Source organism: Opisthocomus hoazin, chromosome 19 (genome assembly GCF_030867145.1).
Source record: "Opisthocomus hoazin isolate bOpiHoa1 chromosome 19, bOpiHoa1.hap1, whole genome shotgun sequence".
NCBI classification, from domain to species: Eukaryota; Metazoa; Chordata; class Aves; order Opisthocomiformes; family Opisthocomidae; genus Opisthocomus; species Opisthocomus hoazin.
Genome location: NC_134432.1, coordinates 14,157,731 through 14,441,978, shown reverse-complemented (window position 1 = coordinate 14,441,978; position 284,248 = coordinate 14,157,731). Strand labels below are relative to the sequence as shown.

Here is a 284,248-nt window from a genome sequence, read left to right as displayed (position 1 = left end):
TTTTTTCCAGTTATGCTGGCAACTGTTTGCCTCTTCAGGGGCAGAAATCAGGTCCATCCCCTTAGGGGCACAGCGAGGTTCCTTCAGACCGTCTGATTCTCGGGCACTGCCATTTCCCTTACTGCAGAAACAGAGACAACTTATAATTAAAGGAGATAGCTCCCTGGTTAAGAGCCAAAAGTGATTTTATAGGTGGTTTCTGGACGTGCCGAGCCGTTTGGGTCAACCGAGAGCACCGGGAGCAGGGGAGGTGAGCGGCAGCCTGGGCAGGAGCAGCAGCAGCATCTGGGTGTGCAGGAGCAGATGTTCTGCAGAGGAACGTGTCGGGGCGATCCCAAGAGGGACATGCCTTTCTTTTACACGGCTGGGATGATTCTGATTCATCTGGACAGCATCTCCTTCACTCCGGAGAAAGCTTCACTGCATCCACGAACTCCGGTACAAATTCAGAGCTACCTCAGAGACCACGATCTGGATGAAGAAATACATTTCTGCGAAGATGCTTTCAAGGAGTACGTTGGTTCCTGGGGCTTAATTCTCCAAGGACAGCAATTAGTCTGGAGAATGCTGTTCACCCTGGAGTACTCCAAGGTGTGGACTCCAGGGAGATTTGGTCTCCCAATACCACTGCATTTATTTCTTTTTCTGTTTGCTACGCTGCATCTCCAACTCCCTGATTGCCAGATATCTCTCGTTACAGGCCCCAATCAGTGTTATGGGTACCACAACATCAGCTGTATCTCTTGCTGAAGCACACGGCACAGTCAGAGGACCCTGTTGCAGTAGGAAGGCAAGGCATGGTTAGATGACCCAGGCACGGCTGGCCACAAAAGCCATGTTGAGGTCCCACAGCTCCCTTGACACAGAGCCTTTTCCTCCCTCAACCAGCCCATGCACTTCTCAAAGCATCCAGACAGCATTCCTCTGCCTCGTGAATGAATGAACTAGGCTTTTCCAGAGGCGGTCTGCAGCCCAGATGTATTCAAGGGACAACTGGGCTTCGCTTTCCAGGAGATCCTTTGATCTCTCCCTGAAAACGGACATAGCATTATTACTTATTTTTTTCAGTATGCATTGCCATCTATGGGAGATGCAAAAGATGTAGGACATTTGGTTATCATAACATAATGGTTTCAATTAGCCGAATCCCCCTGCCCTCTTTTAAATCAACTGGCCTGCCTATCAAAGGTGCCGTGATGGCATCTGGGGCACATGTTGTGACTCTGAAGCCGAAGAGGTTCTTGTGAGCCTCATCTTCCCTTTCTGTGCTGAGGTCATTCGTGGAAAACATGCTGGTTTAATATATCCCAAATTAAAATGTCGTTCAATCAAAGACCTGATCGCTACGAATGCCAGGATTTTTTGTAAGCAGAAGCCAGAGCAGGGTCACAAGAATGTTGTTTTGTTTTGCGGGGTTTTTTTTTCACCTGTTTTCTTTCTTTTTCCCTCACTACTTGTTCCACTTCATAAAGAAGCTGGAAGATGGTGCAGGATGGCTCCAAAACTGGACAAACCGTGAGCGACTGTAGCCGGCCACACAAACCAGCCGTGCCTATGTTCCCAAGCACAGCACTGGACCATGCATGGGCCCGAGGGCTGCACTGGGATGTCGGGATGCTGGGACACTGGGACATGCTCCACACCAGGACCTCGGACCACCAGCCGGGTGCCCATCCCCGGCACCCTGCCAGCAGTTCATGCCTCGCTCCAGAGGATGGTTTTTCTTGCAGAACCCACATTGTTTCTCCAGTATTTGATTTGGCATGCAGGAATTCTCCTTCCCTGCCCAGGCCCACAGCTCTCCCCTGAGCAAACACTCGTATCAGCTATCCACAAGGCAATTTCCTCTCCGAACGCTGCTCGTTGGAAGTGAAGGCCAAGCCACCATGCACCAACCTCCAGATGCATTTCTCCTCTCCCTTCCCTTCTCTTTTATTCTCCTCCGCTGCAGCAATAGAGCTCAGAAGCTGAAACAAACCTCTTCATTCCCAGCTCCAGTTATTCTTTTGCTGCTAAGCAAAGCAACAGTGGAAGCAGAATGGAGAGCGGCGTTGCTTGTTCCTGGAGATGCACTTTCCATGTCCTGTAGCCCCTTGGGGAGGAAATGTGTGGCAATGTGCCGCGGGAAAGAGCAGCGATGGGGAAAGGAGGTCTGCTTTGCAGCACCTACATGACGCAACCACAAACATTCCACAAGCACATTTTTAGACTGTGAGTAAAGTTTCATGGAGGTTTTGCAATCATTCCAGAAGCATGTTTGATTTATCGTTACTTTCCACCAGAACACATGGAAGGACACTCCAGCTCTGTTAATAATATCTGGAAACAGAGGCATTATGCCATGAGGGATTCTCGCAACATAAATTAAACTGGGAGTCCAGTTCTCATGCCTAGTGCTTTCTGGAAATTGGACAAAATGGTGCACACTGTTTTTCCCTTGTTACTTCAATCAAAGAGCTCTTGGACTCCAATTAGCAATTAGAATAAAATTGGAGATAGCTTAATCCAGCCCCCAGATTTAGCTCCAGACTGCTCCGAATGCAAACTGCATTTATTGGTATGTGTCTCTGAATGCAGACACGTGACTTTTCCTCTAATTACATGTTTAGTCTGTATTCCTTGGAATAAGATGAAAATATATTAAAAACAAAGTTTCATGCTTGCAACAGGAGAGTAAAGCACAGCAGAACCTGCTTATCTCTGCTTGGATGTGAAGACGTTGATGAAATTATAGAATAAAACAGAAACATGAGCCTAACTTCTTGCCCATTCCTTCTGACTCTAATTAAACAGATCCTAATGGGCAATAAGCAGGACTTGTGTAGTTCTTTGCTTGTTGGACTACCTAGGAAATTACCGCTCTTCTCTTTGGTGCCTAGTCATGGCCATTTGTGGGGAGAAACAGCCACCATGCTCTCCTGAGATACCTGGAGACGGAGCAGGGCAGGGAAATATGAGCCATGCCTTCTCCCCCATCCTTTCAGCACAGCTCCTCTGGCCACAGGCAAAGGTCCAGGCAGAGTCAGGGCATGATCTATACTTTGGGAATGAATTGGTGCACTTTGTCTTCCAAGAAGCCAAGATCCCTTCTGTTCATGCCCTCATTTATCTTCTCCTTTAGGATAGCATCACTAAATCCTAAGCTGCAGGGATGCTTCATGTGTTACTGGTGCAGCCGACCCAGCTGAATACTGCAGAAAAATTAATTCTAGAGATTTCGTGTTAATTATAAATTCTTAATTAGGGTCAATAAAGTCACCCTCTCCCTTCATGCTCACTTTGCACTAGCTCGTGGGAGAGTCTCTGTGATTGCTGGTTGTCAGGACTGCAGACATGATCAAAGCCCATTGCATGAGCAGGAAGGCAAAGGTGCAGCATCAGCATGAGCTGCTCACCCTGGGTAATTTACCCAAGAGTTCGGAGAGCAATTGCCATTTGTGTGAGCACGGAGGGCACTGTGCATTGTAGCTTCCAATTAACTCTTCTATTTAGCTTTGCTTTGAAAGTATTTGTCCTGGAGACCGAGAACCTCAAGACACACAAAAATAGAAAAAGTGGAGACTTGCTGAGTAAAGGCTCTTTCCAGCTATGATGGGCTGGATCAGAGCCAGAAACCAGTAGGAAAATAGCGTCCAAATCATTAAGGACAAGCTCTGAAAACTTGACCAAAAATACAAGTGAAAGTCTGAGAGAAAGATCTCTTCGCCATGAAGAGAAGTGCTGATCTGGGCTGGTAGGACAGCAAGAAATCCAGTGATGGCAAGGTCACAGCCGTGACATTTGCTCTCTCTCCGCCTCGCAGGGAGAAGGGGACTCATCATCGCTTTTCTAGGAGGGAGAACAAGAGTGAATGGGTGACTCAGCTCAGATCGTCCTTAGCTCCAGGGCCTTTGCTCTACCCAATTTGTCTCTTTTTGGACCAAGCTGAGTACATCCAAGAGGAGAAGATGAGGTGGACGGACCCAGTGAGACCTCCCCAAGGGTGGCTAGACCTGAGTTAGGCACATGCTGGGGCTCTCACCCATGCTTCCAGTATGTGCTCTGAGGTGGTTCCCATTTCCACTGGCTATCCTACCCTCCACCCAGGAACCATCCCCCAGCAGAATTTTTCTTTTCTTGTAAAGATTTCTCTTTTATAGATGCAAACTATTTTGTAAAAATAATACTTTTCATTCGGTTTTGCTGCTGAATGCAGCACAGTCTTCAGGATGCTCTGGATATCCTCAAGCTGCTGGGGACAGAGGCTGATTCCTGCCCATCACAGTCAAGGAAAATTTTTTTGTACCAGCTCCCGCTGTAAAATTTAAACTTGGAGTTTTCTTTTTGTGGGAAATAAGCAACTGTGGTAGTCCCAGGCTCAATTAAGGGTGGATTTGAATATCAAACTGGAACAACCAATGCTGATTGGGCTTTTTGGCAATTTAGAAATTGTGGGGAAACAATCAAACATTGTTTTGAATACCTCCTCCTCCCCAACTGGAGTACATCTGCCTGGGTTTGACAAAAGTGTCCAGGTTTGAGTCCAAGCTTTAAAATGTTTGTTCTTTTTAAGCAAAAATCCAAACCTAATTGATTCGATATTTTCAACATATCATATATTTCTGCCTGCTGGTTCTATAGAAATACAGATCTATAGCTTGTTCCTAAAAACTTTCTATTTCAAAATAGCTATGAATGTTTATCTTTTCCTCAGTGATGAAACAGGTAGGTTCAATACACGTTTTCAAAGCACTCCAGTATCTTCGAACTTGCATTTTCCAGTTGAAAAAGCTTTGTGAGAAAATGTCATCTATCTCTAGTAACAATTCAAACAAATAAAAAACTTGAAAAAACAATCTAATGGGGGGGGCTGGGGTGTGGTGTGTGCTGCTTGTAATCATCTCCACATACAGGATGTACTGGGAATGTTTTCATAGCTGGAGAAATAGAAGGCTTCTTCTAGGAAACCATCTCCTCAAGGCACAGACTATATGAAACACCACAGACCGCAAGGTTTTCTGATGTGGACTACTCTGACTTGAAAGCTGAGTAAGAATGAAAGATTGTGCTTTAACGGACCAGCAAGATTTTAAGCGACATCCAAAGTTTCCGCAGTCAGAGAGGGCAACACCACATCCTTCAGCTCACAGCAAAAGAGGCAGAAGGGTGGCGAGAGACGATGTGTTTATAGAAACATCCCCAAGCCTGGATCCTTTCCAACACATTACTCGGTGCGAAGGAATGTATTAAATAGCTTTTTGAAAATGTATGTTGAAACACACAGCTCCATATGTCCTGTGTCATCGCCTTTGTGATATACCGCATGGCCGGGATCCCAGGTCCGAAAGGCAGAGCCGGACTGGGAACGCACCCTTTGCTGGATCCTGCTCGGAGTTGAGCACCCACAGCCTCCTGCCTGTCCCTCCTGACACATATTTCCTAACAGGTCTGTCTCTAGCAAAGTTCAAATGCAAACCCAACTGCAATGCTTGCTAAGGCCCCGGTCTGCAGTGTTGCACGGACGGGAATTGCTTGCTGCCTGAGCTCATACACAGGAAAACCTGCAGCTAATCAACTTTGTCCTAATCCTGCTGCAATAGGGAATAATTAAGGCTGTTTCTACAAAATAGCAGAAGAAATGCAAGCTGGAAAAGTGACGTTAAGAAGCAGTAAACCCTGAAGGGTGACGTTAAGAAGCAGTAAACCCTGAAGGCACCTGAGCGTGCAGCACAGGCAGCCAGAGGTTCAGCTCCCGCGGTCACAGCCCCGTGATCCCTGGGCACCGGCACCCCAGTCGCTGCCCAGCCCTGGCACACAGGGTGATGGTGCAAACTGCCTTTCCCCTCCCGAAAGCACACCACCACGGGCCTGCCGATGGGTGCGATGCTCAGGCACTGAAACACGTCACATAACAACCCCTCTGCCTTCGTGGCCTCTTTGCTTCATTGGTTCCAGGTACCGGCCGGGTCAGCTCAGGCCAGGCAAGTGGTGCTGGTTAACAGCTGGCATCGTCTGAGCAGACAGAGCAAGTGAGGGTCAAACCCAGGTCTTGGTGGGGATTTGTCTGTCTGAGTCGGGGATGGGACCCGCTCACTCTGCCGTGGTCCAGAAATCCTCAGCACGGAGCTATTCTGCTTTCCTCCATCAAGACTTTGCTTTACACTTTCTGCCATGGTCCCCTGAAGAGGTGGGGATGTCTGGACCCAGCAGACCAAGAGGTTTCGTGAGCGTCTCCCAAATTCGTCTGTGGCACAAAAGCCCATGGGATGGATCTGCTCTGGGGAGAGGGGTCCCCCACCAGCCAGCCAGGCTTTCATCCCAAATCCTGGGGCAGACTAAGACCTGGGGCGACCGCTCTCGCTTCCTGTTATTTAAACAACAGCCGCATGTTGAGATTCCACCGATGAAGTCAAGGCGATGCTTTTCCAGGCAGCGAGATAAAAATCCCTTCTGAACTTGCAACTTCTGAAGTCATCTGTGTCTGCTTCTGAGCTAGAAACTACTTCAAATAGAAGGAATTACAGTGTGCCTTTACAAGTTATTTTGCTATTTCTTCACTGCAGAAATAAATCCCTTTGTTCTGTCAGATAAAAATGTGCAAGAAAAGCCAGTCCTTAATACAAACTCTACAACTGATTATTTCTTAAACAAATAAAAAAATAAGTTAAGAAAATAAACTGAGTTTTCTAAGGATACATATGAACATCATGCATTACAGGGGTCCTGTCACGTTAGGGCATGGTCTTTGGGTAGGGGTTGTTGCTGAGGGAGTGGATTTGGATTGCTGCCTCCCCAGACCCGGATTTGGGGTCTGGTTTCCCACCCTGAGCTTTGCTTCTGCAAGAGTGGATTAATCCAGACTGTAGTGCCCAGACTGCAGTGCTGGGAATACACCGGGGTGTCTGCAGAAGCTTTTTGGCTGAAATGGCCAAAGGTCAGAGGTTGTGACACTAAAGTTGCTAGGAATTCTCCATCAGGAGCTTCTTTTAGTTCTTTTTTTACTTCTCACCCCAAACAGAAAATCCTGGCAGAAAATTTTGTCCTGCATCTTTGCTCTCCTTTGTCACATTTTTTTTGCCTCATCACTGGAACAAAGAGTGCCTTCCATCAGGAAAAAAAGAGATGGAAAAATTGTGGCCACAGAAAAATGAAGGAAACTGGTTTTCTCCCCATTGACATGTTGGATCTGTAGCAGTGAGTAAAGAGAAGTGGCAATTTCCAAGGAGCCTATGGCATTACATGTCTAACTTTACAAGGAATTTGGGTGCCGAATTCCCTCCAGATTCCTGAGAAAAGCACAGCCCAGATGCCCGTGTAGAGAACAAGTAGCCCTGAGCCTTAACAGCTCTCCTCCCTTTCATGTCAGCAGCAGCTCTGCTCAAGGGTTAACGGCGTCTTTAACTGCTGTCAGCCGGATCGCAACTCAATTTTACATTTCATCTCTACTCACAGAACTCCTATTGATGTCAATATCCTGTTAGGGTTTTATTTTCCTTTTGATGTTTGATTTTCTCCTGCTGGCTGCGTGCATGTACACTGAGGCTGATCAGAGTATATGACATTTATTTTAACAGTGGAGGAGAGGGAATGGGATGTTTTGTCTCGTTCAACATCCCCTGCTTTGTGAGAGAGGTAGCTGTCACAACATCTTCTCCCGTATTTCGCGTGTGGAATATACAGTTACTTGGCTGACAATAACGTAGCTGTTAATTGCAAATAATGAAGCCTCCCGGGGCTGTTGAGGGAGTCGAAGCCCTGAGATCCTTCACAGGCCGAGGAGGGGGCCAGTGAACTGGTGCTGGGATGCAGGACACGTTCCCATCCAGTGGCAATCACTGGTGACCGAACACACTGCTACCAGCTGCCGCTGTGGCAGACCTTCACGGCAGGGAGATTACCGCTGCAGACTGCCACGTTTCTTGGCAGTCTCCCTTCAGCAGGACTTTGGCAGCTGAAATCTTCCTTCCCGAGCAGCGGGATGGTCCCTCCAGGTTCAGGCTGAGACTCACAGCTGCTTCCAGTCCAAACTTTGTTTTGATGGATGGCCCTTGGATGAGGATGAGAAGTCAGATTTGCTACGTGCTCTTTCTACAGACCATTCCTGATAAAGTAATGCCTTTTTCCTGTGGCATAGGCCCAGCAAAAAGCCATAAAAATATTTCACAAAATTATTGATGTTGGCATACCTGAATGGCACGAGCTGTATCCAGACAGAAAAAATTGGCCATGAAAATCTTCCCTAACTTTGTCATATTTCTTGATATAAATATTGCCAACTTCAAAGTTTTGAATTCAAAATTTGTATCCAGATTTCCTTTGGCAGTGGCTTCTTCAACTTAGGATGGGCTGACACAACTGGGTAATGAAGACATTGAAGTCTGAGACAATTTGGACCTTGCTCAGAACCCGTAAGTTCAACCCACCTCTTTGCAAATAATTTCCTCTGATGAGGCACGCCTGTTCAGACTTCTTTCCTCTGGCTTAGGGAGGAAGGATCGGTGTCTGGGAGGGCAGATGTGAGACCGTGCACGTTCTGCGAGTGCCATGCATTCATGCTAACACACGACTAGTCAAGCGTTTTTTTGTTTTAGTCCTATTGGAGGAGGCTAAGACAACCTTCCCAGTGGTAGCTAGGCTACTAATAATTTAACAATGTGCAACTGCTCTGTTTATGGTAGAAATGCTGACCACATAGCATACGATGGTTTTCCGTGCACTGTACCTCACTAGGAAAAAATGCAAAACCCATGAAGAACAACTGAAGTCTGCAGTTTTCCCAGTCCCCAAATCGTTTTCCCCGGTAGCTGGAATGTTTCTGATGTGGCGTTTCCTACCGTCTCTCTCACGGTCCTACAGCTGCAGGAACACGGCTCAGGAGCAGGAATGGTGGCACTGAGTAGACCCCATCTCTGAGGGCTTTCCCCATCCACTGCTTAATAGAGGCAGATGGGAAGGTGTCCTTGAGACTGAAGTGCGGGGATTTAACTACAGCCCTTCCAGCAGCAGACTGGAGGACACATCTGCAGTCTTCTGCAGTCTGTCATAGCTTGCTTTCACAAACTGCTAGTGTCATCATTCCATTTAAAATCTCTTCCTTGCTGAAATCACACGCTACAATCAATAAGTCAGCAAGTCTACAAGGCTTTGGGATTCCCCAGTGCGAGACAGGACATAAAAATACTAATCGGATCATTGTGAGACAGGGTACTTTTCTCTGTTGATCAGTAAAGACTACGTTACCTTTCTACACATAGCTGACATAAAGGAAAATATAATAATAATAATAATAATAATAATAATAATAATTGCAATGGATGATATTATAAATTACTATGCTAATCTGCCAGCCATCAGGAAAGCATTTTACCGGTCTCTTTCCATACGATGAATTTTAATTAATATGCTATATGGATAAACATGCATTTTATTTCCAGAATGGGAGTTGTAATTTCCTGAGGCTTGGAAACCCAGATGGTTTTGAGTTTAGAATATACCAGGATTTGCTTTTAGAGAGTATTTCAGTAAAGGTTGGAGGGGGGGGAGGGATCTTTTTATACAGTTCAAAGTTTAATTTGTGTGCTTTCAGATGAAGTTCAGAGCTTCTGATCAGATGCTTGCTGAGAGCAGGGATAGGGAAGGGCTGAAATATGCAGACAGCCACAGGACAATAGCTGTGGGAAGCCTTGTCTGCCTTTGAAATGAGCTCTCATCCAGGGAACCAGAATGGTCCCAGGCTGGAAGAAGACCAGAATACTGACAGGCGATGGGAGCAGGGATCATGCCCCTTGAAAGCGAGACCCAAATACAAAAATAAACCTTGTCTTGTGGCACAGGCTGCCCAGCCACCATCGTTGTGTGGCACTGGGAGGGTTCCTGTACTGGTTTTGAACGATACCCTTGAGATGACAGTTAGAGAGTTCCTGGGCTTAGTCATCCACAGGCATAGTAAGGACCCACTTCATCTTTTCCCCTGGGTTTCTCTGCCTTGTAAGGGCTGCAATAGTGACTCACATCTTAAGTACATTAAACCAATCTTAACGGGCCCATGGATGGAGAAATCATTAAGGAGTTGACAACATCCCTAGCTCAAAAATCAGCACACACTGAGTCATTAAATGTTCCCGCGATCTGGATGCAAACCACTTTTCTGTATCTCCAACCGTTTTTCCCACCCACTTTTTGCAAGCTTGTGTTTCTCATTAACTTTTTCAAGTCCCACCACCTCGACAGAGCTATCATGAACCGTTATTCCAGACATGCAATGCCATCCTCTTCTTGATGTTGGTTAAACATTCATAGGACGAAGCATTTCTTGAAAAGAAAGAGCCATTAAACCCAACAGAACAGAGGATTTTAAAAGGACAGAAGTTCTCATTTTTCTTATCTTGTCATATTTTAATGCTACTGGTCATGGGAACAATGGCAAATTGGCTCTTCTGCCAAGACCAAAACTATCCTCTAATTGTCTGCTTCTATCCCTTTTAGGAATTAATTTAGACTTAGTTACGCCTCACCTAGTGTCTCCCTTCCTTTTCCTTTGTTGGGTTCACCAGATCAGAGAGTGGTCATCTGCAAATCTGCTTTCTGCAGTGCTGAGCAAGCTGTCCTGTTCCCACTAGCTCCTTGCCTCGCAGAATCAGGTTCTTCTGCAGGACAAATAGATTTTGGCAGAAGTAATTTTGTACCCAAACACTCCAAAGCCTGTTTTCTCTAGATCTCTGCAAAATACACCCAAATGTCACTTTTTGTTCCTAGTAGAGTCCAAAGAGTTTAGGCTTCTCTATCCCAGCAAAATTAACTCTGTCTGTTGACGGTGTCTGCATTCGAGAGGCCAATAATTGTGTTCTTCAGTCAAGTTGCGCCTCACAGGGAGTTTCTGCTGCCTCGAGCTGTTGTAACCAAACACGCGGCTGAGTGGTGCAAATGCTAAAAACACTCAAGCTGATGATTGTCAGTGGACGGAAACTGCAGACTTGAATTTTGGTCGCTCAACAAGTTTAAATAATAGGGCTATCAGGTAACTTGATTTCCAAATCAAGCTGAGTGCCAGGGATAATTGTAGTGGTGTATACATGAACCCGATGCCTCCACTGATCAGGGTGGGTTTTGTGCTGTCACAGCTACCTGGAGCAAGACTGATTGGGATCCTGATGCTTTTCTACAGGCAGAGTAAATTACTCTTAGGTTGCGTCTGTCTGCATCATTAGAAAACATGTCCTGCCACAGCAACTCCCAGCCCAGAAGAAAACTTGCTGTAACCTTAGGATGCTGCCAACATGGCTTGAATTGGAACAAGCTGGTCTTCGAATGGAAAGACTCAGTTGCCACATCGAATCCCCTGGGACAGTCATTCATGCATGACAGCATTTCCCTTCAGAGGGTTTGGTGGATGCTGGGTAAAGAACCTCTGCAGGCTGTTGGCAGTCCTGGACTCAGGACTGGCAATTTTAAGCTACACAAGTGGTCTGAAAGCTAGAAGGGTCTCCTGCATAGGCATAGCAACCCCAAGCCTTCAGAAGTCATGAGATGGCTCAAAATATCCCATTTAACAACAATCTTGTTCCACTTCACTCCTCACCCCAAACTTCAACCATTACGGCTCTCATTTGCTCTGGGATTATTAAGGATGAGAATTTCCTTTTTTTGCAGAAAAGGAAGCAGCTATCCTTCTCTATGAACTGGGGCCACCAGGAAAACACCAAATGTCTCAAGACTGCTGACCATGAGAACTGTCCTACCACCAACAGAAACAACAGATCAGATTTTGGCAATGAAATCCTTCCATACCTAGGTCCTCTAAATTAGGACCTAAAAATACAGAAGGTTGTCTAGACGCATTTTAATCAAGAGCTCATTCTTCTTCCGCCCGCTATTTAGCATGTAAGCACCATGGATGAAATCATCTTCCAAACACAGAGATTTCACAAAATTGCAGGGAGGAGGCACCACCATATCATTATCCTCCTCAGAAGAGCCTGGTTAAAAATACACCACATATCCATGCAGGCTTCGTTGCCGAAAAGGGCAGCAGCTTTCAGATGCAGTCACCAGCTCAAAGGGATCTTAATTAGGGATAAGCAGTCAGCTGTTTCTCAGTCTCTATTTTGTATTCACTGAACGAATTGTGCATCAGTGTGAGATTCCTAGTTGAGATTTGGGCGCCCATCTTCTGGTCGTGAAAATCTATGTAGCCCCAGGGAAATCAGCTCGTTAACATCCACTGGATGCAGTGGGAAATCCGAACTGAAGCAGGTGATGTCCTCACCCACAGCATTTTGGAGTGGATATCAACAGCAGCCACAGAGCATCTGTCACACGGGAAACAGTAGAGCTTACGGGTGTGCTTTTGGTGGCTGTTGCGTGAGTGCCCATGCCCTGAAACGGTTTCCTGCTTCCTCAAAGTGTCAAAGTGAAGCGGGATGGTAAACAGCTCTATTTCTGCTTCCATTTCAAGCCAATGTCAGCTTGCTTCTGCTTATGTTCAGTTCTGGAGCCTCAGACCATGAGCTAATTTGGCTTCTCAGCACAAAGGCAGAAGCCAAATAGAAAGGGCAAAAAAAAGAAAAAAAGAAAAAAAAAATAGAGCAAACAAGCTCCCTGTTTTCCAAGGCCAAGGGTTGTGATGGCACCAGCCCGCTCTTTCCATCCAGTCCCTTAGCAACGTAATCCTACATTTTCATGATCACTCTCCGCTCTGAACTTTGCATGCGGCTGACGAGGGAATGGAGCGATTGCTCGTGGCTCACCACAGTCAGGACCATTTTCATGTGGTCTCGGTCCCCTCTGAAGGATACAATGCTCAGGAATGAGAATATTACAGCCTTCATGAGCCGTAGCCTCTCCTTCCTCCAGACGAACATTGCATTTCGGTGAGGTAGGAGTGCCTGGTAAAATGCTCCCTGGGAATCTCTTCCAGGATATGCTTCAAGTAGTTGTAGAAGTCGTTCTCCAGCCCCTCTTGCAGCAACTTTTCTACAAACCATCATCCAGCTTATCTCCATGAGCTTCTACCAAGGGCTCTGGTCCCCGGAGAAGCACGCAAGAAGGGAGAAGCTCCTGGAAAAATGACTGCTGAAATAGTAGAGCTCATTAAGAAAGGGGGTGAGTTGTCCATGTGTATTGCGTGATTTTTATTTGACAAATGTTGAATGAACCTAAAACATCTCAGTGGACATAGTCAAGAATACTTTCACCTTTTAGCATCGTTCCCAGCTCCAGTTTTTCATTCCAAATGGGGACGGGGATGGGGTATTCTCCCAGGAGAGGAAAACTGACTCTTTCCGTTCCTTTTCCCAAAACCTGTTCAGCACCTTAACATTAAGCCAACTTTCCCATAGAAAAATTAAACCCGTGAAAGCCATCCTGAAGGATGACTGAAAGACATATATATTTATATTTTGATTAATTGATAAGGGAATTATCTGGCCTCAGTGCGGGCCATTAGAACATGATAACTCTCCAGATTTTGAGCACACTTGATGTTTCATTCTCTTCAAGTTGTGCCCTGGGACCACTGTGATCAGTGATGATGCAAGTACCAGCCATGCCAAGAGATGATCCCAGTGAATCTCTGGACCTGCGCTTCAGTTCTCTCTCTGCTCTGGCAGATGGGCAAAATGTAAAATCAGTCATGGATAGGGGAAGAAAAAAAAGGAGACACTCCAAAACATCATCCCGTTCTGAAAGTAAAGCCCATCAGAACTACTCTTTTATACACCGTTCACCTGGGGGGCAAGCAGCAGAAATGTAACCTATTTCTATCACCAAAACAGCTGATTGAGAGCACCTTTTCCCCTGCTTGCAACAAGCAGCTCAGATCCTCCCATCTCCCCACGTGAATTCAGACTCAGCCTCTTGCCCAGAAGGGTTTCATTAACAAACAGCCAAGATCTTTGCAAATTCTTGTTAGTTCTGCAAATTCAAGGACTGTCAGTTCCCAGCGGTGGGAAAACATCAGGCTCTTGCGGGTTTAGCATGGCTCTTTGTTGTACGATCATTGGAGAGCTAATGGCCATTCATGAACTCCGAGTGTTGCAATATGATCCCTTTTTTTCCAGGATGATTTAAGAAAAAGAGAAGAAAAAAAGAAAGAAGAAAGACTTTTAGCAAAGACATTTCAACAATTCCTTTAATGGGTATATAAACAGGAACAAAATCAAACAGCAATTAGCCGTAATTATACTGTAGCCTGAAAAATCCCACACATGTGAAATGATTACCATAGCAATTACCAGGGACTTCTGTGCACATTTGGCTGGCATAATTATACCAAGTGTGCCCTTCAGGAGAGAGCAAATTCCTTCCCTCCGTGGTTGCTTGGTTTTCCTCCTCCCTGCAGACCTGCCATCTTCAGTGATGGCTTTTGCAGTGTCTGGAGCTAACAGTGGTGACAGTGACAAGACCAAAATACTGCTGCTGAAGTGAGAAGCCCAGGAGAAAAAATTATTAAAAAAGTAATTTGCAGACCTTGTGTGCGCTCGTGGGAGAGGTGATAACCGAGGGCATCACCTGCGGGTGCTGAGGCATGAGTTGGGACCCTTGTGACACCTTTGTGCTTGCACACTGGGCTGCGGTGGCCTAGGGCTGGGGGATCCAAAGGGCATCGCGTTTTTCCTGGGAATGCCACACCAGGCTGCAGCACGAGGACAACACGAGGCCTCCAAGATGCTGCACCAAAATTCAGGGGTTTTCTATCAGGGAGGTGGGGCCAGGGCTAACCAGTCCTTCTTGCAATGGCAATAGCACCATTGAAAGTGGTGACGGCATGAAAGACAAGTCCACTTGTCCCCGTGGAAGTGTATTTTTGAGTCAGGTCAGAGCCTGTGCTAGGGCTTATTCTTCCAAAGGCAGCAGATCAGGTGGCCAGCTGATTTCTATTCCAACCAGCATCACTGTTTAATCTTGACTTATGGAGGAAACATATGGAATGTATTGAAAAAATATTGCTGCATTACTCTCTGCACCTCCTCTCTCCCTCTCCTTGGAGCAGGGACCAGAAGTATTAAACATCTGCAATTCTTTAGCACAGGCTGACTTGCTGGGTGAGCTCTCACCCCGTGGAACACTGCTTAAGTCCACCCTGCAGGTACCATGTAGGACGTGGCATGCATTTCGCTGAGATGAGCCCACTCCCCGGGAACTGTGATCTTCTTTTGCAGATGGAGGCAGAACTGCAGTCATGTCCAAACCTCCCCAAGGCTTTCAGCCGTCAGATCTGGCCAAGCAAAGGCCACAGGTCCTGCCAGCCCAGGCAATCCATCACAGGTACATTAGCGTCATGGTCTCCTGTGACATCCAGTTTTTGAAAGCCTGTATTTAAAAGTGTAGTTTTCTTAAAAAAAAAACCCAAACCACCAGCTCATTCCCAGCCAGCACATTTTTCGTGACCAGCTGCTGCTGTGCAGTGACAACAACCACCCGTGTTCCAGGAGACAAGCCCACCGCCTGATGACATTAAACTGGATTTCAGTACTGCGGAAGGTTTTGCTCTGCTCAGCACAGGGCCGAGTGTTACCTGGGGCTATTGGCATTTCGAGTCTGCTCTCAGAGGTGCAGGGAATCGGTTGGGTACCTCGCGCAGCGCCAAGCCCCCAGGCAATTCACACCTCCCACAGCTGCAGGCATCTGCAAGCCTGGAGGAAACGTGCTCCGACTTGCTCCTGAGCTCCACAGGGCTGCTTGGAGAAGATCAGGAGCCATGACCTAGATCCACCCTTTCATCCATTCTTGCATTTCAGAGGAAAAGGAGAGCAGAGTCAGGGTCATACGAGGGCATGGTGGTTTCCAAACACGGAGAGAGATGTAGCAGCTTTGCTGCCCTGCGACAGCTCCACCAGAACAGCCGCTGGGTATCTTTGCTGCCTTGTCCCCCAACAGCATTTGGGGCTGTCCTAGCAGGAACACATACTGTTGACCCAGAGACCCTGGGCTTTACCATGCTCCAAGACATTCGAGTATCAGGGCTTAGCAGCAAAGACTTAGGCCCCCACGAAGCACTCTGCTTCACACAGCCAGTGGACAGGATCCTCTGCCAGAGGCTTCAGTGAGCTGCAGTGGTTGCAGAAGGGAGCAATGGAGACCAAGTCCACACTCCTCAGCAGCTGTCATGGGAAAGAAGTCTGCCCTTCCACACCAACAGCTCTGCAGCCTCCGGGGCAGCAAACCTCCGGCATTGATCTCTCCCAACGAGGCACCAAGGTGCAGAGCTCAGCAGTATCCCCTTTTTAACCCAGAAGATTTATGACTTTAGCATAAAGACTCCCATTTCTTGAACTCACCCAACAGATCTTGTGTCAACTTAACATTCTTTCTAAAGTGCCTGCAGTGTTGATTCAGTCCAGTCACTGGTTTATTCTGGTTAAATATCTGTTTCAATTTGAGGCAAGTTCATTGAAGGTTCCTGTTTCCCCACTGTGGAGCTTTAGGATAAAAAACCCACTTGACAGCAGAGTAAATGACACCGATAAAGAGCTCTAGTTGGCCTGTGAAACAGCTGAGACACATGGAGCAGAAAACTCGGAGCTAAAGATGTTCGTGTGTTGTATATTTGTTGGTACTGCTCCAGCGCGGACTCAGTGCCTTTGCTTTCCTATGGCTTGAACCAAGTGCCAGTCTGGGTGTGCTGAAAAAAAACCCCATTTCTTAATTGTATCTGGGATTGCTGCTGGGAAAAGTGGCTCGTTTACTTCTGAGGGCTCAACATGAGCTGCAAGACCCCTGGGATATTTCAAATGGAAAACATATCTGTGCTGCCTCCCAAAAGGAGGAAGAATAAACTGCCAAGGCTGAAAACACGGGCTCTTTCATGGGACCCAGAAGGTTCCTTTGTATGTGATTGATTCTCCTGCACAGACATTTCTAGATACTTTTCTGGCTTTTAAGTTAAGGAAGAAAAAAGACACCAAACTCAGTGTTCTGGAAGGATTTTGAATTAGCACAGCCCTTCAGCAGTGTGCTTTGTGGTCCTGCCTGAGATTCCTCCTGAGAGGTAAAACCCTGTGGTCCCTGTGCAGTAAAAGGATGGCAAAATAACCACAGACCCTCCTAAGGACTTTGGGAAAGGTCTGGTTTCCCTCTTGTGAGCTTCTATGAGGCCATTTATAACAGAGCTTTGTGGGTGTGGATGTGTGTTCACTTGGGGTCTGAGCCAATTGAACTCAGTGGGAGTCCTTTGAAAGTCCTCTCCTATGCCCTGAGCAAGCCCTGGACTCGGCTTGTGCTGAGAATATTCATGGGGAAGGATTTACTTGAAGGAATGTTTTGCGGAAGGAGCAGACTTACAGAGTGTGTTGATAGAAAGTGATTACCGACCTCATAAATAAGAGCATTTGCAGTGGTAGGGGTGAATTAAGTGAAGAGTGCATTAGAAGCACGGGTCATTCAAAGCCAAAAACCGAGGAGGAGAGACTTTTAACTCTGAGAAATTGCTCACAAGCTATCAATCCTCCCAGATACTCTAGCCTGCAATCGCATCGCCTGGGCGAGCTGCTTGCACCATAAAGTATTGTGGTAGGAGGGAACAGAGGCTGTGCAAGAAGGAACGAGGCTGGGGGGTGCCAGGATTTTTTTACACGTAGAGGTATATATTAAAGCTGTGCAGGTGCTGGAAGAATGGGAGCAGTAAGGGAAGTCCCCACTTCAGCGTGCCACTGCCCGGGAGGTGGGAACAGACCGTGACAGCCAGAGCACCCCACGGATGGGGCCCTTCTCCTGCGCGGGGCTGTTTCAGCTGCTCACGCTGTTTGATTGCTCTCCTGGCCTTCCCTACGCATCAGCTGTGCCAAACATTGAGTGGAACCATCTGATAAAAGCTGGAAGTGTATCAAAGATGTGATTTGAACACAGTAATTTAGTCTTCATCTGCAGTCCAGAATCACCATCTGCTCAACATGTCGTGCCCTGGTTCTTCACCGCTCGAGGACCATGTACAGCATCCCCCAGCTCCAGTTATAAAATAAACCCAGAAACCTGATTCTCCTCTCCCTCTGGTGTAAGTTTCTGGACTTTTATTGGTGATAGGAGAAGTGAACCCACAAGTTGTTGCACTGGTCATGGAAATATCAGAAAATGATCAGGGCCCTGAAGGGACTGGTTTATGGGGAAGAATTAGAGCCTGGATGTATAGCTTGGCTCAGAGAGGTGAGTTAGAGAAGTGGACATGATAGCAGCCTGGAAGGATTTCAAAGGCATGAGCACAGAGGACTGAGATTAAATATGTGGGATGGTACAAGGAGGTATGGCTAGGAGCGAAGGAATGATATGGAAGAGGGAAGGACTCTGCATTACGAGGTGAGTGAGATCAGTCCATGGCCCAGTTTCACGTTGTTGCCATGAAAAATTGGACAATATGGATTTTTAATTTAACTAGTGGCTTCATTTATTTTCTTGAAGTGCCATTAAACACAACCATTTTTTGCCAGCTGGATTTGGGACTTTCAGAACAATCATAGACAGCACTTCGGTGTCAGGACCAGTTTTTATGTGTTCCCCTTCTGTACAGCATCATGCTTTGTGCAGTTTGGGGAGCTGAAGGGTCCTCTCTCAGTAAAAGTAAATACAGATATTAAATCAGGGGATATGCAAAAGTTACTGGTTTTTCCACAATAAATTGGTAAGAAGACAGCATTCGTATTGTAAAAGATTTTAGTCTTCAACATGTGTCACTGTGGGATCTCATCTATTTTTCATCTTTGACTACACAAATCTCTATTGGCGTATAAAATGAACTATATGAGAATGGCTATATTTTATTTTAGCTGAGTTATTCATTAAAAAAACCCTCTGCATATTCTTACGTCATGCACTGGGAAGCTATTACTAATTAAGGACAGATGAATCAATTCAGATAAAATTAAATCCTGTTTCAACTTTTGCCCTAGTTTCCAAGTGACTCCTTTCCCTCAGTTAGCAGAAGCCTGCCTGGAGAGCTTGCCTTGTTCTTCTCAGGGCTTGGGTGTGTTTTGGTGGCTCTGGTTTGCAGGCCCAGGCCTCGGCTTCCTCGGAAATACAGGCACTGGGCTGCTTTCTCTCCTGCTTAAATGGAAGCAAAAAGAGGAGCTGTGCACACTTCTTAGCAAGGAAACCTCAGACTGAATAAGCCTCAAGGGGACATGAATATAAACCAAAGCTTTACTTTGCTGCAAAAAATGGAATTTACATTAATCAAAAACCTCTTAAGAGATTTCCAACCCAGTTTTTACAGACTCGAGGAGCTTTGCAGACAGAGAATTCCCACCGGCTGGGTCTCCACTGGGTCACAGTCTCTGCTGGCATTTCTCTTCTGCCTCAGCAGAGCAGTCAGAGCATCTAAGGGCAAACGGCAGCGCTGCGCTAATCGAACAGGATCTCCCGCTGACACCCGCCAAAGCAGCTCGCTCAGTGGTTTCTTCATCAAATCTAATCACCTGTGGTCAAAGGAGCATGAGCCTATAGAATGACATCCAAGGGAAAACTTGGCATGTCAACATGAGCATATTTACTGCTGATTTATAATCAGGTATGTAAGCAGAAAATCAGGTTTGCACTGTTCGGATAGACACCAGCATTTTTTGCCTTAGCAAAGCTGAACCCCCAGGCTTTCTGAAATTCATTTATCACCATGCTCCGAATCTCCTTGGGAACAGCTCTGCAGCAAGCAGAGGATATCTCTGTATTCCACAAACTTTGCTCATTCGCAGCTGAATCCAAGAAAAGCTTCTCTGGTCACTCTCCTGATCAGGATTTGCTCTTCCACAAATCCATCGATAAAATATCATCAGCATTCTTTCCTTTCGGACAGAGGGCCAGGGAGCCCTCATGAACAATGAGTGCAGGTGACAGTCCCGTGACAAATCAGTGTTTGAGTTAGGCTTCGACTTTTGCAAGCTGGTTTCCAACATGTTCGTTTTCTAACAGGGAAAACTTGATATTTTTCCCAGAAAAACATATGCAAATCTCATTTCTCTGTTTCTTGCTAAAACATTTATTTTTGCTGTGTCATCCTCCTCAGAGTGTTAGCAGCTTGGATGTTTTCTGGGACAGAACGGTAAAGAGAAAAATTCAGAAGAAGAACATATATAAGTATATGTCCTGATGAACATGTTAGCCAACTCTTGACTAGGGTGTTGCTCACAACCAGGATGACTCACAAACTCATATGGCCAACATATTTCCCGTGCAGGCGTCATCCCTGCTGCTAGTTAGGGCAACAGCCCCTCAGGATGGGGCCTTTGTGTTTTGGGGGGGCTTTCTATTGTTTTTGCCACCGGCTGAGATTTCCACCCGAGGAAGATATTAAATCCTCAGTTTCCACCACTGTCCCCTCCAGGCTGAGCAGAAAGGCCCTTCCCACCCTCAGAAAGTAGCTCCCTCGCTCTGCACCATGGTGTCCTGCCTCTTGGCAGGGTTTTGCTCCCCAAAGCATGGCCACGAACATGACCCCCATCCCAAAGCATAGCCCCAGACGCATTTTGGCTCCAGGCATCAAAGAGATTGGGGGGGTTGGGGGTTGCCCAGCTGATCCAGACCACAGCAACCCTTAGGGTATCTCTCTCACCAGCTTTCATGAGCCCCTCAACCTATTTCAATTATAAATCCCAAGGAGCCCACCCCACGACCCACCATTTTCCATCACGGGTGCATCATAGCAGGCAAGAAGCCAGGCAGGGCGATGGAGGAGCGCTGCTACAGCAGTCATCTGGTGCAGATGAACCCCCAGGCTTTCCAGCAGACTGACACATCACAGCCCATGGCTGTTTGAGACAAGATTGACAGCCTTCAAACTTATTTTGGAAGCCGCCTCGCAAACATGTAAAGAACAAACTGCAGGAGGTTGCTGGATTCATCCTTGCAGCATTTGCAGCTCAGCCACCACAAGCTGACAGTGGGTCTGCTGTAGATGTGCAGGGAAGGGGCCAGAGATGTTTTAGGCAGCGTTCTACTTCCCATCTCGTTTGCAACGTATGCTATTTAGGACTGACTTTAGCGCTGGAGCTCTCCTTCCCCTCCAAATGGGCTCTGTTTTTCGTAGGAAAAGCAAGAAGGCTTCCAGCTATGATGAGCTCATGCCAAGTCTCCAAACAAATCTGTTTGAAGGTTCCTAATCTGGTAGTGATTAGTCCAGGATGAGAGTAGGGGGGAATCAGGGGGAGAGAGAGGGAGAAAAATCAAGATAAGAAAACCTTTCTTTCTGGAATATTGTATTGCAATTATTTAGGGTTTGATTTTATGAACTCACAGGACTCTTGCAGAGTGTTCATCTCCAATTTGTCTGCAGTAAACAACATGCCTTTCAACAAGGCAAGAAGAAATTGAAGCTTATTTCAGGCTGTCACCAAAGTTTTCAGTCTTATGCATGGCCTCGAAGACCAGCAGCGAACACCCATTCCCCAGGCACGCTGCCACAGCCAAGAGGGAATGGGCTGGGGGACACCATCCCCATCAACCCAGGGCAACCAGGGATTAAACACGTTCCTGGGGCAGTGTCCAGCAAGTGGGCTGAAAGGGCTCTGGCTATGAGTTAAATCAATCAGTGTGTTTTCAAAACAGCCTCTACAAAACATCTTGGCTTCCTTATTGGTGAGTCAAGTGGAAGAACACAAGGAGCACTTGGGAATGTGGCCACTACAACGGTATTTAATTCATTCTGCTGATGCTTTTTTGCATGAAGAGCCTCCCATGAAAAGGAGTGCAGTGAGCTGGGATTCGCAGGCTTGATTCCTGCCACGGCAGTTAACAGCTTTTTATGCAGCTGTAGGGAAGAAATCCAGCCTCTGGGTTTCTGGTTCGGTCGTCTCCAGGAGAGGCATGGCCATAGCTCGTTACCTGCGCCTTCCCCTCTCACCAGCACCAGAGATATGGGAATCAACTCCCAGCCGCTGTTAAAGCCATCAGAGGAGATGGTTCAGTGCCGGGGCAGCGTGCTGCGGCCCCAGGGCTGTTGCAGCCTCCTGTCTCAGATGCTACCAATTGAAAGCTCAAAATTTCCATCCACCTCTCCAAGCTCTGCTCCTCCTTCAGGGGTCTGACACTCCATCTCTGCTTCGAGATTGGCTTCGAAACATCAATTTAAAGAGTGGTTGAGAAGCTCCAGCTAGTCTTTCTGGCCAGTCTTGCTGGTTTGGAAGGATGTTGCTGCCACGTACCGCACCCCCAAATCACGACATCCTGTGGTGATGCTGAGGACAGGCAGCAAACTGTTTCCCTGCCATGCAAAGACGACACAGGGCTGACCCTTCTGCACTCACACTCAGGCTGGCACATCTGAGCTCAGGGATAGAGCCTGGAAGGTGAATTTTGTCAGGCTCCTTGCAGAGAAAGCCAGTGTCCTTCTGAGACAGGCACGGGGGCCATCCCCACCGCCTGCGGGCCCTCCAGGCAGAATTGGCATGGAAAAGGAGCATTTCTTTTCCTCACTGCTTACAGTGGTGGGGAGCCCACAGAGTGGTCTAGAGGGGTGGGGACTACACAGGGTTAAAGGCAGCCCTGGCTCCAGAGAAAGTGCTTGTGAAACCCCCTTTGTTGGCTCCGTAAAGCAATTTTCCCACCACCATCACCGGTTCTTTCTTCCCAGAAAGGTGCAGGACATGACGGGAAGTTACAGTCAGAGCTGGGCAAATAGAACGGAGGTTTTGTTATGAATACGCACCGGTATTTCTGCAGCAAATTCAGTCCTCCTGTGGCCGTGCCTTGCAGCTTTGTTTTTGTGAATACTCCAGGGAGTTAATTTAAAACGCAGGTGTGTTCAACAAAAAAATGATGTTCTGGCTCTGTTGCTGGTCCCATTAGCTGGGAAGCGGAAGGTAGGAGCAGGAAACCTTTGAGAAAGGCATGGACTGATGAAGTTAGGGCAAAGCTATCATTCGTTGCAGCAGAGCCAGGATTTTGCCTCTGGACTTGCTTCTAGCTCTCCCCCAATGCACTCTAGAGAAGTCAGTTGTCCTAGTTTTGGTTGAGGCTGCAGGCTCCCCTGCCAACTCGGGCTCTTTATTTTAGGCACAGCACACTGGAAATTGTCTTGCAGGTGCAAAGAAAAATGTTAATAAAAGTATTGTGTCACTCCAGCAGAGAAACGGAAACAAAGCCTAAACCAGCTGCAGTTTGGGAGGGTGCTTGCAAAAAATTTTGCAGACCAGAGGTGTTTGCAGAAGCATTATGAGTAATGTCAATGATTAAGAAATTATAGTTGTCTTTCCCGAGGCAACTCAGAAATTAATGCATAAACTAGCAGGAGTTTGGAGAGAAGTTTCTAATCATTTTTATAATCGTCTGTGCACTGACTACAGCTTCTGCTGTGCGGTGTCTTTGCTGTTCTTTATACCAGAGTCACTGGGAAAAAAATGGGTTAGTGGTGATGTTAAGATGCCGCTGAAGGCGAATGAGGGTATAAGAGGAAGGCTCTGGGCAGCAAACGCATTTATTCAGGATGAATAAGCCCCTTGTGGTAAACAGAGCTCCCTAATCTCCCTCTCTCGTGGTGTAACTATTCCGATGCTATCAGATCTTTGCTATAACCAGCAATTTTTCCTACCAATTACCCGCCGGTTACAGTCCATCTCCCTCTGAAATAACAGACAGGTCATTAATGTCAAATTCCAATGGGATGATAAGGGAATTTATTTCTGAGATGATCACTGAAGCCGGGGTGATGAATGGGCTCAGTAGGATTTTAGGGTATTATTTCCAGCGTTCGCCAGCCAGTTACCTCCTTCTCAGCACTTTGTGTCTGTAGCTTGTAGACTCTATGGGTTTTCAGTTTGCTTTTAGGGGGTTATTTCTGTATGAGGATGTGCATGTTTCTCCAGGCTCTATTTTTGTTACAGCTCTTTTTGTTCAGGAAACAAGACAATGACAGTTAGATCCATGATAGGGATGATGCTTTTGATTGGGTTTGTTGTACTTGGCACCCTGTCAGCAGATGGGTCTATGATGAAGAAGGTGCACGTTTAAGGTACTTTAATCATTGCTGAAGTGCCGTGTAGTGAGTTAAAATGAGCTGCTTGGCTTTTGAAGCTGGTGAGGAGACACAGTTTGAATATCGGCTCCCCACTGCTGTTCAGCTCCAAGATTTAGGTTATTCGGCTTCCTTTCCTAGAAATGAGATTTGCAGCTTTATCTGAAGCTGTTTAATAGCAGAGATGAATCAAAGAGAAAGATTCCTAGCTGCAGCCCAATAAATTTGGGGCACTGGTGGTAAAGCAGGTTATCATCTGAAGGACTGGCCCAGTCCATGGTGCAATTCAGCCTTTTTAATGATCCCAGCCATCAGGAGCAGAAAAAAGTAGAGCCACTTTCTTTCACCCAGCCCAATTTAGTCAAGTGACCAGAAGCAAGAAGCAAAGCAGAACCAGGGAAATCCCTAAATTGCTATTTCTGGTGAAGAGGAGGAAGAATCTGGTCTCGTTTAGCAGCCCTAGTAAGCCTGAAAACCTACCAGAAAGCCCCAGCAGATCTTCAGACACAGTTTTTCTCTCCAAGCCAGATTCTTCAGTGTCCTTTTCTCATTAGCTATCTTCTGCTGGATCATTCGGCAGGAGCAATGTGATGTACAAAGCAGTCACTACCGTCTCACAGCAGCCCTAGCACAGACAGCCCCTAACAGTGGTGTGTGCATGCCATGGAGCAATGGAAGAAAAATAGATCTGAGGACACAGGTTTACGGTTTGTTTTTGCAAAAACATGATCTTTTTAAAATTTGGAACTGTATCCTGATGGTGTCCTACCAAGGAAGGGCAGGGGGCACTTCCCAGGGATTATAACCAGCTGGAAGATTAACCCTGGCTGTTTTTCTCATTCCTGGAAATACAATCAGGGTAATCGTGTCTTTTTGTTATTATAACCTGTGTAGATTTTTCTTTTTTGGGCACAGAAATATAATTTCCCAATTGAAAGTGCTGCCCCTTTCTCCAGCTCTGACTTTGGTCAAGCATGGTGCAGTTCTTGACCGGCGCTCTGCACGCCAGCGCAGCCCCAGTCCTTGCAGCTCTGCCAAAGCGCTAGCTGGGGCTTGTTGAATTGCTCAAAAGTTGTTCGATCTTAGGGTGGGAAGGAATAGGAATTAGATGTGGCTTTCATTTTTAGCTATATTTTTGATGCTTTTTGCTTTTGCCTCTGCAGGTGAGTAGGTAAAGAGACAGGGCAAGCCAAGTTCAATGAAAACCCCCAAAATCTGTCTAAAGTTGAAAGAATTCAGAAAAAAAAATCGGTATGGAAGATCTTCATTTCTACATGAGTAAAAACCCTCGTGTTCCAAAGAGTAAGACAAATGGAAATCTTTATGACTGAGGAAGAAATTGCACCTCTGGAAATCTCCCTGTGCATTCCAAGGAGCAAAGGTAAAGCAGTAAAATGGCATCTCAGCATCGTTTCTATCAGAAACCCACCCCAGGCCCTGCAAGACCTGGAAGAGCAACCACCATCCAGCTCCAGCGGTTTCTACCTTCCACCTGGCTGCTGGGTGATTTTGGATGAGTCAGTTCATCTCTTTGTGCTCATCTTTTTCCCCTATAAAGTAGAGATCTTGATCTCCTATAGCTCTGGTCTACATAAAAGACAGTGGGAGGAGTACTGCCAGCCTCAGCTGGCCTCTGCTGAAACGCAAGATACTGATGTTTAGAGATCATTAGTCTGATCCAGGCGGGCCTCATCTATGATATCTCACACCGAGAAAAGTCCACGGTGTTTAGAAGCAAGAGCCCTTACTAAGTCTATATAGAGATGCAGTTTATACTGTATTTAAAATTGACCAGAGGGCAAATGTTTGTTCTGTGTTCAGCCTTTCCCCACTTTATCCTGAAGATAGTCACATTTAGGGATGGGAAGTCTGGATCTAATATTTAGCACAGTATTAATAGATGTTGGAAAGGGCTGCTACAAGCTATTACTGAGGCAAAGTAAAAGAAATCAGATGTTTATATACAATTATGTTATTTTGCAGATCAGTGGCTGAGAAAGAGCAGAGACAGTAAAAAGGAAAAGTGACTTTTTACATTTGGTGATGGCGTCGAGATGGACAGAGAAGGAGAGGAAGGCACGAGGGCTCAGGTTTCCCTGACATCCCTCTTGCAGAGCAGTGCAGTGGGGCAACAAGGCCCAGACCTGCCGACTCCTGCTCTGTGAGGACAGGGTGGTTTGCCCTGCTTGTGGTGCCTCTGCTGAGCACCCAGCCATGGGTGGATGTGCAGCATCAGAGCACGAAGCCAAGCCTTTACCTCGCCCTAAGCAGCATCAGTGCCCCACCAACAGCATGGGCGACAGACCCTGCTCGGCTCAGGCCAGCACCCAGAGGGGCTGCTCAGCTCTGCGTCGGCTGCCGCAGAAATAAAACATTTTTCAGAGGGTTTGCTGTACTTCTCCTTTAATTATCTGGCTCTATAACCCACCCTTCAGACATCAGGATTTCCAGCAAATCAAAGAAGGCTGTTCATCTCCACCTTGACCCCGGGGCTGGCAATACCTCTCTGGCCGGATTGCGCTCTGAAGCACGCACACGTGTACAGCAGCATCGTGCTTTTGTTTGCTCCATCCAAACCCTCGAGCAGAGGGTTCCCCAGGCGTCTGCGGTGCCGAGCCAGCCTGCAGCAGCGGTGCTGGCCCCTGCCCTGAGCTGGGGCAGAGCCTCGTGGTACCCGATCCAGGCGAAAGAGCCGCCCCGTGCCCCTCGGGACGGCGGGACTGCCATGCCACCCGGCAGACACTGCCCCTCGCTCCTCGCTGCAGGCGTGGGCTGCAAAAATCCCTCAGCCAGCATCCCTGGGAAAGTTCCCATCGCCAGCACCCCGGCCGTCCACACAGCCCGTGGGAGGATAAAGGCAGAAAGAGGGAGAGGGGGGAGAGAGATAAACAATTTCCTACACAGTCGTGGCTCCAGCCCATCTTACAAGAAACACATGGTCCCTGACACAATATTTAGCTCTACTGTAACATGGTCCATTTGGAGGCTGGTGGCTGTGTGGAGAGCTGTAGTAAAACATTCTTTGCTGGTAACACACACATAGACAGAAAAACCCACCCTTAATAATAATAATTGTGGTTAACTCCATAAAGGCTGCAGAACAGGAGGGTGGAGAGCTGCTTCTGGAGCTGGGATCTGCTCCGGCATCTCGGCAGGCAGAGCAAACCCCCAGCCCCGCTGGTTTGAAACGCTCGTCCCGACGGGTGCTCACCCCTTGGCTTAGCCCCATTAGATTCGGAGGAGAGGAGCCAGGGTCTTTGGGGCTGGATATTTTCCTTCAATGTGCTGTTTCTCTGCTCAGAAAACAGTCCCGGGGAGGATCGCTACGTTAAGCCAGAGAAAAAGCCTATTTTTTTTGTTGTATTCAACTTTTCTGCTCATTAGCTCAGGAACTTACAGTTGGAGCTGTCACTAGGCTCCTCCTGCCAACATACTGCAGAGCTTCGCAGGAGTTACATCATTTGGCCTCCGAGGACCAGCTAAGTGGAAACACATTTGTGTTCGCTCATGTTGCTCGGACTCCTTTTCTCTCTCTCGCTCCTCGGTTTGACGGGCGCAGAGCATGAGGTCAGGCGGCTCTCGGCGCCCGTGCAGCACAGGGCCCGGTGCTGGGGGCATGCACCCCCTGAGACCTCACAGCCCGTGGGCACCGGGCTCCCACAAACCATCCGAAATCCTCTTGCAGAGTGTCCACATCATCTCTGCCCAGGTGCTAGGTGAAAGCCCAAAAGTGTTTAGCTCATCCTGGCATCCAGGCTAACTGCAGCAGGGATTAACCCCTTCTGCCTCCTTACGTTCTCCCTCGGATTTCTGCTGGACCCGTGTCCTTCTCCTCCCAGCTCGCTCCAAGACAGTGTGACCCCATGGTCAGCACTCTCTGCTCTCTGCCCTTTCCACTCATTTACTTTCTCCTGTGGAGTGCAGGGTCTGGTTTGCCCAGACAAGATTGCTCTTTTTTCTACCATTTTCTCATTTCTCTAGCATCAGCAAGGAAATGGCTGTATCTAGCGTGGTCCATCACTCTGGTCCTCATTATGAAGAGCAGGAGGAGAAAAAAAGGGGCTAGACGGTGATAAAGAAATGTTTGTTTCTTTAAATATCCAGCATTAAAGTGTTTTGTAGAATTACTGAAAGAGAGGGAAGTTCAAGCAGATTTTTTGCATCTCCCCCTCCCCTTTCATGCCTGGAAAGTTTTCATAGAGAGGGGGTTTTCATTTACAATTAACACTGGCACATCATTCAGCTCTCGGCCTGGGGGCACAAAGCGATGTTTGGTGGCACTCAGGGTACCTGCTGTTGGGAGTAGGTGAGTTGACACCACCTCATTCACTGGGATAGGATTTTTCTAGGTCTTTCTAGGATAGGTGGCTAAAATTGGCGGTGGCCCGGTCCTACATGGTAGGACACGCATGTGCCTTGTCTGTGCTCATGATGCATGGAATCTGGGGAGGAAAGCTTGTGGTGGTGAAAGCCCGTCTGCTGAAGTCAAAGAAAATCTTGAGTTTTTACAGCAGAGAGCGCCACATTTCTGAACTTGCAAGTTCTGTTCAAGTCCTTGAACAGCCCCATTTCCAAACCCATAAATGATGGCCATCTGGACCTGTTTGTTGCCCAGATGTGCTTCCTCTGCCCGGTCAGAGGATGACCGTCTCCATCTCGGAGGAAGCTTCTTTGCCACACGCGGTGGCTCTGTTTCAGTGGCTGTGTCCACAGCTCAGGAAAAACGGGCACCAGCGGCCCCGGCTGCAGCGGCAGCCTTCCAGCACTGCCGGCCACCTTTCCCCGAACCAGACGTCCTGATTTCCACCATTTCCCTCCCAAACACCACACAGGACCAGGAGAAGGGAGATGCTTTTTGCAAGAAGTGTTGCAGCTACTGAGAACTTTGGTCTCAAGGCTGCAATTTCACACTCCAAACAGCTTTGGCAACCTGCTGCAGGTAAGTGGCACATCAGTGGCTTTCCAGGGGCACAGGACAATTCCTCCCCCCCTCAGCGTGTGACTCTTTCCACCCCTGTCCTGGCATCGGCTGCCCAACACTGCCTTAGAAACGGGGAAAGATGGCAAAGGTGATCCCAGCTGGCGTGAGCGACGGTGAACTGGAGGAAGCTTTCTCCGGCGCAACGTGGTTGTTTGCATCTGCAGGATTTACAGCATAGGGGAGCTCCTCTGCTAAAACCATTTCTCGACCCAGCACAGTATTTGCATTTCTGGCCTGTTGTGCGGATTTTCCGCTGTCTTAGTGCCAGGACACCCCAGGGGCCCAGCGCTCGTGCAGGGGAGGTTTCCATGGGAGCCCCAGGGCCAGCACTAAAATGGGTGTCTTAACACCTTTCCCTGGAGTGCCGTAACTCGGATGCCTGAGACAAGTCCACACCCAGACTATGTGCTTGCTCCTTTACATTAAATCAGGTCATTAAAAGCTATAATTAAAAGGTCTCTAAATGCCTATTCTACTAAAAGAAAAATCAAACTTTACTGAAGAAATGAAAACATTACCAACACCAGCTCAGTGCTGATCTAACCAAGGGCAAATAAGATCCTGCAGAATCAAATTTATGAACAATACCACCTGAAACATTTCTGACCATGATGGGACTGTGCAGCATTAATATTACCTACGATGGCTTCATTTGGTCCTCTATGAGCCTATTAACAAAATTACAAGGGTGGCTGGCACACAGCCATGCCTACTATAACTCTCTGTCTTGCATGTTGCTGGCACTTTTCTAACTGCCCTCAAACCCAAGAAGAAGGGGGATGATAAAGCAAAAGACAAGGGTCCACGCTGACCGGCTGGAGCAGATTTTGCTGGCAATCCCACCACAGGGCTGGCAGCAGCTCCTTCTCTGCGCCTGCCCCAGCCTGCCCAGGGAAGGGGGCTTGCAGAAGGCAAGAGCTGATTTGAAGCTTCCCCACCGGTTTGCGTGTCAGTGCAATCCCAGCTGCTCCTTTCCTGGATGCCACGAGGAGCTGCTAATAAATACGTCATTATTTATAATAATAAAGCCAAGAAGCTGTGCTTTCGGAGGCCACCCCAGCCAAGCTCCCTGCCACCCAGGTCAGCAGCCTGATGCAGGGAGCTCTTTGAGCGGAGATGTGTTTGAGCAGCCCTCACCAGCACAGGAACCCCTCTCCCTGCATCTCATTCATGCCACGACGTCACCACCAGACTTTCCTCTGGGATAGGGAGTCGCTGATGCTTTTTAAGTAAATTTGTGGTCATGGTTCGTATTTTCTGTACATTGATGTTTAGTCATGAGAAAGCAATTTCATCAGAGAATGCCCAAAGATTCTCTTGCTCCTGTGTGGGTTTGTCTTGGAGGATGTGGGGCAGGGATGGCTGCAGTGATTCACAGCTATGTGAGCCCCACGGGAGGCAGAGGAGCCCAGGGAGAGGAGCCTGGTGCAGTGGGGACGGCACATGGCAGCAGGTCTGACATAGTCCTCGTCACGGAGAAAGCAGCCGCCCACCCCTCATCCTCCTCCCTGCGTCCTCCCTGCCTTTGAACACAGTGTGAGGAGAAGAGCTTTTTATTAAAAACGTCAGGGGCTTATTTGCTTAGCCTGATATGATCAGATCCTAAAATCAGGATACTAATTACTCCCATAGGTCTGATCAAACAGCTAAAGCTGCTCACCTAGCCAGAGGTAATCTCCTGCAGCAAAGCAGTGTCTGCTGCCAAAGGTGGACGATGGCCCTCTTTCCCTGCACAGTAAATGCTGTCAAAGTGTTTCTCCATGCTGCATGAGACCTGTTGGTGTCCACTCAAGGGGGGTGAGGTCGATGTGATGGCTGGCATTTGAGCCTGGATTTGCCTTGGTCTCTCTGTGTGGTTGTATTCACATTTCTGTGTTCCTGGCTCCAGTTATCTTCCAAGAGCAAGAACAACTGGGGTGGTGGCACTGGCGTTTGCACTGCGAATGGTGTGAAGATCAGCCAAAGCCATGACCTGGAAAGCTGGGGTTTCTCACAAAAAGGGCAGAGCTCTGGGTGAGCTCTTACACGAACCCATGGATTGACCTCAAGTAAGTCACTTCTATGGATGAGTTGACAACGCTCTGGAGGGTTTGCTCGCAGGAGGAAAAAGCTGAGAGTTCAGAAAAATGAAGCCTTGCTTTGATTCTGTCACAGGTGCTCTGCCATCCCAGGGCTGGGGCTGACCACCCCATCTGGGAGTGACCACAGCCTCGGCTGATGCTGTGGGACAGCACTGCTGACGATGTCCTCCCTGCCTGCTGGGAATTCATGCCATTACCATGAGCCTCTTGGCACCCTCCGGCTGAGTCAGCCCCATTTTCCAAGCACAGATTTCCGCCAAGGGACAAGGGGCAGCTCTGCCCCCTGAGCTCAGCCCTGTGGGATGCGAGGAGCTCCTGGTGAGCAGAAACATCACGTTCCCAGACACATTTGTTTAGTGTCTGGCTGTGGGGGCTTATCAGCGTTGAGTCAGCTGCGTGGGTGAGCCCTTCTCCCTCCTCCTTGTGCCCCAGCACCTCCCCAGAGCCACTCGCCCAGCGAGGAGGGGTAAGATCAGCCACCTGTAACCCAGGCTGTGCCTTGTCACCCAGACTTTTGGAGAGGAGCTCCCAAAAACCAGTGATCCTTCCACAAGGGAGAAAGTCCCCATCCCACAGCTCACATTTGAATGCCTGACTCCACTGGTGATGGGAGGATAGGACCTGCAAAAAGGCTGTGCTCCAGCGGCAGGGGCTCTGGGGAGGCACATGCATCTGAGTTCCCAGCTCATCACCAGCACAGGCAGCACCGACTGGGAGCGACAACCAGTTGCCCCTACCCAACCTGCAGCTTTGCTCCCTTGGCCTCGACCAACCCGTGTCTGGTTAGGCTTTGAGTCAGCGCAAAGTGACGCAAAGAGGGGAGGGGGATCCCTGTGCCCCATCGCAGGCTCAGCGCAGGATCCCACCAACACCCCAGGGACCCATCCTGCAACGCGGAGCCCGGGCCCTTCCCCTCGACAGCCTGGAAACAAACAGAGAGAAACGAAGCATCTTCTTCATCACCGCTATTATAAACGGCAAGACGGCTGTCTGCCCCGAGGCCCCGGGGAGCGGTGCCCGAGGACCACCGGGAGCCCCCGCCCCGAGCATCCCTGGGTACCCGCGGCCCGGGCGCTGCTCCGCTGCTGCGGGAGCTGGGGAAAACGCAAGCGTTAGCACCATCTAGTGATGCCGGCTGCGAGCCTCGGCGGAGGGCTGCCCGGCCAGGACCCCCGCCAGTCGGCCCTCAAAACCCCCACGGCAGGCGGGCTGGGCGCTGGGGTGCTGGGTTGGGTGCCCTGGGTGGCATTCCTACCCCAGGGAGGGAGGGAGGGGCAGGGAAATCAGGTAATCCCACCTCAGGGATAGATCCTGTGTGGTGCAAACCCTCTGGACCCTGCTGGCTAAGCGCGCTGCGACACTTCGGCCATCCATCGCAGACGATGTCTGCTCTTCCACCCCATCCTCCGGCACAGCCCTGCGTGGGAGCGGGTCGCGGGGATCCCACCGCCCTTCGTGCAGCGCAGGGAGGGTTGGCTCTGCGGGGTGCTGCTCCGACATCAGGGCCTGTGAGTCCCTGCCCCACAAGTGCAGAAGATGCAGGTGTCAGCAGGATCCCACCTGGGCTCACGGGACATGATGGCACTTGCTAGGAAGGGTCTTGGGGCAGCAGGTACTTTTCTTAAAGATTTTCCCAGAATCACCTGAGTTTATAAAGGTGTCAGCTTTCATGTAAGAGTACTTACTTGAAAAGCTAGGAAAATGTGAGCTAAGAGAGCGGCAAGGCTTCAGAAACTTGAAAAGCCAAGTGAAAGATGTATCACAGATACTGAATTTGAGAGATGGGTGGTAAAAGGACAACTCCACTTCGTGAAAATTTTCAAGGTATCGAGGGAAAACCTGACCTGTTCCATACTGAAAGCAAAGTGTTTAAACTCAGCCCTGCCCAGGACAGGCACCTCTGAGACTGGGGCACCTCCAGGCCAGGTTTGTGGCATCGCATTCTGAGTGATGAAGTGCCACCAGAAGCCTGCTCTGCTCTCACAAGGGGTGGGTTGTTGGTTTGTTCTCTTTTAAAGTCACAGCTTTCAAGACGAACCTCCCAGTTTCTGATACCAGACTGGAATCAGAAATTATGCATTTTGCTAACAAAGCCTAGCTCGACAGGCTCTGAACTCCTAGCACAAAATATTAATCATATTCTATCTCTTTGCTGGATTCCAGCTGAAAACATCCCAAGCGCCTTGTCCCAGAACAGCTGATACCTCAATCACAACAGGGGACGGACAGGCAATTTGTAGAGCCTGGCAATAACACGGATCACTGCAGTTATAATAACAGCAAGCACTTGGGAAGGGATTTTCAATCTCAATCTTCAGGGTTTAGGTTGATCTGTTATTAAAGACCGGGGTGTGACTTAATATGGGCAGGCGGAGTCACTGCTGTGAATCCCCACCTGCCTCCAGAGCAGAGGTATCTGGCTGCTGCAGGAGATGCAGGCGGGCTTCAGGTCTCATTTAACCTGGGATTTCCTATGTTGTGCTTGAGCAAGGTTTGGCCGTGTCCCTCAGACCTGCCTGCTGAACAGCAGCCCGCTTTTAGGTCGCATCCCATGCATTCTGCATCTCGCTTTTGCTGGTGCCTCTGCAAGAGGTGAAGGCTTTCTCCCTGTGAACAAGAGGGCAGCTGCCCAGGCCCAGCGATTTCCCCTCCCCGGGGTGGTTTGGGGGGGTTTGGGGTCCCCAGCAGCGCCGTGCCTGGTGGGGAATAGCTCTGTTCACAGCCCAGCCCACGAAGGCGGCAGGCGATGGGGCGAGGAGGGCTCTCCCCGAGCACAGGGCTGCTGCCCACACCTCCGCAGCCTGGGCTGCGCTTCCTGCCAGTTCAGCTCCGTCTCTCCCTGTTTTTAAGGAATACACAGCACGTTCCCAGGCTGGGCTGAGAACCAGTTTCCCCTGTGTCCAGGGCCCCGCTGGCCCTTTCCTAGGTGAGCTAAGCAAGCACAAATGTCCTCCCTAAACAACAACAGAGAGGAGACAGCTGGATTTGAATGCACGGCTCTTGTGCAGGCTCCCTTTCAAATGAGTCATAAAAGTTCCTTGGCAGCTGCCTCTGTGTATCTAATTGGGATCAGGTTAGGGGCAATGTGGATAGCTGAGGATGGAAAATATGTCTCGAATTTACTCCTCTGTCCCACTGCTGATCCGAAGGCTGGGGAACGCTCCCGCTGGAGCCCTCTGCTACACACCGGCTCCTTTCGCTCTGGTCTGAGCTGTTCAGGGACTTGTTCACCTTTCCATTCCCTGCGGAGTCTGTCCTTCTGTCCTCTCCCATACATCCCTCTGTCTTCCTCCCCTTGAACCCGAGGCAGAAGCACTGCCTTGCCACGTTGGCAGCCACCGTGCTGGGGGAAGGGGGGACAGCAGGCAGCAGCCTCGGGCGCCCGGGGCACTCAGCGTGACTCACATTGTCCAGGCCACAGAAGAAGCGTGAGGATGGAGGCTTTTCCATCTATTTTTTGTCTGAGAGCAGCAGCAACTCACAGACAGTCCTGGCCCTCTCGGCAGGCAGGCGGGGAGCTGCAGCACCCTCCTGCCCCGCTCACTGCTTAGCAGAGAGACCGAGCAGCGCTCTCACTTGTGCAAAGCCAACCTTCTCTCCAGGTCAAACCCATCAGAGAGGCCGTGAGTTAGATCAGGCTGAGGTGAAGTGATGCATCCTGCCTCTCGCTGCTCATTAATATTATTGCAATAGAAATTAGATGGGCGCATCTCCAGTGCAGCCCAACTTGAGTCAGTGGAAAGCAAACCCAGTGAAAAACACTCTGAGTCTTCTCTCGGCATTGCTTTAGCTTGAAAAAAGTGGCAGAGGCTGGAGGGAGCACAGTGTTTCATAGAGCATGAGGCACAGCTTGGACATGGTGCCCAGCACCTCTCTCTGTGCACCGGTGGAGCTGGATGAGAGCACCTCGCTGTCCTCGGTCTGGGGGTCTGGGTGCTCGCCTCACACACCTCCTCTCCACAGACCCACAGCGAAGGGATGAAGGACCAGCATGAAGCGCTTGGAAAGAGATTCCCAGGAAATGGAGACACTAAATAGCCCCTGAAATCCTGATGGAAATGGAGCTCTTGGCAAAGCCCAGAGCCACGCTTTTTAGTAGATCCGTATTTGGTTGAGAGAAAGAAAAGCCCCTCTAAGGAGCCTCTGCTTTCAAGGCAGAAAACAGCACCCTGATTTGAACAGAGCCTGGAAGTAAGGAGGGAAATCCTACCAGAAACATCCTAAGAGGCTGAAAACTCCCTTCTGCACTCCCTACCCTTCCCCTTGTCACGGCATCTCAGCCCTCAGCCCCACCACCAGCCATCAAACACGGCTGCCCATCTGCTCGCCTCCCACTCCCACAGCCCTGCTTTCAGACATGATGAAAGGAACCCCGGAAAGCCCCTCTGCTGCTGGGCACATCCCTCCCGCATCACCATCAGTCAGCCAGATACTCTCCGGCCCTGTCGCCGAAAAAGCCAATTGCTCTTCTTTTCTCAGCCATTGCTCTACCTTCAGTGGATATTTAAAAACAAAAAAGTGAGAAGTGAGTGGCGAGTGCTGGGTGTCACAGGGCCAGATGTGTGATGCCTCCCTGCCAAACTCCCCGCTCACTTCTTCCCCCGGCGTCCCCTTCTTGGTGGATGCTTCCAGGGGCTCCTCGAGGTGCGAGCCTGTCACACTCTCTACTTTTTCCCTACGAGGGTGTTGGATACCCTAGAAAAAGCACGGGTTGTGCTTAAACAGTCCCACTTTGGTAAGCCTGAGCTGTCACACGGCATCTTAAAAGATCTCACCTGGTCAAGCCAAGGAGGAACAGCACTGGGGCTGCTCTTCATCGAACGGGGACTCACTTGGCAATTTCCCTGCTGCTTTCTGGGGCGGTTTCTCCCTGATTTGGGAGCTGGTACTCAGCTCACAGTAGCAATATCACAGCCCAGCCTCGTCACAGCTGCTCATGCCCATACAGGACCTATTTCCACGCTGGCCAGCAGGCAGCCAAGGCCCCAGAAGGATGCCCAGGATGGAAGGGTTCTCTTGGGCAGAGGGTGAGAGGCAGGCAAGGCTCATCCCAGCAGGGACGACCCATGCAGATGCTCTCTCCAGGGGATGTTTGCAGAGCAAAGAGCTGGACGCTGGATGCTCCCTGGCTCCCAGCCCAGCAGCGTGCCCTTGCCCGTTGTGGGGACAACCCGGTACAAAGTCTGCAGCTTGCCTGAGATGTCGGAGTTCTTCCACTGTTATTTTTGTAAGCGTCGTCCTGATGGCGTGTGGCATGATCACCAAAGCAACTTTGCCCTCTCTCAGCTCATGCTTTTCCTAAGAAAATAAGTTTGTGTCTTTGTCAAAAAGCCGAAAGTGATAAAACTTATCTTTTAAAGTTAAAATCTTCGCTATTTTGAGGGCTCAGAAGCTTTACAGAGGAATACTCCACAGTGAAAATACCTCTTCAGAAATTCTATAGTATTTTGACAGAAAATCTGGTGTTGCTGAAATTTCTCATGGAGGTAAAAAAATAACTAAAGAACCATCTCAGCAGCAATGCTGCTCCTGGAGCCTGTGGCACTCTCAGCCACCAGATACTCACAGGGCTTGATCAGATGCTCAGCATTTATTTGCAGAGAGAGACTGTCCACTTACAAGAAGGACTGAAACAAATGCAAGGAGGAGCTATGGTCCTCCTGCTTTAGGACATTAGCGTCTAACGGATGGGAACTTCTCACAGGCAACGGGAGGTCACTGCTGGAGTAGGGTATTGGGTAATGTGGACCATTGGTTTGATCTCTGATCTGCTCAGGATTTGCACTAGTCCTAAATTCCTAAAATTTCATGGCTGAAATATTTTTAGTTTAACAGTCAAATGTTGGCTCCATATTCTGGCAATCTGTGGGATAAGGAGAGTGGAGTATCGTCTCATCCCACCGGGCTAGTGGAGCTGACACCGTGCTCTCTGCTGCTCTTTGGGAGTTATTTAGAAATCATGGAAGTCAATAAATCTTGGAAGTTATTTTGGGCTGGAACCCAATAGTGTTTAATCAGAAGCAGATGCTGATGGAGGTCTTTCCTGGAAGGCTGGCGTGGGGGCAGGCATATGGGCTCTAAAGTACGGAGAATTCTTATCACTGTTATTACACGTTAATGTCCATGCCTTAAAAAATATTTCAGACGTACTTGGATGCGTCGTTGGGTGCCTTGCACCAATGGCAGGCAATGGCTATAGGTTTCAGAGCAGTTCAAAAACCAAAGGAGAACAAAGCCCATTTGATGAAAACCCCCAAATCATTTGATTTATTTAGGCTGCATGTTCCTGCAAAGTCTGCTGGATTGGACGGACTTCATAGCAGGACGGCTGGGTGACCGGCAGTGGGCTCCTCCGTCCCTGGTGCCCTCAGGCTCTTTTGCCTTGGGATAAAAACACCGTGCTTTTTGGACTGCTTCCAGATCTGCAAAACTGACTTTAATATTTCTAAAACTTTTGCTTTCTGGTGGGGAACAGCTTGCCAAGGCCAGGAGCTGGGATGCTCCGTTGCAGACGAGGTCCGCCGCCTGCATCCCAGCCCCTCCAGCAAGGAGTCCCCTGCCGCAGCCCTGCCCAAGGCTCAGGAGATGCCCTGGGCTTCCCTCCCAGCCGAGAGCCGAACGCCGCCTTGCACCCATAGCCCTTCAAATCACCTTGAAATGAAGAGGGGGGGACACAGAGCCCGATTAGATTTCCCACCCCGTAACAACCACAAGGTGAGGCAGCTCTGCAGCCCAACGCTGCTGTGAGGAGCCACAAGAGGGCATTCGCTTTGTATTTTTCCCTACCCAGAGAAATCCACGACAATTTCTGGATTACTTTCCATTTTCCTATGTCCTAGTAGAACTGTGGGAATATCAGTTTGCGAATCCTAAAGCCAGAAGAAGACGGGCTGGTTAATAATGGTGAGCCTGACTTTCTTCTCATTCTTGCAATTTGGCTTTTAGTCACCTCGGTGGAATAAGAGGAAGGCGGAGAGTGTTCCCTCCAGGTGGGAAAAAAAGAACATTTTGAAAATTAAAAAAAAAATCCAAACAATAAATAAACCCAAGTCATTGCCAGTGCCTGAAGAAACTGAATAAGAATTAAATGCAAAATTTTTTAAAATGTTGCAAAACCCCGTGCTGATTACATCTCTTGTGTCAACAGTTTTTTAGGTAACAGAAGCGGGTTCAGCGTGCCTGCTGGCATCCAGCGCTTCCTTCTGAGTTTGATTTTGAAGGAGATATTTCCTGGCCCGACAGCATCTGTGCTCATGCGTGTCTGGTGTCACTCCAAGGCGTCCCACTGTCCTTAGCGGAGTTCACAGCCTCCAGTATAATTATGCTTGCTGGCTTAGGGCTGTACGCTGTGAGCACCCTGCAAGCACACAGAGGTATTTTTCAGCCGTAAAGTGCCATTTAGCCTAGCGCCCTTGATGAAAAGATCATGCAAACCAGATGACTGTCATCAGGCTGAAGCAGAAATCAAATCGGCAGCAGAGTGCTCCTCTGTTTTTCAGCAATATCAGTGTCGAAACACAAATAGGTAAAGAAATCAATATAGACCAAAGCGTATAAAAATGAGCCTTCTAGACTTATGTTTAGAAGAGGAAGGTGCTATTAAAAATGTTACAGCTGCTATGTCCATCCAGAAATGAAAGATAACATTTGGTCTGCAAGGACTGGCGTGGCAGAACCTAAAAAAAAAAAAGTAAAACCTTGAAGCAGTTTTATGAAGACTTATTTCCTTTTTGCTTTGTGCTCTCCTGGGCTGCCTGATGCATTTGGAAGAGAGTCCAGAGAGATGCAGGGGCCAGAGCGCAGCTTTCCCAGACACAGGGCCAGGTAAATGCAGACGGAGTCAGCCCAGACTTTGCTTTCCCAGCACGGGGCAGCTGGCAGCGGCTCGGGCAGCACCGTCCCCTTGGTGAGAGGCAGCATCAGGGAAGGAGCACAAGCACAGTGCAAAATCCTCAGTGGAGATGACAGCGATGCTACGGCACAGCAAGGTCCTGGCACTGACTCCCTGCCCTCTGCGTCCGCCCGGGGCTGTGCAGCCGTGCAGATCCCTGCCAGGTTGCAGCAGGGATGTGTCCCTTACCCAAAAAGAGACCTGTCCCTGTGACATGGCTGTGTGGCAGCAGGCTGGCACTTCACATCTCAGGGCCTGCTGCAAAAAGCGTATCCCAGGGAAGTGCAGTACCCTGAGAAGGGTGAACGCAGGTCTAGATTTATATCTGGCTTGTGCTGGTCTCCTTGTGCTTGGTAGACATAGCCCTGATCCTGGGGTCCCCATGTGAGCTGCCTCCTTGCAGAGCGAGGAAGCTCCGGAGCTGAGCCTTGTGGCCTGCCATCATTTCTGGTCCCCCCATGTCAGAGGTAACGCAATGGAGTCGCTCAGAAAGCATTCCCTGAACAGTTTTCTTGAGTTCCAACACTGCACTGTTAGCTGAAAACATGGCTTGGGGGAAAATGCATCCACTCTGTGTAGGAGGCACCATCCTCGGGGTAAGAACAGGCAGGAAACATATGGGAACAAACGAAGGAACACAACGGTGGACAAGCAATGCAAGAAAAAGTATAAAGGGGGGAGAGGCACATTCTCAGCCAGTTCCCACGTGGATGGGGCTGCTCGCACTGGTCTCGTTCTCAAAAAGGGTTTGCTCCAGATATCTGCCTCCCATTCGGATCCAGAATGGACTTTCTAATTCCCTGTGCTCTCTCCTTTCCCTCTGCCTGCCTTTCCAGGGCACTCCTGGACTCCTATGTTTCCCTGACTTCCTTTTTTTTCCCCTCACCTTGTGCCAAATTTGATTAAAATGTTGCTGCTCTGTGCCAGCTCATGAGACAGAAGGAGAAGACAGGAGAGGAAGGAAAACAAAAAACAACCAGCCCTTTCTCTCCTGCCATTCCAGACTTTGCACAGTCTGCGTGAGGTCTTGTCTAGGATGCTGCCGTGCGTGTTTCTGGGGCGGTCAGGGCCGCTGCCAGGGAGCAGCAGATTCCCTTCCCTCCTGACGGCAGCACTTGGCTTGAGGATGATGATCCTGAGCTGGGCGGTGGGTTCCTTCCCTTTGCTTCTTCTCTCCAGCCTCAGCAGCAAACATGCAGCATCCCGAGATGGTGCAGGGGTCACCAGGTGCCTCTCAGTGACACCGAGCAAAAAACGGAGGAGATGGCACAGCCCGTCCACCTCCATGGGCTGCTACGGCCCTGCAAAGCCAGAGAGCTCTGCCAGCATCACGCAGCAGAGATCCCCACCTCCTGATTGAGGGGAAAAATAGACACAACCAGAGGGCTCTCATTGTCTCCCACTGACTCCATTTAATGAGGGGATGAAAATATCGGCAAATCTGTCCTTAAACTAATTAAGGATTGACAAATGAGGCAGCATAGACACAGGCCCATGATAGCCGTGAGTGATTTTCCCCACATTTCCTCTCTGCAATTAAATATTCATGAAAAAAAACAAAAAAAAAAGCCCATATCACCTCTCATTTGAAGGCTAACTAGGGAACAAAAACAGCAGAAGAGGTTTGGAGGACAGAGCCAGCCACAGCCATGCCAGGTACTTCTGGAGGTGCAATGAGCCCCAGTTCAGCCCATGTGGCTGTGTCCATGCAGCCGTGCATCCACATGAGACCCTGGGACCAACGTCTGTGCCATCAGCTGGACTTTGAGACCTCTCTACAGGGACTTCTCTAGAGGGGCGTACAGGGAAAAGGGATCTCTGGTCAGGGCTTTCCCCTGCTGTCACAAATGGCAAAGCTGAACTATGGGGAGCTGAGGATCAGCAGAGCCATGCTACAACTGCTCCAACTTCATCAAAACTGAGCAAAGCTCTTCATCCTCAGACCCGGAGAGGCAGAAAGGCGGAACGTGCAGCCCTTCGGCCACGAGGAATTCAGCTGCCAGCGCCGCACCTATGTGCACACGCCTGAGTGTGTCTGCAGGTGTCCGGGAGATGAACCGCTCTGAATCCTCTCCATGGAGAGCCCTGGAGTCCTGGGGGAGGGCTGGAAACTCTGTCTCTCTTCCTTGGGGGATTTGATGTACTTCCAAACCGTCTGGAGGCTGCCAGGTTCTCCAGCTCAAGGGGAAACAACAGCAACGCGCATTAATCAAACGGGTTTCAAGATCCTGCTGCCAGCACGTGGCTGCGGCACATTCACTTCCCAAGCTGGCATCTGCCATCATGCAAAGGCGTGTGGCTGCCAGCCCTCGTGTAGCAGCACAAATACCCACCACAACTTAACCCACCACAGGCGAAGCCGGGATGGAGCCGACCGCGCGTACCGAGGATGAGCAACAGACCTCGTCTCTGAGGGATGCGAATCCCAGCAGTGAGGGCACATCTCTGGTCTACCCAGCCACCTCTCCTGGTCCAGAGTTTTTCCCACCACCACCCTTCATCCCTCGGTGACCCAGGCAACACTGGGCTAAAAGAAATTAAACATCCCAACAGCTCTGCAGCTGTATTGTTTGGGGCAGTGGCATCCCCGGTGTCTTCTGTATTCTTCAGAGCTGCCTTCTCCTCTTTAATATGATATATTTTGAAGGGCAGATAATAAGGCCATTAATTCTTTGGCTCATGCTGTGAACTATTTAATGGAACATGACAAGAAAACAGTGTTTCTTTCCTGGGAGTAATTATTGTTTGACTTTAAGTCTTTACCTATGGCAATAGCTGTAAGGAGAATAGTCCCATTAAAGGCAGGTGGGGACTCTAAATCCTTAGAAATGAGGACCGTTTTTTAACCTGAAAGACATCATAAATGACCATACCCGGGCCAGTTAATTTATACCTAATTTCAGAACACTTAATGGTGCTTCTTTTCATCACTGAACCAGGCACTTGGAGACACGAATAGCTGGTGTTTTCCCACATTGCACCTCTTCCCGCGCCTGGAGCCAGACCAGCCGCGGGGCTGAACAAGCAGGAGGCAGCAAATTATTCCTCCTCACAGGGGTGTTTGGGAGAGCTGCCCTGTTTCTCTTTCCAAGAATCAGTCTTTTCCAACAGCAAAGATAGCACATTTCAAGATGAAATATTTTCTGCGGGTCAGAGTAACTGCCCCTTTCCTTGGCCATGGCGAAGGGATGCATCCCATGCTGAAGGCAGTGATCAAGCATATGCTTATATTTCAAGGAGGGGCTTAATTAAAGCGAACCACATGTGAAAGCGCCATCCAGACAAGATGCACCGAGCAGTCAAGGCCTGATTCAGAGCCTGCTGCAGTCCCTAGAGAGGCTCACGCTGCTGCTTGGCAGCATGTGGACCTGGCTCCCGACGCGGTCCAGCCATGGCCAGCAGCTCTGACTGATCTCAGCTGGGCTCCGGGGACATCGCACGGCTGAGGGGATCTGGGGGGGTCCACGTGGCAGTCTGCGGCCGCTGCCAGCAGTGCAAGGCCAGCAAGCAACACCCTGTGGAAGGGATTCGGAAAAATCTTTAATAGACAGAGACGGATGGGGGGAGAACGGAAAAGGAAAAAAGGATGGAGGAGGTGTGAGAGCAGCAGGCAGACACAGAGCCCTGACCTCGCGGCTGCATCAGACAAAAGCTTCACCTCTACTTTCCCTCCTCGCAGTCGCAGACCCTGCCGCTGCCTGCTGGAAAATCCTCGTCAAACATAGTTGGCTTGTATGGGTTTGCTGTATAGGGTTATGAGAGCTTCTCCCTCCGGTTTATTATTGTAGGGTTGCTCCTGATTGCTAGGCTACGCAGTGTTGCTGTTGGAGCCGAGGGAAGTTGGCTGCGTCGGAGCCCACATGTGCGGTGCTGGGTGACTCATGAGATCTGGACTGAGCGTTTCAGGCCGCCTTTAAAATTTCTTGAGAAGAACATTCCCTTCTGCTGAGGCACGGCCCCAGCCACCGCGGATCCCTGACAGCCTGCACCAGCACCCTGGGTAGGAGCAAGTGCCGAGAAGTCCCGCTCAGGACCCGAGCACCCGCACAACCCCATGTCTGTGGGTGAAGAGCCCCGGAGGGACAGCCCTGCTCCCATGCACCCACACCCGGGGATGCTGGAGGACACGGGTTGGGGGTGGGACCCTGGGGCAGCCCTGCTCCTCATCCAACCCCCCTTCATCTGCAAGCTCTCATCACAGCCCCCTTTCCTAGGAATGCTCAAAAAACAGTTGCAGCGCTGGCTGATTTCCCTTTCTAGCACAAGGCCCCAGGGGATCTCGCACTAATTAACACTGCTCTCTGGACAGACCATGCTCCTCCACGAATGAGCTGCTCTTTGCGTGCACAACCCAAATGCATGCTTTTGTCATTTTTGTTCATTATTTGGATGTCACTTCCTCCAGCTCTTGGCACCTGAAGTGGCGCTGTCCAAGCGCCTGCTTTGAACTAGCAGGTGCCAACACTGATGGACGCTCCATGGGTGAAGAAGCCCCCCTGGGGACCTACATCCCCCAACGTCCCAGGGGCCCTGGGATGGCTTTCCCTGGAGCCAGGGCCAGTTACTGGGGCTGGGCTGCAGCTCTGGGAAGCGTGTAGGAGTTAAGGAGTTCAGCCACGGCTGATGTGAAACATCTCCAATCTGCAAAACTGGCCTGGGGAAAGCCATGTCCCAGCCATTGGCTTCTCTTTAAAGTCAAAATCCCAAGAGCGGATAACAAACTCGGAGCTGACCAGCCCGGCTCTGGACGGGCTTTACGCTGAACTCAGCTAGCAGCCGAGAACCAGCATCTCACAGCTCCCAACTCCTTCATTTTAACAATGTTTTACTTGGGAAATCAAAGAGCTACAGAGCACCACAGCACACCAGCAGTTCTGCGTATTTACTGGCAAACGCACCCCTAAAGCCCAGACTTCTTCATCCTGCTTCCCTGCCCTGCTCCCCAGTTTTCTGCAGCTCCCCAGCCTGCAGCTCCCCAGCCTGCAGCTCCCGGCAGTCCTTGGAGACACCGAGCGGCTACAAACTACATTACAGGCACACAGCAGCCTGGGAGCTGTGAGGGTCGGTGCTAGAGGATGGCCTTACCTCTTGTCCTTGTCCTTAAAAAGTCCTGGCATGTCTCTAATCCGCCCCTCATGTGCCTCCTGGATCCCTGGAGAGTAATAATCTGGGATTCCATCTTGCACAGATTTAACAAAAGGAGAAAGGAAAAACTGCTCCTCAAAAGCCGCCCTTTAATAGCAGCTCTTTCTGGGACAGAAACCCCGTTTTGTCCCGGTGCCGTGCTCTGCACCCGGGCGCTGCAGAGCGAACACGGCTCATGAGCACGGCTGGATGGCATCTGGCAGGAGCTGTCTTTTGGGATGCATTGCCCAAATCTGCTCTGGGGATGCAGGGTCCTGCTCCCATCCCACACGTGTGGGTCTTTCCAGGTTATGTGGAGCAGTTCAGAACTGATTGGAGTTGCAGTGGTGAGCAGAGGCAACACCTGCATGAAGGGGCACAGGGATTATAAAGCAAGACTGAAATAATCTCTTTTTCTAATTTTCAGCCTAGCTTTCTGCAGATGCAGTCTTCAGGCCATTGCCCTGCCTGCATAGCTGTTAACCCTCCTCTCAGACCTCCTTGCCAACTTCTGCCAAATTTGGCGGCAGCCCAGAGGCCTGAGGGGAAGAGTTTTGAAGAAGTTTCATGAAAACATGCAGCTGGATAAAGCCAGAAGAATCCTGCGCCCGCCTCGTCTCGGAGAGCCAACCAGCAGGGCCAGAACAACCCTACGAGCCATCAGCGATGCCCCACCGCCCTGTTCTGGGGCTGGGCTGGCAGCCAGGTGCTCAGGCATGGCCTCAGCATGCCATCCAGTGTTTTCATCCTGGCTCTGGCTGCCAGAGCCTGCAACAGACAGGGAAGCAGAGCCCACGGCTCTGTTTGGCTGAAGGAGCTGCCCCAACACATCCCATGGGACCCCTGCGAGCAGCGGGGCAGGAGGGTGCTGCCAGGCTCCCACCACCAAAGGCAGATGCAACACCCTGGGTGAGACCCTACAAAACCACCAGTGTTAGTGCCCAGGGGCAGTGGTCCCCTCCCAGTTGCTACCAGGGGTGCCCGGTGCCTTTCCCAGGTGGGCAGGCTGCTGCTGGGGATGCTTTCTGCCTCCACCTCTTCCCAGTCGCTCTCTAGCCAGGACTGGGTGCTCGCTACGTGCCTCGCACTGTTGCAGCTGCTGGAACTCATCCCGGGAACATCTCGCACCCGTGTCTGGAAGGAGCAGACACCCTGCCAGCTCCAGCAGCACCCTGTTTTGCTCAGCATCCTATGGCACTTTAGGACCAGGTTTGCAAACTGAGCTGGCGGCAAGCCTGGATGTGAGCCTGGCTTTGCCCTGGTGTTTGCAACAGGCGGGCAAGGCACTGTCCCGCCGGCCAGCCCCACTCTGGGCAGCCCCCGGCCAACCTCAGCCCAGCATCTGGAGTTGCTTCTCCAACAGCAGGACACACATCGACGCGTTCCTCCTTGCTGGACTGTTGCTCATGTTCGCCAGCAGCAGAGCAAGCAGACAGTGGGGTCAGCAAGGACATTAAGGGCGTTTCAAGGCTGCAAGGAGTTTTTGCTGTTCTTTTTTTCCTCCCTCTTTCCAAAACTACTTTTTTCCCACAGCATGGCTCATCTTTATCAGCACCAAGAGCTTGACCCTCACTGCTGGTTACCCCCCAACAGCTCACAGATCTCCATTGCTGTCTGCTGCCTGTGTCCCCAAAACCGAGCAGTGAGATGAGAACCCCAATGCAATGCATACGTGATGGGGACATCTCAGAGAGACACCCCCCGCCACAGACAAGGCTGTCACCCATCGCAGGTGGCTCTGGTTCCACCATGCATGTATGGAGGTATCACACTAATGCAAAGTGCTGATGGGGTGAGCCAAGAAATGGCAAAAATGGGAGCTGACCCATGAAGCGTGGTGGGTCTGGGCATCAGAGTTTAGAAAACCAGAGTTTGCTGCTGCTCTCGCTTAAGGGTTGACCTGGTGTTTCTACCACACACACAGGAGGAAAACTCCCAGGAAGGCCCCCCCGCTGCTGCCAGGGGAAAAATCCCAGTTCCTAAGTGACTCTGATGGCTTATGACCTTGTCACTGTGTGTATCAGATACTTGCCCTTTTCCTCATCCTTTGTTCCCAGGAATCTCAGACATGAGTCGCCTATGGTTACAGAATTGTCCAGATAGGATTTCCACATAGCGCTGCTGGGCAAGTGCCATACTTCAAAGGAACAGAGCATCCAGCTCAGCCTCTGGCTTAAAACTGTTTATAAAAGTCAGCGATTTTGAAAATGGAAAGATTAAATTAGTCCAAACAAAAAGGCCCGCTCTAATCACCGCAGACTGAGCTGGAATGATGTCATGTAAACAGGGAAGGGGTGGCCACAGTTATTGTCAGGGGTCAGAGGAAGATGCCAAAGAAAATGATGAAGCGATCTCGCCTTTTGAGTGTCTCAGGGTTCCACCCTGAAGCAGATGCAGGTGGACATCCTGGGACGTATCCGCTGTGTCCTCACACCCGGGTTCCTGCCGGCATTGCCTCTGAGGCCAGCAGAAAGGCGACCCGGAGGCACCAGTGCCGCGGCATCCCCAGCCCATGGGACGGGTGGGCAGTGCTGGCTCAGCAGCACCCCCCAGCCCTTCTGCAGACATGCTGCCTGGTCTCAGGGACAAGCTGTGGCCACCTTCACCCCCGTCCCCAGAGACAGAGCAATGTGCTGGGCTGAAACAGCTTGGGTTAGGGGAGTTAAAGAACAAAGCGGCTTTGGGAAAACAGCCTTTCTCCCTCTCTGTCTCAGCTCCAATTTGTTAACTTCCCTTTCAAAACGTAGAGGAGTTTGACATCAGGTGGCAAATTATCCCTGGACTCTTTAGAATAACAGATTACTCGTGCTTATAAGCCACAGTGGTTTGTTTGTTTTGTAAACCAGGGCCTCTCCTGCTGCTCCAGCACACGCTCCCTCCCCGAGCTGAAATCCCAGCCCTTTGCACCGAACAGAAGCGCTATTCACTCCTCTGCCCCGTCAGCTCAGCCCCCTGCGAGAATGCCCCTCCGGTCCCCACGCAGCCTCGGAGGCTGGTGTTGGGCAGCCCCAGGGCACGCGGAGAGGACACTTTTGGAGGCTCACGGGTGAGGTTGCCATGGGTCTTTCTGGATGTGATGCTTTGCCCCTGCCCTCCATCCTAGAATGAAGTTTTGTCCACAAGATGCCCGCTGCCGCCCGGGACCGGAGCCATGCAACCCTCCACGGGCTCAGGTGCTGCACCCTGTGCTGGGTGCCAGCGGCATGGGGACGGAAGTGACATGGCAGCTGCTTGTATGTCTCCAACTGCTGTACAAAATGCACAGACACCAGGACATCTCTCTCTGGCCGATAGCCATGATAAAGAGAGGAGACCTCAGCTGAAAGAGGCATGGGCACGGGCTTGGGCAAAGACATGGACTGTTGGTGTGTCCCATGGCCAAAGGGCTTTGGGACAGCAAGGACAAGATCTTGGGGGGACCAGCAGGCTGAACATCCACAGCACGCAGGAAGAGGGAATGCAGCCCAGCCAGCCATACTCATGCTCCGGTGCTTTTAAGATGGAGAAGGGATGTTTCATGTCAAGTCCACAAAGCCAGGGGTTTTGAATGTCCTGTTTAGGCACGACAGCTTGCACTGCCTTGCTCCTCCACGGAAAAGGCAGCTGGACAAAGCGCCCTTGCCACCACGCTCTCCCTTGAGAAACAGATGGCAGGTTGCAAAGGAGGAATAGCAGCTTGGTAGGAGACAGAAACCAAAACCAAATGGAAAGCAGCCTCTTGAGAAGTGTTCCCCTCCAGAAATGCTGATAGGAAAATGCACAGGCAGGCTCCGAGGCAGGCTGTGGGACATGACACAGATTGAGGCATGAGGACAACCCTGTCCTAGAGACGATGCCCAGGGCAGCAGCCCAGCAAGCTCAGTTCAGTGAGTGCTGCCGTTGTATCTCTTCTCCACCTTCGTCTGTGCTCAGAACCTGGCATAGCCAGCCTGAAGAGCATTGATATTATATAAAATCATGATCTTATTTGCCTATTATCTCCAGTTCACATTTCAACTTTCCATTGCCCCCATAAAAACTTCCTCCAGGGGCCAGCAGGTTTGACGTAATACTTTGTCTGGCTCTTCCCACCCATTGCATCAACACCTCCGGGCTGCACAGCATCACGATGTGGCGCAGCCTTTCTGTGCGATTAACTGAGAGCCTGGCTGGGCTCAAGACGCAAGGCTGAGCCGCACGCTGTCCCAAATGTGTTCCAGATGATAGCGGAGCGGCACGCAGCAGTCTCCAGCTCTGCAAGGCTGCTAGAGCAACACCTCGTAATAACTCTTCATTGACAACAAAAGTCTGAATTAGAGGAACATTTGTATTTGTGGATCAAATGCTTTCTCATCACAGGGCCTGCCGGAGACCTCTCTACCTATCTGGTGGTTAATCCTGTTCATTGCGAAGGGGCAATGGCACTTCCCAAAGGGTTAGACAGTCTTGATTGCACCACACAGATTATAGGAATGGCAAGAAGCCCTGATCATGGAAAGGGCTGCAAATTCAGGAGGTATCAGGCTGAACAGAAAATACCAGCAAAGGCAGTGCCTGCGCCTGTGGGGTTCTCCAGGGTTTCCTGACGCTCTGCCAGCCCAGGGCAGGGATTTCTTTCCCCACCTGCCAGCCGGTGGAAATTAACCCAGAGCTGACAGCGTGCCAGGGCCAGGGCTGCAGCTCGGGAGAATTCAGCTTGGCAACATCAGCCGAGACAGCAGCTGAACCAGCTCTGAGAGTCCAAATTAGCATGATCTGGGACACCCCCAGAGACCCAGCCCCCAAAACCCAAAGGAGACCTTCTCCCTTGGACTCCTCTGCCCTGGTAAGGCTGCACAAGGCACCCATTCACCCGTAACCTCCTTATTTTTGTGTTGAACTTTTCCCCACTTCTTTGCATGCACATATTTGAGGGCCATAACAGTGTTTTATGCCGTGCCCAGTCACACTAAAGCAGTCCTGCTCGCAAGAATGGATCACCAGGTACCTGCTTTCTCCCCAGGGTTACCGGGGAGCGGGTGTAAGAGGGTGCGCAGCCCCTGGCAGAGCTGCTGTCCTGCCTTCTCCTCCCCACCGTGAGCTGAAGGCTGTGCTGGCCCCGCACAGCACCTCTGCATCCCTCTCGGCTGCTCAGCTGGAAGGAGGAATCCATCCTTCAGCAGGGAAAGCGGGTTTCAAAGCCACAAGGCAGGCATCCTAGCACCAACGTGTCTGGCAATAAATGAGCTGATCTCGGAACAGCAATGAATGAAGAAACAGGTGAAAGAGCATTAACTGTAATGCCACGTAAAAGTCAGCCCTAGTGACTCTGATTTGTCAAGGATATACTGAAAAACTTCTGCTACCTGGTCAGATAATCGTTTTATTAATAAAAATAATAGATCAATGTCCACCTTCCTCCTCGCTTCCTAGCACACCCAGTGCTGCAGCCCTTGGAGGTTTACTCTCCCAGAACTCTTCCCCTAAATGCCATCTGTCCCTTCCCACTCAGCCTGCCACAGCAGGGCTTTATAGCTTCCCATAACGGAGTGCGATGCGTCCGCACGGCTTCCAGGGAAGGGGGTCACCGGGAAGTGGCCAGAGATGAGGCGCGACCTGTGCAGAGCCTCTTCTCCCGGAGCAGGGGGACACTTGGCCTTGATGTTCCCCAACATTTCAGTCTCTTGACAAGGAAGGTCAGCAGGAGTGGGGTGCAGAAGATGGGGCTTTATCTTTGCCCCATTGCAGATTTCCTGAACACTCTAACAAGTCCCCTGACTTTCCTGTGCCTGTGGTCCCCTGCAGCAAATGATGCTCTTTCGGGAGCTTACGAACCACTGTTCCTGTGGAGCAGAGCTCTGCTCGCCCACCATTTGTAAAGGCCAGGTCCCATTTCTGGACTGTTTGACTGGCCCTAACTATGCCCACCAATTAGCTCTGCCTTGGCTGTGTGATCCGCTTCCAGCAAGTGCTCCTTTAGCCCTAGCAATGCATGGCTAAACCCCGAACGGCACCCGCAAGGTTGAGGCAAGGGCTGCCGCAGAGACCACCTTCCCCAAGGCACCCTCTTCCCGGCGGACCCAAACCATCCCAGGAACAGCTTTTCCTCCTGGTTCTGCAGCTCCGCTTACAGCTCGGGATCCGCAGTCGTGATGCACCATCGCGGTCTCCAGGGCCACCAGCCACAGCTGAATTTGCAATCTGATCAGGAGGGAGCGGGGAAGAAAGGAGGAGTTTGTTCCCTGTGCAGCTGAGTGAAACCTGCACCGTTTAGGAAAACCGCACGAAAATGCAATCCTTGCGCGGAGCTCAAAGCCATGCGCAAAGCTCGTTCCATTTCTACAGCTCATCAGCCAAGCAGCTGAGACGGTTCTAACGCTAGTGTCTGCTCAGAGGTTTTAGCCTATGCAGCATTATCATGCAGTAAAAACCAAAATTGTCAGATAGGATCTTCGCAAAAATAGAGAAGGAACTGGCTTAAATCAAACTGCCCACCTCACTCTCAAACTCAGCTGCAAGAAACCATGTCGGCTCAGAAGGAAATCTGCTGTCCTGACTAAGCAAATACAAATAACCCACCGAGCAGATGGGAGCAGCTGTCTAGGAAAATTTGTACTGATTGTTGTTTTGCTGGAGAATTCACAGCCTTGGCTGTGCAGTCTGAACAGCCACTGAAGCACGGGCGCCGCGCAAGCTTCAAGAAACACGGTGATCAGCTCTGGTTTGCTTTTTGGAAAGGAAGAGAGGCAGAAAGACTGAAGGTATAGCTGGGTAAAGATCTGGACCCTAAAACCAGCAATATCAAAGCAGAAGGAGGCAGAATGAGACTTTAGACACCCAGGCACAGAGCTCAGCGCGCACACCAGGCTGGTAGTACCATCACCACCATTCCCCGATGCTACTGGTTGGTAAGATTTGACCTGATGCATTCTAAGGAGACTTGAAACCACGTATTTGCTGGCAGATACTGGACAGCTTCCAACATTTCCTCTCCTGCATCACTCCAGACAGATAACGGAGACAGACTCTTCATTTAGCTTAGTTCAGTGCAGGGCTTGGCAATTCGGATCATCTTTAAACAGGATTAAAGGGTAATTACAAAGTTTGCGTCTGCTTCGGAGAGAAGATCGACTGCATCGGGCTGTAAGTGCCGCAGCAGGGGTGTGACTGAGCTCGGGCTGCTCCTGACGACTTCCAAAACCAGTCTTCAGTTTTCAACACCCAGAAATCTCTGCCCATTAGCTGTATTATCCTCCATCACTTTTATTGTTGCTGTGGAGGCAGGAGCTTCAGCACAGCCGTGGGGGGAAACCCATGCGAAAGAGGCAATGAAGTTGCCCAGGCTTCTTTCATCCTCCAGGCTGAGCCAAGGGCTGAAAGCCAGCAAGCCTGGCGAGCTTCAACCTCTCTGCCAGCATTTTCTTGCTGAAGTGGAGTCACTGACTCTGCTGGGGTTCGCTGGAGCTCAGGAGAGGGAGATATTATGGCCTAATGCAAACGGCACAAAGAAGACTGAACATAATTAAGGCCCTAACGACGAATGTTGGACTTGGGTTTAATCTGCCAAAAAATCTCCTTCATAGCATCCCCACGGAGGTATAAAATGCTGAGCAAACCTGGAAAAAAGAAGATAGCGCTTTTCATTTCCTAGACTGATTTATGCTCTACAAACAGTATCAGATGCTGTCGCTGACCATTTCATGCTGAGTTACTTATGCCGCCTTCCCGACATAACGATACCTACAGACGGGAAGGAGGTTTGCTATGCCTCAAAAAGAAGCAAGGGAATATTTCTATTTGACAGCTTGTTTTCTTTGGTCAATGCATGGAAGGAGTTTAGTTCATTATTTCATGTCTAGGCTCAGTTCCCAGCCACCAAAGGGACAGCCGAAGTCGTGGGGTTAGCTTGAAACTGAAATACTTTTCCTGATTTTGCCTGAACAAGTGAGCAAGATATGCCTGGGGACATGGAAATTAATTAATTGCTGTAACCTGATTCCTGAAGTCCTTGAATGAACATTTTAATTGGGCTAAAAACAGGAGAATTGAGTGCTTTAAAGCACGTCTCGAGCCAAATGCCCTAAGCCGTAAGGTACCCGCCAGTGCTCTGCTGGGGCTGCAGCCCCGAGGGACCATCTGGGAAGGAGACGCTGGTGGGAGTGGATGGACGAGGAGGAGGAAGAGGCAGTTGTGGCACAGAGGTAGCAGCAGGCATGTGGCTGATGGGGACCAGTGGCTCTGGTTCGCAGCCCTGCCAGGGCTCCTCCATGGACTCGAGGAGTTTAGCCAGGCGTGATGTGCAGTGCCCTCGTCTTCACCCTACCTGCCTAATATCCATTCATGATTTAGGATTAGTCTTGGCTTCAGACTGTGAGGCTGGAGTTGTAACAGGAGCTGAAATAGCACAGGGTAATAGCCTGTGTAAAGAATAGCAGTAAAGGAATAATATTTTCTTCATATGGCAATTAGGAAAGCAAAGGTGGGTGTGAGGAGGGGGTTTCGGAGGGTCGGATGTCTCCCATTCAATACCTGACTGGTGGAAAATGGTGTGAGTCAGGTCCCTAAATATCTCTTCAGGGCTATGTGTATGTGTCTGTATGACACAAAGGACGTTTGAACGGGAGAATCCCTTGCAAAGAGGGGCTGGAGGAGGCTGACTGCAAGGCCCCATGAGCTGCAAACACTTGAATTTTCAGTTGCACTCCTGCCTCCCCCTAAGGGTTTGCAGAAAGCCAGCAAGCCCTTTCAGGATGCTGAGAGCGTCGTGTGCAGGGCGTTCGCGGTGTCTTATCAAAAGGCCCAACCTGCATCTCTGCAAACATGTCAGGAGATGCTATTTACTGCCACCGCCGAAAAATCTTGTGCAGGGTTCGAGGCGTCATCCCATGGACAGTGTTAACAGCTTGGAAAGGTCAGGCTTGTAAAAACCTATATACACAGGACAGCTGAGGTATAAATCGACTGCACGGACTGCATGTATAAATGAGGCATTCACCGAGCACGGCCACGTTGAAAGCTCAAAGCAAGGACAAGAGCAACGTTGTGCTGCAAGCAGAGGTCCTGGGACCTGCAGACCAGATCTCCTCTCCTCCTGCTGAGGGCTCTGCAGAATGAGTCTTGGCAAGTTTAAGCTTGACCAGTCCCAGGTGCTGCACTCATCCTGCCCCTATGTAGATGTTCTTGTTCCTGGAGCAGGAGAGACCCAGAGCCTGCACAGGGCTTGGTTCACCATCCCAAGGACACCCCTCGGATCCCTCCCTCCGAAAGACTTTTTCGTGCGCCTTTGCTTAGATCCAACTAGAACTGCTCATGTGTCCAGGTTTGCAGTCCTTGTGTATTTGCTTTCCAGGAAATTTCGTGGTTTCCAGTGTGCGTGGAAATTAGCTTTTGGCTTTGATCATGCATAAAAGCAGGAAAAATCCCGTTCCCTCAGAACAAGCCTCACCAAAGCTGCTGGAGTGAGAGGAAGATTTGCATTGGCTTGAGTGAGTTTTTAATGCAGGCTCGGCTGTCGGCTGCCATCACGGCACACTTCATGGCTTGGGGAAAGCAGCTCCAGCCAGGCTGCCTGGACTTGGGCTGCCTTGTTTTGCTGTGAGCTGCCTGTGCCATGACACGGAGCGGCCAGCGGCAGGGAAGTGCTGGGATCTGTAGAAGTTCATGCTCCATTTCAAGTGATTGCACTGGAGAAGGATGCAGGCGTGCTGCGATGAGCTTGCAGAACTCACTAGGTAAATTATTAAATGGGCAACAAATTGTTCAGCCCCAGAGTCAGGACAGAGAAAAAGGAAAATCAGGGCTTTGGCATCCCTGGAAAAGTCACTTCTTCCTCTGCCTTCCTCTTTACTGGTTGCCTTTCTTGAGAAAAAGGCAAGAACTTTGAGGTCAAAGACTGGAAAAGTCAGTGTCCATCCCAAAGGCACTTCAACCTTATCTTCGTGTAATAGCAGAAAGCTAAGCAGATAGTATTCATAGCTGCAATCACCATTCCAATTCAGATCTGGCTAGGTGTGAGACATAGATGCAGCTTGGAAGCTTCCGCAGGAACCTGTCTGAGGCTTGACTCCAGTGGGTTCCCCTCGGCCTTTTGAGCTGCACCTCAGTGGTAGGAGAACTCAGAGCAAGGATTCAGCCCGTGCCTGGACCAACGTCCGCACGCCCACAGGACCATGCTTAGAGCAGAAGGATTGCCCGGGTCCGGGGCAGGGACCGTTCAGCCTCTCCGGGCTTTGCTCAGGTTCAGGTGAAGGAAACACTGCATGTTTTAAATGCCTGCAGTTTAAAGGCTGCTGTTTTGTTGCCCACAGGCTCCTTCCCAGCTGGTCACCAGCGTGCACACACAGGTACTGGGGTTTCTCTGGGGCTGCTGTGGGTACACTGTCTCCCTCCCTTTATGCAGGGGTTGAGGACAGGATGAGCTTTCCTCCTCCCTCCACCTCCGGGCAGCGGTTCTCCACTTTGCGACTGTGAAATAAAATCCCATTGCTGCAAAAAGCCGGGAAGGTTTCACCCAGAGGGAGGTCCCCACCTCCACCCCTCTCACCATCTTGTACACCCGTGCAGTTCATTCAGGTAGATCTGGGGAAGCTTTAATCTGCAAATACTTCTTCCTCTGGTAAACAGGGAGCTGTACAAAGTCTCCCGCTCGTGCAGGACAAATCCCTGAGGACGATGCGTAGGGAAGCTTGGAAAGCAGTGTCTTTAAGCTCTGGGGAAATCAGGCTAAAGCTGATCCTTGCACAGAGCAGCGCAGTTGGGTTCATTTTGCTTTGATCTCCCCTATCTTTGGGTACTCCAGGTTTTACTAGGAAATGAGTCTCAGAGGCAAACCCGAGAGCTTGATGTGCATCGGCTTGGGAAGCTGTTAATCAAGCCGGGAGCTTTCCCAGGCACGGAGCCACCCCCACGAGCTGGAGGAAGCTCTCGGCGTGGGTGCAGGCATCTGAGGCTGGAAGCTGAGTCACGGTGACACCAAATCCCCCGCAAGCACAGACGGCAGAAACCAGAGGTCAAGTCCCACCTTGGGGTGCTGCCCATCATCACCTCCTTTCACTGCACCCAGAGGCACCTCACACCCCGTGCAGCCCCGGCACGCAGCGAGACACGGCTGCGAGAGCTGCAGGAGCTGGGCAGAGCCGGGCAGGAGCAAGGGCTCTGGTGTCGAGGGAGGCTGCAGGAAGCAGGGACCAGGGGGTCCAGGTTGCTTTACCTGCTGCAGTCAAATAGGACCAGAGGACAGGCTGAAACGCTCCTGCACAGCCCCTGGCACAAGTCACGCTCCCCGAGATGGCACCGGGGCCCAGGCTGTGTGGAGGCTGCACCGGGGCTGGGGAGAGCTCCGTTCTCCGGGGCCAAGTCACACTGTGCCACTTGTCCACATGGCCAGAGAGCAAATCTCAGCCCAGTTTACAGCGTGGCCATTGCCACGGGGCGAGAGGAGCCCAGCCCCGAGCCCCCGCTACTCCCAGTGCCAGGGATGTGCCCTGCAGCCTGGGGCACGTCTTGAGCACCAAGAAGCTCAGAAGATCTGTCCCCTGTCCCAGGATGGCTGACAATTTCCCTGACTGACCTTGGGCAAGTCATTTAATTCTTCCACTTTCATTCTCTGTTCAAAAACCCTAAGATACTGACACTTCCTTCCTCCTGTCCACTTACACCGTAAGCTCTTTATGGGAGCGCCCTGGCAGCGCACGATCGAGATGCGTGTGGCTGTGGCTGTGCTGGCAAGGGCAGGGTGATGTCTGCCATCAGCCCTCCTGGCCTCAAGGAAAACCCACTCACAGCCCAGCGCCGTCCCTAGGGATGCCCAGGGCCCGCAGGAAGGAGCAGACCCCGCAGCGCGCGGTCCCTCGGGGGGCTGCCATCCCCCCCTGTGCTCAGGGCAGCAGCAAGGCATGAAAGAACTGGCCTCTGGGTTGGATGGCCAGGAATTTTGAGGACGGAGCTGGGGAGATGGGCTACCTCTCCACGGCTGGGCTGTGGCCCCCAGGACTCCCTTCGATCCCTGGGTTTTATGAAGTCCTTGGATTTACCCTGAATTCCCTCCGTACAGCTGAAGCTCTGCCAAGATCTCTGCGCTGGTTTCAACTGCAAAGCAAAAGAAGGTTACAAGCTGGTGGAGAGATGCCAGGAAAACCCCAGGAGGGATAATCCCCGGCAAAACCTTCCTGTACAGGAGCTGATGGGCTGCTGCTGACTCCAGCCATGGGCAGGCACTGAGGGGGGAGTGCCGGGCAGGCGAGGACCCCCTCAGGCACCGCAGGGTGGGGGTCCCCGGGCAGGACAGGCAGGCATCAGGCAAATTTCAGACAAGGCAGATCTGTGGGAAGTTTTTACTCGAGTGGGATGAATTTTTCCATCCTTTCAGTGATGGGAAGGAGAAGGGAAGGCAGTGCAGGCAGGGGTGTTTCACCACCGTGCACCATGCAGCGCTCTGGCATGGGAGATCTGTGGTAAAGAGAGGCTGTGGGGCATCCCCCATCACCCCTGCCCTGCTTGGGGCTCCCCCAAAAACCCCAGCCATGCAGCTTCAGCAGCCTGGGTTAGGTCTGAGTGGGACATGGGGATGCCAGGGACCATTTTTGGGGCCACCACAGCCACCCACTGCCCTGTTCTGTGCCCACAAGGCCACACTCTGTCCTGCTCGTGTGACCAGGAGTTTGCTCACATTGGTGTTTCCATCCAGGCAGGGCAGGGCTTTCCCTGCATTTGATTTTAGGGGTTTTTTACTTCTGCTAACAAACTGGTGAAGCCCGAGATTTTTCACTGGATGTTTTCCTTCAAACAGTCCTGGGTTTGTACTGGAATAATCAGGGTCTGTGTATTCAGCGACGGTGAGCTGAGAAATTCCAGCTGACCACCAACATTTTCTGAGTTTCAGCAGCCAAAAGATTAGGAAATAAACCTTTTTTTCAGCCAAAACTGCTGGAGAATCTCCTTTGCCATCGTGTTTAATGAGCAAACACACACACAACCCCCCCTCCTTTAAAAAGAGACTTTTACATCGAAGCTCCAGCAGTGCTTGTGTCCTCCTCGGTGTTAAAGGCAGAGGGGTCCACCTGAGTCGCGCCCCTTCCCCAGCACCATCCCCTGCCCCGCAGGGCGAAGGGACCCCAGCACCGTCCCGGAGGCTGACGGGCACCTTGCACCAGGGTGAGTGCCCCAGTCCTGCCCTGCGAGCGATGCCCGGCGCTGGCTCTCCCCAAAGCCACCGCTCCAGAAGACCCAGAGTCACACAAGTTTTGTTAACGGAAGCGAGTCCCTGACACGTCCTCACGTCAGCTGCTTAATCAGACACGCTGTGGTCTGGAGCTGTTCATTAAAAAAAAAAAAAGGAAAACAAGTGAAAGCCAAATTGCTTCTTTATTCACAGCGACTTGCATATTTTTCTGATACCTCTGCTCAGTCGCTGGCTCCTCCCCAGCATCAGCAGGGATGGCTCTGGGCAGCTTCTTTTGGCACAGAATTTCCCCTCCCCATTTGCACACCCGATTTCTTCCCTTGGGAATGGGGGGGGGGGGGGAATGTGGGTATGTGGAAATGTTTCCATTATTCCCGAGCCTATTTTATGACAGTTTAACCCCTGTCAGCGGAAAGCCCAGCTCTCCTGCAGCCTCCTGCTTTCTCCAATGGAAAGTCCATTAAATCTGACAGCAACATCTTTATCCTTTCAAGTCGCTCTGTCCCGGTGCTGGGCTCCAGGCTCTGCACAGAGACACCACATCCAAACCTCCCCAAACTGGCCCAGGAGCCAGTGTCGAATAGGCAAGGGTAGCTGGAAGTTGCCTGAAAACAGGAGTCACAGAATCACAGAATCACAGAATCACAGAATAGTAGGGGTTGGAAGGGACCTCTGTGGGTCATCTAGTCCAACCCCCCTGCCGAAGCAGGGTCAGCTACAGTAGGCTGCACAGGATCTTGTCCAGGCAGGTCTTGAATATCTCCAGAGAAGGACACTCCACAACCTCCCTGGGCAGCCTGTTCCAGTGCTCCGTCACCCTCAGAGGGAAGAAGTTCCTCCTCATGTTCAGACGGAACTTCCTGTGCCTCAGTTTGTGCCCATTGCCCCTTGTCCTGTCACTGGGCACCACTGAAAAGAGCTTGGCCCCATCCTCCTGACACCCACCCTTCAGATATTTGTAGGCATTTATTAGGTCCCCTCTCAGCCTTCTCTTCTCCAGGCTGAACAAGCCCAGTTCCCTCAACCTCTCCTCGTAGGGGAGATGCTCCAGTCCCCTCACCATCCTTGTAGCCCTCCGCTGGACTCTCTCCAGTAGCTCTTCATCCTTCTTGAACTGGGGAGCCCAGAACTGGACACAGTACTCCAGATGAGGCCTCACCAGGGCAGTGTAGAGGGGAAGAAGAACCTCCCTCGTCCTGCTGGCCACACTCTTCTTGATGCACCCCAGGATCCCATTGGCTTTCTTGGCAGCCAGGGCACACTGCTGGCTCATGGTTAACCTGTCATCCACCAGGACACCCAGGTCCCTCTCCGCAGAGCTGCTCTCCAGCAGGTCCACCCCAAGCCTGTACTGGTGCATGAGGTTGTTCCTCCCCAGGTGCAGGACCCTGCACTTGCCCTTGTTGAACCTCATCAGGTTCCTCTCTGCCCAGCTTTCCAGCCTATCCAGGTCACGCTGAATGGCAGCACAGCCTTCTGGTGTATCTACCACACCTCCCAGTTTGGAGTCCTCATGGTTGTTTACCTGGGACCTGCTTACCCCGTTCACCAGCTGGGCTTCCAGAAAGCAAAGAGTCCCTTTTCAGCGCACGCAAGCAGAGCCCAGCCCAGAACGTGTCCGGGCTGTGAGCAATCCAGCCCAGCTCTGCCCGGAGGGATGTCGGGGCTGGTGGCAGCAGCAGACTTGCAGACCAGAAGAGGTTCGTTTGGACAGATACAGGAGGCAGTTCTCCCTCTCCCAAGGGATCAGTGAGACACAACCAAGACTAGGAAAGCAATAAAGAAAAAAGCCCATCTGGACGGCGCCCTTGTTCTGATTCATAATGTTAAATAAAATGCCAGAAACTGATCTCTTTTTATTTTTTTAAGCAGCCAGTAGGCCCTTCATATTTTCCCACTTACATCATCCAACATGGTTTGAATCTACAGTGACTGGTAAAGCCTCAAAGGCATAATTGCAGTTGTCTTAGGAAAGTGAAATCATATGGTGTTCCCAAGATCCCCTCCCCCTCACTTTTTTTCCTTTTCTTTTCTTCCCCCCCCCCCCCCCCCCTTTTAATGTTTCTCACTCAGCTTCCAGATGTTTCCTGAGGAAAAAAAGAAAAAAAGCAAGAAGCAAAGCAAGGCGGAGAGGAGAGTGCTGTAGTGGAAAAGGCCACGTGGCAGCAAGAGCTCCCTGGCCAAAGGAGGGGAGCGGTGAAAGCCGCAGCCTTCGTACAGAGCATCCTGACAGCTCCTCGGCTGCTGGGACACGGTGATCTTGCTGTCTGTGGGCCTGACACTGGGCAATGCTCTCCCATCCCATCCCATCCCATCCCATCCCATCCCAACCCATCCCATCCCATCCCAATCCTGCTGTGAGCTGCCCCATCCTCTCCATCACCCCACAGTCAAGGCTGGGAACTCCATGAAGGTCCTGAGCTGAGCAAAGGGTGGTGAGCATCAACATATGCCCTGGACACAGTCAGCCTCCCCATTCTCCACACTCCTACCTGCTGTAGGTGACCCTGCTTTGGCTGGGGGGTTGGACTAGATGACCCACAGAGGTCCCTTCCAACCCCTACCATTCTGTGATTCAGGGAAATCCCAGAGCCAGGTAGGAATTCTCGCAGACCAACAACTCAGACCAGGCTCCTCACCTGCCTGTCACCCTGGATTGAAGTGGTGACTCCCAACAGAGCCTTCACCAGCCCCTTCCTGAGCTCGGAGCACTTTCAGGACTCTGATAAATCACCCTTTCTATGGGTTGCCAATGGCTTTGTGGAGGTAATTCCACCCACCCATAGACCTTGGGCTTGGGAGGTGAATTTGCATCTAGACAGCCTCACACCAGGTATTTGCATCAATTTTTAAAGGCCTCCAAGTGCTGCAGGCATCCAAGCACCACTGACCCTCACGTGTGATTGAGGGTAAAACTTAGTGACTGTGCTGGAGTGCCAAACGGCCTGTCAGACACAGAGCCCTGCACGCTGACACTGGAGGAGCTCCTCTGTCCCTGCAAACAGACTCACTACGAGCAGAAATGCTCGCTCCACAGTTCAGGCAAGCACAGCCTAGGCATGGTTTCCATTACAGCTGTAATTTACTGAGCTGGCTTGGAGGAGGGAAACACAAACTCCAGAGGAGGTGCCTGCAGCCCTGCCCTCTCTCTACCGAGCTCCCTGTCCTTGGGGAAAGGGAAGAAGGAGTCACACCCTGCTGAAAATCCTGTTTCTCCCTGCACAAGCCCTGCTGTGCTGGGACCAGAAAAGCTGTGGTGCCAGGGGGTCAGGGACAAACCCCGTCAGAGGGGAAGGCTGTGCTAACCCCACCTGGTGCCTCTGCCTGCCCTGCCATGGGAGGAGAAGCCACAGGGCCCACAGGAGGAGGTGGCGAGGAGCGAGCTCTAAGCTGAGGAGGGGAGGGCAGGGAGCACCGGCTGTGGTAGCCAGACCTGTCTTCCCTCTCCCCCCACCCAGCACAGAAATCACAACTGCAGTGCCTTCCTGCAGTTTTGTAGCAGCTATAAGAAAGCGAGTGTGGTCCTGTGCTGCAGGAAAAACCTTCCCTTTGAGCTGACAGAGCAAAGGAAGCAGCAGCGGTCTCAGCGTCATTCCCCTGCAGCACGCAGGATGCTGCAGCCCCAGGAGATGGCCACAATGATGCTGCTTGACCAGTGGGCCTGGCAGAGTTGTTAGGGAGCCAGGCAGGTACAGCTTACCAGAAATGAATCCAGGACTTCCTACGGACTAGAGAGTCCTGAGAACTAGTAGCATGAGGGGGTGGGAAGGGATGCAGCCAGCCAAGAATTGTTGAGAGTCTGGGTCAAACTCATCTCTGAATCAACTTAAAGACCTCAAAATTAAGTCATGTCCAGTGTCTTCAGAGCATCAAACTCCTAATAGTGAGTGGGTGGTTTCCAGCCCTCTGTTGGGAGTGCAAATACAGCTCATCCAAACCCATTCCAGATGTTCTGCCCTTGCTGGAGAGGAGAGAGGCACTGTAGCTGCAGCCCTCCGGGTCTGTTGCTGAGCTGATTTAGAAAGATTTATGAAACAATGCATCCCATCTCCCTGCTCAGACCAGGTAGCAGGCTGAAGGCTTGTTAAATTGTGTCAGATTGTTATTTTGTGCCTCCTCTGTGCAGGCACAAAAAGGGTTAAATGTAATCTGCATGGAACACATCTCATTTGTACAGAGCCAAGGCCTGGCAGGGCTTGTGCTTCATCCCACAGCCAGTGCTTGAAGGGCCTGCCCTACCCTCAGCACACAGTTTACCATTCCCAGTGGAACAGCAATCCAGCTCCACCCAGGGCAAGAATGAGACCTGGCTGGAGGAGCTGGCCTAAGAAAAGGAAATTTGGCCTCTGAAAGATCGTCTTGAGTTTCTAGATAGTCTGCACTTGTGCTTCTTAGCCTAGACCAACCAGATGTTACTGTCTCAGGCCACTGCCCAGCTCCACACCATGGCCTGCCTGTCTGCATCACTGTCCAGATTCAAAAGCCCCTGTGTTCTTCCCCGGAGAATCCAGCGTGACTGACCCTCGAGATGAGCATCTCAGGCCACACACCGAGCAACACCCACCAGCACAGCAGCCTGGGAGCTAAACTACTGAAAAAACAAAGAATAAGGGGCAGAGAGAGAAGGGAAGAAAGAGAGGACTTGTCTGGTGTTCAGGTCTGGGAGACTCAGAGCGTTAGCAAAGCGTTCGGCCTGGCACGACGCTCCCCGTGTTCCCGCCCGACCCGGCTGTGGCAGCGGTTTCTCCGCGGTTCCCTCCCGCTGTGCCCCTGCTCAGGGCCCTCTTTTGCGCAGACACGCGTGGGTGCCCCCCTCGCCGCGCCGATCCCCCGGGGCAGCGGGCAGAGAAGGGGAAAGGCAGAGGGTTTGTGGGAGACCCGAGAGATGGGGAGGGGTGCAGGGATGGGAGGGGAGGCAGGGATGGGAGGGGGGGCAGGACCAGTTGCCAGCGCGTTGCCAAGGCAACGCGGCGGCGCAGCCAATGGGAGGGCGCGGCGGCCGTGGATGCGCGGTGCTATGGCGCCACCTGGTGGGCGCGACGGGGTGCGGCAACGGCACCGCCGGTTCCTGCCCGCGGGAGGGACCTGGGAGCCGCCGCCCCCGGCCCTGGCCCCGGCAGCAGAGGCGAAACCCCGGGGGCTCACCCACGGGCGCAGGCTGAGACCCCACACCCCCCCCCCGCAATCCCCAGCGCTTTGCAAGCTACAGCTTCATCGCAGCTGGTCTGTGCCGTGCGATGCCGGAGCAGAACGCAGGAGTTAACGGAGTCCTTTTGTCTTCGCAGATCTCGATAAACCCGTTGGGAACCAAACGTCCCAGGGTGAAAAGCTTTGCTTTCTCGCATAAATTTACTGTCTTGTTAGCAAGCCACAGGCTTCCTCCAGTCCTCCCCAGAACCGCTTTCCAACGGGTGCAAGCTCTGACTTGTTCACTCTAGGAAGCAAAGCTGGTCAATCACGGCTTCCCGAGACTTCCTGAGAAACCTGTCCATAGCACCGGCTTCTTATTCTGGTTCCTAACACTGGTTTTCATACTCTTATCCTCTTCGGATCATGCAAATCTTGTAAGCCCAACAGGCCCAGGGAGGTTCCCTTCCCTTGTGACACCAAGCTGATACGCTGGATTTTCCTTTCAGGTTGAATTTTTCCCACGGGAAAAGGAAAAATGTTTATTCACCAGTGTCAGTGCTGAGTGGAAATAGCTCCCCCCCCCCCCCCCCCACACACACACGCACACACACAGACACAGACAGACACAGACACACAGACACAGACAGACAGACACACACAGACACACACACACAGACACACACACACACACACACACAGACACACACACACACACACACACAGACACACACACACTCCTGGCATTAGAGGTGCTAGAACCACAGCTCAGTGGGAGAGTGGCTGAACTCTGCAGCACCAAGCACCAAAATATTTGGCCTCTCAGCAGTGTAGCGAGCATTAGTGTAGTTCAGAGCTGTTGTCGGCAGAAAAGCACAGTTTAAATGGTGAAATCTTACAGGTGGGAGGTAACTGGATGTGTATCTACGGGAGGTGAGTGGTAAAACCAAACTTCTGAGCTCTCAACAAGAAGCCTGCTACACACTGTCTGCGACCAGTGCAGGCTGGCTGTCAGTTATGATAAAAGAAAGTGGAATACCTGAATTCTCCAACTAATAAAGAGACAAGAGACAGAACCACTGAGCCAGAGGCTGATCACACCTCGTGCTCCTACACAAAGACTGTTTAGATCAAGAAAAATGAGGACTTCCACTTCTGGAAAGAAGATGAGGCTGGAAAGAAGGGTTCCCGAACTGAGGAAGTGTTTCTGCAGAGAAGTTGGGGGCCTGGAAAGAAAGGAATTTCCTCATGGTCAGAGGAAACATCCTGGGATTGGGGTAAGGTCCTGGGGATGGGGGAGATGCGTGGAGGCGGGCGCCGGGGATGCTCAGGAGCACTGGGGGGAGCAAGTGAGTCAGCGTGAGGGAACCGAGCCGGGAAGAGCCCGGGTCTCGCTGCTGGATAAATCCCAGCACCCAGATCTTCTCCGGACTGTCGGGTGCTGTCTTGCCCGTGACAAGGACACATGGCTTTGCCATACTCCTGGTTTTCTCCTCTGTGGTTAGGATCAGAGCAGCTCAGTGCTCCAAAGACCTGGCGCTGTTTTCTACTTGAACGAGGACGCGAAGGGCCCCTCGCTTTACTCCATTTTCTCCCTTTGTCCTGGCTCTCTGCAGAACTCTTCCGCCAGGTCCCCAACCTTCAGGTCACTGCCCAAGAGCCCTGTCTGTCCCCAGGGTCTCTCTGCCCCGTGGGCTGAGCACCGTGCTGGAGAGCTGCTCCGGCAGTGGGTACCCCCACCAAAGTCCCTTGAGCAGGGTCTGCCCCTGAACCCCACCGACCTCCCTGGGCTGTGACAGAGGACACGTATTTACGGGCCAGCTCTCTGAGCCAGGGCTTACCATGGCGAAGCTCAGGCAGGGGCTGCAGAACGAGCCTTCAGCCTTTTGTTTAGCTCCTTAGGACCCGGATTTTGACTTTTAAAACACTTTTATAAAACTCTATAAATAAATCCCATTCTGTGCGCTTGAGTCAACATTAGCCTAAAAACCACCCTCCTTATAGCTCATGTCAGGCAAATAAGACAGGCTTGATAACTGGAGAGAGTGATTTATAAAGGCACCATATGGGAGCTTGTCTAAAAATTATAATTGATTAGAGAGCGGCAGAAATATTGCCGTGGTACGGAGCGTGAATAGCTCCAAGGTTTAGCTGCTTCAAGGGGCCTGGCACTGCAGTGGCTCCGGCGCTTGTTCCATCCCAAACCCTGTAAAGCCACCCTCCATCCGCGCCCCAGTGGCAGCCAGTTCCCCGAGGGGCTTCGCACCCCCCTCACCCCGGAGCAGCGGTGCTCAGTCTGGAAGCGTGCTGAGACCTGAGGGACACGATTCAGCCGAGCAGAGCAGAGGTAGGTGTGCAAGTGCAGCCTTCCATCTGCCAAGCTTTTTGATTTTTTCAGTGCTCCAGGAAGAACTCCTGGCCCGGGATCTGTCTAGACACTGCGGGCAGGTATCAGGCAGCGGTTATTCTCGTGGCAACAGCTCCGGGTGCCAACAGACAGTCCCGAGCAAGCAGGGAAGGGAGGAAAGAACCATGGTTTCCCTCTTAATCAGGGATGTGGGGCTTGGGGGAAAGCAAACGAGACCCCACGGCACACTGAGCTCTTAGGACATGTCGGACTCACTCCCCACCGTGGTGCAGCTCACGCAGCTTGCCCAGGGCTCTCCAGAGTCTCAGCGTGAAGATGGGGCTCTCTCGGCACTGTCTGCACAGAAAAAGCGCTGCTTAAGGACCTGTGGCCTGAACCATCCTGGTAGGCAAGAAGAGAGAAATAAAAGAGTCTACTTGGAGCGTGTGACAAAAATTCATATTTCTAGCAGTAGGTAGCATCCAGTGCACATTAGACAAGAGCGGTTGAGTTAATTAGAAATGTATATTTGATACTCGGTCTGAACAGGGCCCCTGCACACTGCTCAGGTTTAATAATTGATTTGTAATTTATTTGCCCATTAATTCTTCCTCTTTCAGAGCGAAGCCAAGAGCTCGTGCACACTCGTCCATCATCCTGGCCAGCAGCGCCGCAGCCCCTTCTCCCGCCGAGCTGTCAGGGGTGACAGACTGGAGCCTCGTGCAGGCTGTAATTAGTTACTTACTTCAGAAGCTTTTTATAGGAGACTGCGTGCCTCTCGAGAAAGATTAACAAAGGGTTTATTTCCTGCGGGCTCGGGCCGTGTGTCAGCAAAACCCAGGCTCCAGAAATTATTGATTTGCTTTCCATAAGGTTTGCATTTTCAAGGTAAGTGATTTGGCTGTTACAGGCATCACGTCCCAGCGTTCCATTCATCACGGCACAAGAGTCGGGGCTGACCGACCCACTGGGAGCGGGTTCGGGCTTCAACAGAGGCTGCAACGCTTTCTCTCGCTGTCACCACGTATTACAATGGGAAAAAGGGTTTCCAGGGCGCCCATTCCCAGATAATCAGAGAGAAAACATAATTGCAATCCCCAGGTGACTGCAAGACCCCCACTCTCTTCTGCTGTCACAGGATCACGGGGTTTACAGGCTCGTTCCCGCACGCTCGTGCCTTTAATTTGCCGTATGCTTTCTGACCCTTCAGGATTGTATTTTAGTTGGAGCTTTCAAGCCTCCTACTGCAAAACAGATCAGCAGCCCCCATTGCCTTCCAGAGGAAAACAGTTTCCCGGATGACTGGGAGATCCCAGGGTCCTGGAAACCAGTGGCAGACGCCACAGACCAGTGGACACAGGGACATCCAGGAGCAGCAGAAAAAAACAAGCAAACTACCAGCAAGATGGAAAAGGGCCCAAATGGCAACAGCTGGCAAGCAGGAAAGTGTTTTGAATAGTGAAGATAGACATTTCACAGGGCAGAAAATCACATTCTTAATAAAGTAACACGCAGCTCCAACTCTTGCTAGGAGGGAGAGCCCACAATTTCTGCCCAGTGCTGCAGGGCAGAAGTGAAGGTCTCCCCTCCCATCTCGTTGTCCTCTTTCCGCTGACCTGAAAAACTCTGGCTGTGACAAAGGACTTCAAAGATGGAGAAAAAGAGGAGAGAAAAAGAGGTGAAAGTGGGTATTGTGGGTAGGAACGGGGTACGGACGGCACGTCCCCACGTGGCCATGGCAGAGGCATGGCAAAGCCCCCCGGGAAGGTCAGGAGGTCCAGAGACAATCTTGGCAGGAGCGAGGCCGTAGAACAAGCCAATCTTTGTGTGTGAAATCTCACATAGATCTGCTGCTGTAAATTGGCATGATGGATTGATTGCCATAAATCATAACCCCGCTGACACCGCAGAGCTCTCGCAAACAGCAGGGATGCTCGTGTGGCTGGTTGTTCTCCCTTGGCAGAGGCAGGAGAGAGATTAGTCATTCGTTGCGTTTCCTGAAACCACCTCCTCCCTCTCCCACAAGATGATGGCTTGAAGAGAAGGAAGGACTTGATGGTCCCTGTGAAAAAGGCTACAGCAGGTCTTACCCATCGTGTTCCCCAGATTCACAGGATCAAGCCCTCATACTCCCAGGGAAATTGTTGCCATCAGCAAGGTCACTGCTTATTTTGAGCAGGAGAAAATGAGAATCCAAATCATCTTCCTTTGACGTTAAAAACCTCATTTCTACTGTGTTTACTGGTATGACACAGAGACAGTATGGTAGCCCTGTCCTCTGGTTCCGAGGGCTCTGCTCCCACCAGAGCTGGCTTTGCCCTCAGCCACAGGCTCACCTGGTCCAGCAAACGCTCCGGAACTGCGGCCGGCGAGAGCCACGGAGCGGGATTAGCTGCGTGCTCTGCTCACACGCGGTGGTGGCATCTGCCTGGAGGATCTGCCTGTCCTCAGCAGCACAGCAAGCCCACCCAGGGCTCTCCGCAGAGGCACGGCGTGGTTTAGTGGTTGCAACCCGGGGCTGCACAAAAGCACCTGGTTCCTTTGTTTGATCTGTCTGCAACTTCCCTGACGTCAACAGTGTTGTTCCTGATTTACATCCCCATGAAGATAAGACAGTCTCACCCTGGATGAGGTCCCTCAGCAAACACCAGCGGTCGAAATCCAACAGCCCCAGTCACACCGTAGCCAGCAGCAGCCCAGGGACTGCTCCCCCCATCATGAGCCCTTGAAAACCTTCTCTACAAACCTACTTTTCTTAAAGTACAATATGTTCTGGGCATAAATCCTCCTCCTCCTCCCTTCCGTGCTGCTGGAAGTTTGCTACCAGCTGTATATTTTTAGATTTTAAAAATGTCACCCTCAACTGCTCTGAGCGCACGTAAGTACTGTAAGAAACAAACCGTATAGACTTCCTGTCAATAACAGCAGCCTCAGATGGACTCCCTGCAGCCCTGGCAGAGTAAATTATAGCCTTTCCCCCCCAAATGATGGCTGGCTGCTTATTATTGGCTTTCATCTTTATTGCCTCTTAAGGTAAAATGGTTGGAGTGACAACAGCAAATAGCTGGCCACAAATTGTCTCTCCTGCTGGCCTTCCTCCTGCTTGTCAGCAGGCTGAGCTGCTCCGAGAGCCTGCAGCACCCAGCGAGGAGGCTGCGTGAACCCCACCAAGCCATCCGGGGCGGGGGGGGGGGGGGTGTCTTCCTAAATCCCACCCAGCCCTTCTGCTGCCACAGTGTCCGCAGGGACCAAGTGACATGGGAGGGACACACACCAGGGGAAGCACTGGACGGCTGGCCCTATTTCACCCTCTCACTTACACCACTACAAATTTTTCTTGTGTGAGAGCATCCCATATTAGACACTGGTGAATCCACAGCTAGCTGGATGGTGCAAATGGCTCTCCACGTGGGGGATGTTTCATGTGGCTCACCCCTTGCTCCCCACCACAACTCAGCACTAGTCCCTCCACTGTCACCAGAAGAGCCTGGTTTGTGCCTGGGGACACAGTGCTGTGTAAGGTCAGAGCTGAGCTGCACTGGCTACGTAACGCAGAGCCTGAAACGTGTGGGGAGCCCTTCTGATGTGCTTGAAGGAACCTTCTGTCAACGAGCCTCTTCCAAGGGGCAAGGCAGAGAGCTTGGGGCAGAAGAAGTGGGAATTTCCAGCACAGAAAGATGGCAGAGACAGTGGTCCCCTAAAAAGAAACGAGGAGATTTATCTGCACATGAAGACCGGATCTTTCCAGGCAGGGGTTAATCTATGGGGTCTTTGGGGACCCATCTCCACCCTCCAGATAGCAGGAAATGGTGCACAGCATGTTCTTTGCCATAAGGAGGGAAACATTTTTGGAGCAGGAACAGACAGGCCAGAGCAAGTTTTTCTCATCCAGCCGGAGTCTGACGGGAGGATCCGGTTTCAGAGGATTAGGTAATGTCTTCGGATCGCTCAGGAGCCCACGTCCTGATGTGTCTGCTCAGGCAGCGAGCTGGGAGGGGAGGCAGATGTTGATGGCCTTGGACACACAGGAGCAGCCCTCCCAACCTGGCTCCGCTCAGCCTCCTCGCTCACCGGCAGTGTGTGGGCAGGGATGGGGCAGGGGCTGGGCAGGGATGGAGCGGGAATGGGGCAGGCATGGAGCGGAGATGGGGCAGAGATGGGCAGGGATGGAGAGGGAATGGGGCAGGCATGGAGCAGAGATGGGGCAGAGATTGGGCAGGCATGGAGCAGAAATGGGGCAGGTACTTGGCAGGGATGGAGCAGGGACCAGGCATAGATGGGGCAGGGATGGGGCAGGGGTGGAGCAGGGACAGGGCAGGTACTGGGCAGGGATGTGGCAAGCATGGAACAGAGATGGGGCAGAAATTGGTCAGGGATGGGGCAGGGATGGAGCAGGGATAGAGCAGAGATGGGGCAGGGACTGGGCAGGGATGTGGCAAGCATGGAACAGAGATGGGGCAGAGATGGGGAAGGGATGGGGCAGGGATGATGAGCCCTGGCTAGTGGCTGATCGGGGGGTCGAGAGACCCAGGGTGTGGGGGCAGTGCCATCCCCCTCCGCTCGTCCCGTGGCACGTCTCGGTCAGAGTCCCTCTGATTGCCAGCGCGGGGATGAGGAGAGGCTCTTCCCTCCCGCTGGGCTGGTGGGATGCTGCAGAGGCAAAGGTTTCCTCTGTCTGCGTCCTCCAGCGTAACCCCCCCTCCCAGGCTCCATAGGACGTTGGAGACCACCCTCCCCACCATGAGACGAAGCCCTCCGGCTCTGCCAGCCCCTCCTGATGGCACGGTGCCCTTAGGGCCTTGCTACCCCCCAGTGCCATGCCCCTGCTCCTTTCCCACCCCAACCAGGACGCGTGGAAAGCAGCCCTCGGAGCAGGCAGATAGGGGCCGGGAGCCCCAGCAACGAGCTCCAGCCTCCAGCAGGCGGGTGGTGGGAGGCTGCGGTGGGTGGGCTGGGCTGGGCTGGGTGGGAGCACCCTCCTCGCTCCGCTCCTCACCGCCGGCCGACCTCGAGCCAGGAGATTCCCCTTCCCTCCTCTCACCTCCGTGCCCCGCTCGCTCCAGCTCTGCGGTGAACTCACACGAGGTAGCCCCTACCCCGGCCAAGTGGCTGCTCTTACGACAAGGTAGGGCGCTTTTATCTTCTAAATTAAAACGCCCAGACGAAATGAACACCAAGAGCTGTGTCCTCAGGAATCACAATGACTCAAACACAAGCTTTTTATCAGAAAATGAATTAAGTGGCTTGGCTGTTTTACTCATCAGGCCGGTCTACCTTTAACAGTATCCTGGCGAACACTTGCGTCTTCATTTAATTTTCTCCAGCCGAATACCCAGCATAAAAGAAACACAGCAGAAAGCCTGTCTGATAACTTTAGCGAGTTTCCATCTGACCCTCCCCCTGGGTTTTGGGCTGAGTGTTGAGTGAATGAGCATTAAAAGCATCTTTTCATTTAGTCTTCCACAGCAGAAAATCACCCAGCCAAGAATCATACCTCACTTTGTCAGTAGAAAAACAAGATGTGGGCTTAGCGAAATGGAGCTGCGCTGGAGCACGGTGTGGAAAATCTTGTCTATGAAGCCAAACAAGGTTTCACTGCCAGTGTTGTACGGGAGAGAGATGCAAAAATTTTTTGTGGCTAGTGTTTCTCGCCTGTGCCTTGGGATCTCAGGCTCGTTGGAAAGGAAAGGTGCTCGGTTTCGGCAATGCTTTACTTGAAGCATTTTGCTGACCCTTGGTCATACTGCAAGGAAGGGGGAGAGGGAGCCCCGGGGGGGAAAGAGGGACCCGGGCAGGGGGAGCGGGATCCCTGGGCAGAAGCAGCGACCCGGGCAGGGGGATCCCCGGGGGCAGGGGGAGCGGGAGCTTCGGGTGGGGGGAATCCCCGGGCAGGGGGATCCCCGGGCAGGGGGATCCCCGGGCGGGGGCAGCGGGATCCCCGGGCAGAAGAAGCGGACCGGGGCAGGAGGATCCCCGGGCAGGGGGACCCGGGTGTGGGCAGGGGGACCCGGGCCGGGCTGGCTCCGTCGGGAGGTGGCAGCAGCACTTTGCTCTTCGCTCGGCCGGGGCACGCCGGACCCCGAGGGCTGCCCCAGGCACTGTCCCCCTCCCCGGGGGGGGCCCAGCCCCGCTCCTGGGAGCTGCTGACCCGCAGCCTTCGCTCTCTCTCAGCCTCCCGCCCTGCCCCTAGAGCCCCCCAGGCTCCCTCCCAGCAGACGAACCACCCCGGGGTCCCCAGCTGCCAGCAAGGAAACGCCTGGATCTCAGCTCCCCGCCCCCAGCCCTGGGGAGCCGGGGATGGAGAGGGGAGCACAGGGCCAAGGAAGGGTCCCCAGCTGCGTCCTCAGGTGCTCGGAGCTCCGCATTTGGTTGGTGCCAGGGACCGATCCTGTACCACTGCCTCCGAGCTGCTCTCCCGGTGCTCCCATCTGGTCCCATCTTCACCCACGCAAGGGTGAGGTGGCCGAGGCACCCTGGGGCGCACCCGGGGTGGGGGTCCGTACGGTTTGGTAATGGCGTGGGGAGAACTGTGGAGATGTCACTTGGGAAACGCGATGCTGAAGGCCAAGGTGCCCTTTACAGCCCCGCGGGGGCACGGCAGGACCCCGACCCTGGCCCAGGGGCCAGCTGGGGTGAAAAGGCTGCTTGAGAGAGGTCAAGAGGAGAAAACCAACCTGCTTTTCTTTGGCAATTATGAAGTGACAAATTACCAGCGAAAGAGCTCAGCTGTCTGTATTTATTTGTAGAGCCCCTCCTCACTGCAAAACGAAGGCATGGAGAGGACTGGGATCACAGCTCTTAAGGATTTCAAAACACTCTGCTGACACCTCACTCCATCTCTGTCAGCACTGGGGACGTGCAGAAATTAAGTGGCCAGCCTGGTGCCACCAAGCAAGATGCATTTTCAAGAGTGAGCACCCCAGGCGTTCTCTGCACCCCCTAACACGGCGTCTTCCACTCCGCATCCCCCCATGCACCCAGAGGACCAGGCTGGTGTGTCGCAGGGGAAGCCAAAGTCCCCCCCGATCCCACACCTCCAAGAGCTCAGGGTTTAATGAAATCTGGTATTAGGAGGCTCCTGATAAACGAGAGCTCTGGACCCCTGTGTGTGTGCCGCCCCTGAGCTCCGTGTCCCCGTGCTGCTCACAGGGCAAGGGCAAATCCTGCGCACGCCCAGCCCCAAGACACAACAAAAGCCCCAAGACGCTGCGCGTGAGGAGCGTTTAATCGCATTACCACCGTCTTCTCTTATCAAGGAATCAGGAGGGGAGTCAAAACAGGCGCTTTGGTCCTGGCAGAAGCTGGAGAAACAGCAACGAGCTGGCCAAGGTGCAGACCTGCTCCTCCTCCCTCGCCAGCAGCAGAGGAGGGGGAGAAGAGCCCTTCCCCAGAGTCGGGTTTGGGGGCCCGGGAAAGCCCCCCGTCTTCCCAAGGGAGCAGCAGCAAACACAGCAGCAACCACCCGCAAGAAAAAAAATAATAATGGAAATCAGTGGCCAGTTTAGCTTTGCTTTTCCTTCTGTTATTAGCATCTTTAAATATAGAACCAAAGCTGATTTTCAAAGCAAAGCGTGGTTCTTGGAGCCAGCGGGCAGCAGTACCCCGGCCAGCCCGTGGTGCAAGGCAGAGCATCCCGGCGAGCGCTGCCCCACGAGACTGGGGTAAAAACCCTCAGGAAGGGAGGTAAATATTTATTCTCTAAACACAGGCTGCTGCCTGGAGCTTAACAAGACGCACAGCCACCCTCTGCAACAGGAGCCATCGGATGGGTGAGTGCTCCGCAGGGGCTCCCGAAGCGGGGCCGGCGGTGGGAGCGGGCAGGGGTCCGGTGCTAGGGAGCAGCAGGCTGCTGCCGTGGCAGATCACCCCCCGTGCCCCTTCCCCTGCCCTCCGTGAGCCACCTCCTGGGGCTTCCCAAATGAAAAAATATTGTGGCCCTGTTCGAAGCACACAGATCGTCACTAACCAGATTGCAACTCCCATTTTCCTCCTCTGTTTGACCGGCTCTGCAGCCGCCGGCGGAGGATTTATCTCCGCTGTAAACCCAAGAGCAAGTTCAATCTTGTTTGTACCTGGCAACAAATCCAGGTTAAGCGAAGGCCAGTGCTAACGGCTCCCGTTCACGCCGTCGCTGCTCCGGGGCAATGCTCCCGCTCCGCAGGCATCAAGGTGACCCCAAGGAGGGACATCGGCTGGCCAACAGCCCTCACACATCTGCCGGAGCTCATCGGAATGTCCCCATCACTGGGCTGCGGGTGCTGCCCAGCCGTGGCAGCCCCGTGCCCGCAGGATGTGGCCCTGGGTCCGGTGCTCCCCTACGAAGCCCAGAGCCCTGGGCAGGGCTGGGAGGGCTTTGCCTGGGTCGGCGATGGCGCGGGGACGTCCCTGCCTGCAGCCCTGCGATGCGCCCCAGGGTGGCCGCGGTCACCCCACTGCCACCCACGCAGGGAAAGGCCACGGTGATGGGCAGGGACATCGCTCCGGGGGTCCGGCCACGTTGGGCATCCCCACGGTACAAGAGCCACTGGTCCCGTGTTTGGCCCGCAGCGAGGAGGAGGGGGACGCGCCGGGGGTGGTGGTGTCCCTGGCAGGGTGCAGCTGGAGACGTCAAAGGGATCTGAAATTCATTCAAGGGAAATTCCTGAGGGGAAGGAAATCAATCTCCTGAGCCTTGGGGTTCCCCCGCGGTGCTGCCGCTGCTCCTCACCTACAGCCACAGCGGGATTTACTCCGACACGGCCCCGCGGGGACCCTCCGGGGAGACGGGGACCCCGCAGTGGGGACAGCCCCCCATGGGGGGACGTGAAGGAATAACTCAAGACACACCGGTGAGGAACAAAAGACGACTTGGACTGGGTTATATTTTAAAATGCTCATATATTTTCTTCTTTTTTTTCTCCTTTTTTCTTTTTCTTTTTTTCTTTTTCTTTTTTTTTCACAATTCTAATACAATTGTTCATCAAAATACTGGCGTTTCCAGCAGCAATTCTCTTTTTTTTTCTTTTTTTTTTAAGTGAATAATAATATACGGTAGTGATTTCACAGTAAAACAGACCTGCGGGAACGCCGGATATACGTGACGAAAGACACCCCCAGACCAGCCCACCCCTCCCTCCCCCCCCGAAAAAGATTTTGGAACTGGGGGAAAAAATAAAAAGTTCATTCAAAAAAATTATTTCAAAAGAGATTTCATATAAAGCCTTTAAAACACGGTCAAAAGTTTCTCCCTCTTCTCCAGATCCCTGTCCCTGTGGCTGAATACTTACAGAGAGAAAGAGAGAGAGAGAAAGAGAGAAAAAATAGAGAGAGTTTATAACAATCTCTGTAGAAGAAACAAAACAATCCAGAAAGAAAATATCCAAGAATATGTAAGGGATAAAATTACATTTGTACAAAAATAGATTTTAACTTTATTGATGCTTTAGATATTTTTCCTTATCTTTTCTCTTTTTGTCATTCTAAATTTTAATGTATTTTATTTTCTAGCTATGCATCCCATAGCCAAGGCATCCATCACTAAGTATTGGGAATTGCTAAAGCTATTTTTACTCAAAACCACCTGCTGCTCAAAACAAACAAAAACACAAAACAAAAAGGCATCTTAAAATAGATGCAGTTCCTTTGTCTCGAGGAATAAAGATCCAGATTTGGCATCTGCCAATTCGGAAAGGGCTTCAGATACAATGTACTCGCTTACATGAAGCAAAAAACAAAAAAAAAAAGCAAGAAAAAAAAAATTGGAAAAGAGAATCGACCTAAAACAAAAAAAACCACAAAAAGGTCTGTAATTGCTACGGTTATAATATATGTATATGTGAGTGAGGGTATTTATACAGTGTATATATCTACAGTACATACATGTATACACACGCACATATGTATCAACTGAAACCAGATCATGCACGCTCGTCACTGATGGGGACAGCATCAGCTCTGGAGCCACGGTCCCGCCATCTTCAGCCCTTTCTGCGAGCAGGAGCTGAGCCCAGCGGTGACGCCGGGTGATGCTGGGCCATACTGGGCAATGCTGGGCTCTCCTCCCCACGGAGCTGCGGGGCAGTGAGGCCGGGGGGACGCCGGGTCCAAAGCGCGGAGAAGCTGCCGGCAAGCTCGGGGGGGTCGGCGTGGGCTTCCTGCACCCATGGGTGCTGGGGAGATGAAGGTCCTTGGCCCAGAACTCCACTCCTGGGGTCCCACCCGGCGGCGGTGCTCGGCCCCTCCGATGCTGACGGATGCTCGGGAAGGGTCAGCGTCCTCACGGGGCGGCCCGCGGGCGCGCTGGATTCGGCTCGGGCTGGGTAAGGGCTTGGGTGAAACGTCCACACGCAAGAAGGAACATCCCGGGTGGCAGGCGGGTGGCTGAAAAGCTGATGTTTGTGCTATCTTTAGAAAATTAAAGATTGTCCCACCAACAAAAAGGAATTTAAGAAAAAAAATTAAAAATATATCACCCTAATCAAACCAGATTTTTGCAAGAGTATTAAGATCTGGTTAAATGAAAGTCCTACCTCTCTAGTGAATAATGTGCCTTTTTTTTTCTTTTACCCATGTATCACCTCTTCAAACAAGCATGTAGTATATTTATAATTATTATGAGGACAAAAAAAAAAAAAAGAAGCCAAAAGTGAAAAAGAATACAAATGAAAGACTCAAACTCATGCAAAAGCACGTTGCTTTAAGGCTGCTGTGGCAGATGTTACTGGATGCACAAAAGCTTTTCCTTCTGATGGGGAGGGCTGGGCTGGTGACGCTGGAGAGGAAGGCGTGGGGTGGGCTGAGGTCCGGGCTCTGGGGGTTCCTCACACCCCAAAATGCCCAGTGTGGCTGAAATCACAAGAGCCCTGCTGAAAGCAATGGAGTCACGCTGAGCTGCAGCACCGCGGGGGCTCTGCTGAAAACAGAGAGCCCAGGACGACGCTCAGCCTTTCCCCAAAACCCTCCTCAGCCGGGGGCAGGAACTGAGGCTGCGCCCTGCTCCAGCAGGGAAACTGAGGCACGGAGACACACACCCTGCCCGAGAGCCCCCGGCCCGCAGAGCGTTCCCCTCTGCACAACGCTAATAGCTGAGGACACCTCCTTGCTCCTGGCATTATCCTGGGACGGGATGGGATGGGATGGGATGGGATGGGACGGGACGGGACAGGATGGGACGGGATGGGACGGGACGAGACGGGACGGGATGGGATGGGATGGGATGGGATGGGACGGAATGGGAGCTCCTGCCCCACAGCCTGGCCATGCCCAGGGCTGCAGCGGGCCAGACCGCAGCCTTGCAAGCCACCGCAGCCCAGCACCCAGCACCAAACAGCCCCTTCCAAACCAGCAACCAGGAAAACATCGTTTCCACCTGATGGAGAAGGACAGGACAGGGGGTTTATTCTAGTGCAATGTCACCAACTCTTTCACAAAGCACCCTCATCCTCTCCATCAGGCGAGCTCCAGGATCCACCCCGAGCCGGACCGGGGGCTGCTTTGGCTCCAGGCTGAGCCAATCCCTCCCTGCAAGCCCTCGCGGGGCCGCACCAGGCTCACGCCAGCAAGGAACAGCCTGCTCGTGTTTACTGGCACCCTTCACATATTTCATTTCTCTTGCCTAGTTTTCTTGGCAAATTCTTGCAGGGTGAAGCTGTTTAATAATATTTTCGGCGGCGTGCAGGCTGCTGGAGAAACCCAGCCAAAACACTTTCCCTGCCTCTGTGGATTTGCCACTTCAGGCCAGCCTTAGGGAAAGTTATGACCTGAAATGCTGAGTATTTATTTAGCAACGAGATGGCCTGGTTAACTGCAGGGGATGGAGCCGGGGACTCAGGCTGCCAGGCAGGAGGACAACAGGCGGCTGACCCCTCAGAAACAGAGGCGGGAGCTGGTGGGCACTGCTCCATGCTCCTCCAGGCGCAGAGGAGATGTTTGAAGAGCCAGCTACAACCCACCGGGAGAAAGAAGAGAAAGAAACACCTTGGGGACCTAATGCTTTGTCATTTTACAGCACAGAAGCCATGAAAGTGGTGGGGAAGCCTTTGGCCCCAGGCCAACCGCAAGCACCTCTTTCTTGGCTCCAAGCACCGGCCCCACTCTTTTTTTTTCTTCTTCCCTAACTCCTTTTTTCAGTGGGGCTCTGGAGACACCTGATGAGGGTGAAATGGGGAGGCGAAGGGGAAACACTCCTTGGCTGACCTCCTCTCCCCACATGCTCCCTGGGGAACCCCATCCCGTGGGGTGTGGGCACGTTCCTGGGACCGTGTCCCTAATCCCCAAAACCTGTCAATCTCCCTGCTGCCACACCAAGACTCAAGGAAAGGACGGTGCAGAAGCCAAGCTGCTTTTGGTGCTCTGGGCTCTGCTGCTGCCGCGTCCCACACCCAGCCAGGAACCCTCACCCCCGCACCCCTGCCCGACGAGGGAGATTCAGGGGAGGGGGACCCCGTTCTTGCTTCACCACTCATTAACAGCCACAATTCCCAGCCTGGCCAAGCACTCCCACTAATTGCTGCCTTGCAGTGTTTTGCAGGGCAGCTGCTGAATCAACAGGAGCAGCCTCCTGCGCAAGCCGAAAGCCCCGCGCGAGGCCAGGGCTTGTGCGAGGCGAGGGCTCCAGGGCTGCTGCATACCCGCAGTGTGGGCACCGAGGGAGTGTTCTGCTGAGCCCACCCCATCTGCTGGAAACGTCCCTCTGACCTCACCAAACCAGGTGTCAGGACCAAAGAAACCACGGTGGAGCCACTGCCGACGTGCCAGCGCCTGCTGCTCCAACGCAAGAGCCGCGACATCAAGCGTGGATCCGGCAGGACAGGCTGGAGCGAGCCTCGGGAGCAGGGCTGTGCTGGGATGCTGGGCACCGTGCTGAGGGCAGGGGTCCTGGCAAGACCCCGTGAGCTGGGGAAGGGCGATGCTGAGTCCTCGGCAGCCTTAAAGCAAGTGCTCCAGCCGGCTCGCGTCCGCATGGGCAGCTCCAGAGGCGTCTTTGGGAAGAGCAGCGATGCCCGGCTGCCCTCCGGGACGGCAAAAAGGGATGTTTCAGGTGCTGCCGCCCGCGGGACCGTCTGCACAGCGGGTGAGAGGGTGCCCTGGCTCCCTGTGCCACCAGTCACCTCGATATTTGGGGAGGGATTCAGCTCAATCCCAAATCCTCTGCTTTTAATTGAAAGGAGCAGGCTCTGTGCAGCCACGGGTGACTCATTTGTGGGGCACGGGCTGGGCCGCCTCTCCAGCCGCCTCTCCCTCCGTGAAGTAACTACCGAGACTACTAATAATAGTTAGAAACCAAAAATAGAATTCTTTTTTTTTTTTTCTTTCTTCTCTTTTTCAAAAACTCCATCCTCTGAAAATAGCCAGCTGCAATCCGGCGAGTTCAACCACTCCCCTCGGCTTGTCCAAACCCCACTGCCCCAAGGGCTGGGACCGTCCCCGTCCCCACTCCTGCCCCGGGGGAAGCACCGCCAGCTACACGGGGCGATGCCCAGCCCGGCCGGTGGCTCACCCCAAAATTCCTGGCACGGCAGGGGCCGGGGCCGGGGTGCGAGCCGGGGCGGCGGGCGGCAAGCTCTCTCCGCTCTCACTTCTCTACATCTAGCGCGGGGAACCAGCGAGCAGGTCTTGAGATGCAGCAGTGACAGCAAACGGACAAGGGTGAAGGCGACGAGGAGGCGAGGACGGCAGCGGGTCGCCCCGGATCAGACGGTGCCTCCGGCGCTGGGGAGAGGAGGGAGGGACGGGCTGGGGCGGCGGCGGAGGAAAGCAGAGGAAGGGGCCCCGCGGGACCCCCGGCCGGGCGAGGGACTGACCCAGCAGCAGTTCTCTAAGTCATTTGATGGGGCGCTTCCAGCATTTCCATCAAGAAGGTGTCGATCGGCGTGTCGCCTATTAGCTTGAAGAAGAAGAGGTGCTCCAGGCATTTCAGGCCGATGGACCGGAGGGCTGGGAGACGGAGCAAGAGCTTTGCGAACCTGGGGACAGGAGACACGACATGGTCAGGTATCCCACCAGCAGCCCCGCTTCTGCCCCGACCCCCCAAAGCTTCTGTGGCCGCTCCTGCTCAGAAGGGCTGGGAGTCACAACCTCCTTTGCTATCAGAGTCATGGGGTACATCCAGAACTGTGCAGAGAAATCAGTAATTACATCCCCGGCCTTGAAGCAGCCACGGTGCCTATTCACAACAAGTATCTGCTGATAGCTGAGCTGGAAGAGTAAAACGAGAAATGAACGGCCATCCATTGCGAAGCACTGGAACAGGCTGCCCAGGGAAGCGGTGGAGTCACCGTCCCTGGAGGTGTTCACAAAACGTGTAGACGTGGCACTTCAGGACATGGTTTAGCAGGCGTGGTGGTGGTGGGTTGGCAGTTGGACTTGATGATCTTAGAGGTCTTTTCCAACCTTAGTGATTTGATGATTCTATGATCCCTGGTCTGGGGTGGACCACTGGCTTCATGCATGTGTCATGCAGGTGTGCTACCATACAGCCAGCACCCCGAGATGCTCGTGGGGTCCCTCCACCGCAGCCACGGGGAGGAGGCACCACGGGGCCAGCCTCGTCTCGGGCAGCGGTGCAAGCAGCTGCAGCAGCTCCATCTCTGGTCAGGGAAAAGCGCAAGCAGCCAGGGAGCGGACGGAGGAGATGCTGCGTGACGTTCGCTGGTGCTTGGCTCAGCGATGCCCCTTTCCTGCAGCACCGGGCACCTCGACCAGCCGAGCCCCGGGGGCTGCTGGCGCGGCAGAAACCCGGCTGGCAGCCGGGCTGGATGCACCTCAGGGGTGAAGCCAACGAAAGGAGACAAGGGCTTTGATGCAAAAGCTGGAAGCAGCGCTGCAAATCAGCCGGGACACGGGGTGCTCCCCTTCTCCCTGCCCAGCGTGGGGCTCTGACGAGCCCCAGCCGAACAAAAGCCCTTTCTCCCCAGCCCGCCCTGCCTGGCGGAGACGCTTGTCAGGTCGCACCCGCGACGCCGGGCAAGAGCCGACAGGCAGGAGGGGTGTGCAGCCGGGCAGGGGAGAGCCAGGGGGGCTGGGGAGAGCCGACAGCGCTGCGGGAGCCGGCTGGGACGAAGCAGGCGAGCCCGAGGGCCGGCCAGCCGTGCTGGGGAAAGCTGCTGTGCGTTGGGCTCCGAGGGCAGCGGGAGACTGTGGAGCTGGGAGAAAGCTCCTGCAAAGGGTGCTCGGGAGCACCCCAGGGAGCTCCCACTCTGCCTGCCCATTGCCTCCCCGCTCTCAGTACTGGGAAAAGGCCCTTTAACGGCCAGGAGCGCGTTTATTTGTTTTTATGGCTGTACAATCAAGGTTTGAACGTAACCACAGGCCAGAACCAGCCCAGGGAGAAGGGGACTCTCCAGAAAACACACACATCGAGAGAGACATGCACAAACACACAGATATTCTACATGCATGCACACTTCTCTCTCCCTATTTTTTTTTTTTTTTTTTTTTTTTGCTGAGCTGGCGAGAACTGTGGGAGCAGAGCCAGGAAAAACAAATCAGTCCTACCATCCCATTCAGGAAGTTTCACTTTAAACCAAACCAGATGATGGCTCCAGCCCTCGGATATGTTTAACCGTGAGATAACCAGCCCGCAGCACAGCAGTGCCAGGGCTGCGGCCGGGAGGGGAGAAAACAGCCCCGATTCCCCGCGGCTGCTCGGCGTCACGTACGCACCGTGCCCTCCCCGCGGAGGAGCAGGGGCTGGTGCGGGAGGAGCGTGGCTGGGTTTTTCCTAGGAATGCCTGCCACCGTCTCACTGCTCAGAGAAGTTCCCTTTTGGTGTTGACATGGTGCTCGCGAGCCCTCGATGGCCGGGGTCCGGGCTGGAGTCGTGCACCAAAGGGCATCTGCAGGGGTGGGGAAGCCAAGCGCTCGCCGCAGGCTGTCAGCCGGGTTTCTGCCGCTCGACCAGGCGTTTGCTCAACCACAGGAAGAACTTGTTTCCAGCCCCAGATGGCAATCACATTGTGCCATGAGACCAGGAGGATGGAGAGAGCTCCGGAGAGCTTTGTTTAGCTATTGTGCAACTCTGGACTCCCAGCCCACGAGTTAACCCTCCCAAGCCACCTGGGCTTATTCCACCATTGCCCTGCACCGTACAAGAGATGCAGTAAGGTCAGCAACGCCCAGTCGTGTCTCTCAGGACAGCCCTTAGCACGCAAGAACCTTTGTGGTCACCACAGAAGGGTGTGAGGATCACACAAGTAGGTCCCTAGCCCAAGGTCATTCAAAGCCAGTGACAGATTGAACTCCAGAGCCCCTGGTGCAGCTACAAGACCTAAAATGCCCCCTTACACATCGCTGCTCATTGAGGTAGAGCCCTGGGGACCCGATTTTGACCGGTGGCTCAGCGACTTGGCTCAGTCACGTACAGCAGCTTCGTGGCGGTTCGGTTGATGAAGAACGGGGCTGTCCTCACGCCCAGCCCCACCCCAGCCTGCAGCAGCGAGCAGCGGCGTGCGAGGGCAGCACGACTCTGCAGCGAACACTGGATGCCTGTGCATAGCAAAGAGTTCATCCCACCGGGGGAAGAATCCAGGAGAGCTGCTGGCCCTGATTCTCAAGGCAGCTCTGCTTCTGCCAGGTACGGCTGGCTGCTCGTCGTGAGCCCCATGCGCAGCAGAGCTCTTCTGAAGCACCAGAACAGCCCAAGTCCAGGGTCTGGATTTGCTTAGGAACTGCAATTTAATAATGCTTTTTGGAAGAGGAGCGTGCTTGAGAGTTGGCCTAAGGTCCAGACAAACCACCTGGGAGAGAAGGGGTAACACCACTCCGCACCACGCTCACCGCTGACCGCAAAGCCAAACCCGCCCAACGGTACCTTCATCCGAACTCTCCCCGCCACAAGCCAACCGTGAACATCCAAGCAGCCCCTTGACAACACATCTTTTTCCATCTGCCAGCACACTGGTACCCAAAGTTGGGGAAAATAAGTCCAGGATTACTTCTGAGGGCGTGACCTGCCCACTGCCTTCATTGCTGTATGAGCATCCTTTATTTTTTTAACTATCCAGACACGCAAGACTGGGAATCCAGGTGAGATGCAAATCCCAGTTGCTTGGCCTGTTTTTTCCCAATATTCACGCCCCAGCAGCGACACGCACCAGCAGCAGTTTCCAGTGCTTTGCTTGGTTTCTCAAATGACTGTCAGTAACTTAACTGGCAGTTGCCAGCTTCAGGCTGTAACTGGGAAAATGCGCCCACTCAGCTCCGGAGCGGTCCAGGAAAGCATTCCTAATTCCCCCTCCCATTCCCAGCTGGATTGGGGGAGGCAGGGAGGGAAGAAAAGAGCATCAATTGAGGCTTTCACTTCCCAGCAATGATGCTCATCTGCCACTGAAAATTAACTCCGTGTGAGTCGCATTTTTGCTGTGGTTTGCTCTCCGTGGTTGCCAAAAGGGAAACGATACCCCTTCCCCCATGTGCTCATCCCGCTGCTGCGGCCGCGGGAGCCGGGGCTCCTCAGGTCTCGGCGCTGCCGCTGCTGTCCAACCTTGTCCTGGCTGTGTTGGATTTACCAGCACGGGAATAAAGACCTCTCTGCACTTCACAGGGGCATTTTCTAAGGACGTTCACAGCTGAAGCAGGTAGAAAAGAGTGGTTTACTCTGCAGAGAACTGTTCACTCCCAGAAAACGTGGGAACAGAAAGCCCTAAATGGAAGGGACCCAGCGCGCAGGTGCAGTGACCCCAAGGACAGCACTCGGACCCTGGCCCAGGCTGCAGCACCGTTTGCACGGGGCTCTGCAGGGTGCAAGGCTGCAGCAGGACAGGGCTTAGCCAACAACTCACCTCCCGGGCTGGTCGGGGTATTTGTGTTTGCAGTATGCCTCTAGCGACGCGTACACCTTCTCCCGTAACGCCTCCACTTCAGCCGGGTTGGAGAGACCTTTCGAGTCTGAAAGGCAACGGAAAGGACCATCAGCCAAAAACCTCCAGGTTTTCCAGGCAGGCAAGGACCCCCCAAGCCCCCTTGACCCCTCCCAGCACTCCCAGACCAGAGCACAGCGTGGACTTGGGGTCTGAACCCCAGGAATTTGAGGCAGTACCTAACACCTCCCGGGGAGCGTTCAAGCCCTGAAAGGTTTGCCCTGTGACTACAGGTCTGTTTCACTCCACCTCACGCCCCAAGCCCAACCGTTTTGGCTCATTCCAGTGGTCACAGACCCCCATTTAAAGGGTTTAGGTCCCCCTCAAGTCCTGGGCTGGGGGGATTTCTCCCTCCAGCACGAAGCACTGAGACAGGGCTAAACGCAAAGCCCCTGCCCTGGCAGGTCCCCCCCACTGCAGAGGATCTGTTTTTAGTAGGGTGAAAGGGACAGTCGAGCAATCGATATCCCCAAGCACACGCGCCACGGGAACCTCTCCAGATTCCCCTTCTTTTACCATATACGGCTAATCCCAAATTACAGACAATAAATTACTGGTGATTACAGAGGGGGGGGAATAAGTCAAACAGAAAAACAAACCCAAGGAACACCAATAAACCCTGCTGAAATGCCCTGACCTGTGTTCGGTGGGAAAGGCCAGAGAAAGCACTTGGGCACAAAGCACGATCCTGAGAGGGCAGGGAGGGGAAGGGGTGGCTGCAGATGTGGGGGTCTGTCCTCTGCTGCCGTCTACTTCTGCTCTGGACTGACCTGCTCTAAAATATAGGAAACCCCCCAGGAGAGCTGTAGGGGTATCTGCAGGCCGGCAGTCCATCTCCTGCGGCAGCAGGGCTTTGCTCTCTGAAACGCCGGAGACAACCCCAGCACTGAACCTTCTTCTTCCCTTGGGCAGCTGGGGCCAAGGGGCAAAAGCGAGCAGCTTGAAAACCTCCTGGAGTCTGTAAAACTAAGCAAGCTGTGGACAAATAAAGTTCTTGTGCATTTTGTGAGCATGTTTCATGCCTTTCACTCTCCGTAGGCTTTGCAGAGGGCTTTTCCAGAGACAGAGTTAATAAAAGCCCTTGGATGTTGAGATCAGGAAACAGAGGACAACAATGTCCATGTTCTAACTTTGGTCTAACCCATACTTCTGTCTTAAAGGGTATCTAGATTCATTTTTGCTCCTATTCAAGGACAACTCCCTCCAGCACTAGAACTTTCTTTTTACAGAGTCACTGTAAAACTGAAAACAGGAAGACCATGTAACATTGATCAAGCCACAGCCCCTCAAACTCAGCAGAGAACTCAGCCCAGCAGTAGGAGTCAGCTCCAAAAACAGCATTCGCCATCGCCTCGGATGATCGCAGCTGAGTTCTGGCCAAAGCAGGGCCCTGCACGGAGAATATTTCGGACCACGAAAGCTTGCTGCCCTCTGCAAAGGGGAAAACACCCCTTGGCAAGGGAAGCCTGGAGAGCAACACTGGGCATGGATCCAGATCCATCCCTGACCTGCAAAGGGCACGCTTGTAAGGCAGCAGACACACGTGCAGCACTTAATTTGATTTTCCTCCTTGCCTCTCTTCCTTCTTGCCCTATTCTCGGGAGTTGCGTGCCCTCGGCTATTTGCGATGGAGCTTTATAGGTAAGAACAGGAGCCAAATGGACAGAGATTCAGCCAAGAGAGGACTGGAGAGAAGGTAACGGCATGTACCGGGGTTGAAGAGGACAATGGCTCGCAGGCAGCCTAGCTCTGTCTTGTCCATCTGCATGTCTCGCATTTTTGACACGAGTTCTGTCAGTACTCTGCAAAGGACACAGAAATTACAGGTGTCAGTGTTCAAAAGAAATGAAAAAACACCCCTGTGTCAGACCCAGAGTGAGCTCCTCCGGTGCATGGTTAATGCAGTCATGGGATAGCGCTCGCTTATAGCAGCTGAGGATATGCCCTCATTTTCCTTCTGTATCAAAAATAGCTCATTAGGAACATCAATAGTTCCTGTCAGATACAACAGGGACCATAAAAACTGGCTTCATACATTCACTGAGAGGCTTTGGCACCTGAGAAAGCTGCCTAAAAATAAAAAATAATAATACAGAAAAAATCCCAACAGGTATCTAACGGCAATTTCCTCTGCCGGTAATTTTTATTGCTCCCTTTGCTCTTACTGCAGGTGCCGGTCTTGAAATATTTTCCACTGATTGCCCAGTTTTTCCTGTTAGATCTTGCAGTGAAGTCATGATCTTGCACTTATGACCTCACAGGAAACAAATGATGTCACCCAGGTCCGAAGAACAATTTCCTTGCAAAGCAAAGAAGCAAAGGTGATTTGGTTTCACCTAAGTCGTCTCAAGATGAGTCTCGGGCAGAGAAATCAGCCACAATTTAAGCGGCATCTGGAGCCACACTGTGGGTCAAACACTCTGGAAGTCTCTATTTAAAACACTTTCCCAAAGCATGAGATTAAAAAGCCCTCGGGATACGCATGTGGAACCTGCTGGGTATTTTTGGTGCTTTTTCATTGTGAAAATAAAATCATGTCTTGGTCCAATTAAAGATGAAAAGAAACAAAGAACTGGCCTCCTCGTAACATTAGAAGGCATCTGGACCCCATGAAAGAGGCTTTGATTTGCACTGGGCAGCCTTCTCCCTGACTGTTTCAGGCTGTTGGTTTCTGCAGGTTTAAGAGGAGGGATTTAACATCATCGCCTGCAGCAAGGACCACGACATTTCCACGCACGCCATGGGATGGACGCGCCCCAGCCCGGGCTCCGTCGAGGACAAACCAGCGCATCTCCCCCCGACCCCTCAAGCAGGCTGCGACGCGGGGAACGGAGGCAGACGGGTGGGAAGCAGAGAGGGGGATGGCCGGGCAAGGCGGCCCGGGACGCGCTGCCCACTGTCCGTCCCTCCCTCTGCCCACCTGTCGAAGATGGCCCCGACGCCAGCACTGTGCGCGCTGTTCCGGTGCACGTGGAGCCCGGTGGCTAGGAGGATCCCGTCTTTCACAGCTATGGAGCGGTGGGAGAAGGAGGCGATTAGGAGCTCATTCCACCCTGGGGAGGAGAAAACAACCAAGGCCGCAGGTTAGAGCCACGGGGTCCTCAGTGGGTTCGGGAATCAGCAACGTCACCTCCCCGGTGCTAAAAAAAGAGGAGGAAATCGCTCAAGAACCGCCTTTGCTAGAGTAACGTGGCTGGACATGGGAAGGGAGCGGGGAGCCAACCTGTTCTTGGATGTCAGGGAAGGAAAAATCCATTAAGGAACAAATGCACTAAAAATATAACGCTAATAAGGGAAGCAGTTTCCTCTATAAACCTTGCAGGCACCGGAGCAAACAGCTCTGCTCCTCTTGCTGTGAACCTACGAGTGGGTGTGCAGCACTGAGCTCCCTGTCTGACCTTATACTCCATGCCTCTGAGCAGTTAAAGACCTATTAACGCTTTCTATCAGCTAATTGGGCTCATTTTCAGGCCATAATGGGGCACAAAAGTTCATTCACCGTTATACAGCCGTGTAAATCAGGACCATGAAAACTCGCACTTGCAGGTTTGTTGCTTCTGCCACCTAAATACTGGAAGGGATGGCCTCTGCTCTCGCCTGCCGCTGTACAGGGATGCCCCATGTCCACAACAGCTCCAGGAACAGCTTTCTATAGCTGCCTGGAAATCAGCTTTTGGCTTCTTAGTTACTGGATATGTGACTTCAGGGGATAGGAAAACACAGCCTCTGAGCCCGGACACCACGGGAGAGTCTGGGCTAGTTACAATGGGAAAGGGAAGGGAGATGAGACCTCCCTCCCCACCTTCCAGCTCCCCTTCCTAATTTAACACATCTCCAAATTCTTAAATCCATTACCAGCTGAGTTCAAGAATGACCAAAACAAATCCATATCAAGAAAAAAAATGCTGTAAAGTTTGAAGGCTGGAAATTTTGTTGACTTTGACCCAGGAGAGGCATCTTCAATAAGACAAGATGGGTCTTCTGCAACCCTGGGGAGGCTCACGCTCACCACGTGGCTGATTTACCCGGCCTGAAAATTTTCTGGTGTCCAGAACACAGGGCTGCTCGGCAGGGTCCAGAAATGCTAGGATATTCGATTTTTTATTTTCCCCCCAGACTGGAAAAGCAATGCAACAACCTCCTTCACCTCCTCTCCTGCCACAGAAACACGGCTTTTCTCACAGACTGGAATAAATACAAGGTCTACATGTGCTGTATTTACCTCCTGTTGCAGAGATGCATTGTGCCATTAGAAATGTTGACAAGGAATAAAGTTCACTCTTTCCTAAGTGGCCACAGGATGTTTCCACCCCAGTCATGGGAACAGTTCTTTGGCTGTTTACTGGGTGAGGCCTGGCACTTGCAGAGGGATTGCAACACCGTAAAAGCCAAGGAGGACAGAGGAGAAGACATGGGACTGCACCAGGAGCCTGCAGGAACCATGCTCCATGGCTGAAGAGGACCTCCTGGAGCCAGACCCCCAGAAAGGGGCCATGGGTGCCTCCCACCAGCCATCACACGCAGCCCCACAGCACCTCCACACACAGCCCCTCCATGCAGCCTCAACCAACAGAAGCCAGCGCTGGTTCGCAGCGTCCCTCCGGGGCACCAGCCTTCACCACTCTGCCCTGACCCTTGGCCATCACCCAACGCCCCTCGGCCACTGGAATACGTGAAAGCGGTGAGGCTGCGGGGTGCCGCTGACTTCTGTGCTGGGCTTATTCCAGCTAAGGAGCACTGGATTTATCAGCATCCTTCAGCTGAGTTACTCCCATTCAGAGCTGGGATGTTTCAGCTGAAGCGGGGAACTGATTTCTACCCAGTGCTTTCACCAGAGCATCCCCAAAGAGCTGACAAGATCAAGAGGTAGGCAGGGAAGAATTAAGTACGACCACAGGCAGCAAATCTGAGTTAGAGATCAAACAAACATGCCCAGAGAGTCCTGCATTCCAGCCCAAGCTCTGGAGAAGCAGAGCAGTTTTCTTCAACTCCTGTGACTCCCTTCTCACCAAACGAGGTGGCTGCAGCCTCCGGGATGCTTTGGCTGCTCCGGGGTAGGGAAGGCTCCTGGCAGCACAGTGACCATCGTGCTAATCCATCTCACCACCAAGTTTCCCCACCAGCCCTATGCAATGAACTGCAGCTGCAGAGATGCAGCCCTCAGCATCCTTTGCCAGGCTGGCCTTGATGCAGAGCAAACATCAGGTTATTCCTGAGCCACAGCATGCCTGGAAACAAGAAAACTCAGGGAAAACAGGCTTAAAAAGTTGGGTTTCCTTCTCCTCCAAAAAGCTCAGAGAGGTAAGATTTTTAAACGATTCAGGATTAGAGGAAAGCTACTGCCGGCCCATCCAGCACCGCTCCTCCAAGATGCGTGCTCCACTTTATTTTGCCTCTGAAGATGCATGACTAAACCTGACTGACGCTCTCAGCTAAATTTTAATACTTAAATATTTCATGGGCAGCTGCTCTCAGCAGGTCGCTCTCCCCACTCAGTAACAGATGGAGCCACTGGTTAAAAGACTTGGGGGAGGCTATCAGCACCCCCAGCTGAGATGCTTGGAGCAGGGAGCCCATTGGAGCCGCTCCAGGTGCTCAGCCCACCTCATGGCCATGGGGTCACAGCCACCACGAAATCCGGTATGGGATGGGGTCTGCAACCCCCTCTTCTCCCGCCCCGTGGAGCGGCCCCTCCAGGATGCCAGTTTGGAGTTGGTCACAACAAGCACCAGCACAAAGGAGAGAACATCAGGTCAGAATTAGCCTTCTTCTAAAGAGAAATGAAAACCTTGAACTGTTGCTGTGGGTTTTGTTTCCATTTCACAAAAGGAAACGGCAGCTTTTGTCTGAATCCAGTTCTTTCCTGCAATATTTGCAGTAAGCCCTGTAAGACTTCTACAGAGCTCTTCCCCTGCTCATCCACTCTCACAAGAGGCTCTAGAGACCCTCTTCAAAATGACACATTTTGTATTTTCCAGAGAGGACTGTGAGCCAGCTCTGGCAATACTCACACCCACGGAAAAGTCAGAGGAGCACCTTCACCAATGGGCTAGCAGGAGGGCATGGGTCTTGGCCAAGTCTGCAGCAAGAATAAAACCCCCAAATTCTCCATTCCCAGAACACTGCTGTAAGCATTAGATGAAATGTTGACTATAAAAATCTCCTTTCAGTAACACAAGAAGAGTGGAAAACCTACACCAGTAAACGGTGCGACTTAATCGCCCAGAAACCATCGAGGTCAAGGATTTCAGAGAGGTTGCAAGAGGGACTTGGGTATTTGCATGCTGGGCCAAGGTACGCAGTGACTCTGGTTGATAGTCAATAAAAAATGGCTGCAAGCCTGAAGATTCATGCCTTTGGGCTATAGTCAGCCTTATTAAACAGAACGACAGCTAGTGCTCGTGTGTGGGAAAAGGGGAAACACTGATCCCATGATCTTCCTACCCTGGAGCCCTTACACCTTCTCTTGAGGCAACCTGGACAGACCTTGGACCAGAGGAGTTCCCACATTTTGTGTTGAAGTGAGTACTTGGAATTTGGTTCTTCAAGCACCACTCGGCCCAATTACACAGGCATTTCTTTTGGGGCACACTTTTTGCACGCTAAGCAGCCATGAACGCTGCCATCAAGGTGGATCAGCAGTGTCTTGTCTACAGAGGCCATTAACCCGAGGCCAGAAGAGTGCAGAGAAAAGCACACACCCTGCCGAGTTTTCCCCTCGAGAATTCCTTACAAAAGGGCGTTCTGGCGAAACAAGAGGAACTTCTAAAACTACCAGGGACTTCAGAGTCCTTGGCTTGCTCCGGTTTGGCTGTCAGACTGGTTCGCTCCAGGCAGCTCACCAGCTTGCTTTGCTCTGAGGCTGCACCTCAGCTCCGCACCAGACTCCTCCACCATCCTTCCCTTTTGAATTCCCTTGACTACTTCGAGTAGCTGAGGGTGGTTTCTCTCGTTGCCAAGCGGAGAGCTGGGTGCCACAGCCAGACGTCAAGCTCTCCTCATTCCCCCTCCCAGTCTCTCCCTGGATTTGTCATTTGCTGGAAGCCACTTCATCTGTCCCACTGACAACTTGAATTCTGCTTTGTTTAAGGGAGCAAAACTCTCCGCTGCATCAAGTCAAAGCCTTTTTAATCACTTGTCTGATGACTGGAGCTATGCAAAGCGCTTCATGCCTAAAATGCACCGTCGTCGAGATCTGCTCTGGATTTCTTGACCTCCCTGATCTTTGTGCATAACCTGCCAGCAGTAGGGGCTTGAATTTACTCGATGGGAGAAGACCCTTCTCACAGCTAACTGCTTTTCACCTCCCAAAGCCTCCTTTCCCGTGGACCCCCTGCTGCACAAGGAAATTTAAAATAAGCCTGGAGAATTTTATTTTCATCTTGGTGGGTGGGAGAGGGAGGGCGATATATTTTTCTGCCCTTTCTGGTTTTAATTATGATCAAACATTTTAGTTTGATGAAATTTCATGGAGTCCCAAGCCCACTTGGTCTTTCAAGCCTCAGCTCGGGAGCAAGGCAGCGCGTAGCTCCCTTGGTTTAAATCACCCGGCGCCCATCTCCGGGCACCTCGCTCATCAGAGATGAAGCCGGGCCATTTTTCAGCTGATTGGCAGCTGGTGCAACATTTTGGATCACATTCAGCAACACATCCCTTGGGGCTTTTAAAATCCTATTTAGCAATTGAATTATCAGAGGCTATTAATCAGAATCAGTTAATGTCTTTCAAGTTGCTGGGGCCTAAATCTAGGTGTAATACCTGTCACCGGCGAGATGCAGCAGTCCTTCAGCCCCGTGCCGGAGCCTGCGCGGGGACGGTTCCCACTCACCTGCTCTGAGCAAGATGACCTGGTCGTCCAGGGGCAGCTCGGAGAAGTGGGGGATCCTCTTGGCCCACTCCACCAGGGTGAAGAGCTGTTTGTCTGCTGCCTGGCATATGTTCGTCACCGGGTCATTGGGCTGCCAAGAAAAGGAGATTGAAAGGCTGGGAGAAGGCAGAGGAAGGAGAAGAGGAGAGGCTGGAGGAGCAGCTGAAGGGGCCTGCTCCCTCCCTGCTGCAGGGAAGGACCCCAAAGTCAGGAGCACCCCAGAAGTGGAGGTTGTCAGTCACAGGGAAAGGAGTTGACTTGGCTTCTCCACCATGAGTTTTTAAGTAGTTTTTAGCAGGCTCCAAAACAGGAACCAGGGCTGCTGAGACCCAACATCCATCACACTGACTGATGAACCAAACCAGCTCCAGCCCGGGGAAGGGCCGGCTCCCGCACCCGTGCAGCGCGCGCGCTCCCTGTGCCAGCATCTCCCAGCTCGATAAACCAGCACCAGAGGGGGCATTGCAGAAAAAAGAGAAAAACCCTTTCCTTTGAAATATTATCCAGTAACAAAAACCATCTGCTCTCAAGGAGGACAGTCAGCCTAAACACACCAAATCCCTGTTTAAAGGATCTGCTAACAGCTCAAGTGGGCTTGTGATTAGGAACTGGAAGAGACTGCCTAACCCCAGCGAAGACAGACCTCGCTAGTACAAGTGTGTATACAGGGTTTACCTCTCCGGACAGGGATGTATGAGCCCCTCCACATATCCCACTGTAATCCCTGCTGATACCTAGCAGTTTTGATTGTACTATTATTTTTCTTCCATGTCCTTAAAAGAGCAGTTTCCAAATCAGAGGAGGAGTGTTTACTTCAGCCCTGGATCACTGGGGTAAGGGGTGCAAGTTCAGCGCGGATGAGGCAGAGCAGACACGAACGCCAGCACAACCTCTCCCTCCAGTTAAGTCTTGGTTTCAGCAGGACAAGGCCATTCCTCACCGCAGCCTGGCTGCGTTACCGCAGAGCCCTCTCCCAGGCTGGGAAGATGAGGACCACGCTGTGGAGTCTCACTCCTGCCCCCCGGAGCCGCGCCCCGGACCCCTGCCCGGTCCCCTCCGCTGTCCCCTGGCAGCAAACACAAACTCTGTGCCTCAGTGGCCAATGTCTCCCATTCTCCAGGCTTAAAATAACCAGCATCTGGCAAGCTCAGGGGCACCCGTCTTCAAAGTATTTTCACCTGTTGCATGCAGAGATGGATGGGAATGGGCTCGCGTTCAGCAGCGCAGCCGAGGAGCGGGGAGCATCGTTCCGGGGATTTTCCCCTCCTTGCTCTGCCCATCTCCAGCAGCTCCCCGAGAGGTGCAAGTGCAGGGGAGTCTCGCTCCGAGGGAGCTGGGAGTCTTCCCTGGGGAAGGAGGCATGAGCAGGGACAGGCTCTTCCCTTGAAGAAGGACAAAAGACAGGATTTCCTCCGGACAACAGGAAAACCCTAAACTGGGTGTGAGGAGGAATTCTGTAGGGTTGTTTTACTGGAAACACGGGGAACATCAGCATCCAGAAGCATTTGCAAAAAAGAGTGAGAAGGGACGCCCTTGGCCTAGGCTTACAGGTACATCACCAATTTCAAGCCAGCCGAGTCTGGCCAGCAAGCTGGAGCAGCCAGGTGGAGAACCCAGGCATCCCAGCTCCCGTGGGGAGAGACGGGGATGGAGCCCTGCATCCCCCGGAGCGGGACACGACTTAGGGAGACTCCATGCTCCAGCACAACCTGACCCAGGAGGCAACAGCCCCGTGAAAGGGGTATTTTAGGGAAGTTAGATGTTTTTCCCAAAGCTTTTATCCGGGGTTGCTTCTGGGCAGGTTGTCACCGTCTCTAGGACTCGCCCTGACGCAGCAAGCCGGGCTCCGTGTCGCCCAGCGCAGGCTGTATCACCGCTGCTCTGCAGGCAGCACAAGCTGTACCCAGCCTTCGGTGCTTCGTACGAAGCCTCAGCGCGGGGCCCAGCCTTTAATTACACTTCAGATGGCGGTTCCTGGAACCACCACGGGCTTCCTGACAGAACTTAATCACTGCAGCTTGCGAGGCAGCTAAAAGTATCATCCCTGCAGGCCGAAAGGGCCCTGCCTGTCTCCAGGAGGGGATCTGCGAAGCGCTGCGAGAAACCCTCCCCGTGCACGGTAAGCAAATCCTCTCCTGCAGTAAATAGCAAGGGCACGGTGCCGGAGTGTGACAGAACGAAAGGACACGCAGGCACCTGATCCTTCTGGAAAACCAGAGCTTGGAGACATCTTCCAGAAAATGGTGACTTGAAACCAGCAGCTCAAAGGCCAATTAAGAGCTAATGGGGATAACAGCTCTCAGTTACAGGCTTTGCCTTTCAGTGGCCAGGAGCCCACCGGAGGTGGTGCTTACACTGCAGGAGCCCAGCTCTGGGGCTGCCCGGGACACGGGGCAGAGCCAAACCCATCCCCGTGCCCCATCATACTGCTGGGGGACAGGCAGCACCAGGGCGTACGGCCAGTGCCCAGATCCCGAGGGGCAGGGATCACACGGGGTCTCGGGGCTTGCTGAGACACACAGCATGGAGGAATCCCGCAGCCATGCTCATCTGCAGTGTGGGAACCTCCCAAAGGGTTTATCCCCTTTGCTACGGTCAGAAGCCAGACAACTGTCACAATTAGCAGCTACGTGCAGCCGCTGAAGAGCTGTTATCAGGGGCTCACCGGTGCAATTACTTCAAGTGAGCATTTTAATGATGGTCATCAAAACGCGGAGTGTCTTGGCACTCTCCCACCACCCAGGACAGGAGATTTGCAGGGCCTGATTCCCCTGTCTTAGCTGTCTTCTGCCTGGCTCAGCATCCCTCCTGTCCTGTCTGTGCTATCCACAAGGATCACACCCGACTGTACTCCCCTTTCCCCACCATGGGCTTCAGACATGAAGGTATCCCATCCTCTCTGGTGTCAACCAGGGTGTCAGGACAGAGCCATGGGTCCCCTCCCTGGTCATGTACGCGGAGCAGCACACTTCACCAGCAACAACATGTTTAGATACTGGGGCTGCTGGAACAGCTCAAGGGCTGCAGCCCCCTTGCCCTCCCCTTTCATGAGCCTTGAGGACTGCGCTGAAGCCCCGCAGCTGGGTCCCACACTGTCCTCGGTGGAAGAAATCAGTGCCAGCGCCAGCCTGGCAAAGCAGAGGGACCTCCCTCAGCCAGAGCTGGGATCTCTGCTCTCGGAGCAGCCAGGGCACGACAGCACAAGGTGACAGTCACAGATGTGAGAGTATCTGGGAGAGGAGGGTGGTAACTCCTGCAGCACCGTGCCATCTCCGTCCCAGCCCAGCACGGCCTTGCAGGCGTCCTTGCAAGCACTGGAGCTCCCCAGCTCACCGGCAGCGTTCAGTGCAGATGGCCTAAGGTGCAGGGGTGCAAATAAAAGGACCCAACATACCAGGCTAATAGGAAACAGCTTGTGTCTTACCCCATGTCTATTAGGGATGGAATTTGTCTGCCTTTCCATCACAGGGGCTCTCTGGGGAGGGCTGGGGCAGGGCAGCTCCACCGTCTTCCCTCACCTCATCCTGTGGCCTCATCACTGCGAGCTGCTGATCTCATACATCTGCTAAACCTGCTACAAATGTCACCTCAGCGACAGAAGCCGCTTGACAATAATCGGGCATTTCAACAAGCCTCCTGCTTCTATTTAGATGCAACACACATCCTTGTTCACAGTAATGCGTGTTGAATTATGCAGGAACCAGCTTTCAATTTGCTACAAGAGGCTGAGGAGACGCAGTGCCAGACGAAGCCATTTATTTCAGCTCGCTCTCTCGGGTTTGTTTTCAAGTCAGCGCAACGCTGGCTACAACTCCCCCGAAGTATTTTTAATCCTGATAGCCGTCAGAGCCCCTCCAAGCCCCACGCTAACCACGGCTGAGCTGCCTCCTCCAAACGAGCCCCTTGCAGCTTCGGGGTGACGGGAGCCTGCGGCTGGAGGGCAGCGCGGGGTGCAGCAAATGTGGGGGAGCACCATGGCCCTGTGGCTGCTGCTGGAGAGTTTCCCCTGGGAATGGGCTCTGTCCTTAGCAGGAAGCCTTACGCACTGAAAAGCCTCACCTAGCAAGCCAGCCATAAAGTGTCCTCATACGTGAAGGCCAAAAAGAGCATCCCACAGACGCAGTCAGGACTTCGGAGCAGCCTGACTCGGGAGATCTCCTGTCAAGCCCTGCCAGATAAGGTGCTCCTTACTCAACCCTCCAAGCCTCACATAAAGAAAGAGACAAAGAATTATTGTAGCAGAAAATAAATACTGCAGAGTCCTTCCACTTCCCCGAAATGGCTGCACTTCATCATCTCCGCCTCACAGACACCTCGCACAGCGCAACAGGAAACGCAGAGGGACATGGCAGCGTATGCTCCTGCTCTCCTGGTTCAGCCAGCCTGCACGCCTGCAGAGCCCAGCCGTACCCCTGTGCCCCCCAAAGCACCGCTGGGCAGCCGGGAGATGCCCCCCGCTCCAGCCTCTCCCCACCAGCAAGGCTGGCAATGGCTAGGGGTAACTCACACCCTCCCAGCCCCGGTGACACCGTGCCGCGGCGGTGTCCCCTCCTGCTAACAGAGCGTGCCATGGGATGGTGCGTGCCTGCCCGAAGGCATCGCCAGGAGGCAAATGGGAAATTAAAAACGTGCAGCTGACCCCGGCCCCAACAGCACACACACAACAGCGCACGGCAATTTATTTTTTGCCTCTCCCTCTCCATCTCTTTGCGCTGAGCCTTCCCAGTCCCTCAGTATCCCAGGGCTCCCACGGTCTACCCGGGGGCGGGGGTAATTAGCCCCCCTCCTGACCCTACTGCTGTATCAGTTCCTCAGTCCTACCTTTGAGAGGCATTACTCTATTCCCGTTCCTTTCACGGGGACAGGGGCTGTTATGGAATGGGGACTGCACCCTAAATGCTGCCTAGACTGGGCAGCAAGTACCTTCTCTGCAACGGGTCTCTTCATGAGGGCTTTGCACAGGGTCTGCTCTAGAAACAGAACTGCAGAGGACAGGTGGGCTCTCACATTTGGAGGTAGCTGCCTTGCAGAGAGGCTTTCTCTAAGCACAGCTATAATCTACTGATAAGGGAATCTCTTAGGAAAGGGACCAAGACAGTTTCCCTCACCACAGTTTCTCACTCTTTTCCTACCTCCCTGGCAGCTATCTCTTGTTTACACAAGGTCCTGTTAGAGCCTGCTTGCTTCAAACAGGTCTAGTTATAATGCAAGCATGAGAAAGGAACCTGAGAGCAACCTTCTGCAGGTTTTCTCTTCTTAGAACCAAGCAGCCGTATAACTCCGCATCTGAAAAGTCACATCCCAATTTTACAACTCTTATCTCTTTGCACTTCAGTGGCAGCGGTCTGTTTATCGGCTTGATTGGACTCTGAGCTCTTCAGAGCATCTAGTATCCTCCTGCAGTTAGCACTACGGGCTGTTAACTAAATCAAAATCTTCTCTGTGAGCTCTTCTAATTACGCCTTACGGTATTTGTTCCTTCGCTCTGGCTGTGAGACAGACGAGGACCAGTGCTGGTGGCTGCACAAGGGCAGAGGTGTTTGCTTTCCTCATGCTTTCATCTAAGCTCACACACGGCGTCTACAGCAGAGCCAAGAAGTTGCATTTCTGAGCTCTACTTATTTCTCTTCGCATAAGACAACCCCTCTCTGACCCACGCTAGCTGCTGTATTTGTGATAGGTCAACCCGGAGGCCCCACACACCAGCCCTTCCATGCCACGTGCCCAGGATGAGGATGGGGCCAAGGGGAGAGCTGCCTTACCGAGCTCGGTGTCAAGCCCATATTTGCTTCAATGTACGTCTCCGTCTTTGGCTCCACTGCGAGTTCAGCTTCCAAGATCTTTTCCACGGGCATGTCCTCGTTGGCGCTACTTGTTGACTCCACCTCGTTCTCGTTGCGGTCCTTCCCCCGCTGCCTTTCTTCCTGAACGGCTGGAAATGGACAGAGAAGGGACAGTGTCAGCCCAGGGCTCCCGGCCACGGTGTCACGGGCTGAGCTGGGACCCCGAAGCTCCATGGAGCTACAGGTGTTACTTAGCCACGAAAACCCAAAGCACCCTCAGTCCTTGTGAGCTGCAGGAGCACACACATATCTGATGACCAGTGCGGTCAGTAGGTCTCAGTCCATGGGAGAGCTGCTCCGTGGGCGCTCCCGTGGGAGCACGGGCTCCCTCTCAGACCTGGCTGCTACTGGGAAGCTCCCCTTTCTGGAGAGGGAGAAGTCCTGGAAGCAAAGAGGTTAAAGACATGATGAAAAGCAAAGGAAGCAACATGGCAAGTCACCGCGGGAGAGGGAAATGGATGGGTGAAGTGATAGCATAAAGGAATCCTAAAGAAAAGAGAAGTCCATCAGTTTAAAGCATAAGTCCAGAGCCCAACCATCTTCTGAGCCTGCTAGAGCAGAGTTTCCATGGAGGTCATGTCACGCACCCAGTTCCCTGGTCTGGCAGTGATGCTAACGGCTGCTGCGAGGCTCCGCGGCAGGACGGTGCTACCGTGGGACAGGAGCTGGGAGCAGGGACCTGCCGTCAGGTGCTCTATGCCAACCACCACCCTGACTTTGTCTCTGATAATTTCTAAACAGACAGGAGAGACCTGTCCCAAATCCTGTGTGGTAGGAGTGATCTAGCCAGAAGCACGTCACATGCTGATGAGTTAATGTCTGAGCAGTACGGAGAAGAAAAGCACCCATTAAATGCTAATAACGTTATTATTAATGAGTGTTGCGTTATAAGGGATGGAGGAATTTGGCAGAAAGTAAACCCCCGTGCTTTCTAACTCTCCTCATCGGAGTGGGAGGCTAGGTGCAGCTAGGTTTAAATTCTGGGTGACACCCAATTTGCCACTACCAGTCCAGTCGCGTTTAATGTGTATATTAAACTACCACGATTCTGGATACACTCATAGCGGTCTGCACCTTCAGTCCAGTCGTGCTCATGAACCGGCACGGCCGCGTTTGGTCGCGTTCAGTGAGAAACTGGGACAACTGGCTGCTTAAACAGTGCAGCTTTATTTGTGCAGCAGGTATATAGGTTTTTTGAATTGCTGGTGATAGTGACTGTCTGCAAGAAAGCACGTGCAAATATGATGTTATTAAGTACAAAACATGTGAAAAGGTTATAAATAATACAGCCCGGCTATAAACGTTAGGGAGTAACTCTCTGGAGAGATTTCTAAGATTCCCAGGGAAAGTGCTTAGTCCAGGTCTCACCCAAGGCGTCCCAAGGGGACAGAAGCAAGGCTCAGCCCGTTGGCCGATCCCCGTGGTCAGAAGCAGTCTGAGATGGAGTTTCCCTTGACTTGCTCGTGGTGATATCTTCTCCGAAAATCCCCTATTTCCCTGGCTATTTTTATATCCTTTCTACATTCAAGGTGGAGTTTGAGTGACTGTAGTCACGCATACTTTTTATCATGACTGGTGTAAAATTTTCTTGCTTCACGTTTAAAGGTATCGTTTACAAACAATTGAGGGTGCAGACTCAAAGAAGAGTGGTCGCACCTCGGAGGCCGGTGTTTTGGTATTAAAATGACATTAAAACAAGCAAAGTTCATGAAAGGCTAGCACTTGGCAAGGTCTCGAAAACCTGTTGGCTCAGGGGGCCAGATGAGCTGCTTCTCAGTTCTAGAGGACCATCTCTTCCCACTTTATCATCAGGGAGCATGGCCACGGAGTCTCCACCCCGCTCCATCCTCTATGATATGTTGCAGGGAGTCGCTGTGTTAGTGGATTCCTCGCATGCCTGCTGCAGCTGGGTCCCATCCTCAGAGCTCCTTTTGATTTTATGCTTTTCCTCAATGGAGAACAATGCTGCATTTTTCATATAAAGCTTAATTTTCCGATGTAAACCTTAATTTTACTAACAATTCCACAACGAGCTCCCTTTGAAACCAGCACACACGCCTTCCCTAAACGTCAGAAGCAGCTTTATGCAGACAGTTACACGGGTAACTATCTCCTTCCCAACCATCATGTTACACACCCTACATCACACGCTTCTGTTCTAGCCCAGTCTAGCCGAGAACAGCCCGAGCAACCGGAGTTTCCATCACCAGCCATGAGAGACAAGGCCCTGAACTCTTTGTTGAGGGCTGAATGAGGCATTCAGTAACGTAAAAAGCCTGCTGTTTATTGCCAATTATCCTAACGCTATACCTCTCCGCTGAATCTGAAGCTGGTTATGTGATGCTAAGAGAAAGCAGCAGGGTCACAGGTGTTGTTCCAGGGAAATCAGAGCTGTCTCTAGCACAATAAGGCTTTTTAGGCAATCAGTGGGACCAGCTCTATGCCAAGTGCAAAAATAAAACCTCGAATATAAAACTTATTTCTTAAAAAACAGGAAATTAAAACACATGCTAAAAGAGTCCTATATGGACGCTGATCCCATTAACCCAGCTCCACCGCAGCACGCGAAGGCCTGGGGCTGATTTCCACCGCTCGCCCTCCCCTCCCGCAGCAGCCGCCGGCGCAGCGCTGCAGACTCCTTCCATGTGAAAGCTGTTCTGCAAAAAGCAAGGGGTTATTTTTTCGCAGACCGCTCTTAAGTTCCCGGGCTGCGGAGGCTCCCGAGGCCCACGCGACGTTTTCTGCTTGGTCTGCCAGAGCCAGGTAGGCTGCTGCTCTCAGAGCTCAGACTCGAGTTGTGGCTTTTGTCCATCTGGCTCTTGCCTGGCACGGATTCTTCTCTTCACTTTTTCAGGCCAACATAAAATCCTGCCTAAATTTCTCCCCCACCCCGACTCCTGTTTTGTCAATCATCAAAAGGCTAGAAAATTTTGCTTAATGCCAATCCTTCCTCAGCAGCACAGATGCACCAAAACTCCTCTGGGCACATTAGAAGAGATAAAACACCTACTAAATAACAGAAAAGCCTAAGAGAAAGGCTAACCCGCAACAAATGGGATTTTCTAAAATGACTTGAATGCCAAAGAACTGATGCTCGGTCGCAGCAGGTCTCAAGGATACAGGTACAAAGTGTGGTTCCTTGCCCTGAGAACAACCACACAAGAACAGCCTTCATCGCCAGGGCCGCTCCACTGGGAAGGGGTGTTCATCCCCAAAACACACCTTCTTGCTCAGTCACCAGTGACTTTGCTGGACATTGGGATTCGTGGGGAAGCATTGCAGAGGTCTGGGGAGACGCTGGCTACTTAAAATCATAGAATTATAGAATGGTTTGGGTTGGAAGGGACCTTAAAGATCATCTAGTTCCAACCCCCCTGCCATGGGCAGGGACGTCTTCCGCTAGACTTAAAGCCTTAAATCTGCAAATCTCAACCTCATCAAAACCAACAGTCACGTTCTTGGGGGTGAATAATCAGATACCCTTGAAGAGTTAAGGGAGAGTGAATGCTACAGGTCATCACGACAGCGTTTGCTAGTGATTAGGCTGAATCTAGCTGATATAAACGATAGATGGAAGAGATAAATGGAAAGAGATTATACGGGTAAGTAATTATTTCTATCGATCTGTGCTTCGAGCTGCTACACCGGTAAGCTGGTGCTGCTGCTGGCTGCGGAGCTGCTTAGCCCCGCACAAACGCCTCGGCTGCTGGCAGCAATGACACGCCGGGCAGAGCAGATGCCGAATTCGCACCGAGTATGGCAGGTCCAAAGATAAGCCAAGCCCTTGCCAAGGAGAGCGTTACCTGCTTTGCTACCCCCATGTTTCCAAGACCAGACGGCCCCCTCCAAAGCCAGCACAAGCCTGGCATCACTTTGAGATCCCCCCCCCAGCAGTTTGGATGACCTCCATCCACCCGCTATCCCTGGAAAGCAGGGCCTGTTTCCCAACGCTGAGCTCAGAGACGCCGTTATCCTCCCCTCCCACCAAGAAGCAGCTTCACGCCCAGGCCTTCACCAAGCTGCGCGTCTGCAGGACGAGGTGACATTACTCTGTGAAGTCCAGCTGCTGCTTGCTCGCAGGACCTGTGCTACCGGGTGTTTATGAACCCAACCTGTTCCTCGCTTAGAAACGTTGCAGGACACCCGCCCAGCGCTGGCTGTTGGATGTAGCTTTCGGGGATGCCTCCAAGGCAGCAACTCCTCTAGCAGCTGACTCAGCTGTAGATGCTACTGTCTCTCCCTACGGGCAGCTTGAAGAGTGAAGTGGGAACAGCTTCATTCTTCGTGTGAGCAACAGGTTGGCTCCTGCAGCAGCTCTGTGCTTGGCTTTGGGGTACAGTTGTCAGTGCACACGTGAACTCCCATCCGACGGTCATCCTACTGTCACCGCATTCTTCCACATGTGGCACACCCAAAGTCCCTCTTCAGGATCCAGAGGTTGAACTCATTTAGATCTAGCATCTCTGCTTCCCTAGTTTCAGATTCAACCTCAAGCATCACACAGCTCCAGGGGTGGCAAGCCCAACACGTTGTCCTGAAAGGCGCAGGATTTGCAGACGGCATTCAAGACTCTCGTAATCTGTTGGTTCCAAGACATGGACATCCCTGCGGATGCTGCCATCCTTGCAGTCTGTGCTTCAGAAGCTCAGCGGAACAGAGAGGACATCCAAGGTGCAAGGAGCAGGCAGAAGTGTCTAACAGCTGCCAGTCATACAGCTTCTGAGCAGAGTCCTCCATCTCTCTGACCTCCACTGGTATAAAGCCATTGGTAGATGTCTGCAATTTACTGCAATCAGTCTTCCCACAGACTTGCAGAGGACGTGACAAGTCAGTGCTCCTTCAGTAGAGATGCTGAGGAACAGACCCTCATTTCAGAAAAGAATGGGGACTGTTTCTTGAAATGTAGGAAAAAATAGCAGGTGGGGTAGTGGGAAGAAAAGAAGGAGCAAGTATTCAAGCAAATTATCTTTTTTTTTGTTTTTAAATCATGGAATATGGGATGCTTGTGTGAAGGAGGATCTTCAGTAGTGAGGAGACCCCTCACCATAGAGACCTAGGGCCTTATCTCTGGAGTCCACTCCCCACTCCCACTGGGGATTAGTCAAACCACTGTGGAGACGACAAAAATACATTTTTCAAATGGATTTGGTTTAGAGGCTGGGCTTCTTAGTGGCTTTCTTTTTTATTTATCTTATAAAAAAGAGAAATACAAATGTGGTAGCTGCACAGCAGCTTGTCTGGTAATATTGAAATGGGAATACCTTGTTCTTCTCGGCTTCCCAGAAGTCTTGTGGGCCGGGATGGATGGTGCTCCATCCCTGTAACACAGTAAAATTTAGGAACAAAGATCATTATATCATTTGGTTCTTGTTGCTTCTGCTGGATTTTTCTCTTCCTTTCATGGAAGTTATAAACTCACAGGCTAAAGACAAAAAGCAGAGGGGATCTGCAGCTGGCTCCTCCAACTCAAATTCTCCCTTGCGGCACCATCAATGTATATTTAGGAAGAAGCAAATATTCGCAACTCTGGAGAGGCCACAAGATGCCTCTCCCCCCTGCCTCACATGTGGTGCTTTGCATGATTAGCATGGCAGTTCAGGGGTGCTGGTTCTGCTGCTGGCTGCCTTCTCTTGCTCATCATCCGTGCCCCCCTCCACACTGTGCCCTTCTGCTTAGCTGGGTGGGCAAGGAGACATCCAGCTTCTGTTCAAGGGGACCTTGGGAACAGGTTTCAGCTACAGAGTGCCCGTGATAACAAGGCACTAGACAGCGTGACCCACAAGGACCTTTCCAAACCTCAGTTGGGCTGTCTCACTCTTCCTGCAATACGGTGGTGATAATGAGGTGAAGGGCTGGAGAACACATCCCCGCTGCTGCGGGCAGACCTGCTGCTCACCAGGAGGAGGGAAGGGCTGGCAAACGATCTGCAAGACCAGCATGACCCTCTCATCTCCCATCGCACTCAATTAATGCCTCAGCAGACAGGCTCGTCTGGAGAAACTACGGGTCTTGTCTGGGATGGATGCAGGGAAGCCATCACGAGGAGCCTGTGTCTTGTCCTTCCACCTCACCGCTTGGGCTGCAGGCGCCAGACGAGATCTGCTCTTAGGACCGTGCTGTTCCCAACGATACTGATTACTCTCGTCATGAGGGTGGCACAGCATTTGATCAGCGATGTGGCCTGTCTCCAACGCAGGAGGCGAGCCAGGCATACCGCTGCAACCCAGAAAACCCTCTCCTGCGAGGCCAAGCCATCCCAAGCTGTTGTTACACCAGCCCTGTCTGCCGCACCGTGTTTGCAGAGATGAGCCTCCGCACGCCCTCCTCTGTGTCGATGGCTGTGCCAATGCTTTTATTTCTCTTCAAGGAGACTCGCATGGCTGAGAGGTATTCTAGTCTGATTTTCTTACCATTTAAAACTTGCAGTCCACTTGAGGAGAAAAAAGGATGTTGCAGTCAAAGAGCTCTGAGAGGCAGCCCCACCTCCTCCAGCTATGCCTCAGCCGAGCCAAGGACCGAAGCCTGTGTTTTCCATGGCACCTGGTGAAGAGGCTCTCATGTTGTTCTGCTTGATTTGGTCTGTACTCCCCTAAGGCCGGTTGCTGTCATTTTTCATCTCAAGCTTCTCCAGCCCATCTGCACATCCCCAGGCCACGGTACAGCAAGATATGGAGCCCCATGTGTCAAGTCCACTTCTCGATGACCTCTCTCTCTTTAAGAACCACAGTGCCCCGTCCCGTGGATTGCAGATGAGCCTCGGCTGCCTGGGTCCAAGGGCTGATGTGCAAAAATGCCAGATCCATCCTTTGCTGGTGTGCACATCAACACTGGATGCGTTGCCTTTGCTCGTGGTACAGCATCTGATGGCTACACAAGCAGGTTTGAGTCCGCTGCAAAATGAGCAACCAACCTAGCTCAGGTGCCAGACCAACCAGCGTGGGTGGCTGCAGTTGAGTAATGAGATTTCCAGGTGCTGGAGAGGAAGAAGCTGCTCGCTGAGGCTCTGGGGAAGACGAGGAGGACACTGCTGAGAAACCACTGCAGCATCCCCAAACTCCTGCCACTTCTTTGCAAGCCTCGTGGTGAACCTCGCTAAGTCCCTGCTCTTTGAGGTGTGTGAACACCCCAGAATCCCAATCCTCCAACCAAAGTTCTTTCCTTTTTAAGCCTTGGGCTTGTGGAGAGAAACCTGACGCTGTTATCTCTAGACTAATCAAAGACACCAAGTACATGCTCTGTTTTTAAAGCCTGGTCATAGCTGCTATATGGTCGCTCATAGCTGGATCCCCCATGCCGTGGCACGGCCGCCCACCATGGGCACTGCCACGCTCGGCGGGCACCACGCTTTTGTGCTGGAGGAATGTTAATGAGGGGAGGAAGAGGCACAGAGGGGACAGGATTTTCTACTAAGGCAGAGGCGTTTCTGAGAGCCCCCACGGGCAGGAGCATCCCAGGCTCGTTTGTCTGCTGAGAGAGATGTGCAGGCTTCGGCGGCTCCTAATTACCACTTCCCCTGAGTTAATACAGACAAGCACTTGTTTCTGAGACAAAAATCCATCCCTCCCAGAACAAAAGCGTGGATGACTGGCTGGGGTTTGCTTCTTTTCACAGGGGAGGAGGGGAAGGATAATTCACTCCCATCAAAAATGGATTGAATGGGGTTATCGCTGAGGGGCAGAGAAAACAGCGTCTGGAGTCCCTGGGCACAGGGAGCCCAGCACCGCAGTGGGCAGGCACCGATGCTCAGCCCCTTTCTCAGGCAGCGCGCAGGCCATGAGCGAACAGAAGATGCACTTTTTGGCCTTGGCTGTCTCATTCTTCTTAGCATGCTCTGATCCTCTCCCACCTTCGTCCCCTTTGCTCCTCGCTGTTCCCCGGCAGACGCAGAGATCCACAGAGCAAACAGGGCTGATGATGCTTTCCGCACCACTCCAACCTGGATGCGTTTTGGGGACATGCTCCTGCATCGCTGGGTCACACCACCCTCCTCCCAGAGAGCCCCAAACCTGCTTGGTCTCCTCCAAGCCTACAAGTGGGTGGCTGCTTTCTTTATGAAGTGCTGGGCGGAGAGTTATTGGAGATTTCCGTTTCACTAGTGGTGGAATTTATTAGGCTCTGTTGCCTTTTTACGAAGCTACATCTTAGCTGTGTACCATCGGCATCTTGAGGCGCTTATGCCTGAGGTACCTGTTTATATCGAAAATGCCACAATAGCAGAGGAAACTAATTCAGCCAGTCGTTCCTCTGCTTTGCTTTTGCGTGCCTCCTTTTTTTTCAAAGACACAGGTTTCTATGACTGCAATCAACCTCAAAAGCCGCGATACGAGAAATAAACACGGCGTTTTCGCCAACATTTTCAAGCAAATACCGCATTTTTTTAAGATAGGCAAAATACCACCGTGACGATAAAAAAATGTAACTTCAGTGAAATGGAGTGTTACAAAGTGGACTGAAACCTTTGCATGCAGTCAGTCCACATGGGGAATGGCTCTGGAAACCAACAGCAAAACTCGCTAGCTCGCTTCACTCTCCAGTGCCGGACACTGCGAAGCACAAACAAACAGCAACACCGCTAACGCGACGAGAGAAAATCAGAAACCAAACAAACCCTTTTTCTCAACCTAAGAGTATCCTCAAAAACAAAAAACAAACCCAGCGTCATTTAACCAGCTGGTTTAAAGAGAAGCACTTTAAAAGGATGTAAGAAACAAGCTCATTAAGCTGAAAGACATTTTCCATTCCAAAATTATTACTAAAAATATCCATGCTCTTGAACTCTGCTCCTCCACTGGGGTATGGCCACTTGCCTGCTTTTACATCCACTCGGACAGCGGGTTGGAGACCTGAATTCCTGCTCTTTCTTCCCATACTCCTCTTGCTCCTGTTGGTCCCGAGGGATGCTCCGGGAGCCGGGATGGCTCTGAGGGGTGCAGGGGGGCTGCACAGCCATGGCAAGGGGATCAGGCACAGCTCAATGACTGCTGTGTCAGCGCGGGAGCTGAGCTCCAAGTCACTCTGGGTTAAAACAGGGGGAAACTTTGGTCCCTCTGGAGCAAGTGATTTATCTGAGCAGCTCCCTGGAGCCGTGCGGAGCTCTCTGAGCTGCAGATCAGCATTGCTCCCCGCAACACTGCAAGTCAAACCCCTCCCAGGTTAATTCCCTCAGCAGTGCAAGCGAGAGGGGAAAAACCAACGCACAACCACGGGGGAAGAGGAAGAATTATCTCAGGATGTGAAGTTTAATGAAGTCTTGGAGTCAGAGATCAGGCCTGCAACCAGACAGAGATGTCCTGGACCCTCAGAGCACGACTCTGGAGCACGTCACCGCAGCTGAGGGAGGCAAGCTGCAGGCATGCCGTGCCCAGGTCATTGCCATTAGAAGATCTGCACCTGGATTTAGGAGCGATCCTGGGGGTCAGTTCTGCAGCCCGAGCCGCAGTCGCTGGGGGAGGACAGCCTTCTGGTCTCCAGATGGACCACGAGCTGCCCTGCAGAGATGCATCAACATCCATTTCACCCGGTCGGCATCAAACGCTGCTGTCAGTGCTCCACAGCGCACTTGGGCTGCAGGCACCAGCTCGGCAAGCGGTAGCCCCGTTAACAAACTGGGCAGCCCAGCAGGTCCAGCGTAGACGGTCTGGCTCATGCAAGGAGCTGCTGATGTCCGGAGGCAGCGCTGGGGGAAGGAGAGGCAGGAGACGGAGCGGGGCCGGGCTGCGCCGGTTCCCAACGCCTGCTCCCTGTGAGCCGTCCAAGGGCGGCCGGCGGGAGCATGGGAAAGGGCTCCTCGCTGGTATTTCCTGCTCGCTGTGCGATCTGGCGGCGTTGCCAGCAGTGGTGGGGCCTGGACCTCGTTACACGAGATAGCGGCGTCACACGAGACAGCAGCATCCCACGAGACAGCGGCATCACACAAGATAGTGGCGTCACACGAGTCAGTGGCGTCACACGAGACAGCAGCGTCACACGAGATGGCAGCGCACCCCAACGCGAGGCCATGGAGTTCGTAGTCTCCGACAACCCTCCTCACCTCTGAAGTTAACCCCAGCTAATGGCATCGCACGCAAGATGCCTCTATCCCAAGACCCTCAGTTTTTACTCCCACCTCTTCACAAGACCTCTGCCTCTCTAACTCAAAGGCAGTTTCCACTTTCTGCCTTTCAAATCTAAGGCTGCTGATACACAGACACCTTAGACCCTAATGAGTAACAGATCAGGCAGAGAGACTTCTGTTTCTGGATGCAAACAGCCACCCCCACAATAATAATCCCAGCATTAGTCAAGATCCCTGATGGCAATCTTAATTTTGTTCACTATCCGGTATTTAGAGGGAGACAGAGTACAAAAACCAAAGCCTCACACAGCTGGCAGTAATTCACAGGGGAAAAATGCTCCCAGTTGCTTATTTATTATAGCTGCAATATCTCAGAGTCCATGAGGCTCATTCAGCACGAACACGGCATCAGGATCTACCTTACATATTTTTAATGGGGAGCAGCAAGCAGAGATGCAAGAAGGAATCTTCGGCTCCTGCAGGCTTGCACCCCTTTAAGCCAAGATCCCCAAGACCTGACTGCAAAAGCAAAGCCTCATCGCCCTGCAGCAATGCCCCGCGATGCCGGCAGTACCCACGGGCACCGGCTGCTTCCCTCCTCCGTGGGCACGCTGCCTCGCCTGCCCTGGCCAGGCTCCTTCCCAGAGCAGCGGGTCAATGTCCATCCCTCCGGTCCTGCCCGGGTCTTCTCCTGGCATGTTCACCTGGGGTCCCTCCACGTGTCGGGATCAAACCCTTCCAGAGCTCCATCAGCTGCCCAAGAGGTCCTGGTGCCTTTGCTTCCTGAAGCCAACTTCTTAGCTACGTAAGCGAGCCTTTTCCTTTCACCTCCTGGCACAGGTTTTGGGGTACAAACCCCTCTTCTTGCCAGCACCGCTCTGCAGGACACAGAGCTGCTCACCACCACGCAGGATGCCTCTGACAGTTCTTCTCTCCCCAGAGCTGCAGTACTCAGTTTAGAGGGTTTTACTGTACTTCCATGACACACAAACACCTTTGGGCTACAGAAGAGACTTCCCCAGCAGGAACCTGCCGTGCCTTTATGTAGCTATAAATTCGGTCTCCAGAGCAAGATATTTTTTAGGGAAACGAGGCCCATTACCCCGGCTCTGCTACTTAAAAGATATAACAGTTTAGAGCACAAAGAGCCAGCTACCTTGTAATGGAATATTTAGGCAAAAGAAATAAGCAATATAGGATTTAGCCCAAAATTGTTCCCCAAAACAGAGGTGGTGTGGAGGCAGCGGGACTGGTGAGAGGCCAAGGACAAGGCTGCTGGCTGGCAGAGCAGATGGGCAGCGGCAGCGAGCTGGGGCGGACGCAACGGGAAGGAGACGTTTTGTTGACAAATCAAGTGGATATCGCACGTGAAACTCTAGAGCTGCTCAAAACCAAAGCTTGGTGAGATCCAGCTTCTCACTTTCAGGCCTAGGACAACACTAGGAGATCTCCAAACCTGCCAGGAGACACTGTGAATTCTCAGGTTTACAACAAGAGAGAGCTTTATCTGGGGACCAGGGGAGTTATTCCAGCTTTCCCTCCACGGGGATTATACCCCAAACATCTACTGACAGCCAGTGCACCGAACTTCTGCCCATCTCCAAAGCCCTCCTCATGCAACGCCAGCGTCAGAAGATCAGTCAGCACCGCCTCAGCGCATTTCTAGAGTTACACAGATCCCATCTGCCACACTTTTAAATAATTGGCTGATCGTTATGAATTCATTTGGTATTCACTGTGATAATGTTAATCAAGATGAATTAATAGAGTCCTCACACTGTACGCGCTCCCCGGGGAATTCCACCACCATTTAGAAATTAATTAATGGACCTATAATTTTAGTGGCGCTGCCCGTGCAATCACCGTTAAGGGCAGGCATGAAGCAGGTACCCGATCGGAGGATGTCAGTGCAGGCTACAGAGCCACGGCATTACCGACGATGTCCCCTGCCCTGCAGATGCTGGCTGAGATGTTCTAGGGGTCCGAAAGGAAAGCAGGTCTCCAGCTGCAGGCGCAAGGCTCCGGAGGTGACGCCAGGGTTAACGGGATGCTCCACATCCACCTACACCTTCTTTTCTCCCCTGAGAAGCAAGTGCTGCTGCTGAACACATAGGAGACTTTCTGGCTTCTTTTCAGTTACCTGAGTCTCCCAGGGCTGGAGATGAGACTTTCCTCCCTCCATTTGGAGGCTGGACAGTTGGACTCGATGATCTTAGAGGTCTTGTCCAATCTTAATGATTCTATGATTTCCCCCTCCTGCCAGACATCTCCCGCGGGATCCAGCACGCTCCGTGGCTCTGCCCACCCGCAGAGCAGCCAGGGCACCGGCAGCCCCCGCACACCAAGCACCCTGCCTGCACTGGACCACTCCTCCTTAGAGGCTTTTTCTGAATGTCTCCATCTCTCCCTTTCAGACTAGAGATTTCCTCTTTCCCACCAAGCTGGAAATGATGCAAACAGGACAAGAAAGACAGGAGTGAGGAAGGGGCAGAGGATGAGGAGCTGGGAGACCCTGCAACTGCTCCGTAGTGACAGCTCCGAGGAGCAGCTTTTCTTTGTCAGAGAGGAACCCTCTAGCAAACACCCATTGCTTTGGGTGAGTGTGGGGAAGGCGTCACGAGCACCCCAAGCTCTGCCTGGCGGTGTTCCTAGGAGGCTCCAGCTCTGCATTCTTTCTACCAAGAGCAACACGTTACCATCTCTCCCTGTCCCTCCAGCCAAGTGCTCTCTCCAGCCAGATTTCTGCCTACAGCCACATCTGGCAGAGCCGCTGCCCCATGTGCAACCCATCCTCGGCTGGGCCAGAATGCTTCATTTCCGAGCACCGAAGGGTTAAGCTCTGCGGGCCCCGGGTTGCCTTCGCCTCCCAGCCCGCTGCAATCCCCCCACACCTCAAGCAGAGACGGCTTTGACATTTGAAAGCTCTGCGCGTCGTGGGTCCTTGGGTAACCCCGTCAATCGAGCATGGCAGGGTCTGCTCAACGCTCGGCGCAGCTCCGGCGCTGCCCTGTTCAATCAACGCCCCAGACAAGCCTAAGTGCTTTTCAAAGAGAGCCGGGCTGGAGCAGAGCAGAGCGACTCGGCAGAGGGATGGGTTTACCGGCCGGTCAGGGAGGCAAGCGTGGCTCTGGAGGTGGAAGGGGAGAAGGCAGCAGAGAACCGAGCAGCACCACGGCGTCATTTTCACATCGTGTCTAGCAAGAGCCTGTTCTGCCAACAGTTTAGAACAGATGCAGTCAGCATGTAAAAAGAGCATTTAAAAGAGGCACTGACAGGGAGTTTCAGATCCTAAATCTAAATTCCAGTATTTTTTTACAAGACTGAATTTCTTTTTTTCTCCCAATAAAAAAAAAATCCAGTATTGCTACTGCTAAGGAATGCTACCGAGGTGGAGCAGCTGGCGCTCGGCGCCGATGCCCAGGCAGCGGACTCTGATGCGAAGGACGATAACTCACCAGACTTCCCCGCCGTCCTGAGCGAGGTCTGCCCTACAGACAGCGCGCGGCTGGGGCACGCATGGGAGCCTCTCCCCTCCCCGGCAGCACGCTGAGGAGTAACCAGTGGATTAAACGTGATCTTCATCTTGCCAGTGTCCCCTAATCAGCTCCGGTTCTCCAGGATGGGACATGTTGCACAGGGAAAGCAGAGCGGGCACTGTCTGCTGTCACTGCCCCCCTGCTCCCCGGTGCCATGCACGGTGCCTCTGGGCGCTGGCTCTTTACTAACATGCAGCCATCACAGAATCACAGGATGTTGGGGGTTGGCAGGGCCCTCTGTGGGTCACCCAGTCCAACCCCCTGCCCAAGCAGGGTCACCCACAGCAGGCTGCACAGCACCGCGTCCAGGCGGGGCTGGAATATCTCCAGAGAAGGAGACTCCACAACCTCCCTGGGCAGCCTGGGCCAGGGCTCTGTCACCCTCAGAGGGAAGAAGTTCTTCCCCAGGTTCAGCTGGAGCTTCCTCTGCTTCAGTTTGTGCCCGTTGCCCCTTGTCCTGTCACTGGGCACCACTGAAAAGAGTTTGGCCCCGTCCTCCTGACACCCACCCTGCAGATATTTAGAGGCATTTCTAAGGTCCCCTCTCAGCCTTCTCTTCTCCAGGCTGAACAAGCCCAGCTCCCTCAGCCTCTCCTCATAGGAGAGATGCTCCAGTCCCCTCATCATCCTCATAGCCCTCCGCTGGACTCTCTCCAGTAGCTCCTCATCTTTCTTGAACTGAGGAGCCCAGCACTGGACACAGCACTGCAGATGGGGCCTCACTAGGGCAGAGCAGAGGGGAAGGAGAACCTCCCTCGACCTGCTGGCCACACTCCTCCTAATGCACCCCAGGACCCCATTGGCCTTCTTGGCAGCCAGGGCACGCTGCTGGCTCATGGTCAACCTGCTGTCCACCAGGATGACAGCCATCCCTTACCCGGGTACCGTTCTGGGACTTAGCGCTGTTTTGGAGCCTGGAAGAGGCCCTGGCTGTGGCGTAAAATCAAACCATCAAGGAAACACGCGCATTCCTGGCACCCTGGAGCAGGCAGCCCTCGGCGAGGCTCACGCTGGCTTTGGTGCACAGGGTGCTGCCACGCTGCCAAGAGGCAGGAGCCTGCGGCAGCCTCCTGAGGAAGGAAAGGGACCTGCAGCACCCACGGGTGCTCGGGCCAGGCTCTCTCTGCCTTACCTTCTCGCTTCATCCCCATCGCAAGACACTTCTGATAGCGGCAGTACTGGCAGCGGTTGCGCTGGCGCTTGTCGATCAAGCAGTCCTTGTTGTCTCGGCAGGTGTAGGTGAGGTCCTTCCGCACCGTGCGCTTGAAGAAGCCTTTGCACCCCTCGCAGCTGTAAACCCCGTAATGTTTCCCTGCGGGGGGGATGCGACTCGGGTTAAAAGGACCCACGGGTGTCCTGGGTGTCCCCAGCTCCCCGCTTTACTCTCGTTCCCCACAAAGACCATCAGCTCTTCCCAAGGCCTCGCCCAGCCGTGTCTGGGGGAGCAGAGGTTTCTCAGAGCTGGGAGCAGGAGCAGAAGAGCAGTGGCTTCGCCTTGACCTGACTTCCAGGATGCTCTCCAGGGGCTACAACCTGCCTCCTACCCAGGAAAAGCCCTCGCCATTTCTTAGCCATACATCGGGGGTGAGGCAGCGCAGCAGTGAAACAGGGGTGCCCTCCCACACCCCCACGACCCACCTGGACTGCCCACGCCAGACAGGCGACCCAGCTTGCTCTGCACCACCCACCCACCCTCCTCCTCCAGCCCCGGAGCCTGGCGTGTCCCTCAGGACCTCACAAACTATGCAACCAGAGCACTTCTGGAGCAGAAAGCTCTTCAAACAGCAGGAGAATAAAAGGGAATTAGCAGGAATTAATGTCCCACGAGTGGCGAGACTCCGTGTGAAGCAAATCTTTTTATCTGGCGCTATGTGACAAGACGACTGGGGATCAAAGGATGGGTAGAGAGCGGGACACTCGCTAATGCCTTGCCTTCAGACGGGCTGCGCTGCTCAGGGCTGCAGACATCACACCGCTGCGAAGTAGAAATCTGGGGGCTCCCAGCTCAGGTCCCCAGACCAGCTGGGCTGGGGGAGGCTGGTCAATAAGGGACTTTTTGTCCTCTCCTCTGAGGGCACGGGCAACTTCTCTGTGGACAGAGAGTGCCCGCCTGTGCTCGCTCTGCTGCAGGGAGCGGGGCACCATGCGAACCCTCACCACGCTCTCCCAGGGCACCCCCACGCCGCCACGAGTCCCTCCCAGGGCAGGCACCAGCCTTACCTGAAGATCTGTCCCCACAGATGGCACATATGTGCTTGGTGAAGGAGGCCATCGTTCCTGAGGGATGTGCTGGCACTTTGAGGACTCCATTGAGCCCCAGTGGTGGCTTGATGTCTTCTGAGCTGCTGACGGGGTTCATGGGCGAGTTGAGCTGTCGAGAGAGGAGCACAGCACTCAGCGGGGAGCCGGGGTGCGCGGGGCTGAGCCAGCTCTGCAGCAGGGCTTGCCTCTGCCCTCAGACACGGGGCAGGAGGGCCAGGCAGGGTGGCATTTCAAGAAGGGGACAAGCTTCTGATGGGGACACGCAGCACTTCAAACACCAACAAAGGCAGAAATGCCCATCTGCTGCCCTGGCATAAAAGTTGAGGCAACTCTGAGCTGGCAGCAGGATGGCACCGGGTCTCGCTGCCAGTGCCAGGGTGGAAGGAGCAGGGACATGGCTGGTCCCCCGTCCGCTGCCAGGAGCCACACAGGGCTGACACCCGCCCCAGGAAGGATGCTCCTGCATGATTTAAGGGGAAGGTGAGTTCCTCCTGCACTGCCAGACCCCCACCCACGGCACAGCCCCGGCACAGCCCCGGCACAGCCCCACAGCCAGGCACTCGCCAGCCGCCCCGGCTTCACGTCGCCTCGGGATGCGGAGCAGGGCAGATGATTTGCAGCGATGGTTTGTGGGAGAGCTGCTGGCTGAGAGCGAGCGCTTGCACAGATGATGAAGGACAGGACACTCACACTTTAGCTCTGCAATTTATATATATCCTTTTAGCATTATCTCTCCAAAGGAAAGCTTCACATCAAATAAATAGATCCCAGATGCAATGGGGCCTGGCTTTCCAGAGCTGGTTTGAATGGGACACTTCTCTGCGACTTCCAGCCTGGTGGCAACTTCTCCACACAGCTCTGCTTCCCTCCCCAGTGAGCTCGGTCCTCAGCGGTCACCGAAGAAAGCAGAGAACTGGCTGGACGCTGGGTGGATGCCCTGTGGCACTGGTATTGTGTGAAGGATTCCTGGGCTGACTCCCACATTGCCCTCTGCAGCAGGGCAGGGCCGTTATCCCTCCATGTACAAAGAGAAACTGAGGCACGGAGATGTAGGATGGACCCATCTTGGTGAGGGAGACCAGCTCACAGCCCCCCTGCCCAGCCCAGGGCAGGTTCATGGAGGTCTGGGGGTGGATGGGGGAGCCCGACTGGGTCCGCTCGGGATGCAGTGTGGCCAGGAATGCTCCCGCTGTGCTGCTGGGGACCAGCCTGCCAGGGACTGCCGCAGAGCCTCCGTCCCTGCCAACTTCTAAATCCAGGTTGGATACGCAGGATTTGTGCTTCGGTTTGTTGTGTTTCTCTTCCCTAACAGAGACACTCAGCAATTGCATTTGTCACAGATTAATTCAGGGAAGTCCCAGGGCTTGTGATCTGTCAATTAGAGGAGCGCAGCCGTTCCTCTGGCTTTAAAGTCTGCCGGCTGGTGAGGAATATTTGGCAGGCAGATGACTAATAACCACAGAACAGAGCAAAGTAAACCCACCCTGGAGAAACGTGATGGATCTGCCTCCCTCTCCTGCCCTGCCTGTGCCAGCTGATGAATCAGAGGCAGCCGAGACCCGGTGCCGCCGAGGAAAACCCTCCTGGCCTTCAGCTGCTGCTGGGTTATGCTGCGACAGGGCAGAGAGCGGAGGGACGAGCGGGTTCCCAGGCAGGAGCATCTCTCCTTAGGACCTGTGGGTCCCCAGGCACAGACCCTCTCTCCTCGCCACCCTGCGAGCAGGGGCTGCCAGCACTGCAGCAGCACGTCCCTCCACGGCTTCGGGGTCACCGGCTCCAGCACCTCCTCCCAGGGCAGTTTTTGGGAAACGGAGCCATTTCCCAGGTGCAACTGGGAGCTACGGCTTGTGCTGTGCTGGGGGTGGGAGTGAGGGGAGCCCATCAGCTGCCTGCTCAAGAGAAGCCTTTCGCCACCACCACCTCCAGCCCCAGCAGCCCAGTGTCCACCCCCTCGAGAGCATCCTGGGGAGGACGACGGGCAGAGCAAGACGGGGTGAGAACCGTGCCCTGACCCTGCTCCAGCCCGGGAGGGTGGGGAGGGTCCCACCGCCCTCTGCAGCCCCGTGCATCAGCAGGACGGAGCTGACTCGGCCCCGGGCAGGGCTGGGGGAAGTCATCGGTTCCTCTCGCAGCACCGGCTCGAAACCTCAGCGGAGGCATCACGTGTGGCCCGGGGTTCCCACACCGCCCCGGCGCCTGGCCCACGCCTTCCCCCCTCGTCAGCGGGTGCCGAGCGGAACTGGCAGCACGTGCGGGCAGCGAGCAGGCAGAAGGGGAGGCAGCAGCAGCCCCCCCGCCTCGGCACAGCCCGGGCAGGACAACCCCGGCTCAGCAAGCGAGCGGGGATGAGGGAGGAACTGATGCTCTGCTTCCTCAGCGATGTGGGGACCCCTCGGCTCCTCTCCCTTCCCCGTTCAGTTCACCGCACCGGGGATCAAATCCTGTCCTTTACGGCACGTAGAGCTTTATTCCTCCTCCCAACCAAAAAAAAACCCCACCCCTTCTCTGGTCCCCCAGGCTCCCTTACAAAGAGTATGGAGCAAAGGCAGAGAGTGGCTCTGGAAAAGCCTAATCCCGCGTCTGATCTCTCCCGCTCCCCCCTGGGCACCCCGAGCTGCTGCCAGCAATGCCTGGGGTGGTGTGAACCATGCGGAATGTCCCTCCCTTTCAGCTCTTACTGACAATCCTGCTTTTTTCTCCCGTTTTCCCAAAATCTTTAGGTAAGAGGGTTTAAATATGTGTTAAATCCCAGTAATGAGCAGAGCTACTGGGTCCAGCCTCCTGGTCTGGCTGGGACCTCACTCACCACCGCAAACCACCTCTGCTTTCAGCCGGCTCCAGCCCCACACACCTCACCCCCAGCCCAGCTCACAGAATCACAGAATGGTAGGGGTTGCAAGGGACCTCTGTGGTCATCTAGTCCAACCCTCCTGCCGAAGCAGGGTCACCACCTCGGTACCAGTATCCCTTCCCCGAGGGGGCCCAGGGGCTCCCTGGGTGCTGGGACCCCACGGCAGGACTCCCTGCCTCGTACCCTGATTTTGGGGCTGCGTTTGACAGCCAGGTGAGGTCCCAGAAAGCGCATGGTGCTGGAAGGAGGGTGCTGGGAATGCTCCGAGCACCCCTCAGCCCGGGCACCGAGGGCTGCTGGCTCCTCTCCTGCGCTGGATGAAATGGGAGAGGGAAAGCACCCCGGCATCTGGGAGCCTGCTGGCTGCTCCCCACCCCGCTGCTGGCAGAAGCTGGGGTGGGGGGGACCCACGGGGGGGGACCCGCTGCACCTCACGAGCCCGGTGCCCTTCTGCTCTGCTGGCTCTCCAGAAGCGACGAGGCATGGCCTGATGGCAAGTGGCATCTGCCATCTGATTCAAACCACCTTCCATCAGCGCCATCCCCGCCCGGCGACGGGGGCCGCATGCCTCATTACCCCCGGCGCTTCGTCGACCGGTGCAGCGGCGCGGGGGGCTGCGCTCCCCTCCAAGCATCCTCCCCATCGCCCGCCCGCACCCTCCTCCTCCTCTGCGGGTCCAGGTAGGCGCCTCTGCCCGCTGCAGGGACGGGGACAGGGACCTAATGCTCCCAGACAGGGAACAGATGGCAGGAGCCATTAGGCTGAAGACCTCCTCGCTGTCACCTCCAGGAGAACCACTTAAGACAAGTCCCCGAGCACAGGACGGGCACTTGCGTGGTGCCGGGAGGGCTGGAGCCGCCGCGCTAGCTGGCTCCCCAGCACCATCTGACCACGCTCTCAATTCCCCTTTCTGCCCCGTGGCTGCGGTTTATTTCGGTTCCCCTGGCTCGCCGGTCCCTACAGCAAACCCTGCCTTAGAATTGAATCTGGGGGTGCACTGCCCCTTCCCCATTTCCTCCCCGGCTTGTGGCTCACCCCTGTGTTGCTTCGCCCCCCCCCTCTTCCCACTCCTTCCCCACCATTTCGGCGCTCTCGCTGCTAATTTTGCTCCAGCCGCCCGTTCCCAGGCGCCGTTTCGGTTCCCCTTTCCTCAGCCACGGGACGGGAGGTGGCACATCCACCCCGCTCCGTCTCCGGGAGCGGGACCCGGCCAGACCCAGCCACACCAGCCTGCGGGGTGCAGGTCCCTGAACATCTGCGGGGGTCACGGGCTGGATCTGGCACGGGAGAAACCCATGGCAAGGCAAATAAAGATGCTGCCTCTGCACGCAGTCACTGGGGCCTGGGGAAGCTGCCTGGGGTCCCTAGGGATGGTAAGGATAGTGCACAGCACAGCCCTCCCCAGCCCCAGGCAGAAAGACCTGTTATCTCTGGAAATAAATCAGGCCAATATTTAAAAATAAAGGTGCCGGCAGGTGCTTGACTCCCAGAGAGGGCCTGGGATAAATAAACCCGCAGCGAGTGGCAGGTGGTGGCCAATTCCTTAATCTGCCCTTTTACTAAACATCTACCGTGCCAGCAGCCAGCAACAGGTGGCAGGGGCTGGCCAGCGCGCCCCGATCCTGCTATTTTTAAAAAGAGCTTATCTCTCCGCCGCTGGAGGTTTTTTTACATAATCTTCAGCCAGGGAACGCCAGTCCTTCCCGCTGCGAGGAGAAAGCAGCCCCGTCGGGGAGGGCCAGCGGGCAGGGGACCCCTCGGCACGTGCGATGGGGACCGCGGGCTGGCCTCGGAGGGGACATGCTGGTTCCCAGGGAGGGGACGGGACTGCTCAGGTGGAAGCATGGGTTGCAGAGAGTCCCAGGGTGGCTCTGGCCCCTGCCCCTGCCCCCAGGGTAGTCACTGCTCCCCCTCCACCCCCAGCCTGGGGACGGAGAGGGCAGGACCGGAGGGGACAAGCAACAGGAGATGACAGCTGGCTGTACTCAGGCTGCGCTGGTCCTCCATAGCCCACCCCAGGCAGCCCCTAAGGCGGGTGCAGTCACCCAGCTCTGGGCAGAGGAGCAGCATGCCTCCAGCTTAGTTTCCCTCTCGGGCTTCTGCATTTTGCCACCCTCCGGTGCCTGCCCGCGCTGCCTGCGATGGGGTTTATCTCCCCGCGCGTGCCTGGCCAGCGCAGCCTCCTGCAAGCCGGAGCTTGTAGCGGGGAGACCAGAGCCAGGTCTGGGCTGGGAACCCATGGAGGTGGATTCTTCCCGGTTAAACAGGCAGCAGGGACGTCCCCGTCACCTTCCCCTTACCTGCGGGCTGCTGGTGCCGAATCCCAGGCTGGGGGTGGAGGGGACGGACATCGAGTGTGGGCCCATGGGGGAGCTGATGACGGAGAACGGAGGTCCCATGCCGTTGATGGGCGAGCTCAGGGTGCTGATGGGCGAGTGGAGCTGGCCCGGGGACCCCAGCGAGGAGCCGATCCCCGGCCCGATGGACGGGTGGAGGGATGGGGTGGCCATGGGCCCCCGGCTCGTGGGAGAGTTCAGGGACGTGGAATTGACTTGGTTGGAGAAATCTGCAGGAGAGGAAAGAGAGAAGCGGGGCTGAGTCTCCCATCTAGGACAGGCTCTGACACATCGCTGCAGCAAGCCCTGAGCAGCAGCCCCCGCTCCCCGCCCTGCCAAGGGGCTGCTTTTCAACCCGCCCCCGACATTCCCGACGCATCCTCCATCTTCCAAAACCACCTTCTGCCGGAGTACCCACACAGGCGTGAAGACAGACGCTGAGAGCATCTCCACCTCGAGAGCCAGTCGCCACGGCCCTCCTCCATCTCCCTCACCCACCGTACCCCCGCTCTGAACTCTGGTGCAGGGGCAGCATCCCCACCATGGGAGCGGACAGACGCCCTCCACGCGACAGGAGAATTCAGATTTATCCCAGATTCGCAGGGGCGGGCCACGCGCGGGGAGCAGGGTTTGTGTCTGTGCGTCGCACGTGCGGTCTGTGCGTCCGTCCGGGGCACGAGCGTGCGACGGGGCGGTCTGCGTGTGCCGGCGGCAGCGTCTCCGCCGTCCCGGGGGAGCGGGAGGAGAGAGGGCGGGAAAGGGGGGGTTAAAAATAGACTCCGGTTCTCCCAAGAGGAGACATGGAGCCATTCCTGGCACACTTCCTCCTCATCCTGTCACGCTGCTTGCAAAACAACCCCGCGCGAGGAAGGGGCTGGCTCGCGGCCCCCGGGCGGGCTGCGAGGAGGAGTCCATGGAGGCGGACAGGCAACGCGGGCAGGGGCTCCATGGCATCGGCACCGCTCGCCCCGACACCCACTGGGACCTCCCCCAGTTCACACCAGCAAACACGGGCCCAGAGAGAGGGAGGCACCAGCACAGCTGCTTGGCCAGGGGCTGTTCATGGCAGGGTGTGGGAGCCACCGCTTTTGGCTACAGGCCCCAAAGTTAACTAAATTCTGGGAAATGTTGTCTTCAGTCACCTGCATGGGGTCAGCTGTCTCCCCGGGAGTTTGGACCAAGCAGCGTACGAGTGTTACAGAATCACAGAATCACAGCATGGTAGGGGTTGGAAGGGACCTCTGTGGGTCATCTAGTCCAACCCCCTGCCGAAGCAGGGTCACCTACAGCAGGCTGCAGAGGACCACGTCCAGCTGGGTCTTCAATATCTCCAGAGAAGGAGAATATCTCCAGAGAAGGAGGGGCAACACATTTGCTGCACGCACAGCATCCCACCACTGCACCCAGCATCCCACCGCTGCACCCAGAGTCCCATTGTTGCACCCAGAGTCCCACCGCTGCACCCAGCATCCCATCACCGCACCCAGCATCCCACTGCTGCCCCCAGCATCCCACTATTGCACCCAGATTCCCATCATCGCACCCAGCATCCCACCACTGCTCCCAGCATCCCACCACTGCTCCCAGATCCCGGTCGCTGCCCCCAGCATCCCATCACCGCACCCAGCATCCCACTGCTGCCCCCAGCATCCCACTATTGCACCCAGAGTCCCATCACTGCTCCCAGCATCCCACTGCTGCACCCAGAACCCTGTCGCTGCCCCCAGCATCCCATCACTGCTCCCAGCATCCCACTGCTGTCCCCAGCATCCCACTGCTGTCCCCAGCATCCCACTATTGCACCCAGCGTCCCATCACTGCTCCCAGCATCCCACCGCTGCCCCCAGCATCCCGCCACTGCTCCCCACCTGGTCACATCCCCTGCCCTGGCACCTTCCTTCCAGCCTTGATGCATTCTGCCCACCCCTGCCTTGCGAGGGTGCTGGTGGGGGCGCAGAGACCCCCTGGGGGTCCCCCCGCACACAGCCATTGCCCCCTGTGCCGCCCAGCCGTCCCCAGCACGCCTCCGCCGTGCCTTCCGCGCCGTAGGCACAACCGGATTACAGACGCCACGGGAGATGCTCGCTCCCTGCATGGATAATTCCTTAAACTCCCAGACAAGAGCCAGAAGCGGGATCCCTGCGGGGGGGAGGCGGAGGAGGGGAGGGGGCTCGGATGCAAAAATGGGGATTAGGCTCCAGGGCTGGGATATTGCCAGCTCCCTCCACATGAGTGTCCTGTCCCGCCTAGGACAAGTAGAGGGGACACGTGCCCAGACCCCATGCTCCAGCCAGGTGCCACCGTCAACGCCGAAACGAGCACCGCTGGCCCCGGCAGGCGTCTCCGCGGCCGTGGCGGAGGCGAGCATCCCCGTCCCCGGGGAGCCGGCCTCGCGTCGGCGCTCGCAGGATGTTGATATAAAACAACCGCCGGCCACCACGTCACCCGCGGCGGAGTGACGCGCGGGCAGCACAACAGGATCCCCGGGAAATTCCTCGAGGCTGCAGCGTCTGCTCCTGGGGTTTGGCACAGCGGGATCCTGCTTCCCGGCGCTCTGCTGTTCGGTGACTTTGGCTGGGAGGAGGAGGAGGGCTGGGTGCTGCGGGGAGCGGGGACGCGGGCTGTGCCCCTGCCGCCATCCCGGGTCCGGGACAGGCAGGAGCTCATCCTGCAGCAGCCGTGGGTCTGGGTACGAGGTCCCAGCCAGCCCTTCTCTGCAGGTCCCCCAGAAACACCCGCTAGCCAAGGCGATGGACGGAGACCTTCAAGGATGCGCTGGATCCCCTGGCCAGGGGAAACAGACACTTGACCCGCTGGTGAAGGGAAGGCAACACCGCACAGTCCTTCCTTTGAAAAAGCAGGAGAGGTCACAAGCAGGTTACTGGCGACCGGCCCGTGCCTACTCCAGCACGTCAGAAAGCACAGCACGTGCAGGGCTGGACCCTCTCCCATCCCCGGGAGCCCCCCATCCCCGAGCACCCCGCACCCCCGAGCCAGCTTCCCGCACCCATCCTGTTTACACCCATCGCCTTCCCAGCAGACACGATCCCCGGCACCCAGCAAGGAACCGGGCGTGTGTGGTAGGGCTGGTCTGGAGAAAATAATTCAGTCAACAACAGCGAAAAGGAACTGAGGCGAGAGGAGGGGTGACCTCGCATTGAACAGGCCCGGTGGGGAGCAGTGTGCGCAGGCACGGACACATCTGGCTGTGTTTTCACCCCAAACCCTTGGCCAAACGCTCTGAAATCTGCACCAGACCTGAACTCCTTCAGAGCATCATGACTCCGAGCCCAGTTGGAAGCAACCCCTTGGACACCGGGAAGTTTCTACTCCTCATCCGAGCGCTTCGCCCTCCGCTTAAGAGCGGCAGCAATGGGAAGCGCTCACCTCCAACTGACCAGCAAATACAGAAAAGGGTTTGCTTCTTTTTTTCCTTCACAAAATCAACCTGAGGCAGCTGCCAGCCCTCGGCACGAGGGGGAACGCTCCCAGCGGGAGGATGTGCTTGGGGGCAATAATGACTCGAGGCAGAGAGATGGGGATCCAGAGCCGGCCCCGAGAAATCCACCCTCCTCGCTCACCATGGGCTTCCTGAGGACCCTGAATGCTAAAGGGGCTCTAGCAAAAATGACTTTAAAAAGGAAAAAAGCCTAGACAGAGGAAATACCCTTAACAGAAACAAATGTAAGCAAATGAACCCCCAAACTGATGGATACCGCTGGGACCGCAGCAAAGAGGGGAGTTCTTTTCCCGAACGCATTTTCAGTTCCAGCAGCGTGAGACTGTTCATTTTTCTCGCGTAGTTTTGCCATTTAAAGCCGTTGTGTGTGACTATCTCTTGACCAAAATAAACTCTGGGCCTGTTTCTAAACAACAACAAAAAAGTAGCTCTCAAAGCATTTCCCCTCTTGCCGCACCCATAAATTGCAGCTATTTTCTCTGTGTGTCCTTTGTTTAAACACAACGACCTCTATATATCTTATAAGATGCCCCATGGCAGTCGGGAGATCGGAAACGAGAGCTCGTCAGCAGCCAAAGAATCTGCAGTGAAGCTCTTTTTCTTTCTCTAAACCACGAACCCGCGAGCCACAAAATTTGGATGGGAATTTTTCCCAAAGAATAGGACATTTAGGGCAGGGCCACATGATCCAGCTCAAGCGACCGAGCCGTGCGTCTGTGCGGAGCCACGTGCGTGCCTTCAGCTCAGCTCCGCGGCGGAGGAACACGCTTCGGCTGAAACCATCACCCGGAGACGAGAGCCAGCAGGTTCTGATCTGGCCTCAAGATAAGGAGCCTGAGTCTTGTTTTTCTGGCACGGAGCTCATCGCTGCCCTTTCCCTGAGCCGATACCTGCCTTCGCACGATCTCCGTCGGATGCCACCACCCCTGCTCCACGGGCGGGGAAACCGAGGTACGGGGAGAGCAATGCGCCCGACGAGGCAGAGCCGCGCGAGCAGGCACAGACGGTACAAGCAGGGCGCAGGCTTATGTGACCTTCACCAAGGTCACGCAGGAAATAGGAGCCAAAGCTGGGAATAGATTCTGGCTATTGCAAGACCTGGGCTAGCATCTTGACTGCTGAATCAATCTTTTTTTTTCCCCTGCTGGCTCCATGACAGACAGCACTCTTTTACTATTACTAATTTTCAATAGGGAAGAAAACACCTTCATAAAATGTTTGTCCCCATCCTCATCTGGCTGCATGAGGCACTCCGAGCAGTGCAGTCAAGTACCAAATCACAGAGTCATAGAATCACTAAGGTTGGAAAAGACCTCTAAGATCATCCAGTCCAGCCATCACCCCAGCACCCCCATGCCTGCTAAACCATGTCCCAAAGTGCCACATCTACACGTTCTTTGAACCCCTCCAGAGATGGTGACTCCACCACTGCCCTGGGCAGCCTGTGCCAATGCCTGACCAGGGCAATGGCCCTGGGCAGCTTCACTGTCATTTTCCATCCCCTTGGCATTCTTGGGGCCAACAGCAGAAACCTCCAGTTTGGACCAGCGAACATCCACAGCTGGATGCGGCCCGGACGGGCGGGTTGGACCCTCTGGGAGCTGCGGTTGCTGAAAGCATCCGACCACGTCACCAGCCCTCGCAATGCTTTCCTGTCGCATTTTACCATCCAGCGCACGAGACTCTTCACGGGTTGCTGCTCGGCCGGGGTGCGTCTGCCGCAGCCCGACAGCTACGAACAGCTTTTGCTGACGCTGCAATATCAAGAAGGGCTGTGATTTTAACATTTCTAGACCACAAAATGTCCCAGAGCAGAAACAATTACAACAGCGCAGAGGTGCTTTTTTCCCAGGACAGCTCATTTGTACCAGAATAAACCGTACCAGCATAAGCTTTCGCCAGTATAATCTTCATTTATGCTTAAGAGGCTTTGCCAGTAAAACTACAGTGACCTAGCTCTGCTGGAAAACCTTTTCTCGCATGTCCAGGGAGTTTACTCAGCAGCTTGGAGGCTCGGCAGTCTGCTTCTGAGCGAGGGGAAGTGAAAAAAAAAAACATAACTCAAGGCACAAACAGACGCCCAGAGCTGTGCTTTTCTGTGGCCAAGGAGGGTTGCAGACCCAGGACACAACCCCGCAGCCCATCCGGGTGGGATCAGAGGGGTCTGCAGGCGACCCACGGCTGCAGGGAGCCGTCACGGTGCCAGCACCCCCTGCACCCAGCCCTGACGCCAGCTGAGATTTGGAAAGCCGCCCACACCCCTCCGCTTCCGCTTTTTTTCTTTTTTTTTTTTTTTTTCTCAGCACCTCTTCCTCCTTAATCAGAAAGCAGATCAATTCTGGGTATTAAGCAGCAGGAAATTCTAAATTTGGGTTGCCACTCCCTTCCTTAAGTCAGCCCTGCGCACCGGGGCTTTGCAGCGCTGTGGGGCCACGTTTGGAGGGGAGCGGGACCGGCAGCTAAGATGGGGCTTTCGGAAATGTCCTCCTCCTCTGCTCTCGGGTGTCACTTTGGTGTAGACCAGGTTCAAACCTGGTGAACGTGAACCTGCAAGTCAATGCAGCGCATCGAGCACGGAGAGCGCTGCTCTTCCTTTCGGTGCCTCTGCGGGTGGTGTTTCCCTAAATAAACACGGTAGCGAGAAGCACTGTCCATTCGCTCTCATTCCTGAAAAGTCGTACAGAAACCTCCTCACGTGCTTTCCACCCCAGGAACCTCAAACGACGGAGGTTTCCCCCTCCTCTCGCCTGCCGCAGCGCGGCCGGCACAGCCTTCCAAGGTACCGGTGGCAAACAGCCCGCCAACAAAGCGGGATGCTGCGGGCAACGGGCAGGCAGCAAATCCGGGCAGGACTCGAGGGTTTGACCGTAGTTTTCATGTGAAAATTACCATGGGAATATAATGACCACAAGAGGTCAGGTCCTCACTTTTGTCCCTGATCAAAAAATCGAGCGAACAGAGAGTATATTTACAGTGGATAAATTTAAATAGCCCCTGGCCTACAATCTTGAGTATGTTTGCTCTCAGTTTACACCAGCACAGCTGAGAACTGAAGTGAGGATGGAGCAAGAACCGCCTCTTCCCTCTCCAATGCTGGTTGCTGCCATGGACCTGACAGTGCCCGACTTCGGCAAACTCCGGGAGAAAACCGCGGCTGTTAGCCCGGAAAGCCACCCACGGGTCCAAGAAACAGGCATCACCTTGTGGCTCAGGCACACAAACTGCATTTATAGCCCTTTGCCCAGCGAGGAGAGGCAACCGATCCCCTTAAACTCTGGCACCCCTGGGAGCGGACACCCCGAGACGTCGGCAGGCGCAGCCGTACGTTATCCATACGTCCCTTTGGAGCGTTGCTGCCACGTGCACCCCACAGCGACGAGCAAACGGCTGCAGGAGCACTGGACCGCAGTGCAGTCAAGCGTGTTGGTCCTGAGAAGCTGTGATTTCACCAAAAAGTAACTTGAAATGTTTTTCCTTTTTACATTTCTAGACTTCAGCACAAAGATAAACCCCAGAACACGCCTCTCACACCCCCCCAAAGCCTGCACAGGGGACAGCACACAGAAACGTGTCATTTCGCGGCCATTTAAAAACCACCACATGCGGTTTCTCTTCGGGAACCTGCTCCGAGGTTCGCGAGGGTTTCGTCAGCCGTGCCCAGCACTTTCCCCTGAGAAGTGCCGGGTGACGCTGCGGTGGTTCGAGCCGCTCGGGGACGGTGAGAAGCTCGGTTTCGGCTGCTCTCTGCTCCGGGTGGGTTCCTCCTCCCACCAGGTTTCACTTTGACCAAACTAAAACCTCAAAGCCACACAGCTTCTCACTCCCAGCTCCCTGCTCGCGTCCGAGCCAGCCGAACCCCAACAGCAAGGCTGCTCGGCACGGCCACCAGCAAACCCGGCAAGGAGCAGAGCCACGTCTCGAGGCTTCGAGCCCGGCATTGGAGTCCCCTTCCAGGGGGCTTCCCCGGCAGGAGGACATTGCCAGGATTTCACCTTACGGGGCTGATGTGCTGTGGCATGAGATTACAGTGCCCGCAAGCAGCTTTTCCACGGTGCTCTGCACGCCAGCCTCTCCTTCCCCGGCTTGAGTCCCCACCGCAGCAGCTCAGGGAAACCTCTGCTCTCCTCCCAGAAGACGAAGGGGAAGAAGAAGTGCAAAAGCATCCCACCGCCAGGCCACGGGACGGGGCAGACGTGGGCTCTCCGGCACGGTACCCACCCCAAACCTCGTGGCAGCACGGGCAGCACCCCTACCCCGTGAGGCAGAGCTGGGCCACAGCCGTCCCTGCAGCTCCAACGCCCGCTCTCCCTCTCTGTCCTGTTTTATTTTCTCCTCCAGACACAACTTTGCAGATAACATTAGCAAAGCCCCAAGGGGAAGGACGACCGTGTGGTTGCAACCACGGGCTGGGGCTGGCAAGTGCTGGGTGGCATTTGGGTGTCTCTCCGCAGGCAATCTGCGTGGGACCACGGGCTCACCAGTGTTCCCATTTTCCATCAGCCTGGCTTAAGGCACCACGGGGTCTCCTTTAGGAGATGCTCACCCCTAACCCACCCCATCACCTGGGTGCCCAGAGGTCTGCTGATCCCCCACCGCAGGACCCACACCAAAACGTGGGATGCTGCTGCCTGCTGCTTCAGAGCTGGCAGGGAGCGGGGGAACAGCCGCACTGCGGACGTGTGTGTGCTGGCGAGCACAGACAAAGCACGCTCTGCTCCGGCATGGGGGTTCATTTTGTCTTTTTTTGTCTTAAAAACCCCATCCCACCCTCTCAGGACCCCAGTAAAAGCCCAGCCCGCTCCCAGAGCCACGGGTAGAGCCGGAAGCCTGCAGGGGCTATTCCCGTCTCGGAGGGGAAGGACTCAGCAGAGGAATTTTCCAGAAGCTGCTCTCCCCGCGAGCCGCCGTGTCACCGGAGGAAACGCTTGCAAACGCCTCTTCCTCCAGCACGCCCGGCTTCCTGCCCCGCGCGGACCCCCGCCACCCACCCTCTCCCCACCCGCGTTCCGAGCACGCGGGGCAGACCCCGAGCCCCCCTGGGCAGGAGCCGGGGTGGCGGGTGGGGAAGGCGAAAGGAGGAAGCGTGAGCAAGCGGGAGAGCGTGACAGACGGGAAGCGTGAGGAGCCCCTGGGAGCGAGGGGCAGAGGCAGCCGCGACGGCGAGCCCAGGGGGAGGGGAGCGGGCAGCGCAGCTCGGCCCCCCCAGCCTGGCAGAGACGGGTGGAGGGGGAGGGTGCACCCAGGCAAACAAGGATTCTGCTGATAAAGCAAATGTGACTCAATCACACGCTTGTGCAAAGATGTCACAACAGTCCTGAGAAATTACAGGCTCCGATTTCATCCCTCAAGGGCCAGCGCTGTCCCCGCTCTCACAATGCGCTCTGTTCCGCTGTCAGCGGCTCAGCCAGCGTCCCTAATTTACTGGCTGGGAACCCGCTGCAGGGACAGGCGATGAAGGGCGCAGTGTCGTGCCGCTGCCCGGGCTGCCGGGCTGGCAGCGGGGCCGGGAGACGCCTGCTCCAGGACCCAGCGTGGCGGCTCTTCCGAGCTCGTGCCACTGCAGCCAGGAGCAGCCCGCAGCGGGGGCTCGCCGTCCCCTCCGAGCCCCGGGCGTTGGGGTGCAGCTCTCTGCTCTGAACATGGCGGGGTGAGGAGCCCCCGGGCAAACCCTGCTTGGGGTTGCATCTCTCCATCTTCTGGGCTGGCCCCATGCACCCCCGAATGGGAGATTTGGGGGACCCAAAGCACGAGGGCTGAGCACCCACCACCGCGACCGTCCCCTGCCGCTAACCTTCCCCAAACACAGCCAGGAGCAAACTGGGCCATGCCGAGAGGGGACTCGTGCCTGCTGCCACCCTTCCAGCCCCCGTGAGCGTCGCTGAAGGCACCACAGCAGCAGAAGACGCCGACAGAGGGGAAGATGCTCCCTCTGCTCTGCCAAGACAGAGCGAGGGCTGCACCCAGGGGTCCCTTCAGCCTTCTCCAACGGGCATTGCCAGCGTGGGCATGGGGCGGTGGTGGCACCTGGGTGCTTCCCCACGTCCGCCTGTCCCATCCCAGGAACCGGGGAGCTCTGCTGGGAGCTCCTCATCCTCCCTGCAGACACTGACCCTGGCAGCCTCCCTGACTCCATCCCGTTCTCCGAAAGGAGCACGGTGAGAGCAAAAGCGCAGTGGTCCCGCAGGTTGCTGAAGCTCATTATGGCCTTTTAATTAGATTCAATTGCAGTTTTATGGGCTTACGGGCAAATTGGAAGCGATCTAATTGCCCTTGAGGGGGTGCTACACTCTGAGCTACGGAAAACCAAGCACGATCCAGCGAGACGCAAGCGGAGCTCAAAAGCATTAGGCTCGCTCTAGCAGAAAGAGGAGAAGTTTCGTCTCACGTCGAAGCTCCCCCAGGAGCTCGGCAATGAGCCACCCATGTAGCACGTGCCGGGCTCACCGGTGAGCCCGGATCACACGCCGCCCACCGCCCCGGCAGCGTGACCCCCCAGCCGTGCAGCAGCCCTGCCCTGCCCGGGGCTGGGGACGGGACCCAGCAGCTCTCCATCTTCTCCCTCCAGGAGACCTGGAAGAAGCCAAATGCTCAAGGCCAGGAGCGGGAGCAGCCCGACGGCTCTCCTTCCCACTGGCTTTGAGATCTCTGGGCTAAACCCATGTTCCCCCTCACCGATGGGTCCTGGAGGTGCAGAGAGCCCCAGGACACCGGGGGAAGTGCTCCATCTACCCTGGTTTTGCTAATTACGGGGATTGACCGGAGGCGGTGGCAGGAGCGACACCACCTCCACACTTCCCAGTTGCTCTTCTGTTCCCACCTGCGGTCAGCGTTGAGAGCAACCGCCAGCCCATGTCGCTTTGAAAGGTCCCACACTACGCGTGCAGGATCCGTCCGGCAGGACCAGCTCCATCCTCGGGGTCTGAGACAGCAGCAGGAGGTGAGAGGGGGAGGATATGGCCGTGGTTTGCGGATCCCCTTCTGCGTCTGGCTTCCAGCAACGACGGCCTACAAACCACCGGCCAGACGGATTATATTACAGTGCTGTGCACGTGCATTAATCCAGATTTGAGATAATTACAGTCATTCACTTGGCATAATGGGCTTTAATTGATCTAAAGTGGCTGGTGCTCACCGTCAGCGTGCAGCTGGCATCCCAACACCCTGAAGCTGTGCTGCCACCAGCTGCACCATGACCAGCAAAAGGCAACACCGCTAACTGGTTTTCCAGAAAACCAGTTATGGTAGTTTTGCTTAGGGGATGCTGGACGACAGCAGGGGACTGCAAAGCCACATGGGTCTTCCCATCTCTCAGTTGAGACCCAGCAAGCCTTGAGGTGTCCTCTGGTCAGAAGTCATCTCATGAGCATCCAAGTGGGATGAGCCATCCCTCCAGAAGGCTTCGCTGCTGGGAGCTGTGCAAGGGCAGCCCATGGGAACACCATTTTCCAAGTCTCCTTGGAGAAACGCCCACCTCACAGCCCGTGCTTGGTGGTAGGTCGGTCAACAGAGCCCCAGCGGTCCCTTCCCACCAGCACTTTTGTACTTTAATGCTCACAGAGCATACGGAGCTGGAAACCCAGACAGGCAAAAGATCCCGGGGTCCCAAAACAGCCATTCCTTCCCATCTCAGCAGCTTCTTCACATCTCCACCGACGACTAGAGCATGCTCCGGAGCGAGCCAGTTGCCTCAGGGACAAACCACCCACTTTGTGCACCGCAGCTGGAGGTCCAGGAGAAACAACCTGAGAACTAGGTGCCTACCCAGGAAGGTTCCTGACAAGACTAAGGCGGCTCCCAGAGCCAGGTCACCTTCAAGAAAAGGAAGTTCCCTCTGGAAACCAGATGGCACGCATCATTTTTTGAAAGAAGCTGCCTCCAGCCCTCCGTGACCCCCCTGTGTCCAGTATGGCGCTGGGCAGGAGGGAAGGTTTAAGCCCCCTCGACACAGCTGCGTGGCCGGAGGGATGGGCAGGCAGGGTTGGTGGGTTGCTCCCCCATCCCGGGGCACAGAAGCAGCTTGGGAAAGCATTTCTCCCTCCCAGGGCAGGCTGCAGCAAAGGATGGTCTGGATGCAAGCTGCCTTTGGGTTTGAGTTTCTGGTTCAAGTCCAAAGCTAATTAGGCTGCGCCAAGTCCAATCAGATAGCCTCAGCTAATTGGGCTCGGTGCAGCTGGGTCAATGTCCAATGGGTCTCCGCGTTCCAGGCATTTTGTCAGCCTGCAGATAACTGCCAGGGCCTGGGAAGGGGAAAGACCCCTAAAAAAATGTTCTCTTTGTGCACAGCCAGAGCCTTTCCCTGCCAGAGCTCCTTAGGGCCCCGGGTTAACCCCTCGGACACCAGCATCATCCTCGTGCCGGAGGAACCCCAACGGATGAAGATGGCAATGCTGGGGCAGAGCCCAAAGTGAGCAAGTGGAGGAGGAAAGAGGCAGACAGTCCGCCGTGCTCTGGTGTGCATCTCCCACGGCATCACCCCAAGCGCCGGCGCTCGGCGAGCCACGCCGCGTGCCCCGCATCATGCGGGCAGCAGACCCACCGCACCGCACAGAGAGAGCGAAGCAGCCGGATGCCCAGCCACGCGGCTGCTGGAAACCGGCGATGCCGACGCGGTGCGCTGCGCGCTCCGTGCTCTCCACACAGCCACCAACACCTCCGGGGCTGCGCCCGGCTGTGGAGAAGCAGCGTTTGTCCCAGCTAACACCACGGCTCCGTGAGCCAACGTGGCCACCAGCACGGGGTCAGCAGCCGTTCCCAGACGTGCCCGGGCATCACGACCTGGCTGCAGTCGGGTGAGGAGCACGGAGGGGACAGCAGGGCAGCCAAGCACTGGTCTCAGGGAGAGCAGCGAGGAAGACGCAGAGGGAGAAACGAGCTGGACGGGAGTGCTTTGCCCCCACGAGCGGGTCGGAGCCGTGGAAAAGCCCCGCACAGACCCACGGCCAGGCGCACCGTTGAACCCAGCAGCTGAGGCTGCTCCCGAGGCCGCAAGCACATTTACTGCCAGCTGCCGAGTGTCCACCGTGCCTTCCCAGAGGGACTGCACCCACGGGCAGAGCGCTGGGCAGCAGAGTGGAGAAGAGGAGTGGGGATTTGAGGAAGGCTTCAACGAGCCCTTCCCTGGGCAGTTTCAGCCCCGCTGCAGAGCTCTGCCAGCTCCTGACTTCTACAGCAGATTACAGCGAGGAAAATGACACCGTGCAGCTTCTTAAAAACCATGTACTTCCTTCTTTCCTCCAACCCGGCCTCAGCTTTTGGGCCCGAGAATCATCTGCGGGGGCGAGAAGGCGGCAGCCTCCATCTCTGCGACAGAGCGGGGACGCCGAGCGCAATCCCCCCGTCCGCCCCCTCCACCTTGGCTGCTGGGGAAAGGCTGCTCCTCTTCAGCTGACAACTGGATGAGACGTTTCATTAATAAACCTCAGCTTCTCCTAACACTTCTGATTACGATCTCTCTGTTTGGATCCGTGCTCATATTACACGTTCGTCTCCATTATATATTCCCTTCTCTTTAAATCCCCACTTATCTCCTTTACCACGTAAATCACAGAGTGGGCTGTGTTGGGGTTTTTTCCTGCCTGCCTGCCTGCTTAAGTTTCCCTGCTCCAACAGTTAGAAAATAAACAGCGATTTAAACTGCAGCGTGTCGGCGTAGCCTCCAAGCTCTTCTCCCGGCATAACGACCCCATCCGAGGGGGCTGACATCGGTCCCACCGAGCTCCCCGCCAGCGCTCGCCTCCAGCCCCGCCGTGTTTTCGAAACACTTTTAATTACTTCTTGCTCAGCCTGGGCCACATCCTCACTTGGGCTTCAATGAGGCCATCTCCCCCACCCCAAGGCCCTGGGTCCAGCGCAGCATCGCTGTGCCGGGCTCGGAAACGCCGGCTGGAGCGGCAGCGCAGGGAAAGCCCGAGCTGGCTCCCTCCCCACTGCCCCACATCCCTCCGGCGATTAAGGCAATTGCTTGCATGGAAACCTAATTATATTAGGGAAGTATTTAGTAATTTTTAACTGTTCTGCTGGTGGCTCGCCTCCCTCCCCCTCCTGCATACCAGCAGCGCTGGGCAAGAAGTCGCAGTGCTGGATTCCTCTCCTCTTCTGCTGCTGCTTGTGAAAGCGAGAGCGAGGAAGAGGAGCAAGCTGGTGCAACTGGGAGGCAGCGGGCTGGGAGCCGGCTGGTGGCCCACCGGGCCCTGGGTGACCCAGGGAGCCTCCCACTGCCCCCCAGCCCTGCAGCAGTTTGCCTGCGAGGCTTGCACGGGATGGCTGTGCCTCGCCAGCGTGGACACCCAGCCCTGGCACATGTTGGCATCTCGATGCCACCGTGAGAAAGACACCCCACAGTCCCCTGCTGCGCCCGGCGGGTGGCCAGCCCCCGGCATAACATTCACCTGGGCTGCAAATTCAAAACCCTAGCTACCATAAGGTTTTGGCTTGGCTTGCCCCAGATCCACGCCATGTGTCTCTGTCCTCCCATGGTCACCGCCCGTGCATAAGAGCCCCGCGCAGCAGAGGCACCACTACCCAGAGACCAGGAGCTTCCTGCAGGCACCCACCCTGCGCCCAAGGCACCTCAGAAAAAATAATATCCCCAGGAGCATCTCGGTCCTGTTTGCACAGGGACCACAGGCAGCAGAGCAGCAGCCAACCATGGAGAGTGTCACACCACGGAGAGCTTTGCACCACGGAGTGCTTTCCACCATGGAAAACTTTGCACCAGAGAGCTTTGCAGGAATGAAAGCTTTTCACCACAGCGAGCTTTGAACCATGGAGAGCTTTGCACCATGGGCTGTGCTGCACCATGGACAGTGTTCCACCATGGAGAGCTTTGCACCACGGACTGTGCTGCACCATGGACAGTGTTCCACGATGGAGAGCTTTGCACCACGGAGTGTGATGCACCATGGACAGTGTTCCACCATGGAGAGCTTTGCACCACGGACTATGATGCACCATGGACAGTGTTCCACCATGGAGAGCTTTGCACCATGGATTGTGTTGCACCATAGAGAGCTTCGAACCACGGAGAGCTTTGCACCATGGATTGTGTTGCACCACAGAGAGCTTCGAACCATGGAGAGCTTAGCACCATTGATTATGTTGGACCACGGAGAGCTTTGCACCATGCAGAGCTTGTCCCCTCCGCAGGCACCCCCCCTAGGCTTGCCCAGGGACCGGCAGGCACACCAGGCTCCCCGAGCCCTGACCCCCCGATTCCCACGCCTGGGGCTGGCCCGGCCGCTGGCTGCGCCTTTAAGAGGCGAGGAGGGGAGCGTGATGGCCGGTGTTTTCCGAAGGACCATTAATTTGCCAGCGTCACATGCTTCGCAGCTGCAGCCCGGCAGTGATTTATACGCCTCTGAAGTTCATCAGAGGGAAAAGTACTTTCCAGGCGCAGCGTACCCCCCTTCCCCTCTCTCTTCCCCACCGGTGTCCAGAGCCCGGCCGAAAACCCGAGGCCCCATCCATCACCCCCGCGTGTCACCCCCTGCCCTTGCCACCCAGCCCAGGCACTCCCCTTCTCCCCGGCATCTGCGAGCAAAAGAAAACTTCCTCTGGCTTCCTCGCCTCTGTGACCCACCGAGGAGAGAGCCATTAATTAACAAGGGGCAGCGCTGATGCGGCTCCTCCGCAGGCTGGGGGGCTGGTGAGCCCCCTCCTCCCCATCCCCAGGCCCTATAGCCAAAATACACGGCAGGCAGAAGGCGGGCGTCCCCTCCTCCCGCCGCCACCCCCCTGCACACCGTCCTCCGGGGAGGTTCAAAAGTTCAAGATTTTCACATTTCCCTAACGTTATTTCAGGAAATTGCTGGAGAAAGGAAAGCCGGCGCTGCCGAAAAAGCAATCCGCGTGTGGATATAATAATACACATAATCCCGAGGCAGGACTCGGTGCGCGCCAGGCGTGGTTCGGAAGGAGCCCCATCCCCACCCTGCACGGCACCCGACGTTTGTTTTTTGGCTCGGGAACTTTCTCGCACACCGCTGACTCTCGCAGCGTTGTTCCTACAGCAACGCCGAGAGCAGAGCCCGGGCTCACCCACCGCCGCCCCGAAGCAGAGCGGCCCCAGTGCCGGCAGACACCGGGAGATCACAGAATCACAGCATGGTGGGGGTTGGCAGGGACCTCTGTGGGTCACCCAGCCCAACCCCCTGCCCAAGCAGGGTCACCCACAGCAGGCTGCACAGCACCGTGTCCAGGCGGGGCTGGAATATCTCCAGAGAAGGAGACTCCACAGCCTCCCTGGGCAGCCTGGGCCAGGGCTCCGTCACCCTCAGAGGGAAGAAGTTCTTCCTCATGTTCAGCTGGAACTTCCTCTGCTTCAGTTTGTGCCTGTTGCCCCTTGTCCTGGCGCTGGGCACCACTGAAAAGAGTCTGGCCCCGTCCTCCTGACACCCACCCTGCAGATATTTATAAGCATTTATTAGGTCCCCTCTCAGCCTTCTCCAGGCTGAACAAGCCCAGCTCCCTCAGCCTCTCCTCGTAGGAGAGATGTTCCAGTCCCCTCATCATCCTCGTAGCCCTCCGCTGGACTCTCTCCAGCAGCTCCTCATCTTTCTTGAACTGGGGAGCCCAGAACTGGACACAGCACTGCAGATGGGGCCTCACCAGGACAGAGTAGAGGGGGAGGAGAACCTCCCTCGCCCTGCTGGCCACCCTCCTCTTGATGCACCCCAGGATCCCATTGGCTTTCTTGGCAGCCAGGGCACACTGCTGGCTCATGGTCAACTTGTCATCCACCATGACACCCAGGTCCCTCTCTGCAGAGCTGCTCTCCAGCAGGTCCGCCCCTGTGAGGACCACGGGTCGGCCCCGGGAACCTCAAGGCTCAGCGCAGCAGCGTTTACCAAATCGTAGTGGTCAGTTTGGTGGCGACGCTGCCAGGCGGGTTCCAGTCATCACCGAGAGCATCACCCGGTGCAGAGCCCGGCAACACGGGTGCCTGGGTCCCGGGGCGTGGGTCCCCAGGGAGCTACAGCTTGGCCCCAGATGTGCGCAGGGCTCCCTGCAAGCACTGTCACCAGTTCTGACATGTTTCTGCGTCCCTTTCTTCCTTCCTCTCGAAAACCCTCAAATTTTGGGTCTGCACAAACCTCAAACTTTGTTCAAAAGCGACTGAGTCGCACCCGGGTTTTCATCAAAACCAGGTTAAGCTACAGCCTTTGCTGAAGGTTCACGGGAAAGGTTCATAAAACTACTGAAACTCTTGGCAAACCTGAATTTGGGGTTATAATGAAACACGAAACTCGACTGCTTTCATGTGGTTTGGGGTTTTTTGTTGCAAAACACTTGGTGTAGCAGCTTTGGGCAAGAGCACGACAATCTAGTACACGGCCGCGTGTCTGTAGGAGCAAGGAATTCAGATACACCCTGGCAGCACTCAGCTGGCAAATGATTAACTCTTATTTGAAGCCACCTCACCAGCGCAGGGGCTGGATCGGTGCCACCGCTTGCTTGGGGACACGGGGCAGAGCTCTGGGCGCTGGCAAGGACCCAAGGCAGGAGGATCGCCTTGCACCGTCGCACCGGTGCGGCTCCGGCAGTGATGGAGCCACGATCACGGCGAAAGCCCGGCTCTGCCGGCATCTGCAGCACGGACGTGCCGCAGCACGCCGAGACGCGCCCCAGGGACACCGCAGCCAGCTCCAGTGGGAGCAGGGGGATGGCACCCATCGCACCCCCGAGGTCCATCTCACTCAAACAGGGCACCGCACGCCTTTTCTCTGTGAAGGGCAACCTCGGCTGACGGCAAAAAGGGGCTGGGAAACCCTCAGCGCCCAAGCGTTGCTTCGTTCCTTCCAAGGACGCAGCGTGGAGGGTTGGGGTTGGTTCGCTGCGGGGTTTTTTTAAGTTTGGTGAGTTCTTGGTGTGTTTGGAGTTGGAGTTTCTCCTTTGGGTCCAGTTTGGATTGTGCTCCGGATTCACAGTCCTGCAGCGTTGTAAGGAGCTGGCCTGAAGCTCTGCAACTCCTCACCTGCACCGTAAGCTCAATGGAGGGAGAGGAGGAAGGACGAGCTTGCCCGCGCCAGCCCTACTATTCCCAGTTGGAAAGTGGTGATGAAGATCACCCCTTGAAAATGAGCAGCATAAGCACCCCAGGCTATCGATTTCCTCGAAGGAATGCGATTCTCCCTGACGAGCTTTTCCCAGGTATCCATCACCCTCAGCCTCCATTAACCCCTCACACTCGCTCTCCAGAAGCTCGCTCTCCTCGGGGTCTGGAGGATTAATCGCCATCACAGAAAGTGGCTGATGCATCTAAGGAGGTTTCTGAAGACAAGAGCAGCACCTGAAGTCTGCATACATGCAAAGGTGGCAAATTGGCCAAGCAAACACCAACGGTGGTGACAAAACTGCCTGCATCCCTGGTCCCGCCGAGACGCCGCGTGAACGGCTCCTCCTGCGCTCCCACGACCGGCTGGCATCCCCCGGACCACGGCAGGCACCACAGAACCGCGACGGAGCGATATCTGCCTTTTCACACCCACCCTTCAGACCCTGCACAGCGTCGGTGGCCGGGAGGGAGCCGGGACGGTGCAGGGACAGGGCCAGGCTGCTGCTGGAGCTCCGGGCACCGGGCATTGCCTCCGAGAGAAACCGCATCCCAACGGAGAGAGCGGGATGCCCAGCCCAGGCTCCCAGAGCTCCACTGGAATCCAGGACTTTTGGAAGGCCAATTAAGGAAGTTTATATTAATTGTAGAAGTGTGCTAATAGGCTGGGAAAGCCATCAGCCCTGAAATGCTGTGGGCCTCACAGCTCCCCCAGCTCCCCCAGCACGGCTCAGCCCCGCTCCACCGCAGCCCCGGCTGTTCCACCCCTGCCAGCTCTCAGCCCCAGCACTCCCACCTCCGCCTACGTACAGCCCCGAGACAGTTTTTCCCCTTCCCTTACACATTTTGAAGTTGCTCATTTTAAAGCACTGCTGAAAATCCCCGAGCTGCCCCAGGTAGGTTCACGGCTGCACAGAAACCAGGAGACACTGGGGCCAAGAAGCAGCCCCGGGATGTTGGGTCACTTTCTCAACACGGCCCAGGCTAGGAAGGGATTAAACTCATTCATATCTAAACAATAAATAATAATAATAACGTCCCTTTTGCAGTGCAGTTCTTTCAATACGCGCTGATTAATATATTTGTAACGAGCAATGGTAAAGATTTTCAAGCCATCTAATTAGAAGGCCGTTTCCTTTCCAGACATGCCCAAGTCCCTTTCGAAAAGGAAACGTGGCCTCCAAAGCTACCTCGGTGCTGTGGAAACACTACCCTGCGTCCTGACGATCAACCAGACACTCGACATCCCCGCGGCACCATTCGCAATCCCCGTTCTCCGATCTCCTGGAGCCGTCGCCTGGGTGCCGCGCGCTGAATCAGCACCCAGCGGCAGCCGGCACCGTCCAGCTCTGCTCCGAAAGGTACCAAAAAGCCGGCGTGCAGAGCCATCCCGGCTTCCCACGGCAGCGATGGTGCCAGGGGAGAGCGAAAGGCGGTGGGGGGAGCAAGGGACGGTGCCACCTCGCGCCCGGCCGCGCGAGGGATGCGTGCGTGGGGCAGCTCGCCCTACACACCACGGCGCCCACCACCCGTGTCGATGTACTTTTCCGTTCGGCTCTGGCATTCCCAGAAAACACTAACCTCATTATTGATTTGCGCTCATTTGTCATTTTTATAACCTGGCCAGCACTTCCACTGAAGGCCGTGACTAATTCCGCTTCCCCGGGCTGGAAGGGGCGAGAGCCGTTAACCCTTTCAGGACGGGCTCTGCCGCCTCACTCCCCGCCCGCAGACAGCAACCCCCGGGCGGTCGGCAGGACCGAGCTGAGGAGCAGGCAGCAGCTCAGGGCGGGCTGACTGGGGCTGTGCTGGGTTTTGCAGCACCCTCCCGTTCCTTTCTCAACCCGAAGCCGCCGGGGCAGAGAGGAGGACGGTCCGGTAGCTGAGCCGGGGCCGTGTGACACTCGCTGCTGGCGGCAGAGAGCTCAGGAATGAAATGGACTTTCACAGAATCACAGAATGGCAGGAGTTGTAAGGGACCTCTGTGGGTCACCCAGCCCAACCCCCCTGCCCAAGCAGGGTCACCCAGAGCAGGCTGCACAGCACCGTGTCCAGGCGGGGCTTGAATATCTCCAGAGAAGGAGACTCCACAGCCTCCCTGGGCAGCCTGGGCCAGGGCTCCATCACCCTCAGAGGGAAGAAGTTCTTCCTCGTGTTCAGCTGGAACTTCCTCTGCCTCAGTTTGTGCCCGTTGTCCCTTGTCCTGTCGCTGGGCTCCACTGGAAAGAGTCTGGCCCCATCCTCCTGACCCCCACCCTGCAGATATTTATAGGCATTTATAAGGTCCCCTCTCAGCCTTCTCTTCCACCCATTACTCTTACGCCAAAGCAAACCACCTCCCACTCCGTTTTGGAGGTGAGCTGCACCCCACGCAGCCTGCCCAGCGAGCAGGTCTGAGAGGAGGACAGGTCTCCCTGCCAGCGCCGGTGAGCATCCAGGCTCCGACACACACCCACAGGGTCAGCAAACCAAGCCAGCCATGTGTCCATCCACCACCCCGGGGTTCACAGGGACCTCCCCGGCTGAACAGTCCCTCCTGGCCAGCAGATCCCCTGCCAGAACACTCTGTCCTTCTTCAGGGCCAGCAAAGCCCTGGAGAAACCAATGTCAAGGAGAGGGAACACACGATGGCTGCTTTTCCAAGCAAGCCCTGGGTCCCTGATCCCCAGCAGGCAGCGAAGGGCACCCAAGCCACACCAGCAATCGCTGCCTGCGCAGCCCCAGCCACGCTTGATGGAGAAGTTATCCTCAACAGGGCACGAGGAGCACCTCCTGCTCACATACCATGGGGCCCCTCCAAGCCTGGAGCTGCTCAGGCATCCTCCAGCGCCTGCTCATCAAAAGAAAAACCAGTAGCAGGACTTAGTCCTGGCCTTGGCACACTCTGGTCCTTGGGGTCCAGCAAAGAGGGAGCAACGATAACTCCTGGGTGACTCTCACAAATACCTACACAGAAATTAAACTCCAGATATTTTAGGGAGGTCGGAATAAAGCCTGTCCACGGCAATGGGGAGAACGTGCCACAATGTGGGGGGACACTCGCCCTCCCCAGCTGAGCAACCAGCAACCACCACACACCAGGGAAAAACCCCCAAGTGCTGGGGAGGTTGATGGGACCAGGTCTCCTTCCCTCCTCCCAGGCACTTCCCAGGAAAGAGTCAGGATCGAATTCCCGGAGGAGAAGGTCCACTGAGTCAAACGCAGCAAATGCTGTTTCCAAGGGGTGGGATACAGGGAGTACCAAACACGACATCTGCAATTATGGAAAGCCAGATAAAGAAAATCAAATCTCATGCTTCAGGGCATAGGCTGATGAGTACAAGGGTCAGGGAGGAATCTCCCTCCCCTCACACAGCAGTGCACAATTGGGTCAGTGCGTTGCCGGGTGGCACAAGTCCCTGATTGTTTGTCCCTTCCCTTTTGGAAGCCCTGCGATCTCGCCGTCGTCAGAGGAGCTGTATCTGAGGGAGCGACAGCTTAACCTGGTGTGGCAGAGCCGATGCTTCTCCTGCCACCTTGCCAAAGACCAGCATCCCTAGCCCCAGCTCGAAGATCGCAGGAGGACCTCAAAGCTGGTCCTTTCGCCTTGCTGCTCTGACACCAGTCTGCAGTGCTGCCCGCCCCCTCTCACCCTCAATTACTTCTTCTACAACCACCTAAATTATAATAAAAATGCCTCTGAGTAAGGACCTTTTCCTCCTCTGTTTTGAAAGCGCTCTGTACACCTCTGGCACTATTTAAACAATAAGCAGTAGTAATAAAACCTGCACTGTTGGCTTAGAAAATAACTGCACGGGAAAAGGGGCTGAACGGCGAGAAGCGCGCAAAGAGCGCCGAGGGTTTCGTTAACAGAGGTCGGGAAGCGTCTGCGGTAACAGCGGTCGCTCTCACTTTACGCCGCGTCCAGCATCCTTTCTCTTCCTTAAGCAACTTCTCTATGCTAAAACTTCCTTAGCTGGGAGGATCTCACCACAGGGAAGAGGCTTGAGTTACCAATTCAAACCAAGCGAGCAAACAAATGCAAAGATGGTCCGTAACACGTGTCTATCTGCGTCCAACCCTTGCTAAGCCAGCCTTGGCCAAACCACACGCTTCGTAATCCGAGCAAAGTTATTGGTCTTTTCCCGCTGCCAAGCAGCTATTCAGCAGCGATTCTACGTCACCAAGGGTGGCATTTTTGCTCCGTATTGGTCTTCTTCTACACCCGCTGCAGCCAGCAGCTTTCCACCGACCCCACGAGACCACACTTCACAAATCCTATCACACAGGGTTGATCGGGTTTTTTCTCAAACAAGATCCGTGATTAGTGCAATGTGAAATATTAGATTAACGCTGACCGTTGTCTGATGACACGAATCACGTGTCAGCCAGCCAGGCTGGGGCACGGCATCCCTGCCCTCCTGCACCCAGGAACCCACGGGTGAGCCCAGCACCCGCGCCAGGAGCCTGAGCCCGCCAGCCAGCATCACCTGCCTGACCCTGCGACCTCGTCCTCAAGCTAATTTTGGAGTTTAGTGCAAGACAAGCTGTCCCAGAAAGGTGTAAATCAGCTGGACACAGCCAGAGGGTGGGTGTTGAGCTCTGAACCCACCACTACCTGGTAAAGCTGGCAGCCGTGCCCCGCGCCGGCACATCCAGGGGACAGTGAGTCATGTCTGCACAGCCTCCGGGATCCGGCCCCGGGCTGCCAGGGAAAAGGTGGAATCAAAGGTATGAAAATGTATTGAATGGGAACTGGCATGCCCAGACTTTGTCCCTGGAAGCCAGAAGCTGAGCCAAGAAAAGAAAGCAGGCGCAGAAAGATGGGATGGGGCAACGGGAGTTTCAGCATTGCAAACATGTTGCAGACAGCAGGAGAATAATCTTCAGGGGAATGTTTGAAGGAGCCTGTGGTGGCTTGCTTCGGAAAAGGGAAAAAAAAAAAGAGAAACAGAAACAAAAGAAAGAAAAGAAGAAGAAAAAAGCAGCTCTGGAAGCGGCTGGGTGCTGCGGTTGGGTGCTGCGAGGGCTTCTGCAGCACGAAGAGCGCTTCCTCCCCACGGCGTGCCGCCTGGCTGGACATGGTGGCCAAGGCTTGGAGAATAAACCCGAAGGCAGTGGCGGACGAGGCCAGCAGCCCAGCAGAGGCTGTCGGGCACGGGGCAGAGCGCACCGCATGGGATCGGCGCAGGAGGACAGCACGGGGCTGAGGAGGGTCCTGCCGGGGGGCTGGCACGCAGCGATGGGGAGAGGAGGGGGCTGTGCTGGGGCATCTGCGCTGCACCTTGAGCCAGTCCCTGTCCTCAGCATCACTTTGTGCCCTCAGATCCGGTATTTCAGGTGCTGCGAGCCTCTGCAGATGCTTCAGCTGCCCACCTCCACCTCCACCTCCCCATCCCTCCAGCCAGCAAAGCTGCAGGGCACCGAAACGCAGCACTCGCACCAAGCCAGGCAGCCGTGGCCACCACAGAGGAGCCTCACCGAGATGCCCTCCGCCAGCAAACACCCCTCTTGCACCACCGATGCCACCGTGTCCTGGAGTTCATGCAACAGCAGAGAGGACACAGCCCCTTCCCGTCCGGCTCCCAGGCTGGCAGAGCCGCTCAGAGCAAGTTGGGAAGAACATCAACCACGCTGGGAACAAAGCAGTGTTTGTATCATGGTCACTGGGAGAGCTGGGAGGGGAGTTTCTTTTTTAAGTAGAAAGGCTTGGAGGGGTTGGTTTTTCTTTTTTCTTTTTGTGTTTTTGGTGGGTTTGCTTTTTCCCTTCTTAACCAAAAATGTCAATGAAACCAAGACTATTCCCAGAAAAGGGACTTAAACAGATGAATTAATTTCATGTTTGGGGGGAAGGAGGAAATAACAATGGAAATTCTCAAAAGATCCCATGTTGACAGTGTTTTTTTAAAAAATAAGTTTTGTATTGAAACAAATTCTTGTTTCTGTTCCTTTGCAGTGACATGAAACCCTCTGCAAAGCTTGAAATCAGACCGAAATATTCCGAGTGGTCCTTTCTGGGTCTCTGCTCTGTGTGGGCACAAGGTGCTCCTGGCTCAGAAACGTTCTCAAAGCCCCAGGGTCTCCCAGGAGAAAGCCATTCCCCCACGCAGCCTTAGGCCTCCTTATCCTTTCCTTTCTCCTTTTTGCACCAGGAATAAGCCAAGTAAGAGCAAGGATGGCGACGGAGCGCCCGGCCTGGCTGGAGGCACAGCTCTGCTCCTTCCAGCACCCCGACCAGCCGGCAGCTCGCTGGGCTGCAACCCCGCAGCCCTTGCAGGCAAGGCACAACCCCAACGAGTGGGATTCCCGTTACCAAATCTCTGTCCAACCTCACCGTGCCAAGGAAGAGCTTGAGAGAACTTAATTCAACCCATCAAATACTTTCCCCTAACACCCTCAGGCCTGGGCTCCCAAGGGCTGTGGATCTGCCCTTGTAAGGAGGGGTTGGCTCACCATCCAAATCCTGTGGGTAGGGAGGAAATAGTTTCAGGACACGGTTTAGCAGGCATGGTTGTGTTGAGCTGACAGCTGGACTTGATGATCTTAGAGGTCTTTTCTAACCTTAACGATTCTATGATTCTATTCTCTGATCCTATGAAGAGGTGACACATCCCCATGTCCCATTAAGGCCACCTCAGGGGTAGGACCTGGCTTCAGGACCCCAGGTCCAGGTGAGCAGCTTCACCCAAAACACACCCCGAGACGGCGCAGTCTTGCGGACAACAGAAGGGTGACACTGGATTACTGAGCTCCAGAAGAGTAAAAAATCCCCCAAAAGAGAAGGAAGAACCACAGGCTGAGTCGTGAGGCAGGGCTGCACCACTGCAGAGGTGCCCAGGGTCAGCCTGGCAGGGTTTGGCTCTGTAGCTTCAACCGGCATCGCAGAAATGGTGTTCTCCTTCATTCCCCACCACCTCTCCTCCTCCATCCCTGGGTTCCTGCTAGAGCCCTTAGATCTGCCATTTGCCACAAGCGCTGACTCAATCTGCTTCAAATTACCACAACAATGCTGGGCCCCAAGTGGACATGTAAAGTGTCTCAAATTTATTGTAATTTTAAGCCATCCCTAAAACTGCACAGACATTGCTGGAATATTTCCTCCTCCTCCTTTAAGACCTTACCATGACTCTGCAAGCCAGCGAGAGGGACGCGAGGACAGGCGGGAGAAGGAGATGACCGGAGCCAGCTGCCTTCGCACGGGGCTTTGCCTGCTGTGCTGGTGGGGCAGGGGCATGGGAAGGGAGCACCGGGGCTCCCCGAGGTGACGCTGAGACAGGGGCGATGTCCCCTGGGACGCGCAGCGACGGACGGGGCCGAGCGGCTGCCGAACCCACGCTCCATGCTCTTCGGGGAGGGAAACGGCACAGGGCAGAAGCGCTTTGGCTGGGGACAGGACCAGTGGCGTACGGCTGAACGCCTGCGAACGCCAGCCCCTTGCTGCCCAGCAGGTCCTCGCACGGAGGTGGTTTTTCCCAGTTCAGCAGCTGGGAGAGCTTGGGATGTGCCGGGGTCGCCGTGCCGGCAGGCTGAGAGAGCTGGGGCTGTTCAGCCTGGAGAAGAGAAGGCTCCAGGGAGACCTTAGAGCAGCCTTTTGGCACTTAAAGGGGGCTTATGAGAAAGATGGGGACAGACTTTTTAGCAGGGCCTGTAGCAATGGGACAGGGGGAAATGGGTTTAAACTAACGGAGGGTAGACTGACACTGGCTATAACGAAAAAATGTTTTATGCTGAGGTTGGTGAAACCCTGGCACAGGTTGCCCACAGAGGTGGTCGATGCCCCGTCCCTGGGAACATTCAAGGTCAGGTTGGACGGGGCTCTGAGCAACCTGGCCTGGCTGAAGATGTCCCTGCTCACTGCAGGGGGTTGGACTGCATGGCCTTTGAAGGTCCCTTCCAACCCAGACCATTCTGTGATTCTAGGATCCTACCCCCGCCGCCTGCACCGCTCTGCATCCCTGCCCGCATCCATGCCGCCGGCAGCCGCGCTGCCAGGCCCGCACCGAACCTCTGCCGGGAGTCAGCGCAACGCTGTCACGCAAATCCCACCTGGGAAACTGTTACGAGAATTAATTGATCATATAAGTACAGTAATTGGAACTTGCAAAGCATAGATAATTACCTTTTATTAGTTCCCGTAGATAATCTATTACACACTGATTAGGCCTAAGTAAGGATCTCATAGTCCCAGTTTGATTAATGGCAGATTATGGATATTAAACTCAAATGGGAATAGATAACTTACTATTTTCTTTCTTGCTTTAGGAGTACATCACCCTGTGAGTTATGGTCTGAAGTTTTTGAGGTGCCTGATTTGTCCCGGGGGAAAGTCAGGCACGTCCAGAATTCCCACCGGACCTGACTTTGGTCCCTCTCCCGCGGTGGGTACCAGCTCCCAGCCCTTCCCAGTTTGAGAGCCACCAGCTCCACTCGTAGCACCGCGCTCGCCCGCCAACAGCCGTGTGTCATGCGAGGCCTGAACAGCTCCCAAACCCGGTTTTAGCCCAGAACAAACTGTCATCGTCCCTTTGAACCCAAAGCAGCTCAGCCTCTCCCAAGCAGCTCGCCCCCCAGCTCAGACGCTCTCCTTCCCACCGATGCTCAGACCGTATATTTATTTTCCGCGGTTCTCTCCCCGAGACAGAATATCGATAGCTATTTTGTGCCTGCAATCGCTCGAGGGCTGGATGCCGTCTGTGGGGCAGGGGATGTCAGTCCTGCCTGCCACCCTGCCAGGTTCAAAGGGATGGTGCCTGCGCAAGAGCCACCGTGTCCCTGGGACATGGGTCCTGGGGGGATCTGCCCGTAGCACTGGGGTCCGACTTAGATTAGCATCGCTCTCATGCCCCATTAGCAGAGCGAGGAGCACAGGAGCAGGATGGGGGCCACCGGACAAAACCTGCCTGCAGGCTACAGGAGGCTTTATTTAATAGGAATAAAAAAAAAAAAAAAAATCATGCTGTGATTATCTGAGGCCACTCTCCAGCTGCCACCCAGAGATGGGAGGGGGGGGGCATTTTTCAAGCAAACAAACAAAACCGAGCGGATGCGACACGCCGAGGCACAGGGACAGATTCCTCCTTTCTTCCTGGCCAGATAACCCCGTTCTCGGCCCGGCAGAGGGGATCAGGAAGGAGAGGAGGAAGGGAGGAAAAGCAAATGTGGGCAAAGGGGGGAAAAAAACCCACCCAGCAGAGAAGCTGGCTGGAGGGAGCGCCGGAGCGAGGAGGCTGCGTTCAGCGCCAGCCTATTCATCCCGCACGCTCCTCACTGCCGGGGCTGGGATGAGTGAGATTTACTGCCCACGGAAAAAAAACCCTTTCTGTAGTTTATAAACAGTGTTACCGCTCGGTGGGAGGTTGGACATTTTAGTTCATTATGCAGTAAATAATCTCTGTCACTTTTTATTTTTAAGTTTATTTACACGTAGTGGGTTTTTTTTTTTTACCCCTTCCTCCTCCTCCTCCTCCTCCTCCTCTTCCTCCTCCTCCTCCTCCCCCTGCCACCTCCAGCGCCAGCAGCAGAAGCGCGTAAGCGCACGCAGCCGAAATGCTGCTCCGGACCCCGAGCCTGCTCCTTCTGTGGCTGTTGGCCAAGCCACTACAATAATCCTATTTATCTACCAAAAATGATCCCTATAACAAAAAGAAATGTATTTCTGCCTAAGGACCAGGTGTCGGGGAACGGGGTGTCGGAGCAGCACTGAGGGCACAGAGGGAGGCTCAGCAGCCGTCCCGGCACCCGAGGCCAGAATAGAGCCCGGGGCGAAAGCCAGAGACATCAGCAGTGACCACCAGGTCCCAAAGTGGCCTGGGACACCCCAGGGACAGGGACAGGGCTGCCGGCAGCGTCAGAGACCCCGGTGCCGGGCAGCCCAGAGCGTGGTACATGGAGATGCCCAGCGGGAATGCAAGCCGGACCACTTGCCCGAGACTCCTGATTCGGAGAGCCAGCAGAGCCCCCTTCCCTTGGCATTACGGTCATGCCAGGAGTGCCAGCCCCGTGTGGGAGCCTTGGCCTGTGCCGGGAATCACAGAGTCATAGAATCACTGAGGTTGGGAAAGACCTCTAAGATCATCGAGTCCAACCATCACCCCAGCACCCCCACGCCTGCTAAACCACGTCCCGAAGTGCCACATCTACACGTTTTTTGAACCCCTCCAGGGATGGGGACTCCCCCACTGCCCTGGGCTGCCTGGTCCAGTGCCTGAGCACTCTTTCAGTAAAGACATTTTTCTTAATATCCAACCTGAACCTCCCCTGACGCAACTTGAGGTTGTTTCCCCTCATCCTACCGCTAGCTATTTGGCAGAAGAGACCAACCCCCCTCACTCCAACCTCCTGTCAGGGAGCTGCAGAGAGCGAGAAGGTCTCCCCTCAGCCTCCTCTTCTCCAGACTGAACAGCCCCAGCTCCCTCAGCCGCTCCTCATGGGACTTGTTCTCCAGAGCCCTCCCCAGCCTCGCTGCCCTTCTCTGGACACGCTCCAGCCCCTCGGTGTCCTTCTTGCAGTGAGAGGCCCAAAACCTAACACGGTGCGGGCAGCACCTCTCGCAGGGGCGCAGGCGGCATGCAGGGCACGGCCTCTCCACCCTAAAAACACCCCAAGGGAGGGATGGCACCACGGTACGGCAGCTGAAGGGCCATGGTCTGCTCTCCACCTCCAGCACCACGCAAGGTTGGGAGGGAACGAGGGCATCTGCAAGGGTCGACACCTGATTCAGTCTCCAGCAGCCCATAAAGCTCCCGTGATGGTCTTCTGCAAGGGGACGTGAACTCCCTTCTCAGCTGAACTGCCGCCTGGGTCACGGGTGCCCTCCAGAGCCGTGCTCCCAGCGCAGGGCTAAGGGGCTCTGCATCCCTTCAGCCTGGAGAAGAGAAGGCTCCAGGGTGACCTTAGAGCAGCTGCCAGTGCCTGAAGGGGCCGACAGGAAGGATGGAGAGGGGCTTTTCACAAGGGGGTGTAGTGATAGGACACAGAGGAATGGCTGTAAACTAAAAGAGGGCAGATTTAAATTAGATATTAGGAAGAAATTCTTCACCATGAGGGTGGTGAGGCCCTGGCCCAGGTTGCCCAGAGAAGCTGTGGCTGCCCCCTCCCTGGCAGTGTTCAAGGCCAGGTTGGATGGAGCTCTGAGCACCCTGGGCTGGGGGAAGATGTCCCTGCTAATGGCAAGGGGGTTGGAACCAGATGGTCTTTGAGGTCCCTTCCAACCCAAATCATTCTATGATTCTGTGATTTCCCCCCCCCATCGTCAGGCAAACAACGCCAAACCCGGCCGGGATTCGGCCCCGGCACCGCTGCCCTTCCCCAGTGGGCAGGAGAAATCCCTCCTCCCGCTATCTCGATCCTAAAGTACTTGAGCAGACGGCGAATGTGCAAGCCATTATATCATTCACTCACTATCAAAAGCTCACACAGTGGCACTTAATTACAGCCCCGGAAGCGCAGGCTTCCTTAATAAATCAAAGAAATAAAGTCAGAGATGATGCACTGAACAGAGGGGGTGGGGTGGGGGGAATAAAGAGCTTACAGTTTCCCACTGTGTGTCCCCTTTTGATAACAGATGCTCTCTTCTTAACCTCTCACTTCATCAGATCAGCTCCAGCTGTGTTTGGATCAAGTGCGCAGCCTGGCCCGCGTCCAGCCCGCCTGCCTCCCCGCTCGGGTGCCAGCCCCATCCCTCCGGCTCGAGGGCTGGCTGCGCCGGGGTGCCAGCGAGGAGGGGAGCTCCGCCGAGCCAGGCCTGTTTCATTCAGCACATTCGACTCTATTGCTGCTTCCAGCGACCCAAATCCCTTCCTAAGAGCATCCCTGGGATTCTCTGAGGGCTGAGCATCGGTCCCATCAGCACCCTGGTGGGCTCTGGGGAGGGGGGGGCTGGTTGCGTCGCAGGAGCGATGCACGGGAGATGTTTTCCCTTGCAACCCCCGCGAGCAGCCCACGCCGGCGTAACAGCAAGGAGACGACACTGTTAGTAAACAGCTTCCAAAGACCACGCTGATCGCTCCTTGTCGCCTCAGCCATAAATCATGGGAGAAGCCCCCCGGGACGCCCTCTGCTCCCTGCCTCGGCGCGCAACACCCACCTCCCTGTTTATTTGTAAGTGTCACCTCCTCCCCTCGCTGGCGCGCAGCCCGCCGCAGCAACGCCGTGATGGATGGGGCTGCAACAGCACTAAAAGGAGATCCCTCATGGCAGAGCCTCACCAGCCTCTGCTGGGAGCCAGCAGCCCCCCTGTGCCGGGTCCTCCCTCACCCGGAGCCGCTGCACCCACTGCCCCCCACCCCCAGCACGTACCCCCCGGGGAAGGCAAGCGGGGCCGGGGGGCTGGCAGAGCCCAGGTCCTCTTACCCGCCCGCAAACGTGCCTCGCAGCCCAAGGATCTTAGCAGAGATAAAGCCTTTGAGAAATCCCACTGCTCCTAATCCCCCAATAGCACAAAAATAATGAAGCATTATCTCATCAGGCTTTAACCCAGTAATTACCCAGGGGATGGCTTAATCAGGCAGGGACACCCACCTGCCGAGCACAGCCTAAGCCTGTCTCCTGTCCAGTTACACAACACAAGGCTGGACACGGCGGTGCGTGCGTCCCTCAGATCTCTCGGACCAGCCCAGGCAGGGAAAGGGGAGGCTGTGGAGTCTCCTTCTCTGGAGATATTCCAGACCCACCTGGACACGGTCCTGTGCAGCCTGCTCTGGGTGACCCTGCTTGGGCAGGGGGTTGGGCTGGGTGACCCACAGAGGTCCCTTCCAACCCCCACCATGCTGGGATTCTATGAGCAGCCCTGTCCCCAGACCAGGAGGTTTGAGGGAGCCCAGCTGCCCACAAGTCCCAACTCCTTCCCCAGACCAGGGGCCGTCACTGCCCCAGACGTCTGTCTGGACCCAGCTGGGAGGAGGCAAGCCCAGGCACCAGGAAAAGCTGTCTGCCCCCAAACACCCCAAAACGGCCCCAAAATCTCAGCCCCGACCGCCCTCCCCTCGGCAGCTCAGCCAACGTCGTGCCACCTCCTCCCCGCGCCAGCCACGATGCCTGGACAGCTGGGAGAGGGGACGGCAGCGGGGAAGGCTCGGAGATGGGAGAAGGCTTTAAACCCCACCGCAGCAGCTCGACCGGCAGGTGCCGCGGGATGTTTCTAGCCCATCCTGCAAGGCAGACGTCTCCTCGCCGCGACGGCCCAAATCACGAGCAGCTTGAGTAAATCTTGGCCAGGGCTCTGAGTGGGACCACGTGCCCGGCTTGGTTAACGGAGCTGGAGCGTGAAAAGTGAGCCGGTTGGAGAAGAGCTCTTGGGTTACAGCCTGGAGCAGCCGCAGCGGGGACGAAGCGGGCTCTGACAGCTCCTGGCTGCTCCCCGGGCAGTGATATCTCCAGATCTTTTACAAATAAATATCATTGCTCATTATCTCGGCATTAAAGTTACATGCTGGGCGAGATGGGTACTGAGCTTTCTCTGGCTAATCTAAAACGGATGCCAGCGTTTCTATTATTAATCTCCCAGGTCGCGGGCTCCCTCCCCCTCGGCCACTGCTGGCTCTGCCACCACTTGTCCCCATGGGAGGAGAGGGGATGGTGGAGCAGCACAACAGCCCCTCGGTGCTTGCTCAGACATGGCCCGGGTGCTTCACTCCCTGAGCTACGCTGCTCCTGGGGAGTCAAACCTCCTCCAGCGCCAGGGCCGGGCGTTTCCTGAGGTTTGATTTCGCTGAACCCACTTCCACGCGCAGCCGCAGCGAAGACGAGCGAGTTTCTCCCTCCACGGCAGCATGGGGCCTGAGGACCCGCAGAGCCAGGAGCAGCCGGGAGGGCTCACGCCAAGCCTCTGACTCCAAAAGGCCAGTGTCTGCACAGTAGCTGTCTGCTAAGTGAGGGCTACCAGCCCCAGGGAAGGTCTCACAGTGCGAAAATCACCCCACAGCATCGCCCCTCCACCTGGGCTTTCCACCAAGACTTGAAGTCCACCGAGAGAGACAACCGAGCCATGATGGAGAGCCAAGCCCCACGCCTCCCCGGGGCACACAGAGGGCGAGGACGGCCAGGCAAGCCGCCCTGGAAGCAGCTCCCAACCCCGGCACAGCCCTGCCTTCCTCATCCTCTGCCAAAACCTCCCTGCGCAAGCAAAACCGAGATTGGAAACTCTTGGTACTTGTGTCCGCCCCAAGCTGGAGCCGCTCGCAAGCAGCACGCTGGCCCCAGCGTCCCGATGTGCCGCAGACGAGATGCTGGGAGCCTGTGCCTTGCAGGGAACCGCGCAGGTTGGACTCCCACACCCCGCCGGACACCGGGCTCCCGCTCCGGCGCGGGGCCGAGCCACGGCAGGACGCCGAGCGCTGCCCTGCTGCCCACGCGCATCAGCATCGCATCAGCATCTCCGGCAGCCGCTTCCTCCGAAGCCAGAAGATACTGAGTCACTGGCACGGAGCTGCCCGGCTCATCCCCTCGCTCTCTGCAGCTGGGGGTACCGCGGGGACGTTCGCAGCACAGGGCCCAGCAGCAGCAGAAGCAGCAGCAGAAGCTTCAGGACAGGGACAGACGTGGTGGCCACCAGCCCCCAGCCCACCCCGGGACGAACGCAGCGCTCCCCGCAGCCCGGCAGCATCCCACCCCGTGCCTCGTCTCTAGCAGGCGTTAATCGCGGTGATGGGTATCGCGGTCAGATGTCGGCTTGCTAAGAGGAACGAGAGAGTGGTGGAAGAGCTGAGCACCGGGGCTGGCTGAGGGCGAGCCGAGCCCGCCATGGAGCAAGGATAGAGCCAAACCCCGGGAGATGGGCTCGTCCCCGCTGCCTACAGCACACAGCAGCCCCGGTGCCCAGACAAGCTCTGCTGGATATTGGTCTCACACACAGAAAGTTCCCTCAAAGTCCCAACACAGAATGCTTCCCCTTCCCAAATCACACACAGATGGACAAGGGGAGAAACCGCAGCAGATTTTCCCATTTCCCCAAGAGGACAGGGCCAGCTTTGCGAGGGGCAGACGGGGCTAATGCCTGGGGCATCCGCCCTGTCCCCGCTCCAAGCACCACAAAATCATCCACCAGAGCCCCGAGGTGCAGCAAGGTGACAGCACCCATCACCCCCCCATCCCGGGCCAGCCCTCCTCCCTTCGCTTCTCCTTTTTAAGAGAACAACTAAACTTTACCCTTTTTATCATCCAGACTAGATCCCGACCGTGGGGTTGCTGCATCCTCGCCGTCTCCCAACCCCCCCATCGCATCTTACCCACGCGAGGGGTCCGACGCCAGCTCCCAGCCAGGTTGCTGCCGTCCCGGCAGGACGAGGGTACCTCGTGCCGGGCACTCGCCTGCCAAGGGGCACGCGTGCCTGCGGCCCCTGACGTCAGGCAGCCCACGTCGGGAAACAAAGGCGGATTTCGACATCCTCCAGCTCATCAGCTGCTCGTTTCAACATCCCCATGGTAAACCCTCAAAAAAGCACACCCTGTCACTGCCTCGCAATCCTCCCTCTGCTAACTCGGCTTTATCCAGGAGAGCATTTGTCACCTCCAAATAAATATTTATTAAACAAATTGCGGGTGTCTGGGGCTTCCCACCTCCTCTGCCTTCAGCTGCGCTGACACCAGAGCTCTGCGGAGCGCCCAGATGTCAGCCGGCAACAGCCCCGGGAGCGTTCCTGCCTCGAGCACCTCCTTCGAGTCTGGCGTTCAAACCACTTCTCAAACCTTGCCACTAACCTCAGCAGGAACAGCCTGCTTAAGAGACTCCTCAGAGCAAGTGGATGCAGGGGGTGATGGATGAAAAAGCAGTGGTGGGAGGGAGCTTTCCTCGGGCTTTTCCTCTCTTTGAAGTCTTGGAGGGAATGCAAAGCTCAAAGCCAAGGGCCAGTCCCAAAGGACAGACCCTCCCCAGCCCAGCTACTGCAGGGGTGGTATAAAGATTTTCTGGGCAACATCAACTCCAGACAAATCCAGAGATTCTCTGTGTCCTCCACATCCCCTGGGCAAAGCTCCTTGGAGCGAAAGAGTCCCAGCACTGGAGCATCCTCCACCAGCTCAGGGGCTTGAAGAAATGTCTACGACCCACCAGCACACTGGACTTCTGGGCTTTGGAAATGCAGCCCCAGGTGGCAGATTCCAGAGCTGCACAGGAGACGAGGGGGACGCTCAGGGGACACAGCCCCTCGTGCAAAGCTTGGGAGGTCCATCTCTAAGAGAAGCTCATCCAGGAGAGCCAGGCCAGGGCAGACCACTGCTGCACTCACATGCACCTCGAGGAGGAAGGCATGGAAGAAGAAGACGGGGCAGCAAGAGGCACAAGGGGAGGTGCACCCCGCACCTCCTTAAAGACCCAGGACCTACAAGAGCAGCTGTGGTTTAAATACCGGGGTAAGTTCTGCACCCCAACATGGCCCCAAGTTTGTAAGAATTGGGAAAGGGAAGCCAGGAGTAGCTGCTAATGGCGGTGGTCCCTCCAGCAGAGACCTGTGAGAGGCTGACCTGCAGCCCGGGCAAGGGAGGACCCGACGGCCTCGTCCCGCGCTGCCGCAGGAGGCAAGAGCCTCGCCGGAGCGGGGACACGCGCTGGCACGGCCGGCCGGTATTTCCTACCGATGAGTCCAGGCCGGCATCAGCCGGGGCAGGGCAGAGCCAGCCAGGCACGTGCAGGCTCTGCGCGATGGGAGCACAGCCCGGAGCGGGGCTGCAGGGTGATGCTGGTGCTGGATGAAGCCCCGGAGACAAAGAGAGAGCTACATGGAGCGGGGCTGCACCCCTGCAACAAGCCACTACAGCTCTTTGCTCCCTGGAGCATCACGTTCACCCAACGCCAAAGCAAGGAAAAATCAAGCTGCAGAGAGCCAAAGGGAGAGGTGAAGGAGGGCACGGTGCACGCCGCAGATGGCTCCAGCCCAGGGAAAATGCCCTGGAATTCATATAAAAGCTGCAGGAGTTAATAATCAACTCGCTTTATGGGGCAGGGATGTGTCGGGAGCCTGTCCTTCTCCCCTGGTTCTCCTGTCACCAGGCTGGACATCGCCTCCCAGGGCCACCGGCTGGGCTTGGGGCTGCAAAGGGAGCCAGAGAGACAGCAACAGGTTGCAAAACCCCGAGGATTCCCCCAGACGGGTTCTACCTCACTGGCACAGGAGGAGAAAAGCTAATTTTAGGACATTCCATCTTCACTGAGTCTCTGGGCAGAGCCCAGCATCCCTGGTTAAACCAATGGGACTGTATTTGCCCACCAAGTTGCCAAGTAGGTGCCAGGACCCTCGTTCCCTGGGCTGGGACTCCAGGGTCCCCTTGCTGCTTCTGACCCAGGTTTCCTGCCCGATTTCGTGGGGGCCACGCACCCCCCAGTCACCGAGCCAGCCCACCCCGGGCAGGCGCAGCTCCACTTGCTTTGCGGAGAGGCCGGGGCAGGGGCCGTTCGCCCGCCGAGCAACGCGCCGGCCCGTTCTGCCACCAAACAGAAGCAAAGCCACCTGCGGTGACAGCTCATCCCCGAGTAACGGTGGGATGGATTTCAAAAGTACTCTTGAAAAGAGAGTTTCCTTGTCCTGCCTGCTCCGTGGAGGTACGGGACCAAGCGACGGGTTCACCAGCCACCCTCCCCATCCCATCTCACCCTCCCTGGCAACACAGAAATCAGGGAAAAAAGAGGGAAAAAGAGAACAGAGTCCAAAACAGACTGGCTGCAGCGCAGGGTGGTTCGACTGTGGGAGTGGAAACCTTCCCAACCCGCATCCCTGGGCATCCCCAGGCATCCCTGAGCCCCAGCCGACAGATAACAGGAACACAAGGAAAGGAAAACCACGAAGCGGAGATTTAATGCTCTGCCACAATGGGGGAGATGCTGACGCCAAGGTCTGCAGGCAGAAAGGGTGCGGGGGTCCCTGTCTCCCACGGGGACAGCCCAAGGCCACCTCGCCTCCCTTCAGGCACAAAGCAAAGTGTTTCAGGCACCTCGAATGCCCGTGGGGACGCGGCCGGGCTCCTCTCCAGCGCAGCCGCCTACCCGGGGCGATGATAAATCCGAGATTGGGAAACGGTCAGACGCTGCCACAGACGTGGGGAGCGTTTCGACAGTCTGGCCTCTCCCCCCCCATCCCTTGTCACCGCTGTCACAGCGTCCCCTTCCTCTTCCCACCCCTTTCAAATTAGCAGCCATCGACCTCCTCCCCCTGCGGAGCTGACATTAATCCGGCAACGTTTGTTTAACAACCGCTGCCATCGATCCGTAGCCTGATCCCCCAAGCCACCGCAGGCTTTCGGCAGGGTCTGGAGCGCAGGATCCGGCTCCGGAGCGGCCCGCGGAGCTGAAACGGCTGCGCGGGCTGATAGGATCAGATGCTGTCAGTGCTGCTCTGGGACCCATTAGCTTTAATTAGCTGATGATGCTGTAGAGGCCACATAAAACAATGAAGGGGATTGATCCCTCGTGTAACACTATTGACAGTGGAGCTGCAGCTGGGATCAGTTTGGTGCCGGATGCATCTGTAGGGTCTATAAAACCAAGGCCTGTTTTCTTTTTCTTTTTTTTCCCTTTAATTTTAAAATCCCATAATGGTAGGCCTGCCAGTTTGAAAGCAAGAGAAAAAAAAAAAAAAAGAAAAAAGCCAAAAGTCAACTGCAGGGATTGCTGCTGATGAGAAGTTCGGGCCCATTTAACCACTTCCACCCCCCCTCCCCGCTCCAGACCCTCGCGTGTCTTGCACGCGCCGCTCATTACGGCGCGCGAGCCCGCTTCCAGGTCACCGTCATTACCCCCCGGTTTCAAAACAAGACACCAGCCTTCCCCCCTGTCCTTTGCTCTGAAAGGCTCACCGATCCCCAAAGCACCGGCTTTCGGCAACGCTCCCTCCCTCCGCGCCGCGTCACCATCGCACGCGCAGCGAGGGCCGGGGGAACACACGAAACCCGCGGCGCCAAGGAGCGAACCCCAAAACGCCGGGATGCCGCAGGGAGCCCTCCCGTTCTCATCTCCCCCGCCGCAACCGTCCGGCTGAGCCTCTCCGTGTGCCCCCGACACGCGGCGGGGATTTCCCCTGATGGACTGAGGTGCTGACAGCCAAATGCCTTTACGTCCCAGGCACCCCTCGACGCAGAAAGAAACCCTGGCGAGATAAACCCATGGCCGCTACCAGCAAGCACAGGAGCACCTCTCCCAACACCTCCCAGCAGCACCAGGGAATCGCGCAGGTTTCAGCCCCCGAGCTCCCCTCTCTAACCCCCAGCACTGGGCAGACGCAACACCACGTCCCTATCACGCTGCAGCCCAGGGACGCAGGTTTTGCCAGCCCAGAAACAGAGCCTGGAGCCGTGAAGTCCCCTGAGCCGACGGGGAGTCCCCTGAGGTGTGTAAAGAGGATTCAGGTTGCGTCTCTCCCCGCCGCCTCCCAGCAGGCTGCAGAGCCGAGGACCACAGCAGAGCATCCCTGCCCGCGGAGAGCAACCCAGGGGGGTCTGCGGAGCCAACTCTGCCCGCCGTCCCGACAGCGGCTACGAAAGCTCCCCCAAACCTCTCTGAAAAGGGCAGGCAGAGAAATCTCAGCCCTGCAGCCGTCCCAGGAGGGCAGCTCTGAAGCCTGAGTGTGGCGGCGGGCAGGCAGGCAGGGCAGCGCAGGCAGGGCAGGAGGGCAGGCAGGCAGGGCAGTGCAGGGCTGCAGGCAGGGCAGCACAGGCAGGGCAGGCAGGGCAGTGTAGGCAGGGCAGGCAGGCAGCACAGGCAGGGCAGGCAGGCAGGGCAGGCAGGCACGGCAGGCAGGGCAGGAAGGCAGCACAGGCAGGGTAGGTAGAGCAGTGTAGGCAGGGCAGGCAGCGCAGGCAGGGCAGGCAGGGCAATGTAGGCAGGGCAGGCAGCACAGGCAGTGCAGGCAGCGCAGGCAGCGCAGTGTAGGCAGGGCAGGCAGCACAGGCAGGGCAGGCAGTGCAGGCAGCACAGGCAGGCAGGGCAGATAGCGCAGGCAGGGCAGTGTAGGCAGCACAGGCAGGGCAGGCAGCGCAGGTAGCGCAGCATAGGCAGTGCAGGCAGCGCAGGCAGGCAGGGCGGCAGGAGCGAGCGCGCCGGGGGGAGAGCATGGCAGCCGCCCGGCTCTGACGGCTGACACCCTGGCGTAACACTTTCCAGATGTGGCTGCAGGAAGACAGAAGCAGAGCTGTTCCCTGCTGAGGAAGCTGGAAACGGTCGGAGATAATGTGGAATTCCTGAACGGGAGCCAGCGCCGGCCGGGGCCGCGGCGCAGGGACAGCCAGGGAGAGGCAGCGCGCCGGGGCCGACACAAAACTCCTCTCTCTTTTGTGTGTGTATGTGTTTTATTTCGGGAACTCTGCATGTAAAAGCCCTTAATTTATACGCTGTGTGGGTTGACGGCCGTACCCAACAAACGGAACATTTTCTCCATACCCTTGCGTGTGTGATAAACAGCCGCCGCGGAGAGGCAGGGAACAGAGTCTTTTTCTTCACCGCGATAAATACGCTCCCAGCAGCTCCGCGTTTCTTGGCTTGGAGATTATTATTTTTCCCTCCTCGCCGAAGGGGGAGGCCTCGGCCCCCTGGCCAGGTACTCGGCACAGCAGCAGGCAGGGTGGTCGCTGCTGCCGGTCCCTGCCTGCGCTGCCCATCTCGCCCTGCGACCTCTTCCCCCGCGGGCAGCGCCGGAGCTGACACGGCCCCGTCTGCAAACCGGGTATCGGAGCAGGCAAGGCCAAAGGCAGCAGGGAGCAGCCCCTGCCCCACACCGGGCACGGGCTGGCCCTGCCTGTGCCGGGGCATCCCTTCCCAAAGTCTGTCCTGGGGGTCGGCTCGAGCAGAGCGCTCTCCATGCACAAATCACAGAATCACAGAATCCCAGCATGGTGGGGGTTGGCAGGGACCTCTGTGGGTCACCCAGCCCAACCCCCTGCCCAAGCAGGGTCACCCAGCACAGGCTGCACAGGACCTCGTCCAGGAGGGTCTGGAATATCTCCAGAGAAGGAGACTCCACAGCCTCCCTGGGCAGCCTGGGCCAGGGCTCCGTCACCCTCAGAGGGAAGAAGTTCTTCCTCGGGTTCAGCTGGAACTTCCTCTGCTTCAGTTTGTGCCCATTGCCCCTTGTCCTGTCGCTGGGCACCACTGGAAAGAGTCTGGCCCCGTCCTCCTGACACCCACCCTGCAGATATTTAGAGGCATTTCTAAGGTCCCCTCTCAGCCTTCTCTTCTCCAGGCTGAACAAGCCCAGCTCCCTCAGCCTTTCCTCGTAGGAGAGATGCTCCAGTCCCCTCCTCATCCTCGTAGCCCTCCGCTGGACTCTCTCCAGTAGCTCCTCACCTTTCTTGAAGTGGGGATCGTTTCTATTATGCATTGCATATAAATATCTACATTACACCTATGCGTGCACATTGCGCAACGTGACATACATTTGTCTTTCATGGAATAAAATGCAGAGCTATTCGGGGTGCCCTGGGCAAGGGGGAGGAACACTCCTGAGCTGCCCTGGCCGCAGCGAGCTTGGGAATCCTGAGAAAAAGTGCCTGCAAAAAGGAGACGAGCAGCGATGTTTGGCAAGTAGGGAAACTGAGGCAGGGTGGTGGGCTGTCTCTAAGATCTGAAAGGTCATCTGAAAAGCCAGCGAGAGGCAGGTCCAGAGTTTAAGCTTCCGAGTAGCCTGTCCTCTGGCTCACCCTGCCCTCCTGCTTTTACCGGGAAGCCAGCGGGCAGGAGCACGAAGCACCCGCACAGCCCCTGCTCCCGGCAGGGACCCGCAGCGCAGAGCTGCGTCCTCCGCCGCCCGTGTATTTGCACAGCCGGCCCTGCCAGTTAAGCTGGCGATCATGGGCTTGCAGCAGGTTAAAACGGATGTTTGCTGTGAGCAAAGAAAGGACCCCAAGCCAGAGACAAGGCCAAAGTCTGAACATTCGCCTCCAAGTCAGCCATGCCCCCAGGATATCAGCGCTCGCGTGCAAAAAACAGCCAGAATCGCAGGCAGTTTTGTAAAACGAAGCCCTGGCCTGGCTGCAGCGAAGAAGTTTGGGGGCTCCCGGCGCAGCCCAAGCTGGTTGCTGAGTACCACGTCCCGCAGCAGGACAGCCACCGCGCACAGCCCCCGGGGCACCCCGCGTCCCCAGCAGCCAAAATCCGCCTCTTTGTGCCGCCGCCACAGCCGCGGACCCACCGAGGTTGCTGCAGCCGACACGCAGCCCAGCTTTCTGGCAGAGGGGACTCAGCCCCATCTCCTCCCGCGCCCCGGGAGGGTCCCAGTGCTGGGGAACGGGGACTGGGACACCCACGGCCGGGCTGAGCCGCTCCCACGGGACCACTCGCGCCCATTTTGTGCCCAAACTCTGGCCGGTTCCTGGCTGAACTGAACTTCAGAGAGCTGAAGCCCAGGATGAAAAAACTGGCCTTTCATCCAAAATTGGGGTTTTTTTCCCATTTCTGGCCGATGCAGATAACTCGGAAAAACAGCGTTTCCTGTGGTATTTCAACACTTTCTTTTCTCAGATGGAGCCATCTGAGAATGGCTTCCAGGGCCGTCGACAGGCTTTGGAGCAGGCCCAAGAGAAGAAGAACCACCGGGAATTGGGAGGGTTTCTCGGAGCATCACTCAGTGATTCGGCTCGGCAGAAACGGGGCTGGTGCCGGCACGGGCGGCACGGGGCAGGGGCACGCACCGCAGCAGCCCATGAGTTCAACTGGGAGCCCTGCAAACGCTCCGGTGCTCGCAGCCCATGGAAGCTGGGGTACCCCAGACGGGCTGACGGCTGTTCCCCTTTGTAATCCAGCTGGAGGGGAGTTCAGGCACCCATCGGTGAGGCGGCCGGGTATTAAATGTTTCCAAAAAAATGGGGGGGTCACTTCAGGCAGCGTGCAGGAGGGCATGAACACGCCACACGCCGCGGGTGCAGCACCGGGGAGACCGCAGCGTTCCCGTTTTGCCACCCATTTCCTTACAGCATTGCTAATATTCCCGGGGCATCTGCGGGAATGGGATGGCTCGAGGGACCACGAAGAGGCTGGGGCACGCGTCAGCTCCAGGGATGCCTCGGGGTCCTTGCAGGTGAGTGGCTGGCGGTGCTCTGGCCCAAAACCCCTCCGGTGATGCCTGGGTGATGGCTGGGGGTCTCCTACACGCTCCGAGAGGACGGGCATTTCGGCAGCACTCCCCCCCAGGTGACACCCACCTTGTCCTTTGTCATGGCAGAAAGTCAAGACGGAATAGGCTAAAGCAGGCAAATCCCCCCGTTGCCTCTCAAGGTCACCCCTTGGTGACCATGCAGGCGCTGCAGCTTTCACCACAGTGGGTAACACCAAAAAATCCAGCAGCCTTCTCCCCGTCACGGCGAGCCGCAACAGCACCCTGCCCGGGGGTGAGCAGCACCCACCGCCGAGACCACCCCAGCTGTTCCAGGGATGCCCAGCCTGAACGTATTTTCCATACCGGTTCCTTCTGCATTTCCGTACGGGAGAGGCGATGGGGAGCGGCTGCTCAGCAGGCAGCTCCGGCACAGCCCCCTCCACAGCAGTGGTTGCTCCCCCCGCTGCCCCCTCCCATCGTCCCCCTTCTCCCCGCAGCAATTTTCTCCCCGTGCTGGCGAAGCGGGTGGGTGAGCAGGGGTGGCAGGACAAGGCTAACGAGCAGTGCCACTGTCAGAGGTTACCATTAATGATTTTCCCAACAGATCACACCTCTCCCCTTTTAACCCCTGTTAGCGAGCCGAAGTCTTTGAATTACACAGCCGAGTGCACCCACTCCCAATCCCTCCGGGTCTGCCCACGAAACCCCTCACGCCGGCTGAGCCCCCCACCACCCAGCAGCCTCCCACGGCCACGGCAGCCCAGCCTCGCACCCAGCCGCTGCCACCGCCGGCATCCCGAGATGTGGAAAGGCAGCAGAGCTGATGCTGATGGGCATGAAGGTCAGCGGAGAGGGAAGGTCGTCTCCAGTGTGAAGCCGTCAGCCCTGCGGGCAGCAGCGACCGCTGCGTGCCCGCTCCGCTGGCCCTGCCTGTGCCGGGGCATCCCTTCCCAAAGTTTGTCCCGGGGGTCCACTTGAGCAGAGCACTCTCCATGCACAAATCACAGAATCACAGAATCACAGCATGGTGGGGGTTGGAAGGGACCTCTGTGGGTCACCCAGTCCAACCCCTGCCCAAGCAGGGTCACCCAGAGCAGGCTGCACAGCACCGCATCCAGGTGGGTCTGGAATATCTCCAGAGAAGGAGACTCCACAGCCTCCCTGGGAAGCCTGGGCCAGGGCTCTGTCACCCTTAGAGGGAAGAAGTTCTTCCTCGTGTTCAGCTGGAGCTTCCTCTGCTTCAGTTTGTGCCCGTTGCCCCTTGTCCTGTCGCTGGGCACTACTGAACAGAGTCTGGCCCCGTCCTCCTGACACCCACCCTGCAGATATTTATGGGCATTTCTAAGGTCTCAGCCTTGTCTTCTCCAGGCTGAACAAGCCCAGCTCCCTCAGCCTCTCCTCGTAGGAGAGATGCTCCAGTCCCCTCATCATCCTCGTAGCCCTCCGCTGGACTCTCTCCAGTAGCTCCTGGTAAACGCACCATCAGGGGAACACGAGAGAAAAGCTGTTTGTCACAGTGGGGTGTGACTCGGGACGGTTCAGTGCACGGGGATGTGCCCAGGGTGGGCAGCGACCCTTCCAGCCAGGCACAGCCATCCCATTCCTGCTTCGCTGCTGGGGCAAACCAAGGCACAGAGAGACCCTGCACAACTGCCGAAGACTGACCCACGTTACAGCACTGCCCTTTCTTCTCCACTGCAAATTCCCCCCGCCCCGGTGCTGCAGAGCCCAGTGAGCCGAGCCGTGCCCCTCGGCGCTGCCCCTGCCCCGCTCCCTCCTCTGCCTTCCCACCTGCTCCAGCCTGCAGCCCGCACGGAGAGCGCACGGTGCTCACGCACGCCTCGCGGTCCACAACCCTGCCCGCCCGGCTGCGTGCGTGCACACACGCGTGCGAAAAAGCCGCCCGTAATCTCCTTTCCATCTGCTGTTCCTCGCTCATCCTCACGCGAGCGGCTCCGTCATCTACCGAACACGAGAGGAGTAAAGCAAATTCAGCGCCTCGGCTCCCGCCGCCATCCCCACACCGCAAGAGTCGGGGTGCGCACGTGTCCCCAGGGGCACGACTCCTTCCCAGCCCAGCTCCATGACTCGAGGGCCACTGGGCAGCCCTCGAGCTTGCAAAGCAGGAGAGGCCATGGCCGTGCTGGCTCTGGATGGATGGGGGAGAGGGAAACCACATGTCCAGGGACACAGGGGAGGGACACAAGGAGGGATGGGAAGGAGCCCGCATCCCGGGGCGCTGGGCACCATGAGCCCCAGCCTTGATGCTCTGCCCTTCTGCTCCCCCATCTTTAAATGGGGGGTTCACTCTTCTCAGCCCCCAGGGAGAAGCACAAACCCACCCCGTGTCCCCATCCCTCCTCCGACACCTCCTCCCGGCCGGCGCGTGAGCGACGGGGGCTCCAGCCGAGCGGCTGTCGCTTGTGATTTGTGGCGTTAATATTTCAGGGGAGGGGAGGGAAGGGGTGACAACGGCCGGGGAGAGCCAGCTCTTGGAATTCAACTAGAAGGGTTATAGCTGAAGGCAAAGAAATAACACTGATGGATCTGAGGATCTGGGGTGGCAGAGGCTGGAGGAGGAGGAAAGGAGAGAAGAAAGCAGATGAAGAAGGGTGACAAACAGCATAAATACATTCTGCCTTTACATGAGGCTGCCACAAGCTTGTTACAGACATTTAATTAATTAGCACTCTCCCGCACCAGGGAGGGAGCATCACGCCATCCCAGAAGGGGACCGGGGATGGCAGCAGAGCCAGGCAGCAACGGGAGAGGGTGCTGGGCCCCGCTGCTCCCCGAGGGGCTGTGCAGCTGCCGGGCTGGGCTGGGAACCCAGCGCCGGGAGCATCTCCCTGCCAGCCGCTCCGCTGCCGGAGGGTGTCAGCAGCCGCCAAAGCTGCACCCATCCATCCCACGCACCCACGGGAATCGTTTCCCGAGCCTCTCCTTGCTGCCGGCGGAAGCGGCGGTGCGGCCAGCCCCACTGCCCCCCGCCCCAGTAACGCCCCGACAGCCCCAGTCCCCCCGAACCGGCGGTGGACGGACCCGATAGCTGGGGCCTTCTTAAAGACCTGCGACACTTGAGAGGCTTAACGACAAGAATATCTCGATTATCCCTACCCAGAGCCCTCGAGGAGCCCCTGCTGCTCTCAGGCAGCTTAAGAGATGGGAATTACCGGTGGGGACACCCCGGACCCCTCCACTGCATCCTCCTCCTCCGGCTCCCACAGTCGGCTGTGCCTCTCCTTCCGAGGGATGACAAATACCCCCACAAACCCCCCCCAGTCGCAACCTCGGTCTCCTCCCCGGCGCTTTTCACACCTCCCATCAGCAGCGAGCCATGTGCAACTGGCAACGGGCCACAGCCAGGCCCGCCACGGCGCGGAGACGGTCACATTTTGCTGGGAAAAGGGCAATTTAATTATCCTGTCTTCTGCTTCGTGACAACACAGCACCGTGCTGCTCAGTGCAGGCAAACGGCAATCCCGCCTGGCGCTTCCCAGAGCCACGTCCTCGCCTCCCGGCTTTCTGCCGGCGGCAAAGAGCGTCCGGGAAAGGTGAGCAGACGGAAACCGAGGGGTTAAAGCAAAGCCCCAAACCTCCAGGTTATTCAACAGCCCAAAGAAGCAGGAAAAATGCTGTTGTTGACCAGCTGCAATGCTTCTTCCGAGCTCAAAGCAAGCGCCGTCTCTCATCTGGGGGCTGCTTGGCCAGCACGGGTCTATTTTTACAAGGAAAAGCATATTTTGAAGGGGAAGGTTGATCAGAAATGGAAGAAGCATTAAAAATACTGCAGTCCTCTTTTGGGAGATCAGACAACCACTGAATCCAGCCAGACTTCACGAATTGCATCTGACCTTCCCAAGCACCACTTACCAGAAAATTTACTATTAAAATATATTAAATAATATAAAATATATTAAAATCCACCCCCTAACTCAGCTCTACCTACGGACAAGGGGTGAAGGCAGGAGCGCGGTGTCTGTCCCGCTGGGGGGGCTGCAGTCGGGACCACGCAGCGAGGCAGTGCTGGCCCTGCTCCATCCCCGTGGGGACGCGGGGACAGAGGATGCTGCCGGGAGCTGCTTCCACGCCGTGGGGTGGGCAGGAGACCGCTGGGGACACCGCTCCTGCCCGGCTGAAGCCATCCGGGCTCGGTACACCAGCAGCACGTGTGCCACGGCGTTTGTTGTGACAGCGGCTCCGTTAGCACCAAGGAAACAAGCCACCTTCCCAAGGACGTGGCGCAGACACCCTAATTAGTTAATGAAACTCGTTGGCCGGGAAAGAGCAGGTGTGAGAGGATGGAGGGGGAGCTGGCGTGTGGGCGCAGGGCGATGGCAGCCGGAGCAGCGGGGCGGCCGCACCACGGATGGAGAGCCCGGCTGCGGGGGGCACGGCTCGCCCCTGCTCCCCCAGCCCAGAAAGGCCCTTCCACCACCCCCGAGAGCCGCTGCTGCCTGCGGGGCAAGAGCTGCAGTCACGGCAAATCAGCGTGAGCGGGAAGAAAGGGACTTTCCAGGCAGGAAAGCCGTCTTCGCTTCACAGGGGAGGGAAGGAGAAGACAGCTTTTTGCGGGGCACGGAAGCGGGGTGGGTGTCGTGCCGGCTCAGTCCCTGCCTCGGTCCCTACGGCAATGCCGCAGCCACCCGAAATCCCTGGCACTAGGAAGCTCCCACATCCCGGTGCAAACCCAGGGACAATCCCAGGGGTGAGCTGGTGCGTCCTGCGACATGGGAGATGGCCCGGAACCAGGGTCACAGCATCACAGAGTCATTACGGTTGGGAAAAGACCTCTAAGATCATCAAGTCCAACCGTCACCCCAACACCACCACGCCTGCTAAACCACATCCCAAAGTGCCACGTCTACAGGTCTGTATGCCACAAACAGGTGACAAAGCAGCGAGCTTTCTGCCCGGCCAGGAGGGTCAGTGACAGCGGTGGCACCTCGGGGATGCCAGTCCTGCTCCCTGCCGATGGGCTGTGCGCCATAAACCCCTCGCGAGGCAGGAAAGCCCTGGGAGCTTCCCCCCAGGGTCCCCTTCAGAAGCAATCTGCACTCTCTCAGAATCACAGAATGTTGGGAGTTGGAAGGGACCTCTGTGGGTCACCCAGTCCAACCCCCTGCCAAAGCAGGGTCACCCAGAGCAGGCTGCACAGCACCGTGTCCAGGCGGGGCTGGAATATCTCCAGAGAAGGAGACTCCACAGACTCCCTGGGCAGCCTGGGCCAGGGCTCCGTCACCCTCAGAGGGAAGAAGTTCTTCCTCGGGTTCAGCTGGAACTTCCTCTGCTTCACTTTGTGCCCACTGCCCCTTGTCCTGTCGCTGGGCACCACTGGAAAGAGTCTGGCCCCGTCCTCCTGACACCCACCCTGCAGATATTTAGAGGCATTCCTAAGGTCCCCTCTCAGCCTTCTCTTCTCCAGGCTGAACAAACCCAGCTCCCTCAGCTTCTCCTCGTAGGAGAGATGTTCCAGTCCCCCCCTCATCCTCGTAGCCCTCCGCTGGACTCTCTCCATAGCTCCTCATCTTTCTTGAACTGGGGAGCCCAGCACTGGACACAGTACTGCAGATGAGGCCTCACTAGGGCAGTGTAGAGGGGGAGGAGAACCTCCCTCGACCTGCTGGCCACACTCCTCCTGATGCACCCCAGGATCCCACTGGCCTTCTTGGCAGCCAGGGCACACTGCTGGCTCATGGTCAACCTGCCATCCACCAGCACACCCAGGTCCCTCTCCACAGAGCTGGTCCCCCTTTAAAGTGGTTTAACTTCTGCTCCCTTCCCCACAGGCGGGAGCAGCAGGGTCAGCGGCTCCCAGCCCCGCAGCCACACGCAGCCCCTCGCTGCAGGTCACAGGCACCAACAGACTGCGGAGCCGCTGCGGGAGCACTCGACGCGACGGAGGAGCCCTGTGGCGAATGTCTGATAGCGGGCTGGGTGACATCAGGCATTTCTCTCCTCGGAGAAATCCGCTCCCCCCACGCCTGCTGGGGAGCAGCCAGGGCTCTGCGTTCGGCAGCCTTGACCCCGCTGAGCTCCCCGAGGAGCGGCACCGCTATCCCCCCTCTCCTCCCGCTTCGCCTTTCACGCAAGCAATGAGTCACGAAGCGCTCGCAGGGCTGCGCCGGCCCCGAAGCACGCACACCGCGGACGCGGTGCTCGGCATTGCCGTCCGGCCCCGTCCGCAGGCAGGCGCTCAGCCGGGCAGCGATGGGTGCCACCGGGCAGGTCGCACCCCGAGCACCCGCCTGGCGTCTGCACCAGCTTACGCTAACCGGCTCTGATGGCTGCGTCGGCATGGCGGCCGCGGGGGAAGCCGGGCACACCTGCCCCTCGCCGCGGCGGCAGCGGGGGGCCGCGGGGGTGCCGACCCTGCGAGGCCGTGGTCTGGGCGACCGCCGCCTGACCCCCCGCTCTGGCTTGGGGTCAAACGGACCGAACACCTGAGCGGGGCTGATGGTGGCCGGAGGGGCTGGGGACGCAGCTGGCCGCACGCTCCACCTGCTCCCTGCGCTGAGCCCGGGTTGGCACCCACCCGAGCCCTCCCCGGCCCCCCAACAGCCCCGGCATCACCGGGGTCACCCCCACTCACCGGCTGAAGCTGAGACCCCCCCAGCCTGCACCCCCCCGCTGCTCCATCTCCCCTCCCTTAACAATTTGCACATCGGTTTTAATCATCCCGCGGTCCAGGGCTGGCTCCAACCGCTCCTCCACCGCTGCATCCCACGGGACCTCGTGCTGGGACATGCAAGGTGGGGTGTGGGAACCAAAGGTCCGGCCACAGAGGGTGACCGAGGGCGATGCCAAGCCAGGCCCCAGGCTGGAGGCACGCACGGCCCCGGGAGAAGCCGGTTCCCCCGCGGTGCCCAGCCGGGCACGGAGATCACGGTGCGTTTGCAGAGAGGTGAGCGAGGAGGAACACGCTCGTCTAACTCATCTCTCCATCCGTCTGCACAAACAACCACAGCCACGCACATCCCTACGAGGTGTCTGAGTTGGAGATGAGCAACAAGAGTCCAGACTTCAAAGATGCCGGCATTAGGTGCCATTTAGGATGTTTTTCTCCATCAGGCTCATTGTCAATACTCAACAACGTGCCTCTGACACCCTGGGGACACTTATTCCTGACGCTGTCTCAGGAGCAGCAAAAATGCAGATGATTCAGCTCCAAAATTATCAACAGTGGGATGGAAGCCTCCCGGCAGATCTCTGGCTGTTCCTGGGCAAAAGCTCAAAGCCGCCTTTGCTTCTTTCTCCTCCTCTTGAAATCATCAAGAGAATATATTCTCTTTTTTTTTCTTTTTTTTTTCCGCTATGAATACATTCTTCTCCCTCCCAGCCCTGCAAGAAGGGAAGGGAGCAGGAGCTCTCGGGACGGCTGCCCCACTCCCCGGGGCTGTGACCGCGCTGGCCGGCAGCCCGGCGTGCCACCGGTGCCGGGACACGCGTGTGCCGGGGAGGGCGAACACGACCCCGCCGGCCTCTCCCATCTGCCAGCAGGATTGGCACCGACTCACGCCGGGGCCTGGACGACGGCGTGCTGCTGCTGCTGCTATTTTCTCTCTGTTTTCCTAGACATTAACACTTCCTCCCTTCACCCACAAGATGGTTTCCAGGCTTCGATTCTCTTCCCTATGGCAACAAAAACCCAGCCAGCAAACCTCAACCCACTCACCCGAGTCTCTGGCAAGCAAGGGAGGTGGGGGGAGCCCCGGCCCCTCCGGGCCGGTCACTTCACCTTGACACAAAACTATTTTAAAGCAAAACTTTTAGCACTACCACAAAGCAAATTTTGCTACGCGTGTGGCTCATCTGGGTCCAAGGCTGTGCAGTCCCCAGGAGCATCAGCGGACCCCGGTGAGCAGGGGGACACGGGGAGAAGGAAGGGGCTTGCAGCCACCCCACTGCACCTGCACCCCAGCCCGGCCAGGGCTGGACCCGCTCGGGTGCCGGGGCAGAGCACAGGACCACGCTGCTCTCCAGCCCGCAGCCACCCTGCTCCAGCAGCAGGTACACCAGGGATGCTGCACGACGCACGCGCTTCTCCTAAAATCCCAAATTCATCAGGGAAAGGACACAGCAAAGAGTGGCTGTCAAAGAGGAACGGGGGAGGACGGATAACAGAACAACCAAATCATATCAACTCAAATCAAAACAGGCCACGGGAATGACTGCACTTCAGCTTTTCACGCCTGGCTAATTTTTTTTATTATTCAAAGAAATTCCTGTTTTTGTTTTGCCTCCTCGAAGGAAGAACCAGGGGGGAGAGAGCTCCTCCAGCAATCACAGAGAATAACCGCCATGGAAAAAAAGCCTTCCTGCTCAGACAACGAGAGACAACCACAGAATCACAGAATCCCAGCATGGTGGGGGTTGGAAGGGACCTCTGTGGGTCACCCAGCCCAACCCCCTGCCCAAGCAGGGTCACCCAGAGCAGGCTGCACAGCACCGCGTCCAGGCGGGGCTGGAATATCTCCAGAGAAGGAGACTCCACAGCCTCCCTGGGCAGCCTGGGCCAGGGCTCCGTCACCCTCAGAGGGAAGAAGTTCTTCCTCCTGTTCAGACAGAAGAACATTATCACGAGCCGCAGCGCGGGAGCGTCTTCTAATCTGCCCTGCCTTGTCGAAGCAGAAGAAGAAACGCTCCATGGGAAGGAGGGCTGCAACGGGGTATTTACTTTGGGCCGGAACGCCGTGCACCCCGGCGCTGCACCGCGTGCTTTGCTCCGCAGCAGAACGGCAGCGCTGCGGGCTCTCCAGGGAGAAGCGGGCTAGGGGATGCTCCAAGGGTCCAAGCAGCGAGGACACACTGCTCCAGGCAGCACCCAGCCCTGGAGCCGGCCTCTGGGCTCACAACCACGTTCGTATCCCTCATTTCAGCTTCATTACTGCTCGGGACTGCACGGCGGGTAGGGACGAGGAGCAGGCTGTGATCAAGCTCCGGCTCCTGCAAGACTCTGGCACGTTTCCTGGCTTGTTCACAGCTCCCACGCAGGTCACACAAAGCCACCCATCAGCCTTAGAAGGACCTCTTCCCTCTAGGATGGCTCTCCAACGGTGATGGAGGGCTGAAGCCCCTTGATTCCCACCACACGGCATCTGAGATGCGTCTCTGGCCGCTCAGCCTGGTGCCAAGGTCTCCCGAGGAAGAGCAGCCTTCCTCCCGCGCCAGCCGCTGCTCCTTTAACTCCGCCGTCGCAGGCACCGGGAGAAAACACCCGCGCTGAAAATCCAACTATGTGTCATTCAGCTCTCATTTTGATTGTTAAAAATTCATTAATGAGAGCAGATTGGTATTATATCACTGCCTTAATTAAAGAGGGCTACAGAACAGCATTTTAAATAGCAATGTCATTTTCTAATTGACACAGCTACATTATAAAGAAAAATACTTAAACAGAACTTGAAACCGAGCCGGTTTCTTCTGACGACAGGGCTCATTTTGGCTTAAATTTTTAATCTGCTCGTGAAATATTTACGGGCAAGGAAAGGGATAATATTTCTCCAGGTATATGGTTCCCCTCCTCCGGGCCAGTCCCCCGTGAGGTTGCCGTGGGAGGAAGGCTTCACCACCCAGGGAAGCTGCTTCTCCATCCTCCTCCACGCAGGACGCCGTGGCCACAACCCTTCTTGAAAACCTGGAGCTGCACCAAGTGCTGGCAGACCAGGAGACCTCAAGCCCTGCTCAAGTCACTGCTCCGCCCACATCCTTTTGGCTAAACCTCACTGGATTTGAGTGGAAAACACGCTTTTTTGGTGCCTTTCTTGGGCCAAGCACTTCCCAACCAAGAGCAGAGGGATGACCAGGGCTGAGCACGGCCATGCCGGCTGAGAACCAGTGGGCTCGACAAGGAGGCCTGGGCATGCGGCACAGCTCGGGCACCGGCCAAGAGCATCCCGTGCCAGGCCCCGTTCGGCCGCCGGATCGTCCCCCTCTCACACACAGATGCTCAACGCCTCTCTCCAGCTATTGAAGGTGTTTCATACACGAGCTTCCTACAGCCTACAGCTAATTCCTCGCATTTAAGAGCACAGATTCCTCCTGTTTTCCATTTAGGAAAAAATCTGGGCATCACTTCGAGTATCAGGACAGCAAATCAGGGAAGAAAATGGCTTCGTAAGCCTGAATGCAAAATCCTCTGGAAAGGAGCATGACCTCCCCCGCCTTGCCCCGCACGGCCACTCGCCCCCCGGCACGCAGCAGCCTGGCAAGCCGGTCCTGCTCATGCCGGCGAGAGATTTTCCACCAGCATGAGTGGAAATTCGTGGCAGTAGTCCACGCCTGCCTTTCACCAGCCAGCCAGAGTGAACTCATAGAAAAGTCGTCCGCACGCCAAGTCCATTGAAACCAGTAGCACCGTGCTTTGGCCACCGCGCTCAGTACAAGCAGGAGGGCAGGGTGAGCCAGAGGACAGGTTACTCGGAGGCTTAAACTCTGGATCTGCCTCTCGCTGGCTTTCCAGATGACCTTTCAGATCTTAGAGACAGCCCACCACCCTGCCTCAGTTTCCCTACTTGCCAAACATCGCTGCTTGTCTCCTTTTTGCAGGCACTTTCACGGTTTCCCTGCCCATGGGTCGAGGTGAGCTGGGAGGCCGGGGGTGATGCTACACCCAGCCGCAGTGTCCCCTGCGTCCCTCACACTCTGCCTTTTCACAACAACAACTTCCAAAAGCCAAGTGTCATCAGCCCGCAGAGTGGCTTAGCATCACTGTCTTAAGTTCTTTTAAAAGTGAAAAGATTTGGAAAACCAACACGAGAGGGGAAACGTCAACTCCTCCCCTACTCCTCCTCCCTCGCTCTGTGAGGATACCCACAGGAAAGAGAAGGGCCGGAGCTGGCACCAGGCAGGACGTGCCCAGGGAGGTGACCGCATGCCCAAGGGATGCACATCCCGGTGCGGGAGGGTCCGGTCCGACCTCTTCGCCACGCAAGCATCCCTCCGCCGCCCTCAGCCCCGTGTCCCCAGCTCCCATCGCTTCCTCTCCTGTCGCGAGCGGGTGAGACTGTCCAGCTGGCTCGCACAGGATCTGGACAGGCTGTTTAATCAGGGAGAGCGATTCGGCTGTAATTTCTTCTGATAAAGTATTACAGATGCTGCATTTCTAGCCATCTGGCAGCAGGCTGTGTTTCCTGCCTCTGCTTCTCGCGCTCTCAGGAGGAGAGAGGAGAGAGGGATCAAAAATGAACGGCAGGGTGGCGGGGAGGGCTGTGCCGGGACGGGAAGGGGAGCAAGGCAGAAATTCCCGTTTTCCACCCCTCCCAATGCCAGGCTGCCCATCCCGCAGGCTGTCAGCCCGCAGGCACCGCTCGGCAGCGGATGGGACTGGTGAAGAACACGTTGAGGTTCCCAAGAAAAGCAGAGCAAGTGGGGCTGGGGCTGTTAAACACCAGTCTGTCCCCTGGCAGGGCAGGGACAGAGCCCCTCAGACCATCCTCCTCAGCTGGAAACCCTTCCCAGTGGGGTGAAGCCCCTTGTCCCCAGCTGCCCCATGCATCATCCCCAGCAACAGGCACCGATCCGGATCGGTGTGACTGGGGGAGTCACAGCACGGTGGAAAGCATCTGCACCCACGCTCCTCAAACCCGGGAGAGCCCAAACCCAAACCCAGCAGAGTCCATCCAGCCTCACAGCCTAATGAGTAATTTACCCCGAGAGGAGTAACCCGGCGGCGCGGGGGGAGGCTCTGCAAACCAAAGGCAGCTCGCTCGGATGTGCCGGAGCCGGAGCAGAACCGTCACAGGGTTCAGTGCATTAAAAATAACTGAAGGGAAGGGCTCGCACTTCATTACTTTCGACAGAACTGGGTCTCGGTCACGCCAAGTATCTGCTGGGGAGCAATCGCGGCACCGCACGCCGCAGCCCTCCCTCGCACGGCTCAGGTGTGAAGCCGAAGCTACACGGGGCCAGGGATGAAAAGGGGCTGCAGGGGGCTTTTTTTCCCCTTCTCCCCAACCTGCCACCGCAAAACGTACAGATCCCCTATGCCCAGCACCCTCTGTATCCCTGCTCCTGCTTCAGGACCGCATCTCTCCATCGACATTCTGGGGAGATGGGGATGCAGGTACCCCCAGGAGGGCTGGGCAGGATGGTACGAGGCGGCAGCGATGCTTTCCTTGGCAGCACTGGGCACTGCCTCAGCAGAGGGTACCAGCGATGCCAGCGGTGCGTGGGATAACCAGCCCTTGCTGAAGTTTCTCTGTGAACCACAGAGAGTTAAAGGCTGGCTGAGGCCCTGAAGCATGAGGTTTATGCATATGTAGCTAATGTAATACAATTATACATTAATATATAACTAACAGCCATGGTAATACAACATTACAGTAGGTAGATTATCCCATCTCCTGTAATTTATTATTGTTATTTGTAATCCATTAGTGTCCAGAGCTGAACCCGGGTCAGAGTGCAGCATCCTGGCACGCTTTCGCTCGCCCCGGCAGGAGCGGGCGGATGGAGACTCCTGCTGCGGGGCCAAATCCTGCCCCAAGCTCCCACAGCAGTGAATACTGGGCAGAGACCTGTGTCCCCACTGGGACCCCGCTCTCAGGGCCTGGGGTGCCAGCGGGAGGCATCCACCGACACTGGATAAAGCCAAGAGGCACTGCCTGTCCGACTTGCCCCACACCCTGCCCGAAAGCGTGGGGGCTAAACAGGCTGAGGGGCTCGGCGGGTGCCTGGCGGGGGTGCCTGGCAGGGGTATTTGGCAGCCCCAGGGCCGGGCCATCGCCTCGCCAGCACCGCGGAGCCATTCCAGTTGCCTCTGAGGAGAAGGAACAAAGCCCAACTGGTTTCACGCAGCCACCAATTAATCTTGATCGACACCACCCTCCATCATGAGTCATCCACACAAAGTCAATTTACATTTTTATTAAATCACACAGGAAAATTAGAAGCGTTATTACTTCCCTCCGATTCAATACGCGTTCTGTGTTCCCCCACCCATTCACGGTGTGGGAAAACATCCCGGCATCTCCAGTTTAACCGTTTCTTCCCAGCGCTCCCCACCCCAAAGCATCCCTTTTGCGTAGCCTGGGAATAAATCGGGCCGGCCTTCGCAGGAGGGGAGCGGGAGAGAAACCAGATACCTCGAGAGACAGCGCAACAGCCAGCGACGCTGCTGCCCGGGGAAGCAGGACCACCAAGGCGAACGGCAGCAGCGCTGGGCACGGCACATCCCCGGACACACCGACACAGGCAACCCCAGAGGGACCCCCCCAGCTCCAACCCGCTGCTCTTCTCCGCAGGGACAGCTTCTCCCATCCGTGCAATTGCCAGAGCCCTCGCACGAAGCTGGACCTGCCCCGGGAAGTTCACCGGGAGGGAAAGGCAGATCCGTCTGCACCGCAGCAGCCGGGAGATCGATACCCATTTATATCCATCCTTCAACCCATCCCGTTCTGCCATGTCTGCTGCACCCAAGATTATATCATCCTCGCTGCTAAAACGCAAGCATCTAAATTCAACATCAATTTATTTATGGTCTCCACATGATACAAGTAAATCTGCGAGAGAGCAGGAAACGCATCTTCAGAGAAAGATAAAAATGTGCGTGCGCACGAGCGAGACCAGAGGGCTTCCCCGGGAGCAGCTGCGGGTGCGCGCGAATCCGGGTCTGCGGCGCACGCCTCTACGCTTCCGTGGCTATTTAGTGGAGTAAAACAAGGGGAAGGTTCTCCTGTCACTGCTAGAATCCATATTTGCTTGAAGGGAAAGCCCAAAAGCTCCCACCGGCATCCCCTCTCCATTCTGCTGGGGACTGGGATGGCGAGTCCTTGCTCCGAAGAGCACTTCATCTGACTGAAAATTATTTCCCAAGGCTGAACGCTCCTACGATGGCAGTGTTTCCCAGGGATGAATGCTGATTGTTTGCAAAGTCTGATCAGTTCTGACCATATTTCCTGTGGACAGAGCAAGAGGAAGGAGGGGAATTTCTATTCTGCAATTAAATTCCGAAAGTACTGTATTTTTCTCCTAAATCAGGACAAAAGCACGGTTTGAAACCTCTGCGCTTCCTGCCAGCGAGGAAGACTCCAAGTTTCGACGACATTCTTCGCAACTCAATTAGCTGTGTCCTAGACAAGGACCAAAAACCGAGCGACTTGCCGGGGGCCGCACAGGAGGGCGAGCGGAGCCCGGGCCTCCCCCCACCCCCACGCACCACGTCCCAGCTCCAATCCCCACCGCTCCTTGCAAACCCATCACGGCAACTCTCCAAACTCTTCTGCTTGGAGACTTCCATGCTGCTGCACAAAAAAGGGGTTTTCTGGGTGCACGCGTGGCTGGTTAGGGCAGGCGAGCTGCGAGCTGCCTGCCCCTCGACAGGGGTCTCTGAGGGTGACGGAGCCCTGGCCCAGGCTGCCCAGGGAGGCTGTGGAGTCTCCTTCTCTGGAGATATTCAAGCCCCGCCTGGACGCAGTGCTGTGCAGCCTGCTCTGGGTGACCCTGCTTGGGCAGGGGTTTGGGCTGGGTGACCCACAGAGGGCCCTTCCAACCCCCACCATGCTGGGATTCTGTGATTCTGTGACACTGGGAGCGGGGAGCTCCCAGCTCAGGGCACTGGGATGCCCATGGCACTGGGATGCTCGCGGCACTGGGATGCTCGCGGCACTGGGATGCCCGCGGCACGGGGATGCCCGCGGCACGGGGATGCCCGCGGCACGTGGAGCCTTTTGGAAACACGCTGCTGTTGAGCCCCAGCTTTGCAAACACCCAGCACAGCCCTCTCCGACTCTCCGGGCTCTCCCCTCGGTCACCTCCGTGCAGATCTGCTGGCTCAGCACGGCAGCGTCGGCCCCCACACCGACATCTGAAAGCGAAGCCAGGCGGCGGGACGGGAGAGGGAATCCCCTCGGAAGCGAGGTGCGGAGCCCCGCTGCGTCCCCGCGAGGCACGCTCCTGCTCGAGGGCAGCCGCCATGCAACTTTGGATTTCCCAGGCTGCCTGAAAAGGGCCGTCCGCGAATTCCTCCGCTGCCTGCAGCGCTTCTCAAGTCCTGTTTTTCCAATCCAGAAGCCCCCCCTCCCTCCCTCCCTCCTTGTTTTCCTTCCCTGGCTGCTGACCCAGATTTCATAATGAATGAATCCATGCAGCGCTCTTCAGACTTTAATTATCTTTTTCACTTTTTCTCATCATACATTATGCATCAATAAAAAAAAATAACCACACCACAGCACAATTAATTTAAGCTTGAATGGTTAACTCCTGCCTATCACTAATAGCAAAAGTGTAAATTGCAGCTCTTATTTTAGACCTCGCATTAATGTCAGGGATGAAAACAAACAGCTTTTAAGAGGCTGCGATAGCTTGGTTAAGACAGCAGACGGCAACTAATGCATTTCTTCATAAAAGCTTCTTTTTTAGGCTATTTACAGCCAGAACCCGCCACGCACCTGCCCCTGCTTCCCCCGCTCTCGCCCACAAGCGAGCTCTGCGCGTGGTTTGGGCAGGATGGCGACGGGATCCAGCTCGGTCCCAGGCACTGCTGCCCGCAGCGGGCAGGCTCACCCCGCGGCTGCTGCACCCCCCGGGGCTCAGCCCCCCGAGACCCAGCGGGTGCCGTCCCCATGGGCCACGCTCCCCGGTCGGGCTCCTGGCGCCTGACGCCCAGACCTGAAGGCACTTTGCAAATATTCAGGAATGAACGCTCCCGGCAGCCCGGGGGAAGGTTATTATTAGCCGGCCCGGAGGTCTGAGCAGCAGAGAGACTTTTTCCTCGCCGCTCTGTCGGCTCAGCCCCGCTGCTTTCCAAGGGGTGGCACGGCGCTGGCGGAGTCGCTGCAGCCCTGGCACATCCCCAGCATCTCCCGGGCTGCAGGGAGGACCACGGCTGCAGGGATGCTCCCGTCCCGCAGAGACAGCCCGGAGCAGATTAACGCCCCGGCATCGCGACAGCTGATTTTTGGCACAAGTACAGCGATCTCCTCTCAGCAAAGAGGTCCCAGCAGATGAGATGCTTAACCACAAACCTAATTACCGTCCTCCTCCCCGCTCCTCCAGCCCGCCGCCAGCGGAAGGCCGGATTTCCCTGCGCCTCCTCCTCTCCGCTCGTGGCTGTTTCTGCTGGGCTGAGAGCGCAGCCAGTGCGATGCTGCCTCAAGCGCGGCGATGGAGCAGCTGCAGAGGGGCCCAGAAGCCCACGCTGGCTGGAAATTACAGTCACGGCTGGTTCATGGGATCAGTGTAGTAACAAGGGGGTGTTAGGAAACGGGCCCCGCCGGGAGAGGCGCGGAGGAGCGCACAGGCGGCTCGTTTTCAACCCACGCATCCATCCCTCCCTCTGCTTCCAAGCCACCGCCACCCACTCTGGAGCTCATGCCTTTGGGCTGGCACCTCCACCCGGCAAAGGGCTCGGCAGCCTCTGCAGAGCCCAGCGCCTCGCCAAGCCCACCCCGACCCAGAGGGCAACCAGAGGAAGCTCCCATGGGATCCCACCTGGAGCGCGGGTGATGCTGCATCGGGGAGAACCCCACCAGCTCTTCCCAGGGGAGCTGGGGCAATGGAGGAGCAGGAGCAGACTCCCCACTTCCCCAGGACAGCAGGGATGTCAGTGGAAACCTACCAGCTCACAACTAGTGGGATGCCATCCCTTTTCCCAAGGGATAAGATTTTAATCCCTCCAACCCCGTGGCCAGGGAAGTCTCAGAGCCAAACCCCCCAGGGTAGACTCACAGAGGGGCACTCTGCTCTGCCAGCTGCACCCACACCTCTCCCTTCCAGGCAGGGCCAGAAACGCATCCCCAGCTGAAGACCAACTCTGGACCAATTCTGACCTAACTCTGGACCAATTCTGACCTTTCCACCTGAAATCCCAGCCCTGCTGCGGGCAAAGGCAGCACTGTCCTGACTGAAGGATGGTCAGGATCTGACCGTCTATCTGCCAGGCTCTTCTCGCAGCCCTGCCTACGCAAGTCCCTTTTTTTTAAAAAAAAAAAAACAACACACAAGCAAACACAAAAGGCCCTAATTTGATCATATTCCTCTGAACTAAGAGCACCTTTGAACTCAATTCCCACCATGAGCTGAAATTCACCCTCTGCAGGCAAAGGATTACGGGAGAAAATAGCCGTGCAGGCACGGAGACGCAGGCTCCTGCTCCCACCCAGCCCCGGCCTCTGCCTCCCGCCCTGGGCAGAGGGGAAGGACGACAGAAACCCCCAGCAAGCCCTACCCTGCTGAAGAGTGCTTGGGTGTCTCAATTTATGTAAAGTGGAGCTAATTTCATATTATCATATGATATTAAAGCAGCCTACCTCTCTCTTCCACCCCATGTGCAAAACCTGCGAGCGGAGCTATGGGAAGCATATGGAAAAACATCTCCAAGCACAAACATCCACCTACTGCGTGAGCTGTTGAAAGTTAGAGAGCTCTCCAAAAGAGGGGGATCACAAAGGAGGTTTTAACCAAAAGAAAACAGCCTTGTGTGTATTTTTTTTTTCCCCTCCAGAAACACCCAGAGATTGAAGCTCTGCCTAAACACATGCCTTGCATTTTTGCTACTTCTGGCGGTTTAAAAGGCAGCTCCCAGCGTTCACCGGATTTGTTATTGAGGTAATAGCCAGAATTATTCCCGCTCTGCCCTTATAAGCAGGTTTCCATGCCCCGGGACCCAGCTGCAGCACGAGGGCTTGGTGGGCTCTCAGGGTTCCCGAGCCGACCGCACGCTGCTCCTGCACCATGGCTCATCGTGACCTCGCACAGCGGCTCGGCCGCAGCATCCTCCGAGTTTGTCAACACCTTTGCAAAAGTTTTCTTGGGGAGAAGGAAGAAAGGAGATTGCGAAGCGCTGACAAGCTCACGGGATGTTTTTGAGATGCCCTGCAAGCTGTCGGCCTCCGCTGAGCTTCCTTCGGGGGCTGCACGGAGAGCAGGGACCCCACGGCACGGGACGGTCCCCGCTCAGCAGCGGGAGCGAGCGGCCAGCCCGCCCGGGACGAGACCGTCGGGTCACGCTGGGCTGAGTCACCTGAACCGACCAGTTCTCATCAATCCTTCTGGCAAGAGGAACAAATCATCCTCAGGGAAAGCTGTTTTTGGAGGCTGCTGAATTGTTCTTGGCACTGCTCGGAGAGCTTCAATCCGCTAGAAAATCCCAAGCATTTTAATATAGCCAGAATATTTGCTCGCAGGATGACTCGCCCCACCACGAAATGGGATCCAGCCTCCGTGGAGCCGACCCATCGCGGGGACGCTTCTCCACCGCCTTTTTAATGCCGGGGGGGAAGGATGCCGAGCCGGAGCCTGGGTCCCCTCCTGCACGGGGTGTCACAGCCACGGGGGTCTGCGGACACGAGACCCGCCTGGCCTGGCCAGGAACCGTTCCCCAGCAGGAGCCGAACCAGCCCCGAGCCATCGGGGAGGGCTGCTGCCCAGCACAGCCGTGGGTCCCCCGCACGCATCCAGCGCAGCCAAGCACCACAAACCCGCCCATCCCCGCAGCATAGCCGGGTGCCGTTGGACCAGGGGGTCGATCCTCGCCTTGTCCCCACACCACTCTCCACCGTGCCCTCTCCCGGCAGCGGCCGCTGCCAGCCCAGCAGCCCTGGCCACCGCCGTGTTGACTTTGGCCGGCGGCAGCCGCATCTCTTCCTTGGGGCCACCTCGCAGGTGGTCAGCCGACGCCGGCAGCCTGGTTTCTCTTGGCCCAGGGGAAAACGCCTAATTATTTTTTTTTTCCTTTCTTCTATTTTAAGATCAGAGGCCTAAAATTAGCTCTGCTCGCACAATGGGCCTCTGAGATTTAATCCCTTCCCTCCCCAAAGAGCCGACAAAATAAGCTGCCGTTAGCAGTAAACTTCTCAGGACACCAAAATAAGTAAATAAACAAACAGTAAGCACATGGCGGCCAAACCATTCTGTCCAGAGCGATTTAAAAATAGCTGCACCTGCACAAACCCTGCTGCCCACCTACTCGCAGCCGGCGAGCAGCCCCAGCCCGAGCCCTCGGCGGGCACCTGGACCGCTGCAAAACCTCCACCAAGCACCGCAGACGCTGCTCAGGTGCTGCTGCTGCTTCTGGGGACCACGGCGAGCAGCCAACAGACACGAGACTGCCTGTGCAGGTAGTGCTGACCGAGACCATCATGGCTGCAGCTGCCTCCCTCCCAAAAGCGCGCGGGGATGGAGCGGGCAGAGGGATGCTCAGGCTCCAAAGTCTACAGGGCGCAGCCCGATTCCCCAGAAAAGCGGAGAGGAGCCTACGCTGGGTTGTGACCCTGCCGTGCCCGAAAGCCCGGGTGACTGTTCATCACGTCAACAGGAGCAGAATTAGCCCCCGGCTGTAGTCGCAGCCCTGATGCTAACGCACCTCGACTGCGGGCGCACGGCTCCACACCTCGCGCCTCGATCTCTAAGGTGGGGTCATTGTACGGACCTTGCTCACAGCAAAACAATTAGTTAATATTTGTAAAGTGCCATGGAGTTAATTAATTGCCACTAACTCATTAGCTAGATTTTGACCTCCTAAGCCCAGCTTTGAGCCACGTTCGCTAGGCAGGGCCCGGTGATCTCAGCCGGCTGCGTGCGTGCAGAGCCCTTGCACAGCTCGCTGCACCGGTGCCCGACCGGCGCTGCCTGCGCTCGGCAGGGCATTTCTGCACGGCTGCACGAGGCCGGCGAGCCGTGCCACCGGCACCCCGCTCCCGGCCGCCTGCGCGGGAGCTGCACGAGCCCACCAGGCGCCAGGGAACTGGAAGCAAACGCCCATCTGGCGCTGGATCACCTGCCCTACGCTTCCCACACGGACGCGTCCGCCCGCAGCTCCACGCAGGGCGAGGAGCGCACCTTCGCCCCGCGACATCCCGCACCCAGAGCATCCCTCCCCGCACCATCCCCAGCCGGGCTGGTGCCCCTGAGAAAGCAGGGGGCAAAAACCTGCCGACATGGTGCCTGCGTGCACACACCCGCGGCCACAGCCCCCTCCCCAGCAAGTGAGGTCCCTCCCTGGGGGAGCAGCCAGAGTCACCTGCGACCGCGCCAACCCTGCCCGCTGGATGCAGCACCCGACCGCTGCGGCTGCATCCCTGCAGCCAGCGCCACGGCCCGGGGCCAGATCTCCCCTCTCCATCCTCAGGGCAACATTTGCCCAAAGCCCTGGGTGGGAGCCGGGAGCAGGAGCTGCTCCCCCGAGAAGCCACAACCCCTGCCCACCCCGCGGCCCTCCCAGCGCTCAGCCCCTGCGCGGGAGCGATGCCGCTGGACCACGACGCGGCCCCCGGGGACCGATGCTGCAGGCAACGACAACCAAACGATGCCGGTCTCTGCTGGGAAATCGCCTGCCAGGAAACCCCAACGTTTTGTTCCATCCGTGCCGCGCCAGTGGCAGGTCCCACGAGCAGCAGCACCTCTTCACTTCGCAAAAGCACCCCAGTCACCGCCCCGCGCAGCCGGACTCCTCGACCGGCTTTCCAGGAGCAAACCCGCACGTGCCACGGAGCGAAGCCGCAGCCGGACGGCGGGCAGAGCCCAGCCCCGGCCGCCCCACGCCGGCTCCCCGGGCAGCCCGGCACGCGAGACCGCGGTCTCGGGAGCAGCCAACAACAACAAACCCGCGTGTGAGCGACAAAGGGAAAAACTCAGCGAGGAAACAATATTCAGCTCGACTCTTCCCCAGCGCGTATTGTAAATAACGCCGCGTATGGGTTTGCTTTATTTGTTTTAATTATGAAAACATAGCCCGGATTGTCCTGCTGGCTTGAGCAAGCTCCGTCCCCGAGCGGGGGAAGCGACCCAGCAGCCCCGCAGAGCCACGCTGCGTCCGGCAACCCTACAATAAACAACGGGCCGGCCGCACCTCGTCCCTGCCCTGCGGAGCCGTGGGCTCAGCGCAATCCTCGGCAGCCACGCTACGGCTCTGCCGGTCCCCGGAGCCCGGCACCGTGCCGGCGGGCAGCCAGCCCCGGCACCACGCAGAGGCCAGCAGTGCCCGTGCCCTGCGACAGCTCCACGGCTGGGAGGGAAACATCACACACTTCGATGGCTGTTTCCAAGGCAATCGCGTATCTGCGTCCGTCAGTCCTGTGTGTTGGGGGCTACAAGACTTTCGGAGATATTTATCTGCTCTCCTTTTTTTCCCCTAACTAAATTAACACCACATTTTCTCGACGATGGCTCCATCACTGCTGCTTTTGTCCTCGGACATACCAGTGCCACCGCTCCATGCTCCTGCCGCGTGTGTCACGCAACGGGGCCGAGCAGAACGGCAACTTCTGGAACTAGTTTTTTTTGCGTCAGAACGAACCCTTCCTTCTCTCGCTTCCTCCTCCCGGGTCGGCCCAGGATGGAGGATCTGGTCCTCACCTCCCAGCACATCCACCTCGGCGCATGCTGGGCCAGGAGAAAGCCGAGCAGCCCGAAGGCGAGACAAACTTCAGACACAACCGAGTTAAAAATACATATTTTTCAGACAAAAGTTCAGTCCCCAAATGGTAAGAGAATCCAGGAAAAATGCGGCAGGCCTGGCTGGTGGCTGGCTTCCAGCACGAGCACCTCCCTTCGGAGGAATCCGGCGAGGAGTCTCGACTAATCCACCCAGGACACACCAGCATTTCTTCCTCATGTTATTGGGTTGGGTTTGGCTTTTTTTTTTTTCTCCTTCTTTCTTTTTTCCGTCTGCTCAGCAGATTTGACATTTGCTGGGAAGGTGCTGGCGGCCACAGGAACCGAGCCGGGGTGCAGCACCAGGGGACGGCCGGAGGGACCCCACCGCTCGCCGCCGGCTCCCAGCACCAGCCCAGACCTCGCAGGAGCGGCTGGAAAAGCAGAGCCCAGCACAAGAGCCTGGAGACGCCACGCGTGTGCTCGGCACCCACGCAAAACAAGCACACAACATCCCCCCATGCCTCAGTTTCCCTCGCCCTCAGAGGCGTGCTGGTGGGCAACTCCGGCACTTCAGGGGACCAAAGCCCTCGAGGTGACACAGAGCTGCAGGACGGGTCCCCAGGGGCCTCCCCCAGCCCCACTGAGGACCTGGGTCTCCCCCCGAGGCCACCCCACCTCACGGACGCTGCCTCCACGACAAGCTCCTGCCCTTGCTCGCCTGTGATTCCCAAAGCAGGCACCCCACCCCCCCCCTTGCCCCGCTCCCTACTGCTGCCTCTCCCCAGCTCTGCGCTCAGGGAGCCCTCGCCTCCCCAAAAAGCCCCACGAGCTCTCCAGGGGCTTTTTGCCAGGGGCAGATCTTCTCTGGAGATATTCAAAACCCACCTGGACAAGGTCCTGTGCAGCCTGCTCTGGGTGACCCTGCTTTGGCAGGGGGGTTGGACTGGGTGACCCACAGAGGTCCCTTCCAGCCCCGACCATCCTGTGATTCTGTCCCCGCTGGGCACTGCTCCCGCAGCTCCCTGCGGCCAGCTCCTTCTCGCCGGCTGGGGATGGGATGGGGACAGGGATGGGACACACGTGGCCTTGCCATCTGCATCAGCTCGTCACTGCCAGGGAAATCAGGAGCCGGGGGCTCACGCCTGGCCCTCCGCAGCCCCTCACCCGGGAGGAGCTGCCACTTTTGGGTCAGCGGGCAGGCATTGCTTTCCCTCCGGGTGAGATGCCCACTCAGGAATTTGCACTTCATTCCTTGACACCTGCTTTAATTATAGGTATCAAGCTGGCTTCTCTCTTTCCCAAGAGCCGTGAGCTAATTTCCTGCTCCCCTTTCTCTGCAAGGGGTTCAGGAGCCACTCGCTCCCTCTGGATACGAGCAGAGGGCGGTGGGCTCTGCCAAAGCCCTCCCCAGGGGCCAGGGCACAGACTCCCAGCACGGAAGCTGTCAGCTGCAACATCCCAGGACGATCTCCAAAAATCTCAGCCCCAGTTTCTCGCTGTTATCAAGACAAGCAGGAGGTGACACCACGACACGACAGGCACCGTCGAACACCTCTGAGGCTCCCAGCACACCGCAGGATGCTCCGTGCTCACCCGCCGGCCAGCGCAGCGCGTTTCTCCGACAGCAAAACGCTGACGGTCTCTCCAAAACCCTTACCCAGCAGCACAGCGAGCACCTCCCGAGGTGAGGCTGTTGGGGATGCAGACCATGCCGCTGCCTACCAGGCTACGCAGTTCGCACACACACTCTGATGCCGGCTTTATTTTCCTCCCCGGCCGCTGAAGTGGCAGCGGAGCCGTGGCACGAGCTCCATCACACCGCTGCCCCGCCAACCCATTTCTTCCTGAAGAGTTTTCCTTTACAGGCTCGTGGTTTTCGGGTTTTTTGTTGTTGTTTTTTTAAACATATACTCATTAATTTCAGCACAGTGAGGACTTTCCCAGCTGTGGATTACCATTACTCAGTTCAAGGAGACGCAGATAATTGTTCATGAGCAGATCACAGAATCACAGAATGGTGGGGGTTGGAAGGGACCTCTGTGGGTCACCCAGCCCAAACCCCTGCCCAAGCAGGGTCACCCAGAGCAGGCTGCACAGCACCGCGTCCAGGCGGGTCTGGAATATCTCCAGAGAAGGAGACTCCACAGCCTCCCTGGGCAGCCTGTTCCAGGGCTCCCTCACCCTCAGAGGGAAGAAGTTCTTCCTCATGTTCAGCTGGAACTTCCTCTGCTTCAGTTTGTAGATGACTCTCTACAGCCTATGAAGGGATCCTCAGCCCCACGGATGGGAGAGGCAGGAGGTCCCTGGGAGCAGGGCAGTCGTCCCTTGCCTCCCTCAGATGTCTGTGACCCGGCGTCCGGGGGTTCCCGTCCCAATGCCCAGCTCTCTGTCCCCAGCCGAGTCGCTCCCCGGCCGGACAGGTTGTTCCACCATGACACAGCCACTGGCCTTTACCATCCCAGCATTTTTCCCACTAAATCCCCCCGGCGCAGCCCTACTCCCTGTGCCTGGTTCGCACGGCTCAGGCTGGAAACCCCGTGGGGGCCCGAGGAAGGGACCCCCCCGCCCACAGCAGCCACGCTGCGCTGCTGTTTGCGTTGTTTTTTAATCAAGTCACGAGACAGGGCGGATGCCGCTCGAAATAAATCATCAACCACAACAGCAATAAAGACAACGAGGTGGCCTCAGCTCGGACCTTGCGAGCACGGGACCAGCAGCCGAGCAGCCACCGCCCCATCACGGACGGGGTGACGGGGGCAGCTCTTGTGCCATGCCTGGACACCACAGGTTGTCACCAAGGAAATGGTGACGTGGTTGTACCAGGAGAGGAAAAACGGCTGCGGACACAGCCAGCCGGGCCAGCTGCGTGCCCCCATACCACCGGGAAAAAGCGATCAAGGATTGTGGTTGTCCCTTGGATACCCGGCCCGGGGATAAGCATCCCTGCTCGCTCGAGGCTGCATCTCCCCTTTCCAGTCTCCTCCAGTCCTGGGGTCGAGGGTAAAAGGGGAAAGAAAATCTGTGCATGTCTCTCCCCCGCCGGGTGCCAGCGCAGCTCTTCTGCAAAGATTGAGCAACGTGGGGAGGGCAACAGAGCCAGCAGCATCTCCCCAGCCCCGAGCCCCACGCTGCTGCCTGCGCCGCTGCCCGCACCCTGTACTGCAGCACAGCCAGCCCCCCATGCTGCAGGGACCGCAGGCTGGCTCCCAGGAGCTCCTCCAAGCCCACCCGCAAGGATCCCCTGCAATAAAATCATCTCCACTTCTCCATGGAGGATCTGGCCCTTCCTCTGCATCGGCCAGGACCAGGCAGGATCTGGCCGGGCAGGAGCGCTGGGTCGCTGCGGCCACGCCGGGGTCCCTCCAGCTCACGGCAAAGCAATGTTCTCCCTTTCTTCTCTGGGAGGATTAGACACACTTCTTTTCTCTCACAGCTTTTGAAAAGAGAGGCTTTTTATCACTGCTGATCCCTGGGGGAAATGTCTCTCTCTCTCTTATGCTTTTATAGCTTGGACAGGGGGAAAGGAAGTTTTCCTTCAGCTCCATCTCGCTGCTGACAGGCATCGTGAGCCCGACAGATGGAGCAGCTCCCAGGTCCCTGCCCGCACCCAGGCAGCACCCCAGCATCGCCCGGCGCCGAGCCCCGCAGAACGCCCAGCAAAACCCTGCCTCGGCTATTTCGAAAGCCGTGCCGCCGTTGTGAAATCCCAGCCTGTAAAAAACCCCGGCAGAGCAAAAAGCAGCAAACCCAGCTCACGGCAGCCACAGGTGCTCTGCCCTCGCCTACCTGCTCCCCAGTCTCTGGAGGCTGCAATTACATTTTCCAGTGTTTCTTAAATGTTCGGTTTTTTTTTCCTCCCCCCTCTTCCTGACTGCTGCGGAACAGATCAAACCAGAGGGAGGAAACCAAAGCTCGGCGCTGGCAGAGCTTTAGACACGCGCAGCTGTTTTAACGGACCCCTCGCCTGCAGAAAGCGCAGAACGTGCCTCAGTGTGCAGAGCATCACGGCACCATCAGCTCCACGGCGGAACAAGTAAAGCCAGCGATCCCTGAAGCGCTGTCAAAAGCTCCAAGTACCCAAAAGTGAAATCACGTTGTTTTTTTCACCCTCTGAGCTCTCTCTGTTACCAAAATCAGGGCTGAGGTTTGTCACAGCGGCAGGCTGGGTGGTTTTTTTTAATTGTCAACCGCGCTGCAACATTTTCTCTTTCTTTTTAAGCGTCCCTTTAAAACTATAGAGGAAATCATCCAGAAGAAGTTTGTTCAAACGGCCTGTCAGTTTGAGGAAGTGAAATTAAACCAGAAAAAAAAAAAAAATACCCTGAATCCTAATAAATCACACATCCACACACACAAAATTGGAGAAATCTGGGCATGCCTCCAAAGCCAAGTAAATGGATGATAAACAAAACAAACCTAGCTCTGCCCGGTAATAAAGGCTTCCACAGTGGGAATTTCTCACCCGGGAATCACTTCCACCGAGGGCACAGCTGGCGGCACACGGGGAGCTTCCCCACTCCCCTGCAAAGCCGTGCCTCCAGGGACTGCCAGCGACGCCGGCCCGCGCTGGGCTGCTCTCGACGGGTGCAAGTCCTGCCCTGGCCCTGCTTGCACGGCTTTCCCCCCGGCAAAGCCCTGGTCCTTCGGGGAAGCTCGCCCCATCCCCATCACAGATGGGGACATCGATTGCCCCGCGGCACAGAGAGGGTGGCTTTTTGGGTTTGCTGGAGTCCAGGGGAAGCCCCAGTCCCTCCACACTCGAGCCCTGGGCTGAGAGCGGGGACCCGCTCGGGGCCCGCAGACCCACCCAGAGCAAACAAGACTCCCAACTTGCAAAGAAAAAAACCCCTTCCCGCTGCCCAGGGTTCATCTTTTCAGGCCACGCAGCAGGAGAGCGAGCAACAGGAGGAGGGCAGGGACACACACCAAGACGTGTCCCAAGGGGGACAGTCCAGCAACCCTGGCTGCAGCCTCCCCTGCCCAGAGCTGGATTTTGAGGGGCCCACACAGCATGGCACAGCCAGGCCGAGAGCCGAGGGTTTGACAGCGAAGCTGGTGGAGGGGTGGACAGGCGCAGTGACGACCCCAGCACCAGCCGGCACGGTCCCCATCGCCTCGCCGGCACAGCTGCAAGCAAATCCTCGCTGTAGGGACCCGACACCGGGCCGGCAGCCCACCCTCCCCTCGGTCACAGAATCACAGCATGGTGGGGGTTGGAAGGGACCTCTGTGGGTCACCCAGTCCAACCCCCTGCCCAAGCAGGGTCACCCAGAGCAGGCTGCACAGGACCTTGTCCAGGTGGGGCTGGAATATCTCCAGAGAAGGAGACTCCACAGCCTCCCTGGGCAGCTTGGGCCAGGGCTCCGTCACCCTCAGAGGGAAGAAGTTCTTCCTCATGTTCAGCTGGAACTTCCTCTGCTTCACTTTGTGCCCATTGCCCCTTGTCCTGTCGCTGGGCACCACTGGAAAGAGTCTGGCCCCATCCTCCTGACACCCACCCTGCAGATATTTAGAGGCATTTATAAGGTCCCCTCTCAGCCTTCTCTTCTTCAGGCTGAACAAGCCCAGCTCCCTCAGCCTTTCCTCGTAGGAGAGATGCTCCAGTCCCCTCCTCATCCTCATAGCCCTCCGCTGGACTCTCTCCAGTAGCTCCTCATCTTTCTTGAACTGGGGAGCCCAGCACTGGACACAGCAGTGCAGATGGGGCCTCACTAGGGCAGAGCAGAGGGGAAGGAGAACCTCCCTCACCCTGCTGGCCACCCTCCTCTTAATGCACCCCAGGACCCCACTGGCCTTCTTGGCAGCCAGGACATGCTGCTGGCTCATGGTCAACTTGTCATCCACCGGGACCTCCAGGTCCCTCTCTGCAGAGCTGCTCTCGAGCAGGTCTGCCCCAGCGTGTACTGGTGCCTGGGGTTAATCCTCCCTTTGTTCTCCAGCAGAGATGTCCACGAAACAGTTAAAGGTTGCTACGCCAGGCTCTCCTGAGGACTCCAGTTAAAAGTCCACCGGGCATTTTCCCATTGCGGACTTTAGCCCCAGAGCACAGCTGCGATAACGCATGCCATGGAGGTGCCAGCTTGCCATGGGACCCGCCGCCGGCTGCTCCACCACCGCCGCAGCAGCACCGGGTGCCACCCAGGCGGGCAACCCCTGCGAAACCCGCAGGGCTCCACACGGGACAGAAAACCGCAGGAACAGGTCTCAGAGCAGCATTTTGGTTTTCGGGAGCGTGAAGCTCTCCGGAGCATCCGCAGCGCCGGGAGCAGGGGTGTGCTGCAGGGCTTCGTGGCTCTGCCCGAGCAGCCGACCCACCTCCCGTGACAACGCTCTGGCTGCCCTCGAGGAGCCCCTTTCGCCCATCTCCAGCCCACACCAGGCACCCACGCACAAATTTCCCCCAGTGTCTCCTCTTCCCGTCGGTCCCCGGGGAGATGCGAGGGCAGATGCCGCTGTCCTCCCTGCTGGGGACACTCAGCTCTTCTCTCCAAGGCTGTCTGCAAATCCTCTTTCTCCGGGACTACACATATCATTTTTTAAAAGCTGGGTGATGTAACCAACCGGTATTTATAATGCTGAAAACATCCCAAAGCTCCATCTCTTCCAGCGCTCCCAAGCACACTGTGTACTCTTAATAAAATAATTGCAATGATTAATAGTTCCTTATAACATTCCTCTTCTGCAGCTACTGACAGGGCCAAGAGCTGGGATGGAAAGTCCTTCTCCTTAACGCCCCTTCAAGGTACATTCAGGATTTTACCTCTTCACAGCAAAAGATTCAGTGAAAATCTGGAAGCGGTGCCAGTCCTGCCCCAAGCCACCCCACTGCCCAGAGACGGGAACGGCGAGCTCCCTCTCCCCCAGCCCCGCCACATCATCATCTCAATAACAAAGTCAGCAAATCACCGCCGGTCACTCTCAGTCCTTAGTTAAGCTGATGTGATCTCAAACCCCTTCGATGAAATCACTGCCGAGCCGCCGGCGCTCGCAGGGTCCACGCCAGCCAACCCACCCCGGCAAAGGCTCCTCTGCCGAAGGATCCCCACGATCCCCCCAGCCCCGGCGCGGGGCCGGGCAGCATTGGGACGTTCCTCTGCTTTTGAAATAAGGCTGCGGATTTAATAATTTGCTTGCGAGTCCTCATGTGCCCATGATTTCCACACCGACAATTACAGGGGCCGGCCAACGCACTGGGGTTGGGGTTTTTTCCGGTAGAGTCACATCTACCTCGCTAATTGGTAAAGGTGCATTCAGTGAGGGAGCCCGCTGGCTTCACCTCTCCTTCCCATGCAAAGCAAGCTTTTAGCCCCAGCCAGAGCCAGGCTCTCTGGGTGCTTTCCCCGGCAGAGTCTCTGCCCCCAAAGATTTGTGACCGAGCCATCGGGACCAGCCAAGGCAGAGCGTTACCCCATCACCCAGCTGGAAGCCGAGGGACCCCCAGACCTGGTGACCTGCACAAGGCCACCCGGGGAACCGGCAGCAGAGAGGGACCCGGGATCAGCCCTCACCCCGGCCTCGACAGCAGCTCGGGGGACTTCCCAGCGCCCGGCCCCGCGCCGGCAAGAACTGGCAGGACCGGCTGCTCCCGCCCCGCGAGCACCTCCCGCACCCGGCACGCACCGCGGCCCCACGCTCACCTCTTCCCCCCGGCGTGGGCGGCGAGGACCCCAACCTGCACCCCGACCCGGCACAGGCACGTCTCCACCCCGATGCATGCTCTCCTCCCTAAAAGGGCTGGTCTGGGGTCCCCACATTTCAGGCAACACCGGGAGCATCCCTCTGCTCTCAGGGATGAGCCAGGATGAGCTTTGCCGTCCATCCAGGGGAGGACTGAGGGGACTGGAGCATCTCTGCTATGGGGAGAGGCTGAGGGAGCTGGGCTGGTTCAGCCTGGAGAAGAGAAGGCTGCGAGGGGACCTAATAAATGCCAATAAATATCTTCAGGGTGGGTGTCAGGAGGATGGGGCCAGACTCTTTCCAGTGGTGCCCAGTGACAGGACAAGGGGCAACGGGCACAAACTTAAGCAGAGGAAGTTCCAGCTGAACATGAGGAAGAACTTCTTCCCTCTGAGGGTGACGGAGCCCTGGCCCAGGCTGCCTAGGGAGGTTGTGGAGTCTCCTTCTCTGGAGATATTCAAGACCCACCTGGACGTGGTCCTGTGCAGCCTGCTCTGGGTGACCCTGCTTGGGCAGGGGGTTGGACTGGGTGACCCACAGAGGTCCCTTCCAACCCCGACCACGCTGGGATTCTGTGATCCCACTGCTGCTGGAGCACATCCTGAGGCTTGCCTGCTCATGAACCCCCACGAAGAGCTTTTGGGGTCCCCCAACGCCGGCTGCCACTCCTGGGATGGAGCTGAGCTACACCAGGCTGCGGCCCCAGGGTGGGCTGCACCTCACAGCAGCCGGGACAGTGGCCAGGGCCAAACACCTCTGCTCCAAGAAAGAGACCTGGGAGGATGCCCGGCTCAGCCCCGCATCCCCTGCACCGCCGCGGGGATTTGGGAAGGCGCAGGGAGAGGTGCAGCCTCCCCATTTGCTTAGGTGGGGGCTCCAGACAGGCACCACGCTGTTATCTGTCACTCAGGGCTTGCTGCAAGAAATCCCTGCCCTGCAACATTGCCTGCACGCACCCAGAGGCCGTGAAACCTTGCTGGAGAAGCGAGATGTGGTTTTCCATGCCCGCCCAGCCTCGGCTCCCATGGCATAACAACACCGAGCCGACCAGAGTGCCCGGGTGCCTGCGGGGAGCGGCGCCGAACACCCCTCGGCGATAGCAGCGCCGGCGGAAAAACAACAAAGATGAGAAAACCGAGCACCCAAGCTAAACAAACCCCACGGTGACCGATGGCCTCTGATTTCCACAGCCCAAACCTGCCCCACAGGTGAGGCACGAAGAGGGAGTGACTTGCCGTAAGGGAACTGCTGGCTTTTTCCTCCCAGAGAAGGGTGAAACCCGCAGGCACACCGGAGCTCCAAGGCAGAGCCCCGGAGCTGCGGGGCACGGCAGCGCTGCTGCCAAAATATAACTCGAAACGCAGGCAAAAACCCGAATGAACTAAATTTGTGTCTCCCAGCCCTGTAAGCAACAGAGAAACCTCCTGGCAGGGTGCAATTCGGGGTGCTGCCTCGCTGCACAGCTCAACAAGACCCTGCACAGCATCAGCCCCCCCAGCCCATCTGGGATTCCTGCTCCCAGCAAGGCCCGGCTCTGAACCCCTGTTTAGATAAAGTCTCCGACATTTGCAAACAATAGGTATCAGCTGGCCTGGGGCCAGGCTATCTCCAGCAGGGATCACGGCTAAGCCTTCCTAAGTGCTTAAATAGGGGCCGGCAGGTAATTGTCCAAGGAGTCTTAACTCTTCCCAGAGCCACCTCCGATGTCCGGTCCCTGACTCTCCCCAGAGCCACCTCCGATGTCCAGTCCCTGACTCTCCCCAGAGCCACCTCCAATGTCCAGTCCCTGACTCTCCCCAGAGCCACCTCCGATGTCCGGTCCCTGACTCTCCCCAGAGCCACCTCCGATGTCCGGTCCCTGACTCTCCCCAGAGCCACCTCCGATGTCCAGTCCCTGGCTCTCCCCAGAGCCACCTCCGATGTCCGGTCCCTGACTCTCCCCAGAGCCACCTCCGATGTCCAGTCCCTGACTCTCCCCAGAGCCACCTCCGATGTCCGGTCCCTGATTCTCCCCAGAGCCACCTCCGATGTCCAGTCTCTGATTCTCCCCAGAGCCACCTCCGATGTCCAGTCCCTGACTCTCCACAGAGCCACCTCCGATGTCCGGTCCCTGACTCTCCCCAGAGCCACCTCCGATGTCCAGTCCCTGACTCTCCACAGAGCCACCTCCAATGTCCAGTCCCTGATTCTCCCCAGAGCCACCTCCGATATCCAGTCCCTGACTCTCCCCAGAGCCACCTCCGATGTCCGGTCCCTGACTCTCCCCAGAGCCACCTCCGATGTCCGGTCCCCGATGCCAGGCTCAGCGCAGCCGGCCGAACCCAGCCCAGCGAGGATGGCAGTGGAGAGATGGGCACTCAGGCTGCAGCGCAGCAGCACAGTCTCGAGCACGGCTCATCGCACCCTGTCCTTCCCCAGCTCTGCTCCCACTCCCTGCCGTCGGTCCCACGGCTGCGGTGCTCCCTCAGAGCCGCCCGGGCATCCTGCAAACACCCGCTGAGGCTTGGGGAGAGCACGCTGTCAAGCATAAAGTATTGACACCACGGCTGGCACGGCTTGCTCTCAAGGCGCCCATCCAGCAGACCACAATTTGCTTAGGGGTGCAGAAAGTTTCGGCTTTATCAGGTTTATCCTGACAGGAAGGGAGCCTGGGTGGCCCGCGTAGGTACAGGAAACCCCTTTCTACCGCGCACATCACCCCGCTTCCTCTGGATTTCTTTAACCTTTCACTCTCGGCCTGATTTATGCCTTCACACTGATTTTTGCGTGCGTGCACTTCCCCGCTCTCCACTCCGCTGCCGTGGCTCCGCACCAGCGAAAACGCCAGCAGGGCCTCGGCACCCGCCTGCCCAGAGCCAGAACCCCTGCAGGGAAGCCTCCTCCTCCTCCTCCTCCGTCCTCCAGAGCAGCCGGGTTTCTGCAGGCAGCGAGGAGGGGAACGCGTACATGTCCCGAGCTGGGCTTCGGGGCTGCGCAGCCAACACGCGGCTCCCAGCCACCCGCAGGATCCGCACCGGTCTGCGCGGGATGGGGAGGCAGCGGGCAAAGCACCGGAGCAGCTAATCTGGGACCCCAGGGAGACGTCCCAGTAAAGCAAAACCAGAGATGGAGGCTTTGCCGCAAAGGCGCGGGGCGGCGAGCCACAGCAAGACCAGCAGCACAGCGACGGACTCGATTTTCCTCGCAGAGAGGGAAAGGATCCACGAGCAGCTGAGTCCTGCGCCTGCCGAACAGGGGAGCGACGGACTGGGGATGCGGGGGGAGCCCAACCGCTGCCCCCCGCTCCCCGTCGCTGGGATGAGCCAGCGCGGCTGGGACGCAGCGGGCAGCATCCCGCCGCAGAAGGGCATCCCCAGCACCACGAGGACGTGGAGTGGTGCCAGCGATGCCTTCGGAGGCAGCAGGGTGGTGGGGACACAGCCTTAATGTCACCTAACGGGCCTCTCGGGCAGGAAGATTAGCAGCTTGTTCCCAGCCTGGCGCGGAATAGCAGGCATGGTGGTGACGGGGTGACGGCTGGACTTGACAATCTTAGAGGTCTTTTCCAACCCTAATGATTCTATGATTCTGTGACCCCAGCACAAGAGAAGCAAAACATCAGACCGTGTTGGGAATCGTATCCGCTTCCCAGGAGCAGACACGGGGAACGTGCCTCTGCTCCGGGGCCAGGTCTGAGCGGGGACAGCAGCACCGAGCCCCGGGGAAGCACCGGGGCAGGTGTTCAGGGAGGAATCGCAGTTAAGGTGTATTCTCCAGGCCCCCAGTTTAGGGCACTTTTAACTGGTGCAGCTGGATAAACGCAGAGGGTGGGAGCAGGAGGCCCTGGTGCCACCAGCCATCACCAGGGAGGAGGGATGCGGGGACACAGCCCGAGCACTGATCCCAGTTTTGCATCCCTGCTCTCATGTCCTAAAGCTCCACACAACCACCCGCACGGCCCCATCCTTACAGCTCCCACCATCCAGGGAGGAAAAAACGAGAAAACTCGAAGCGAGAGCAAGCCAGGACAGCATCTCTTCGTCCAGGCTGCAGGGGACGTGGCAGGTCACCCTGGGGAGCCACCCGCTCGCAGTGCTCCCCCAGCCCGCACGGCCACCGCAGCCAAAGGGAAATGAAGTCGCGAAGGTTATCGTTTCGGTGTCTGACTGAGCACAAAACTCCTGCTCTGAAAACAAGAAAAGGGAAAAGGGGGACGGGGAGAGGGGCAGGGGAGGAGAGGGGCAGCGAGGCACGGCAGCGAGGCACGGCACAACGGCTCCAGAAACACGGGAGAGGGGGTGCGGGGGCTCACGCCACGCTAACACACACCTCCATTTCAGAAGAGTTTCCTGGGAAAATAAATGCAAAGTCTGTTATAAAAGTTTATCTGCGTGTGCGAGAAAGAGCGAGCGCGCCTGACTACGGTATAGAGATGTCATTATGTTCATGCATCTGCCTTACCCAATTTTATTTAGTTGCTTTCTGCACCATTTCATGCTCATTCTGCTGCTGAGCTAGACAATTGCTTTATAACTCTAGGGTGCAATTTCACTGTCTGTGAGCCACATGCACATGCACGCACACGGGGTCTTCGCTGGGATGGAGCAGGGAGCTGCACCTCCCTCCCTCCCCACCCCACCTTTGGGAGCTTGCGTTGAAATGGGGTTTCTTAATAAATTAAAAAAAAAAAAGATAGAAAATTAAATTAAAATGCTAAGCCACCATCTCTAATGTATTATAATTGAAGGAGTGCATGGGGGGGAGCAGACTCGGAAAGCACCGGCTCCCCGTTAAGAATGAGGAGGATGAACTGGAGGGCAATTTGCTCTCTCACGCTAAGCGAACGCGGCGAGACGGAGCCCGGCAGGCTGGAGGGCAGAAGCGCTGTGAATCACGCCGGATTTTTATGATCAACTGAAAGTCACACTTGAACAAGTGCAAGTCAGAAGGGAGGGCTGGCCATGCAGGTGCAGAGCTCCGAGACAGCGGTTTTCAAGTTGCTGAAGCTGCCCGGTCCCTCGCAGGGTTCAGGTGCCCTCGTAGGGACCCTTGCTTTCACCCCACGTCCCTGGCCCCCCACTAAGCCTCCCCCCAGGCCACAGCAGCCTCATGTGTGTGGGTCTGGGCAGCCATAGGGTGCAGAGAGGTCCTCCAGAAGCAGTCCCAACGCTGATGTGAAGCGAGATGGGGCCATGCATCTTCCCACCATGGCACAGGCGAGCATCTCCAGCACGACCTGCCACCAACACGCCGTTATCTGCCGCTGGACGGGCCCTGCTCAGCAGCGTTAGAGCCCATAAAGTCACTCATCTTATAAAAATGGGGCAGCAAAAAGAGAGGTGGGGGCAGAAGGGGAGTCCAGCACAGTCTGGCAAGGATGACCCATGGGGAAAGGGGGTCTTTGGTTCTTTTTTTCCCCCTTCTGCAAGAGCCCCCACCCACACATGGGTCCCTGGGGAGAGGCTGCTGCTCCCCGGGGTGCAGGGCAGGGAAGCCACAGTGCTGGCAGACCTCTCTCACCCATCCCCTGCCCCCCCGGGGGCACCCAAAACAGCTTCCCCGGCTCCACACGATGCCCCCGGCTCCGCTCCTGCCTCTCCCTGACCCCGCTCCTCCCTACGCCCCTTCGTGCCTCTGCCATCGCTCACCGGCTCACCCGCTCGGAGCAAGCCTCCTCCGTCGCACCCCGTGCCAAGCCCGTCTCCCCGCCTCATCACCCCCGCAGCTCCGGGCGGATCTGGGCTGGATGCGCACCCCCTCTCCCGCCTTTCTCCTTCCGCTCTTGCTTCACCCCTGCCATTGCTTCACTTCGGCTCCGTAATGGGCACGTAGGAGACGCGCTGCCCACAACAAAATTGTCTCGTAGCAGCCCACAGAGTTCACAGAAAAAAAAAACCACACAAACACCAGAAAAAACTCTCCAGCACTTACTGGTCGGCCAAAAATGGAAAAACAATAATCAAATGTTTCTGCCTTCGCGCCCAGCCAGCTGAAACCAGAGGGGCATCCCTCCCTGCCCCGCTCCCGGCAGCCCCAGCACAAAGGATTCGCTCCGCGAGCTGAGGGGCTGTAAACCCAGCGCTGCCCCCAGCTCCCCCTCCCCTTATTTTTACTTCTTTTTAAAGACTGTAAAAGCTGAAGAAAGCCAAAACTCCACAGAAGAGGAGACCATGAAAAGTAACAGCCAGATGGGAATCCCATTACCATTTTATTGGTCACAAATACCAGTACTGCACCTTTTATCTCTTGGCTCGCAGCGATCTCGCATCCGATGCAATCCGGGGAAAGGGTTATGGCTCAGGCCAACCCAAACCCAAACACCCAACCAACCTCCACTCAAGGCTCACCATAACCAAGAGATTAACCCCTCCAAAAAAAACCCCAGGGTCTGAAATCAAGAGCGATGCCCAGAGCGAGAAGAACCATCTCCCACTAGGGCAGAAAGGGGATGCGAGCCCCGCTCCTGATGCTCAATAAAACAAACATTTACGGTGTTTCTTCCTTGCCCTCCGATTTGGGAGCACCTGGCTTACACACAAACCCCACCTACGAGGTTTTCTTTGCTCCCCGGCCCAAAAAGCAGCTCGGGGATTTTTTTGGCAAGGAGGAGCTGGGACCCTCGGCAGCCCACGGAGCCCTGCGGAGCGCAGAGCCCAGGCGGAGCTGGAAGCTGCTGTCCCAGCCGAGGTTTCACAACGCCCCACGCCCTCGCTCCGGGCCCCGTTCCCAGCTTCGCCGGTGCCCAGACGCGCCCGCGTGCCTCAGTTTCCCACCCCGTATCCGTCTAATCTGGGCAGACCCCGAGTTTCCAAGGCAGGATCCGTCCCCTCCTGATGCGCAGAGGCAGGGGCTGGCACAAACCCGGCTGCGAGCAGGATTACAGCCCCAAGGTGCAACCTTGAAACTTTTATTGTAGATCACAATAAAAGAGAAAAAAAAAAACCAACCCCAAACCAACAACCATTTTATGCTTACGAGTGGTCTGTTTGAACAGGATTATTTTTTAACTCCACGTTAAACAAAATTTCAAAGGAAGGGAGCTGCATTTTGGGCTTAATTTGAACCCTTTCTTCCCCTTCTTGCAAGGGAATTGTTCCCTGTTTATCTCAGAAAACACCCTCCATTTTGAAATGCTCCGTCTTCTCTAAATAAAAACTCAGGTTGTTTCCCTGACTTTGCTTTGCTTCTTCCAAGCAAAACGTCGTCAGAAAAGGCAAGTTCTCACAGCCAGCTTCCATCTCAACAATAGAGCATTTTCCCAGGCTAAATTGCTTCTGTCTGAAAATCTTCTAGCAGTTTGAGCTGGCTGGCATTTGTGGGGATCCTTCTGTAGGGTTTTTTAAATCCTTATTTGCAATATTATTTTGTCTGCTTTGCGCTGCCTTGATGTTGGAGAAGCCTTTGGAGAGGCGCAGCCGCTCCTCCCTCCTCCTCTGTCCTCCCTCCAGGCACGCGCTTTCCTTTGAGGAGGAGGAGAAGGGGAGAAAGAAAAGAAAAGACAAGCAAAGAGGAAAATGTCAGAAAGCTGCTTTTTGTGTGCGTGTCAAACGTTCAAAGTTATTCCAGAGTCTAGTCTTTAAATGTAATAGAATACAGCAACTCCTGACAAAATCAATTAAAATAAAGCCACCCAGGCTGCCTCCCCTGTTGCTCCGTAGCTGTCCTGGCTTTGCGAGCCCACCTGGGCCTTTTCGGAAGCAATTACAGAACTGCCGGGTCGGATCCTGCGCCAGCAGCGCGCTCGCTCTGCCGAGCGTCCCTTCGCACGCCGGCCGCAGGACCAGGGACCCAGCTCCTCGCCCGCGAAGGGAGGCGATGGTGGGGAGACGCGCTGGGGATCGGAGCCAGAGGATTAATTAGAGCCCAATTAGGTTACCGAGCTCCCAGGGAAGGTCCTTGCAATACCCAGCACTTCGCCGGCAGTGATCTGGGGTGTCCCCAGCTTCGGTCAGCCCCGGCAGAGAGGAGACCGGCTGGGGGGCAGGGACCCCCTCGGCGTCCCCGCTCCATTGCCACCACCCTGGGTTGAGCCCCTTGCCGAGGGCCACCGCCTCGTCCTGCCCCACCGCCTCCCGCAGCGGGGTCGTGGGATATTTATAGCAAGAACGATTCGGTGGTTTCGGTCAGCCGAGAGCCTCGGGAGAATCCCCCCCCCCCGCAAGGCCCCGGGGGGCTCGCAGGAATGAGCACCCTGTGCAAGAGGGCAGGAGCAAAGGACACCCCAAAGCCCCAGCCTCTGCCCCGCGACGCCCACAGCTCCGCCGTTTGTTTGTTTTCGTAACCATCCTGGGGGGAAAAAAAAATAAATAAATAAATCAAAAAATAAAACGTTCAGGCGGGTGGCAGGGCTCTGGCATATGGGAATCCACCCCTGCTCCCAGAAAACAATACTCCAACAAAAAGGTTTTTAACCCGTTTCTTAATAAATATTTATTTTCGCCTTCAAGATGTGGGTGGGACGAAGCCAGGGTGTATTTTCCAGTGAAATGTTTTGATTCCCCCCTTGATTTTTTTTTTTCCAACAGAAGCAAAATGCCAATAATAATATTTGCAATGAATAACTAAAATTCTGTGGCTTTCTCCCCCACTCACTTTTAAATAAATAAAATGCCCTAAATACAAGAAACACAAACGCTCTCTCCAACACAGCAGGATGACGTGGAGTAAACTCCGGGACCCTCAGAGGATTTATTTAACTGTCACAGCCCAGATTCTGAAATAAATAGGCAAAAATTCCTTCCCGGGTTGCTCTGTGTATGTCAACTGGGAGAGGTCGGGCCCTACACCACGCTCCAGCCAGAGGACATGGCTACACTTCATCTCCTGCTCCTACCAGGCCCCTCGCTGGTGTGGCCCCACGGAGCCGGCCAGCATCGTCCCGGCGTGGGGCAGGGGTCTCCTCCTGCCTCGCAGGGATGCTCACCACGCCGTGACACTTCCCGCGTCTTCCAGAGCTTCTCCTCCCTACGGATTTTCACATCAGCTGCAAATTTCTGAGGCTGGAAGAAGCAGAACTGAGGATGGTGCTGAGGTCTCAACCCGAACGCGGGCTCCCACCGAATCTGCCTCGCGTTTCGCACAGCACCCCGGCTCTTCCCGGCCACGTGCCCGACGGCAGGGCCAGGGGACGCGGGGTGAATCACAGAATGGTCGGGGTTGGAAGGGACCTCTGTGGGTCATCTAGTCCAACCCTAGAAGAAGTGAAGACGGCTCACGGACGCTCACGCTCCCACGCTCCCTTCCACCCGCAGCAGCCCCCACGCCCCGGGCTGCTCCCCACCGGCCGGACACGGGGAACGTTTCGCTGCGTTCCTCGGGAGCGTTCCCGCTCCGGTCTCGGCACGGCCAGGTCTCACCCCACATCCCGAGCCGCTGCAGCCGCCCCTGGCACGGCCGTGCGGGTGGGAGGACGGACTCGCAGAGGTTGCAACCCGGTGAACTGACCTCCGGGAGGGAAGCACCGGTCTCGGACACCCGTTAACTGCTTCTTCCCCCCACGAGGCCGAGCCTCGAGGGAGGGCTCCCCAAGCTCACCACCCCACTTCGGCTCCCCAGGAGCTACCACCTTCTTAGGGGAACGGACAAAGAAAACGAAGCAATGAAGGGACTGCAACGGCCAGAGCCTTGGGAAAATAGACCCACAGAGGTCCCTTCCAACCCCTACCACTCTGTGATTCTGTGAACAGGCTGCCTAGAGGGGCTGTGGAGTCTCCTTCTCTGGAGATATTCAAGACCCCCCTGGACGCGGTGCTGTGCAGCCTGCTCTGGGTGACCCTGCTTCGGCAGGGGGTTGGGATGGGTGACCCACAGAGGTCCCTGCCAACCCCAAACGTTCTGTGATTCTGTGAAAAAAGCAGCTCTGCCCGAAGAACCAAGCTCCTTGGTTTGCACATCAGTTCCCCTGCCCCGTGCAAAGCCTGACTGTGGCACACGCACCCCACCGGGCTGGAGATGCAGACCCCCCCCCACCTCACCAGCGTCTGACGACGTTTTCCTCAGTTTCCTCCTCTTGGAGGCTCGGCACAGCACAGTCCCCCCAAAAAGCACAAAACCAAGACATCCCTGATCACTTCAGACCTCGCAAAGGGAGATCTGCAGCCCCGGACAATAACTGAGACGGCATCGGCCGGAGCGTGCGGTGCTTCCAAGGCTCCCCTGGCAGGGCTGCACGCAGGCAGACACGGGCAGGTGAGGCAGCCCCCCGCGACCCGGCCGCGGGCTGTCCTGGGAGCGGGACAGCACACGGAGATGCGGGGTGACAGCGTCCGGCCCAGGAGATGCCCGGGAACGTGCCGTCCTCCCGAGGAGTCTCAGCCTGGCATCCGCCACAGCTCCCGAGACCAGCAGGAAAATGAGATACTGCTACTAAAAGTGCCCGGCGCTGGCCACGCTTCCACCCATGACATCAGTGGGGTTATCCGAGCCTAACCACGGGCAGCGCTTGGCCAGGAACCTCCACCGGGTTCCCCTCTTCAGGCCAAACTGAGCCGAGATAGTGACGGGGCCGTGCAGCAGCAGAGCCTGATTTTGGCCCCCAGTCGCTCCTGTTCTCCAGCTCAGGCCCACGCTGGCGCGCAGGGAAACAAACTCCACAAGCCTGGCTGGTTCTTCTCCCCCCCCCCCCCCCCCAGCTTGCAAATGCCAGCTGCCAACCATGGGATGGGGTTGGCGAAACACCCTGGCACTCTGCAAAGTTGGAACCTGGTGGGTTTTGGAGCATGCCACCTCCAAAAAGCACTGAGGCCCCACCAGCTCCGCTCTGGTTTCACTGGGAAGGTCTCGGCTCGTGCTCCTCGAGGCTCCCCTCGCCCCTACAAACTGCTCACACGCTCTCAGGCTCAACCTGCCTCCCGTGCTCCGAGCGGGACCAAGCTCTCCACCTCCAAAACCTGCAGAACCCACGGCCCTCACAACCAAAGCTGACTTTTCCAGTAATCAGTGACCAAAGGCCACCGGATAAAGTTTAGGAGTCGCTCCCGCAGCAGCACAACACGCAGCAGACACAAACCCAGACCATGCACCCTCAACCGCTCCTGCAGGCGGACGAATTTTCTCTGAAGCCAGCGACGCGAAGTCCTGACCCCCACCCAGCACCGCCATCCTGGGGCAGCCACCTCGGCTTCCCTCCGGATGCTCCCGGGGGGCTGCACAGCACCTTGCAAAGACCCTCTCCCCGCCATGCACACACACACGTTTACAAACCAGCAGATAAATCAGTTGTTTTTCATTTGCACCAGTGTGAAAAGCCTTGCCCGAGCCAGCAGCAAGGTGACACACGCTCCCCCTCTCCTCCCCCATCAAAGTCAACATGACTAATAAACACAACGTATTAATTAGTATCTACGGTGTAACAGGAGAGCCCAGGTCTGAAAGAAAACGCGAGTCTACACGCAGGGGCCTGATCCTGCCCGTATCGACGGAGGTTTGCCCCGTCACAGGAGCATCGAAGGAAGTCTCACAACAGCCACCCCCAAGATTAAGCCACTTCTGTGCGGCACGAGCCGGGCGCTCTCCGTGTCGGCGGGTGCGTTTGCCACCATCCCCGACGCCTGCATCTCACCCCCCAACCAGGTGCGGGGCTGACCCTGAAAGCAGGACCCGCTCCGGGGGGCACGCGGCGGTGAGATGCCTTCAGCCCCCGCAGCGACTCCGGGCAAGTCACCCCAGCAGCATTTCCCACCTCGCAGCCCAGTCAACGAGGGGCACTGTGAAAACCACGATTTGGGGGGGAAAGGAGATGCCAGCTGCAGACCGGCCAGCCCACCGGGCCAGGCGTTCCCTGCCCAAGCCCCCAGACCACGGCAGTCCTGGAAACCCTCCCTGCAGGCAGGGCTGGCTGGGGACCTGGTGACGGTGTTGATATTTATACCTCTCTTAGGTAGCGACAACTCAAACTGCAATTCTTAAAAACAATTTTTTTTGTTTTTAAGAAACAAGAAGAGAAACACAACCCACGAGCAGCGGCCAGCAGAGGCTGGGCGCAGATTTGAAGCCCGGGGATGCTCTCGTGTCCCCTCTGGGCGTGCTGGGAGCCCCCGCGCCGGGCGGAGGTGGCAGGATTTGTCCCTCTTCCCCCTGCCCGGACTCGGCGCCAGGCGACTTCGCTCCAACTTCTGTCCCCCCCACCCCGAGCACCCAGCCCGGCCACATCGCTGCTCCCCAAAGCCCGGCGGCATTCACCCCTACAAGCCAGGGCTTGACCCAGTCACCCCAACGGTGGCAAACTCCAGCTGGAAATAGGTTTTAAAATGTAACTAGCGAGAAGAAGAGGGGAAAGGAAAATAAGAATAATTTAAAAAGCCTACAACCCAGGCAGGAAGGTCCCAAGCGGGCCGGTCTCCGGGAGCCGCCGGCCAGGGACGATGCGGGCGCAGCACGGGGGTCCCCGCGGGCGCTTCGCACCCCCCACACACACACGGCGGGGGGACAGAGAAATGGGAGGAAAGGAAAAAATAATAATAAAGAAACCGAGAGGGAAAAGCCTAAGGGTTGGGGGGGGGGGTTGCGAGCTGCCCAGCCCTCCCGCGGAGCCGGCCCCGGGCGGGGAGGGGGGGCTGCCCCGTTGGAAAACACCGCTCGGCGCCCCCCGCCCGGAAAAAAACCAAAACAAACAAACACAAAACGGAGAAATGAAGAAGAAAAAACCAAACAAACAAATAAAAACTACTAAGCGAAGCAGGCCGGCCCGGCGCTGACACACACACACGCCCCCCCCCCCCCCTCCGCGGGGCTCCGGCCCTGCCCGGGGAAGGGGCGCACCGCACACCCCCCCCCCCTCAACCCCGGGCGCGGGCAGCTGCGGGGGGCGCGGGTCGGGCGCTGATTCGATTCGTTCGACCCCCTCACACCAACCCCCCCCCCCCCCAAGAGCCTCTCCCCGCAGCACTCACCCAGCGGCAGGAAGTGTTTGGTGTCCATCGCCGGTGCCTAACTCATGCCAGGGCGGGGGGGGGGGGGGGGCTCGCTGAGGGTCGGCGGCGAGGAGCCCGCACGGGGCGCGCGGAGGGGAGGAGAGCGAAATCAAAGCGGGGAGGGGGGGGGGAGGGAGGGGGAGAAAAAAAAAAAAGCCGGAGGGGCGGGGGAGGAGGCGGGGGAGGAGGCGGGAGGCGGCGGCCCCCCCGCACCGCGCGCGCAGCCGGGGCCGCGCGGAGTTGTTGCCGAACTCGCGGCGCTGGAACTCGGCCCGCTCGGGCGCGAGCGGCTCCGCGCGGGGCCCGCGCGAGGGAGGGGAGGGGACGGGAGGGGACGGGAGGGGAGGGGAGGGGGGGGGAGCGAGCGCCGCCCCCGCCCCGCAGCGCCCCGCAGCGCCCCGCAGCGCCGCCCCGCGCCCGCCCGCCCGCAGCGCCGGGGTCACCGCCGGGGGGGGGTCGAAAAAGAGAATAAATCCAAACCCGGGGTGCGGTGGCAGCCTCGGGGTGGGGGGGGGCTGAGCAGCACCTCTCCTCCGTCCCCAGCCCAGCGAGACCCGCGGCCCCCCGGGGTGGGCCACACGGCGGGCGGCCCGCGAAGTGCCATTTATTTCATTTATTTCATTTATTTCATTTATTTCATTTATTTCCTTTCCCGTTAAACCAGGCGCAAGGAAAAACTCTCTGGGTTCGTCTCCAGGCTCTCGCCTCCTCGGGTACCGACCCACCGGCTGCTTCCCAGCCCTGCTCCCCCCCCCACCTCCCCGGCGTGCCTCCGGCTTTAATAAATGATGCTCAGCCTCGTCAGAGCGCGTATTAGTGACCTGATGGACCAGAGCGGCTGTGCTATGCACCGAGCATATTAAACATCCCATCGACCCTCGCTGGCGACGGCCCCGCCGTGCGTCACGCTCCACGGCCGCGAAGGCGGAGATGGCACCGGGGGCAGCTGCTGGGGGTTTCTGCCGGCCCGGGTAGCTCCCAGCGCAGAGCCCAGCTCTCCCGCAGCGACCGGGGTTGGGGGAAGCCAGGGGGGTAGCCAGGAGAGCCAGGGCACCCGTCACCGTCCTGGTTTACAACGCGCACGCCGCTGCCAGCCGTCACCCCGGGTCCGGCCGTGGAGCGCTTCCCAGCCTCTTATCTGCCGTGATTTATTCTGTCGTTGGCAAAGCGTCTCGTGCCGTAGATATTAGCCACCTAGCACCTCCTCCTGTAAAAACGGAGCCTCTTATCTACCCTTCATTGCCATATCCCCGTCTGTACCCGCGGGCACTTATCGCTCTGCCTCGCAGGTATCGCTCCAGTGTCTGAAGCCACGCTGGAGAGGCCCTAACACCCAACCGCTCTTACAACGCTCGCCTGCTCTTGTGCCGGGGCACAGACCCTGCCTTTCCGTCTGGGCAGACCCACAAGCAGGCGGCCCAGCGAGGGGCACGCGGCTGGCAAACCCCCGGGATGCCGGTGCGGACCCGCTCGGGAGCCGCTGCCTCCGCCCCGGCACAGCGAGCGACGCGTCGCGATTCAGCGGCTTTAATTACACGAAGAAGAACGCCAAGAGGACCCATCTTGCGTCAGGCACGCGGCTGCAAACTGACGCTCACGCGGAGCTGCAGAATTTAAAGCGAAGTAAAACATCCTGGATTCTTTTTATCCTCTGCTCCTGTAATTTCAGCATGTCCGAACAGATTTTGGTGTGTGTCTGTAACCGGTAACTTCATTTGCTCCCGGGCTGGGACCTTAAATGCCAAGTTTCGTCTCCAAGTCAGTTTTTATGGCTGGGCTACATTACAAAGAGAGAAAAAGAGAAAAAAGGAGAAAAAAAAAAAAAAAAAGAGCAAAAAGGGAAAAAAGGAAATACGTAGGGATATGAAAGAAAGTTTGGGATTGTTAGAAAAAGGAGGTCCAAAGCCTCGAAGAGTTGGTCAGTGGGGCAAAAATTGTAGAACTTGTGGATATCTGCGTACAAACCTGACCTCAAAGAGGGAGAAATCAGTTTCTTTGAAGCATCCGCTACGGGAGAACACATCTGGGGGCAGCGCTCCTGCGTGCCTCGCCGGGGCCGATCTGGGGGCTCGCCTGCCCGGACCACACGGACGCCCTTTGAGTCATCGGTGCCGCAGCAGCCCAAGATGAGTGTGGGCCTTCACGGCCTTGAGCAAGCCCACGGCCGTCCGACAGCCTCCCAGCCGCTGCAAACGGCTGACCCCGCCACCGAGCGTGGGTGGGGGTCTGGCCCCACAGCTCAGGACCCCGAAGCACGCTGAGGTTGATGGCTGCAGCAGATATCAGGGTTGTTAGACCCGTGGCTGAAAACCCACCGTTGTAGACTCTAACACACGAAATTACCATAACTAGGACATTTCACGCTCCTCTCCCATCAAGCTGTTTAGAGCAAATTAAATTTCTCCCTAACCAGCCTGTAACAGTTCGTGTTAGATGTGGATCTAAATGTTAATTGCAGTGACAATAACAGGTCTGATCCTGCAGCCCTTATTTGGGTAAAACCTCCCACAGAAGCCAAAGGAATTTTGCCCCGGAGAAGACAGCTGGATGCAGTCCCACATTTCCAGTCTCTTGAAGATGCCAGAAGGTAACAAGGATATTTCTGTGATGTTACAAACCTTCTCTTTCCCTTTTCTCCCCCACCTGCCCCCCCTCAATTCTTTAATGCACTATTAGTTTAATAAGCTCTACCAGGCTGCCTAATGCTGTCCTCAACTTCAGCTTTGCACTTCCCAGGACTTAAATCATCATGGGGGGTGGGGGGGCGAATGTTAAGATAATTTTTGCAGGTCATTGGCTTGTACAGCTGCCTGATGTGGGGATGCTCGAAGGTCCTACACCGTCAGGGAGAGCTGTCTGGTGAAACTCCGAGAGCCTCTGGTTCTCTCTGCCCTTGGGGAATGCAAACACCCTTTAGCCTGGGATCCTGAGGAAGGCAGGCTGATGGGATGGGATGGTTTGGGGTCTGCCTGTTCTCATTTGAACAGCTTTCGATCCCGCCACTCAATTCTGGCCAAATTTGACAGAGAGAGGTATACTGTGTTCATTCACAGGTCCCTGTCAGGCAGACAAAGGCTTCTCCCTCCATCCCCACGCTCCCGCTCTGTTGCCTCCACGTGTGCTCAAGACATTTGGGGCAAAGGGGCCTAGGCGCGTGTGGGCATCAGCAGGAGGTAGGCACCGAGTTGCTTGGAGGGGCTGAGATCCAAGACTAAATTCAGAACCAGGCACCTGGGCCCTTTTGTTTTTTCTAAGGGATTCCAGCTTATCTTGTCTGTAACCCAGAATTATCTGATGGGACAAAAGCAAAACCTGCTGTGCTTCTTCTGCTGTTTCATGCCCTCCTGCACAGTTAGAAAAAAAACATCTATTTCCCTCCCTGGCTGCATTTTATTACAGATTAAAGAATAAACACGATGTCTGAGCGAGAAAGAACAGGAGAAGCTCATGGGCCACGTCTGGACTCCATCTCCCCCAGCACAGCCTGGGGCAAGGCTGCGATGGGTGGCCAGAGCTACCGTGGTGTAGGGCCAAGGGTGGCTGCAGCCGCTGGCCTGGGGCTCGTGGCCACAGAGTCCGTCGCCGAGAAGGCTCTGTGCGACTCGGGCAGTCTGGTTGCATATGTGAGCTGAAAACCAAACACAGACGGAGAAAGACACCTTCCACTCATGCACACTTTCCCAGGCTTGGCCTCAACCGCAGCGACCCATTCCCCCCAAAGTCACTGCAGGTTCCAGGACCTCGAACGCCTTGGATGCCGTAGGACCAGGACCCGTGTTACCTGTCCCTCCAGGAGACCTGCAGGCTGCTGAAATGTCCGTGCACTGTGGGACTTGCTGCCTGGGTTATCTGGACTGCGGGTCTTCAGGACAGGACCTACCTCTTGTTCTCAGGGAGGAGAAGAGCTCACATGCTGCTTTTCTTCCCGGTATCAGTCAGGATCCCTCGCAGCTAAGAGACATGGCAGGATGTTGGGGGACAGGTCAGAGGCCACGGCGTCACACAGGGACCCTGCAGTCTGAAAGTGGGGGTAGTCCCCAAGCACATGCCCGGTCAGCAGACTCTTGCTGGGACCTCTCAGCATCTGTCACACACAGAAGAACCATCCCTGCAAGCCCAAACCGCTGCGGAGGGTGGGTCCCCGCTCCTCAGGGAGGCATCACACACACAAACCTGCAAAAGCTCTAAAGGACAAGACATTTCTCTAAGTGCTGGAGATTCAAACTGCTTTGTTTTTTTCCCCAGCAGCATTTAACAGGCTGATGATATTTGTTTATGAAGTGAAATGCACATGATTTATTTGGTCTGCCGGAGCTGGAGAGCCGTGTTCCCACGCCAAGGACAGGCAGAGACACTGCCTTCTCCCCTCTTTTGGAGGCTGCTCAGATAAAATAATGTATTGCACAGCCAGAAGTACCACGCTGCACTTTCAGCTGCTTCAGAACTGGACATTAAATGCTGATTAGAGGCTTCCTAACTTCCAGGCCATAAAGCTGCATTTGTTCTTGTCTGTCTGCATACGGAGCAAGTCTTAACATAAGCACTCAAGAAGTTAAAACAGGTTTGGGAAAGAGGTCTCGGGACACCTGGGCTCCTGTCTGGATCTAGCTTGAATAATCCTATGGGAAGCTTCCTTCTCTCTTGTGCTTTGCTGGTGGATTGGGTTTAGCATGTCTCACCTGGTTGGCAGGGACAGTGGCTTAATTAACAGCTTTGCTGAAAGATTCTGTAAATGGAAAGTCTAGTTCTGGCTTTCGTAACACCTGGAGATCTCTTCATTTCATCTCGTCACCCAGACCAGGGCTCGACTGCCAAGGAAGCCAGCAGAGAAAGCATTAACGGGTGGAAGATGAAATGCAATACAGGAGCTACGAGATTTACAGCTCTTTGGGGAAAGCACGTGGAGCATCACCCATCCAGCAAGCAGGACACGAGCCAAGTCCTCACCTGGTGTGAACCAGCAGCACCCTGACCAAGTCAGTGCCCGGGCACCAGCTCTAGCTCATCCTACACGGCTGTAAGGGCTTTGTGCTGATAGGCCTGATGGCACAGAAGTCACCCAGTTTACACCAGGGCTTGAGGATGTGACCCAGTCACTCAAGAGAGCCTTCTCTGCTAGCCTTCTCCTAGTCCCTGCGTACAAAACACTTTGCAAATGAAGTGTGAAGATAATATGCTTTATCATAGGCATTTATTACTGATGATTGTTGTATAAATCTCCCTCCATTCACATACATATACATAAGGTGTGTATAAATATGCAGTATCCGGCAGCACCCAGAGCCTTTTTGACGATGTCAATGTAGCCCCCATAAAGATAGTGGGAAATGATTCATAATATTTATATGACAGACATGATATGAACTGTAATAGCCTGTTGGGATCGAGAACATCCATAGGTCTCTGTCAGCCGCAAATGTGATTTAAATATTATATATGTGGCAACTGTAGCATTAGTAATATGATAGCTGTTATTGATAGTGGTCATAAAATGCAGTAGTTTTGCACTGAAGAATGTGAAAAATAATCTAGTGGTTTTCCTAATGGTCTTCCCAGCAATGCACTGAAAGGAAGCGTACTTTCAATGCCTCCTTTTTTTCAATGCCTCCTCCTCTCCTCCCCCACCCCAAATTACCATTGAGTTCTATCGGATTACTGCCAGGGCCATATTTTATGCTGCTGATGTCAGGTTGTGGCATCTCATCCTCCTGGGTCTGTCTGGGAGGCTGGGGAGGGCGAGGGGTCCCTGCAGAGCCCCGGGGCTGTCAGCGAGGCTGCTCGGAGGTTGCAGGAGCCAGGAGGGTCGTGCTGCCGGTGCTTTCTCCGACTGTACATAGCAGGAGGGCAAGGAGCAGGAGGAGAGGGGCTCAGAGGAGAAACTGGTGCCATGCTGGGTGCGAGGAGAGATGTTTGTCCAGCAGACTGGGCAAGACTGGTCCCTCCTCTGCAATGGCAAAGGGTCCTCAGCAGGCACAAATCAGCACAACCTTATAAAAACAATACAGCTACGCTGATGCGTGTTCACCAGACTTCCCAAGTGGGGGTCTGGCACTTCAGAGTGGGAGTTGGAGCACCTGGACCTTCTTTCTTCCACCAGCCTTCTGTGCCCAAAGCCTGCCCAGCCAGGCATCTCCCAGAGGGCTGCAGCATCACTCCCTTGCCCACACCAGTTTCCCCATCCAGGGACAACGGCTGGAGATAAATGCCTTTTGACCCTTCACGTGCACCAGCAATGGCCTAGCTGGGCTAGAGCACAGGGGAGCTGGGGGTGACACCGCTGACCCCAAGCTATTTGCTATTTGGCCACCACACACCTACACAAACAGCTCCTTAGGGCACAGCACAGAGGCTGGTGGGAGCTGAGAGCCCCCCATTCACAAATCCAGACCCACATCTGAGCAAAACCAGCATCCTTCCATCGCTACCAAAGAAGCAAAGGTCCCCTTCCCTCCTGGCTGCCATGCCTTCATCTCCCCTGTCTCTACCCCAACTCTTTCCAAGAGCAAATGAGAGGGGAAAAACACTCCAATCCATGATAAATCAGTGGCTGCCACAATCATTAATTACAACAGTCTCTGGTTTTCCTCCATCAGCAGAACCGAGTAGGGATGAGACTTGCCTGGGTGGAGAGCAGGATCCGTTGGATGGGGCAGCCCCGGTCCTACCCAGTGGGGTCTGCAGGGGGGTCCAGGAGCCCAGCTTGCACCCAGCACTGATGCCTGGTGCCAATCCAGCCTCACTGCCCTGCAGTCAGCGGAGCTGCTCTGAACGGCAGCCGTCTGATGGGGATCAGGTGCTGCACGAAGAGCCCAGGAGTTAACGGGGATGCTGCGCCTGCTGCTGTGGAGGGGAAGGGAGCAGCCTCAGAGGCGGGTGTCAAGCTGCTGGTTACACGCTTTCGCATTGCAGAGAATAAATCAAGGAGATGATACATGCTCCAAACAATCCAGACCGCAGGGCAAAGCGTTGATCAGCTCCCTCGTGTGTAGCCTTAAAAAATAAATTAATTAGAGTTGCGTTAGTGGGTTTTTGCGGAGGAGCCCACTCGCGTGCTGGGTCTCAGGGCCCTCGTCGCTCTGTGCACTAACGAGGGGGAAAGGCCATGCTGCAGGCAGCCCTGTCACACCCCTGTCCTAAGGGATCTCCTTCCCCAGGACTGTATTTTAACACTTTAAAGCAAACAGGACACGAATTTCAATTTAATCCAAAGCACCAGGCTCTCAGTGGACAGAACTGGGCCCGAAGAAGAGAGGAGAAGTTTGCTCAGGGGTGGGCGAAAGAAACCCGAGCAAGGAGGGGGAGCAGACTGATTTTTTTTCCCAAAAAAAGTAGAGGGGAATGAGGGCTGCAACCCACCCTCTCCATCAACACCAGAGCCATCTGGCCCAGCCTCCGCTCCTGGCCGCTTTCCTCCCAGGCATTTCTAACTCTGACAATTTATAAAAGAAAGCAAAAGTGTATTTGAAAGTAGGGTCTAGGTGTGTTTTAATGACAGTTTTCTATGCCATTTGCAGTGCAAGGGACCTGATCTTCCTCTTCCTCACCCTGGCGTGAGCCAGGCTTTGCTCCAGGGGAAACTATGGGCCTATTTCTGCTGACGTTTACAGGAACATAAATCAGGAATTTACTCATTTGAAATAAGTGGAACTGCACCAGTGTAAAACCAGTGTGAGATCAGAGTTACAGTGCTATAAAAGCAGTGTGAGATTAGAATCAGCCTCAGTATATTACGGAGATGGTTTGAGGAAAGCCTAGGGAAATTAGTAATATTGGAATCAGAGAAAAGAAAAACAAATGTCATGTGATTTTGTGATGATTTGGGAAATCAAATCCTCGAGGCCAGCGCTCATATTCCTTCCTCCCACTGAGATGCTTGTACTGGTGAGCACTTCTGCCAGGACGGTGTTTCTATATTATTTCTCTTCTGGGTGAAGCAGCTGTGAGATCCTCTGTATGAAGATGCTGTATAAAAATAAATTGAATCAAATTAGGGAAACAACTAAAGTCATTTCTTCTCTGTCTTCACATTAATCCATTTAGGTTGATTCTCTGGGTGCTCCGAAGGGGATCTGCATCACTATCCTGTCAGCATCCACGGTCCCCTCCTCTCCTCTCAAACAAGCCTCGGTACCTCCTCATTCGATGTCTTTTATTATTCTCCCCCCTCTGCCTGCCCCTGCATGGACTTCAAGAAGATTTTTACGGGGCGATTGGCTTCCCTGGCAGGTTGGATTAAACTGCGATTTGCTCCCAGTTGGAACATGCGACAACGTTCTAATGAGATTTTTGGGGATGTGAATTAAGGGAAGAGAAAACAAATACTGTCTTTTAAATGAAATAATGATGCGTAAGGCCTGAAATATAATGAGAAGCATATCAGCGGCAATGCGGGTCGTTAACGGAGCCTGTGCATTGATAGGCGGTGGCAAGCGCGCCCAGAGGCAGTCAAAGCAATTCTGGCGTCACGGACCTGGCGGAGGCTGGGACAACATCCCCATCCACTGCCCTAAAATTACACGTTGTGTTTCCAAGAGGATGAATTCCAGAAAGTCCCAGGGCCCAGGCTGTAAGTAGGTCAGGCTAGATGTTCATCGCCACGGTCTCATATGGCCTCGCAGTCTCTGTGCCCTGCGGTGAGGATGCAGAGCAGGCAGTAAATAGCACGCGGCCGGGGGACAAAGGCTCCATCCCCCTGCCAGGCTCGGCGGAGGGGACCTGGCATGGAAAATGCTTCAGAGATGTGGTGCAGGGATGCGCTGGGACTCCTGCCTGTGGTGTCCCAGACACTGACGTACTCCCCGTCCTGGTGAGGGACATTTTAGGGGCTGCTCTTGTCCAGCCCTGCTTCCACTCCTGCCGGGTCTCTCCAGATACATTCCTGTATTCCCAAGAGCAAGCAGGGGAGCTGCCTTTGCAAAGTCTTCCCTGCATGATCACCCTGACAGCCACAAGTCGTAAGCAATTCACCCCTTGACGATGGCAATGAGCCCTGCTCGCCTCAACTTGGGGACAGCACCACAGCACCAGCATCGGCCGAAGGGAGAGGCTGGGGGCACTGCTGATTTTTTCCTCTTCTGTGTTGGTAAAAAAACAGAATTTGTCATGAAATAGTGGGAAACACCAGAGTCACACTCAAACCAGGATAGTTCCCAAGGCAGGAGGTCCTGTCCCGCCTGGCTCAGCGCAAGGGACTGAACTCAGCTCTCTCTGGTTGCCCTGAGCCCTGACCACCGCACTGTGCAATTCCCCTCCTCCTCCTCCTCGGGAGCCCAGGAGGGTTTCTCTGCTAAACCTTCGATTTCAGCTCACTGGAATTTCCCTGCAGGAAAGAAACTCCACCAGAAAATTCCCACTTGGCTCTGTCGCGCACAGAAAAGGTGCAGACACGGGGGGTTGGGGTTACACAGCCCACGCCGTGGCCAGAGATGCCATGAGCATGTCCGGCAGCACGAGCCCCGCCGCCACGGCTCGCTCTCACCCTGCCCGCACGGCCCCGGCCCTGTACCGCTCCCTGAAGGGGGTTCGTTTGGCTCTGGAAGAGCGATGCCCGGCCGCTTCGCAGCACTCGTGCCTCCCTCTCTCAGCACCGGGGTTTCCAGGATGCGGCCAGGGTTTCGGATCACCAGTTGCTGACACTGCACGTTTCGACAAGAGAGACACATTGCGCGGATTTCCAGTGTAAATCGTGAGACAATCCAACATAAACATTTCGAAAGAGATGGCAGAAAAGGGGGGGTGAAGAGAAGCACTGGGGGGGCCAGATCCTGCCGCCATTTACACAATGGGAAAATGGACATCACTTCCCAGCCTGAAGCGACCTTGGCTGAGTCCCCCAGATTTACTCGGCTTTCGCAGCAGCGTCACTAAGGGCAGGATTTGACCCCTGAGGTCTTGTTTAGTGAGCATGGTTGGAATTTCAAAAGAGCCTTTTCCCGAAATGTCTTGAAATCTCTTGGTTTCCCCCCCCAGCCCCCTGTGCTGACCCCAGTTCCCAGGGGACCCACAGGGGTTTGTACACCCCCCGGCACAGCTCTGCTCCGCAAATGCGATGGATCCAAGCTCAGGCTCAGCCGCAGAGCGTTCAGCACTGACGTGCCACAGCCACGGGCTGATGAGCGAGGCAGGTAACGTCCTCCCTCTGCTCTTTGGGAACATCTGGTTTTGATGCTGCTCGAAGCAGTTTTCAATCCCACTCTTTCGCACGCCACAGAAACACAGTTTCTGGTCTACCGTGCTCTAGGAAATATTACCGTCCTAAAGACATTTCAAAAATAAATCCCCAGAGGTGACACCTTGAATACAGGTCCTGCCAGCCTGGTGAAACAGGAGTCCTCCTCTACTTAGAAGACCCAATCCAGCCACCACCAAGGGAGATCTGCTGGAGGCAGGAGCGAACGGCCTGCCCTTGCTTCTCCTGCCGAAGCTTTGCAGTTGTGAGAGAGAACATGGTAAGGCAATAACCAGGCCAGTTTTATTTCCCTTGACTGCTTTTTCTCAAGGATCAATAGTTCAGGGAGTTTTTGCCACACAAAGGCTGGTTAAGTACACCTTGGCTTTAAGCAGATCACTCAGGGTTGAGGACTGGCTTGTGCTTGGCGTCTCAGCAGGCAACGAATTTGAAGCTGGTTTAGATGTGGTTCTAGGCTTTGTATAGCTCCCGAGTGGTTTTGATTTAAAAATTAGTTTTGGCATTCACAGCATGTGATCACTCCCTAACGCAGCCTAAACACCCTCGCTGCCCAGGCAGTGAGACCCAGCAGGGTGCCAGTCCCACGGGTGCCACACGCACCCCACTCCAGGCTGCCGGCCACGCTGCGCTCCCAAATTACACGTGGATTGGCACCCATCGCTCAGTCTTATCCCGCGTTTTATTGGCGCTCAAGTTTCTCCATCAAGTGCCGCATCTTCAGCAGGGAGATGGCAGAAACCATCAAAGCCTGCGGAGAAAAACGGGGAGAAAGGCGGGAAAACCCACCCGTGTGCGGAGCAAGCCCCACGTGCGCGATGGGTTGTCCCGACCCGGCCCCACTGCCCGCAGCCCTGCCAGCCCTCCCACCGGCGGCAGTCGGCAGAGCTGGGTGGCACCGAATTACGCCAGCTGGGTACCTGGCCCGGGAACGCCGCGGCTCCGCAAAGTGACCCTGTGTTTGCTTAGACCCCTTGAGTTTTCAGTCCTGACGAAGCTTTTTAATAACCTGCTGCTGAGCATGGAAGCGGGAGTTTTACTCAGCCAAGCCAGGGTAATCGGAGATGCTGGGTTTGGTGCGGAAGCGAAATGCAAAATAAAACATTATTACAAATAATAATAGTGTTTGTGAGCTGCACTACGTAAGAGCTGGGTGTTGGGATTGTTGCTTCATTACAGAGCTCTCTCCTGCTAAATCTTTTCCGATATTAAAGCTGGCTCGATAGGGTCCTGATCCCTGGTTGAAACATCAATATTACTAATAAATAGAAATAACAAGTGAGGTAAAGGGCCAGACCAGCATGACCTGCTTTATGAATTGATGTAGTGAAAACTGGCCATTTTCCTACAACCTTTATACACTACAGGCACCCATACGAACTTCATAAGCATTTATTGGACACTGGTGCACTGAAATAAAGCTGGAGCGATGCTCTAACCTAATTACCGACTCGCTACGGTGTGCCAGGGAAAAAGTGAGGAAGGCTCATTGCGCACACCCCTGTGGCTCTCAGAAACGCTCGCTATTCCCCTCACCGGGTGGATGAAATCATCGCTTCCAGCCAGGCTTTTCCTCAGCGTGGATCCCCTCCCGGGCCCCGGAGCCAAGAGCGGAGCAGGCGGCTGCAAAGTGTTTCTGCCGGAGCCGAAGCTCCTCGTTTGCAGGGATTTTAGCCGGAGTTCGCAGTCCCCTGCGCGATGCCGGGGTGTTACGGCAGGGATGTGTTTGGTCGGGAGCCGGGGCACGGGGGGATGACTGTCAGCGGGAGATGGGCAATCCGACCCTCTCGTCCTGAGCGTGAGCATGTTCTCCTCGCACACAAGCGCATGTGCTTGTGGCTATATATATCTCTATCTATATATACACATACATACATATGTGGGGAGAGAGAGAGAGCTGATGTGCATTTCTCTGTTCGTCTGTAATCCCACCCTGTGATTTTTGCATCCTGGGTGATTCTTATCGGGAGGTGTGAAGCAGACATGACTCTGCTTCGCTATGCGACATGACACTATCGTCACGGTAAGGTTATATCCAGGCACGGCGGGCCGGATCCGGCTCTCGGGAATGCCGACCTGCCAGACTCATCGCTGGCAATGCCGCACCGGCTTTACACCGCCATAATGGCAAGCCAGGTCCGGCCCTTCCTCCCAGACAGAGACACCGCGCTGCGTCCATAATTTATAAGCTATTCAAAATTTATCGCTGAGAACAAACTCTGACTACAGAAGGGTTTTAAATCCTTGTTAAGTATTAAAGTGGAAATAACTGTGCTAACGCGGTGCTGGCGGGCAGCGGGGATGGGGCAGCCCCCTCCCTGCCCACCCGGCGGCTGAGCCTGCACCCGTGCCCCCCAGCCACAGACTTGATAGGGCTCAAATGATTTTTTTTTTTACCCCCTTTTTCCCCGCTTTTTCTCCCTTTCTGTTTCCATTTCTCCAGCCACAGGAGCCCCCGGGTCAGGGGCAGGTCGGGGGCTGGCCATGCCCCCCTTGCTGCTCCCAGCCCCCTCCTTGGGGGGACCCTTGGCTTTGCCGCGGGGGGCCCAGCCCGTGCCAGCGATGGGCTGACAGATCCATACAACCCCTTGTCACCCCGCCAGTGACGAATCGGCCTCGGCTGACAAGAACGGATGGAGGGGCTTCCCGGCCTGACGCGGGAGGCGAGAGCGGGGCCGGATCGGGGCCGGGGGGGTGCGGGAGAGGTGCCGGCGGTGGCATCAGCCAGGACGGTGAGGTGGGACTCAGGTGGCAGAGCTGGGGCCGCCCTGCGCCGGGGCCGGCGTTTGGGGTCTGGGCTGGGGCAAATTTAATAAGTCTTACGGCAGCCTCCTCCCAGAGCTTGGCTTAATGGGATGCCAGAGACGACAGGGTTGCCTCGATCTGCTCATTCCCTGGGCCTGGGGAGCCATCCATCTTGCTCTAACCCTATTTTAAAAAAATATAAAAGGAAAGAAAAGGAGGGGGTGGGGGAGAAAGAAAAATGATAAATCTGTTCAGAGCTTTTGTTTGCCTGCTATTCCTGTAAAGGACAAAAAAATGAAATGAAAGCCAGGCCCATTTTTTCCCCGCTTGGTGTTGCCATGGGATAGAAAGCCCCCCGTTCTCAAGAGTGCGGTGCCTTTGGGGAGGGGAGAAAAAAAACCAACCCTCATTAACGTTATGAGTTGCATCTGTTCCCTGGGTCTGGGTCACTTCCAGCTCGCCAGCACTCCCATTGCCTGCCTCCCCCACCCCCGCACATTCCCGTTGCTAATTTATTTGGATATCCATGCCCTCAGAAATCAAAGGGAAGATCCAGGCTCTCCGCTCGGGCTCCGAGACAATGACCGCCGTGCTGAGAGCATCCCGGGTCGGAGAGCATCCTGGCTCTTGGCTGGGCACGGGAGGCAGAGGGCAGCGGCTGGAGCAGGGTCTGGGAGCAGGACACCTGCGCATCGCTCTGGGAAACAGAAATAATAATCTCGGGTTGCTGCTGCAAGAGGCAGGAGAGGGAATTCCCGCTTGGAGAACACCGTGGGCAGGAGGGGTTTGGAGCAGCATCACGGGATATTGATCCTCGGTGCCGCCTTCTGCTGGGACCTCTGAACTTCCAGGCCCAAGCCCTTAAGAAACCAAATGAACAAACCTCCCACTGCCGCTGCTGCTCGGCTCCCCGGCTCGTTCTGTGCTCAGGGAACGCGTGTGATCAGGACCCAGTGCTATTTACCACATGCAGGAGGGTGCGGAGGAGTAAAAAAAGATCTTTGATGTAACACACTGTCATAAAAACATGTTTGTACAGTAGAGCAGAGGCTCTTCGGGACTTTGCAGAATGAGGGAATTTGCTTGATACTTCCAATTGCGTGTGATAAGGAACGTGCATGCAATTGCCTTTATCAGAGCTGCAAGGTAAAATACAGCAGACAGCGGAGGGCTGGGAGCCATAAAGCAAAGAGCTTTACAGTGAGAGACAATACAGCCAGAACCTGTGCAGGGAGTGGGGGATTTTCTTACCCGACCGTGGCTCCTATCCACCCGGCTCTCATTCCCAGGCTATTTATAAACGAAGTGCCAGGCGAAGGCTGGTCGCTGCGCGCACCGAGCCCCCCAGCACTGCGTGCATGGCTTCCCGCACCGCACTGCTCAGATGCACTCAGCTCTGCGGAGATCCGGCTCCGAGAGCGGAGGGGAGCCAGGTCCAGGTCCATGTCGGCAGCAAGGACAAGCCCAAAGTGAGTTTTGGTGGGTGCAGGGAGCAACACGGGGCTGCAGAGAGTAAGGAAGAAGGAAAAACAGTGATTTCAGCTGACATAAAAACGAAGGTTTGGTGACTGCTGTGCTAGCGGCGTATATGAACCAGGCCCTGAAGTACAGATGTCCTGGATCAGGAGGCTCCAAGCTGGTGCAAGTCCTGACCGTGATGAGCAGCAGGGCTGTGCCATGCTGTGCTAAGCCGTGCCGTGACATGCTGAGCCACGCCATGCCACGCCGTGCCACCCCGGCTGGGGACACGCTCACGAGTCCCAGGCCAGCAGCACGGCTCAGCGCAGGCTCACGACCAGGCGGAGATGCTCACAGCCAGAAGCCCGGCATCGTCGGAAGGAAACGCGGAGGTTGTGCCGGCAAGCCGAGGAGAGGAGCACGCACAACAGCCTGCTCTGCACACTGCGGGGATCAGTGGATAACACCACGGCTGGCAGGTATCGGTTTGCTGGATTATGTGTAAAAGGCTTCACAGTCTTTATTATAAACGCTATAAATAGGTTTGTGGTTCTTCTTTGAGTTTAAGAACAAAAGGCTGTTTCATTATCATTAAACTTGCGTTTGAGTTGCTCTGTGACTGTGTGTCTGGCTTTTTATTGCAAGCCAGGGCTTTCAAAAGCTCCTTAAATGTTAATGTCACCTTTAAAACAACAGTGGCGAGGCCTTTGATCAGCAGAGCCGGTCACTTCTTGCAGCCAAAGTAAGAGCCAGCGAGTGACTGATCTTGGGATTTTAACATTTCCCCCTTCCCCCTGCCAACCCCCGGCACCAGGAGAGAAGCCGGGCTTTGATCAGACTTGATTTTTTACCCATCTCAAGGACCTCCTGCTTAAAGGAGTTGTTCAGCGCTGCGTTTTCATGGCTCCATGTGATGGAGGAGAGCAGGACATGGCCAGCATGGCTGGCTGGTCCTGCAAGAGTCACCCAACCACGCTGTCCCTGCCAGGCTTTGGGGACAGGAGAAGGGTCCTTTTCCACCCCTGCTGCTGTGGACCTGCGGGATTCCCTGGGAGATATGGTTTGGGACCACCAGCAGCACCCGCCTGTCTTTGCTGCAGATGCATCCCTGTAATTTAGAGGCTGGGGGGGGTGGGGATACAATCATCTCAAAATCTTTCCCTTCTCACGGCACCAGCACTGCCCTTCACCAAAAACTCACAGCAAGCCCACACACCCATCGCCCACTGCCCCCCATCCATCCCCTGCCCCTGTCCCCATCCCTCCGCGCTCCCATGCCAGCCCCACACACTCCTGCCCACGCGTGCGGCTGCTGCGTTTGCTGCTGCTGAGCTTGCTGGGCCGGGGCCGGGGTCACCCACGTCGCTCCGCGAGCAGGCAGGAGGGCAACGCCGGAGGAAAGCACATTTCAGGTTGAATTAATGCTGTCCGCGGCAAAGGTGGCTGTGCTGGTGCTGGTCTGGGTACAAGGATATGTTTGCAGAGATAAGTGTGAGTGTAACCTGATGACACATGTTGCCTGCTTCCAAATGTCAGGCAAAGTTCACGCAACCCATGTGAAACGAGTTAAAATTTAACAGAAATCTGCAAAGTGTTGTGTTGTAATTGGATCCGTGATGTGGACGGGAAGCATGTCCAAACAGAGACCAAATTTGCCTAAACCATAGTATTCTTCTCGAAAAAAAAGGTCGATTTAAAGGAGGCTGCTGCTGCTAAACACGCACGCGCCCCCTCCTTCCCCTTCTTCAAGGAGAAAGCTCCGTCTGAAAACTTCTGAGTCATTCCGCATCGGTTTTGATGTGTCAAAATTGGTTTAAAAAATCACAGCTGAAGCAGCAGCAAGGAGAGCTCGGCTCAGGCACAGGCAGATGAATGCAAAGTGCTGCAGAGCTGAACCGCATCGAGCTCCGCATCGGGAGCAAGAGTCGTCTAAGCTGTACCCGCGCATGAAGAAGGAAAAAGGCTTTTTGGCTTCTTGAGGCTGTGATGTGGCTTTGTGTTGTTTTTCTCTTTGCTGGCTGCTAATTCTCCCTTTGTCCTGGCATGGTGGGGTGCAAACTCCTTCAAGCTTTAGAAATGGAAAGTTGTTTTGTTGGTTTTTGTGCTCCGTTTCTATAGCTCCAGCAGCGGGTTCAGCCCTGCAGCCCTCCCCGCCGCGGTCTTTGGGCCGAGCAGGCAGTGGTGGCCAGATGTGAGCAGCACACCCCGTCACAGCCTCGCGCGGGGTGGGACAACCCCTACACGCCTGCAAAGCAGCCATCCCCGGGCCCTTTTTTATTCTCCCTTTCCCCTTCTCCCTTGCCACACTTCCTGGGCCGGATCCTGCTCGGGTCTTGCATCCCAAGCCTGGCTGCCGAAAGAGCCGTGGCACATCGAGGAGGAGGAGGTGGGAGGAATGAGCTCTGCGCTCTGGCTCGCTCGGAGGTTTTTGTCTCTATCTTTGCCATTTAGGGAGTTTATTACACTAAGTGATTGATGGAATGGATTAAAAACCAGAAGTGGATGCCCATCGTAGTTCGGCCGAACTGAAGACAGCCCCCTGCCCGGGCTGGCTCCGTGCATGGGAACCCCGGGGCTGGATCTGGGGCTTGGCTCTGGTTTATCCCCTGCTCCTCGCCAGCAGATTAAACTTCAGTGGTTTCCTTGTGACACTAATGACGGGGGCTTCTTGCTGTCCCGCTGGGGCAGCTGAACAGCCGGGCTCTCCACTGGACGCAGGGGCTTGGGGCAAAGCTGCGAGGGATGACTGAGACCCTTGTGTGCTTTTACTCAGCAAGGGCTTTTCATAAGGGAGCTAAAAACAAATTTAGCACTTAATGCTCTGAAGAGTAAACACTTAAATACCCTATCATCTGCCCAAGTGCTTTGTTTATTATTCAGAGCAGCCAAACTGAAGCAGTTTTCCATGGAGATGTAGTACCTCCTTCAGATTAGCCCGCTTAATTAGATCCTGGATGCACAGTGCTCTGCTCTGGAAGAGGTGCTGATGAGGGAAAGTCAAACTGCTTCCAGAGGCCAAGCCTTGCTCTAGCTGCCTCCAGGCACCCCAGTTCGCAGGGAGGTATTTTGGGAGGAGACCGGTGAAGCTGGACATCTCGAGCTCTGGTTCAAGGCTGCTGCTCAGTGGGAGGGATGGGGACAAACCCAACACTGGTGCTGGGAGCAGAGGAGCCAGCACCCGTTCCTAGCTGCTCCAGGCTCTGTCCCTGCCACCAGCCCACTCACACCAGCTCCAAATCCCAGCAGGTACAAACGTGACCTCCAGTAAGGGCCGACAGCTTTACACCAGCTATTTGTCTCTGGACTTTAAAGAAAGTTGGGAGGGAAGAAGCCAGTTTAGGTACTAAGTACTGGCAAAGGTGTGGTACTGAGTACTTGAATGGTGGCTGCCGTGAGCAGTACTCCCCAAAGCATAAAATCTGCAGTCCTCCATTTATAAGCTATTAAAGGTGTTACAGCCCATAATGGACATCCTCAGGTGAAGAAGACAAACAACGGAAAATGCTGAAACACAACCGCAACGCTAGACACAATAACAGACACGGCTGAAGAAGGATATGACACGGGGAGACAAACAGGAGCAAAATTTATATCACCGGAGATTGCAAGAGCATCATATATCAGCGATGGAGACGGGCTCTGAACGCCAGCGCGAGGGCTGGCCTAACCTTTCAGAGAAAAATCTCAGAGCAACAATAACGGCCAAGAAAAAAAAAAAAAAGCAGAGCTGTGTCCCTCTGGCAGCTGCCTGTGCCTGGGGAGAGCCGGGGAGTTTGGTAGGAAAGAGAGGGAGAAGCCAAAAATCACGCGGTGGCCACGTGCCTAACAAACGGCGTTGCTTGTTGGCTACTGATGATCCAAGGCTGGAAGGTATTCACCTGGAGAGCTAGCAGACACCGGTGCCACGATGCGAGGGCTCTTCAGGTTTGCACCTCCTGGTCAGAACTGGCATTGCTTTGGGCATCAGTGGCTAATCCTGCTGTGTGAGCTCAGGGGGCTGGTCTTCAGCCCTCCTCAGCCCCTGACCATCACACGCTGCCACCCCACCGCCCCCCGAAGCATCTCCTGTAGTCCAGGGCTCCGGGTGAAGGTTTTGGGAGGGGAAAACCAGAGGCCAAGCACAGCCCAAAAACCAAACCGCCACAGCGTGGAGGGGAATCCTGTCCTACCTGATGCAAATGTTCACGAGCAACCAAGAACATGTCCATCATGCAGGAGCCCCATTGTGGATGGCTTTAACACCATGTGCCCCCGCTGAACTAGTCTGCAGAGGAAGGTTTTACCAACAGCTCATGGGATTTGGCCGTTCCTATATCAGCTTTCTCCTGTTTATCCAAAAACCTGTCAATAGTCATGAAAACTCTAGGAACAGTAGAAGGGTGTTGCCCTTCGGTTGTGTTGTGTGTAATGTGAGTACTTTGGACTTTGTTTAACACTAAGATGAATGATAGGCTGCTTGTCTTCCAGCACAGAACCTTCTTTTATTGTTTTAAATGACCATTTGCAAAGGTGCAATATCTGCCACGCTGCAGCACGCTCCTCACTCAACCCCTTCCAACTGCTCTTGCAGGAAGCAAAAGCCATTAAGAGAGGCAGGATATGGCCATCGCCATTTCATATGCTGGCAAAGGGAGAAACCATGAGCAATTTTTGCCCATGGTCACAAGACAAGCCTGTGGCCACGCTGGGACCTGGATTCAGGAATACCTAGCTAGTTTCCAACCATTTCTGGTGTCGGGAGCGTGGCCGGGGTGTGAAGTAGGGATGAAGAGCTGCCTTTGGTGCTCTGTGCCTGCCAGGCAGGATGAGCCCTAGCAGCAGCCCGAGATGGAAGAGGGTTTAAGGACCAACCTAAAGAAGGGTGACTGCTACAGAAAGAGAGGGGTCCTGCAGGACTCGGCTGCTCAGCTGTAAGTCGCTTGCAACTCCCAGCTTTCATTATTTCACTCCAAGTCAGTCCACCGGCAGTCATACTTCAGAGTAAAAGCTGTCCTACTTTCAAATAACTGGATGCAATACATGCTTGAGGTTCTCATTGTCGTGTACGCACGTTTCCAGTCGAATGGGCCTCCCGGGTTTGGACGGTTTCCCTCCGTTCTTGGGTTACACGAGCCGAAACCGGTGTCGATCTGTCTAGCCCCAGAGCCGTAAATTGCCCTGCTGCCTCAGCTGGCAGTAATGCAGGGGCAAGATTACTTCATTGCTGGATGAACTCATCACAGGAGCATTTCAGCCGTTTGTTAAGCGCTCCCCTTCATGAAGCGTATCTGTCACAGGCTCCGCGGGGATCGGACACCCTCAACCTCCGCATCACGAATAAAAAATGCCTTTTCTTCTCCAGCCGCACAAAGCGGCGGCTCTGCCTTCTCGCCTAGAGGCCAGCAGCAAAACCCCCTTCCCTTCCTTCCCCCTTGTACGCCGAGATATTGCATTCATTCATCTCGGGGGCCGCAGCGTGCTTGCAGGCTGACAATACATTATGGTGATGTAGGTCTTCATTTCGCGCTGTCAGGGGCTATAACAACTGTATCTATTACCCAGGAGGCCGAACGGGGCAGCTTTCCCCCAGCTCACCTACCTGCACCTGGGATAACCTCATCCAAGGGGTCCCCTGTCCCCTGTCCCCTGTCGGCAGGGCGCCGGGAAGGGGGGGTAGCAGCCGGAGCTCCGGGTGCTGGGACGGAGGGACGGGGGAGCCGGGAGATCGATGGCCCCGAGCACCGCAGACACAATGAGGTAATTCCACCCAGCAGAGGCTCATCAATCCCCCGGCTCCGGCGCGGCGTCCCCACGGCTCGGCCACCGCTACGGTTCGCCTGGGCGATAGCCCAGGTGTGTGGCTGTCGTGGAGATAAAAGAGGCTTAATTAAGACCCAATAAGCTAAGTGATTTGTTATCTCGGTGCAATATATTGCTCCAGCCTATTGATCCCAGAAATGCACATGTGTCCGAGAGCGGCCGACAAGGCTCGATCCCTCCCTGGCTAATGCCTGCCGCTGCGTTCCCACCAGCACGCCAGCCCCAAGCCCCTGCCACCAGGTGCAGGCTGGGGACACGGACCAGCCCCTAATACCTCCTCACTGCAGGGTGTACGCACAAGCATCTCAGCAGCGGCTTCTCCAGAGGGAAGAACTTGCTGAAATCTGGTGATGCTCAGCCCTGCCTAAAGCTTGGAGCCAGTGGTGGGCAGAGTGTGGAGGCTCGGCGTGCTGGGACATCCCTCCCAGTACACCTCGTCCTCACTCGGCAGCCCGGGCTGCCCGGACCTGTCCTGCAGCCACACATGGCTGCAGGGTCTGCCAGAGGATGCCGGGCTATCATTTGCAGGACCACAGTATCTGCAAGTTGCAGTTCCACAATGGGACCATCCCCATGTTCAGCACTACACCAGCAGATGCTCAAGAAGGTCCCCAACCTGGGCAGACGTTGGAGCAGGAGTGGGTCTGGAAGGCAGCAGCGAGGGAGAAGCCGGTTTCCATAAACCAGCGCGAGCTCTGCTGGTGAATGGGAAGCCCCGAGGCGGTCAGTGGCATGTCCCCGACCCGAGCAGGGCTGATGTCCCCCGAGCAGGCAGCTGGGTCCCGCACACCCGAGAGCACACGTGGCCACGACCTTCGTGCTCCAGACCGGCCAGCACCACGCTTCCCTGGAGCTGCCAAAACGCTCCCTGCGGAGCTGAAATCCAACCAGTTATTTTTCAAAAGTTGAAGGCAGGGGTGAAGGGGAGAGGGAGGGGAACCCGATTCATTTAACATTCGAAATGTTAAACCACTCAAGAAGTTCTTTGATCTTTTGAGGTTTTGCTGCAAAGGGAACACCCTTTCCCCATTGGTTTACTGAGTCACGCTTATTACTTCAATGCAGAAATATCCTTTATGTCAAGTGTATAAATATCCAGCTCTAAGCTTCAGAAGCCTTTTCCTTTTTTCTTTTTTTCTGTCTGTCTTTTTTTTTTTTGCTTTTTTTGTTAAGAGGAGCGTGTTTTATGCTCTCCCGGAACTGTCTGCACTCTCCCTCGCAGTCACAGTGGCTTCCCAGCAGGAAAGCTGGGTGCCGTGCATGGGTGCTGTGCATGGGTGCTGTGCATGGGTGCTGTGCATGGGTGTCTCCAGAGGGGCTGCTCCTGGGGGAGCACCCCCTGCCCGGGGCCATCCCCCTCTGCATCCTCCCCGAATTTCTTGCAGCCCATCAACCTGGGAAAGCAGACACAAAAGCAGGAGCCAGGAAGATGGTAGCAAAGCCAGCCTGGCACTGCAGCCTTGTTGCACTTGGAGGACCCCTGAACGCCCCTACCTCGAGGACGTGCGTCTCTGCTGGGATGGGCACCCTGCCCCAAAAGCACAGACCGAGGAGTGGTCGTACGAACGGGCACACGCCTGCCGAGCCCCAGTGCTCCCATGTCTTCTGCCCGCACCGCTGGTATCTCTTGGCCGCGGCTCGAGTTCAAAGTAGCCACAAGCGCAGAGGAAAGCCCTCGGGCAGAGCCCCGGCTGGCACGCGATGCCGTCAGCACCCACGCGCCCGCCACCCAGACCTCCCGCAGAAGGGTCTGGAGCCAGGCTGCGGCTGCTCCCTCCCGGCTGCCCCACAGCTTGGCCTAGAGCTACGTCTGCCAAGGTGCTTGTTTAAACAGTATTGGTGGCAGGCAAGTCGGAGCTTGAGGAGCGGCGCTGGGGCTGCGAGGCGGCCCCAGGAGCCCGGGCGCTTGCTTGCATGGGGAAGAAGCCAGCGTTCCCCACACACCCCAGCTCGGCTGCTCGGAGAGCGGTCCAGCACCCGCCTACCTTGTTTCAGCTTCCGAGGAGGATGTCAGACCCCAACGGGGAACAGGTCAGGCCATACCGGTGCTGTGGGTGGTGCCAGCTAATGCAAAGCGTGTTGAAAACTATGCCACAGCTTCACAGCCCTGATTTTCCTTCGTCCTGAAGGAAAGCCCCCAATATTCAGCAAAACACGAACCTTGCTCAGCCCTTGCTCAGTCAGGTGAAGCAGAGGCAATCCCAATGGCCTCCCCAAAATGCGACAGCTTTCCCTGTCTGGGCAGCCTTGGCTGAGAGGGGCCAAAGCTTTCAGGACACCGTCTGCCTCCCAGCTCTTGCTGTGAGCCAAGGCTGGGTGCTCCCTCTCACTAAACCGGGAGCTGGGAGCTACCTCACCGATCACAAGAAAGCTGGAGAGGGACTTTTTACAAGGGTGTGTAGTGAGAGGACAAGGGGTAATGGTTTTCAACTGAAAGAGGGTGGATTTAGATTAGAGATAAGAAAGAAATTCTTCTCTATGAGGGTGGTGAGGCCCTGGCACAGGTTGCCTGGAGAAGCTGTGGTTGCCCCCTCCCTGGCAGTGTTCAAGGCCAGGTCGGACGGGGCTTTGGGCAGCCTGGGCTGGTGGAAGGGGTCCCTGCCCCTGACAGGGGGTTGGAAAGAGATGAGCTATAAGGTCCCTTCCAACCCAAACCAATATAACATTCCATGAATCTATGATTCTATGATTCTCTGATCACCCCTGGGGACCACCAAGCAGACCCCTGACCACCCTCCCCAAATGAGGACTGGCACCAGGAATGACAGCGGAGAGGCGGAACGACAAGAGACCCTGTCTGGGGGTGAGCTGGGAGAGCTGTGCCGGGCTCCGGATTCCCCCAGCGCAGTGGGGCAGGCGGCCAGGCAGGGCTGTGCCCGGCCGGGGCTCCCAGCTAACACCTACCCCTGCGCTCCCGCTTCCTCCCATCCCGGCGTGGAAGCGGGCGCGCGCTTTCCTTTTTCTTCCCTTTTTTCCCCCCGCGCAGAAGGTCCGATTACATAACCAGCAGTCAGCTCTCGGCAAAGCAAACAAACTTGACATTCACATAACCTGCCGTGCTCTCTCCGGCAGGGATTATTAAGTCATTAGGGTCTGTTAGCAAATTTTCCCAAATACCTTTTGCTTCTTCCCAGGGGCATCTTGATGGTTAATGATCCCATACTACCGGCTGGGCTTCAATTCACCCACTCCGGTCCAGCAACCCGCTCCAGCGATCCTCAGGGTGTGAGAGCACTGCGGAGGCAGGGGTCACGAGATACTCTTAAGAAAATCCCCCCATAAGGATGCTGGGCTGGAATGGCAGAGATTCACCAGAGCGAGAAGAGGGTCGGCAGATGCTGCCTGGGGAGGGGAAGGGGAAGGGGAGAGGGAGGGAGGCGATGCCCCATCCTCCATCCATAACACACACCCACTTTTCTCCTTCGCTGAGCTGGCAGCCCAGGGCAATATTTCTAACAGGTAAGTGTATTGCCTAACTGGAGACAGAATAAAAAATAATCATAAAAAAACCAGTCAGGCAGGCCAGTTAAGTAGCGAGGAGATAGGTTTCACCCACCTGCAGCTGACTTGCCCTCTTGTTCTCGGGCTGAACAGCGTGTACATCACCAGCCTGACGAGCTGCGGGCTGGGAACAGAGGACAGCGGGCTGGCCGTGCCCCCCCCCAGCCCCAGAGCCCCTGCGCATCACCAGCACCAACACAAAATCCCCCAGTGGCTTTTTATCGGGGTCCCCCTCACAGGGTTACGGTTTGTTGTAGAAGCAAGGTCTGAAGGAAGGGCAACAGCTACGATCCCGGGCACAGGCAAGCAGGGAACCCCACATGGAGTTCTCAGATTTTAGCTCCATGACCTTCAAAAATCATCTTGTACATTTAAAAGCTTCTGGGACCATTTAATAATTAGAAAACCTTCATAATTTTTATGAATATCAGCAAACACAGTGATAATAACAAACTGATATCTACCAGAGAGTACCTCCACGTAGCTCTGTACAGAAACGTGTTGTCAGTTCAGACGAGCAGTACAACACCTCAGTCCCCACGACCCCGCAGCCTCGAAAGCCTCAGGACAGAGCAGAGGAAGCTGTGATTTCTGCCCCGAGCTGCCTTTTCCTTTGCTGCCCCGGAGAACCACGTGTGCAGGGTAATATTTGGGAGGCAGTCACCTGGGTCCATCTGACAGGAGGGACAGACTGTACCGTAACCCAGTCTGCACATTCCTGGAGCCACGGGTGAAACCTCCGAGCTGGCTGCTCGCCCCGACGCCGGCCGGGCAGGGGCTGGTGGCTGCTGCCAGCCATGCGACCCCGTCTGCTGCTGCACAGAGCCCGGGGCACCGGCCAGAGCTCCCGTCCCCAGCCATCAGTGGTATTTTTAGAACAATCTTTGCCGTAACACCGATGTCCCCAAGGTTACGTTACAGGTGACAGGGATGCTCGTATGTTTTGGCATTGAGGCAGCGGAGGAGGATGAGGGAAATGGGCAGCACCGGGATGGGGCTGCTGGAAGGCGGCGGCAGCACTGATCTTAGCCACGGAAAACTCCCTGATTTCCCAGGCAAGTGCAAGCACCTCGGTGATGTCGACAGACGTCAGACCTGCCTGTCCTTAAAAACATCTCCCCTGATGCAATGCCCTGCAGGTTTGGAGCCCACGCTGGGGCCTGTGGCCATGGGGGTGGACGGGAACGCCTTTGCTCTGGAGCTGTGCTGGCTCCCTCGGGATGGGCTGCGAGATAGGGAAAGCGAGCCTGATCCGGGCTCTGATCTTCCCAACCCAGCCTGTGGCTACTGGGATCCACAGCCACGGGTGGGACGAGCCCCTCGCGGTCCCTGCTCTCCCGGGTGTCGATGCAGGGAGCTGGGTTTGCAGTGGGACCCAAGCCTGCCCAGGCTGCATCCACCCACAGCTCCCGAGATGCAGGATGGAGCCCTGCATCGCAGCCCCTGGCAGGGACCCGTGGTCCCCCCGGCGTGCCCGACCCCTCTGCCTGCCCTGCAGTTCCCAGGCAGAGACCGGGGAGCCAGCGAGTCGCAAATGCATCTCCTCGCCAAAGTCGCTGGTGGAAGGAGATCTGTCACATAAGCCTGTTTACTTCCGAAATAAATCTCCCTCTAAGGCAGGTAAACCTCAGGCAGAAACTGTAAGATACCCTAATGTGGCATTAAGCTGAAGTTAAGGTTATATTCCTCCAGGGATGCCAGATGGGATTTGCTTTCCTTGAAGACAGGACACGTATTTCAGCTTTAATGGGTTGATGGAGCCCCTTTTATCTTGTAAATATGAATGAGGAAAGGGGAGCTGTTAAATAAGTGGAGGGGTTTTACCTGAGCCTTTTTCCCCTGTCATTGGTTTGGACTGTGTTAAAGACCTTTGTTTTCTCAGCGGAAAACTCGCTCAATCGTTCAGAAAGAGAACCAAATGCCTTTTGAGAACATAACCTTTATTTTCCAGATAAATGGTTCACTCGGAGCAATTTGCATGTGGGAAGCTAGTATATAACACAGTAAAAAAATATGTTTAAGACCCAATAGCAATGTAGGTCATGATACAAACATCTACTGCTGAGATGACTTCTCTGGGGTTGGAAAGTTAGGGAGCTCAAGGCAGTTTAAAAGGATGGGGAGGTTTGGTGCAGAAGCTCTGCTTAGGGCTGAGCAGATAGATGGATGAGTGAACTAATCCATACTGGTCCAGATAAACAGGGTTGGGCGCTGTGAAGATACAGTTAACCAGATGATAAACTCCACAAATGGTTCCCACCATCCAAAGCCCACTCTGCAGCCTTCCTCCCAAAGGCTGGGTTTTTAAACCCCTCCCAGCCCTTCAGTCTTTTTCTCTCCCAGTCTCTTTCCAGCACTGATACCACCAGAAGTGTCAACCGTCCCTGGCAGCTGTCACTCAGACCTGTGGCACTCAGCCACCTCTGCCCAAGGAAGGGACCCTGCACGGATGAAATTCCTGCAGCAAAGCAAACCAAGGGAGCTGCTGTGCCCACATCAACAGGGAGGGGCAAACCACCACTCAAAACGGGGTCTTGATGACTCCTTTTCCTCCAGCAGTGGGTTTTCCTACACCTCTCCAAATCAGTGCACCCCAAAACTCTTTCTGACACCTCTCCAAATCAGAGCCACTCGCGTGGCTCCTCCTCCCCCTCTATAAGCATTTCCCTGCTGAGAACGGACCCACTCGTCCAAGTCATCTTATCCAGATCCGAAACAGCCCGCAGCCCTCCAGGGGTCTGCAGACCACGGGCTGAGACACCACCATCCCCTCTGAAGTGAGAAAGGACCCTGTAAGGGATCACATCCCCCCCCAGCTTCTCCCCCGACCATCACAGGGAGGAGGCAGAGCTGCAGCCCTGGGAAAGGCGCTGGGAGCCGCCGGGAGCAGCTGCAGCAGAGACTGGTGCCAACTCCAGCTGCCTGTTAATTACGGTAACATGTTTTCACATGTACGCACCTCCGCGAAGACGCTGTATTAGCTTGATAAGTATTTAACACTTGGCACAGGGGGAAATTTCCACTTAGCATCCAGCAGTGATGAGCAGCGGGGGGGGGAAAGGTGGCACAGGCAGGGCATGAGGAGAGGGTACTGCCACTGGACGGCTGCGGATTCGGCCTCGGTTAGCGCTGCTGGGGACGGGATCATGCGGGAGCTCCGGATTTTGTAGCCTCTGCCACCACGCTGGGAGCTTGCAGCCCAGGGCTGCACCCGGTACAAAGCCCAGGCACTGCTCGGGGTTTAATCTGCCCCGCCGACAGGGACTGTACTCGCGTGTGCCTTCCTTCAGCACGCTCTTGCTCGCGCTGCGTGACCGGCCAGCCGTGCAGCACCTATTGTGCTGGGGCACAGGACCCGTGCGAACACGCTTTTGGGTGGTGTGTGCCTCTCACGAGACATCTTCATCGCCAGAGCTGCCTTCCTGCACAGGGATGGTGGGAGAAGGGGCCAGACACCTTCCTGGGGACAGCGGGGTCTCCTCAGAGCTGGGGGAAACAGCAAGAGCTGGGACCCAGCCAGGCAGCTCTGCAGAAAAAAATGGCTATCGTTGCAGAAGTCACCTTTTGCAAGCAAATATCCCTCCAGCGTGGGCAGCTCCATGCAGTGATGAGGGTGATCAGACCCTCCCCGGCCTCGGGGGGCTCACCCCAGCCCCACACGCAATGTGCAGGTTGGGATGAGGAAGCTGGTGCCAGTCCCTCGTGCGCTCCCCAAGCCTCACACAGGGCTGTGGACGACCTGGCAGCGCTACCTCCCCTTTTCACTACCAGGTTACATGAGTATTTTCCATACGTTTGAATGCAGATAAACCTTTTGTCTGGGTCGAAATCAGTTATTATGAGTCAGTGTTAGCACAGAGCGGGTGAGTCAGGCGCAAAAGCATTTCTGCCTCGTACCCTCAAGGTCTAAGGTACATCGCTCACCTGAGCCTCCCGTGTGTGGTCTCAGCTCAGGGTTTTCACAAACATCGTTAGCAATCCACCAGCGAGTCGGCGGCAACCCACAGCCAAAGCTGCCACCTCGTCTTCAGTTCCCCAGGGTGGGAAAGCACCCTCAGCAACTGGGAAACGCATAGGTGGTCTCCTCTCGCTCTGCTCTGGGGATGCGGTGGTTGGGGATGCTGAGGAGGGGTTTCTCCCTCGCCCCCACCCCTCGTCTCGCGCTCAGCAAGTTGGCTGAGCACAAAGCTGTCCCCTCGGATGGCTGGGTAGGAGCTCCATGACAAGCCCATTGCCTTCCCAGTGACTTCATGGGAAGCTGAGGTGAGTGCAGAAGAAGGGGTGGCCAATCTGCAGTGCCAAGGGCTGGGCATCTTCTTCCCTCAGCTGGACCTGGAAGCCCCCAGCCCAAGGACCTGGGCTGAGACCCTACTGCTGGCATCTCCCCAGGCGGGCTGGAGCTGGCCGGGCTCACCACACCACTACGAGCCCCTGCACCCCAGAGCTATGGGAGACCTCTGCGTGGTCCGAGGCCACTGAGTGGAGTCCAGCCCACCCAGAGGCTGGCTGGGCATCACACGCCAGCAGCCCAGGTCTCCCCAAACCTCTACGCAGCCAGGCAGCCCAACCTCCCCTTTGGGCTGTCTGCCCCAGAGCTCCCCCACAGAGGAGCCCTAGGCTTGCGTTCACTTGCCTTTCAGCTCTGGTGGGGTCCATGTTATTAGAGGGGATGTTTTATTGACGGGTGGGGCTGGTTATAGTTGGAGGTGTCTACCCACTCCCTTTGATCCCCCGACTCATCTCCTTACCCCATCTCTTCTCTTCTCCTTACACCTCTGTGGAATTTAACTCCATCCTTCCCTCCAACACAGCATTTCATGCTCCTGCAAGCCGGGCTTATGCTAGGGAAGACATTTACAGGTGCCACAAGAGAGTAACGACACCCGGACAAGTGCCGCGAGCCAGGACTGCGCTCGCACAGGAGGACATCTCCGTGCTCCGTGTTTGAGTAATACCAGAGATAAAAATCCCATTGGCGTGACCTAGGAAGGAGCTGTCAGCCTCCAGCTCTGCACTGAGGAGATTAGCCCAGTGAGCGTGGGCTTGCTTTCTTTGCCATAAAGCACGCAAAAGCCCAACAAAACAGACTTTGCTTACTGCTCGTCCTGTAAACCGCTTAGGCAGTCGGAGATGAGCTGAAAGCTTGGACAAGCTGCAGAGTTACAGCCAGATGTGGTTTTGAATGGCCGAGTTAGACACCTCCGAAACCCGAGGTTTATTAATGAAGGTGCCCGCTGAACCATAACGGGCTGCTGTAATTACCCGCTCCGCAGCATCCCCTGCTCCTGGCGGAGGGCGGCTGGTGCTGCTGCTGCAGCCCTGCTGCGAGCGCCCGGCCGAGCGGGCACGGCATCTCGTGGAGGTCAGTAGATACGTGAAGGTCATTCCCTGTGATGACAGGTCTACGGCTCCGTTGGATGGCTGAGGAGAGATAACAAACCAACAGGGGTCACCACCGATGAGAGATGAAAAGGCTCCAGAGGCGAGGAATAGTTACGTGTGAAGGGTGATATTTCTCTCCCAATGACAAGCTCTTTGTCAGAGCCCTCCAGTGCCGAGGATGCTCTGCAGAGGGACCAGCCGTGGTCGGGTAGCACTGAGCTGTGTCTCTGAGCTGAGCACCAGATGGGAGGCTCCTCTCCTGCAGCCCAGATATTCCCTTCCCAGTTCAGACCAGTGTGAGGAGCAGAGAAGAAGGATGCCCTCCTCCCAGAAGACCCGCATCACCTCTCCATAGCTTGATCCCAACACCCAGCACACCGGCCACCCCTGGATGAGATCCAGTGGTCTTGGGAAGTGATGCTGGGCTGTACTTGGGTGTGAGGAGCTGAAGCTGCACACAACCAACAGCCCACAGCAGAGGGAATGGACAAGCCACCACCGCTGAGGACCAGAGAGGAGTCTACACCAGGCCACCAGGCTGATGGCAGCCAGGACGACCAAGGAAGATGTAGCCTGGCATCCAGGAGTGGGTCATGAAGCAGGGGGACCGCAGTGCCTCTGCCGGGGACCGGGTGACCCTCCCCACCGGGAGCAGGGACATGTCCTCCTCCTCCTCCTTGTTGCCCGAAGCACAGCCCTGACGGATGGAAGTCAGCGCCTCGCCAAGGCAGCACTTGCTGGGAGCTTTTCACACCTGGTTTTGTCTCTTGAAGTTTCACACCAGTGAATAACTGTGACCTCAGGAGGTGAGTGCATCAGCTATATTTCCCAAATATCAGCAAATTGTGTGAAAGAAAGAGATATGCTAAGGGGGCAGACTGCTCAAACCATTACCATCCTTCTTAGTACCACTTAGCTGAACCGTTAAAAAGATCCAGGGCTCCCAAAGACAATTAAGCTCAAGGGAAGCCATAAATCTCAATAAACATCAGGCCAAGTTTTCTTCACTGCTTGAAACAACAGATATAATTTCATTGGTTACTGAGCTCATGCTCCCAAAGGGATTTCAGATAAAAAGCCACTTATTCAAAACACCAAGCCCAGGCTTCTCCTGTCTCTCAGGCTACCGAGGGGTCAGATTTCCCAGCATGGGAACATACGCCCCATGGTCTGCAGGGGTGGAGCTTGACTGGGGAAAACCTTCGCAGATTTATGATGTCTGTGGCACGGCGCTGCGACCTGCCGGCAAGGTCAGGCGGCCGGCACCTGCCTGCGAAGGTGGCCCTTCCCAATGGGAGACAGCCATCCAGCAGGAGAGGACATGGCTGCTGGAGACAGCCCTCCATCCTCAGCTCTCGTGGTGGTCCAGCGGGGAGGCTTGGCAGGACACGGACCTGGTGGAGGTGGACCTCTGGTCTGGGTCTGCATACACGTTCCAAGCGGCCAAGGTCCCGCACAGGCAAGGCTTTGTCCTATATCTCCAAGCTGGGTGCAACCCCTGCCTCTCTCTCCGACGTACTTGAGGAGCCTAAATAGGTAACACAGAGCACATCAGCTCTCTTTGCTGCCCCAGGAGCAACCTGGCAGCTTGCCCTTACGCCATTTACCCAGCCCATGACCAGTTGACCCTGTCCACGTGCTTTCCGCTGCGGAGATCAGAGTATTTCGCAGTGCAAACCCCATGCCAAGGAAGCACGCACCAGCCTGAAGTCTGCACGCCAGCCTTGCAGGCGTCTTTTTTCTGGCAGGTTTTGCATTCGCAAGGCTGGGGCCCTGGTTTTGACAGCTCTGCAAGGTCACTCCATTTGCCAAGTGCCGCTTCCTTGTGCTTTGATTTAGGTTCTTGCATGCTTCTTGTATTGATTTCTCTCAGATGTATTTTATGGGGAATAAGCACTCAAACCAGAAGGCCAAGACCTCCTGCCTTGTGCACAGCATAGTAATGGATGAGCTCCTTCTCCCGCTCGCTCCCTCGCTCTCCCTCCCCTTCTCCCCACTTCTCTCACCTTTTATTTAATCCACTTCCAAATGCACCCGGGTGAAGGATGGCAAATGCACAAACACGTGAGGTTTCTCAGCTCTGGATACTTCACTCGGTGAGCCAAGCAGGGGATGGCTTCAGGAGGGCTGTATTCAGCGAGTAGAAAGACTTCTCCCAGCTGTTGTCAGGAGCTTCAGCTGCAAAAATATTTCCCATCTTGCAGAGATGATGGCAAGCACCCACTGGCTCTGGGCACCCCGAGCTCCAGGAGCCCTGCTCGGCTGTGGGAGGAAGGCAGCAGCCCGGAGCCACTCGAGCCGGGCTCTCCTCCCTGCTCAGCCTCTGAAGCCCCGAGGACTCATTCATCATCTGCCTCTGGGGTCTCTTTGACCACTGGGCAGCACTTTGAGAGCCTCAGAAAACGTTAAGAAGTGCATTCAGTCTTTACTCATGATAAACACACGCTGTCATTTGTTAGAGCCTAAAAGCTGAAGATAGTAGAGCCAACTCAAACCTAGAATTTTTTTCCCAAGCTATACCCATCTTTATGATCCAGAAATGCTCCAATAAGATGGTAGAGATTGTGTCCTCATGCTTGTTTTGCTGCCTGTGCAGTCTATCTGGGGCCAAACACATCCAAATATCCCAGGGAAGGCTCTCCTGCCAGCTGCAAATCTTCTGACCTCAGAAGAAGCGGAGACGCGCCGGGTCTCGAGGGACTCCCCGATCTATCGAGGTTTCCAGCCCAGTGGTTTATCAGCATCCAAGACATGTGCTCTGGGCTTGCTGCATCCAGCGCAGCCAGAGGTGACCTTGGCCCTGCGTGGCTGACGTCCTCCTTCAACCCCAGACTTTGCAAAGACCTAAGGTAGGGCTCCGTCAGAAACAGCAGCATGCTTCAGGGAACAAAACCTCAGCAGACTCGAGGGATGTTTTTTTCCTGTATTAATAAACAAACTGAGATCCCTATTGCTAGCATCAGGTTTTCCAAAATCCTGCAGGCAGACTGCTGAAATAATGACCCTGTTGTAAAAAGGAGGAATCCAAAAACCCTGTGCAATATATTTACACTTGACGATGTGAGCCTAGCTAAGGAGGCAGAATTTGGAAGGCAGACCTCTCTCTGTACACAGGAGGAATAAAAACATTATTATTGTTTTTCTCAGTGAACTGCAAAGCCTGTTTTTAAGCGAAACCCGAGCTTCCCATCTCATCACGTGCTTCCAGGAGCTAGAGCTTTCAGAAGACCAAATACTTTGAAACTCTGGATAAGACCATTAGAGTTGCTTAATTTCCTTTATGTCCATCTGTTTCAGTTCAGCTCAGTTGCTTCTGTCCCAGACAAGACATTTGGCTCTTCTAAATAAATCTTATAGCCCATTTGGATTAAAGACTTTCTGATGCAGCCTCTGAATATAATCCCTCTGATTTGCATCTCAAAGAAATTAAGTTAAAACCAAGTAAGAACCATACCCAGAGTGCTTGGAATTGCTGGGGTATGTGAACCACTCACGAGGTCCCATATGGATAATGGTGCTTTTGTTTTTAATTTATCATGAACTCCTGTGTTCCTATGGCTGTGGTCGCACCAGGCACACTCTGGGGCTTTCAAAGCAGACAGGGTGAAAACATAATTGACTGGTTTTGCTGCTGTCCAAGGCTTGAAGTCTTGCACCCAAGAAACTGAGAACGCTGCAGAGAAAGTGTGAGACGCGCTTAGAAAGTCTGGGGCAACAGATGCCACCGCGGTGACAGCGGAGGATGAACAACAAATAACATCTGAGCTCCGCCGGGTTCAGCGTTCTTCTGCTCATTAGCTCTTAATAGGTATTTTTCAGATCAAGGGAGATCTGAGAGCCTTTGCTCAAACGGCGCGGCGCGCTTGCGAGCGATGACAAGAGCACATTGATCACCCCAAGAGGCAGCACTTGCAGGGGTCTTCGCCGTGCTTTCCCAAGGCTGCGCAGCGCCTGTCGCTGGCAACGTTATCTCATTTTCTGCAGGAGAGCCGGGGTCACGCGACGCCGGGGTGCTATTCCTGGCAGTGACGCAGCCGCCTGCCTTCCCAGGCAAATGCTTTTACCCTTTCCATGTCCCAGGGTACCTGTCTATGAAACACGCCTTGCAAAACGGTTGAAACATGCCCCGAGATTCCCCAGATAAGAGGCTCCGTTCGCGGGTTCCAGCTGTCAGCAGCCTGGCAGCAGCCCAGGTGCTCCCTCCCTGCCGTCCGCGGCTGCCCCACCGATCCTGCTCCCAAGAATTTCTAAGAAAGTGGAGGTGGTGCTTGCGTTGGTAAAGTGTGGGAACAGCCACTTCCCGATTTCTCACCTCCTGAGCAGTAAAATCCTGAAGAAAGAAAACTTAGATAAGCACTAAAAAAATTTAAGAAAAGCCTTGTTCCGCCACCAGTGCTGCCCATCACATAGCTGTGCTCCCACCGCCATGGGCATGGAACTGAAGAGGGGGGTTCCTGAGCCAGCAGAGCCCATCGCAGCCTCCTTCGGCAAAGTAATGATGAGAGGAATGGACACAGACTCATTTGCAAACCTCCAAACATCCTCCCAAAGGCCCCAATGTTATTACCTCCTCTGTATGATGGGAAACTGAGTCACAGAGCAGGTAGGTGGTTTGGATATCAGCCCTTTGGCTTGCAGGGTTACATCAGAGGGTTAGAGCCACAGCACACAGCGGGGTGCAGGCAGGAATTCCAGGTGCCAGGGCAAAGCAGACACCCACACTCCTAACAATGATAATAATTAATTATAGGGAAGAAAAGAACAGAGCAGAGCTGCCCCAGCCTGAACCCTCACCCAGAAATACCTCATTTTCTTTCGGTGAGAAGAGCCTCATCTGTTTACCATTGAGGAACAAGGGATAGACACAAGCTGGACCCAGCACAGCCCATCACTCCCTTTCCCTCTGCCACTGCCTCAGCTCCTCTGAACAGCCCCAGAGACATTACAGAGCCATTAAAAGCCAAATTCATTTCCACAGCTGAAACCAACTGCCCGTAATACAGTATCTTTTGCAGCTGTGGTTCAGTGTGGCACCTGAGAGCTGTGAGGTTAATGACACAGGGCTGTCAGCAGCCTTAATTATATTCCTATTTTTCCAGCCCCTGATTAGCTTTAGAGCTCATCTGGTGTCAGAAATCTGGTGCCTAAGCTTTGACAAAAGTGTTTCATTATTACTTAATAAATGGACAGAAAGGGAGGGCACATCTTTAAGTTCTGGCTTGTAAAAGCTTCATTTTTTTAAGTTGTTTTTTATTTAAGCTCACAAAAGCTCCCCTACCTCAGGCACGTTGGACTGACCCTGTTCCCAGTGCCCAGCCAGGAGCCCCCCTGCTGCCAGGAACCCCCGCACAGGGCTCACCCTCCTGGCACCTCCAAACCAGCCTCCGATCCCCCATAAACGCGCTCAGTTCAGCTGGGAGCCTGCTGCTCCCTGTCAGCTGATGGCCAATTAATAAGAATCATTTATTACTGTTATATCGCCTCTAAAGTGGGCCAGGTGTTTGCGGGGGGGGAAGGAGGTTTAAAAATAATAATAATAAAAGCACAAGCTTCTAATCAAAAGCACCAAAAGGCTTAAAATCTAAAACAGAGCTAATGTTCTGCTTCAGATATTCAATTTCCTCCAGCCCTCAGTGAAGTTAATTATCTTGAATATTAATAAAAAATAGTGAGAAGGAGCCTGGTATCTTTTAGCTCCTTCTCTAAAGGCACAGCAAACCCCACGCTCCATCACAAACCTCGCTGTGACCGACGAGCCGCCAGCAGCACCCTGCCCTTGCTCAAACCCTCAAGGGCAGGTCAGTACCCGATTCCCGGTGACTTCCCCCAGAACCTTTGCGGCTCTCTACCTCTGTCCTTCTTCCTTATGCAAGAAATTCCTGGAGTGAAATTTGGGCAGACAATCACACAATATTATACTTGTGCTTGGGACTTCAATAGCTGGCACTGCCTGGGTGGTTGGAGGAGATTTGTAAAACACACGGCTGGCTCTTCAGCATCGTGAGTTGGCTGCTCTCTTCCACCCAACTCTGCAGTCAACACCCAAAATCCCTCCTGTACTTATGAGCATCAGTAGCAACATTTTCGCTGTTCCTGCGAAGCCAGGACAGGGCCTGCCACAAGCAGCAGTGACGTGCGGTCGGGTTTATGGTGCAGATTTGTTGCCAGTCGCTCTCTGGGCTTGGCCATTTTCATGGCCGTTGCTTGAGATGAAGGACGTTCTCAATGACTTTATCCTTGACCTGTGATCAGTCGGAAGGCATGGAAGTTTCCAGCAGCTTCAACCACTTAATGTTTAACTTCTGTGGTAGCTTCTGGAGACTGATACGATATAATTTTGGCTTTGTGAAGACAACTTGGCTCTAAGGAGCTGGCTGCAAATCATTAGCAGGACTGTTCTCACCCTGGTTCTTTGCTTTTTAATTGCCAAGCAGAGTGGCACTAAACATTTATAGCAAAGAGCTGCAACCATGTGAAATTTGCCCCATTTGAGTTTTCATTCCAGCAGAGCAGTGAGTGATGGAAACCAGGTTGATATTAACAGAGCCACTTCCAGTGTCTCCAGTGGTGACAGGGCTGGAGTTTGGCTCAGAAGTCTTCCAGAGTCTGGAGATGGACAAGGAGCAACAATCACTCTTAATTAACAGCCTCAGTTCAGCAGAAAGCATCTGAACAGATGGGATAGGATCTCCTCGGCACAGTCCCCAGCGTTGTACCTGGTGCTCTGCCTGTATCCGTCGCGTTTGGCCCCTGTCCGCATAGCCTGAGTGCACTAAAACAGGCTCTGTTCAAACGAGACCACAGGGAAGGTTGGTGACTTCTGTGTCTCAAGCTTTCAGATTGTTCCTGCATCCAGGAATACCTGAAAACCTTGAAAATAATTCATCCTCTTCCACCTGAAGAAAACATTGTTCCCTTTGGGGGAAAAAAACAGCTGGAGCAGAAATGATCCTCCTCAGCCTCGCGAGGAAGCTGACATGGTGTCTCGTGATGTCCTGCTCCGAGATGGCCAAACCCACAGCAAGTCCCTCTGAACGGGGAAGGACTTTGGTCCAGCCGCCTTCCAGCAAGGTGCTGGTAACCCCAGCCCTGCTGGCCGAAGCCAGCCCATCCCCATCTCACTTCCAGGACTGCGTAACGAAGGGCAAGTACCAAGGTTGGCGGCCGTACCGCCACGCTGCTCATTGCGTCGAACTCACCCAGGCTAATAACAGTATTAATTACAGCACACAACCCCTTCTTCCCACTGTAAATCTCTATTAGCAATAAACTGGAAGGGCCATAAAAGAGAGTTTACAATGAACCCACAAGGCGATACGTGTCTGAATCCTTGGCTTTGTTGCAGCTGGCAATAAAGCCGTCTTTTATTATAGCACATACCCTGCCCTGGAGATAACGTACAAGGCCCAGGACTCCTCGAAGAAATGATGCAAAGCCATTTGTTGCACTTTGATTTGCTGCAAAGGCGTGTGGAGGTGGGACAGCGGAGGGATCCAGCTAACAGGCTCTAGTTGTTCCCTCGATCCCAGCCTGACGCTGAATCTCCGCGGCGTGCGGCACGGCGGAGTAATAGCCTCTGTAATTTTACATCGTAAATGTTACTCTGCCCTGCAGGGGGCAAAACTCGAGTAAACATTAAAAAAAAAAAAAAAAAAAAAAGAAGTTTGAGGTTGATTAAGAAATAGAAGGAAATCTCTCATACGAGAAGGCAGTTCCCGGTAGCAAAATGTTGTGGTGGGGTGATGGACTGGGGTTAATATTTAAGCTTCTGGTTTTGTTTATAGTAGTCAGGAGCAGATAATACTGAATATCCTAGAAATAGGCACAGATCCATCCAGGGGCACGAGATCCAAGCCTGGAAAAGATTTATCTACTTCAAAGTCCCAGGAAGGCTGGCTCAAAAACTAAAAAAAAAAAGAAGAAAACAAAAGACAAGCAAGGAAAGATTGATATTTGCAACTTGTGCGACACGAGAGAGCCAGCCAGCCCAGCACACCGGTCCCAGTACAGCTGTCCTGCTCCCTGCTTGTGTCCCCAGCACGCAGCAAAGTTTGCTTTGCTGGAGGGCAAGCGTCACTGCTGCTTAGCATCACCGGTCGGCACAATTTTGACCCTCCAGCCTGCTCCTGGTCGCAGGATGGGATACATTCAAGCCCTAAAAATGGAGCTTGAAGTCCTCAGGCTTGCAAGACCCTTTGGGAGGCAACAACACGCTCATTAATTCAAGCTCAGTCGAAGGCTGCTGTAGACACCGGTCTGAAATCATCGGTTTTATTTAGTTCAGTGGTTAGGTATGATTGTTCTGAACTGCAATTCAACCCTGTTCTCTTCTATATCTCACAGTGTTAAAAGTAACAAGTCTATCACCTCTGGAGCCATTTCTCTGTCGTTCGTACCCTTGCTGGAGCTGCAGTGTTTAGCTGGAGGGCTTCATCTCTTGTAGACAGCCACCTGTCAATTATCTGTCTCCTCCATAAATAAAATAAATGGCTGGTGACTTTTTTTGTATCTATAAAAAGTAGCTCTCCCTCTGTGTTTGCAGGAAAGCTGGTGGCACCGTGTTAGGAGGAGGCAAACAGATTTTACCAGGGAGCTTCATATCTGGCCCCAACATTGTGGGTTTGGACTTTCTTTCAAGTCGAAGTTCAGCCACACAGCCTCCTTTCACACTGCTGCTTGTAGGAGGGCTGGAGCTGCTATGCGGCGTATTTCCGTTCTTGCTGTAAACACTCAAGCTCTGGGGCTGTTGCTGGCCCAGCTTCTGCTCCCCTGTACGATGGTGACAACCCATCGGGGTTGCCAGATGACCGGGATGAGTGGTCCCCTCGGAGCAGTGGGATGTCCCCAGCATGGCAGTTTTTTAAATGCTGGCATCAGCACAATCCGGATGCCATCTCTTCTCCCCAATCCCAGCACAAATCAGTCCCAAACCCTGAACCCAACACCTCGAAGCTCACATGAGGAGCTCCAAAACCAGACCCACCCCAGGTCCCTTTCTCCATATGATGGTGCCAGGCACAGGGAAGCATGGGACAGCTTCCCCATCCCCTCCCAGACACTGCTGGCCACGAGCACTGCTGGTACCACAGCTGGTGGGAGCAGACAGGGATGTCCAGTGCCTCCTAGACTCTGGCACATCCCAAAAAATGAGGAAAGTGCCACCTGATTTCTCTGAGTGACATTGATACCTGGAATGTGAGCTTGGAATAAAAAAAAGATGCCATCCATTGAACAAGTTGTGACCAGCGGGCCTGGTTCTCCCTTCACTTTGTGTATTTTCTCCATTGGAAGGGACACGTGTGTGACAGTCCCTACCTCCAACAAGGGGATAAATCACCAGCACGGGGTAATGAGGATGGGAGCGGGGAGGGTAGGAGCACAAGGCAGAAGGGAATGCTTAACCCTCCTTTGGAAAGAGACAAAGGAGGTAACCAGAAAACTGCCATTGCTCGTTCAGCGTGAAAGGGTCCATACCCACAGCAAAGAGCAGCGCTGGTGGCAGTGCCCGTCCCGGCGCGATGCTGCCCACCGTGCATTCACCGGGCTGCAGCCAGCCCCAGCGCCTCCGGGGAAGCCACTCGTCCCAGCCCGGGACACCCTCTCCTCTGCTCTTCTCTCCCACATTGGAGCTTTTCCCAGTTGGGTTTACATGCCAGACAAACTCGCAAAGTCAAGGGGAGAAAAATAATGTGCTGGAAGCACTGAAGTACGGGGTCTGGCTTTTTAAAGATGAATATTCCGCAGAGAAATTACTCATTGTTTTTTGTGGCTCTTTTACAGAGACAGAGAAAGAAAAGAAACTGATGTAACAGGAGATATTAGCCAAGCCCTCTGACTAATGCACCTCACTCCTGATCTGTGACATCCCGCCCGCTCTCTCTGCTTTCTCCACTGAGTCCCAGCCTGGGCTCTGCTCTCGCTGCCCGACTCAGGCTGCAAAGGCGTCTGTGACAAACACACTGAGATCGGCCCCTGCAACCACCTCTGCACCCCCCCCCGGCTCCCCCCCAGGAAACCAGCGCTCTGAGGAAGGCGGGGAGCCCCAGCAGCCTGCAGCCGGGCTTGGAAGGGACCTTGGGTCTCTCCTGGGCCCTTTGCCCACCGACGGTCCTTCCCACTCGGCTGCTCTTTCCGCCTGCAGCTTCTGCTACTGAGGGTGCCCGGTAGCCAGCGGGGCCATAACAAACATTACTCATCCACATCCAGTACTCACCAGCTCCAGCTTCTATCAATCTTGCATGACGCATATGTTTACCACCAGTGGGAGGGTTTTTTTATATATGTATATATTTTACTGCAGTGAGTGTCCCCGTTTCTGGGGACAGAGGAATTATTACCCACTGCTTTCATGGTATAATAAAGAGCGTGTGTTGTACCCTGCATAAATTTACCTTCTGATCTGATGAGCAAGGAAATTTTTTCCCTTCTCTGCCTCTAATTGTACAGGTGAGTGCTTACATTCGTCCATCAGGGGAGCAGGAAAGGGACTTGGTGGAAAGTGAGAATAAGGCACACGTGCACACGCACAGGGACGCGTGCACCTATGCGTACAGAGCTAGAAAAACACTGAAGCTTTCTGAAGCAACCCAGCAATCCTGCACTAATCTGCTCGGTCACAGTCACAAATATAACTCAGGGACAATAAATAAACTAACAGGAGTTAAATAAGTTCAGCTTCTTAACCTTTGGACAGATCAATCCCCCTATTATCTCATTTCTCCCGTGTCTCTCTCCATCCCCCATGCCTTGCTCCCTTCTTCTCCCTCCTGTGCTGTATGCCAGCGCCGGGCAGACTGAGAGCAAGGCAAACACAGCGAGATGAAGCAGGTAGCTGGAAGCACAGGAAGAAGACCCAGATCTGTGGGAAAAAAAAAAATCACTAACCACTTCCTTTCTAAAATCAGAGTTTGTGCGTGTGTGTGTGTAGCGACAGGCTCCAGTGCCTGCCGTGCGTGCCAAACCTCACCAGGTCCTGCCTCTTCAGGAGGGCAGACAACCCCCAGCATGCCTGCGTTTAAAAGTCACGGGTTAAAAAGCGCTGGTTGTGGCTCCTGCCTGTCTCTGCCTGTATTTCCCACTCTGAAAAATGGGAATGAAATAGCCCAGGTGGCTGGGAGTTGAGATCTGGAAGGTGCCTGGTCCTGTGCGTGCTAGAAAGGAGTTCATAGCATCTTCCTGCCCCTCACCGTGACTCATGTGCTGCTATGAAGCATGCTCATCGGGAAAGTATGATGTGGCCAGGAGCATCTTAGCACGCTGCTACCCAGCAGATGGAAGGGGACAGTCACATGAACCTGCACTTCTCGGCGCACCCTCCTGGCATCCGCACCCATCCCAAGTGCGAATGTCTTCCCTCCCAGCGGGATTCTCAGTTCCCTCAAGAGTGATGCATCTCCAGCCTTGCTGCTGCTGCCAGCTCAAGGTGCAGGCCACGGTCTTTTCAGGTATTTTTCAAGGTGGTCAATGTGCACAGCCACCATCTTCCTTTCCTGAAGCCCATGCAGGGCTGTTTTCCTTGAGCTGGGAAAAAGAAGCTGCTTTCCAGACCCCCACCCTCAGAAGATGAGCCGGAGGAAATTAGCAATGATGCACAACTGAAAAAATGGAATTGTTTGAGCAAGCTCAAAGCTGAGCCAGTCTGGAGACATCTGCAGACCACATGCCAGGCTCAGTGCAACACTAACAAATCTTTCCAGGCTGGCACCGATGTATGGAAGCTCGAGCACTGCTCAACTCAACTAGGAAAGCTCGCAGTGCTTCTGTTTCTGACGGGACTCAGTGGAAAGGAGAGAGACTTCAGGCATAAGTGAGAAAAGAAAAACAACTTTGGGTAAATGTTGAGCCATTCAAGTTATCTTCGTTTTGGACATGGTTATTGCTCCAGTTACCAGAATGCGGTGTCCATTGAAAAGTGAGTTCTCTGATTGAAACCCAGATTTTCAAAATTGTTGGGACAAATACGATGAAGCCCTTTACAAAATTGGAAGGCAACTACGAATTAAAATGGCAGAGAAAAATGGAGGCGAAAGTTCAATTTTATTTCCGGAGAAAAGGCCATTTTTTCAATAAAAATAAAAGAGCCTTCCCAGGTGAAAAATGTCAGTCCCCTCGAACAGAGATCAATAATGCGATACAATCAGTCTGCTCACGCCGGCTGCCGCTGATCTATTGCTGTTTGCGAAAGGCTTTCATTCCACCTGTCTTTACAATTTAGCTAATAGGAAAAAACTTCCTAGTGTTAAAAAGAAAACAAAGTAAACGACCTAGAACCGAAGGTCCAGGAGCTCTGCACCTGAACAGCCTCAGGATCCTGCATGCTGGGGGAAGAGGTGCCGACAGAGCGGTGACATCCCGCCCTCCCTGAGCTGACCGGGAGATGTGCCACCAGCTCCAGCAGAGGCAGGATCTGCCCTGCTGCAGTTTTCTGAATTTCTACATCAGCCTCGGCTCTGTCCCGCTGAATTTTGTGGTTGAGAAAATGCCATGCGTGGAGCAAGGTTGTTCTAGGAACCTTTCGGGGTCCACGTTTAATAAGCACAAATATCCCTTCGGGAAAGTACAGCCACATGTCGATGGTATAGCTGGGGTCCTCCACCTTCCAGATCTTCTCCAGGCTGGGTGACGGGTGTGCTGCTGATGGGTTACCTCACCAGGAGATCTCCTACAGGCAGGGTGCTGGTTCATGCCCCGTGCTCAACGAACCACGCTAAAGCCCCATCTCCCCATCCAGCTCTGGCTGTGCCACGGCCACTGTGCCTTTAGCATCGCAGCCTCACAGCAGACATCACCTTCTCCTGGGAAAACCTGAGGTCAATCTGAATGCCGTGATCAGCCCCATGCCTACCAGATGACTGCTCTGCTGGTCTTTACATATGAAAAGGGCTCCTGGCCTTCAGGTACAGAAATCCAAATAAATCAAAATCGATTCTCAGAGTCTGAAGTATCTGCCACTTTCTAGAGACGGGAGACAGAAGCAAGCAGCAGGGTTAGGGCTGGCGCACGAGCAGTGGAGCAGAGAGCAGAGCATCGAGCCCGGTGCCTCCAGGTGTGCTGCCCCGTGTCTACGAGAGGAGTTCACACAGACCTGAACCCGGGCTGTCAGAGCTGGCAGTTTGCAGAAGTGCTTCAATGCTGGGGGACTCCCGCGGGGATGCTCGAGACCAGACGTTCCTAAAGAGCTCGGTGCACACCTACTATGCTCTGCTTTTTGGAAACTCTGACACACGCAGCAGATAGCTCTAGACACTGCTGTCTCATATACGTATGGCTGACTCAGATATATTTATATATGACTGGCTTAACATACTTCCCTTTCTTCCTCCTCTCTCCCCCCCCAAGTTTTGCATGTCTGAAGCTGTTTCACATAAAAGATATCAAAAATGAAAATGCATTTGGGATGTCTGGGGACTAAAAAGTCAGACTGTGAGAAAACCAGACAGGGTTAGAAAGCAAAAATCCCTGTCTCCTGCCAGAAATCTAAACCCACTGCCGACTTCAGGTTCCGAGGCTCTGTGTGCTCAGCAGCAGCAGTGGCCATCGCCGGGGCTATTTCGAAAGCGTGTTCCATCAGCGGTAATGGGTCTTTCCTCATAAGCTGTGTTTTCATAGTAAATCTTCAGTCTTACATTGCATTACAGAGTTCAGCTGCCGCTAATCCTTAAAAACAATTCATTTCCAACTGCAAAGTGCAATAAAGAAAGGATAATCACTATTAATATTAGTTATTGTTATTGATTTCAGCTTTAAAGAATTGATTTTCAGTCCTGGCTGCGTTTATGAGTCTCTTTGCTGAAGATGCATATACAGGGCCCACCACTATTTTTAGATCCTTGTCCCAGCTCCAGCTGCAGACCCTGGAGGGAGAGGGTGGGGAGGCAGGGGAGGGACCTCGTGGGGAAGATCCTGCTGGGTGAGGGAGGGCACCTCTAGGTTGCTTCGCCCTCTCCCTCACTGGGGATGCTCATCTTCCCAGGACGCTGGCTGAGCTCCAGCCGGTCACCCTGTGGAGCAGCTTTGGGCAGCTGCCTGAGAACCTGCCCGGCTTGGGTGCCTTCACCCCAGAGCAGCCCTGCGAACTGCCCCATCTCTCCCCCTCCCCACCCAGCAGCACCCTGAGACGTCCAGAGCAATGGTTGGTACTGGTGTCTTGGTGACCGTCCTTCGCACCCACACCATCGCTCTCTGGCACCAAGCGGGGCTGCGTGCTGGGCCAGGGAGCAAGGATGAAGCACCTTGCCGGCCCACGTACCTCCATCCTGGTCTTCAAAGCCATTGCTCCTTGGCGGGCACGGTGGGGACTCAGCACTTTGGCTGAGCACTGGGCAGAGCAACAGCTAAGTGGAGTGACCTTCTTGCAACAGAGCCACAAGTTCTCCTTCTCCCCAGAGCCACAAGAGCTTCCCACACGTGTGCATACGAACACACAGAGGAAAACGTGGAGATTAAAGGAGAAAGTGTTACTGCTTTCTGCCAGTGAGTCCTTACGACATCAGTGAGTCTCCCCAACCCTTCGTGAGCTGTAAATGCAGCTTCAGCCTCTGCTGATGAGGATGCTTTGCCTGGAGTTTTCCTGCCTGACGTTTTCTCCCCACTCCACCCATAGTTTACTTGCCAAATATAACATTAAAATATAAATAAGATGGTCTTAGCGCAGGTGACACGCTCATCTCGGGGCGGCTCATCCCTCAGAGGATGCAGGGCATCCCTCCACCGAGCAAATCGGTGCGGACGCCCCAAAGGAGCATCCTGGCGCGGGAGGGGAGGTGGTGGGGTACCGCGGGGCAGCGTGTCCCGGGGGGGCTTTGGGGAGCGCGGAGCTGGAGGAAGGGATGAGGGAAAACGTTCTGCCACTTGTGGCCAAAGCAGACACCCAGGGGAGGGATGCTGAGAGGAAAAGACAGAAAGGTTTCACTTCCCTGTTTTGAAGGCAAAAAAGGGGCTGGGTTTTTTGAATCAACGTCTTGCTTCAAAAGCCACTGAAGTTTTGGTTCAAGGGCATCAGTGCTAAGAACCTCAAAAGCAGAAAGAAGGGGGTTGGGTTTTTAAGCCAGCAAAATGTTTCAGTGGGCTTGAAACGAAAAGGTTTTCAACATATTGCTTGGGAAGAAGTTTGGGAAGTTTTTTCAGTTCCAGTTAACCTGCAGCAAATGCTTCTTTTTCCCAGTTGTTTGGAAATGGCAGCATATTACAAAAAAAATATCCACACGTAGCTGTATTTTCTTCGAGCTTTAAAAAGTCTCCCTCTAGATATTTTGAATATAATCTGGTGAGGATGTGGGAATGAAACTGGGATAAAAAACTTAGCCAAGACTGCAAAATAATTAAATGAACGTTTGAGCAAGATCATTCTTTTCCACAATTTTTATTTATATGCTAGATTGGATACAATGGTCTTGAATATTGTTCCACGCTATTACTGTGCTATAAATTATTTGAGCAAAGCACAGCAAGGCATCATAATGTAATATATTTTTATAGTGCCATAAAGTAATTACGCACCAGACAACAAAATCCTACAGAAGCGACATATTTTATGCTTAAATTATAATTACATTAAAAGTGTCTCTTCCATTCAATGTTTATAGAGCGCACACAACGGCTGTCGGTTGGCCTGCGAACATAGAGGATGTCTCACTGAGAGCAGGGCTGGGCCAGGGAGATGCAGCTAGGAAACATTCCTTGAGTTTTGGTGTTTCCACAATGTTTCTGACAATCTTTGCTGCCTATCCGTAGCCAAGCTCAGAGGAACGTAACCATGTCTTGGGTTGGTATCTCCTGCTGTCTGGTTGGGCCTGTAGATTCAGACAGGTTGCCAGGAAAAGCAATGCAATGTAACTCTGTCCCAAGAGTTGGGGTGGTTTTTTCCCCCTTTGGTTCACCTCTCCTGGACAAGAGGAATGAGGGAATTACCCAAATTAACATTTGCACCCCTGCAGCCTCAGCTGCAAGGAAACACAACAAACTCCCTCAATAGCAACCTCAAGCCATCTTCCTCCAGTACCATTTTTCTGCTACTATTGAACTGCTCGGGGGACTGATTCAGTCCAGAAGAGAGAAGAGCATCCTCAAATTTGCACTTGGAGCCAAGGGTGGCTGTTCTTTGGTGGGAAGAGCTTGGAGCCATGGATTCTTTGCCTCGTAGCAGGAGGGGTTGCAGCGGACGGGAAAGGTCTACACCTCTCCAAAAGGGGCATGGTGATTTTTCTTAGTGGATGGTGTCTGGTTTGGATTAAAACTGACTGAGAAGCTTAAGGCAGCAACGCAGAGAGCGGTGGTTAATGCAGGGAAGCTGCAGGAGTGAGATGAGCAATGAGGCAGCGACGGTCCCATGGTTGGACACTCTTCTGCAAGCAGCCCAGACAGTGGGCAAGCAGCAGCTCTGTGGCGAGGACGTGTGGGAGCAAATCTCAACCTCAGGAGGGTTCAGCATGTGCAAAGCAGTCGTTTCTGGCAGGGGGATAATGGCTCAAGCCTGCAAGGAAATGGCTTCTGTGGTTTCAGCCCAGCTTTTCCTGGAAATTGCCCAGCTCCCAGCTCACGACTCTCAGCTCTTCCTGCATGACTCACGCACGCACACAGGCTCCCGAAGGTGGGTATTCACCATCCTCTAAAGGAGGTGACATCTTCTTAGAGGTGCGACGGGGATCATAACTCGGGCAACACAGTGAGGAGCAACGGTTAGGAGAGAGGGTGGAGGACTGGGCTCCTGGGTCTGCCATGCCTGGCTTCGCTTCCCGCATGTCATGGCACCTTAGAAGTTACTTTGCTGCTGCGTGCCTCAGTTTCCCCACCCGGGTGGGAGCTGTGCATGAAGGGAAGGAGCACAGGAGCAGGCCGGAGACATTAACACTGTGCAAACACTGCCACACTCAGGAGCGGTACGAATATACATGAACTCCCCGGCCAAAGGTGTCAAAACCCACAAAACCTACGTTGCAGACAAGGGCAGTTAAAACCAGGTTTCGTGAAGGCTGCATTTGTCTGCCTCTGTTTCTGTCTCTACCTCCCATGCTATCTATCTGTTGTCTGTCTGTCCGTCCATCTTTGCATCTCCTGCTTGAGAAATGGCTGCCCTCCTCCAGAGCTGACAACCCTTGTGAACAAATCCATACTATCATAGTTGGTGTTTTGCTAGAGAAAGGTCACTTCAGCTATTTGTACGACAGAGCCGAAGCCAAGTCAATATCCTTCCTGTCTTGACATCCTTTTTCAGGGTGAAGTCCTTTCTGGAAGCACACAGAGGAAAAGCACAGAACAATCACCAGGAATATCTGCCTTTACTTCCCCCTCCTGTGCCATATCCTTCCATGACCCACTGGCCAGGGGTTAGACTTGCTGGACTCCGCGCCAAAAGAAGAAGAAACGGCTCTTAAATCTGCTCTGCACGTTGCCACTCTCTGGGTTTGCTCAGCAAACAGCAACGTCTCCCGGTGTGTGGGCACACGCCTTAAGAAGTCGGCTGACCCAGGTAGCTCAGAGTGGAGCAGTGGTGGTTTGAAAGCCTTCCCTGGCTGCCACGGTTTCCTTGCTCTTGGGTCTTTGTCGTGACATGGCTGGACGAGGTGACAGACACCCACACAGAGTGGGAGTCCCTCCATTCCTTCAGCCTCCCTGTTCTTTTCAGTGGTGCCCAGTGACAGGACAAGGGGCAATGGGCACAAACTGAAGCAGAGGAAGTTCCGTCTGAACACGAGGAAGAACTTCTTCCCTCTGAGGGTGACGGAGCACTGGAACAGGCTGCCCAGGGAGGCTGTGGAGTCTCCTTCTCTGGAGATATTCAAGACCCGCCTGGACAAGGTCCTGTGCAGCCTGCTGTAGGTGACCCTGCTTCGGCAGGAGGGTTGGACTAGATGACCCACAGAGGTCCCTTCCAACCCCTACTATTCTGTGATTCTGTGATTCTTCCTCTGGCATTGGACTTATCTCAGCAACTTATGCTTAGTGCAGGAGCAGTGATGCTGCAGGCTCCGCTGGAAGAGGCAGGAGGGAGGAGAGGGCAGGGGTTAAATTCAGACCTCAGATAGCTGAAATATTCCAAACATAAGGAGGATGTGGCACTTCCCAGGCTGCATCTAAATCAGAGACACATGCTCCCTCTGCTATGGCAGCACATGTGCACTGTTTATTTGGAGGACCCACATTGTCTTCTTTTTTGTGTTTCAACCGATCAGGACTGAAAAGAGTTTTCTCCAGCCCTACATTGCATTATGATATGGGATTCCTCTCCCCCATGGACTGATGGCATGAAAGCTACCTTCAATTTTTTGACCAAAAGAACTCAACGGTGCCCTTTTGAAATGAGCTCCAGATCCCTCACCAGCCCTGGAGGCTTCTCTCCCTCTGACCCCTGCCAGGAGTAACTCAACATCAGGAAACTATTCAAGGGACTGGTCTGCATTAGCCACAATCCAATTATTAGCCACAGCCTGACGATGTTTTCCTGTGCCCCTTCCCGGGCCATGACGATGCCATCTGCAGCATGGGGCAGGTTGGAGGTGACCAGCCATTCCCCGGCCCTGGGGACAGCCCGGTCAGTGGGCAGCACGAGAAGGGGCATGCCAAGGTCCATGCCTCTGGCTGTTTGCACAAGCCCAGGTTTGCACCGTCTCGCTGGCAGCGGTGTCCTCGGGGTGAAGTCCGGTGCTACACCATCAGTGGGCAAAGGGCACAGGCACCGTGGAGAGCTTTAAGAAGCCAGAGGGTCGAACGGAGACAGACATCCAGGGAGGACAGACACACACGGCCAGAGCAGTGAAAGGATTTCCATGCAGTGAACTTGGGTAGCTCCCCGAAAAGCTCCCCAGTGCAGCGGTGAGCAGGGCTGGGTGCAAGGCTGGTCTAACTTCCCTCTTGGGCGTCTCCTCCGGGTATTTTGCAAGCAGAGACTCTTTGGTGGCTTGAGCCAGCCCTGGCTTCATGCCGGGACCTGTGGCTGTGGTCAGTGTGCTGCTGAGCCACCGCTAACAAACCCAACCTGCTGAGCATCTGCCCCCACACAGCCCCCAGCAGCTCAGTGCAACTCACAGGGCACCTCACCCACCATGTAGCTCTTGCTCTCATCTTCCACATCACTCTGGGTCCTTTCTTGCCCAACTGCAATTTAGATCTTGCTGAAATTTTCCCCTCTGCTCAGCACCCAGCCCAGTGATGAGGCAGGCTCTGCAGGGACAACAACTCACATGACAGCAATCTGCAAACGGGAGCTGGGGTCCCGGGGAAGGTCCTCCCCACCATTCTGCCTTGCATCTTCACTCTGAGTTTTGCACTGGTCAGGCAGGAGAACACCACTGCAGGCAGTGCATTTCTGCAGGGTTATCAGGCAGCTGTTTATAGTCACAGCCTCCAAACCTCCAGCATTACAGCAGCACACACGGCACGCAGTAATCTGTCAGGAGTGCAACGTCTGCCATATCACCCTGGAAGCATGTATTTTTGACTTACATCTACCATACAACCAGACCACAGAGTGAGAACTGGGCCAGCTCTGCGCTGAAGTGGCCCTGTGTCACCCAGGAGAGGCTGGGCCATGTTGCTGTCCCCACTCGCAGAGCCATCAGCCAGTTCTGCCTTGTCCAGTGATGCATAAGCACCTATGCTTAAGCTTTCTTGGTTTTCCTTCCCTCCCAGTGCTCCCAGCCTAGCCAAACTGATGGCAGGGATGAAAGAGGTGGCTGAGATGCAGAGGACAAAACCTGCTGTCTCCTGGCATGTGAATCCTGTGTCCCCAGTGACTGATTCACCCCCACCCACCTCTGCCCCAGGACAGCCCTGTGACACTGGAGGCTGCCGGGTTGCTGGACCACCCGGCGAGGTTTGGTACCCAGCCACGCACAAGCATCCTCCTCCAGTGGAAGCAGCAGGACAAGAAGGTAGATAACAGACCTGGATCCAGCAGCTGATTCCCACCGGGCTCAGAAGGGCAGAGAGACTGGGGTAACTGCCCGCTTTAACAGGAGATGGGTGCTAGGAAGCTCACACTGGGTGAGTATGGGCAGCAAAAGCCACGCTAGAGAGGATGCAAAAACGCTGTTTGCAGCCGTACGCCAGCTTGCTTTTCCCTGCTGGATTCAGACCGAGCTTTTGCTCCCTCTTGAACCCAGGACTGATAGAAAAGGACCCACCCAGAGCAACCCCCACTGCATTTTTTGGCGCTCTGATTCCCTTGTCCATCCCTCAGCTGAAGCCCACAGACAAACCCAGGGAGCGTGGAGCCGCCGGAGCTTGCCTCGCTGGAGGGGGTGTTTCTGAACCCACCCACAGCATCGCGCTGTGGGAGAAACAGCAGAGGAGGGCTGAGATGGAGAGGGCTGGGGGAGGCAAGAAAGCCAAAACAGAAACAGAGCTCAGAGGGAGGGAGGGCATCCTTGCTTTTCATCCCCAGGTGAGGCAAGGTGAGCAGGAGGAATGCTTGCCTCTGAAGCCACCAGCCCCCAAGCCACGAATGCACCCACAGCCCGAGCCCCCCGGGGGTTGCCTTCAGCCCCGAGAGCACAGGCTCACAGGCTCTCACTGTCCCGGCCAGCTGAGCGGCTGTGGGACATCGCATCGACACCTGCTCAGCTTGAAATGCAGCAGCTTTGGAGGGAGCCAGCAGGGAGGAGGCAGCGGAGGGTCCCCACTCTGCAGCCTCCGCCATTCCCAGGAGCTCTGCAAACCTGCCTGCCCGGCCCCGCAGCGGCAGCCAAAACGGGCGACTGCGTACCACGAAACCTGGCAGCAGCACACCCGATGCTTTCCTCCCACTCCAGACAAATCAGCCTTTATCTCCCAGCTGAGTGGGCAAGCGGTGCCTCTTCCGAGGATGACTGTGCTCGCTGCCGGGAGCCGGCAGTGCCAGCCATGCCACGGCCAGGACGTACAATGGCTCTTTGTAATGGGTTTCGAGGAAGCTGCAAGCCTGGGGAAGCAGAACAGGTTTGGCTTACAGGCTGAGCAAAGACCAAAATCCTCCCAGGAGCAATTATCAGGGGATCTGAGCGTAAGAAAATCCTCAGCTCCCTCTGGCCCCTGTAATTTGGATGCAAGGACAGCTTCACCTGCGAGGACACAGGTAAAAGAGTGAGAACCATTCACTGAGTGCTGCTGGGGACACGGCCGGTGGCAGAACCATTGATTGAAAGTCCTGCCAGCACGGCCTTTCGGCTTCCTGCGGCAACAGAAAAACTAGTTGTGGGGAAGGACTAACTTCTTCTGAATTTGGAACTGGAAAAGATCACACTTCTTTAGATGGCTTGGAAGCATATTGATTTGACTGTCATGGTCCCAGGCTGTCGTGCCGTGTCAAAGCAAGATGTTTTAGTAAGGCTGAAGCAAAGGAAATGTTGAATTCACCTTTCAGAAAAGAATTCCCAGGACTGTGTTTTTCATCCTGGCTTGGGAGCGGAGGAGACTGCCCTGCTTCAGCCTTTCCCATGTGGCAGGGACATTTTCTTCTCTTTTCCAAGCCCTCGTCCTCAAGACCTTACTTCTGAAATTCTGGATTTAGTCTTCCAGAGGGATCAGGTTCATTCATAACCAAGGATGCCAGCAGGCCTTTTTACTAGTATTGTAATTATAAATTAAATGTCCATAGACTTAGGACTCCAGAGAGAGTAGAGACTGAAGGCAATTGTCACAAGCCTCAGGAGCCGTGAGGAAATGAGATCTGGCACACGTATTTGGAGAGCCGTGGATCAGCCATGAAAGCCCTCGCCAGCGCTGTTCTGCATCATGCTTATGACTGCAACACCAAACCAGAGCTCCCACGGAGAGACCATGCAGGAGCAACAAAACAGACCATGTTGAATGGAGAAACCTCTCCCATCCACTGCTGTCAAAGGCTTTTTCTCCTGGAAGTGCAGCAATATGGACTCTCAGACTGGGTCCAGTCACTGCAGCTCGGCAGCTTTAGCCAGCAGACACATCTTGAGTCACAGGATGGCTTTCTATTTCTATTTTATATTTCTTTGCAGGCCAGTTTGTATTGGTACAAGATTTTGTCACGCACACTCTTGAACAGATATCTGTGTGGAGGCACTTCACGGCCGTGCCGCCTACATCTGCTGCTGTGCAGGAGGTTTCCACCACGTCCACCCACATGTGCAGAGTGACGAAGCTGGAGGACATGCACAGCCACCTCAAAGGCTCGTTCAGCTTCGTGCCAGGCTGCAAGAACATGGTCCAAAATGTGGCATCTCTTGACTGAAGTCCAAAGCAGACTATTTCCAAACACCCCTCCCTGTTTCAGCATCGGTCCCCAAATTTTGATCATTCAACCACCCACATAAATACTTGTGAAAACAGTTTCCTCGTTCCTTTCCCACCTACCTGTAATGTATCTGGTACTGGGATGACCTCAGGTATAAACAAGGGAATTGGGATATCCGATTGCTCTTCATAACCTACTCACAGCCCAGAAATGTGATCAGACTTTGTTCATGGCATCAGATCCACCACTGGGCCCCAAGAGGTTTTGTGGCCTTTTCAATCCCATGCTCAGATCTACAACCCAAAGTGCAATGGTTGACCTAAACGGTCGTGAAGGGCTTAGAGGTATTTGAACACAAGCAACATCGCAGCAATGCCAAGAGCTAGTTTCACTCTGGAATCTGCAAAACCTACTTCTGCTTGACTGCTGCCAAGAGAGCAATAATCCCATCTGTAAAGCCTGGGCCAAGCCAACACAAGCCAGGGAAGCTATGGCCCTGTTTTGTTTCAGAGCAGCAAGAAGGTTTTGTATTAAAGAGGCAGATTTCAAAATGAATATATTCAGAAAAAAGAATAAGCCTTCGTGGGAACCCCCTGCTACTGGCAGGTGAAATTTGCCCACGTAGCTGCCGAAAAGGGGCAAGGTGCCAAAATGGGGAAATATTAAAGGTTACTTCTTTGGAAACTGAGGAATAGTAGGTGATCCTCAGTAAAAGTAACTTGGGCTTTTGTGTGTGCTGCTTCCATTCTCAAGAGAAAAAAATTATGCAGCAAATTAAGGTTTTATTTTAAACCTTACCTCCTGGCTCTTCTGCTCCTCCTTCAGTAGAGTCACGCTCCTGATTTACACCATTTCAGAGCCAGTCTAGCTCTTAGAAACGGATCTGGAGAAGCTTTTCCAGATACCCAGGAGGATCAGGTCCTGTAGATCAGGTCCTCTGGCAGGGATGAAGCCCTCTGATCCAAAGGCAAAGGGCAGATGTGGGGCTAGGGCGGGGAAGTGGCTCTGGGATTTGGTTGTGAAATTTATGCATGACTTGTCCATGGGGCTTATTCCCTGCTCCCTGCCTGGCTCCTGCCTGGAAATGAGCTGGATCCATGCACACAGAAACTGCTCAGTCCTCTTCTGGCAGCTTTCCCAATGCAAAGAAAAGGATAAAAAAGGAGAAAAATATTATTTTTAAAACAGTCTGAAAGGAAAGAGCTGTGCTGAGATCAGGTTAAGTACATATTTCAGGCTCCGTCCTCCTCCCTCCCCCAGGAATCAGCAGAAGGGCTCCCATTTTGGTACTCAGCGCAGTACAGAGGGAGGATTATCACGACATGTGGATGCATTCATTTCAGAGATCTCCGTTTGCTGATCCTGCCTTCCACAGCTCCAAGGCTGCCTGCATGGAAACTGCCTGGCTCAGAAGCCTACTCCAACAGTGCAGGTCTGCTGCCATTCCCACCATCCTGTACCCCAGCCCCTCCAGAAGTGAGGTGAAGTGCCCTCAGGAGGCAGAGCCCTGGGCTAGGACAGGGGATGGCCTTTCCCACCACCTTGCTGGACCATTTCAGGTGACCCTTTGCAACTCATTTTTCTCACCTACAAGAAGTCAACACCGATGCTGAGGTCTTTGCAAAGTGCTTTGATTTCTAGAAATTCCCAAGTGCTGGTGAAAAGGCAGATGCTGTTAAATGCAGGGCTACTTTTGGCCCAAGAACTGCTGCTGAATGTTTGGATTTTGCCTCAGCCACTCATGCAACTATTCGTTAAACTTTAAGCTATGTACAGAAGTCCTGTTGGCTTCCTTGAGACCAAAGGACACATCTGAAGTGAAGTGTGGGGTTAAACCAGGCTTTCCAAAGGAGTCCAGCTGAGTTAAACATTCAACTCCCAATGAAGCAGGACATGGGCACCTGCCCGAATCCCTAAACCTTTTCTGAAAACAGGATGTGAAGGTAGCATAGCTTCACCTGGTTAAACGGCTTGAACAGCTTTATGGCCAGCTTGGCCAGGCGTCTTTCCCAAAATGTCATGTTTTCCAGCAAAAGGAGTCACTCAGGCAATGAACAAGTCAGAGCCCTCACAAATGTTGAAGCCACGTAAATAAGGACGGGTGCCCAACGGCAGCAGTAGTTTTGTGTTCGTGGCGTGTCCTCGACAATGATGGAGTGGCTCCTGATCCCGTGGTGACATCAGAAGCGCCTCGTGATTTTGCAGAGCGTTTGGGAACTTGAGCTCTATTCTGTTCAAGCAATCCTCATCTTGAAAATGAGGTTATGGAGAATCCTCTGAAAATCCCTTTGTGTCTCCTTAGCACTGAGGAAATGAGTGAGATCAACTGCAAACTCTTGCAGCGAGCATGCCCTGCCAGAAATATTTCTGCTTGGACCAGCAAAGTCAACCTTCCCAGGCTGGCCTGGGAGACCAGACACTTTGCTGTTTGACTCCAAGGGAAAATATTGTCAGCTGCCAGCATTTAAACAAGCAAAATTGCTTCTGAACACGAAATCAGCCAGGCAAGACATTATGATGGGGAGACAGAAGGGGAGGAAAGAGGGCATGGACTCGGTACAGGAACCACCACGCAGAGAAACTCAGCTGTGGCACAGAGCTAGAACATGCCCAGGGGTGAAGCCGGATCATATCAAGCAATTAGGACTGTGCACTTCATATTGCTGCCATCCTTCACCCACTGCTTGTTCTAGGAAAGGGGGCAGGAGCTTCTAAAAATGTATTAACGCTATTGCTGGTGATTGCCTGACCGTACTCCTAGCCCGGCAGCCTGGAGCAGACTGATCCACGGTGTGACCGTACGCCCCACGCTCTGCTCTGGGTCTTGCATCAGGAAGATGACTCAGTCTCACCTAGGCACTGAGGACGAACTCAGGGTTGAATTACTTTGAAAAATGATTCATTTTTTCCATGGGGTCCATCAGTGTGATTTCTCCCACACCACAAACTCGTCCTCTCTCTGCCTTTCCCCCACTCCCCTCGGCACTTCCAGAAGAAGCAAGATGAATGCAGATATTGGAAGCCTGCAAGATTTTTCTTTCTGAGCCGGGCAAAAGTGACTTCGCTTTTCCATGCTGTTCTAGGAGACTTTTCTGAGTGCATGAGTGGATATGACTAACGGTGACTGTACCAAATGAGTTGGGAGCTACAGAGTAGTATGTATATATGGATATCAAATGCCTCATTCAAACCAATATCCCATAACAGTTCTTTACAAACCCAAGAATTCATACATGAAAAAATGTGAACATGTTTCCTGTAAGAGAAAGTTTCATAGAGGTTGGCTTTCGTGGGCGTTCGTTGCCTACATTTCAAAATCTGTCTGCAAATGTTTTCTGTCTTCAACACATCAAAAACTTCCCAGTGAAAAGTGACAGAGCATATCCCTCTGCAGCCAGAAATGTGATTGCATCATATCTAGACATATCCAGGCTAGCTTTAAGCTAATTAGCTCCAATCCCAATAGCAGCATTGCTTGAACAAAGCCGTTCGAGACCCGGGGCACACATCCTGGTAGTTTCACGATGAGGAGGTCCACGCCACAGTGGCTGAGTTCCCTGGAAGGCCATGCTGCTACCACCTTGAACATTTCCGAGTACTTCAGGGAAAATTCTTCCAGTTCCCCAACAATTAAAATATATTTTGGGAAAATATTTAAAATTTATTTTTCAAAGGTGAGAAAAATCATTAAAAAATGAAATCTGGAATATCTTCCTAAATAAAAAATACAAGCTTTAAATTCTATTTTGTTTTAGGAGATGTCTCAATTTAGCATTTTTTTACATTATTTAATGACATGTCAGAAATTGTAGTGCGTAATGGAAGTGTCACTGCTAACGAACGTGTCGTAACATAATGTGGCATGTCAATCTGTGATAGAATAGTTGGAAGTTGAATACTCAGGGCTCTGCTGCCCAGCCCTGGCTGAAGCCTCCTACCCCAGCTTCCTCGCAGAGAACAGGTTAATGACAAGGCAAGACCCTGCAGACTGGGTCCTGTGGCACTGCAAGCTGCAGCTGGAGGCTCGTGGTGCCAGCGGCTGATGGAGATGCTCTGGAGATGCTGCTACGTGGAGCCATGCTGGACCCGGGCTCGAAATCCAGTGCAGCAGCAGCCTCCACGAGCTTTGTTACATGGTTAATATGAATGAAAAATTCCCCCTGTCTCCGGCCAATTGTAATTCAATTGTAAAAAATTTGCTCCAGGTGGCAATTTGGCATCTGCTTTCATTTCACTCCTGCGCTGAGGGATTGTAGGCAATGCTAACAAGTGGCTAATTTTGCACACGGTGGGTCAGATCCTCAGCTCATACAAACCAGCATTCACATCATTAAACGTGAAGCAACTCCATCAGCTTACACCAGCCGAGGAATTGAGCCCTGGCTGTTGGTCCTTCCAACCAACCACTCTCGGTTGCAGCGGTTTAAAGCTGGGAGCTCTGGGCTGCAGCCTGGGACAGGTCACGGGGTTGCTGTTTGCAACCGCAGCCCCTTTAATCATCCGCTCTCGTGCGGCGTTATCGCTCTGGCATTCCAGAGTGCTGAGCCCTGGCCTCAAGCAGCCGGAGGAATTTGCTCCCCAAGCACTAATTCCTTCTTCTTCCCCAGAAGCAGCCCTAGGATGGCTCCTGTTGTGCAATGAGGATGGGCTGGTCTCCTGCCAGTCTCCAGATCCAGGCTCTGGGCTTGGACCTCCCCATGCCTGCAGCTCCACAGTGTGAGCTGGGTGATGGCACCATCATGCTCCAGCCATGGTGGGACTGGGACAAGCGCAGGGTGAAGAAGGGCTGCAGGACTGGGTGCTGCTGAAGGGCAGCAGGCTCCTCCACCCCTTCCACCCCACATGTGCCCAGGTTTGCATCAGCTCATCCAGAGGCAGAACTGGGACCTGGTCTGGGGGAGATGTGCTGCATCTCAAGTCTTCGTTTCTATTATTCCAACTGATTTTGAGGACAAAAGGGAAGGTTTCTCCACATGGAGGGTAGCTCAGCTGCGGGACTCCTCGCCGCAGGATGAAGCTGCAGCAGAATTTCAGTGTGGACTGAATTCACAGGGGATAACAAGAAGCAGAACATGTATAGGAGCAATAGTTTAAAAAATAAAGATGTGGGGAAGAGATAGAAAAGCTTCAGGATGAAAACCAGGCGAATTGTTTGGATTAGAAGTAGGCTCAACCACATCTGCTTACTGCAGGGGTTTTTTGCCACTTCTGCTGCTGCAGTTGCTGTTGGAGAACGGCTTTGGGACTCACTGGGCTGTGGGGTTGGTGAATCATCCCGGGCAAGCTCTGAAGGAGCCAGCGAGCTTTTCCAGAGTTGTTTTGTTGACAAGAACATTGTGCTGACAAAACAGCCCATTTTCCCTGGTCTAACCTCCTCCTTATCAGCCATTCGTTACAGGAGTGTTGGCTGACACGGGATCGTGGCAGACGCAGATTATTAAGTTGTTGACAGAAAGCTCATCCACTTTGAACAGTTATCATTGCAGGGAGCATCCACCACGCAGGCTGCTCCTGACAGACTCTCTCATCAGCCAGATGCCATGTGTCAGGGAGCCTCCTCGAAAAGCAAGCCCCCTTTTTCCCTCTTAATGTATTCAAATGAGTTTCCCAGTAGTGTCATGGTTTATTAGCCCTGAAGAGCAATTTATGAGGGGACACAGCTACAAATCGGCCTGGAAACACTTCTTACCTGTTCCTCCAGATGAGTACATCTCTGCAAGGGAATAGGTATGGAGGTAGGAGGGGGATTAATTTGGGTGAAGACTGTTGTGACCGTTGTCCTAATGAACAGGGAGATGAAGGAGGAGTGATGGACCATGCCTTCACGGATGGGGAAACCCCACCAGATCAGACCTATGCCTTGCCAAGACCTCCATTGCTTTATTGCTTTTGGTATAAGACTACTGATTGCACAAAGTGGCTGAAAGCCATGCCAAAATCTGGGATTAGAAAGGCAAAGCACTGTTGGGTGCTTTTTTCCTGAGCTTAGTGAATTTGTCCTCTTCTGGAAATGGAGCTCAATGGTAACAGGTTTAGTGGATGGGCTCGGTCATCTGGGCAACCCCTCAGAGCAGGTTAGGAAGGACAGCAAAGAGCAGGGCAGGAGGAGGAAGACTGGTGCAATGTCCTCGTTCCCGCTCCTCTGCCTGCTGAGGCACGGCGCTCCATCCCCGCTGCTTTGCCATCCCAGCAGCTCATCTGCTGATCACAAGGAAGCAGCAAGAACACTCCAAGTTCATGATGTAGTGATGGAAAACTCAAGGTTTCACTTTGATGTCTGCCTGAAAGGTAAAAAGTCTTAATCAAAGCCAAGAACGCGTATCAGTGCAGACTTTAAAATAATTGGGCACTCCAGCCTTCTTAGGTACGCGCAGGTGGGAGGATTATTGTGGCGTGGGTAGTCCAACAGGTATAAGCTTTAATCTAACTGGAATAGGACACAGGCAGTGGGCGCACGGCGATGCAGGCTGGAGCACACACCGTACAAGACTTGCCAGAAAGTACTGCGGTCTCTCACCTGCCCGGGGATGCTGCTGCTCTCTGCTCGTCCCCTGTCCTGCCCGCACGAAAGCCGCCCTGGGCAGGGCTGCCAGGTTTGGCTGGCACTTTGTTTGCAAGCCCCAGGAGTAGCTGGTTTTGCAGAGGGGATTTGTCTACCCCAGGAGTCCAAATCCTTTGCTTCATTTGCCTGTGTTAAAGGGTTTCAAAAGGTCCCTGCCTGCAAGGCTGAAGAAGACTTCTAAACTGGTCGTCACTGGTGGCACGAGGACAAGACTGGACACAGGCTTCATAAGAGAAACAACTTCGCAATGCTCTTAGGACAACGTGCCAGGGAACACAGGACTGGATGTGGGCTTCATAAGAGAATCATCTTCCCAATGCTCTTAGGACAATGTGAATGGGAACAAGGGGCAACCACGATGTCCAGATGGGACAGCCCAGTTCAAAAGGCTGCAGAAATCAGGTGGGATGGAGAGGAGAGGGCTTGCTGCAGGCCGAGCTCTCCCTGGGCTCCAGTGACATGCTTACTCCCTGTACTCAGCGCTTGAAAAGCAAACACCCGAGCTGGCCTGGCAGAGTGTGGCCTGGGCCACCGGCTCGGGTGATGATGTGAGGATGCTGGAGCAGAACCCAAACGTGCCCATTTTTCGTTGCAGCGTTTGTGTCTCGTTGGCTTCCAGCACCTCACAGCCATGCTCTGTGTGCAGCGACGTGCACACTTGAGCGAGTGCTTCTGGCATGGGGAGGTTTCTGCCATTGAACAGGTGCTTTTTCCCAGATTGGAAAAACTAATTAGTAATTAGAGAGGAAGGAGCATCACATCAAGTAGATCCGCAGGTTCTTTTCTAACCCATCGGGTTTGCAGAGAGCAAGGGGGCAGCTCCTCATGCGAGTCGGGAGAGGGGAGCGGGGGGGGGGGTGGACAAAGGAGAGTCTTTAAGAATGAAGAGGACATGAGACAAAATGTTCTTGCTCAATGTTGTAAACAACCCTAAAGTGTTTTGAAAGACTCTGTCAATATAAATTACTGAGAGACAAGATGCTGGAATTGCAAAAGAGGAACCCAGCTGGAGAAAGGCTGCTCGCCGAGTGCCTCGCTGCCGTCCACCTCAGACACTCCACAGCGCAGGCACCGCTCTCCTCTGCCCTCCTGCATTCTTCTCTATTCTTTCCCCCCCTCATGTGGAGGAGAAGCATCAAGTGCTCTGTGCGAGATAAGTGCATTAAAGCACCCTCTGGTCCCAGCTCCTGCAGCCTGGCGAGCAGTGGGAATTTACCAGCAGAGCCCTTTGCACAGCGTTTTCTTGCTGCAAACATTTTGGGATAATTCTCTGTGCAAGCCGTCCCCGTGCACGGCCACAAGCACGCTGCCGTGGGCTGCACCCGGGGTGTAGGCTGGCGAGGTTTGCTCAGCGGTGTCTGCGTCCCGCTCCGTCCCCACGGGCTGCTCATCCCCATCCCCGCAGGGCAGCTGATCATGGGGCTTTTTGCATTCACCATGGGCTAAACGTGTCTTAAACCACGGCCAGGGAGCAGCTGCTGTGCCTTAAATTCACACCTTAGGTTACCTCGTGTTAGCTTTCTCATGTGGCTGTAGCTTCTGCAGGGACGGCGGCCAGAGCTCTGCGAGAAACAAGCTGTGGCTGTGCCTGCCTGGGTCAGCTCGGGTAGCAGAGAGCCCAGGCAGTAACACGGGCAGAAAAAGCCCAAACCAGAGCAACGCTGAGCTTTTTGCCACGGCCTGGAGTGATCGGAGCCTGCGGGAAAGGTGGTGCATGCTCCCTGCGTACATCGGGATGCAGCGATGGGGAGAATAGCGGTCACATCCACGCCACCCACGCTTTGGCACAGGTTGGGGCCAGAAGTCCCTTTTTTGGGGATGTGTTGACCCTCTCCCAAAAAGATCAATTGAAAAACCCTTGCAGGGGGTGTCGGTGTGGACAGCCCCCAGCACCAGCACCAGCGCTCTTCCCACCAGGGCTCCGGTGGTAAATCTCAGGAAGATTTCGATCGTACCAGTGGGAGTTACAAACTTCAAAACTTTTCTGGATCTGAACCTGGATTACCAAATCCTGCTGAGTCAAAAAGAAAGGCTCCAAAGTCCACTGCAGTCCCTTAAAATGTCTCCATTTGCACTTCTGCTGTTTTGTCTGGTATCTAATCAGAAAGTTGTATCAAACAGATAAAAAATAGGATCTTCTGCACCGGAAGACCATCTACCAAATCCCAGTACGACCCCACAAATGGCATGAATCAGAGTCTGCACTTTTTCTTTGTTGTTTAAAGCACAGACATCTGAGTAGAGCTCCAGGTGCAGAGCCATGGCATGCCCACAGCGATGGTTTAAATCCAGATGGGATTTCCACTGGGCCCTACTGTACCTGGGCCCTGAGTTCAGAGCAAGGGGAGTCCTGCTGTGTCCCTCGTCCAGAGGGCCGCTTTGCCAGCTACATAAATAAGCTGGAGCAGCTTCATTCACCACTGAAATACAAACATAGCCAGGATGGCAGTAAGCCAAGCAGAGAGATAATATTTTTCTTCGATATTAGCTTAGTATGAGATCAGAGCAGAAGTACAGTCAAAGAAAGTCTTGACGGGTACTAATGAGAGTTTCAGGTGGGCTTTTAAAATTTAACTAGAAAGCTGAGAAAATGATGAATTCTAACAATCCTCCCAGTGATTAAAGGGTCTCAGCACTACCCCCGGCACAGCACCGGTAGGAAGTGCTTTTCAGCAGGATTTAGGGGTTATCTCTGCTTCTGCTTACGTTTCAGGAGGCTCCAGGAGAGCCAGCCGCATGGAGCCCAGAGGTCACCGTTCTTTAGCAGTGGTGAGCCCGGCTCTGCCGATGGCAGTGGTGCCCACTGAGCCTTGCCTCAGCTCAGACGTCTCCATGGGGCTGGGGGCTTTGGCAGAGCTGCCCTTGGACCAGGGCTCCTGCAGCTTGCAGGAGCTGCAGGGCTCTGGGACAGAGCCTGAGCCTCTCCAAGGAGCAGAAATCAAAGCCAGCCCAAGATGCAAGCAAGGACCCAAGAGAAGGTCTTCTCCACGCACATATTGCTGTTGCTCAGTCGGCTCTGCCTCCCCTTGGGGCTCAAAGTGCCTCACCAAGGCACTAGTGGGGATCCCAGAGCAGAGCTGGGGTGACAGCCTGATGGGGGGCTGGGGGAGGCAAAGGGAAATGGGATAGAAACCACCCATTTTTGCTTCCACCGAGATGACAGCAATGATCCCATGCAGGGGCATCGCTCCGCAGCCAGCCCGCGAGGAGCGTTTTGGCTGCCTTCTCTCCCTGTCAGCCTTCAGAAACATGAGACGATGGACGGTTCGCAGGAGCAGAACTAACAAGCCAACAAATCAGGCCGCTGCCATCTCCTCCGCCCCTCTCTGTCTGGTTCAATAACAGCCGATGGGGGAGGCTCCCAGAACTGCTGAATGGCTCGATAACCAGGAGCCAAAAACATTCAAAACCACACATCTAAATTAATTCATCCCAAAGCATCCACAGACAGCAAAGGGGAGGGAGTCGAGGGAGGGAGGACGTGGAGGAAAAGAAACAGAAGAAGGAGAAACAACTTGGCCTCTTTTCAAACCCTTTCTAAAAATGCTGAAAGAGTTTGGCAATACTAAGAAAAACCCTGTACAGCAGTTGCCCTAATTTCTCCGAGCAACAACACCAAGAGGCAGGCGACAGGATGGCTGCAGCATGTAAAATAGGGGCTGAAAAGGCTGAGGAAAGGGTTTGGAGGTGCTGGGTGTCAAAATGACAGTGGTAAGCTGCAGTCTGGAAGGATGCAGGGAGAGACCCGAGCTGCTGGAGCCCTGCTCAGGTGACTCCCAACTCCTTCTCTGGTCCTCCACAGCTCACCCCAAACCTCCTGCTGGGTTTCCATGCCGTAAGCTGCTCTCCATGCACGTGGCTCAGCCCAGCACGCTCAGCCAACCACCTCGAGCATGGCAGAGACAGATTTTAACATCGTGTAAAGGAAGCGGACGATGTAAGACTGTCTGCTGGGATGAAATTCAACAGAGCCTCAACGAGAGGCGAGCGAGCACAAAAGCAAAGCGTTAGTATTCAGAGCGAGGGAGCCCAGCGGCCAGGCAGACTGCTTGCCTGTAATGTGGTGCAGAGAACATTTTTATTTCGACCAGCATGAAATCTGTGCAGGAGAAAAGTTCGAGACCACACCAGCTCAGCCTTCAAACACCCTCCTAGGCAGGCGAGGGCTGAGGAAGCACTGTAAGATTCCTGTAGGCATGGGTGGAGCGGCCAAGGTTTTTGGAAGTGCCACCAAGGCTGCATTTTGGGCTTAATTTCTATGAAAAAAATGTCTGTCACTCTAGAACAGCACCGGCAGCAGGCCATGTGGTGATACCCAGCTCATCATGGCCAAAGAAGGATGCTTTGGGGTGTCTTTGAAGTTGACTTCATCAGTTCGAAGGTCTGGAAACAAGGTCCCTTAGGAATTCCAAGCTCAATACCTTATACTTTAGGTTTCCAACGTTAAACATCGTGTTAGTAATGGAGTTTAGATGACTCTGTTCCTGGAGGTGTAATCTCAGACTGCTGGCCGGTTTTCCCAGCTGTTGAACGATGGCATTTCTAGGGCTGTGGTAGGCTCAGGTACATGTCAGGGGTTGCTAATTTGAAAGGCTAGCATTGATGTTAGCGACACAACATTTAAGGACTGCAGCCCATCAAGCCACCAGAACAACCAAGGTCAAAACCGTTTTTGAGTCATCCCATCGAGTCTTACAGGGATATATATAAATAATTGCACAGGCTAAAGCTAATGACTGAATGCAAACACTCCCACTGCTGCAGAACTTGGTGACATTCAGCCAAAAGGTCATTTTTCTCACGATGGTATTTGCATTCTCCATCTACATACATTAGAAAAAGCAAAGGAACTGAAAGAGGCAGATGAATGGCCTGGAAGTGCTGACAGGTCTCCAGTTTGAATAGGGCCTTGCATTTATTTTCATCCCTTTAACTCTTAAAGCTGATTGACAAAGCACCTCCTGGGGTGTCAGGTCCTTTATTCCCTCTGACCAGGAGCCCCTTAGGGTGAGGACAACCCGCCTGTGTGGGGCCAGGACCCGCAGCACAGCCAGCTGGGGAGATTGAGGCTGCTCTGTAAGACCATGCCCCACTCCAGCTGGGGCTTGATTTCTGGGAAGATGCTGGGGTCTTTTGTAGGGACCAGCAGAGAACAGGATTGTTCTACCAGGGCTACTTTAACTCAAAAGAGGGAGGGCTGGAAGAAGAAAACTGTGAACTCAAGCTCTCTTCAGACATGTAGCATTTTTAGGGTGCCCCTAGTCTCAGTAGTAGTTAGTTAAAGATCACAGAGGGAAACTCACAGCCTTTAGGCAGGGGACCACTGAATCCCCGTCTGACTCCAGGCCAGCTGTCTCCGGTCGGGATGAGCTAGAAACAGGGCTTTTCTGTTTTTCAGAGCTGATGGTTATCTGGGGAGTGCGGGGAGAGAAGAGGTGTTAGGAAATCTTTCTGACTCAGTCTTCAAACTTGCTCAATCGAAATGTCCACTACATGTAGCGTGCTACATTTGAGGGATTTCTTCCTCAGAGTCCTACCCAAGTTGCAGAAGAAGATGCATCTCCACAAGCTTAAACCTCCAGCTGACTGTAGATGGACTGCCCTATTAGTCTCCAAGCTTGCATCAGTTCAGCCTTGCTTCTCTGTGACACAGGACATAGGAGACATTTGTGCCAGTGAAGACAGCCAGAGCATTTCTGAAGCCTGAGGCTTGCTGTACTAAATGGCAGTTCTTCATGCAGCTTCTGCTGCTGAGGCATCTCAGACAGCAGAATGCACCTTTTTAATCAAAAAGAAAAAGGCTGCAGTGTACACAAACCCTGTGAACCACGTTCTCAAAGTCTGATGAAGCACCAAAGTCGGATAACCCTCCTCCTCAGCTGGCTGAGAAGGAAGCAAAGACGCTCCAGTGCAGCCCAGTCTGGAATATGGGCTGTGCTGTAATAGAGGATGCCGATGGTGGGGTCTGGCTTGCTCCTCTCACAGGTACCAGAGGCTTTGAAGCACCTCCCAGTGCATCTTTACTGGAGTATGTGCATGGGGAAGACAGCCCGCCCCGGGTCTGGGAGGTGTCCGCGCTAAGCCTTTGGCTGGGGAAAACTACCAACAAAGACTCGAAATAGGAAACGCCTTCAAAAAAATTTAGGGGGAAAACTAGTCTTTGCTGATCTTATCAGAAGGGAAATGGGAATCGGACTTCTGGGAGGAGACATTTCCCACCCCTGTGGGCTGCCAAGCCGCCCCGTGCTGCAGCAGAGCCCTGGCAGCAGTGGTGTGCAGGATGCAGGAGAAGGCCTCTGCGACATTTCTTTCAAAAATAGAGCAGGGGTTATGCTTTCTTTCAAAACTCCTCCCGGAAAGGAGCAGCCCTCTCCCCAGCGCCTCGCCATCCCGTTGCTCTGGGGACGTCAAACCCTAGCTCAGCCTCACCGGAAGGTCCAGCTTGGCTCTTCCCTGGGCATTGAGGCTATGTTCCCCAGGCACTTCTGAGGAGCAGGTCACACTTCTGCTGCTGGCGTCCCATATGGCCCCAAAACATTGAAGGTAACACCAGGGAAAAGTGGGGAAGCGACCATCTTGCTTAATAACAGGGTGCTCCTCCACGCTCCAGCCCAGCGCTGTAAGCCAGCCAAGCAGGAGACCATCCAGAGCTTATTGTGGAAGAGGAGTGACAGCAGGAATTTTAGGAGAAACGCCAGATCCCTGCAAGTCGTCAGCGTGAGACAACCCCACGCTGCTCCGCTCTCTCAAGACAGATGTTTCCAGGTGTGGCCAGCCAAGACCATCAGGCCGCCGGGCTAACTGAGCATCAAAACGATGACACTTTCAGAGGTTTGGTGCCCAGAGGGTCACGCGCCGCTTCACCAGGGAGATGAGGGGTGGCAATTTGGCGGATTACGAGGGGTAAAGTCCCACGAGTCTCCTTTAACAGGCGAAAGATCTTTTTGTGGATCCAAGCCATCTCCGCTCCTGGGTTTGTGCCTGTTTAGAAATCAATAAAATAATCCTGGGCTTCTGGAGGGTGTTGTGACACCCCGCAGATGTGTCTGGAGGGTTTTTAACTTCCTCCTTTGGACAGAGCTCTGCAAGTGCAAATTGAAATTGCTGTTAACCTTTTCCTGGGTGATGTACAGACCAGTTTCACTCTAGCACGCCAGGGACTAAGGCTAAGATCGAGGGTCTCTTCTGCAAGGTAACAAAACGCAGTCAAAGGCCATGTTCAGATGGATTCGTCACCCAAATGAAAAGGCAAGGGGGGAAGCAGAAATCACGAGCGTGCTTATCGAATGGGTGAGGGGATGGGGGAACCAAAACTGCAGCCAGACAAGGAGCTGAGGTTTTCCGTCTGCTCTCCAGAGTCTCAGCCCAGAGCTCTGCTCCCCTGAGCATCCGTCCCGGTGCTGCTGATGCTCCTCTCACCGTGGGAGGGATTGCATCTACGGGCTGCATTACCTGCGGGGCATGCAGGCTAATTACCAGCCACGCTCCAGCAAAAGAGAAGTGTTATTGACTGAGTACGAGTGCAGGAAAATGGCCCGATCTCTGCTAAGGTAACCTCCTTTTTCTAAACGGTTGGTCTCCAACATTAGAGCTAGTGTGTTAAAGGAGGTTTAGGACAATTTAATAGCTCATAAAACTTTATGGTCCCAGCTGAAATTGGAGTGATAACTCTGGAGTGTAAAGCTATACTTTGCTAAATGTCTCTCCTAGATTTTTTATTTTATTTTATTATTGGAAACTTAACATCTGCTACAGCAAAATAAAACGGAACAATTTTCACTGTTGAGAGACGTGAGCATTCTGCTTCTCTTCATTCTGTTTATACGTTTATTGCTTAAAACTTTGGCGTCGATATTATCCTTGATTATTAAGATTTCAATCACTTCAAGGAAGGAGAGATAAAATAATCCATAAAGGAGCCACGATCAATTTAACCTGTGAGCAGATTAGAAACCAAAAAGGGTGCTAAATCGTAGACATCAATACTGTCTGGAGCCTTTTTAATTTTCAATTAATGGTACGGTTCCTTAGCCAAATTTTACCTGTAACAGTGCTACTTAAAGCAACAGGCAAATCAACATGAAAGGGGAAACGGGGGGGATCTGGAAGGTGTTTGACCTCTAGCAGTCCCCGTCTTGGTACAAGGTGCTGTGCTGCCTCTGTTTCCCCATATGTCGAACGCTGGTGACTCTTCTCCTCCCAGGTAGAGACCTACGGCTGAAAGGCTCATCCCAAAAGTTACGTATCACGGCCGCACCGGGCAGTAAACCTGGCCTGGTAAACGCCTAGACCTTGGGCAGAACATGTTCTTTGTAGAGTCCCAGCACTGGGGGGTTCTCTGTAGCGCCCAAGGGAATTTTTTTCTCTCTCCAACAAGTACCTATTTGCTATTCTTTCCCAATTCTTTTCGGCATAAATCTCAGTTCACACTTTCAGGCCACATATTTAAGGGGAAAAATATGTTTCCAGAAGAGCCATATGCGAAATGAACCAGTGACTTATGGAGCCAAAACAGCCAGCGCCTGAGCAGCGATTCACACAGAAAATGAAATGAAGACGTTAGCGAACTCCAGCAAAGGGTGCTTCAGCGGGAAGAGGGTCAGTGCAGCCCGGCACAGGCTCCTGCACCGCTGATCTTTGGTCCCTGACGCATACTAAAGGAAGTTAGGGATTTATTCCAAGGTCCTTGTGTAGAAGCCAGCCTAATTCGGTTTGAGTCCTGAAGCAGGGCTGCTGAGAGCCTGGAGGTCTGGTTTAAGCCTGGCTGTTGTTTAGTGTCCCTTGCTCAGCGCGTAGCCCAGTGCTTCATTACCCAGAGTGACTGGTAATAACTGGGAGCTCCTGCAGTGCAGAGCTTTCCCCGTGTTGCCAGTGGTCCCCTGAAGAGGCTTCTCTATAATATCCTGTATTTAATTGCCACTTGGAACATAAGGAAACCGTTCTGGCATGGGCCTGACAAGAGCAGGACATCGTGTACAGGCTTGAAAGGGCTCGTTCCTCCCTGACAAGCCCCAGCTCTGGTATGTCCCCGTACCGGCTGGACGCTGCGGTCGGTCGGGCTGCACGGCTGGGCTCCGCGTGGGAGGACGCGGGTGGGATACCCACTTGTCTGGTAGAGTCAGTTCCCCCGCTTGCCCCTGACGTGCTTTCCCAGGCAGAAGGTGGCATGCACAGATGTCCCCATTCCATTTAATTCCTCCCCAGCTTCCCCTCACGTGGCAGTGTGCAGCTTCCCTTGCCTGGCAGCTGCTCCCCATGTGCCGTGCGGCTTTGCACGGGCGCTTGCCCCGATACTCCATGATTCAGCAAATGCCAGGGCAGCGGCTGAAGAGTTAAAGAGCCTTTTGTTAAGTTGCCCCCAGGGATCCCTTCCCAAGCTTCAGTCTTGGCCTTTGCTGAAAGATTTCCTCCTTCCACACGATGTCATTTAGGCCATTAGGGGATCTTTTGGAGGGAATAATGCCTACCCCTTACATGTGGTCCCCTTAATTAGTAATTAGGATAATGCAATATTGAAAAAGCAAGGCACAAATTTAATTAGTTGTGTTTTATTAGACTAGTGAAGGAGAAGGCCCCCGGACTCCGCTGGAGGAAAGAGATCAATACTGAACATCTATTTTCACTAGAAAACAATCGCAGCTGACGGCTGTTGGCGAGCCCAGCGTGGGGTGATGGAGCGGCTGCCCACCGCAGCCAGCCCTGCCCACTGGAGGGGCAGGGGGAGCCCAGGGCCTGGTAAATAAATGATCGATATCAGAGAGCATCTGTGTATTCTCAGCTAGCGTTACGGAACAGCTAATAGGGGCTGACACATAGCGATAGGGAGATGGCTTCCATTGCTTAATTAACTAATAACCTTGTAAGCTGTTCTGACTCAGATGGGAAATCATGGCAGAGCAGTTGGGCTTTTGCATCTATTTTCCTTTTTGGCCAGTTGGTTGAATCACAGAATCACAGAATGGTCGGGGTTGGCAGGGCCCTCTGTGGGTCACCCAGTCCAACCCCCTGCCCAAGCAGGGTCACCCAGAGCCGGCTGCACAGCACCGCGTCCAGGCGGGGCTGGAATATCTCCAGAGAAGGAGACTCCACAGCCTCCCTGGGAAGCCTGGGCCAGGGCTCCGTCAACCCTCAGAAGGAAGAAGTTCTTCCTCATGTTCAGCTGGAACTTCCTCTGCTTCAGTTCGTGCCTGTTGCCCCTTGTCCTGTCACTGGGCACCACTGAAAAGAGTCTGTCCCCGTCCTCCTAACACCCACCCTGCAGACATTTATAAGCATTTATTAGGTCCCCTCGCAGCCTTCTCTTCTCCAGGCTGAACAAGCCCAGCTCCCTCAGCCTCTCCTCGTAGGAGAGATGCTCCAGTCCCCTCATCATCCTCGTAGCCCTCCACTGGACTCTCTCCAGTAGCTCTTCATCTTTCTTGAACTGGGGAGCCCAGAAATGGACACAGTACTGCAGATGGGGCCTCACTAGGGCAGAGCAGAAGGGGAGGAGAACCTCCCTCGCCCTGCTGCCCACACTCCTCCTAATGCACCCCAGAATGCCATTGGCCTTCTCGGCAACCAGGCCACACTGCTGGCTCATGGTCAACCTGTCATCCACCAGGACACCCAGGTCCTTCTCCACAGAGCTGCTCTCCAGCAGGTCCACCCCAAGCTTGTACTGATGCATGGGGTTGTTCCTCCCCAGGTGCAGGACCCTGCACTTGCCTTTGGTTGGTCTGTTTTCCAAGCAAGCCCCTTCCCACTGCCGCCCTCTCGTTGCCCAGCTCACCCGGTGTGCACGGGGCCGCGCGGATGCACTGACCCGGTGCAGCTGCACCGCGGCATGGCCACACACGCATGGGAGCAGGGAGCAGCCACCGCGTTCCCCCAACACCGGTCCCTCCCGGTCCCTCCACAGAGGCTCACCGTGCGGGCTGCCGGGGGGCTTGGCGCGTCTCCATGCTACGGAGATGGATTAACACATTTGTTTGCTCTGCAAACGCTGCTCGTGGAGATACCACGAGAGATGTTTCCTCCTTGGCAGCGCTGGTGTGCACACAAACTGGCTTTTATTTACGCACCTTCTTCTTACAATGAAACCCTCCCATCCGGGCACACGCACACCACGTTACATCAGTGCCCACGAGGCAATAAGTGGCGTATCCTTGCGTGACATAATAAAGCCATCAGACAGTTTCCAGTCCACCTTCTCCTACCTCTGCCTCTGTTCCATAATTGCTGGTTGGCCTGCCTGTATCTCATCAAGCACCCAGCGCAGGGACCCGCTGTGCCAGGAGCCGTGGTAAGATAAAGGGACTGCATGCAGGCACTTGTAGCTCAGATAGGAAGAGAAAGGCTGGAAGAAAAGAACTATTCCCATCTAGTTTAGTTGAGGGAGAAGTAAAAGGGTTGCTGAGGGCTGCAGAGAGCAGTGACAGCCACAGCTCCGAGGGTCCCAGGCCAGTGCAGTGGCCACGAGGGCAGCCAAGACCTGGCAGCGCGATGCCAAGCTGGGGAAAAAATTAGACTCAAAACCACATGGGCTTGAATGGAGGTCAGGCTTCAAAATAAGCCAACAGCAAAGATAAAATACTAACTCGCACCCGCTTCTCAGCCCGGCTGATTCAATCAGGCGACTCTGCCCTGGTCCTTGCCGGAGAGGGGAGGCAGCGACACAAAGGGAGGCGAAGCCAACCTCCCCGCGGGCCGGGGGAAGCGGAGCCTTTCACCATGTTTAATGCTCTCCGGTGCGATTTCGTATATAGAGATCAGTCAGGCTTTGATAAGATCATAGCAGGAGGACAGGAGGAAATTGCAGTCTTGCCCAATGCTTGATCTTATGCTGCTGAACTTGCTGTATCTGGGACATTATAGTCCAGCCTTAATAGCATCGTATTAAGCTGAGACAATGCAGCCCTGTGACCTTGCGATGCTTGATAGCCATATGTGCTATTTTAATGAAAAATTGGGACTTAAGTAAATGGCTGCCCATCGGCAGAGGGCTGTTAACGGGATCTCGCTCCCAGCGAAGCCCGGGCCGGGGGGAGGGCAGGGGAAGGGAATTGGGATGTAATAGCCATAATCATCCCTCAGTGAATAACCTTACGCCTCCTCTTATCGTGGGCCATGATGCTCGCCGAGAGCCAGCCCTAAAGGACTGCAACCCCCCACCCCGGGGCTGGACCTGGGGCTGTGGGGCTCTGCCTCTGGCTCTGCCTTCAGCATGCACCCAAATTCAGTGGTGGGACTCGGTTTGCCCCCGCCGGAGCTGAACAAGCTGCTGCTGCCACATCGCTTGGATGCGCTAAGGACACAGCACGGCCGGATTCCCAGCCGATCCCCCTTGCTCCGCTCCCGTGCCAACACCCACCACCAGCGAGCAGGGGCTCGGGGCGGACACCCCTCCCAGGCACATGCACTGGTTTCCTCCCCCAACAAATTGAAGCTGTAAATATTGATAGCCTTCTCTTCCAGGGCTTTATAATGCCCTCTGATACTCAGAAACTATTAAGCGCACCCATCATTACCAACCTGCAAAGTAAATGCGTCCTAATGGGCAGGCGAGCTACGCCGGCCCCAACAAATCACCTCTAATGAATAGCACCCGGCACATCCATCACCCCCAAACGCCAAAGCAAATCCATCGGCGTTCGCCGCTGAGAAGAGCCAGGCAGGTCTCGCCCTCTCTTTCTTCCCAAGGTAGGGGAGGGTTGGGCTGGTCACACGTAAGGGTGACTGTTTCCAATCTTTCCAGCAGCCGGGATCTTCCAGGCGCATTTCTCAATCGCCGGGCTGCTCCCGCACACAATGGCGAGAGGTCTCTGGCAGCGGCATGAAAGGTTTTAAATAGAAACCAGCATTTCTCTCTCGCGCGCACACAATGCTTCCCTGACCCTTTCCCGACCTCACCCTCAAATCTGGGGTTCACAGCCCCAGCCTTGAACCCGGCTCTGTTTTTTCATGTTTGGCCTCTCTATTTCCTGAGGTCAGGCAGCCCACCGCTCCATTAGCATGAAGCAACTCAGGGCTCATTTGCCAAAACTGACATCCTGGGAAAGTCCTGATGAATTTATGAATAAGAGGCTACAGATGCCAGTAAAAGAATTAAGCACTTCTTTATTTATATATTTCATTATTATTGTTATTATTTGCAGGAAATCAGCTGGGGTGCTGCTGTTTGCTTTCCCTGAAAAGCGCCATCGGCCTTGAACGCTGCAAAGGCTGCGTCAGCAGCAGTTTTCTTTTAAAGAGGAAAAAACACATTTTTAAAAGTCTGTTGTTTTTTTCGTTGGTGTTTTTTTGTTTGTTTTTTTTAAAGGAAGGGCCAGAAGAAGAACGTTTGGTGAGCGGGAGAGCGCGGGAGCCGGCACGGCGTCTCGGCAGGGCGAGGTGCTCTCACCTTGCAGACCGTAGCGATTGCAACACCGAAGCAAAGAGGTAAAATTTAGATCCCATAAATCACATGTCAAGTGCCTGCAAGGAGAGGTCATTAAACAGATGTATGAGGCAAGAGGCAAAGTCCATCCATTTCAGAAGACGGTCCCGGTGTCAGCAGCTCTCCAGAAGCCTCGAGAGGCAGGGATCCAACCAGAACAGCAGAAGCTTTCCTGATCATCTTGTTTATTTCCTCCTCTGTTTATTTGATTGCATTTTCTTTATTGGAATAACTTGCCGGGCTTTCTCCTGTCAGGGCCGCCCGATGGGGGGGATGCGGGATGGGAGAGCGGAGGGTAGCACATCAAACAGCTCAGGAGGCACGGAGGGATGGAGTGATGGATGGAGGCCGCCCTGTGATTAATAATCAAACCAAGAGCTTTTACTGGGAGTCATGTGGAAAATGTGGCTTTGGAAACATTTGTCTTCATCCCACAAACAACAAGTGGTGTTTCTTTCCCTTTCTTTGTTTCTCACCCCCCTTTCTTCCCTCCCTCTCCCTCTTTCGGCTTTTCTTGCCCAGATTCACTGATTAAAATCTTTTCCATCCTTTACCTGTTCCAAGTGGCTCCTGTTCTGGTTTGATTTATGCTTTGCTTATCTCAGGCTTCAGTGGAAAAATAATGACCAGATAATAAAGAGCACTAAGTAGCTTTTCAAATGACATGGCATCCGCTGCGCCGGACTGCGTTTTGCAGGAGCAGGGAGGGAAATGCTCCGATGGCTTTGGGCCAAAGCAGAGGAACGATAACGGAGAGAAACTGCTCCTGCGTGGCCGTGGTCCAGCAGCATCTCACTGGGTGAAAGCCAGGGGCATCTTCCAGCGGGTGCCTCAGCCAGCCCCTCCACAGCGTGCCGAGGGTCAGGCAATGTCCTTGGCAACTTCATGTTGTGATTTTTCCGGGGCTTTTGGCTGGTGTTGCAGTGGCTGTTGGTCCTCTCGGGTACACACAGTCCAGGCCACCGGTTTCTTTCGAGCAGACTCACCAGGATGCTCTTTGCCACCTCCTCGTTCATCTCCCGGACAAACCCTGCCAGCGAGAGAGGAGAGCCCCAGCTCCAGCCTTCAGCTGACCCGGGGAGCCCAAACCCCGCTGCCTTCTGCGGCATCTGGGTCTTGCTCCTCGCAGCAGACCCACCAGACCCTCCAGATCTGTGGGGCTTCACCCACAGCAGTAGGACTCAGACTTTACTATAGGGTTGGGACCTATAGGTTTCCCTGCCTTACTCCTCGCTGTCTGCAGGGACACACAGCTTCAGCATTCCAGTTCTCTCCAGCCCCTACACCAGTGTCATCTGGTTAAAGAATTGCCATTAATTTTCGGGTAGGAAGGACCCATTGTTTACTGCGCGGGCAGGGAAAAGGGAATGTTTTTGTTGCCAATAAACTATTTTTAATTGTAATGTAGCTCCAGTATGGCCAGCAAAGTAGCTGCTGCGTGGGAATAGCAGGTTGTTTGCAGAGCGAGTCACACGGCAGACAGAGAAGCTTTGCAGGGACAAACGCTGCTCAGCGTCCGGCAGCAAAACCTGGAGACATCCGCCCTGCGCAAGCGTGCACCCAGCGCTCGCTCAGACCGGGAGGCAGCGGTAGCCAGCCCTGTCCCTTCCAGTCCACATTTCCAACAAATCATCCCCAAAAATGCGCTGCTTGGTTCGGTTTAAAGCAGAGAAAAGACGCAAGCCAGCGCAGGGCTTGCAGCGTGAAATCATTGTAGGGGAGGGATAGCAGAGCTCCCTCTTGGCTTTAAATAATCCTATGAAATCGATGGCTCTGGATTGCCTCCTGGCTCCTTCCAAGGGGTAAAGGGGAGGGGGGGGATGAGTTTGTCGGGAAAGGGGAGGGATGCCTGTTTATTTACTCTCTCCTCTGGCCGGGAGCCAGCAGCTTACACCTATGGCACAGCGGAGCCCTCTCCGCCGAGCGCACATTCCCCGCACTGTACGCTCTATAAATACGTGTGCGCGACGGATTTGGCACCGCGTGTTCCTGTAAGTGATGTAATCTTTGGGAAGTTACTTAGCAACCATGGAAAATGTTTTGGAAGCTCTAATTTTTCAGTATGGTAAAATCGTATATTTATGCAGTGCAGCTAATCAGCTTGCTGGCAAGTCAGCGACGATGATCTCATTTTCTTCATCATTATTTTATGTGAATTGGGCTTTTAGCACTAAAGAGACCACAAAGATTTAATTCAAAAATGTCATTGCTTTATGTTTCCAGGGTATCATTAACATGGCATCTACGCAAATAACCATGGTAACAAACTGGTAATTAGTACATATATGGCACTTATTATTAATACAGAAACAGGACAAGTTCCAAATCAGCGCAGATTACAGTACATTATTACCATAGTAATTACCTGCAGTAACACACACAAATTGAACTAAATGGCCAATTGAACTAGAGTGAATGGCTTTTTATTCCAGTCCCTAAATAATGTGCATTCTTGGCTGAGTAGTTCAAGGTAAATAAAACTGTTTTAAATTTATTGCCAACTTTTTTTTTCTTTGGTGGGGAAGGGCTGGGAATGGCAGGAGTCGAGAACTTTTTTTTGCTGTGCATACAGTATAATTATTGTACAGACTAAGCCTTTACTGACTCCCATGCAAAGACAAAGAGGGTAAAAGTTCTTAGCTTCTATTTTATTAGTGGGTTTATTTCTGTAATTTCAGCCATGAAGTAATGATGTTCAACGCATCTGAAAGAGTCAATGCCAAATAACACAGGGTCCAAATTCAGTCTTTTGATTTCTGGGGGATTGGGGGTTTTTTTGTGAGAGAAAAACTATCTGCATTTGGAGGAGGCTAGAAAACTGAACTTTATTAAAATTACCACATGTATTAAAATAATGGAAAAACAGGGGTTTGGCCTAATCCTTCCCCCGTGGTTTGAGGTATCAATGTAAAAGTACTGAACCCACAAACCCCGAGCCAAACCCAAGAAGCCAAATGCACTGGCTGGAGCCAGTAGCACTGAGACTGAGCCAACCACCGAAGAAAAGCTCCAAGCCGCTGTTTCTTCTCCCCGTTTTGCTGCGCTGTCTCAGTGCCCTGACGCCTACGGCAGCCCGAGGCCAGCAGAAAGCCTCTCTTTCCAGGGTGTCAAAGCTGCTGATGGCCCAGGGCTCGGAGGAGGGAAGCGGAGTGGGGTGAGCCGGGAGCGGTCCTGCGGCGGGGTGCTGCCGGGGAGGAGCCCTTTAAAGGTGAAAGCCATCTATCCATCCGCATTTTTTTCTTTCTAAATGGAAATAACATTTAGAGAGAGGCTTTCAAAACAAATCTCTGCCTGGCCTCCAAGCCTGCAATTTTTGCAGACGGGGGAGCGAGGGCCCCGGCTGTGCCGCAGGAGTGCACACGCGCGTGCAAGGCATGTTCCACGCACTCACGGCCAGCCCGTCCTGCAGGTGCACGCTTCAAGACCTCTTTTTTTCTTTTTCTTTCCCCAGCTTTGCCTCTTGAAACAATTCTCCCGAGTTCTTTGTATGGTGATGATATTACCATTCACTTCATACTTGGAGGGGCTTTCTTCCAGCTGACATTTTTTCTGCCCAGAGCCCCACTGAACAAGTTCTCGGAGTGCAGAAGTGGCCCCAGGCCCAGCAGATGAGGTGTCTCCCGTCTCCCCAGCACCAGCAAGCAAGAACAAAATTAATATTGCAGTTATCCACAGAATTTTTTCGCCCTTCCTTCTCTTTCCTCTAGACAAGCATTTGCCTTTCCACTTGTTGCCAGCCATTCAGGCAATGCCATTCCTTGAGCTGACTGTGTAGAGCAGTACTGGATGGTATGCTCACGTTTTGTGATGGAGACAAGCAGTACATGAGGGCTTCGGCAGCCAACATGGCCGTGGAGGGCATCCTACACATGGACCTGTACAAGGGAAAAGGCGGAGAGCCTTCCCCACCAAAAAAACTGCTTTATTGTGCTCTTCACCTGTGCACTTCTGCCAGGCACACTGGAGAATCACTGTTCCTTTATCAGGTCCATCTCTCATTGTGCTTCACCTTCCTCAATTCATAAGAAAATTATTATTTTAGCAGGCAAGTATTTAATTAAGTTTCACTGTATTTGCTTTGGCTCTCACAGCATGGAAAATCTCCTCCTTTTAACAACGATCCCTTGAACGTGTGTTCCGATAAAGCCAAACTGCCTGGAACTCAGCTTTATGCAATCCCCTCTCTGCTGTCATGCAGCTCCCTTTCTCCTTCCCAATCCCAAGCCCATCGAACGTCGCTGCGGTGCTCTCCCCTCTCAGCAGGCAGCAGAAGCAGCGACTCTTCTCATCCCTGCCTCGTGCCGCCTGCCCACTCCTCTCCCTGCACCCCACCGCCTGACTCACAAACTTGCCACTTCAAATTAACACCCATTAGGGCTTATTTCCATCACGCTCTTCCTACGCACCCACAGCGGAGCATTACCTGGGTTCAAAACCGGGTTTGAGCCTTGTTTTGATGCTGAGTTTATCCCGGTTTTGTTTCTGGGGGGGGGATTTGACCTCATCGGAGCTGAAAGCATCGTTTTGGGGGGTGGGAGCACAGCAGGGCTGCCTCTGAGAAGCAGCTCCCCTCCTGGGCTCAGTTATTTAATTCAGCAAGTCCATGGCACATCAGTCCTAAGGGGTAAAAGGCTCTTTTTCCTCTACTGTGCCACAGGCATGAGCAGCTCATCTTTGTGAAGTGGTTGTGAGCTGCTATTAAGGACTGTTCCTCCTGCGCTGGCCATTTTTTGTTTTAATTTTCTGAACAGCAATTAGGAAAAAAAAAATCACGATGGGTTTGGTGTCCTCAGCTCCCAGCCGTGCTCTGCTGGTGACCGTCAGGAGCTGGGAATTTGCTCAGCCCAAGCACAGGCTCGGCTACCACCAGAGAACCGTGGCAGTCAGCCTGGGAAATGCCATCCCCACCGCCCCGTGCCACGGCCAGTGCCTTGCTGCAGCCCCTTCCCAGCTCCAGAGGCCAAACCGGGCGTCCCAGGATCCTCCCGGCATCCACAGACCCCCAGCAGCCGAGCAGAGCTGTGCACAGGACCACACAGCCAGCCCCTCGCATCAGCACCCAGCCCCTGTGCTCCCCACCACCCACCCGGGATGCAACACCCTGCTTTACCTTAAAAACCCCCCAAGGACAGAGCAGGGCTTGATTTTCTCCCTCCCCTCCTCTCTTCTTGTTACTGTTTTGTTTTGCAGCAGTTGCTGCTGTTGCCATGCTATCTCCTTTTGTTGCTATGGATTAATGGTGTTTTTTACTTATTTTTATGTATGTCCTGGGAACATGATTGCTTAATTTGCCCTGCGGGTTTGTAGGCCTGACAGGCATTTCCACATCGTCCCAGCGTTCACCTTAGCTGAATCCAGTTCTGGGCTGCTTGCAGGGTAAATACCTGCAGAAATGTTCCCTCGGAGGCTTGGGACCGGTATTTGCCCCAGCAAGCGGCCGGGGTGTGAGCGGAGGGGACGTTCTGTTCCTACAAGCCGTGCTGTGCCCTCTCTGCTGGAATGGGGCTGGTTTGCACCTCACCCAGAATAACAACTCAGGAGCCACCACCGTAATGGTCTACGAAGCCTGGGCAGAAGGATGGGCTCCAGCTGTCCTCCACGGACCCCCAGAGCCCAAAGACAACACATCTGAGGACTTGCATAAAATACGTTCTTTTATGTTGTTATAAAGGGCAGCAGGATTTTGCCCCCAGCTTTTTCTGTCCCTGGAAAATCCTGGTCGCTGTAGAAGGGGCAGGAGTCCCCGGGGAGCGTGTGAGCTGCGCCACGGGAGAGGCTTTTGTCTCCAGCATGCAACGTGGTGATGGGAGCAAGGGTGTCAGGAGGAGAACAGGAACAAACTGTTTTACGGTCATTTTTAGGAGGTTTGTTTGCATGCTGTGGAGTCCAAAGCCTCAGCATGGGCAGGGCTGGATCCCTCAGGCCATTTGCTCAGACCGGGTTTCATTCATGCCCCACAAACCCCAAGGGCTGGTCCATCATTTCTGGCTGCGGCAGCATCCAGCACCGAGTACCGCTGGCCACCTCTGCGATGTTACTCGCCACCAGCCAGCCCAAGAGGAGGAGCTGCGCAAAGAAACCACTTGTAGATTCGTGGTTTCATCATGTTATACAAATGTGAAAGCACGAGCGGCAATCAGGAGCGATCTGCTCTGGGGCTGGCTGCCCTGCACACCCCGTGTGGGATAGTCTGCTGTGTTGTGTTAAGACAGGCCTTTAATTGCTCTGTGTCTCCATCCTCCCCGCATGAAATGGGGAAAACAGTCCATCCTTTTGTCCCATTAATGAAACCTTCAGGGAAGTGTCTTTGTCCTACTATTATTTTTGCATTTGGCTCACCACAATGGCCACCAAGCCCTAACGTGCTAATAAATTTGGATGCAGGGATCGGTCTCTTCCCTTCTGTAATTAATCTTGCCTCCATCCTACTGGGCCATCTAATGAGCAACACTCAGACAAATATCCCCCCAGAGTCGTGAGCACCAGCGGTTCCTCGGTTGCACACATCAAAGGGGAGCTGGTGACATCATGGAGATCACAGAAAACATCAAGACTGTCTGTCTAGGGGGGAAAAAATATCTTCTTGCAGATCCACAGCTGGTGGGGCTTTTAATTACACAAGGGCCAAGGAACATTCCAACCATAACATCCTGCAGCCTCCCCGCCACCAGACAACGCGTCTTTTATTAGCACAGGAATGTATCTTTAATAAACTGGAGGGTTTTAACTTGTCAGAGGGTGCCGGGGACTGGATCCACCACGGTCTTTCTCAGCCTGGCTGTTGCATCGGCAGGAGGGCAGGTCGTCCCACGGCTGCCCTGGTCCCCTGCCCATGCCGGCGCCAGGCCATGCACCCCCCGGTCCCAGGCACCCCTCGGTCTTACATGGGGGTGACTCACCAAACCCTCCATGGGCATCTCACAGCATCTTCCCTGCGGTCCCACCGAGACCCATCCGCACCCCTGCGAGGAGAGGGGCTGGCAGCACCCATGAGCTGCAAGCGAGACTGAAGTCATCACGGCGAAGGAGCGAGTCCGTTCTGCAGCCTTAATTGCCTCTCCCATCACCAGTGCCCGTGTGCTTGCACAAACTGGGTTTTGGGGGGGTTTCCATGCAAAGAAATTTGTTTTCTCCAATTCCAAAACTATCCTTGCAGTCTTCCTCACCACTGTGTGTGTATATATATATCTAAATGTACGATCCCACAAAATTCAGCAGGGTTGGGGGCTTTATTTGAGGTTTTCCTTCGCCCTGCTTAAAGCAGCACTGGAGGGAAGGTGATGCTGAGCGGTTGCTCCACCAAGTAACAAATCTCCCATATTGTTCCCTCTCCTTTATTTATTCCGAGCCGGCAGCAGCAAGGCAGCCTGAAAAAGCGTGCTGTGTTCCGAGGCGTGCAGCCCTGCAAATGGCTGTTTGCTTTAATCAATGGCGGAGGAGCCCGCGGGGGCCGGGAGAGGTGCGACGCCGGGGATTTGTTCCATTGATTAACCCGGCGCTGAGACGGGAGGAATCAAACGCTGGGAGTGGATAAAAGCCTGGGAGGTGAATAGGGCTATTGTCGGGTTTGGTTTGCAGGTTATTGGGTTTGGGGGATTGTATTTTTCTTTTCCTACCTGTGGGGCTGAGAAAAAGCAGAATAACTTCTCTAATGTTCCTCCCTGCTTCCCTGTTTCAACTTCCCTGGGTAACGCCACACGCCAGAGAGACCCCCCCATCCGCCTGCCAGCCCAAAGTAAGATTTCACGTTATTGCATCTGACAGCTCTCATTCCTCAGGCATTTTCTTTTTCCTTCCTCAAAGGAGGAGAAAAAAACAATACCAAAGGTTTCAAAACCTAAGCACCTTCTGAGACTGCAAAACGCAGCCCCTTGTCGGGAGGGATGCTCTGAGCAGGCGAGCGGGAGGGAGGGTCGATGCCATCCTGCACAGCTTGGGAAGAGTTACATTTGTTTGACATTGCATTTGCCTTGGGCCCTTGGAAGACGTTTGTAGTTCTCAATTAATCTCATTAGTTTGGAAGTAGACGGAGTGGCGGGGAGGCGGGGAGGAGAGGCGGGAAATAAAAATAATTTCATGGGGAATTCTGTTTAATGACTTTTTAAAAACATGTAATTGAAATCGGTGCTGGTGGAAAACATTTTAATAGTGCCGAAGCCGGCGGAGGGGAAGCAGCAAGGGATGCTCAGAACAACCCTTGTACGAGGGGTGTGCAGGGACAGGGCTGGGCACGGGGCCTGGCTTGGGGAAGGTGGCGGGAGCGGGACCCACGGCTGGGTCCCCTGCCCTGGGCTCCGCGGGTGAGCTGCCCCAGCTGCTGCAGAGCCCCAGGAGAGCCCTACTTGCCGTCATCGAGTGAACATTTAATTTCCTTTTGCTGCTCTCCTGAGGTTGAATTTGCAAGTCTGGAAATAAGCAGCGATTCCTGCAGCTCGCCTTTGCCTCGCTCGCCGACAAGGTGCCAGACCTGGCTCTTCAGCCACTGTGTGACACCGGGACCACGCAGGGGTGAGGACGGGGCTCGGTCTGGACAGGCTCCAGCCCCTCCGTCCCTGGAGGGATGGCAGGATGAGGGACGGAGCCTGCCCATGCACCCAGGGCGTAAAAACCTCTCTGCCTCGCAATAACCACCCCCAGCACCGCGCCAGCCTGCCAGAGGAGAGCCCAGCACATCTCGGGGGACGCGCTGAGCATCCATCCCACCGGCCAACCTCACTGCGTCCCAGTGTACCCCACATTCACCGGAGAGGGAGAACTTTCCATGAGAGAGGCATCGTTTGCTTGGGTTTTGAGGGGGATCCCGTGGCAGAGACCCCCGGCAGCCCCCCACAACCCCAGAGCTGCCCCAATCCCCACGCAGCCATCCTTTCCCAGCCACCTCGCCAGCAGAAGTGTGCCCTCCTCGCCAGCCTCCGGGCTGAGCACTTAATTGATCAGATTATCCCTTATTTACTAATTAGCAGCCGCGCGCTCAGCCGGCGGTTGCGGGGGCCAGCAGCGCTTCCCCTTGATGCCGAAGCAGTTGGTGTCTGACGGCGGCGGAGGCTCCGTCAGCGATTTGCTGTGATTCATTCCTGCCGTGTAAAACTGCAACTTGGCACGGCGCTTTCCCCGGAGCCAAGCGACGCCGCCGGGAAGAGGCAATGCCAGACTCTGCCCACCTTCTAATTTGCCTTATTTTTCCTTATTCTGCACCAGGGTTTGGTTTTCTGTGTTTAACGAGCTCTGTAATTACTGTCAAAGTCTGCTGCGAGGCAGCACTAATAGAGAAGATATAACCCAAGGGGAGGAACATGACACTGGCACCCAAAAGACCTGGCTTTTGCCCCAGAAGAGTTACCCACTGCGAGGACCCATCCTCCTGTCTATCACCCACCCCTCCCCGTCCTCCCCCACGCTGCTGCCCACGCCGCGGTCTCTGGCTCTGGGGGTTCCTCCATCCTCCCCCAGACCAACGCTCCCCAGCCAATGCCACCAGCAGTCAGGCGAGTGAGTTTAGGTCCACATGCCTGGGGAGAGGCAGACCACAGGATTAGGCCCAGGTGGTATTATTTTTATTCCCCCTAGCTCTTAATTAGTGAGAATTTGGGGACTTAGGGGAAAAAATAAAGGAATCCCCTGGCACCACGTGTCTTCGCTTCCCTGCCCTCGCAAGGCTGCTGTTTGCTGTTATATCCCTGCCACCTCTACCAACCACCTTTGCTGAAGGACAGAAAATAGCAAACTATGGCAGAAATATCCATATCTGCAGCAGAACCTGAGAGGTCAGCAAGAGTGGCCCAAGGGTGTAAGGTGCTAAAATAACAGAGTCAAAGGAAAAGGCCCAAGGGTGTGTTACCAGGCTGGGTAAACCAGACAGCTGGGAAGGAAGGACGCTGGAATCTGCGGATGATCCATTAGCAGGCTCTGTGAGGAGATGTGAATCCAGCTTCTGAGCCAAAGAGCACACCCTGCGACTTCCTAGCAGCCACAACCTTGCTTTCATTACTTAGAGGCATCCCAGGGGCACGTACAAACCAACGCCTTGCCCTACCAGAAGCCAGTTACACGAGAGGAAAGTCTGCTGCAGGAGAACACCTTGAAACACACGTCCACAGGTCCAGGCTGCTCTGTGCTGGGGCTGCTGAGCGTGGAGGGTGTGGGGCAGAGATGCTGGGGCTGCGGTGTGCCCGGGGTGGAGGACAAGCTGCTGCCGTGTGGCTTCATCCCGACAGTCAGACACCGCGACACAGCCACAGTGCCTCCCGCTCCCGGGAATGCCGGTTGGCTACAGCGGGACAGCTCGTCCCCGCACCGCTGCGTTTGCTCGCTTGCGAGAGGATCAGTGGTGTTCAGAGAGCGCTGGGCTGGGTGTAGGTCGGGCACATCGCTGGCTCCAGCACTGCCATGAGGTTGTTAAAATGAACAAGGATCCCCCTTTCTCCCTCCATCCACCCCCCCGATGCCCAGCCCTTGGCAGAGGGAAGCTTTGGCTGTCATCCTAGAGAAGAAGAGCTTTTCTTTGAGGCTTTGGGCTCATTTAGGCAAAGCCAGCTTGCGTGCGGTTCCTGGACCAGTACAGACTCTGTGTCCTGGACGTCCCCCTGAGCAACGCGCTCCCTCTTCGTCTGCGCACGGGGAGAGCTCGGCGCTGGGAGAGGAACGGGCAACATAACCCAGTTCGTGGTTTTTCTGTCAATACGGCTGGCACTGCTCCCTCTCGGCTTTGTGAAATGGATGGGGCTGACCCAGCTTCCAGAGAAGAGGGGTTTCTGCTGGGGCTGACTGCAGCAGCCCCCAGGGCAGGCTGGGCAGCCCCGGCGAGGAGGGAGCTGGATGTCCCACGCGTGGTTGCTCCCCTGCTTGTCTCTCCACGGCAGGGGAGCAGATAAGAGAGCGACATCCTAACCCTCAACCCCGGGACCTCTGGTTTTGGCCACCCAGCTTTGATTCCCCCCCAGAAGCCTTTATCATTCAAGGAGGAAATCCAAATCCGCTGGGAATCTGGGCTCCTCCCGGGCTCGCTAGCTGGAGGGAGAGGGAGGAATGGCAAGAGAGAGAGAGACAAAGCAGGGAAGAAACTTTCTCAAATAAAACATATTCAGTAGTTTTGAGCAAACTTTGCACTAGCTGAATATTTGACCTTGTGTTCTCTCCTCAGAACAAATAAGAGCGAGGATCTTATTATTTCGCCTGAAATTTGGAGTGGATCAAGCCCCTGCTGTTCCGAGCTCCTGCGATGAATGGCTATAAACAAGCTGCATTTCCGGAGGATGAATTAACCAGCGAGCCCGAGTACTGACTGTCTCTTAAGAGATGTTTATTTGTCCTCACTGCCTCTCCATAAAGAGTTGCACAAGGACCTACTGAATTTTAACCCCACATTGTTCCTGGGTAAATACTGCCCTTTATTCAGCGGGATGAGTGAGATAAGCACACACCACAGCTCATGGTCGGCGGAGCAAACGGGCTGTCGGCAGCACTCCCGAGGCAGCCCTGGGCACCAGCGCCGCACGCAGACCCTGCAGACCCCGGGGCAGCCCCGTCGCTCCCGACTGCCTGCAGACCTCCGACAGTTTGCTGCACTTTTCTGCCAAAAAAGTTTTTCGCAGGAAGGTGGGGATGACCTTGGTCTGCAGAAGCGTAGCTGAGCCAGTACTGTGCGTCTCGGCTCCTGTCCTCCTCATTTTACGTTATGGAAAGGGAAAGGGTGAGAAAACACAAACGCTGGCCAAAGAGCTGTGCTGCAGCTCCCCAGTGAGCCAAGTCCCAGGGCCAGCCTTGTCCTGAGGTCCTCCTACCCTGGCTCCCACCGGTGCTGCAACGGGCACGTGTGCCATGATCCATCGCTCACTGCCCTTCCCGCAGGCAGTGATGGAGAGGGCGAAGCGCGGAGAGCTTCCTCCTCCCAAATTTGCACGCTGTCACACCCGGCATCACCGGTGAACACACGAAAAAGGTGGAGGGGGATTAATATCACTGCAGACTTTCTGGCTTCTCTGATTTCCAGGGTCTAAGCAGCCTGTGCTTTTGGACCATCAGCCAGCATCCAGCGCGGTGGGAATCAGGTCCGTGCCGCCGTTGGCATCTGAGCAGGAGCAGCCTGGAGTGCCCGAGTTCGGGGAGGGGGGGAATGGTTTTGCTGTTTGCGGAGGAAAGGCTGAGTAACCAGCACAAAAAGCAGAGCCCTGTGCAGCAGGGTGAAAGCCAGCTCTCCCTACCCCGCCGGCAGCCCCCAAGAATTGCCCACCTCCCTGCTTTTGGGGGTGCTTTGGGGTGTTTCCCCCACTTTCAGGGGACGTAGCCACAAGGCACAAGATGCAGAACGTGGCTCTCCAACAAGAAGAAGGATCTGTGCCTTGTAGAAACATTTCTGAACTCCTGTTTGTTCCCTCTCCTGGGTCTGGGCAGAATGTCAAAGCCTGCTCTGAGCTGGAAATATTTTAAGACTAGCGCTCACTGGAGACTGAAACAATGGCAATTCTTCAGCTACTGAGGCTTTTATAAAAGGGCTTTTGACACAGAGGCTGCTTAGGGCTGGGGGTTTTTTTGTAGTTGGTTTTTCTCCCGGAAAGCGCTCTGCTCGCGTCCGCGTGCGTGTTGGTGCGCACACTTTCGCATGTGCAAAATAATCTCTTGGCTTTCGGCTGGGCCGTTCGTGTGAATGCCCACGAGGATGCCCGCAGCCCTGCGAAAGCGGAGCCAGCCCCGGCGAGGAGCAGGCAGCGCGGCTCGCACGGGACGCCACGCAGCCACGCAGGAAGAAGACATTTTAGAGTAAATGTCAGCTTTTGCGTTTCTGGGTTTGGGGCTTTTTTTAACCGCGTGGGTGGGACTTTTAATGCCCACATGAAGCTGAGACGGTTTCAGTCTCCAGGGCTTATCCAGAAGATTCACACAAACACTATGGAAAGTGTCTCTTTGCTTAGGAGGATGGAGTTTGACACTGCAGAGATTTTAACCCCGTATCCCAGCGAGGAGCCTCAGTGGTTAGTGTGTCATATCTGATAAAGGCTAATCAGCCCTCCTTCAGGCACCATTCAATTCCTATTTTCATCTGCCTCCCATGCATAGTGTGTTATCTATGATATGTACTCACACGCAGGCAAACCAGTGCAAATTCTGCTCAGCTCTGGTCTTCCCTTAACAGGGGACCAACAGGCAAGGAAAAGGGTGACAGAGTACACGACGGACTCCACGACCGGAGCCCGTGCAAACAGCCCACGCAGCTCCCAACCAGGTCTTGAGCATTGCCTGGAAACCAGCGGCATCCAGCACCAGTTACGCACTGGCAGAGGGGTGGGATCCCAACGGGGAGCGGGTTTCCTGCACAGCCCCGCTGTCAGCTGCCTGCCCCGAGCTGGGCATCCCCTGCTCCCAGCGCCTGCCCGGCTTGTGCCACCCCATGATGTCCCCTCTCCCTGCTAGGTGCCTGAAGCCTCCCCAGCAATTACCCCCGTTGCTGTT

At 54.7% G+C, this 284,248-nt stretch overlaps 1 protein-coding gene across 2 annotated transcripts; it reads right to left on the bottom strand.

The window, feature by feature from the left end:
- Positions 1-73,769: 73,769 nt before the first annotated feature.
- Positions 73,770-199,649, bottom strand: RXRA (retinoid X receptor alpha). 2 transcript variants are annotated; one of them, XM_075439755.1, is made up of 10 exons: positions 199,546-199,649; positions 117,148-117,413; positions 111,955-112,105; positions 110,867-111,046; positions 96,064-96,233; positions 90,263-90,392; positions 85,355-85,487; positions 84,145-84,236; positions 82,357-82,462; positions 73,770-78,540 (listed from the first exon to the last, which is right to left on the bottom strand). In XM_075439755.1, exons 1-10 carry the CDS (start codon positions 199,571-199,573, stop codon positions 78,393-78,395), a joined length of 1,404 nt encoding a protein of 467 aa, XP_075295870.1. In that variant the 5' UTR covers positions 199,574-199,649; the 3' UTR covers positions 73,770-78,392. The 2 variants fall into 2 exon arrangements, with proteins under 2 accessions (XP_075295870.1, XP_075295872.1); XM_075439757.1 differs by lacking the exon at positions 199,546-199,649 and adding an exon at positions 117,602-117,621.
- Positions 199,650-284,248: the final 84,599 nt, after the last annotated feature.

Bases quoted from the DNA above. Each gene is read 5' to 3' on its own strand.
- RXRA (XM_075439755.1), bottom strand. From the start codon at position 199,573: ATGGACACCAAACACTTCCTGCCGCTGG. The intron at 117,414-199,545 runs GTGAGTGCTGCG...CCTCTCCTGCAG, and splicing joins CAAACACTTCCTGCCGCTGG to ATTTCTCCAACCAAGTCAAT. The intron at 85,488-90,262 runs GTGAGTGGGAAC...TCTCCTCCCCAG, and splicing joins GGTCATCTTGCTCAGAGCAG to GGTGGAATGAGCTCCTAATC.